This window comes from Podarcis bocagei (assembly GCF_964188305.1).
Source record: "Podarcis bocagei genome assembly, chromosome: 7".
In the NCBI taxonomy this organism is placed as follows: domain Eukaryota; kingdom Metazoa; phylum Chordata; class Lepidosauria; order Squamata; family Lacertidae; genus Podarcis; species Podarcis bocagei.
Genome location: NC_138132.1, coordinates 39,984,953 through 40,272,261, shown reverse-complemented (window position 1 = coordinate 40,272,261; position 287,309 = coordinate 39,984,953). Strand labels below are relative to the sequence as shown.

The window sequence follows — 287,309 nt, the reverse complement described above, 5'->3', positions numbered from 1 at the left end:
CTCCTTGTGGCGGCAGCAGCAGCAGCAACCAGTCTCTCTGCAGGCCAGGATGAAGGAAGGTGCAGGAGGGGAAAGGAAACCTGGGCAGGGCAGCAGATGGAAAAACAATGTGTATAAAAGAGGCTCCAAAACCAGTTCCGTGCCAGGCTGTGCCTGTGCAGGTTTGTTAGCAAAGGCATATAGATTAGTCTCTCTTATATCTAGACTCTGACACGATCTCCATAAAGTGGCTTTGCCTTTTGTGGTTCGTTTACTTCTCTTCCATTTCCCCTGGTTTAGTCCTGACTCTGGTTGCTCTCCAGCCACCGGGTGGGCACTGAGCAGGCGCTGGGGAAGAGTCCATCACAAAAACCGGGGCGCCGACCTGTCATTGGTGATGGTCCTGCGAAGGCGCACCCCACGCCGGATGGCCACCAGCATGTCTTCTGCTGGAGGGTCGCTGGAGGCCGCCGGGGGAGGAGTGGGTGTCTCTTCCCCGGGACCGAGGGCAGAGACCCCCGTGGGGAAGGGAAACTGGCCCTCGCCAAGGGCATGGGCACTGGCTACCAGCTCCCCAATCTTCTCCACCAGGCTGTGCCGGTTGGCTGCCAGCTGCTGCTCCTCCTCCTCGGTGGAGAGGTGCTTCCCGGCGTACACAGAGATCTCCATCACGTTGCTGCCCCAGGCAGTGTTTGGCAGGCTCAGCCTCTTGGGCGAGGCTTTGGCAAAGTCCATGGCGCTTGGTGAGGCATCGTCAGTGTAGAACACACATTCCTCGCTGCCCACCCGGGTGGGGCCGGTGTACCCAGGGGAGTCAGGCACTGTTGGCGTCTTGACAGGGACGATGGGGGGTCTGATGGGAATGGGGCCGGCATTGGAGAGGGTTCGGCGTACCGTGGGCTTGGTGGAAGGTGTGCGGCGGATGGTGGCCACCCCTGGCGTAGCGCCGGTGGGCAGGGCAGCGCCGGTGGGCAGGCCAGCAGTAGAAGCAGGCCGCTTGGTCTGGATCATGCGCCGGTAATTCTGGGCGATGTTGCTGTTGCGAGGGATAGTTGAGGATTTGTCGAATTCGCTCTGGCTCTCCCCTTCCATGTCACCGTTCACGGAATAGCAGTCGTAATCTGATCCTGTGGAGGCGACAGAATGACAGGGTGGGTGTCAGCATTCTCAGCTGGCAGGTGCAGCACAGCCAAGCAGCCACTGCTGCACCCCATGCGCAACACTCTCCACTATATGAGATCTTTCATACGTATATATTTTGATTTTGTTAATATATATAACCTGTGTCTATTTTAGTTGTAAGCTGCCTTGAATCCCATGCGGGGGGGGGGGGGAGGCAAGATATTGATTGTTAAACTGGTCAACCACATTAAGTAAAACGCCACCCCACCCCTTCCCTGGGTGCCAAGAAGCCCACTGGCAGAGATACCTTGCGAGGGGATGGTGTCCTCAGAGCAGGAAGGAGTGGTGGTTTGTGTGCTGTAGCCACTGGAGTACTGCAGGGAGTCCCGGCTACTCTTCTGGTGCTCAAGACTCAGGCCTCGGGTCAGCACCATGGCCAGGTCACTTGCGGCTGGGGACACCTCCTCCCCATGCTGATGGAGAAACAAAATGGGGTGGGGTGGGGAGTGAGAGGTGTGATGAGCTGGTCTCAAAGCAAATGGCACCCTGAGCTGCAGGAGATGACACCATGTGTGTGCCTGGGCCAGGCCACCTGCACCCAAAGGTCAGAAAACATTAATGGAAAGCAAGTGGAGATGGGGAGATAGGAGAATGATCAAGTTATCTCACTCCCCAAAACTATGTTGGCCATGAACACAACACCTGCAGTGAGCAAGCAGCTGGTGCCATGAGGGTGGTTAGCCTGGATCTCTCCCAGGCTAACATGTGTGCCCCAATTCCACATGCACGCCATAAGCCCCTCATCATTTGCAGCTCTGCTCAAGACAGGATGTGCAAAGAATTCCCATTTCTTTTGTGTGTACTGGGGGGGGGGGCTGAAGTGAGGGGGCTTTGTGGGGCAGAGGCAAGGTGGAAGTGGGAGGAGGAAAGTGGCACCTAAAGGCAGTGGCCAGCCCTCCCATGGCTATTCCCCAGTGACTCACATACAGCAGCTGGTGAGAGTAGGCATCATGTCTGCCAGGGTCACTCAAGCAGGTCCCTCACCAAACATATGAAGTATAAGCAACAGACATGCATCATTCAATTCCTCCAGGGCTCCAAAGCCGCATCAGGGCAAAGGGCTACACAGGAAGCTGCTGGCATGCTGGGCGTGGCAATTTTTCACAATTCATATGAGCAAAACCCATCAACTGCAAAACACTTCTCTGAGAGAACTTCCTCTGCTGAAATTCCCTTCTGCGCTCAGCTCAAGAATGCCAGTTGCTATTTGGGTAAATCTCCTTCTGGAACAAGACATGCAGAGGAGGCCCGGGTCTTCTCCTCCAGGGAGTTGCCTCTCTCCTAGCTAAGGTTTGGGACAAGTAAGTGCTCCATCACCAGGATACCAAACCTATTCCAAGTTCCTGTCCCCCCGGTCTCCCATTTTGACACTGAAGCTGGCTATACCTTGGCAGCAATGGAGGCCGGGGACATGCGGGGCCTGGAGCCTTCCTCCAAGCTGATTCCTGGGTATACCAGGCTGGTGGAGCCCAGCTCAGCTTCACGGAGATGCTCTACGCGGTCCTTCCTTCGCTGCAGTGTGCTTGCCACCGGCTGTTCATAGAGGCTAGCCTTGGACCAATCCTGCAAAATCCAAGAGGAGATGGGTAGGACGGCACAGCTGGGGCCCCAACATCGGGCACAGCAGTGCAAAGTCAGGTGGGTATGGAATAGGGCAGAAATGGGAGATGAGACTGGATGGAGAGGGACTGGGCAAGGGGGTGGGGAGAGAGGGATTGGCAAAAGGGCCACCCCAGGGCAAAGAGCAGGGGTTGTGGCAATCACAAAATGGCTCTGCCACCATTTTGCTCTGTTGGGCTGCTGATGGAGAAATCCCCCCTTGGCTTAAAAAGGGTTTCAACAAAGACAGGAAAGGTGGAGGCACCAGGCCAGGAGGGTGCCTGCTTCCTTTTAAAAGTGTGGGCTGCTTCCCCAAGAGCTTGAAGCAGCTGACAGTCATGATACCTCCAACAATATGTGTCCCCCATCCCACTGGAATCCCAATTCTCTCACTCTCCTCAAACACATTTTCTGGAAAAAGTCAGGTGAATGCATCTTCCCTCTTACAGAAAGTGCTATATAAATACTGAGTGTTCAAAACAGCACATTCAGTTCTGCACAATCCATACAGTGGTCCTGAAAGGCAGACTGCTGTCTAAAAGCACTCAGTGAGCTCATGGCTGATCTGAGAATGGAAGGACTTCCAGGCAGGGACTGTTCTCAGCCCCCCCCCCACCACTTCACTCCACTCACACCAAACCCTACATGGTGTTTGTTTATGGGAAGCAGTTCCTGCCCCAACTCAGAGAGAGATGGCAGCACAGGGACATTGCAGAGACTTGGGAGGGGGCAGGTGGGTGGGTCAGCTGAGGGGAAATAGTTCATATTCTGCCATCCCAAAGCTGTCCTGATGCAGGCTTCCTGTGTTCAGGAAGAAGGAAGCAGCACTTCCTGTTTCCAGAGCACGTTGATGTGCTCACAATGCCAGTGTGCAAGAGGAAAGAATGACTGCTTCAGGCAGCCTGATGGGTTTGATCTGGGGCCACATGGGAGCCTTTGCTACCTGCACCTAAAAATGCTGGGGTGGGAGCCTGGCTGGGTTCAACCATTGAGCATATTAAATGATGCAGAAAAACCCCAAACAGAACGGAACTTGTGCAGAGCAGAGGCTCTTGCTCCTGAGTGACCTCTGCAGCATCACCTCCATTGCTTTCCAGAGGGGAATCCCTAGGCTGCTGCTGGAAGTGTAGGCTTGGAGCTACATGTTTCCAGAGCCAACAGAGCCACAGAAGGCTCCTGTTCCAGCTCTGGAGCAGCTGACTCCCCTGGTCAAGATCTCGGAAACGGACACACCACAATATACACACCAGGCTAAGGCTTCTTCTGGAGCTTCCTTCAGTCCTGGCCACATGAGCTACATTCAGGGGTTTCCACTGAAACACAGTAAGAAACCACGGTGAAGAGAACCCAGAGCACACGCATGACCGCTGCACACCCAGCCAACCTGCAGGGGGCGGGAAGGGGGCGGCCCGTGGCAACCGGCTGGGCAGAGCTGCAGAGGAAGCCAGAATCACACCGGAATCATCAAGCCAGGACCAAAAAAACAACAACCATCAAAAAGCCAAGAGCCAAAAGCCAGCCAACAAGGTGGGACCGGGAACAGAAATGGTGGAGGAAGAAGAGGAGAGGGAGACGGCAACCAGAGGAGCAGGAGGAGGTGTCCATTTCCCCAAAGGTTTGTGACATGCTAAAGCCCTGCAGTGCATCAGCCACTGGGTGGGATGCGTATCCCTGGATCCTGGGTGTGTGATGGGTGGGTTGGTGGGTGGGTGGGAAGGATGTTGCCGATTTGCGCGTCACCTTCCGGCCGCCTGACCATGCCCCGGGGGCAGAGCTAGAACTGACCGAGGTCGGGGAGTTGCATTCGCTAACAGACTGGCAGGTTTCTGAGGCCTCGGACGATGCGGAGCTGGAGGACTTCTGCCATGCCCAAAGTCCAAAGGTCAGCAGGAGCAAAACAGACATATGGGAGAGAAGGGAGAGAAGAGACCTGGTTAAGCAGCTGGTGGAGGGAAAGCAGCAGGCAGAGAGAGAGAGAGAGAGAGAGAGAGAGAGAGAGAGAGAGAGACCCGAGGAGGCGGATGCAAGCGCAGGGCAGCCAGCCTTGACACTCAAGAGCCAGGTGTTAGATCACAGCAGGCAGTGCAAGCACCGGAGGAGCCACACACGCTCACGGGAAGCCCATGAGGGGCCTCACATGGATTTTGCACAGGCAATTCCAGGCCCTCTGCAATAACTCTTCAGCAGGGGAAGCGATGAGGAAGGAGCCGAGGGAAGGAAGGCCTCCTCCCTCTGCAAGGGCAACAGGAAAGGACCAGAGAGGCCGGAGGGGAAAGCCTCCTCTCGCCCAGGGTGTGGAAACAAGGCACACAGGAGGCCAGAGGGACGTCCCAAACCTCCTGCACCTTCCTCACAGGTGCACTCGGCAGCTGCCCTCTTCCTGCCCGCAGGCCAGCCATTCTGCTTGCACCTCCATGAGACACTTTACAAAAACACATTATTCATAAATATGTTAACTTCCTTTTCCTGGAGCCACCCTTAGCTCAGGGCGGCTTGATAAACCTTCGCTCTGCAAGTCTTGGATAAAATCCCTCTGGACCAAATGTTGCAGAAGCCCCAGAGAAAGAGCTGATGGCTCTTTACACTTAAAAGAAATGGGGACGTGAGAACCTTTGAATGGCTGTAACCCTCCACGGCTGCTGGATTCAGAAATCCATGCTTTAGTGCCACCTTCACAGGTCTGGAGCCCTCCAGATGTTCTGGGCTCTTAATTCGCACTGGAACGGCCTTGACACCTATGTAGGAGTTCTTCATCACCCCTGGAGAGCTGAAGCTGTTAGTTCCTGGGGCTCCGCAACCACCGGGTAGCCAAGGAGAGAAGCAGGCTTCTTTTCCTCACAGAGATTTCTGGGCCTACTCCCTTCCCAAGCAAAAAGGAGATGTGGCTGTCAACATCTCACCTGGAACCAGCTAAAATGGGGACTGGCACACCCATCCATTGCACAGCCCATGTAGTGCTGGGAACTTACCCCACCTAAATAGTCAACCAGCCTGGTTTATAAAAAGGAAGGACTGAGGCCAGTTTAATCTGATTAAACTGGAGGGGGTGGGGGATGGCAGCTCATTCAAGGGGTCTGTCACCTGTCCTGTGGCCACCAGCACCCTTGACTTCCCCTAAGAGGCTGTGCATGCACAACCGGATTGGGCCTGCCTGCAGCAGAGTAACAGCAAGAAGAGTGTTGATAGCTGCCATGTTTGCCCAGGGCTTCCCCTTTTCATTCTGTGGCCTTTGGCGGCTGCCCCGCTGAGCTTACCTGACTGGTGAGGTCCGAGGGCATTGGCGAAGGTGGCTTGGAGAACATGGCGTCCTGGGAGATGAAGCCAGAGTCATGCGATGAGACGCTGGACAGGCGGGTGTTGGCATTGACGGGCTGTGCCAGGCTGCGGTAGCGACATATGGAAGTTGGTGAGTATGTTTGAGAACCCGTGAGCCACGGGGGGCCACCCTGAGCACTGCTAGTGCCGCTAAAGGGTGGCAGGATGAGACGGCATGGCGGGCAGGAGGGGGGCAGGACAAGGCGCGCAGGAGAGACAAAGCGCATCATCAAAACGCATTGATGGGGTAGGAGTGAGAATAGCAGGGGGTGCAAAGGAAGGAAGAGAGAGTTTTGTTTTCATTTATTAAAAAAACACAACACCAGTCCAACCCACACAAACTGTGAGGAATTAAGTGGCATTACAGACAGGAAAGGAGCATATGGGGGAAAGTGACACATTCTTCTCTCCCAGCTAGGAGACAGCAGTGGTGCTGAGGGCCTGACAATGATCACACACACACACAAATATACACACACAATCCCAGGGTGTTTCTGCACTAGGCCCACTGCTCTGGAAGTGCCATGTTCCCCCACTTCTTAGTCCACATGGCATGCCAGAGTTTCCTGGGGGAGCCCAAGACACAGTTGCAGCATGAGCAGGCAACATGTGCTTAAAGCACCTCAGGGCTCCTGTGCCTTTAAACATGTTTCCTTTGCAAGTTCAGGTGACTGACTCCATTGCTTCCTGTTGATCTAAACTAGGGGACTGTTGGTCAACAGAGCTTTGAATTGCTAGTTTCTCTTCCCACAGTGATGGGGAGAGGTTTGCATTAGTTATTTGAACTTGGGATTTTTTAAACAAAATACCACAAAAAGCACTATTAAAAAAAGAAAGGAGTGGAAAAGAGTCACTCAAGCATTAAAGCACTTCACTCGCTATCTCCGTGGGATCATACGAGTGGCGAGAGGCCCACTTGGAGAAAGGCAGGTCATGCTATGCTCCCCTTGGCAGTCATGCCCTTCAGCTGGGAGGTTCCTCCAGCTGCGCCAAACACACCTACCTGCACATGCTGGATTTGCGGGACCCAGAGCTGCTGGGAGAGGACGGCGGGGTCTGGTAAGACCAGCTATAATCAGAGCCCTTCAAATCTTTGATCACCTGCAAAATATTTGGCATTAAAAGGTAGCTCCGTGACACGTACAAAACCTTCCAATTGTGTCTCATTTGTCCTCCCAATTAGAGCAGAGTCCAGGGGGTTACTCTGCTTTCTCAGAAAAGGAGGACATGTCACCAGTGGCCACTCAACAATCCCACACAGGCAGGAACACATTCTGACAATGCCCCATTAAGACCACCTTTAGCTGCCACCTAACCGGTCCATCTAACCCCTTCAATTCCACCTTATAAGCCTGCACTTCTTTTCTTTGTCTAATTCTCAAAAGACATATGTTTGCACATAAGGCCCATAAGTCATTACTGGGTTTGGATAAGCTCCTGTATCCATCACTGTGGGTGTGAAGGAATAATTAGTTTCCGTTATATAAAGGTATTTTGAACCTAGGAAGTATTTTCCAATTCCTTCCTTTCGGATTACCTCCTCCCTGGTTTCAGCTAGAGACTCTGCCACTGCTAGAAGTTTGATGCTGGGCTATCTGGGCACCTGTCGCAATTAAATTCTGAAAGCTGGAGCTTGGGCTGGACTAGTTCCATATTTCCCAAACTGCATGATGCAATAAATTAACTGAGAATTTAATCAAGGGCCTTCTAGGGTTCTGATTTAGGGAAGCTGCTACTGTGTTCTCATTATTGTTGCTTTTAAATTGTTAATGTTTTATCTTTTGTACTGGAAACCACTCTGAGAATTTGACTTGAAGACTCACATACAGATTTGGTATATAAAGCCAAATAACCCCCACATAGCTACACATCCTTTTCTAAAACCTCCCCAGCATTCCATCCTTTTGGCTCTCCCACCTGTTCACTGGCCGATGGCAATTTGTGGGGGTCAGCTGTCAGGACCACCAGGTCGTCAATGATGCCCTGCAGGTGGGTGATTTCTCCCAGCATGGTGATCTCTCCATTCTGTAAAAAAAGACAAGAGGAGAGAATCGGGCAACTCAATATTCCTGCATTACAGTGGGCTGGACTAGATGACCCTTGTGGTCCCTTCCAATTCTATGATAAGTATCCTTGCATCACAAATGGACCCCTTTGCAAGTGCTGGTTCTATCTGATGAAGGTTACATGGGTTAACCTGGGCAGGGCCCAGCCATATGGTTCCCTAGCCTTGGAGATAGAAGTATGGATGAAGAGCCAAAGGCAACTTAGCAGTGCAGCCTGGGTGATACTACCACAAGCACAGTCCACCTCTGGGGCTGATGGGAGTTGTAGTCCAAAATAACTAGAAGGCACCAGGTTGAGAAAGGCTGATCTAATATGTAGTCATCAAGAACCACATACACAACCTTGAGCTCCTGGGAGGAAAAGGCGAGATATAAATGCAATAAATAAATAAATAAATCAACAGCATCTCAAGGGAAGGGCTCGACCAAAGTCTCATTCACTGTTGGTGCACACAGTCTCCTTAACCTTAACTTGGCAAGCCCACCTAAATCCACAATAAGCCTTGGAAAGGAATGTATAGATAAAGACAGGATGTAGATTAGCCATATGTACGGGGCAAGACCTTTTGAAACATTGTATCAGGTGGGAGCAGAGATGTGTGCAGGTGTGACAGACAGTGTTGGGTGCAATCCAGCCCTGTTGACACCCCATAGTTCAGAGTAAGTCCAGGAGGAGCCGGAGTTTGTTTTTCTCTGCAAGTTGCCTAAATTTGCATCTATATGCATAAATCACCACATACAAAATTGACGCACATTTTTCTCCAATGGGCCCGTGCACCAAATATTTTAAGTACCTACCAATACCCGAGATGTATACTGTCACTATGGGAGGGGTGGCTGCCAGAATTTTGTTTGCAAATTAAAATACACTATAAATAAGGGGCTTGTTTTCTCAGTTTACTCAACCCATGAAACAAATGTAGGCAGCTGAATATTGGGTAAGGTAGGGGTGGGGGGCACCTACCACCACAGGTTGCAAATAAGCGATGAAGGTGCAGAACCGCCCTCGCTCCTCAATGAGTGCCTTGCGGACAGCCTGTTTCTCCGTTTCTTCCAAAAGAAGGTACATGTCATTGACATCTTGGAGTGCATTGTCCAGTTGAGGCTGCAGGTCCCCTTTACCTGAAAGAAGGACAGGGAGACAGAGACATCACCTCCTCTTCACCCACCAGCCCCCAAGTCCAGCCTCAAAGCTCTGGCCTACTTCTGGAGGTAGCCCCTGAACAGATGTGGCGCCTCACATCTGTATATTTCCTGACTATGGTGAAACTGGGTAACCTAAACTGGAGCACAGAGAGGTCCTCTAGGTAGGGAAAATGCCAGTCTAGAAACAAGCAAACCTTCCTAGATTTTACTGCTGCGAGTGGTCTCCCGATATCTTCAGTGACTGGTGGTCTCTGCTGAATAAACACTACCTGGGCATAGAGCAGACTCCAACCTGGTGTCACAGATTTCGTGTCCTCAATAAATGGCAATTACTCATCTTCCATTGTTCAGACATGAAATTAAATTCTGTTTAAACCAGTTTGATTATAGCATAATGCACCCGTATCCAGACTTACTGAATAGCTCCCAAGAACCAAAAGCAACCATTTTGTGAGTACTCTGACCTGTACGAGAGATGTTTAAAATACTCAGAGGGTTGTGAAGAAACACACCCAAGTTGGTTTGCCAAACACTATGAGGGGCTATTTTTTGTTCAATCTACAAGCTATTTTTGAAGCCTTTTTGCCTGGAGCAGGTTAAATGACTTTTTAAATAAGTAAACACTGGTCTTTGACCCTGTTGTCCAGGATTTGTCATTCTGATGAACTGTGATGCTCTGATGCTCTGATGCTCTCAATCCCTATTGTTATGACAGAGGGAAGCTCAGTTTCATGCTTGCTTAATTTTCATGGCTGTTCACATGTGATAAAATTGATGATTTCAGACAAGTAGCATCATGACTGCATATATTGCATAGGTCTATAAAAGTGTGAGGGCCACTGTTAATATCTGTAGCTGGCCCTCCAGGAGGCACTGGGCTCCTGGCCCACATCAGCCCTGGCGACATTTCTGTCCATGTCTGCATCCCGAAAGGAGTGATATTGGCCAGATATGTCATATCACTGGTCACTGTGGAAAGCAACAAACTGTATGTCTTTTCTAGTCTGAATGTTGTGCACTGAATACTTTGTATACAGCTTTGGATTTTCTTAAATATTAAGCAGTTTACAAGTAATTTAAACTCAATCTATCAATAATAACTATATTTGTAAACAGGGCTAAGCCAAAACCTTCACTGTTTTTCAGGAACATCTTCTGCATAACTGAACATGCCCACCATGCTATTTCAATATTGCTTGCAAAAATGCCCCCCCCCAGTCTCTTTGCACTGCCCTCCCCTGCCTACTCCCTCAACTGACTTCATTTGACTTTGTAGATGTCATGATGGAACCAAGCCTTATTTCACCCCATAGTCCCCAACTGCTACCAATTCATGAAGACGTATGAGGCAATAAAGGGAGTGGAGGATGTCACAACTGTCCCCATCTCCACTCCAAGGAGCACCTTGCTCCTCTCCTTAAGCGCCTGTGTTGGCTCCCACCAAGGATGCAAGCTCTCCACCCTCTTCACTTCCTATGAAATATTTCTCTTTTTGACCTCTCAGTCTGAAGCAAGTTCTCCTTTACCTCTGCCTTCTTCTCCCTACTCTGCCTTTGCACCTTTGACTATGCCATTCTACAGCATCTGGAACAGCAGCCTCCTCGCTTTCAATCTGTGAAGTCACCTTCCTACCTTCTGGCCCATCGTGACCTCTGCAAAGCACAATCGCTCCACCATTCCTGCTCCTCCTGTTACCACTCCCTCCACCTCCATGATTCACACAAGTCCTTTGCCAACCCTCTACTATCTAGCATTACTCTCCAGACTGGGAGAGGAGCCATCATACTGCTAGCAATAACTAGATGTTACATGAGATGCAGGTTGTCCTTCTCATATAGGGTGGCAGGGAGAAGAAAGCCCTATTGGCCCACACAAGTCTGAAGGGGTCATGCTCAAAGCAGTGGGAGGCCTTCTCCTGCTATGCAGCATTTTCATTTTCTGGGTGTAGCAGTAAAATTGGGCAAGAGGCCCATGTTGGCTTCTGGCTCTTCAACCCTCCAAAGGTGGGCAGGTGTGTCTAGATCCATCCTTTTCTGCTTCTTTGAATTCACCCCACAGGCTTTTTCCAATTGCCCACTGGCAAGAGGAGTCCCAGCAGTTGGCCCAGCAGTGGATCTGTGTATCACTAGCCAGATACAGAGCACAGTGGTCCTTGGGACGCCTAGAGTCAATTGAGAGGGCTGCCCTGCTCCCATGATGCACCTTGCCTTTCCCTCCTCCGTCCCAGTTTGTGCTGGATTCATCACTCTCTCCTTCCCACACAAACCCATTCACAATTCCAACACTGTAATTCAAAAGCAGAAGTTCAAATTCATTCCAAGTTCAGACCTTAGTTTCACAGCGGTGCTGAAATTTGTGTGACTCAGTTGCTTGGAAGACTGCGCTGTGAGAATCTGGGTTGGGGTGGATGGGTATTGCTACTCATACAAATACTCAAGGACACACAAAGGGAGACACAGACACATGGACTTCAAAAGTTCGTCGGAAGCACAGACACCAAGAGAGCCCTTAGGATCAAGGCTCCCCTGGAGCTGTCCATGCTCACAACCGCCCATTGATCACAGGCTATGCAAAACAGAGGTGCCAGCAAGCAATTCACAATGTGTGCAGAACCAACCATGAAATGCTTGGCTTGATGGACAGCAATGAAGACCACCCTTGTGCAACCGCAGCCCTGCTGTCACTCAGATATGTTGCCTCCCACCACCACCACCACCAGCCCACATGCAAAGAAGGTAAAGCAAGATGACTGAGCAGCCAGGCGGGTGGAAAACCAGTGTGGGGAGGAACAGGGAAGACTGGAAGAATGGCTGATTGCTGAGAAAAAGTCAAGAAACAGCCAAGCTGTTGAGGCAGTGGGCCCCAGGATATTGGAGGGCTAAGGCTGAGATCCTGATGCTTGGGCTTGGCAGCCAAAAGACCCAGGGAAAAGGAGCTATAAAGTTGAGGGGAACCTGCGAGACCTATATAACGCTTGCTGAATTTAATAATGCTTGGGGAAAGCCAGAACTGGCCTTTTGAAAATGGAAGCCAAGGCACCAACCCACCCTTCTGATGAGCTGTTGCTGAAGGGTGCATTCCTGTCCAATTCCACTTTTTAAAGTGGCTCTTCCCCCATCCCTAATCTCAAGGCTGTCACTCTCTGGGGCGGATCTGGGCCCAAGGTGGGTGGATCTCAGCATTTGCCCCAGAGCCATTCTGGAGCGGTGCAGCAGAGCCAGAGAAAGAGGAGTGTCCAGATGGGAATAATGAGGCCCTGTGGTGATGCTGATCAGGCCTGAAATGAAAGCCAACTTAAAAAGTGCCCACTGACAATGTCTTGTTGCTTATGCCTTTGTGGTTCACGAGGGTGAGGATACTAAGAGGGATCATAGGGATGCTCTTGTGAGTGTCTCCCAGCACAAGACAAGAAGGCCTCCTCTTTGCTTTGGCCTAAGGGAGAAGGAATGGTTATTCCAACCTGCACCAATCAATTTTAACCAGGCCTTTGGTCCCTAACTGAAAGCACCTGGGGCCCTTAAGTACCCAGACAAATGGTGGCACTCTGCTGCAGGTGGAAATTGTGGTCTCCCTCTGAAGGAGACCTAGCCACCTTCCAGAACAGCCTTCCCTGAAGCCGGTGCCCTCCAGTTGTTTTGGGTTACAAATCCCATAAGCCGGTGGTGTCCAAACTTTTTAAAAAGAGGGCCAGATTTGATGACGTGAAGGGCCATGGGGGCTGACCAAAGGGCCAACCAATGTTATTGACCTTTTTTAGGATTGAAGTTGTTGAGGGTTTTTTTAGGTTTTAACCCCAGGAAAGAAACTGCCACAGGGGCTGGATTAAACCAACCAGTGGGCCACATTAGGCCCCCGAAATGGACTTTGGACATGCCTGCCATAAGCAATACCAAGGAGGATTTCCTCCAGAGAAGGCTGAGGCTGATGGGAGTTGTGGTTCAAAACACCAGGTTGGAGAAGATGGCCCCAGAGTGAGAGACTGAGCCAGTCTGGATCCGTGAGAATTCAAGCTGTTTTTCCATTTTGTGTTCAACTGATGAAACCAAAGTGTATGTGCTTTGAATGTGCCCTTTGATATCCCCCTTTTCAAAGTGGCAACAGGGCATATGAAGCAGCCTTGCACTGAGGCAGACCCCTGCCCAGAGGAGTGGCTCTGTGGGGTCTCAGGCAGGTGGAGAGGGTAGGACCCCTTCTTCCTCCTTCACATTGCTTTCTGCTACCCAATCCTTTAAACTGGGATTGAACCCAATACATCAGGCAGAGGCAAACTCAGCCCTCCAGATGTTTTGAGACTGCAATTCCCATCATCCCTGACTACTGGTCCTGTTAGCTAGGGATGATGGGAGTTGTAGTCCCAAAACACCTGGAGGTCTGAGTTTGCCTATGCCTGCAATACATTCTGTAAAATAACCCAGTTTTTTGCAGCCCCAGGAAGGTGGGGCCTGAATGCAACTCTTGCAAATCAAACTAAGGGTTTTCATGTATGCTAGGCTTCTTTTAAGACACAAAGAACACTGTCTTTAGAAAACAGCTTCACAACAACCTTGTAAGGGAGCTTAGGCTGAAAGGTAGGGACTTGACTTTCCAAGGCCAAGAAAGGCCCAAGGTTGAAATGGTCAAACTATAGATAAATAAACCTGGCACACACCACATATTTTGACCTAAAAGGCCTCATAAGCCTCATAGGCCTCATATTTTGACCTAAAAGGCCTCATAAGCAAGGCCAAGGGTTGGGGGTAGGAGTTGTACTCTATCAACAAAATGGGGAGTGGGGAGATTACTCTAAACAGAGGCGAGGCAAGAGCCCCAGGGATTTTGGCATCTCAGGTGCTTAGCTAGTTTGTGGATGGGCTAGTCAGGGGGTTGACATAGCAGGGGAGGCGCACACCCATTTCCCATGGGGTCTTGCTTGCCAGCAGGCCAAAATAAGATGGCTTTGGAACAATCTCCCAAGTCTCCAATTTGGCCTGAGGTAAGCTGCTCTTCTTTAGCCTCAGCCTGGCCATCCGCAACATGGGGGGCAGTAATGCTGGCCTGCCTTACAGGGTCGTTGCAAGGTTCACTGAGAATAATGAAGCAACTTTGAACTTAGTATTTCCGTTTTTGCCATGTGGCCTGTCGGCACCTTACACCTCAGGTTCCTGCATTCATCACCACCTCCTCTCTGCCTCCAGCAAAGCTGAACCGAGCCTCAGTCAGCCCCATCAGCTTAAGCTGCTCCCAACCTTCAATGCACCACTTGCGTCAGCATGGCCTCCAGAGGTTTCATTTCATTTCAAGCCCAACCAAAACAGAGTGGAGGGAGGGAGGGAGGGGGGAGAGGATTACAGGTAGTGAAGCCAAGAGCGTGGAGGAAGGGTGAGGGATGCCTGGATGAAGCTGAGATGGCAACGTTTGACTTACCAAGTAGCTCTACAGGAAGGATGTGGAAAGGAGGGAAGAGAAAGGAGAGAGGGAGGAAGAGAGAAAGAAGAATGTGTGAAAGACAGGCTGATGTATAGAGCCATCTTCCCACCTGGAACAGGACCCCACAGAACCACCACCCAACTCAGCCACATCACCAGGTACACAACTGCCCTCCCGCCATAAAATGACAGCAGGGGACAGCTGCGTCTGGTCAGGTCTTCTCCACTGGCACAAGGAGCAAAAGTGGGAGCCACAGGACTCTGGTAACCTCCCCCAGGTGGGGGGCAGTGGCAGGTCCAGGGGTGGAGTGGGGATTCCCCAAGACAGAATGCAAATGCCCCAGACCCAAGCCAAATGCCACAGGTCCCCAATCCACCTTGCATGGAGCAGCCAAACAGGAGGAGGAAGGCACAGAGACATTTGCACCCTGCACCTTGTCTTCCCAAGGAGTCATTGGTGGCCACGTGCACACGCAACATCTGGTTTGGGCCTCAGAGGGTCCGCTGCAGGAGCCAGGAAGACCCCTCTCAATACCTAGAAGGACTGAGAATGGTATGAGACGCCACACTGAGAACACCAACACAGTTCTCTTCCCATGACAGAGTGTGTGCATAAAGGGGAGGGAGAGGCACTTTGATAGGAAATTATCCCCGAGGGCCCCCCCCCCCATCTTTGCAGTCAGCACCAGCATACACACATGGTAACTTCAAGGAGCAATGACCTGGATCAACACACTGGCCTGATTTTAGGGCAATAAGAACTTAGCAAGGCTCTGAAAGAAACCCTCCCCTGGCAATCACATGTTCACAAGATGGGTGGGCAAACCAAAAGTGCGGAAACTTAAAGCACCGGCTGAACAACGCCCCCTGCAGAAACTGCCACTCTCACAAAGACCCATTCAGACACACAAGCAAACCAGAAGCAGGCAAGCTCCCTTCTCCCCTTGGAATCTGCTACCACAACTCTGAAGACAGCTGGGCCTTCTTTCTCCTTGGGGGTTAAAATGCCTCACAGCTTTGAAGAGGATCAATAGCTAAGAGGCATGTGTGTTCTTCTGCACTTAAAACAAATAAATCCAAGATTCCTGAACTGAGCAAAGGTGAATGCTGTGAGCCTAATCAACAGACCTCTCACTCGGCCATCTCCTCTGGTTTCTGAGGCCTCAGCCAGCATTGCCCACCCACACTGTTAAGCCACAGGGGCCAAAAACTTGCTTTAACACCCCCCCCCCAAATAAATTCAGGAAGCTGAATTCATTCCCTTTTCTGTCACTGCCTAACACAAAGCTCTGTCTCACCTGCAAAGCAAACAACCCACAAAGGGATTTGGAGAACCTCTGGGCCCCAGGACATTATGCCGCAAGGAGGCCTCCACCCTAGTTTAACCAGGATCTTACACTGCAATGCATTTAACTGGAGAATTAAACCAAGGTCCTTGCTCCATCCATGCCCTTACCTGTGCAGGGAAACGTTCACTGCTAAGGCAGAAGCAATTTAGTTTATCCAAGGGCAGCCCAACAAATCCAGTCCCCCTCTTCAATCAGGGGTTGGAGGCCAACATCACTAGCCAAACTGAGCTGCCCTTTGGCCAGAAAGACCCTGGCAGATCTTACCTTTGCGGGCTTTCTTCTGAAGCTTCAGTGTGTCAGAGGACTTCTTCTTTATCTCATGGCGGGCTCGTTTGTATTCTAAGGAGACAGGAATTGGGAGACACGAGGCCTGATTCCAAGTGACCAGAAGGCAAACAGCTTGGCGGGTGGACCCCGAGGTCCCCCACATGGCGTGAGCAGACAAGCGAGGCCACTGCTCTCTATGGGGCCCAGACTCAACTCCTGGCTTTCATCTCCTCCCACCCTAAGCCCCACAGTCACATCCTTGCCACTGCTTTCCTCTGAGCACCAGACACTGCCTCACAGGCTATGGGGCAGCCAGGGTGCCTCCTGCCCTTTTACCTTTCGCGTGATCTTTGTCAAGCTGGTTAGCAGTCTTCTTCCAGTCCTCTATCCGATCCTGCAGGGGGTTAATCAGGCTCTCCATCAGGGCACTGCAGGAGGGGGGAAGGCACCCAGAGAGAGGCGGGTTAGCAGGGCCAAGGGATGCGGAGAAGGGTTTGCAATGAAATCCCCATAAATGTGCCAAGGTGATCCAAATGGCTCAATAACTCATTCTCTGGACTACAGTATGGAATTGGCTCGAGTTTCTAAAACCCTGAGCCTCCTTCTGCATGTCTTGCCTATTTCAGCACCTCCCCAATCCCGTTTTCAAGGCCACTGAGCCTCTCCCTCTTCTTCGGAAAGGGAGCCTGGGGCTGGCCCACACACACGACAAGCACGCGAGTCTAACCAAAGGCACTTACTTGGTAAACTGCCTCAGCTTGGTCTCAATACTGCGGTGCCGCATACACATCCGGGTTAGAGCGGAGCCGATGTCCCTCGTGGCTCCTGAGGTGAAAAACCAGCCCTCGTGTTAATGGACAACAGTCAAGAGGTAGTGCAGAAAAATTCAAGTACGAAATTTCTTTTCTTTCCTTCTCTCTTGTTCAGTTGGAGAGAAAAAAAAATGGAGAGGCAAGGAATTGAGATGTCACCACAGGCTGAAGGAAAGCCTGACATTGGGGCTGGGTGAGGGAGTGAGATCACATGGGCTGGGAAACCAAGTTGCCTGAGAGTCTGAGGAAGGAGCACCTTGTTTCAGAAGTAGCAAAGCAGAGCTATCAGGGCTCTCTCCTGACTTTCCTCCTGAGGGGGCATACAGAAAGGCATCATATGTTACTCTCACAAGAACCCTGCAAGCTGTTTCTTCAGCCTCTACTTGAGACTCAGTTCCTCCTCTCTAGACATCCATTTTCCATCAGAGAAGGTGGTGGCAGAGCAGGGATCGCCTGAACACTGTCCCAGGTCTGACTTTCTATCCAGTCCCCTCAGAAGCCCCTATTATCCCCAGGCATTACATGGTACTGAAAAGTCAGAATAATAGAAGCTCTTATGAAACATTACTTTGGGGCAACATCTTCCCCTCCAGGATTTCACAGGTGAAAAAGGACTCTCCAGTGGGCTTGTAACACTCCCCCCACCCAATTCATCTCACAAACACTTCTTCCCCTTGCCAAAGGTTGTTCCAGGATTCCATTCATGCTAGAGTGACTCACTTGGCAATAGCCTATCTTACACAAATTAGTAAAATGTTCACAAGAGTTTCCATTAAAAAGAAAGGGTTTTTTCCTCTTACACAGTGGAGCTAGAGGCTGTGTTTGCAACTTAAAGAGCATCAGAAGGATCCTTCCAAACTGGGAGATTAGGAAACAAATGCATTTTGATGTTAAGAAGGTGTGTGGAGGGGAATGCATTTGGGGCACACCCCCTAACTTCACCCATAAATACACCATGATGAGGTCTGAGATGTTGTAACCTTCCTGTAAAGTGGGGTTGATTAGTCCAGCCCCTTTGATAATTTTGGTTGCTCCTTTCTGCCTTTTCCTCCCAGCTCTAGAATATCCTTTGAGTTAAAGGCTATCACTATCAAAGGCTAACAATTGGCTCCAAGTCTAGGGCCCTGCCTGAAGGAGAACAGAGCAATTCAGATTTTGTCCATTGGGGGTAGCAATAACCACACTGACACTGACCCCTCTCTCTTTCTCTGCGCCTTGAACATGAAGATATGAATGGATGGAACAGTCTTTCATAGGAACTGCCCATCAAACTGCATCCCTCGCAAAGCATGGATTTTGGGGCATTCTGCTGTTTGAGGGAGAGTAAAATGCCCACATACACTAATTCACATGGGAGCCCAATCCAATGAGAAGTTATCTAGTGCAAGCCTCATTGAAATGAACATGCATTTATAGGGGCCTTTACACAATATGAGATGGCACCCTGTGGGTCGCAGCTAAATGCCCTTGATAGCACCAGAAACTAACAGTCAGAGGTGATTTCTGTCTCTTTCTGCTCATTTCCATTTCAACTTGCTCCTGGTCACACGTGCCGTAATTGCTGTGAGTGCTCCAGTTGGAGAACAGCCTCTACTAAAGGTGTCATTGACCTCAAAGCACGAACTCAGGACAAAAGGGAGAAATGAGCTAAGAGGAAGGCAGCTTGGACAAATCCTCACCATGATCAACTCCCACCCAGAAACCTACATCCCCACTGTGGAAGGACGTGTGGATCCAGAATTTGCCTCCACAGTCACTTACAGACTCACTGTTAAGGCCGTGGTCATGGAAGACAATCTTACTTGGCTATGAGTGATCACCAAAGAAGAAGAAGAATTGCTGCTCTAGAGGAGCCTTCTCCAATCTGTTGCTCCCCATATGCTTTGGACTATGATACCTGTGCTGACTGGGGCTGTTGGGAGTTACTTCCCAAAACATGAATGGCACCAACTTGGCAAAGGTGGCTCCAGGATCTAGACTACCTTCTGTTTTCCTTGAGATATACATAAAAAGTGCCCCCGAAGGATGTCTTCCTCTCAATCCTGCCTTTTAAGCACTTCCTAGGAAGAACACATTGCGTACTCCCACAACACCGTAGCAGAATGACTGTGAAAGATTGATGAGGCAAAGGCACGCAATTGTGCCAGGAAAGATGAATGCACAGAAATCACACGTCAGAGGAACCCAGTGTCACCTGGGAATGGCAGATCCACCCCTCAAAGGTACTGGGAGGGAGGAAGTTAAGAGTGGATGCAACAGACCATGATCAACTCAGCCGGCATGATGAATCCAGGTTAATGAGGGATCTGCACGCACACCAGTATGCAGCACTGTGCAAGCTGCAGAGAGAAATTTGCAAAACAGTTCACCTTCTGCTGCCCAGCCTGAGCTGGCCAGGAAGTGGCAAAAGTTGCAGGGAGTCTCCAAGACACAGCCTTCAGGAAGGGATCTTTGGAGGCTGCCCCAGAGCACTTGACATGAATTCTCTAACCCTACTCCTTAAAACAGCCCTTTAAAGCAGGCCAGCCACCACACTGCTCGGAAAGACATCTTTCATCCAGCTCTGGGTGAGGCACCTGATGCTCATTCAGGCCATGAGTTGACCTGACCTGTCAGCTATCACTGCGGGGGGGGGGGGTAGAGATGAGCTGCAAAGTTTTTAATCAAACAGAGATTAATCAATTTTAAACTTTTGATCAAAAAGGTGCTCTTAAAGGTAGGGTAGCTGTGAGGGCCAGGTGTCCTACCAGTGACCCAGTTCCTTTTACTAGTCTTGGATTACTAGGCAATGATTTGCCAAGTGGCCTTGCTCAATGCTAAGGATGATCACTGCGCTTTAGTCATCTCTCTCGTACATTCCAAGAGCCCAAGACCATTTCCTTCTTGACCTCAGATGAGGCCAGCTAATTCTCCGCAAGTCTGCTTGTGCTTATGGTTCTGGTCCTGCAGTCTATTGAGCCTGACCTTCCAGAGCAACACTCTTAAGTGTTGGAGCATCAGAAGGTGACATTAATGTGATTGACCCTCTGTTGCTTTTGGGAATTTTCTCCCAACCATGGAGGATGGAAAGACACCAGCACTACCTCCACAACAGTGGTGCACTTCACACACCCCTTCTTACTGGGGGTGGGGGGTCATCCTGGCTCCAGAGCCACCGCTGTGCAGCTGCAGCAATAGACAGAGGAGGATGACTCACTTCCTTTGCTTGTTTCCTTAGCTTGCTGAACGGGGCTTCTGCTGCAGATCACAGCCATTGACAGGGAGAAATCATTTCCTCCTGTTCCCCCTTTCCTGGTTCTGACCAGGAGTGCTGCTTCCTCTTAGAGTTGCTCCCTCTTGGCCAAGACATTTTACCCCCAGCCCCCAACCCTATGGCTGTAATCACCTGACACAAAATACATCCTTAGTATCTCTTTCAGAAAAAAATCTCCCAGCATTTTCTGCAAACGTTGAGATCTTGTGGTTCACATTCTGAATCGCACTTGGCAACTTCACTAGCAACAGCCCCCCCCCCCGAGCAATGTCCACACATGTGCAATCAGAGCAACCCCCCAGTTTCCCTTGTCCTCTTCCACCACCCCACTAACAACTCAGTGGATAAAACCGTGCAGTCCCAGAGGTCCTTCTGTCTCTTTTCAGAGACCGCCTGGGGAATTTTGTTGCCATAAACACAAAAGTTAAAATGACGTAGTACCTCCTACTCACCCACCCATCAACCTTCTTGGACCACAGCGAAACATTAAAGAGGAAAGACAGACAAGAAAATTTAAAATGGGGTGGGGGTGGGGAGTCAATGCATTCAAAAGTTGTCAGTGTCAGGATGGGAAGGCTGGGCCAAGTTGATTCTTTTCTCTCCTTCAATTACTGAGCTCAAATTCAGCTACTTACTGGGGCTGGAAGCTTGGAGTTTCAGTAGCTGTGGTGTGTTTCTAAGACCATTTAGTGCACTGGTGCTGACATGTAAAGTCTTGCTCTGCTTGGAAGCTGGTACCTGAAGAACTGCCTGCTCCCTTCCCACATCCCTTGGTGGAAAGGTGCCTCCCCTGCCTGTGACTGTTTTGCACTTCAGTGTTTTCGCCTTCCTTTGAATTGTGAGCTGAATAATATTGTGATCACTTCCAGCTCCAGGACACCTTATGTTTGCAATTATTTACATCTTGCCTTTCCAAGGGAGCTTATACACATCTGTTGAAATAGCACCGAGGACAAAATACGAACTAAAAAACAGGCTAAAATGCAACAAGCAAATAGCTTCATTTCCTTCATTTGTGCACCCCAGAGTGGTTGACATAATAAAAACCATAAAACACAGTCATAAGCAAATGAGTCCACAAACACAACTAAAAGCAAAACATAACCAGCACTAATAACAAGTTAAAGCCAAAAATCTGTCCTTAATGGTGTCCCACTAGAATAACAGGGCAGCTTTCACTTGGCCCTGAAGGAGAAAAAACTGGGCAGTGCATGATCCCCCACTGCAGCAAAGGTCCTATCGCTACCCTGCAATGGGAGTGGAGTGGAGTGGAGTGGAGTGTGTGTGTGTGTGTGTGTGTGTGTGTTACCGAGAGCTAAGCAACTCCATATACAGGCAAGTTCATATGGGAGTTGTCCAGCCCTGTCTCCAAATATGTTAGAGGGCACCAAGTTGGGGAAAGCTAGGATAGACAGCCCTTCAAAAGCCATGATTCCAAGCCACTTGGGGCATTATAGGTAGAAAACAAACAAACAACATGAGCTGAGCCTGGTAGAGAACTGGAGAAGCCAGTGAACATCTTTCAACCACTGGTCAAATATTATCAGCACAGCAGATCCTAGTCCATATGTGTCTACCACACTTTGAATCTACTGCACTGAAGTTTCTCAACACTTTTTATTGGCAGCCCCACATATAGCATTGCCCTAGATATTACTAAGTCATGAGGAAATGTGGCAAAATTATTATTTTTCCAGACAAGCCCACAGTGCTAGTAAAAGTCACTCTTGAGCCACAGACTGCTTTATTGCATTGTTGACCATTTTAACTTTGCATGTAAATTTCCTTGGCAAATTTCCTGCCACGTCGAAGCATTAGACAGCTTTAGAATACCAAGATGATGCAGGCTTGTGGGCACAATGGCTTCCTTCCCATGGACTAGTTGCTTGTTTACTCCAGGAAACTTGGGGCAATGAAGCCAGCCTTGATTAAGGACAGCCAAGTGGTACAAGCACATGCACCAGGCATTCAATCCTGAACATATCTGCCGCCTTTAGGATCAAAAAAGCTGTCGCCATGAAAGTGCTTTCACGAGTGGCCTAACACAGTGAGCAGGGCAAGGCATTGTGAGTTAAAGAGCAAACACTACAAGCAAAGGGGTGTATCTAAAATTGTTTCACCTTCTATTTTCTCCCTAGATGTTTTCTTTACTTCGTAAAAAAAGCTCTCAACGTCCCTTTCTGTCCTGAATGCGCGAAAGGCAAAATAAACTCAATCATAGCAGCAGAAGAATGCAAATAACAGCTGAGCTGCAAGTCTGCCTTACAACTATTCAACATCTCAAACTTCAAATTGCAATGGCAACCTCAAAACTTAATGCACGCAATTAAAGAAATGCATGAATGACTTTTTGCATATTTGTACGGAACGTAAGTCTACCACCTGAGACACCCCTGCCTCCGCTTTGATCTTCCTACAGAAGAAAGAACCACAATTGCACACTTTGCACATCATCAAAGTCTTCCCTCTCAGCTGCTCTCTGCTGAACAGCTGCACAGAAGGAGACCCAAAGAGAAGGATGATATCTAGCTGCCAACTGGCTCTGGGTGATTACCTATCATGTCCCACTCTATATAATTCAGTTCCTTTTAGTTTCATGCCATAACCAAGACATCTAACCTCCAGAGGCAGAAACTGCCCACCCACACAAAATACCTGGATGGTGAAAAATTGGATTCAGCCATTCTTTCAGTAAACAGCTATGGGTGAATTGGCAGTTCTAGTCTGCAGGAAAAATTGAGAGTATGGAACTGGGTGATGTCCTAGGCATGTGGTTCAAGCATAGAAGCTATGTTCCCAAGATAGATCCAGATGCATCAGATGGGACATTCACTATGGTCTGAGTCAGCAGTGCAGCCCACAGGCTAGGCAGGCAAGAAGGATGTCAAAAAGAATTACAGAGCAAAGCAACTCTCATTCACAGCCTGAGACTCACATATAGAAAGCTGGGGGTGGGGTAAGGAATAGTTTTATATGCTCTTATGCTAATAACATGCTAATATTTAATTTGCTGGAAGCTGCTCAGATGACGGAATATAAATTATAATTATAATTACTACTACTACTATTGAGAAGCATGCAACTGTTTCCCACTTGTGATCTGAAATGGCGCAGATGAAAAGTTTTACCACCTCATTTTCCATTTGCATGATCTATGCCTCAGTCTCCCCTCTTGTGGAATCCTCCAAAGGGCCACACACTTCAAGCTACCAGGCAGCCCAGAAGCCCCTCCTCCTAAAGGACTCCCTTTCCCCTCCCCTGACCTCCTTTCCAAATCACAGCCATGGCTGTATTTTCTATTACCTGTGGCTCCCTCCTTTAGTAATCACCCTGCACATCTGTCCACTAAGGCTTCCCTTAATTCCCTAGACCTAAAGAACAGGGTATTCTGTGGACTTGGGGGAGGTGGCAGGCTGGGCTAAGCCAGGCATGGACCTGTTCATTAAACATGTGTTGCCCACTGGTTTGGAAGAGGGGGGTTACTTCTAAAACTAAAAGTAAGCACACAAGGGTAGGTGGGTTTGAACCTTGCTCCCTTTCCCTACTTCTTTAGGACATTTCCCCACATGTCATGTGGTCCATTTTGCATTAAAGGGGAAACTCCCTCCCATGATTTATAACCAAACAGATGAGCATGTGTTTGCTAGGCATACACACTCCTGGCCTGGCATGGGTCGCTGGCATCGCCACATCATCTCAGCAGCAAACGCAAATCTCTACATGGGTTTGAGTAGTAGGTGCAGAAAGCCTGTGCAAGTAAATATGGAGGTCTACCTTTGTTTCCTCATCACAGCCCTTCCCTAGATGTTTATAAATAACAAGCTGTGGCTTCTTGTCTAAAAGCCGGAGTGAACCAGCCATGATAGAATGTCAGGAAACTGCTCTATAGCCCTTCTGCCCTCATACAAAGAGTCACGTTCAAAGGAAGAACCCTTCCCACCCCAAGCTTTTCCTGAAAAAAGGAAATAACTAGGTTCATAAGAATGTATAAAGAGCCTGCTGGGTCAGGCCAATGACCCATCTGGTTCTTTCAATGCTTTGTAGGTTTTTTTGTTTTACATTTTATTTCTTACATTTCTATCCCACCTTTCTGTGGCCTTCGAATCCAAGGGAGCATTCCTGTGGTTCCCAGGTGGTTTCCCATCCAGGGGTCAGACCAGGCCCAGGGTTGCTTAGCTTAGCAAAGTGGTGAGTTCTTGTGTCTTCAGGCCTTATTCTGGAATTAACTCACATTCTAAACCAGTTTTTTCATTCTGCTTCAGGTGAAAGGTGTTATTTACATTTTGCTTCCCTTCCAAGCTCCATTTGGTGCTCCCTATATCTCTACAGAATACATCAGCCCTCCCTCCATCTCCTTATTTTGTACCAGCATCTGCAGCTTTCCTTTATCGCCTGCTCCATCCTACCCAATTCTCTGCTCGCGTTCAGAGATTTATCCCAGTAACTGATGGCTCAACACAAATGCTGCCCACATACATTATTCTGTCAATTGTTGCCAAACAACAAACTAACCTGCACAGTCAATTCCTTCCAACTCTGGCTTCCTGCTGATTCTCCTTCTTTAGATAACACAGTTTTTACTGTGGCATACCATGGCCCTTGTTTTAATTGTAATCTACCCTGGACCTTAGGGGTGAAGGGCGAATATATATATATATATATATATATATATATATATATATATATATATATATATATATATATATCCCAATGCCAATTCTGAGAAGGGGTAGGCCTTTACATGTGTACACAAGGAGGCATGGTTACACCTGGTCTTTTTAAGGCTCAGAGGAGATTACTTTTTTAAAAAGCTGTGTTTTCCCTCTGCTCTTTTTTGAAGAAGTTCAGGGCAGTGAAAATAGGTTATGCAGGTCAGCTCAAGGTTAGGGCTTGATCAAGACCATCTCGTGAGCTTCCTGGCTGATTTGTGCTTGGGTGGTGCCCATATCCAAGGACAATCTGAGGGGCCACAAGCAAGACTGGTCCTCAGGTGCAGACCTCTGCCATCTACATGCCACAAGGTGCCCAGAATAGGTCACTTCGCCCTGCTACACCCCTACACGGAGGGAAAAGAGGCACACTCTGAAACTCTTCTTTCTTTCACAATATTTCTATACTGCTTGATAAAATCTCAAAGCAGTTTAGAAACATAATAAAATGATCAGTAAAAACAACAACACGTAAAAGCAAATATTTAAAACATTCAAAAATAATAAATATCAACAATAAACTAAACCAGATTAAAACACATGACAGCTTCTACATGTCTGGAATTACTGTCACTTGCCTGAACAAAAATATTCTTAGCAGGAAACCAAAAGGTGCACTGATGGCGCCTGCCTGATGTCAGTGGAACTCATTTATAGGTAACTTTTAAGGGCTCCTGCCTCGCTGCCTCCAGAAGCCCATTTCCCCCGCAACTATAGCACCCACACAGAAATGAAGGAAGTGCCACTTAAAAGAGGTCCCTATTTATCACAGGGCCTTCGAATGAGCATTGCTAGAAAAGCAGGATGATTGCTCTTCCCCTCATGGTGATTCCACAAGCATGTCTGGATTAGCAGAGATCAGCAGGGGGATTGCCAATGACCACGTAAGACTCTACCATGAAATTAATCTCTCTCTCTAAGCACCACAAGCTCAGGGTTTCCCAGATGCTGACTGGAACTTGGTTCAGAACGCAACACATATTTTATCTGCTGCTGCCACCTCCCTCTCGTTTGGCTGTTTTATTACTGTTGTTTATTACCGATGTGACCTGCCTCAAATGCTTCCTCAGAAGTGGGGAGGCGACATAACAAATCCTCTAATATATTTTTCCTCGGGAAAACATATTTATTGCTAAAAAATTTAAAGCCTTTGGAACTCACTGCCACAAGATGTGGCAATAGCCACTAAATTTAGTACCACAGTAGGGTCACCCATGGGAATGTCACAGAAACAGAAAGAAACACACACAACAATTCTTGCTCCATCTCTGATGTTTGAACGTGTCAGGGACTGTGCTGCCTGAGCCAGGCAGTCAGCTAGATTTTAGTCCAAAAAGCTCCCACAACGTACCTCGTGTGTTGGTGGCCATGTCTGCCACTTTCTGGAAGGCATCCAGGAAGGCCACTGCAGCCAGGACAGTAGTCCTAAAACATAAGGACAGAAAGAGAGAGATCAGAGGGTTGGTGGTCTTCATGCAGTAACAGCACAAGCCTTTTGCCATCTCAAAGGGCTGGGTGGGTGCAACAAGTGAGTAAGCCTCATCTCATCCCTTCACGGCCAGACCTGCATTATTAGCACTTAGGCCTAAACCTGAAATGCTGCCAAGACTCAGGTAATCAGAGGTCAAAAGTACAACTGGGCTAATAATTCTGAGAAAAATGGATCTTGTTTGCTTCTAAAATCTTGAGGACATCCAGTGCCTCTTGCACAACTCTCCTCAGATACCCTATTAACAAGTGATTTAAAGCCCACGCCTGTGGTCTGGAGGACTCTGAAGCTTATCAGGGTTCCTGAGCGGTCCAGAAAGACTATGGGCTGACCACAGCTGACCTTCTACCGACATCGCACCCCCCCCTTACATGTACCCACCTTGCAAAGGAGCACATTGTGTGTTTCAGCGCATACTCTGGGCTCTGTGGACACAGGCTGGCTGCAAGGCCAAGACAGCCAAGCTAGCAACCTGGGGATTCCATGTGCCAAATGGCTCAGAGGCATGGAGAGAGTCCCATGACACATCCACGTGAACTGATGTTAAAAAGCCTGCATGAGACGGATCCTTACCCTAAACTTCTAGGCCAAGCCAAACACCTGTCTGAGGTAGAGCTTAAGGAACCAATCACAGCAATCACTCTCAGGTGCCTGCCCCCAGGAAATTGGGAGGGTAGATGGAAAACCTACAATTTTCTTTTTTGTGGGGGATGGGCAGCATTTCTCTCAAGAATGAGAGAAATGAGCTCAAATAGACTCTATGCCAGCACCAATGTTTCCTCAGCTTTTCAGTTTTCTTGGAGCTATATTGCCTGCCTTGTTTTTGTTTCAGCTTCCTTCCTTCCCTCCTTATTCTTGTCTTTCCCCCTGAGGCCTCCCTTTCCCTGAGTTTCTCTCTCTGACGTCCTGCTGCCTTTGGCCACCTCAGGGCTGGCTCCTTGCCCTGCAGTCTGCCAACCTCTTCTTTACACATCATCTGGCCTCTGTGTTTAGCAGCAGCACTTGGAAACCGGGTGGGCTGCTCATGGCTGGCCCAAGCTTCTGCAAGGACTTTGCACTCCCTGCTCTCCCCAGTCTGAGCAACATAGGAAGCTGCCTCAATACCAAAACAGACTGCTAGGTCTATCTGGTGCAGCATTATGAACACTGTCTGGCAGCCAAGGCTTTCCAGGGTTTCAGACACAGACCATTCCCAGCCCTACCTAGAGCTGCCAGTAGAAATTGAGCCTCAAACAGTTTGCATGCCAAGTAACTGGGATAGTGACAGGGCCTTTTCAGTGGTGGTTCCCTGGCTCTGGAGTAGCTGACAAAATACTGTTTCAAGTAACTCTAAGATCATTGGATGGAATAATGTTTTTAGCTGCTTCTAGAATTTTTTTAATAATTTAACTGCAACTGATTTTAGATGTTTTTAATTGTAGTTGTTTTTACAATGTTTTAAACCGATTTAAAATGTTTTCTTTTCTTTTGTTTTGTTTCTTTAATTTAAATGATACATGTGTTTGCTGCCCTGGGTTTCTTGGAGAGGAAAGGAGGGATATAAATCCAATCAATCAATTAATTAATTAATTAAAACAGAGGAGGCTCTTCCCAAAAAAAGGCTTTAAGCACCAAGTTTGTCCAGCCTCCCCTTCTACTTATGGGTTGGCCAACACTCCTTGTTAGGCAGAGCCCAGAGCTTCAATCTCTCCCTCCCCAAACTAGCTCTGAACCGATGTGGAGTTACTCTGTGTGCAGAGAAAGCGGAGGAAATAGAGAGCACTCTCTCCAGATAGGCAATGAGCACAAAAGGCGCTTTGGGAGAGTGGAAGGGGAACACAGTGCGCAAACAGCTGAGGAGATGCTGAGCGGAACACAAGAGGCTCTTTCAGCTCCACGGAGGGCTGAGAAACACCAGCGAAGCCAGGGGGGCTATTAATAGGGCAGCCGCACAAGGCATATCCGGCGACGGCAAAGCCAGGGTGGACGGGCTGAAAGGGCCCCTTCATAGAAGCCTTTGATATGCCAGAGGAGGTGGCTGGCAAGCAGAAAGGGGGAGGATTCCAAAAACTCTTGGGGGAAAGCAAAGCAAGGGGGTGACCCTGGGAACAAGTCGGGGGGGAGAGCAAGGCTCTTTTTGGGAACTCTGGGGAGGAAACCTTCTTACTCAGCTTTGATTGGAAGCTGCTCACAGGCAAGGCAGTCGAGGCAACTTTCAACCTCTTGGGATCTCAACTGCATCAGGATCCTGGGGCCGTGGTATGTGGGGAGGGGGCTCTGCAGCTTCCCTCTGGATGCTGCAACTGCCTTGCCACTCTCAAAACCAGCCCCTTTGCTTCTGTGTTGCTGCACGGGAAGGAGCAACATGGCTCGAAGAGAGAATTCACATAGCACAATTTTGGCACATTTACCTGGGATTTAGGAGAGCCAGGGCTTGCCCTCTTAGCTGCTGGAAGGAGCTGGTAATGAATCAAAGCCACACTAGGCACTATGATGCTCGTGTGTGGACTTCTTTTATTTCACTGCAACAGGGAGGCAGGGCTCCAACTTCAGCTGGAGTAGTGGGACAAAAGGAGGGGCGGGGCTTAGCTAATACCCTGATCATGTGACTCTGCAAGTCACAAGTAGCTTAAGTGGTGCCCTGTATTGTTGGGACTACAACTTATCATCCCTGGCCACTAGCCATGCCGGATGGGACTAATGGTTTGGGGGAAGGCAGGGATTTCTATTGGGGAAAGGGCAATGGAGAAAGTCCATTAGCACCCCTTGCTTGCTTGCTCCCCTCCCCCCACCAGCACAAAAGGATGCCTTGTCCATATTGTGTCATCAATACAAAGAATTTACAGATTGAATTGATAATCTTTCATTAATTAACAACTTATGTGCTGTTAAATTGTGCATAGTAACTCATTGGGGTTATATATGTTCCTTTGCTTTCCAATTCCAAAAAATCTTACTCAACTCTCAACTGAGTAACTTTCCAATTTACTCTGCTTCTTGTCTGAGTAAAATTAGTAAGCTTCATCATACTAAAATCCCAGACATTTTCACAGCCAATGAAAGCTTGTTGTAACCTCCTATTTCCTGTTATACGTGAAATACATATTCCAGCAGCCATTAAAAGATAAATAACCATTTCCTGATCTTCCTTAGAGAGTATTATTTCTGTATGATCAAAAAGAACGACTAACGGATGTAGTGGGAGTTTATGGCCTGCCATGGCTTCTGTAGCATCGTTCCTAAAATTCTTTTATTTTAAGGCAAGATCCATCCACTAGTGTGGATGTCAAGCAGCAGAATATCAGTGACTATTAAGATAGGGGGGAAATGGGATTGCGTGGAAGGTAGTGTGCCAAAAGTGCACACAGAAAAATTGAATATGCAGGACTTGTTTGCAGCTTAAGAGCTGCTGTCCGGAAGCACCCTCAGTCTCTGTGGGTAGAAACATCATCTGCACAATCACTTGTAAAACTTTTTAACTCAAGGTTTGTGCTCATATTCATTTGAGTTGCAGAGTTCCATATGCATTTCCAGTTGTCTAAAGCAATATTTATCTGCAGATCTTGCTCCCATTTACCTTCCTAGGGATAAGGGCAAATATCTGATTTTGGCAATATTTTATATAATGTACTCTTTAGTATCTAGAGAACTTACGCCTTTCTCAAAATATACATATTCCTTTAGGGGCCTGTGTTTCCAGATTAATGGCTGGACCAGGTGGCAAGTACCCGGAAGCACTGGAACTGTCACAGAAGGTGAGCCTGTGAAAATATCCCCAAGGCTTCTGAGCAAGACAACATGTCTCCTTGGCACAGTATATTTTCTTACTTTCACTGGATTATCTTGCTCCCAAAAATGTCCTCATTTTTTACTTCAATATTATAGCATATCAGAGTAAGAGATAGCAATCCTGGAGACGGTTTGTTGTTGTTGTTGTTGTTGTTGTTGTTGTTGTTGTTGTTATTTTATTAACTAAAGAATCCTTCAGTTCCATGTGCCACCTCAACCAAAGCAACCTATACTCTCTCTGTTGCAAAGGTGTGACACAATGGACCCCTAGCTCATTATTATCCAGCATAGATACCCAAGAAGTGCTCACAAGGGCTCAGCATTAACATGGAAGGGAGGTCTCACAGGGTGCCCCAGAGCTCTGTCTTAGGCCCTCTGCCGTTTTATAAAAGACTTGGAGGAGAACATAGAGAGTGCTTATCAAAACTGCAGATAATGCAAAACTGAGGGGTAGCTAACACTACAGAAGACAAAATTGAGGGTTAAAACTGCCTTGACAGGCTGGAAAGCTGGGCTGAAACCAACAATGTAAATTCAATAGAAATGAATGTAAAATCCTCCATTTAAGTACATAAGGGCCAAAGGTAAAAGGATAGGATGCAGAGACACCTAGCTTGGCATCCAGATTACATCTTTCCACTGATTACTGAAACCTACCAGCTCTTAGCTGATTGCATCAGCACTGCAATTAATTCCACACACCAACCCCTGAATTCCCTTTTCTCTGTAAAACACATACAAGACTGTTGTCATGGTGTAATTCACAAGGCCACTGACAGATGGCACTAGCCCTACAAACTACAGCGTGATGACAATTAGGAGGAGAGGAAGGTGGAAACTGGAGGGCAGGAGGTTTAAGCTGAAGAAAAGGAGGAGGGAAAGGGACTGAAGGAGGAAATGAGGCAGAGGAGAAAGGGTACACAGCTGAGGAAGAGCCTCCTGAGAAAGGGAGGAGGACTTTTGGGGGGTGGGGTGGACCAAAGGTGATAGCCCTGTCTGCCAATTTTATTTCAATTGCTTACAAAGAGCTCCGTTTGGCCATTCCTTCTGGGAAATGGCCAAACAGATGCGCCAAACTGCCCCTGACCTCTCCACCCATCAGCTGATGCAAAGGGAGATCAAGTTAGCTTGACCTGGGTTCATGAGAGATCTCCCTGCTCCATTTTGCTGGGCTTTGGAGTCTTGAAGTTTGGACTTCAAAGTACCTCACAAGCAGCAACGTGGTACTAAAAGGAAGGCAAAAACCTTCTTTTTAGCAGCATGCAGCTGCCTGAGAGGTGATTTAATGTCCAGGCTTAGAAGCATGATGCCATTTGTGACATCACTTGACTGGCAGGTGGATGGACTTGCCCACCTGTCAATTTTGGACCACAAGGCAGATCCTGATAAGGATATGGCTTGCAGAGCGAAAATGGTTCCCCACCTTGGGTGTTGCAAGTGGAGGAAACAGGGGCACAGTCCCTAGTTTTTAGTTTTTTTAATCCCAGGATAACACCGTTCTATACACTACCCTTCCTCCAGCAAAACGTCAAGAAACTCAGGTATGAAATAGCACTAGCATAAGAAAACAGTGTTTTCCATAAATTTTTGAACTGTGATCAGTGATTTGTACAGGATTTTTTTCTGATGCCCTACATAATATTCTAATTTATCATGTTTATTTTACATTTGATTAGTAAACAAGATTAAAAATTTGAAACTGCCAAGGTTGCCCGATATTGTACTTACAATTGGCATCCACTCACTGCAACTAGCACACTCATGAAATATAATAGTGTGTGTGTGTGTGTGTGTGTGTGTGTGTAAAAGAAAACATTAGAAAAAATTATGCCCAAGGTAACTGTTAGAAAAAACAACTGCCACAGATGCTATTAGCAGACTAACGGAATATAGTCAAATATGCAGAACTGAGGCAGGCTCTACTCAAATACTGGGTTGGGCCACAAAGTAGTTTGGAAAGGTACTTTTCCCTAGAGAATACCAGGAAAATGCTATATTCACTTGAATCCTTTAGGGCTGCTGAGGCACTCACTTTGTTCAATTAACTAAAAAAAAAATGAAAACAGAGGTTCCACACAATGCCTTAAAATGGCATTGTATTATCTATTATTCTCTAGATACTTCTATAACATTAACTCACAAGAAAATCCTGTTCATGAAAGGTTTTCAGAAGCTTTAATTAAAAGTTTACTCCTTATAGAATGATCCCATTTTATGCTACCTGGCATCAATTATGAACAGCCTATTAAGTGCCCCTTGAATGCACTTGGTTAATTGCCGGCCTAGGGTCAGTTTCTGTTCCCATGGGGTGGGGGCTTGGATTACAGATTTCCTTAAGTGTGTCTCCACACCACACCCCTCATTTTTATATAGCCAAAAATGTATTCTGCTATTTTTTAAAATGATTTTTTTAAAAAACAAAAATGATAAATGGAGCTTCCCCTCCCCATGGGAACCGCAACCAATATTAAGGCAATTAGGAAAGGCTATTCAGGAGGATATTAAAAGCTACTCACCACTAATCTTGAACCAGTGCTAATCACAAAGCTATGAGTTAAATCTCCAAACAGGAATTGTTTAATTAAAAAGGCAAAGGAGCCATTAAAAGACTCAATAGCACTTTGCCTGTACATGGGCTGGTACTTCAATTTTGTTTTGTTACAAAAGAAAAAGAGCCACAAGGTCTGAAAAATATTGAAAGAAAATAAAAACCCCTAGGATACAAAGAACTAACAACAAGATCACAGTGATGATCTATCAAAAGGGAGAGAAGGAAGAATGGAAGGAAGAATGTAGATTGAGCCCTATGACACACTCAGAAAAACTGACACAGATCTGCACAGGTTTTGTTTCCCCACATAGAAATGAGGCAGGGTGGTTTTTAAAAAATAGACTTAGACTGCATTTCGTCTGAGAGAAGACCTCCACCCAGCTTTTGGATCCAATGATATCCAAGGTAGCTTGCAGCAGATTACAATAATCCAACCCCCCCGCCACCCATCAGCTCTCATTTCTCTGGCCAATGTCGTTCAACTCATAGAGCAGCTGCCAGCTGGAAAATATACACCACTTGGGGATATTTGCCCAGCTTGCACTGCTGTTTGGCCAAAAGCGCCTGATAAAACTGTAATCTGCCATGCAAAATCTACCCCATCACCTGCCACCCTCCAGCTGTTTTGGACTACAACTCCCATCAGCTACAGCTAGCATGACTAGGTGATTTTGGGTCTGATGGGAGTTGTAGTCCAAAGCAGCTGGAGGGCACTCTCACTATGTACAGCGTTACTGCCTGTGGGGTTTCAAAAGAACCTGAACCAGCTGGGGACACAGTTTGTTTTCTAAAGAAAGGAGGGTGTGGGGAGAGGAAGCTGGGAGCATAGAAGAAATCAAGAGTCTCTTTTCATGACACACATGGCGAGAAGACCAGGCTGGGGGACAAATGGCAGCTGTGTTGTTGCTGTGCCAGCTCTGTTGAGAAACTCACCGCAGTTGGGAGTGGAGTTTAGTTGCCTTGGAGTTGAAATCTTCCCAGATGGGGTAGGAACTCTGGAACAGAGAAGGGAGGGGGGAAAGAGTTGAGCAAACAGGTGACTGTTCTGCGTTCACTGCCTGAGCTACCCCAGCCCCACAAACAGGACACAACAAACAGCCAATCTTGAATCCAGAGGGCTCCTGTGAAAAGACCAACCATCATCTCCTTGTACATTTTCGGCATCATTCGTAAATGTGAGCAGCCATCTCTGGCTGAGGATTGTTGCCTCTCTTTGAGAAGAAAACTGTTAAAGGCGGCCATTTTTTAATGACTGACTGTTGAAGCTGAACTTAAAAGAGGCCTCAGCTGCTTCGCAAACCCTGGTGGGAACCTGGTTTACTTTAACCATAGTTACCATCTGGTGCTGGTGTTTACATTGTTAAGGGGTGTTGTGCTTGGGAGGGGAAGTGGGCAACACCCCCCCCTCCCGGCTCAGCCCAGCCCTACAATCTTGGCAAGGGTGAAAATATCACCTCCACTGCATCTGCTGTCCCAGCAGTCTCTTGTCTCCTCTGTTGGAGAGGCAGAGATGCCGCCAGGCGGCTGCCAGGTCCAATGACCAACAGCAGAGACCCAGCTGTTTCTGCCGGGTCATGAATGAGGAAAAAATATTTCACTGTTGCAAGGAAGAAATGCAGCTGTCCACATTCTCCTGCCCCAGTTTGGAAACTGACAGGCCTGCGAGAGGCCTAAAGGCAACTCAGCAACAAACTTAGCTCTTAACAAGAACTGCCTATAATTTCTTCTTCTGCAAATCCTATCATGGGAGACGGCAGGGAGAAAGGGAAAGATGCCAAAACGGATTCGCCTCCCCCCCCCCCGCCCCGCCCCCGCCTTGCACTTTGTGGCAACTTTGTGCTTATGCAGTGCTGCACTGCCACATCAAAACCCGGGCTTAACATATAATTTTCTTTAAAGATTCTAGGCCGAACATGTGTCCTCAGATGTAGAAGCAGGACCAGCAGAAGTGCCAATCAGAAACAGTATGGAGAGCAGTGCATTTCATGTCCATAGCTTTGCATACTGCTCATGGAGGGTGCTGTGCCTTCCCAGGTCTTTGGGGAGCAACAGCTTGGACTGAATTGCCCAAAGGCGGCTGGAGGTGCCATTTTCTGCCTTTATTTGGAGAACTGGTTGTTTCCACAGAGAGTTTTGCCCACTACAGTTACCACAATTCCACATGACGAAAAAAAGGCCCAATCTGCCCACAGTGCCTTTATTAGCATTTTAGTCTAAAGAATCCAAAAGGTACTTTATTACTGGTTAATGTCTGCTGAGACAGAAAAGCTGGCAACCCTAATAATTTACCCCAAATTTATTGACCCTTATTGTTATGAATCAACGTAAATTGATCTTCTGCATGGGCTCTCTGTGTGGTACGAATTGTGTCTATGAAATGGAGTGTGTTCTATGCGGGAAGAAGGAATAAATGAAATAACCAAACCTATGTTAATTGAAAAAGCAGATGAGAGGAAAAAATGATGACCCCTCCTTTTTTTACTGTGAAGGATGGGTTTTTTTATTGTTCATGCTGAAGTTTGTCTTTAAAATAGAAATAACAGTACCAGAACTCCCTCTCCACTCTTAGACAGATTTTGAAATCTTTATTTTTCCACAGCTAGTAGCACTAGTAGTATTAACACTATTAATAATCAGATTTGCTACTTGCTTGCTATCTGAAGGTCTTCAAGTAACTTACAACACTGTTAAAAGCACAAATTAATATACTATAACATGGAACTAAAAAAAAAGTAACCCCCTTAAGAGCTGTAGGACGCTTTGGCAGCACACTAACGACAAAAGCGTCATCTTTCATCTGTCAAAAAGCTGGGGGGAAACATAGGCTTTCTCCTGGTATCAGTCAATGAAGGCATCAGGCAGGCCTTGCTGGGGATCACATTCCATAGATAGGAGCCACAACTGAAAAGCCCTCTTCCCCTGTCACCACCCTCAGATCCGGAATCTGCAGAAGGGCCTCAAACAAAGCTCTAAAGGCCCCGGTAGAGTCATATTGGAGATCCAGAGCTCTAAAGGTCAAAACCAGCACTTTGAATTGGGCTTGGAAGCATACAGGCAACCAGTGTTGTTGGAACAGAACTGGTGTTATATCATCTGTTTCTCTTGAAGCTGTCAACAGCTGGGCAACCATATTCTGCACTAATTGATGCTTCCAAAGTTTTTAAAAGGCAGCCCCATATAAATTGCTCTGCAGTAATCTAACCTCAACGTTATCAGAGAAAAGATTGTTGTAGCCAAGTTATCCTTGTACAGGTATGATCATAATTGAAGTGACAGCAATGAGTCTTGGAGGAACGCCCAAACTATGAACCCACTGTTTCGGAGGGAGCGTAATCCCCACCTAGAACAGGCCAAATGCCACTCATCAGGTCAGAGGAACCACCTACCAACATTTCAGTCTTGTCTGGATTAAGCTTTAGTTTTATTGGCTCTCGTCCAGTCCATTATTGCAACCAAGCACTGATTTAGAACACTGCCTTCCTCACCTGCATAAGATGAAAAGGAGGGCTAGAACTGCGTCACCAGCATACTGATAACAACACACTCCAGAAATCAGTATGAACCCACTCAGCTGTTTCATCTAGATTTTAAAGAGCATGCGAAACAGAACTGACTCTGTGATTCCTGCAGGACCCCATACTAGATAAAACACAAGAGTTGGCAATGCTCCCCAAGAACCACCTTCTGGAGCTGTCCATCCAAGGAGGAGTGGAACCTCCACAATGCAGTGCCCCCAATACCCAACTCAGACAGTCGCCTCAGAAGGATACCATGGTTGATGATATTGAAAATCACCAAGCGATCAATGAGGATCAACATAGTCATAATCCCCCTGCCTTGTTCCCAACACAGGTCATTATACAGTGTAACTAAGGCAGTTTCGGTACTAAAATCAGGCTTCAGTCCAAATTGAAATGGATCCAGAAAACCTGTCTCTTCCAAGAGCACCTGAATCTGTTTGGCAACCACCCTCTCAAGAACTTTGTCTAAAATGGGGACATTTGATACTTGTCAAAAATTATTCAGATCTTTCAGGTCTAGGGAAGGCTTATGATCACTACTGATAATAATGGTCTTATTTAATGCTTGATCTCTCCTCTCCTCTTACTTACATAGAAATAAACCAAATAAAGAATGATAATACAGTACCCTCTGCCCAACTTAAGCCATATTAAAATGTGTTTCCTCTCTGAACTGCAAGGAATACCCACCTTTGACGGGGTTGGCATGAACCACCCCTGTTGGCACTAAACAGCAAGTAAACGCCTCTCTCAGTTTGAGGCACTGTTCTTTTTCTGGAGCACCCTTTAATACATGCAAAGCAGGCAAGTGCCACATTCTCTGTCTCTAAGAACTCCAGGAAAGGCTCCAGGTTTCTCCCAGTCCTGCAGTTGTGGAAAACACAGTAGCCTCCTCCACCACTTTCTCAAAACAGAGCTGGAGAGGGGAAGCCCACCCCTTTCAGACATGGCAGAACACCTCCCACTGCAGTGCTCTTACCCACGACAGGATTGCAAACAGCAACAGCTCTAGCCAGGCAGTTCTTCAAGGAACCCAGGAGTCCTGCCAGTTCTGATCAAGGGGCTACTTTGAAGAAATTCAGGTCTCTCAGACACAGGGCACCCAAAGTGGCACCAAAGTGTTTTTTGTGAGGGAGAAGGAGGTCAAAGCACACGCCCTGGCGACATCTTTTTTCTCACATCTATCATGCACGCCCCTCTCCAAGCCACTGCTGGGAACACACCAAATTGACATCAAGTATCTGCATCACATCCAGCTGAGCCTCTTCCCCTTCTGCTGTAAACTGCCTGAACCCTTTGCACTAAAATCTGACTTCCTTGCAAGTAATCCTGAAAATCCTGAAAACTATTGCGGGAACTGGACCACATGTCAAACTGGGCTGGGGGGGGGGGGAGATGGGGCGGCAAGAGAAAACAGTTTTGGAATGCCTCATTGGCAAAACATGTACTTCTTGAGATGGAAGGTAGATGGACATCTTGAAAGCAAGTTTTCCAGACAGAAAGAAATGTTTGACCGGGGCAGCAAAACTTCTGGGGGTACCACTGAAGGTGGCAGCACCAAGGGGTGGGGGACTGCAAGCGATGCTAGAGCTCCTCCCTCAGGTTGCTGAGCGGGGCAGATGAAGATGCTAAATACAGACTATTCGCCCGTCTAGCACAGTGCCAGCAGCTCTGACTGGTAGGATCTTTCCAGCATCTCTCCTTAGACAAGAATTCTTTCTGGCCCTACTTGTAGGGCTAGAAGGGGGGATGTAAAGGGGGCCTCCTGCATGCACAGCCTGTGTTCTGCTCCTGAACTTATGAAGAGCCTGCTGGATGAGCTACACAAGTCAGGTACCACAACATGCTTTGTGGAAACATTCCTGCCTCCAACTTGGGAGGGCTGTTTGCTGCCTCCTGCTCCTCTTATAGCCCAGGAAGAGCTCCCTTGCCTGGCTAGAGAGAACTTGCCTGAACTCTTCCCCGGGTGCTGTGCTCTCCTGATCCCTGGCTGCCAGATGGGGCTGCCTGCTACCACTGCCATGGCTCTGGTTTTGATTTAACTGTACTTTGCTCTCCCACATCCAGCTGCCAATGGAAGCCAAGCCGCACATAAACACAGAGACAAAAAAAACAGCAAGAGCTGGAGTTCTCCTTCTACTCCAGATCTCTATGAACAATCTTGCCCAGCAGCACCGGTCTGATTAAACATGAAGGAAGAGACTATGGAGACTTGCAGAACCAAAAGGAGAGGGGATGTCCCAAGGAGCTGGACATCTGGACTGCAAGGACCAGTGTTTGAAACTCCCATTGTTCTAGGTGCATTTTGCGACAGGGAATTTCATTAGCGCAAGCAGTTTCTGAGCTCTGGGTGCAGTACTACGCCTAAGATTTCGGATTAAAACTGCAGAGTGGAAGGAAAGGAGGACCTTTTTCTGCCTCCCCACTTCCAGCAACTCTCTGAAGACTAGAGAAGAGACCCTCTTAAGAATATTGGGGGGTGGGCAAGGAATAGACCATGTGAAAAATGAATACTTTCAGCTGCAGTTCATTCATTTTCAGCTTTGAATTATTGTTATAAAAAAGCGCACCTAGACATTCCATTGTTGTACCCATAACCTAGATTTAAGGTGCCATTTAGCTCCTAGCTTTTAGATCTCAGTTTCTAATACTAGTCAGAAGGAGGCAATTCCTACGAATGTATTCCAGGTGGCGAGATGTGGTATTTGCTAAGCCTCTCTTATGGAAATGATGAAAGTAACATTCTGCATATGATATCATGCAAAACCACCTCAGGATGACTTGGCTACAGTGCACCTCAATACTGCCACAGATACACTTGATGAGCAAAATCTAATAATCAACAAAGCGAGAATGCAATCAAGACTCTTTCCCAGGATGAACAACAACAACATTCCCTCGCCAGACTGCCCAATGCAGAAGGCATTTATAAGTGTAGAAAAAGCAGGCACTCATTTTCTGCTGGATTCTAGAATGTCACAAATGGAGAGGACGAAGCATCTAGACCACAAGGCTTGAAACTCAAATTGGCTTCAAAGAAATTGCAGCACAACCCTCCTTAGTCCAAAATGCTCAGGTAGACATGCTTTATCAAAAATCAAAACCACAACCTGGGGAACTCCCTCCCTGCCCCCTTTTAAAATTGTGTTCACATCCATTTTGTACTGTAAAATAATTTTATGACATATACGACAAACTAGTCAGAAGGTCTGCCTTGGAGACTTCCCTGTGATCTCTGCCCCTGCATGATGCAGAGGGAATCTCACCCTGCTTCTCAAAATCATCAGCTCACCATGCCTTCGCCAACCTGGCGCCCTCCATCTGCCCTGTACTACAACTCCCACCTGCCTTTGCCAGAGGACCTTTGGTACTCCAAAACATCTGAATGGCACCTGGTTGGCAAAGGATAGGTTAGCTAGCTAGTATCCCCCGCTTGCTGTGTTTATGGTGAGTCCCTCCAGTTATTCTCAAAATCGTTTATCTGAAAAGTGACAGTTCAGTTGTTCAGGAAACAGGATGATGGCAACTACTTACACAGCTTCTTTGCCTACTTGAGAATTTGTCTTTGTCCCTGCCCGCTGGCCCCAGTCACTCACCCACTCTGCTTTGGCATGTGTTGAAGTCCTCATGGGTAAAGTGCCCCACAAGGGCCAATAATAACACCTACCCAGGGCCCACTGCTTTGAGCAGCACTGGGGGGGTGGGGGAGGCTGGGTCGAGTTACTATTTTAATTTCCCCCAATGCCCCCAGTATAGAATCACCCCAGGGCATTGTGGGAATCAGGCCCAGTTGCCCGGCACTGCTTGCAGCAAGGACTGCAGCAACTAAGTAAGACTCCCAGGGCTCATGGAGAGAGGACAAGGCCCACCAATCAGATGGAGCTCGTGCAGGCCACACAAGCTGTTGGGTAGATCCCCATAATCTATGTGCCGCCTAATCTTCTGCAGTTCTAAATAAATTAGCATTGTTGTATTATATTGCCAAGGCACTCTAGTGAAATGAAAAAGCACAGCCAGAAAAGTATTAGTACTAAATAAAATACAAAAGGTGGAAAAAACGGTGCCCATCACAAAAGTTATAGTGAACATGTGCTGAGATTCAAGTGGCTTCTCAGGTGAATTAAACTTCCCCAGCCACAACAGCCCACTGGGGTGCATGGAACATAGTTGAATGACCACATAGAATAAATGCAGCAGTTATCAGGAGTCAATCCATGGCAATTCTGCTTGCAGATTACAGCTGAAGTATAGTGACTATGAACACTAGAAGCCCCCAGACTCCATCAGAAAACAGCACAAGGCAATGCACAACATTTTGCCGAAAACCATCAACCTATTGCCAAAAAGCGTGCCACGAAAACCATAAGCAGTACTGTCCTTTGACAATTTTGGAATGCAACTGCCGACTGGAGTCTGGCATCCTATGGCAACAGCAGAGCCAATGCAGACCCAAGCAGGTCAGCCAATGAATGTGGAAGAGAGAAGAGAAGCAGGGCAGGTGTCAAGTGTATGTTAACTCTCAGGGTTGGATTGATAGCAAGACATGTTGCCTAGCAGCCAGAGGAGAAGGAAGACACTCAGTGCAGCCATGTGGGTTTTCTAAAAAAAATTAAAGTGGAAAAATTTCAGATGCAAATTAAGGTAATTTGCATTGAAAAAAATTCAGTTTGCATCGGAAAATTATCTTCTACCCAGGAGTGATCTCATTTCGGATGTTTACTGTATTACTCAGCAGATATTCTCCCAGCTGCTTGCAGTGCGGTTTGCAGGGCATCATCTCTCCCTCCCTGGCAAAACTGACTCGCAGTGGAAACCCCTGGAGTGCCTGTGGTTATACAAAGACCTAGTCACCGGGCTGGGTCAATGGCCTGCGTGGCGTCCAGAGGAACCTGGGCCTTCAGAGGCACAGTTGTCCTAGCCACAGAGGCCTCTGTCTCTCTGCCAGGGAAAAGCTCAAGCAATCAACTGCAGCGCCTTTCATTTCTCACCCAGCTCATCTTCCTCCGCCTGCCCAGTGCCAGACGGACGGGTTGCCATGTCTGCAGCTAAGCCTCTCGGGGAAGTCTTTTTTGTAAAAAAAAAATTGTCTGTGGCCTACCCAAGGGAGAGAAAATGAAGATGTCGGCTCAGTGTGCAGCAGCTGTGAAAGAGGCAAATTCCATGCTAGGGATCATTAGGAAAGGAATTTAAAATAAAACTGCCGATACCATAATGCTGTTATACAAATCTATGCTGCAACTGCTCTTGGGATATTGTGTACAGTCCAGGTCCCCTCACCCCCAAGGATATTGTAGACCTGGAAAAGGTTTAGAAAAAGGCAGCCAAAAGGATTGAGGTGAAGAAAGGCTGCAGCATTTGAGGCTTTTTAGTTTAGAGAAAAAGGATGTACGAAGCAACAAGACAGAAGTTTATAACAGCTATGCTCTACCTTCACTATCAGAGGCAGTATGCGTCTGAATACCAGTTGCTGGAGGGGAGAGTGCTGATGAGCTCAGGTCCAGCTTGAAGTCTCCCCATAAGGTCATTTGACTGGCCACTCTGGATGCTGAACTAGATGTGCTGTTGGCAAGTGGCACAGTCACAGCATGCCAAAATGATGGCAATAGCATGAAGCCACGGCATGCAACGGGAAGCTTCTCTCTTTTGCAGTATTTCTTGTTGCACTTCCTCATTCAACACTGCTATTCCTGTCAGGCCCAATGCCTAAATGGATCCTGGCACTCAGGCCCAGCAAGCCCAAAGGCTGACACCTAACCCTTGAATGACAAGACATTCTCAGGAAGGCTCAGTGTCATGCCACCAGGCAGTTCCTGGATTGAAATGGACCTGAACCATCTTGTTTGGCCACGTGGAACCTCCAGCTGCGAAGCAGCGTGCACCCCTCAACTCCAGTGGCTATGGGGCCTCCAACCCCACTTGTGGGCTTCTCAGAGGCATCTCTGACTGAGCACTGCAGGGAGCAGAGGGGCCTGTGGGTGGTGTGACAAGGTAAGGTGCTTAACAACAACGGGGCCCTTGTTCTGTTTAACTCAAATGCCCCTTTCCTCTATGCTGCAGGGTCAAGCTCTGAAAATGCTAGGTCTCTGCAAGTCCACAGCAGAACGGCTGCTTGTGAATGGTGCCGACTGATGGCATCAACTGTGATGATAAGAAACTGCTTCCCTTCCCAGCTCCAGAAGAGTATTTTAAAAAAGCAACAGAGGAATGTTTCAAATATATATATATATATACACACACATATATATAAAAAGCAGGTAGCCCAACGTAGCCATTGAGGCAGGGCAAGTCCAATGGCAACCCAGCCAGATGGGCAGGGTATAAATAATAAAATTATTATGAATATTACGTGTGCCAATTCCTCCAACACCCCCATTTCCCCCTCCCCTTCTTCTGTTGCTTCCTGTGTGCCATATTCTACACCACAAGCTCCAGAGCCAAGGCATCCTCTCACTCTTCATAAAGCACCATTTTCATGGATAGCCCTAGATCAGTAATAAAGGGATAGTTGTCATTCAAGCTGAGAAGTCAGGAGGGAAGTGGGATTTCCGTTTGTCATTGAGAGGCCTACCAAGAGTTATTTTTTGTATTATATCCACCTTCACCCCATATTCCACCTTCTCTCTGACACTTTAGGCAGGATGAGGCCCAAGCATCTCCTTTCAGGGGTTGCCACCACCTGGCCCTCACAGCCAAACAATCCACTGCTCCTCTGAAGCCAGACAAAACTCTGCAGCTGCTTATCTTCTGCTCAAAGCGCGGAGCCAACTGTCACTTTGCTGCTTCTGGCACACCTGTCACGGATGGTCCCCACTGCAGGCAAGCAGCCACTGCAGACCCCGGAGCTATTTTCAGAATGCTTTGGAGAGATGGTTTTGGAAGTGTTGCCAGTCTCCACACCACATATACTCCCTCTCTCACACACGCTATTTTAATCCTTAAGTTGTACTTTTGCAGGGTAGCCTAAATATCAATCATCATTGCAGACAACAGATTCAGAGATGGATGTTTACAGAGAAAGGGTTAATATTAAGATGGCAGTGAGCAAGGCAGAAGAAAAATAAAGTTGTGTATGAATGTTGTGCACATGAAGGGGGAGGATTAAGCATTGCCTACCACAGATAACTAATGAATCAGCAGCGTGTCATCAGCAATAAAACACCACCCCCATATTATCCACCATATTGCCTATACTTCTGCACCAAGTAGCATGGGATGCCAGTATGAAATTAATGTAAAATTAAGCCGTTGTGCGTATGGTGCCCATTACATGGAATGACCAAGTCCACATCTGCTAATCTGGGAGAGAGATAATGAGTTCCCCACAGCACCTGCTCAGATATGCCATCAAGAGAGGGAGGGTTGCCTTCTGTACCTATATTTGGGACTCACTTCCTCACTTGGTACAGCCAACATGTGGTCCAGAAAGAGGCCTATGGGCCAATATCATTATCCTCTCTTAAGTCTGGCTCCTCCAGGACAAATATATCTGCTGGCTGTGATAAATTGGCTGTAATATAGAAGAGGACAGAAATATGAAAAGAACTTTGATATGCAGTCTCCCTTCATCACATTGTACAAAAGAAAAGACTAAGAATTCCGCTGCAATGGAGTCCTCCAAGAAGTTCATGACAACAGAATTGACCAGGGAGCTGCAGAGAAGAGAGATAATAACAGCCCTATGGTTTCATTATGAGTAACGCTAACGATGTGTGATCCCTATCCCACCTTTTCATATACAAGCTAAAACCTGAAGTGAAGAATAGAGAAGCCCAACAGCAGGATTCAAAAATAACAAGGGGTTCTAGGGGTTTCCGTATATCATAAGCTAAACGCAGGTCAACTCTGATGTGGTGGCGAAAAAGACAAATGCAATTCTAGGCTACATTAGCAGAAAAAAGGCATCTAGAAGATGTTATTGTAACAGCATCACCCATCTCTGCTTAGGTCACACCACACCCGGACTGCCATGCCCGCTTCTGTGTGCCACAGTTTAAGAAGGATATTGGCAGACTGGAAAGCATCCAGAGAGGGCAGGAGGCCAAGTCCTAAGAGGAGGAGAGGCCTACAGTGCTTCAAATGTGTAGCCTGGGTAAGAGGATTAAGAGGTGAGACGATAGCCATCTTCAAAGAACTGAAAGGCTGTCACAAAGATGATGGACCAAACTTCCTTTGGTCTAATTAGCTCAGAAAGGACTACTCTGGCAGAAGCAGCCCCTCTGAGGGTCTCTGTCAGAGAGAAAAGTCTTCCTCAGCCTGCTCCTGAGGAGTCTTTAACCAAAGTAGGTGGAGATTGAACCTGGAACCTTCTGCATGCAAAGCATCCGTTCTGCTATGAAGAACATCGGAAGAGCCCTTCAGCAGCTGGATCAGACCAAAGGGGGCTCATCTAGTCATGCATCCTGTTCGCACAGCAGCCAACTAGATGCCCCAATGGGAAACCCACAAGCTGGACCTGATCATAAGAGGGTCCTCCCCTCCTGTCGTTTCCAGGAACTGGGATTCAGAATGGATAGTCAGACCTGCTAGGAAGGACTGATGCAGCTGTACAGGTCCAGGATGGAGAGGGAACAGTTGTAGAGGTGAAATGATAGCCGTCTGCAAATACCTGAAGGGCTGGTGTAGATGACAGGGCAAATTTATTTTCTGTTCTTCCAGGATGCAGGATCAACAAGTTCAAATTACAAGAAGTGAGATTTTTGAGCAAACATTAGGAAAAATGTCCAGAGTATGTGCTGCTTTGACAGTGGGCAAACTGCCTCAGAAGGTGGCCACCTCTCCTTTGTTAGAGGCACCTCAGCAAGGGCTGGATGGAAGCTGTGACTTCCTGCAGAGGTTTCCTGCAGGGGGAGTTTCGACCAGATGTCCTTTGAGATCCCTTTCCCACATGTCAAACTCCAATGTTACAGGTCGGACTCCAGTCAGCTCCTCACCTGATCTTGTTTGAGAGTTGGGCAGCAGCTGAAGCTATGCATTCTGTGTGACCTTATCCTGCCCCCCTTCCTTGGCCTGCACACCAAGCAGTGGACCCTGCTCAGTCCACATAGACAAAAAATAAAAATCACTCATTAACAGAGAAGTGAAACCCTTACTGCTTCTGCCCAAGGGCAGGAGGCCCAACAGTTCTCATAACCAAGAGCCTTCCAAGAACAAATTGAGACACCTTGCAGGTTAAGGGTCTGTGGAGCAGGCACGGCCCCCTGGATCCAATGCTGAGGATCCGCTTGAGGAGCCCTGTGGGTTGATCCCTGGTGAAGAACCCCTACAACTGTCAGAGGAGGCTCCTCACTTGACCTTCCCTGCACAGTCCTCAAGAACGTCAGCACCCAAAGCTTGGGGTCCAGGCCAAAAATGACCTAGTATGTGCCTATGGATACAGTCACAGGTCTACTCATGAGTATGCAATCTCTGATACACCTTCATTTTCCCTGCCAGTTTCACTCTGCTTTCAGAGACCAGAGGGTATAAGGCCTCGCAGTTAAGCCCCCCAGTAGCTGTAAATAAAAATGGGCTTCTGTCTCCTTGTTGAACTCCCTATGAGCCAAACCATGTTTCCAGATTATATTTTGGATCTAGAGCGATGGTTGTCTCTGCTTGACCTCAACTTGCTGAGACTATGCTATACCTTGAACCCTGAGTTTTGGTAAAAGGGTTTGCCCTTGTTGGGATGAGAGCCTAGCTTGGTCCCCAAGGGCACCCACTGGAGCACAGCATAGCCCAGGCTACAGGCTAGAGCTACAAACAGCTGCACACAGGGTGTTCCTGGTGGTCCCAGCACTTCAGGGTTCTCATTTGGGGATGCAATGTGTCTTCAGCTGCCAGCAATGTGGATGACGGCTGCTTTGTGAATTCAGCAGGAAAGAAATGAATGACTCAAACAAGAAAGTAGGAAATGAATGAAGCAAACAGCTGGAAAATCCAGGGCAGGCAAGTTGCCTCTTCTTTCCCCTAAAATGGCGATAAATGCTTTCACCAACTTGGTGTCCTCCAGATTATTTAAACTTAAGGGTGATAGACCATGCTGACTGTGGTTGATAGATGGTTGTGGTCCAAAACATGAAAAGCACCAAGCTGGTGAAGGCTGGCATTGGCCAGGGCCTCCTGGCTCTCTCCTAGGTCCAGCTGCATTGGCACTATCTGTCCAGGCCCTCCATGGGGCACCCCTTGTTCTGAGAGTGGGAGGCTTCCTTCTCCCTGCCCCCACAAGGATCTAGCCCTGAAGAACTCACTGCAACCTTTTTTGTCCTCTCCCTGGCTCTGAAGGGCTCTAGAGCAGAAAATGGCTTCCCCACCCGCCTATTGCCCCTGGGGCAAAGCTGCTGGAAACAGGGCAGCATCAAAGCTGGAGGTTAGCTCAAAGCTGGGCTTCCTGAGAGTTGCAGCTTCAATGTGAGAAAAGTTTGTAAATGGTATATAAGCAGGTGTAGGATGAGGCATCCATTTTTTTAAGTTCCACTGAACCACCTAGGGCACCTCTCCCTTTTCATTCCCCAGAAGATATGGGAAGGCAATCAACAGACTTGAGGAAGTCTTAAAACCCTCACTTGCATGCTTCCTTTTATCTGAAAAATCAGAAGCCCATGCTAACTTTATCCACATGTAAACATAAAGGCCTCAAGCCCCTGCATCTAGTTTTCGCTTTACTAACTTTTCATTGCTAACCTGGCCTGCACCTGTGTACAATTAACTTCTGGAAGGGGAGATGGAAGCCTGCAGTATCCACACACTTAAAGTGTTTTGTGCACTGAGCCTGAGTGTCATCAGTGGCAGAAAATGATGCTCAATGCACACCAGAGGAATTTAAAATTATGGAACATGGTGGTCTGTTGGTGCTTCGGGGATGGTCAAAGTTTATCCCAATATTTAAGAGCACCTAGAAAGGCCCATCCCCCATGAAAGGCTTGTTCAATAAAACGAGACCGAGTGCCTGGCTACATTCTCCTTGCATTCCTGAAGCTCAACCTGCGACCTCATCATCCTCCCATTCATTCAAGGCTTAACCTTTGAGCTGTGCTTTCCCCCTACTTCCACTTCATTTGTAAATTCTAAATGAAATGGCAACAATTATTTTAGCTCTGTTAGATTAATTAACAGCCTCATCCTACCCTCTCAGTCACTTAGTGCAGGCATCACATGATGAGACAATGACCTCATGACTCATTCTATGTATGTCCACCATCCACTCTGTGAAGAAAGGGGCACAGTGGAAGAAGTGGAGGCATGGCCCCTTGCAACACACACACACACACACACACACACACACACACACAGGCATCTTAACTCCTCTAAGAACCATCTGCTGTTCTACAGATGCCAAACCGTGCTTCTCTGGATGACAGGAGGCTGATAAACTCAGCAGCCAACTGGAAGATTAGTAGTAGCAATGGCAAGGAAGTCAACTCACCTGCAGCAGTGCAACACTGCCTGAAGCCATGGCAGAAGAAGCAAGGAGGTGGTGTGTGACTGAGAACTTGATCCAGCTCACAAGCCTCCATCAGCCAAGGGCAACAGAAATGTGGAAGCCGGTGCAAGCTGGCTTAATGCTTGCAGACTCAGAAACCGGGCATTAAGACCAACCACAAAGCCACAGGGGAAACGGCCAGCCAGGCCAAAGCAGTCCTCACCGACACACAGAATAGTGGGCTAGGAAGAAGAGAAAGGCCACTGGCCACCCACCCACACCTCATGAAACACTCCCAGAACAGAGGGAGAAGTGCAAGGTCTCCCTTGACGCAGCAGGTCAGAGTCTCCTGCAAAACCGCCAGTTCAGCATGCCTTGTATGTAAATGGAGACTCACATGGGCAACAAACCCCACCAAGGCCAAGAAAGCTCCAACAATACACAGAGGAAGGACATGGAGAGTCCAGGCAGTCAGGGAACACTGGCAGAACTGCAGGCCAGACACTTGGTTCTGTGGAGCCTTTCTTGCAGGAATCCAAACAGATAACAGGGGCAGCAAGACCTACTGAGGAGGCCTACGCAATGCCTAACATCACCATCACCTCTCTAGGCAGGCGAGCCTCTTGGCAAAGGCATTAAGAGGACCAGGTGAGCACACCTTAGTGACATAGTGGTAACCAACATAGTGCCCTTCAGAGGTGTGTTTGAACTGTGTCTTCCATCTGCCCCAGCTAGCATGGCCTATGGGACTTGTAGTCCTACAACATCTGGAGGAAACCACACTGGCTACCCCTGTGTACATGAAGGGCGGCAGAGAGAATGCCCCCCATGGGCCTCAAGAGATGGCAGCAGTGCACCCAGCACGAAGCCCAGGAGCACCTGACTGGATACAGAAGGCTCTATTGCCAGGCATCTCCTTGGGATGAGGGTCTACCTGGTTGAGAGAAGATCCAGCTGCAAACAATGACTCAGCAGATGATAAGGAGGAAGAGGAGCAGCAGGCAGGAAGGGCTTAAGGGCCTTCATCTCAGGCCCTTGCTGGCTTAACAGTTTTCCAGCTCCCACACCAGGTGCTCATCATGAGCAAAACTGCCCTGGCTGCTGTCCCAGGGCGTGTTTCTGTCCTGTTAAGAAACCAAAGCATACAAAAAAGCAGGGACAGAAAGTAGAACTGAGGGAGGGGAGAAATGAGGAGAAAATTTAAACTTGGACTGCAGGTTATAGTGGTATAAAATGAGTTCGAGGTCTGAAGGGGTCAAATGATTCTTTTTAATGATGCAACCTGCCCTGTGACCTTTGGGTGAAGGACAGGTAACAAAGCAAACAACAATGACACGGTTTTCCTAAAATGTGGGGAGGAGTTTCTGAATGAATGGGAGTGACTCCCCCACTGCTTGGAAGAGAATGCTTCTGAAGAACTCTGCTGCTTTATCTCAGAGCAAAGCTGCTGGCTTTAGCCCAGGCTGGGGGTGACTCCATCATCCTTCATCATTGGCCATGATGGCTGGGGCTGATGGGACATGATGAAGGGCACAGGCTTCCCCAGACCACAGAATTATTTGGGAAACTTCAATGAAAAACCACCATACAGGTGCTTGGGGCGGGTTCTGATGCAGCTGGTCAGAGTAAAGGAAAGGGAAAGTAGAGGCCCTGGAGAAGGCAGGTGGGGGGGAACCCTTCTCACTTGCAATTGGAGGGCCATCCTGGGCCCAGGAATAGACTCAGGGGGCTCTTCAAACATCCATGGGCTTCTAAGGATTGTATGCCAGTTTTAAGAGGAAGCCTGGTGCTTTAGGAACACCCTTGGGTGTTCAGTGGTCATAAGAGGACAGGGGAGGAGAAAGGGAGGCAACTCATCAAACTGGGCATTGAATGCAGGATCCCAGCAGCCACAGGAGCTTCCATCACCTTCATGAATTATTTACTATTATTTAAAAGATGCAAGATCCGAGCCAGTTCATTTGAAGGGAGTTTACGCTCCCAGGTTTTTGCTGGTGCTTCATTCTGGTAATTACTATGATTACTATTTTAAGTCTGTCTTAGATTACTTGTTGCATTCTATTCTGCATTACAATTTTAATTGTTCCAATGATTACTTTTCAAATGGTCGTCTACTGCCGTGGGAAGTGGCTCCTCCTGGTCTAGCTACCCACAGTTCCTGAAGCACTAACAGTATCTAACAACACGCCCCCCTCAACAATCTCTGCGAGGAAAACCCACACATGTGTGAGCACACGCCGCTTCCTCCTCACTTGGTATAGCAAGAAATGGAGGGGGGGCTTAAGTGCATATTAAGCAAATGAGTGACATCTGCAGCACGCTGCATTTTAATGCAAAACTAATTTTGCTGAAGCAGGGTCAGCCCTTGGATGGGTTGCCTTCCTCCCTTCTACTTTGTTGCACCAGTTACAACTCAGGTTAAGTGGGACACACAGCTTTCAGAATTGAGGCCATCTTGAGTCCCCCTTGAGAGAAGAGAAACTGGAAATCAAACTTAGCAGCAGGGGGGAAACTGGTGAGTGGGTGGGATCTGTCCATGTTTTGATGCAGCAAGGAGAAACATGGCACATTGTGCCCGTGCCCAGCTTTGACAATGAAATGTGGCTCGGCACAAGGTATCCAGGAAACTGCTTCATGCCTCAGGAGCCACTGCCAGAACTGGAACCAGGGGTCTGGCTGGAACAGCTGGTGGGAGTTATAGTCCAAAACACCTGGAGGGAGCCTGGCTGAGGAAGACTGATCTAGGGGACCAACCCAAAGCTTCACTCTACGTGTCTAGCAATCTCATCCCCAAGGGTTCATCAGCTGGATTTTAACAGCCTCCCCACTCGTGGCCAATTTCTGCAGTGGGAATTCAGGAGCATGAGGTTGTCCGCAAGGTAATCTGATGCTCAATAAACTCAGCTGCCATCAATTTCAGCTAGCCAGATTTTCCACCTTGTCTGAGATGTGGCTCAAGATGAAGTTCAAGACAAGAGAGACTCTTTCTGTCTTGATAATTCCTCAGATCCTTAGTATGGGGCAGATGCCAGAGCCGCCAGGGCTCACTGGTGAAAAACTGGTTGTTTGAATCCTCAAAGGTTGTTGAGCCTGCTAATTTGATCCTTCCAGGTTAAATTGCCATTCTAATGTTCATTCTCCAAGAGGGTTGGCCACTTTCTCTTGTAAAGCCAGTTAGGTTGCTGATCCTCACAACTCCTGGTTGCAGTCGCCCTCCTTGGGCACACACTTGTCTAGGGTGTGTGGATTTCTTCCATGTGGCATTTTCACTTTCCTTACAAGCCATGTAAGAGAAGTAATCTTGACAGGATTGCATAAGGGGTGGTGGTGGAGATGGTAGAAGAGGCTCCTGCAGGCCAGGACAAGGGGCAACTACCTCCATGCTGAATCTGGCAAGGCAGTGAGCGCCACTCGCCTCTGCTTTTTGCTTTCCAGGCCCAGCACCAACAACTTCCCCGCCCCCTTCCTCCATCTGCCACTGATCCACTCATTTCTCTCTAAGTCCCCCTCCCGCCCCTTCCTTGGTATTTAGATAAATTATCACTATGCAGAGCTTTACGGCGCTTCTACTGCGTAGGGACTAGACTAGACTAGATATAGATAGTAAACGATGGCGAAAAGGCCCTCTGCCCATGCTCGGAGGTATCGTCTCCGCGACCGTCCAGGCTAGAACTGCTACTATGCCCAGCTCTTTCCGAAACAGCGCCTGGCCATTTTGAAGAAGGAAAACCGTCTGATGGAGGAAGCCGAGCAGCCGGGATGGAGGGAAGCACAAGGCAGACGCCGCCGCCGCCGCGCTTGAGGGAGCCTCGGCTACCCGATTTACAGCTTCGGCGCCGAATGAGTTAAGGCGGCAGCAGCTCCGTCCCCCCCCCCCGCCATCCCAATGGTTTTATTCCCCCCCCCCCCCGAAATCGCTCCTCCTGCAATGACAGCATTGTCTGGGCTGGGGGGCGGCGGCGGCAGGCCAGCCTCGAGACACCCCCCCCCCGCCCGCCGTCGCGCGTGCCCATCCTCCGCGCGCTGCCTCGGGAGTCCGGCGGGCCAGGGAGCCAAGGGCGCGACGGGCTCCCCGGGAAGGGAGGCAGAGGCAAGCCCCCTTGCCTTGTGCGCCCCTCCCCGCCAGGCTTGTTTACGGGTTTCGGCCTCCCGCAGTAGCAGCAGCAGCAACTCCAGCCTCCGCCCCCCGTCCTCGCATCCTCCCCAATCTGTGCAGACGGGGCGCGGCGGCGGCGCCGGCCGGTCCCTTCCTTCTTCCGAAGCGGCTCACCTTCATGTCGTTGACGATGGCTTGGAAGAGGCCGCCCAGCGCCCCGCACTCCTTCTCCGCCGTCTCCATGGCCGAGCGGCGGCAGCCCGTCGAGGGGGGCCAGTCCCGACACAGCCCCGCGAAGGCGAAGGCGGCGTCTCCTCCTCCTCCCTCTGCCTCGCCGCAGCCTCTCTCTCTCTGTCTCTCACGCTCGCTCGCTCGCTCGGCGCGCCTCCCTCGGTCACTTCCCGCCACGGGCGGCCCTCCGCGCTGCCGCAGCCGGGAGCGAAGGCGATGAAGAGGCGCTCCGAGCAGTGGCCATCCTCTGGCCCGGAGCAGCAGCGACGACGACGAGAACGGCGGCGAGCGCCCCGCTGGCCGGGGAGGGGGAGGAAAAGAGCGTCGCCGCGCGCAATAAGGGGAGCCGGGCGGACGCCTCGGAGCGACGGGGCGCAGGAGAAGGCAGCCGGAATCCGAAGTGAAGGGGGGGGAAGAGGGATCCAGTCACGTGGGCGATGCGGGGAGGGGGCGGGCCGGGAGGAGGGGGAGGGGCCGCCCAGGCTAGGGGCTTTGCAGGGAGAGCAGTGGAGCCGCCGCCGCCACTCGTGGAGAGCCCGCGGGTGACCCACGACGCCGCGCTCCGCCTGGGCAGCTTGGATGCAGCGGCTTCTTCCTCTCGCCCACCGAAGCCTGGAGCTGCCGAGGGGGCCCTGGGAGACGCTCCCCTCGCCACTAACAGGAGGAGGCTGGCCCCTTGGGGACAGGAGACACTCCTCCTGTCGGACCCGAGGGGAGTGGGCGGGAGGGAGGCCCGGTGGGTCTCGGCTACACATCGGGGGCGGGGTGCAGAGCGGTTGCGTTTTCTGGCTGTTGCCTCAAAGCTCCGTGCTGCGTGGACGGGCTGGACTTTCCCCAGCCCCCGTCTGCAAAATGGGAGCAACCCTGCCCACCCTCGCCAGGGGAAGCAGGGTGGCACCACGTCATCCAAGCTTGCCTCCACTGCTTGGCAGCCGCTCTCCAGAACCTCAGACCTGGCTCGACTGCTGCCGGGGATTGAACCTGCGGCATTCTGCAGGCCAAGCAGCAGCCCTCCCGCTGAGCTACGGCCTTCTTAATTGTAGGGCGCCCTGCTCAAGAAGCAGGGGCCTCTTGGGCCTAAAGCTAGAAGCGAGGTCAAGGTCAAAGGCAACCCTGAGCCCAAAGTCCACCTGCAGCATCTCCACGGAGTTACTGCTTAGGCCTTGCCTCCACCTAGGTAGTAAGAGATTCCTGGTGGGGAGTTACTGGTATCATTGCATTGCTGCTGCAGCTGCTGCATGATTATCTCCTCTAGAAGAGGCTGCCTGTTGCATCACTGCTTGAGGCCCTGCTGTCCTAAGTAGGAGGCACAGCCAGATATGCAAGAGAATCAGCTTCTCAAAAGGCAGGCAGATTTTCCTGTCACAATTAGTAAACCTTTTCAACCAGAAGGCTACAAAATGAGGTTCCAGATTTAATGCAGGTACACAGAAGGAACTGCAGAAGCCCCTGCAAGTGAGAGCTCGCAAAGAGAAGTGTTGCTACAAAGGGAGCTTTGCCTGTGGAAATGACACTCATTGATCCAGGAGAAGCCTTTGTTTTTTAAAAAAACTTTATTCATACAGGACACCAAAGGTTAAATAAAATGTCAGGGTTCAGATTACTAGGGCAAAGGACTTCCCCACTCTGTAATGGAAGAAAATGCCATGTCTGTTCACAGAAATGAAAGCAACCAGACCTACTTCTGAGTATAACGTGCAGGATCAGGGAGCACTTTATGCAGAGTGGATAGCAGCAGAAAGAAGGTCCAGCACCTGCTGTGGTACCTTCAGACTGGCACACAGGATAGATTCACCTTCCAACCTGCTTTCCTCCAGCTGTTTTCGACTAGAATTCCCATCAGACCCAAAATCACATCGTCATGTTGGCTGGGGCTGATGGAGGATCCTTTCCAGCTCTACAGTTCTATGAATTGTAGTCCAAAACAGCTGGAGGAAAAGGCTGGGTAAGTCTTGGGCAGCAAACTGAGGTTTCAACAGGCCCCCCTGGCCAAACAGCAGTGCAAACTGGGCAACCCCTTTGATCTCTCTCATGACAGGGAGGATGTAGCCAAAGGAAGTGAAGTCCATTCTGCCATCAATCATTTTATTTGCCATACCTTTTATTGCAAGGAGTGTTTTACAATAGTACAAAGTAATCCATGCTAGAAATACAGTTGGTCTATAGAGATCTATATATACACATACACACAGGTTAGCTGTAAGCTAAGACTGTGCAGTCCAGTCCACACGTTTTTGGGGGGCTGGGTGGGAAGCAGACAAGGGAGGTGATCCTGCTGGGAGTTCATAGCAGTTGACCAACCCACACATGGGGACCAGTGTGCAAGCCCACAGGGTTGCTGAGAGGGGTCAAGGCGCTGTGTATTTGGCAACTGTGTCCCCAAATCAGTGGGGAGGAAGGGCTGCACCAGGGTTTCCCACACACCCTCCCCCCTCTTGGGCTGGAAGTGGGAAGTCCTCCCATTTCTTTTTTCCCCTCTGGCAGTAGCAAAAGCACGGCTACGACGATCAGATGACCATCACAAGGGAAGGCGAGGGCTCTTGCACCACTGCCAGAGAGGAAAAGCACATCCCAAACTAGACAGCAGCTTCTTGTTCCACCTCACAAGCAAATCTTGCCTGGGAGGATCAGAAAAGGCCCCCCAGAACATGCTGGCTCGTCCCCACAGCCAGGTGGCATCTCTTCAATGTGTAGCTAGCAGCAATATCCAGCCAAGGTCTCTTCTCAACTCCAAGCCATGGAGTTTAGCTACTCCGGCTGCTTGGCTGCTTCCTCTGTGTCCCTTGGGTTCCAGCCTTCAGAAGACAGTTCTCCGATCCAGGTTCTCGCCCCGGTTGGCTCGCTGGTGCCGGACCTGGAGGTGTTTGCTCTGGACCTTCTCAAAGTGTTGCAGCAACTCTGCGTAGTCTATGGCAGGGGTGGTGACAGAGGTCTTCTTGGAGGTGAGGCTGGCCTTTGGGCCATCCCTGGGGAGAGGGAAGAGAGAGCATCAGGGGCTGGGCTCTGTTGCCAACAGCCTTGTGGCCAGAAAGGGGGGCTGGGGACTGAAAGACACATGCACTCTTGAGATAGTCACCACTCAGGTGCCCATGGATGCAACAGTAAAAAAGAAGAGCAATGCTGTGACTACCTCTACTCCGTCTCCCTGCAATCATATGCAGGTACAGCAGGACCCTTTTGTGCTCAACCAATCCCTTTGAGGAAGGGGAAATGTTCTTGAAGTTGCACAAGACCTCCTGGTATTCTTGCTCACTACAGACTATCTCTGATAATAGAATCATAGTATCACAGAGTTGGAAGGGACCTCAAGTATCATCTAGCCCAATCCTCTGCAATGCAGGGATCTCAGCTAAAGCATCCATAAGATATGACAATCTGTAAGTTTACAAATAACAGAATGGCTGTTTCAGAGAAAATATATCTGATACTGTTTTCATATTCAGGATTTCTCTTCCCAATCTCATAGAAGGGTAAGCTAAAACACAAATATTAAAACCACAGAAATCCAGCCCAGGTGCAATGAATCTGAGTCAGCCACAAGAGCTTTGCTCCACCTGAAGTTCAACACAGCTGGCCTTCAGAATTAGCAGGCAAGTGGCTGCCCAAGGCGATGCCCCCCACCTCTGACCCCCATTTCCTGAATATGCAGCTTGAGACTGATCTTGATTCTCATGCAGAGACCTCAAGGGCAACGAGGAATAATGCCTGCCAAGCTCTTCAGTGTTCTTGAGCCATCCCTATTTATCTCAAAGTGGTGTCTGCCTGTAACCTCCTTCATTCAAAGCCAATCACATTCTTGAAAAAAATTGGTTTTCTGAACCAGAAATGTACAAGGGCTGTTTTCAACATGGAGGTCTCCAAGATCCTCCCAACTGACTTGTATTTTGCCTTGTTTTTGTTCACGACATTTGTGGACTGCCCTTCATAATATTTATCTTCATAATATTTATCCCAGGGCAGCATGCTGAGGAACCTCTCCTTGTGCTCTGTAGATTGTTCTGGGGCATGCAATCAGTTCACGTGGCATGAACTAGTTTATTGCAAACCATATACACCCCAAAACTCCCCTGTGGTTGCAGATTGCAGGGGAAGATGGAAGCAGACATGTGAGCAGTGTCCTGTCTGCCTTCACTCATCTTCTCACTGAGGAAGCCCTTAAAAGTTACCATTACAACCTAGATAGTTTGAAAAAAGGACCTTGGGTGGATCACCCATCACAGCCTCAAGCAGAGAAATTTGCAGTCAACCAAACCTCTCTCCCTATCAAGAGGGAGGGGAGCAAAGAGGTCTCCCTCCATGGCTCCCTACAAATGCCAGGAATGACATGTATATGCAAGGATGCTGTGTTTCCTCATAGGACAATTGTGTAGGTCTCACAGCCAAGACAAAATGCCAACCCTGTATCTGACCTGGGCAGTTTGAATCTCATCCTCTCTGCTTCCTACAAGCTCCCAACATTCAAAATGGGGCAAGAAGGGCTCTTTATCCTAGCCTGCCCTTTTGGTGTGACTAATCCAGGGTGTATTTGGAGACAAAGCCCAGTGCCTGAGCTCTGCTCAAACTGCAAAGAATTTCCTGTTTGCGCGCCTCTCCCTTTGGTAAGCGGACAGCCCAGCGGTTGGTGCTCTGTGGCTCAGCACCCTGGAACTGCAAGTGGGATGGGAAGGCAGGCAAGACGGGGGGTGGGGTGGGGGGTAGACGCAGGAACAACAGCTGGAATCAGCGGCAGCAGCAACAGGGCTGCTTGAGCTGCCAACCAGATTCCAGGAATGGCAGGCCTTCATCAGGGAGCAATATCACAAGATCTCCCTCCATTTGCCAGCTCAAAGGCAGCTGTCTCGAGTAAGGCTCATAGCAGAGATACAAGCTAGCACACTCATGTCCACAGCTCTGCTCCCATAGTAGGTTGGCTTAATAGTGGTGAATCGTTCTAAGTAAGCATGCTTAGGATTGCACTGTAAAGCAAATGGCTGAATCTGTGTTTGGTGACAAACACTGAACTGAGCACAGAATTGAGCCCACTCTGAGCTCACACCTTCCTGCTTTCTCCAAAATTGCAGGGGAATGTGAAACACAGGAGTGATGTAAACCAAAACTGGCGTAGATGCAGACAGGTTTATAGGCTAAAAACCAGCTGTTAGTAGACACTTGTCTCCAATCACTGGCTGATTAGTTGTGATGTCACAGAATGTTCATAAACATTACCAAGTGTCAGAATGTTGGAGAACTGCGGTTGCTAAGAGGAAAGTAGGAGGACAGTTTGACAAAGGCAAACCTCATTTAGGGCCTAAAGGCAAATGGGATGGGATGGAGGAAGGGGGTCCATCTGCGCAGGGGGTTGCATCATACCTTAAAATAGGCAGATACACCTCGCAATGATAGCTCATGTACTTAATTATGCAAAGGACACTGGACTAAATAAAAGTCCTTGCAATGTTATAATACTCAGCAACTTCTTGCATATAATATTGTCACAAAATCTTACATTTATAACAACTATATGCCCCAAGTTTAAAAGTTTGTCTTTTTTGTAAACCACTCTGAGGTGTTTTGTGTTTTACAGTCAAGCAGCACATAAATTCCATAGAATAAATAAATATTTGTGATTAGGCAACTGAACTAAATTATTGGAAATATTAGTGTTTCTATCTAATATTTGGTAAATGATATAACTGGAGAGGGGCAGTCTAATTTTATGCATGTTTGGAAGTGCAGCTGAATTCTATGGCCTGGATGTGCCCAGGACCATAGCCTTAGTTTCGGAGAGAGTTAAAAAGAGATTTCTATAGCAAAATGCATTTGGGAAATGAATTGGGGGTTTTCATCAGCTCTCTCCCCCTCCGCGGGAGGCAGCCAGCACCTTCCTTGTTCTGGAGCGCTGTCTCTAGTCAGTAGGACCACAGTGGGCTCCAGATGGGGCCAACTTGTCCCTAGAATTGCTGGGCAAGAGCAGAACCTGGCAAAAATGTGGCATCTCTTGTCTCCAGTCCTTGCTCTACAGCTTGCAGAGGAAAACACTCCAAAACCTGTTGGGGATACTTTGCTGTAATCTCAAAAGTTGCAAGAGGGTTTAAGAGAAGTGTCATTGGTCAGTGGCCACCTTACAGCTCCTCCTGCACAACAGTTCAAAGCACTTTGCCCTCTTCCCCAGCTAATCTGTCACTGATCAACCCTTCCTTTACATGAGCCCTTGCCCACCGCCCCCAAAGAAAGCACATGCTTTGAAACACTGGAAGCAGAGCAAGCAAACTGGTCAGATTTGCCTAACCTGCTATGATTGCAGGGTGAGGATGCTTTTCATTCAGATCTGGCTTTCTCTCTCTCTCTCTCTCTCTCTCTCTCTCTCTCTGTGTGTGTGTGTGTGTGTGTTGTGCACACCAATAGTGTATACAGGGCCAGCTCCAAACAAAACAAAACCTGCTGTTAATAGTTATCAACTTCGCAAATCCCCACCAGACACGACACTCTCTTTCAGCAAGTCAAAAGAGACCTCCAAACTGCTGCTGACCTAAGCTGGTCCAAGAAAGAGAGCACTTCTCCAGTTCTATCCACCTCTTTCCCTGGATTCAATGCTGCTGCTGCTGCAGCAGCAGCAGCAGCAGCAGCAGCAGCAGCAGCAGCAGCAGCAGCAGCAGCAGCAAATGCCTTGGAAATTCATTTTCCACAAGGAAAGAAGTGAAATGTCATGATGGAAGAGTTTAGTCCTTGGCAACCAGCAGAAGGATGTTGCAAGAAGTGGGAGGTGGAGAGGATGGGGTTCCAAAGGGATGGAAAGACTTGGAGGATGCCAGGCATTGCAACCCCTATGGTTGTCGCCAAATGAAACAATTACAATTAAAAGAATAAACATGGATAGATGGCGGGTGACCTATAGAGATTTGTTGGACTTTTCGAGGAACAAACCCAGACTGAAACCACTGGAAGAAGTAAGAAGCCAAGTTACTGATTGGCTTCAGTATCACCAATTACATGATATGTTTAAATTAGATAAGAACAATTTTGTTTTTTTAAAAAAAGCTCAGTTTGAAAAAAGAGTTACTGACGAACAAGGAAAAATTATTGTCCAAAATGTATTAGAAATAATACAACAGTTTGGCCAGGTAGCTGGATTTAAGCTGAATAAACAAAAAACCAAAGTCTTAGGAAAAAACTTAACAGAGGCAGAAAAGGAGAAGTTTCAAGAGGAGACAGGGTTGACACTGGTTAAGAAGGTGAAATATCTAGGGGTTTATTTGACATCTAAAAATGTGAATTTGTATAAAGACAACTATGAAAAATGTTGGTCGGAAATTAAAAAAGATCTAGAAATATGGTCAAATTTGAAATTGTCAATGTTAGGCCGAATTGCTGTGATCAAAATGAATGTATTGCCTAGAATGTTATTTTTGTTCCAGACCTTGCAGATCCTGGATAAGATGGAATGTTTTAAGAGGTGGCAGAAAGATATCTCGAAATTTGTCTGGCAGGGCAAAAAGCCCAGAATTAAATTTAAAATATTGACAGATGCTAAAGAAAGAGGGGGTTTTGCCCTGCCGGACTTGAAATTGTACTATGAGGCAGCAGCATTTTGCTGGCTGAAAGAATGGATGCTCCTCGAAAATACAGACATCTTAGATCTGGAAGGTTTTAACAATGCTTTTGGTTGGCATGCATATCTATGGTATGACAAAGTTAATAGTGTCTTTAAGAATCACATTGTTAGAAAAGCACTGTTTAATGTTTGGAGAAGATATAAAGATCTGTTGGAAAACAAAACCCCTAGATGGGTCTCACCAGTGGAGGCCAAGGCAGTGAAGAAACTCAATATGGAGGTCGGATGGCCGAAGTATTGGGAAATTTTGGAACAGGATGGAGATAAGTTGAAATTGCAAAGTTATGAGAAACTGAAGTATAAGGTACAAAATTGGTTTCAATATCATCAAATAGTGGAATTTTTCAAACAGGACAGGAAAATTGGCTTCCAGATGGAAAAATCAAAACTAGAAACTGAATTGTTAGAACCTAGTACTAAGAATTTATCTAGAATGTATAACTTGTTGCTGAAATGGAATACACAGGAGGAAACAGTCAAATCAGCCATGATTAAGTGGGCACAGGATGTTGGTCATAACATCATGTCAGATGACTGGGAATGGTTATGGAACACCGGTATCAAATTTACGGCATGTAATGCCTTAAAGGAAAACATTATGAAAATGGTATACAGGTGGTACATGACCCCAGTCAAGCTGGCAAAAATTTATCATCTGCCCGATAACAAATGTTGGAAATGCAAAGAGACTGAAGGTACCTTCTACCACCTTTGGTGGACATGCCCGAAGATAAAGGCTTTCTGGGAAATGATCTATAACGAAATGAAAAAGGTACTTAAATGTACCTTTCCTAAAAAACCAGAGGCCTTTCTCTTGGGCATTGTCGGCCAATTGGTGTCAAAGAAGGATAGAGCTTTTTTTATGTACGCTACAACAGCAGCAAGAATACTCATCGCAAAGCATTGGAAGACACAAGATCTACCCACTCTGGAAGAATGGCAGATGAAAGTGATGGACTATATGACATTGGCGGAGATGACAGGCAGAATCTGTGACCAAGGAAAAGAGACAGCGGAAGAAGAATGGAGAAAATTCAAAAGTTACCTTAAGGACTATTATAAACTCAATGAATGTTAGAGTGTTTTGGTTCTTAGGAACAAAGGGATACAGTGACATAAGGTGAGAATATAGAGAGGACTAAGATGACTGAGGTTGGAAAGTAACAACTGGGAGTTGCTATAAAATTATAGACATTGGGATGCAGAAAGGGGGGGTATGGGGAAGTCCCAGAAAAGAGGTTTATGAAAATATGTTATGAATTTATACGTGTATGTTTGTTTTCTTAAGTGTTTGTTTGTTTTTTAAAATTTGTAAAACCAATAAAAATCTTTTAAAAAAAACAAAACAAAATGTATACACTGTTATTGGAATGGGAAACAAAAGATGAGCGGATTCAATAATCAGTGACCTACTGGGCAATGGATATAGGATATAATATAGACTTAAACCTCTGGGAGAAATTTTGGGGAAAACCATCTGAAATTTACTGCATGCTACACATTGAAAGAGAATTATATGAAAATGATCCATAGATGATATTTAACTCCGAGTAGATTGGCTAAGATGTACAGTGGTACCTTGGGTTAAGTACTTAATTCGTTCCGAAAGTCCTTATTTAACCTGAAACTGTTCTTAACCTGAAGCACCACTTTAGCTAATGGGGCCTCCTGCTGCTCTGCGCCGCTGGAGCACAATTTCTGTTCTCATTCTGAAGCAAAGTTCTTAACCTGAAGCACTATTTCTGGGTTAGCAGAGTCTGTAACTTGAAGCATATGTAACCTGAGGTACCACTGTGTAAGGTGGAATCGGACTTATGTTGGAAATGCAAAGAAATAGAAGGAACTTTTTTCCATATGTGGTGGGTATGCAAAAAAGTTAAAGTATATTGGGAAATGATATATAATGAGATGAAAAAGATGTTTAAAACAACTTTTAAAAAAAGCCAGTTGCATTTCTCTTAGAAATTATTCAGACAGAGGTTCCCAGGAGTCAGAAGAATTTATTCATGTACGCAACAACAGCGGCTTGGATCTTGCTAGCCCAAAAACAGAAAGTGAGAGAGGTCCCTAGTAAGGAAGACTGTCAACTTAAGAAGATAGAATATGCAGAATTAGCAGGCCTAACAAGTAGAATATGAGAACAAGAAGACAGGTATTTAAAGAGGAGTGGAATTTTTTTGTCAAGTATATTGAAAATAATCATGCACAGTTAAAAATGCTGGCAGTATTAAAGTAATTCAACAATATAAAATATTTTGAACTGATGTAAGATAGGAAAATTAAATTAGTTAGATATATTAAAATATGCAGGAATGGTGGATAAGTTAAATGAACCTTGGAAAGGGAGGGAGGGAAGTAAATCAATGTACGGTATAATAAAACAAGTTTAATTTGAAATGTAAAATTTGAAAATTTAATAAAAAATATTAATAATAAAAAAGAGAGTCCCCAACCTCCCAAGGGAGTCTGTTCCACTGTCAAACAGTGCTTACTGTCAGAAAATTCTTCCGTATGTTTAGTTGGAATCTCCTTTCTTGTAACTCGAATCCATTGGTTCGAGTCCTAGCCTCCGAAGCAGGAGAAAACAAGTTTGCTCCATCTTCCATGTGACGGTCCTTTAAACGGCCCTTATTTGATGATGGCTATCATATCTCCCCTCAGTCTCCTCTTTTCCAGGCCAAACAAAATAATTCAAATACTGCTTTAGATGGGGGAGGGGGGTGAAACCACAAAATAGCTGCATTCTGTACTAGCTACAGCAGCTGACCCATCTTCAAGGGCAGCCCCACATGTAGGGCACAGCACTAGTCTAAACAGAAGATTACAGGAGCATAAATATCTCTGGCTAGACTCCTTGTTAGGAGAGGCTGGCACACAAAGCTGGCAAAAGACAACGTGTGCCACTGAGGTCCCTTGTGCTTCTATAGTGGCAGCAGCTAGATCAATAAGCTCCAACAATCTGCACACACGATTCCTCAAGAGGAGTGTGAACCCACCCAGAAGATCTGGAACACCATCTCCTCAAACAGCCTCTGTCTTGGTGATTCAATTAGGGCTTCTAATGACATCAAGCGATTGACTGGTGGGTGGTCACCTTTGCCAACTGGCAAAGTTGGGCCCTGAGGGTGTGGGGAGATAATGAACTTGCCCTCTGGGTCAAAAAGGTCCCCCTTCCCTCCTCTCTCCCACTCAGTGCAGAACTTTTCTTTCTGCAAAAGGAGAATTTGGGAAGAGATCTGCTACCTGATCCCTGCAATGAAATGGAAAAAACACCAGGGAAGGGTTGGAGGCAGTAGGAAGGCAAGTTAATGCTGCCCATCTCCAGCTAATTCGGGGAGGGGATGCTTTTCAGCTGCATTTGTTATGAAAGTCACTGCCAATGTTTAATGGAATGTAGGTCACAGTTAATCAGATGTTCAGTCTGTCTGACAGCTCCGAATATTCAGCAGTCATGGGAGAAAAACGGCATAGAAAATACACAGAAGAGAACAGCTCACACGCAAAGTGACCCTCTAGGACCCCCAAGCCTGGGGGCGGAATGGGGCTGTGTCACAGTGACACCAATCTGGGACAGGAGCTGACATTAAAGAAATGGGGGAGGGGCAGACATCTCCCCACCCCCACCCCCTAGCCCGGTAAAATCCACACAGCAACTCTCACTTTCCCTGTTACTTAAATGGCTTGCTATTTTCCTACAGGTCTCCCCTACACACAACTGACAAGGAAGGGCCTCGTGGTCATTTACAGGCTAAAGAAGACTGACCACCCCTCACTCTCATCTTTGCCCCAGTGCCAGAGCTCCTTCCTCCCACCCCACCCTTTCTAGGCCAGCTCAGGAGACTCTGACACAAGGGCCTTCCAGGAAGCAAGAGCCCTTCCTGCTGCAGCCTTCATAGAGCTGGGGTGAGGGGAAGGGCCCCAGCAGTTGTCACTACTCTTGGCCCAAAGCCCACACAAAGAGGGTCAGTGACCTGCATCCACAACAGCCGCAAAGCAGCAACTTGCCCATGAAACAGAGCAGATTCTGAAGATCTGAAGAGGGGAGTAGATGTGCAGCCCCTCCTGGAGCCATTTCCAGAACGTACCATTTCCAGGTGGTATTGCTGGACTCTCAACTCCCATCATTCCTGGGTATGTGATGCCATGCTGGCTGTTGGGGCTGATGGGATTTGGAGCCCAACACCAACACCTGGCTCCCTGGCAATTTTTTAAAAAATGGATCTTTGGACATGGACTCCATTCCCCAGTGCATGCACTGGGCTTCTTTGAAAAACAGCAGCACAAAAAGCTGCTGCCCTTATATGCAAGAATCCTAAGAGCTGGGCAAAGAGAAAGCTCTCCTGAAAGGGAAGGAGCCTTCCAAATGCAGCTGCTGTACCCAAAGGGAAGAGTAGAAAAGGGGAGGGGACAGCTGGTGGCTCACCCTGCCTTGCCCTGCCGGACAACAGCCTCAACAGCAGGCACTCTGCGCCTGGAGAAGGAGGAGGAGGAGAGAGCTGGCTTCTTGCTGCCTGCGGTTCATGCAGGATCCCCAAGGAGACCTAAACAAGCTCCCCTGGCACGCTGATGGGAACGGGCTCCTTCCCATCTCCTCCATGGCTCTGCTTGTTTCCATGGCAATACCACAAGGGAAAGTTTCCATCCCAGATGCCAAATGCCTGTGGATGAGGCACAGCCCTCCGAGGCTGACCAAATATAGACAAAACTCAAAAAGTGCTTCACTGTGCAGGGCAAGGAGGATGGACCTGAAGTCCTCCCCCCTCTCACAAAACCGCTCCAGGAATGGCTCTCGGCACACCCTTGGGGGCCTTGCCTGCTGAGAGTTGCAGCCCCCCACCCAACTCAAAGACTCTTCTGCCCCTGGAGCAGAAGAGCCACAGAATAAACTGGACGGTTCAGATCGCTGCTCCCTTATAGTCTCTCTGCCATGGGGGGAAGAGAGGCAAGAGGCCAGTCACCACCACCACACAGAGGGACTCTGCAAGAAGTCTGAATGGCAACAGACGTGGGCCTCAGCTGGGCCTGAAGGTGACAAGCTCAAGGGGCAGGAAAGGCCAGCAGGGGAGCTTCAACTTAAGGCAGAGCCCAGGCTAGAAAACCCATGCAAATTATGTTTGCCTGGGGGTGGGGTGAGGCATGGCTGGCTGGCAGGATCTGGGCCATGCACAGGGATCCTTCCCCTTCCCGCTGTGCTGAAGTCAGAGCTGGGCACTGTTGGCACACACAGGAATGCCCAGTAGTGGTGCCAGGCCAGGCGGACGCTCCATCATTGCTGTTGAAAACGAACTACTGTTCCTTCTCTTACTCCAGCCAGCCTACATGAGTCATGGAGCCAACAGGCACTCCTTCTGCTAATAAACAGAAACTGTCATGGGAAGTGCTGTCTACTCAAAACACAGGCCCTGGCTAAGTGCATCCACACAACCAAGTCCACAAGCAGATCTGCACCTAATGATCAGCTGACCCCACCATCAACGAGCACCATCAACCAACCAGAACTCCAGTCTTCCACAACCAGCACTTGGCAGATGCAGGGAGCTCTGAAGGTCCTGCCAAAGCCACCATAAGGTGTGCTAGAAGGAAAGGAAGGCCAATGTGATGGCGGAGAATTAGCAAGTGGGGCCAGCTCCTGACCCAACATAAAGCTCTGGGCTTAATGCAGTAGCTACATAGGAGAGAGGGTGAGGGGTGTAGACAGACATGGCTTCTCTCCTCATGGTACCACAACAAGGCAGCTTGCTGGATAAGTCCACACCTTCCTGCCTCGTGTACTGGACAGAAAAATCATAGCATTATTATTATTATTATTGTTGCCTTAGTGTTATTATCTTGAAAATGTGCACCCTGTCCTTAGTGCCAACAACAAATAGCACTTTATACGTGCCCTCCTGTGCCCAAGGGGTCCTCCCCACTCCTTCGTGGCTGGATGGTCCTGCAGCAAGACAGCCCCTGCAGAAGCTCTGCCTCTCTGTAGGGCAGGCGGCAAAGGCAGTGGGGCAAGTTGCTCTGAAGGATGCCCCAGAGGCGCGTTGGCGACTTACACTGTTTGCAGGAGTTCTGGGTTGGGCACGCACTGTAGGCGGTGGGAGAGGAGCTGGAAGGCATTGCTCTGGGGCAGGAGCATCAGAAGCCCGTACAGAGCCTTGATGAGGTAAGGGTTGTTCTTCACGTCCAGCAGCTGCAAGCGGAGATCTGCAAGCAAAGAAGGGAAGGGTAAGCAGGGCTGTGAAAGCTGCTGACCTTTGTCCAAAGAGGGGGAGGGAGGGAGAGGCAGGGTGCACAGATCCTCTGCGTTCTTCTCTTCCATCCATCTTCTTGCCTTTTGCATGCATACATGCAGCCGCATGCCATCACACCATTTGTGTGTCCCTGGTGGAAAATGGGGATCTTTCTGCCATGGAAAGCACAGAGATGCTGCCATCCACTCAGCAAATAGACCCAGAAATAGGAGAAATAGGAGAGGGACACTGAAATGGCAATGAATCTCGGAGGATTGGGGGGGGGGGAGTCACAGTGGGACTGCCTTTGTGCAAGAAGGAGTGTTGTGTGCATGCATGCCTCTTTGGTAGCATAGGCAAAGGGATCTGAGGAGTTTAATACCTGCTCTATGGGGTATCATAGAAACAGGAAAGCCAGCGGATGGAGAAAGGTTTGTCATTGAAGCAGCAAGTACAGGAGACAGTGTGAGGCCCGGGCAGGGATGTGAGCCCAAGGGCCTCCTTTGGCCTGATCCAGCTGCAGAGCTCTTCTTATGAGGGGCAGCAGGCAGGAGAGGCTTTATTTGGACAAGGGACCTTGGTGTATGCCAGGGTGCTGCTCCAGATTGCCTTGCAGGTCCCCTCCAGAGTGAGATAGTTGCCTTGCAACAGCCCAGTTGGGCAGGCATGGGTGGGAGACAGCAGTGCCTCATCCCCAGTGAAGATCCCAGCAATTAAAAAGAACAAGGGGGGGGGGCGCTTCTGCATGGAACAGAAGCTCCTTGCAACCATTGCTGCAAGTGGCTCCCATGTTGACATCCACTACACTGGTGGCTACTGCAGCTGCATGGAAAGGAAGACTCTGAAGGGAATGGTACAAGGTCACATAGTTCAGCAGGAGTGGGAGAAATCATTTCTGCTGCTGAGGCTCTCTCTTCTGTAGCAACAGGTAGCTCAGAAGCACATTCCAAAGTGGAACTTGCCCCCTGAGTTTCCACACCAACTCCAGTGCAAAGGTCAGAGCCTGGAATCAAAAAGGGTCTTTTCTGTGGGGGACTATAGGCCACCTGGGACGCGGGTGGCGCTGTGGGTAAAACCTCAGCGCCTAGGACTTGCCGATCGTATGGTCGGCGGTTCGAATCCCCGCGGCGGGGTGAGCTCCCGTCTTTCGGTCCCAGCTCCTGCCCACCTAGCAGTTTGAAAGCATTCTTAAGTGCAAGTAGATAAATAGGTACTGCTTTATAGCGGGAAGGTAAACGGCATTTCCGTGTGCTGCGCTGGTGCTGGCTTGCCAGAGCAGCTTCGTCACACTGGCCACGTGACCCAGAAGTGTCTCCGGACAGCGCTGGGCCCCGGTCTCTTAAGTGAGATGGGCGCACAACCCTAGAGTCGGACATGACTGGCCCGTACGGGCAGGGGTACCTTTACCTTTACCTTTATAGACCACCTGGTAGCCCAACCCCTTGCCTGATCAATGCAGGAGATTGAGAGCTGGAGCCGCCATCCCCAGCAGATCCAAGAAGGATTTGTCCAGCCTCTGAGAACATAAGAGCAGCCTGTTGGATCAGGGAAATGGCCTGTCTAGTTCAGCATCCTGTTCTCACCATGGCCACCCAGATGCCTATAGGAAAACTGCAAGCAGGACCTGAGCACGAGAGCACTCTCTTCTCCTGTGGTTCCCAGCAAACCAATATTCAGTAGCACGACTGCCTCCAGCTGTGGAAGGCAGAGCGTGGCCATCGTGGCTAGTAGCCTTTGCTTGAAGGAAGATAGCTAAGGGGGCCCTCCACCCCACCCTGCAATCGCCTTGTCCAACAGCTCTTCCCAGCAAGTTTCTTAATGTTCAGCTAACAGCTACCCATCTATTACTTAAGCCCATGTGATCAAGTCTCTGCCCTCTCTGGGGTGGCGGCAGCGGCAGCGGCAGCAGCAGCAGCAGCAGCAGCGAAGAAGCCTCTCCACTTCTCTTATGCAGGGGGCCCTTGGGGACTTGAAGTATGTTATCCTTTTCTTCTCCAGAGCAGACCCACTCAGTTCCTCCCACCTTCCCCCCTGGGGCTGGTTTTTCATCCCCTGTTTCCCTTGGTCTCCCCTGAGCAAATGCATTTTGTGTCCCTAACCTACATTCTGCTTCCTATCCACTGCAATGCTGCTGCTGCTTTTGGATGGCCCTAATGGGCACATGAGCCAGAAGGTCTCACAGCAAAGAGGCTCATAACTTCTGCTCTATTTATTTGGGCCACGTCGCCAGTTGCAATGAGGGAGTGGGGCCTCGGGTACGTGTGTCAATGCTAATGCACCACAAAGTGCAAAGCCCCCCAAACCCTCCTGCCAATGCGAGCGCACACACATACACACTTCTGCAAGAGTGAAAGAGAGCTTACATGTAAAAATCGGACACTCGATCAACTGGACCAGCTTGTCAACCTCAATCAGGAAATCCACTGTGACCTCCAGGTCACCACTGAGCACGGCTGTTAAGGAGCCTAATCTGCCCATGCTGGCAGGGGCTGATGGGATTTGTAGTCCAAAACATCTGGAAGGCACTAGGCACTAGGGTGGGGGGGGGGCAGAAGCCACACAGCCTAACACCACGCTGCCCTACAAAGCCAAAGACCAGAGAGAGGATGAACAAGCTTCTTCTCTTAAGCTCCTGGCTTTGAAGATGGCATGATGAAGGCGCTTGCAAAACACCACTGCCTTTTGATGGGGCTCGTACAGAGACACAGAGAGGCCTTCCTGGAAGAAACTCCCTCCACCCTTGCCTACCCGCAGGCCACTTTTCCAATGCTAAGCACAAAATGTGGATTATTCTGCCAGATCTGACTGTTCCCGCCTTCTCAACATGGAAACATGAGCTAAAAACAGAGAAGCTGTTTAATCCTCATTGTTGGAAAAAAGTCCTGGGAACGGACAGTTTCTGCTAAGGCAGGCCCATGTTCAAAATTTTTGTGGCAGAAGCAGGTCAGTGGTAACAGCAAAAATCTAAATGTACACAGTCTAGTGTAGCCTTCGCCAACCTGGTGCTGTCTGGGGAGCTGATGGGAGTTGCAGTCCAAAATGTCTGGAGCGTCCTAGGTTGGCGAAGACTGCTCTAGTGAATTTAAAGTTACTGGTGGTGATAAACTTAGTAAGATTAAAATTATTGTAATTTTAATAGACGCCAAGTGCTCTTAAAAGAGAATCTGAACTTGTGTGTACCTAGGAGACTGGTCATGCACATACAGCCTGTAGTACTCTGTTTATGCCCAATAATATAATTTTTAGAAGTCTGAAGATGAGTTCGCCATGAATTTTAAAACATGGTTCAAAGCACATAGGAGAGACTTCAGACAAAAACCAGCCCCATGTAACAGGGCCTGGAGGTTTGCACCCCCAGCACACCCCAGCAGCATTAGGCATGAAACTGGCCTTAGCTGAGAACTGTGCGAATGCTACAAATAGGCTCTTCTCAAACCTCCCCTTTTCCTGGAAGTCCTAACCAGCAAGTTGTGCCATGTGCTCAGTGGTCAATGCTTTGCATGGCTGGGAGCTTTAGGTTTCTCTCTGTGTTACTGCAATCTATTGTAAGCTGCTTTGAGGATCAATCCAAGGCAGGATATAAATCTCCAAAATAATATCCTACTGCAGCTAAGCCAAAGGATGTGTAATTGAAACGATGCTCTGCTGTCTCTTCTGCCCCCATTCGCCCTCTGCTTTCCTCTGTTTCTGCACTATGCCCATTTTAAGATGACCAAGCGGATCTCACATAATTTAGTGCAATGTTTCTCAAACTGGGGTCCCCAGCTGTTGTTGGACTACAACTCCCATCACCCCCAGCTAGCAGGACCAGTGGTCAGGGATGATGGGAGTTGCAGTCCAACAACAGCTGAGGACCCCAGTTTGAGAAACATTGCACTAAATTATGTGAGAACCGTCTGGTGAGGGAGAGAGGCAGGGAGCACATCCAGTCCTGTACATCATCCACCATCTCCCAACATCCTTACAACTTTTGAGCTCTTTTATCTGAGAGACTTTTCCAGCCATAGGAGCTGCTCTGGTCTCTGCTGCTATCATGATGTACAATGGTGAATGTCAGAAAATGAAGATGCCTTCCGCAATGTAAAGGACCTTGGGGCTGACCACTTCTAATTGGCAGCCCGAGTTCACTGCCGTATTTTATGGGCCAAGAGGCAGCAGCTTCCGAGGCCTGCTTAGACTCCACAGTGCAGACAGCCACCATCTCATGTGCCTTCCCTCCCTCCCCATGCTAGAAGGATACAACTTCTGGATGAGGTCATAGGCATGCTTGTAGTTCTGAGTGAGGAAGCAGAGGGAGACGGTGGTCACTGGGTTGTGGCACCAGGAACGGTACAGGCAGCAGAACAGGTTGCGGCTCTCCTGGGGAGACAAAAAAGTAAGAGGAGTTGACTTGCACCTCCACACACCACTCCCAAGTCTGCTCTTGGGAACCAAAGGCAACTCCAGCAAAACAGAGCCCCAAAAGCTAGGTAGCAGGGTGGGACGAGGGGTCACCTCCTGCAACAATGCAGAGCCAGATGTCCTGGTGGCAGGGCTTCAGCACTACCAAGCACAGCAGGACCGCCATGTGTGCCACTTATGGTAGATAGCGACACAAGCACAAGACACAAGACAGTGGCGACAAGCAACCTAGACAGCTTTAAAAAACAGGGTGTGTGTGTGTGTTGATGGCCGCCTGAGCTCCAGCATGCAGTGCCCAAGTCACTTCAAGGGTGGGTGGAGAAAGAGGCTGCACAGCCCAGCAAAGTCACAGACACATCTTCTCAGGTGCAACATACCGCTGTCTTCAGATCCTTGAGTTGGTTCCTTAGCTGGAAGAGCTCAGAAGAAGTCAGGAGGATGGTGTTGAGGGTGTGGACCATCGTTGAGGCAAACTTGAGGTCTTCCTCCCGCAGCAGGATGTCAGCCATCGAGTGAAAGATGTTCTCAGCATTCAGGAGCAGACAGAGTTGCCTCATGGGACCAAAAAATGGAGATTAGGAGTTGACCAACAAAGGGGGTTGCTGTGAATTTGGAGGGTGGGTGGGTGGGATACCGCCACCACAATCCCCAAATATCAAAGACAATAATCTTGGGTGAGAATCTAGGATGCAACAAGTGCCTGGTCCCGTCCTCTGCAGCAAGCCTTTACAAAGGTGTTCTCCTTCCTATCATCACTGTCACCATTTTCCCCAGTAGGCCAAGACTGAACTTGCCCCTTAGGGAAGAAGCCCCATCGCTCCTTCTAACAGCGAACTCAGCTGGTGAGTACCAATGGGGTTTTAGCAAACAGGGTCACTGAGGAACAAAGGAGGAATTAAAATGCTCTGGGGAATACCCCTAGGTCTTGCAAAGGTATAACACATATTATGAAGGAAAAAACACTTAGGGGAGAAGAGAAAGAATGACCCCCAACAGCCCAATGATGTAAGCTCACTCAGAGGCCATGGAATACTAGATTGCCTGTTGGAAAGGGGAAACCAGAATGGAAGAGAGGAAAAAATGAGTATCCTAAGAGAGCAGTGCTCCATATTGCAGCTTTTTTATTACAGGCCCCATTCACACACACACATAGCAGCAGCAGCAGCAACAGCTGCCTCACCTAGTTTCTCTTCCTTCCAACTCGCTCTCTGGGACACATCAGGCAGCGCCCCCACCCTCACCCCAGACCAATCTGTTCTGGATTAACACAAGCAATTTCAAGCTTTCCAGACAGAGTGGAGGGCTGAGGTCAAACCCTTGTTCTTTCACAAATGACCTTGAGTTCAAAGCAAGTGTAAGGTAGGAAAATGCAAACAAACAAACAAACAAATCTTGCATGTGGCATTATCTTCACTCTTTGTTTCCCTTCTATCAGTTTTTTTTTAATTTGAATAAATATTTATTCCCCACGATTCCAGTAAAGGCTCCCTGTGGTGGCAGTAATGATATATGTGGAAGGTGTGCTAGGTGATTGCAAAGTTATTTGTGCAGGGAGGGAGATGCCCCCACTTTCACAGCAGAAAGCCAGCAGAGGTTCACCTGTGTTGCACCCTGTCTCCAATTCCCAAGGGTGTGCTGGTGGTTCTGATTTACCAATATATCTGCCCAGAGCTCACCCAGCCCCAGCCTTGCTGACCTTTTCTGGAGCTTTTTCACAGGGACTCAGCGAGTCGCAGCAGGAATGCTCTGCTTAACCTCTCCAGGAACCCCCAAGGTCTTCTGCATTGGAAACCGAGCGCCAGATTTCCCTCCGTGCTTGTTTTGATTCTATGGGCTCCCTCTTTCTCCCTGCCAAGCCTGCGGTGGTGGCACTGTAGGGTTTGCCTGAGGACGCCTGACACAAAGCCCAGTGCTAATGCCGCTACCGCTGCTGCCTCCTTTAACAAGCTTGGCTTCACAGCTCTGTGCATTCAAAGGACATGGGAAACGGCAACCCGAGTTACCCCAGGCGAGGGAGACTTGATCAATTTTCTCTTTCAGCCCTTCTAAAGGCTCTAAGCTCTGGTTTTGATCTATTTCCAGCACAGAATAATAATTCATTTCGAGGCCTCTGCTCAAGTCCAAGAATAGTCATTCAATCAGTCCCAAACAGAAACTCTGGAGAAATCACCCCCACCCCGCTCCCCTAGTGCATTGACACTCATTAAGATTTTCTTGTCAAAGACCATTTAAATTGCAGAGACATGCTTTGAAAAAGTAGGCCTCCAACTTTGGGATACAGCTCCAGAGAGTTGGGAAGGGAGCCAACTCAAGGGGGCTTTGCCTCTCCAAGCTCATCGCTAAGCAAGGCTTCGCCCCCTCCCAGGCCCCCATCGCCATCAGAGGGTTCCACTCCACTAGCAGCAGCTTGCAAGAGTCTTGTTGTCAGCTGCTTCCTTGGGAGGCAGGGGCGGGATTCTCAGAATCAGCACCCAATGGGCTCTTACTGCAGGAACAGCTTCAAGTCTGAAAGAGGGTGATTCAGCAAGAGATTGTAGAACACAAGACCAAGGTTTGCATATGCAGCTCCCTTAAATCTCTCTCAGAAAGACTTGGAGAGAAATGTGAGCAGGTGTTGATGGGGCTCTGAGTCCTATCGAGACCAACACCCAGCAAACATGATTAGGGCATGTTCTTGAGATCGGGAAACTATTCCCTAGGAAATGAAGATATGGTATATGCTCAGATGTTTAAATCACCTGAAGCTGCAGCATTCTGCTTGTGCCGCAGTGGCAAGTGTGCACAGGCCACAGTTCAGTGGAACAATCCAAAACAAGATACATGGCTCAAGTATGTGCCTCCTACCTCCCATCAAAGGGATGGAATGCATAAGCTGGCCCCAGTCAGAGCTGGACTGAGCATGAAGCACAAAAACCTTACCCAGCATTATCAGGGATGACCATGCGTTCTGGAATGGAGAGGCAATTCTTACCTGAACTCCATTTTATTATATATTTCTCAGCTCATGTTTCAGATAAAGATGGTTCTCTGAAAACACAGACCCTGCTCTCAGGCTTACATACTAAAAACACAGGGCACCTGAGTGTGGGTGGAGGGAAAAGCATGAGAAAGACCAGACTGATACTGGCCAGAACTAAGTGGTGAGTTGTAAGCCAGGCCAGGCTAACCTTCCTTGCTGGTGGTGCCCTCCTCATCCTGTGCCCACCCGCTCATGGCTGCTATTCCTCTGGCCAGTTCAGAGGCCAGCCTCCTTTCTTCTCATGTTCGCTAGGCAATTCCATTAGCAACTGTGAGGTCAAAAACAGCATTGCTGCAAATCAGTCCAGAATTTGCTGGCGTTGTGTTGAGAAGGTACACCGTTCTGTTTCTCCTTTTCACTGGCTTCCCTGAGAAGTTGTCATGGGCCAAAACAGGGCAAACCAACTCCACCCAGAAGAGAAGCTGTAGGAAGGGGGGCACTCTACTAAGCATGGGGGTTAGGGGCAAGGAGGAGGGCTGCCTGGGGTCCAGATGAACAGTTGGGATAAATGCTCTTTGATTTAGCTGTGCCTCTAGGCAGCCTTGGTGGCTGGTTGTGGCTTTGCAAATGTGCTCTTTCCTATTTTTCTCAGTTTTATACATCCTCTGGCAACTTCTTCTTTGGACTCTAATGCATTGTGTGCAGGGCTGTCTTTGTAGAATATTTGGAAACTTCAGCTCTCAACGGATGCCAATTGGAAGAAGCCCATCACCCTGACACTGATGGACTTGCTCTAACTATTAAAGCCCTAAAGGTTCCAACTCCAGGTTTCTTCAGGGATCAGATCCTCCCATACATTAACAGCTCACCAGACAAAAGTCCTGCTCTCTGAGCGCCCACCAAGGCCTTCTGGATCAAGAAGTGCCCACTCAGCTTGCTTCCCTATTCTGTGGAATTCACTACCTAGAACGTACTTTTTGTATGGCAAGCTGATTTGCTTTTTTTGATCTGCGCTTCTGATATGCTACCATTTTGATCTGCGCTTCTGATAGGCCCCATTAGGATTAGACTGCCAACATAAATATGAACAATAAAGGTGTTCCTTGTGAACACCACTTTAGAACGGGAGTGCAAATTCCTGACACTTCTTTGCTCCCTACTCCACACAGAGCCAGATGTGAGGATCTCCCCTTTCCTCTACAGAGAGGGCTGCAGGGCCTCTGCAGGCCCATAACAAGCTGTCCTTCGCTCCTGCACCGACAAAACACTTTGCCCTCAAATAATCAGAAGTGGCATCTGTAAATACTGCCTGAGGGCATCCGACACTCTCCTGAAGGAAAACACAGCCGCCCCATCTTCCCCGCTAACAGGAAGGGGGCTCAAAATAGCAGCGCTGTCAACCTGCTGGTGAGACCAGGCACATGTTTAATGGCAATCAAATCAGGGAGCAGATCTATCTCCGACAGAGCAGAAGGAAGGGGGTAGCAGCTTTCTGATGGCCCTGTCTGCTTTGTCGGCATGCTGATTGTTAATAACCTATGCTGAAGATTCTTGTTCTCAGCAAGAGATGCCACCTGATTAATTTTTAAGATGCCCAGCGGAGGACAGGGGCACAAACTTCATCCACACAGTCTCCACCTGGGCAATCCTAACACGTTACATCTATTGACCAAACTGGGCAAGGGGTGGCAATAAAGCCAGAAATTCTGTGAGCAAGATGTGCCACTCCAAAATGCAGCCCCAGCTTGCCATCTGCAAAGTGCAGACTCGCCCACTTTGAAAATGACAGCCAGGCCCAGTAATTTTAAGTGGATTCTACACACTTTTTCTATCACAAGACAATTTATTAGGAAGATCTTCACAGACCTTTCTGAGGAGATGTGAGGGTTTGATTAGCTGCTTGTGCGTGAAAACGTGCTCCCTCAGAGTTTGTGCGCCCCCACAAACCTCCGTGTGTGACGGAGCTCCTCAGACATGTCTGCTCTAGTCACTAGTAGAGTCCGACAGTGGCTGTCTGCGGAAGCGTTTCCAGCAAAGAAGTTCCTTAACGGAAACGCGTCTCCTGGACTCACGGCGTGACAGTTTCCTGCGAGGTATGGGTCTCCCTATGGGAGACTCCGATACCTCCCCACTGTTCTCGCTGGAAGCCTCCCTGAGCCCTCCCTCCTGCTCGCATTCCCTCAGAGACCCACTCCTCCCCCTGCTGGTCCCTGCTTCAGCAGTTGAGTCTCTTTCATCCTGCCTGAGTCCCTCCACCACCTGATGCTCTGATGGCAGTTCCCTGACATCCACCTCCCCTCCAGGGCCCCCCTCACCCCCTCCCAATTCCTCCCCCCTGGGAGGTGAAGGGCTAAAACCCCGAAACGAATCTTCCTCATCTTCTGACGTCTCGAACAATTCTCTCCATCGATCGTCGTCCTGGCCAGCTGAATCCTCCTCCTCTTCAGAATCTGGGAACCCCTCCAACTCCTCTTCCTCGTCGGTGGTGGCAAAGTATTCCCTTCGGAACCTCGCTACAGGCTGAGGTTTACGTGGGAACCTCTGATGAAAAGTCTCTATTAAAACCTCGTCATTGACATCCTCTGCCCTAACCCAGGTGTTTTCCGACTCCGGTTCCCCTTCCCACATTACCAAATACTCTACTTGATCTCCCTTCCACCTGGAATCGAGGATCTCCGCTACATGGTAGCTGTGTTCCTTCTCCTCCATTGCTGGTCCCCTAGTGACCCTCCCCTCACTGTCTCCTCTATACGGTGACAGCAACGACCTGTGAAAAACTGGGTGCAGCTTCATGTGGTTCGGTAACCGGAGCCTGAAAGCCACTGGATTGACCTGCTGTATGACTTCAAACGGACCCAGCCTTTTGGGTCTTAATTTCTTACAACCTCCTTTGAATGGCAACCCTTGGGTTGACAGCCACACCTGGTCCCCCACCCTGATGCTTTCACCTTCCCTTCTGTTTTTGTCTGCTTGCCTCTTATATTCCTCCTTAGCCCTGTTTAAGTTGAGTTGGAGCTGGCGATGGATCGCTTCCATTTCTTCCACGAACTGTTCTGCAGCTGGAACGCTCCAGTTCTCCCCCTCCCCCCCTGGGAAGGCTCTGGGATGGCACCCGTGATTAGCCAAAAAGGGGCTCATCCCCGTGGACACGTTCTCTGCATTGTTGTAGGCAAATTCTGCCAACGCCAGCTTCTCCACCCAATCATTCTCTCTGTCATTAACATAACACCTCAAATATTGTTGGAGAACCCCATTTGCTCTTTCCGCCTGCCCGTTGGTTTCAGGATGACGGGCCGTCGAGAAATTAACCTCTACATGCAGTAAGCTCATGAGCTTCCTCCAGAACCTGGAAGTAAATTGTTTCCCTCGGTCTGAAACCACCCTCAAGGGGGCGCCATGCAACCTAAACACATTCTCTACAAACAATTTGGCGGTTTCTTCTGCTGTAACCGCATGTGAGCAGGCTATGAAGTGGGCCATTTTAGTTAACAGGTCTACTACAACCATGATGGCTGTTTTCCCTCTAGACCTTGGCAGATCAGTCATGAAATCTATTGCCACTGCTTCCCACGGTCTCTCAGGTGTGGGCAGTGGTTCTAATAAACCAGCCGGCGCCTGCCTCTCCCCCTTGGCTCTTTGGCATTGTTCACACCCTCTCACATACTCCCGCACATCTTCCCTGACCTTGGGCCACCAAAATTCCCTGGTAACCAGCCACATGGTTTTGTGTTGCCCAAAGTGCCCTGCTGTGGGGCTATCGTGCAGCTGCTTGAGTACTTTCTCCCTCAATTCCCCTTCAGGTATATATAACGCTCCCTTATAATACAATGCCCCATTTCTCTCCTCAAAACCACCGGGTTTGTCTTCCTCCCCTCTGAGATCCCTGATTTTCCCCTGGGCGTATGCATCCTGCACCGTACCCTCTACCAATTCCCTTTGCCCCACCAAAGTCGCCCCACACACCCAGCGGTCCTCTGGAATGATATGGGTTTCTTCGGGTGCTCCCTCCCCCTCCAAATATTCAGGTTTGCGTGAGAGAGCGTCCGCCCTAACATTCTCTGGGCCTGGCACATAACAAATCTCAAAGTTAAATTTGGAGAACTCTTGGGCCCATCTCAACTGCCTTTGGTTGAGCACTCGCGCCGTTCTCCAGTACTCTAGATTTTTATGGTCCGTGCACACTTGCACTTTATGTTGTGCACCAACTAGCAGATGCCTCCATCTCCGGAACGCCTCATGAATAGCAAGCAGTTCTCGGTCGTACACCGTGTAGTTCCTCTCGGATTTGTTCAGCTTCCGCGAGAAGAAGGCACACGGACGCCACTCCGACTCCTCCTTCCCCGGCTGCAGAAGAAGCACCGCCCCTATGGCTCTGTCAGATGCGTCTGTTTCAACCCTTAGCTTCTTTCGTAAATCCACATGCAGAAGTTGTTCTTCAGAGGCGAAGGCCCTTTTCAGTTCCTCAAACGCTCGCTCCGCCTCCGCCGTCCATACAAACTTCTTCTTACTGCTGAGACAGTCAGTGATGGGCGCCGTCAGATGGGCGAAGTTGCGGATGAACTTACGATAAAAGTTTCCAAACCCTAGGAACCTCTGCACATCCTTCTTGGTTTTGGGTGTTTTCCATTCCAGCACTGCCTGTACCTTGCCGGGATCCATGGCCAATCCCTTGTCTGACAGGCGGTACCCCAGGAATTCCACCTCCTTGGTATGGAACCGACACTTCTCCAGTTTGACCCACAGCCTGTTGGCTTGCAGTCTGCTCAACACTTCTCTGACGTCTCTCACATGTTGCTCCTCATTCTCAGAATACACCAACACATCATCTAGAAAGGCAACGCAATTCTTGTAGAGCAAAGGGCCCAGCACGTGGTTCATAAAAGATTGAAAACACGCGGAGCCTGCTTGTAATCCAAATGGCATAACGAGGTATTCAAACGCCCCCAAAGGGGTAAACATGGTGGTTTTCCATTCATCCCCTTTCCTTATGCGTATCAGGTTGTACGCCCCCCTTAGATCCAGCTTTGTGAAAATCTTTCCCTTCCTCACCATGGTCAAAATATCATCAATTCTGGGCATAGGGAACGCCACCGGTTCAGTCACTGCATTCAGCCGCCTAAAATCACATACAAGTCTCGGCTTGTCCGCATTTTTTTTGTCCACAAAGAACACTGGGCTCCCCCCTGCTGCTTTGGACTCTCTGATGAAGCCTCTCTTCAGGTTCTTGTCAATGAACCCTCGCAACTCCTGCATTTCCCTGTCTGACATGGCATACAACTTGCCCACGGGAAGCTGTGCTCCAGGGAGTAAATTGATCTGACAATCAAAGGGTCTATGAGGTGGTAGTTGGTCAGCTTCCTTCTCGCTGAACACGTCGCTGAGATCTGCATACTGTGGTGGTACCTTCACCTTCCCCATTACTTCAGTCCCTGCTAGGGTGGCTTGGGCCCCTACTGAACCCTTCTCCCCTTTGCAGTGTTCTAGGCAATGTGCTGAACCAAAGGACACCACTCTTTGATGCCAGCCAACCAGCGGATCATGTAGAGCTAGCCAGCTCATTCCCAAAATAATGGGAGCGCCTCCCAGGGTGGCCACATTAAACGCTATCAGTTCTGTGTGCCTTGCCACCCTCATTATCATTGGGACAGTCTGCAAGCGGACTCCTCCTCCCAACAACTCCCTGCCATCAATCGTGGTCACCTGCAGGGGGTTGCTTAAAGGGATGGTCTGTATCTGGTGTTCAGCAGCAAACTCCTTGCTCATAAAATTGCAGGAGCTGCCTGAGTCCAATAGCGCCTTTATTTTTAGGGGGTGCCCATTCTGCAGCTCTAGCGACACTTCAATCACTAGAGCAGGTCGAGGAGCTTCTGGCACGGGCACTTTCACTGCTCTTTGGCCTGGCTGCAGTGCCCCAATTGTGGCAACCAGGCGTTGGCTTTTACCTGCTCCGCTCCCCCTTCTTCTCCCCCCTCAACAGCTCCCACCATCCCTTGCCATTCCTTCCTCTGGGGGCAGACTCTGGCAAAGTGGCCTGGCTGTTGGCAGAGATAGCATTTCCGGGGGCCCTTTCCCTCCTTCTTAGCTCCCTCGCTGGTTTTTGAAAATGCGCGCGCGCGCGCTGTTCCGATTTCCATCGGCTCTGCCGGCGGGAAAGCTGGCTCAGGAATGTCTGGAATGCGGAACTCCTTCCAACGTTCCCCTCTCCCTTCCCGCCTCTCCAAGGCTCTTGCCTCCTGCCGCGCTCCTATGGTCAGCGCAGATTTGGTCAGCTGATCCATAGACTCCGCCCTGGGGCTCCGTGCCAGCTCGTCTTTCACCCCCGAAGAAAGACCTTCTTCAAATAGCATTTGAACGGGTGCCGCCGATAAATCCCAACTCAGTCTGTGAATCAGCATGGTAAACTCAGTCCAATATTCACGGACAGATCGACTCCCCTGCTTACAAGCCATTAGCTGTCTGCGCACCACCCCTTCCTCAATATCGCTGGAAAACATGATATCCATTGCACGAAAGAACTTCATTGTGTCCTTTAGTATGTCATTGTGCGTTGCCATTAGGGGTCGAACCCAGTCTCTAGCCCCTTTCTCAAGATGCCCAATTACAAAAGTAACTCGCGATTCCTCATCAGGGAACTCATCGAACTGCACATTAAGGGCATATTGCATCTCTGTCCTAAAAGCATGGTAGTCCTTGGGGTCCCCCCCAAATTTCTGCACCAATCCTGGTACCTTTCTGGGGAATTGAGTGGCTCTCCCCTTCTTGTCTGCATCCTGAGCCCTTCTCTCCTCCAGCCTCGCCGTCTGCAGGGCCAGTTGAACCTCCAACGCTCGGTATCTATCTTCCAAGCTTGGACCAGCTCCAGCCCCTGCTCCTCCGGTTCCGGTTGGTTCGCTCATGATGCCTTCTCTTGCACAGGCAGCGTACAAAGACTGTCGGACTGCTGTGAGGGTTTGATTAGCTGCTTGTGCGTGAAAACGTGCTCCCTCAGAGTTTGTGCGCCCCCACAAACCTCCGTGTGTGACGGAGCTCCTCAGACATGTCTGCTCTAGTCACTAGTAGAGTCCGACAGTGGCTGTCTGCGGAAGCGTTTCCAGCAAAGAAGTTCCTTAACGGAAACGCGTCTCCTGGACTCACGGCGTGACAGTTTCCTGCGAGGTATGGGTCTCCCTATGGGAGACTCCGATACCTCCCCACTGTTCTCGCTGGAAGCCTCCCTGAGCCCTCCCTCCTGCTCGCATTCCCTCAGAGACCCACTCCTCCCCCTGCTGGTCCCTGCTTCAGCAGTTGAGTCTCTTTCATCCTGCCTGAGTCCCTCCACCACCTGATGCTCTGATGGCAGTTCCCTGACAGGAGACATTCCAAGTCTCTGCAAGAAGGCTAAGGGGTCAGGAGGTAGATATATCCATGGCTTAAAACCATCATGCCAGTGACTGGAGTCTCTGAACAAAATAAACAGTATGTGGATTCTGATGCTGGACTTGGATTCAAGAAAATCTTGTTGATGCAGAGTAATATTTACTTTATGGTCGGAGCCTGGAGGACAGTCTTTGTATCTGAGACAGCATCACGTTCTGGTTGGGTGTGGTCTTCCAACCTGACCAAGAGAAGGAGAGCTCCCTCCTCTCCCAGAATGAAAGGGAGGGAAACTCTGACCTGGCTTCTGTGACTTTTATCAACAGGGTTCCTTAAAAAACTGCTCTGTGTTTTGCAGATCAGGAGTGAAGATCAATACTATAAAAAGCAGACACAGTCTGGGAAGTTTTCTAGGAAAAGCAGGAGCAGCAGCCAGGAAGAAAGAGATGTATGAAGGAAGAGAGTGAGGGAAGAGCCCACCAGTGACTGCCTGCCCCCAAACACACACACTTTACAGCAGCAAGCAGGGAGGAGAGAGAGGGGGGGGGGACGTCTGGCTCCCTTGACCAAAGAGGAGGAAGGAGGAGCCATTTTCCAGAAATAGAAGCCCTGACATCTCACTGGCTCATGCCTGACTCCTCTCATGCAGGAGCCCAAAAGGAAACGGCTGGCTACTAGCAGGCCTGCTTTCGATTAGCCTGGCAAGGTAGCTTGGGTTTTCTTTTCATTTTGTTTCTTTGTGGCCTGGGGAAATCTGAAAAAGAGCTTGCATGAAAGGAATGTCACACAGACGGCACATCAGCGGCTGCTGCAGCCATATCGATGCTGCCCTTTTCGGCTACTTCCTGGGCTGCATTTCAGATTCTGGTTCTCAATTAGGTGGGTGAAGACAACAAGAACAAAGCCAGGCCCACCCAGATGCCCCTTCTTGCCAAGGCCACTGCTCAAAGCACAACACTAAGGAAGGGCGACAACTCAAGGGCCCCTCATCCAGGTGAAAAGAAAGGAGGAAAAGGTAGAGGAAGAGGAGGAGGGAAAGGCCTCTTCCATTCTCTCTCTCTCTCTCCCCCACCCCTGCTCACCAAGTAGCTTTTTGACATGTCCGTTCTGGAGAAGAGGCTGAAAAGGCCCTGATGGAGACAGCAAACTGCGCTCCCTGGCGAGGGAACGATACAAGATTGAATGCAAAGATTCTACATACTGAGACACAACAGGCAATTCTTTCCATGCCACACACCCACACCTGTCACATATGCTTCACAGTGATGGCACTCAGCGTTTTGAGGCTCTTTAGTTACTACCTTGAAGCAACAGCCATGCTGCATCTGGGTTTGGGGCAGTGAGAGGGGGGAAGGCAACTAAGAAGACTTATTATGTGTTCTTGTTTCAAACCAAGAACTTCTTTTCTGCCCTGCTTCACCTCTGGGAAGTTTATAGAGGCTCTCCACAGAAGGTGGAGGGCAGAGGGGTGGGGAGAGAGAACAGGAGCAGCAAGAACCAACAGGGGCGATGCTGCAGCTGGCGTCCTCTGTGATCCCAACCGACAGCTGAAGCATTCCACATGGAAACTCCCTTATGTCATCTCAGTAACGTGGGAAATGTGGAGCACATACATTTCTGACGGGTGAATTCCATCTCATTAAAAGCCAGCCTCTATCCCCTCCTCCCTCCCTCCCGGCATCCTTGGGACAAGCGGCTTGAGGGGGATTATGGCACATGGGCAATGGGAAGGCTGCAGAGAGGCACCCTAGCAAACCGCAGCGGGTGGCACTATCTGCTGCACAAGCCCCAAGCGTGCAAAGTTGGCGGCGGCATCATCACCATCATGCAGGGCATACCAACAAGGGTTCACAGCAGGCAGGGCTAGGCAATATCAGGCTTTCAACACTGTGACATATCACCAGGTGTACATTGCAATTTAGTGATATATCATGATGTTGAAAAGGAAGGAGCACCGGCCCTGCAACGCACTTGGGTGAAGCTGCCCCTGCCCGGCACAGGGAGGAAGGAGGCAGCCTGCCCATTTGGCTGGAGAAGGGAGTTAAGGTGCCAGCCCCACCCACAATATATGGCTGGGTCAAAATGCCATCACAATCTGGACCTCAAACCGGTCCGAGATGATGTACCAATACATCACTCAGGCCTAATGGCAGGAGTACCCCAGAGGACACATTACATACTACAACTGATCTAGGCATAGCAAAAGTCAGCTGGGTACCCCTCTCTGCCTAAGTGGGTCAAAAAAGCCAAAAAGGCCTTGCAGGTTCTGGCCCTGAGGAGATCATTTTCCAAGGTACTGTCTCAGGGATTCTGGCTCCATGTTCAGGCTCCAACCTGCTTGAAGAGAGGCCACCGGGGGGGGGGGGCAGGTGAGTACAGTAATCTAAAAGAGAGAGCCTCTCTGCTGCTGCCTCCCACACTACACAACCTCTCTATCAATAGGAGCTGGCAAAACACAGACATTTGCACAGATTTCCATTCAGCTATTTATTATTTGCATTCCCTGGCTACAGGCCAGCCCCCTCATTCAGCCTGCCATGGATTTGCTTGCTTTGAAATGGGAAACTGTGTTGCGATGACTAGAGCAGGCATTTGTCTCACACCTCTGCAGTCTCTGTGCCCACAGTCTGAAATGTGCCTTTGCAGGCTGCAATAGTGCTTTGCCAGCTCAAACAGCTTGTTCTAAGGGGCTGAGAGCACACAAGACTTTCCCCTGCAGGTCACATAGGAAACTGCCCAACACCAAGTCAGGCCACTGGTCCATTGAGCTCAGCATGGTCTATACCCAGGGGATCAGGACCTGTGGCCCTCCAGATGTTGTTGGACTACTACTACCATCATTGCTGGCCAAGTTGGCTGAGGCTGATGGGAAATGGAGTCCAACAACAACTGAAGAGCCGCAAGTTCCCTTCCCCTGGTTGACACTGGCTGACAGCGACTCTTCAAGCTCCCAGTCTTTTGCAGGAGGGATTCAATAACACATTGGAAATTTGGGTTTGTGCAATTAAAGTGGATTAAAATGATCTGACGCAACAAATTCATTTTTTAAAATAAAAAAATTACTTTTTAAACTAAAAAATTGTGGGACAAATTTTTTTCGATGGGAAGATGTATAACTTCCACACAAGCAGGTCAAGAGGGATGCCCATACTCGTATAATCTCCATCAAAACAAATCAGAGTGAACGGTCAATTTAGAGGAGACACTGTGTAACCTCTTCATACAGGAGCATTTCCAAGCCCTAGTTGTAGGTGCCTGATACCTTCTGCATACAAAGTGTGTGCTCTACTCACTGACCTAGTAACTGGCAAGGCCGCAACCCACACTCAGGTCTAGATGGAGTCCCTTTTGCACCATCTGTGATTTCCAAGGAAGCAGGAATAGGGTGACAAAGATCCCTCGGAGTCCAGACACACCCAGAGGTACCTTTGGCTTTCATAAGCAGCATTTGCTAGATAGGACTGAAAATGCTCTAACAGAAAGAGGAAGGTTGCCCAGACCTCATTGGGTAGTTTCAAAGTCTGAATCTGGTTTTCCACATCTGCGGGTAGCTGTTCTACCTTTGAGTTTGGCATTTGCACATTTCCCCTTGTGTCCATGCGGTCGGGGCAAAACTTGCTATGTGGAGGTGCAAGGGGAAGTTGCTGCTTCCAGATTACTAAACTCTAAAGCTTGCTGTGAAGCATCTGGAGACTCCAGGGAAGAGACTGCCACGGCTGAAAGACGGGCTTGATGGCCAAGCAGAATCACACCCCAGGCACCCCTCAGCCGTTCAGGCGCAGCGAGGCACACAGAGCCCTCTATGAGGAGAAGGAGCAGGAGCAAGGCAAAGGCCATTAACCATTCACACTTGAAAGTCAATAACACTCCAAGGACCACAGGCAGGAAAGAGCAGAAGCAGGTTTGGCCTGCTGTGGAATTATACAAGCCAGAGAAGAACATAGAGAGGGGACACTGTTCAAAGTGTTAATAAAATACGGAAGATTTAACCAAGCGTGGAGGATCCATTAAATCCAGCCAGACCTGTTGAAAAATGGCAGTTTTATTTAAAACGCCTCTCTTTTATCAATTTTGTGTCGCTTGTAGCCATTTTTGCACAGGTACAGCATACAGCAGGAGGCTTTCATGCCCTTTTAATTGCAGCCAGACGTTCAAAGGAACAGCAGAGGGTCTGCCCTTCCTATTCTGAAAAAAACCTGTTGTGTTATACATTTTCAAGTCTCTTTGTAAATCAATGGATTATCATTAGTGGAAGAGCACAAATGACTTTTCTGGGCAGAGATTCTTCCCTTAACCAAGATGGCTGCTACAGGAATGAGATGGTTGGAGGAGCTGGTGTTTGTGAGTAACTGGAGGACAGAAGGAAAAACAAGCTGGGAGTGTGTGTCTATGCAGGTCATCTGTGTGTTGTGGCTGAAAGAGAGGAAAGCCTCCTAGCATGACCAGACACAGGACATAAAGCCTGAGCTTCTGCAACAGGCATATAAGGAGCCAAAATGTGAAAGATGGGGGGGGGGGGCTGCAGACCTGACTCCATCATGGACAGGACACAGCCTTTTCCTGAAATCTGGTTGCTGTGCAATTCCCAAGATCCTGCGGAGATCGCAGCCATTATTTTTGGCTTGTTGAAATATGGCCTGTGGTACTGCCCCTTGCTCAAGCAGAGTGTATGGGAGCAGAAACAATTCCACATGGGCAACCTTGTTGCATTTTTAGAATGCCCTAATACCAACAAAGCAGGAGAGATACCACAAGTTCTTGCCTTCCTCTAGTAAACCTTCTCACTCTGGAGGGGCCAAAGCAATGGCAGAAGATGAACCTAACACTGCCTTTCCCCCTGCTGAAACCACAGGATGGGACTCCTGCCAGCCCTGCCTTTATTAAAGCTCCAGAGCAGGGAACTAAGGAAAGGAATCATGGAGGATGAGGAAAGATAGTGGAGCCAGAGGGAAAGGGAGCATGAGTGAGCAAGCATCTCCCAAGCCATTGTGTTCAAGGCTACCATAAGCCACACAGGAAAATATGAACAGGAAGGAAACACTCTGGAGGGAGGCTCTGTCCTACAATTGCCCAGATTTCACTCACCCTGCTGGGCTCTCTGCAGAGTTACAGGATCACACCCCAAAGAGCTACTCTGACTCCTGACTCCAGGCCTCTACGGAAAAGCATGTTGGCCGAGCCTATAACAAGAGGAGAATCGCTGAAAAACTGAGCAGCTGCCACATGGCCGCTCCAGCTCCACTGCCCCCATCCGCTACACATGAAGATCTGTGTCCAGGCCGCAGCAATGCAGCAGCAGCTGGTGCTGAGTGGTGAGGGAACCCTTTTGGAAAGTGCAAACACAAGAGGATCAAAGCAGCACCCTCATGGCGGAGTTTGGTGATGCGAGGCTCTGCCGGGCCTGGTAAGAAGCCCCAGCTTCTCCTGGCTAAAAGGGACACCCCCTGGCACAACTCTTCTGACTGCCCAGAACTAAGACAGCCAACCTCCCAACAGACCATGCAAAATGACAAAAAATAAAAGGTGGAAAATTCCGCAACCCATATTTTGCAGCAGCCTTCCTCTGCCAGTACGACAGAGCAAGCATCAAAGAGGCACTTGCAGCAAACGCCATCCCAAAACTCCTGCTTATCTCTGCTCTCAGAGAGATCAAGAGACGCCATGGAGCATGACTGAGTGCTTATGGCCAAGGACTCCCACAGAGCCCAACGGTGAGCCCTGGGGGTGTGTGCGTGGGTGTGAAATGGGCTTGCGCACCATTCCCCAAAGGCTCAGGATTGACAGATACAGCACAGAATCAGCAGGCAAGGACTGTATCGCAAGAACGCCACTATTTAAACTGCTTCCAAGGGGTCTACAGGGAACACTTTTAATGTACCATGTAGATGGCATCTGACCCTGTGCAAACAAATATAAACATGAGCTTGAGGCATTGACTATTTGAAAATTAAATTCACATGGAAGAACGAGTTCGAACTTGTTTTCTGTTGCTTCAGGGAGCAGCTTCGGAATCAACGGGTTCAAAGAACAAGAAAAAGGACCTCCAGTAAACTTAAGCCGACGGCACAAGCTTTTTCTGCAGTGGAACAGACCTACCTTGGAAGGCGGCTGCAGCCTCTCCTTCACTACAGGCCTCTTGACAAAGGCTGGACGGGCACCTATTAGGGAAGCTGTGGCAACAGATTTTCTGTACCAACAAGGGGGTCAGATTCGCTGACCTTTGAGTGGAACAACACAGAGACAGTGACACTTAAGTCACTTTGTAATAAGCTCAGTTTGCCCCAAGTGTTTATTAAACACTGCAGAGGTTTTAGACTGCAATTCCCATCAGCCCCAGCCAGCAAGGCCATGCTAAGGGAAGACTACACAGCAGGGCTGTCTGGGGCTGATGGGAGTTGTAGCCCAAAGCCTCTGGAGGAGGGCACCAGGTTAGGGAAAGCTGAGCTGGACCAAAGCTCCGAAGACCCACAGAGAAATGAAGATCTTTGCCCTCGCTCTATGGAGGAGGCATCATGTTCCATTCCCTGCCTCTCTCTGGCTGCTTTCTCCAGCTTGCTCCAAGGCACCAGGAGTTTTGTTTTTGTTTTTTCATCTCGGTTTAAAAGGGGGTTAATCAGCAGCGGATTCTGCCAGCATCTTCCTCAGAGATGCATGTTTTGCTTTCAGGCTGACAGCTGTGGCCTAATTTCCGAGGCAGCTCAAGCTCCTTATTTCTAACCATTCAATTTCTTCATTAGAAACGCAATAGATGAAGACGCTTCAGGAGGGCTAACAAGAGCAAATGCTCACAGGCTTATCCAATTTTGGGGAATATGCAGCGATAAGGCTGCACCTTCCTTTTACACAGCATGAGAAAGGTGAATAAATGTTATTAAGGATTTCCACAGAGGGAGGAGGAGTGTTGAAGGCAGATGGCACCTTCAGATACCTTCACTGCATTCAGAAATGCATAGGGAATCGGGTGAATAGTTTACACACAAATGATTACTGACTTAATGGCAGCCAATTAGCATCTTCTGCTACAGAGAACCATGGCTCACTTCAGATGTAACAGGAGACAATGGTTTCCTAATACTACATTAGCTAGACATCGCAAGTCTTAGGCTTCTGTATTCCTACTTCTCAATTGTGCCTGCAAGGAGGCCGGAAGCTTCTGCTTTCAATTTTAGAACAGCTACACTTCTCAAGGACATTGAAACTCAAGGAGGTGTGGTTTGTTTAAAAGTATAGTTACTGAGAATACTCGCTCCTGTCACGGCCCTTCTATTAATCCCCATGCTGAAATGGGGGGTGTCCCTTGTCTAGTTGGACCTGGACATCATGGGGGCAAAACAAACTGATAACTAAGCTACCCAAGTGAATAACCTAAGCAGGGTTTTCAAAAACAGAGTGTCCAACCCCTTCTTCCCAGGTGTGGGACTAACAGACCGGAGGAAAGAGCGAGGAGTGCTAAGATCACAGCCGGCTGTAATGAACTGAATGCATCCTCCAGTCACAAGACTCCACTTGGCAGGAAGAAGGCAAACCCACAAGAAGCCCAGGGGAAGGCAAACACAGTGGTTCCCAAATGCCACCCTCTTCCCAGAGAGGCACCTGCACTCTGAAGTGGCTCCCTTCTGCACACCACTGACTGTGCAGCCTCCCACGCCAAGGGCATTCATTCCCCTACTGGCCAAATGCCCACTGGGCGCAGAAGCTCCGTCTTCATATTTAAGGCTGCTGATGGCACCGGAACAGCAAGGACAAAGAGGAGAAGCGTTTTGCTTTGCATTGGGTCTTCTTTCTCAGGGACACGTGGGCCCCCCTGAAAGCAGGACGTGTCCCTCTTCCTAGGGTTCTCCAGCAGGGTCTGGTTTAAACTAATCAGCTGCTGCTATGAGGAAAGGGAAGGGGCCGTGTCTCTGCAAGGAAATGAAGGAGGTTGGGAAATTATTCTCCTTTCCCCCATTTTTCTGCCCTGGAAAAATTCTGAACATTTTCAAGAGAGCTTGCCTATCTCTAGCAGGAAGCTACCAAATCGAAACAGACTGGCTTCAGTTTTACAAGTTGCTCCAACGCCCAAGAAACCCCTCGGAAAAGCTACTCACCCCCCCCCCAATGCAAAGGTTTTTAAAAAAGCAAAAATCACTGTCATTCTGGTTCTTCTGAAAGCAGAGTTGCCACCTGCCCCACACTGCAGATATATGCCACTTCTGCATCTACATCTAGTATAGATGTAGGGGGGGGGCTTCCACATCACAAGCACTGGCATGCTCACTCTGACCACCTACCTAACTAGGCAGCCTGCCTCCCACTCTCAGAATCTGAAGCCATTAGGCTGCAGATGTGAAGCTTAATGTCAATCAATTACTAAAAATGAGCACTGAGACCAAGCACGGATGATCCCTGCGTATTTCAAAAGCATCCTCTTATTTATCGGGGATGCTAATAGCGCCAAAGGAGCCATTACCATCTCTGAAATGAATGGTCTTTGGCCAATATGCCTTCTCCCCACAGAATGGACCAGCTGTTTCCCAAGTAGTTATGCTTAGCCACATGTCAGCAATGAGGGGTCCTATCCAGCGCAGATAGACCAATTAAGATTTAATTGCAGCAATGGCTACTTAGAGATTGCTTAACTAGTCAATTATTGCCTTGAGATAATCTCAACACTGCCAAGAATGCTTTCTACCTTACAAACATCATGCATGCTTTGGGGGAAGGAAAGAGGGAGAGGAAGTCGCTTTGTGCACAGGGCCACCTTCACCACTTTGCAAAGCTCTTGAAGCCACGAGGAAAGTACATTGCCTTGCGATGAATGGAAAAGGAGATCCGTGAATTAATACATCAATGAGTAAAATAAATTGGACATTTGCCCAACCAAAGGGTCTCCCACACAGACGCAAGATGCCTCAACATATTGATGGAGTGTGGTACCATACATTAGCTTAATTTTGTAAATAATCCTATTGCTGTATTGAATGAATCTATTGAACAAATCAATCTATTAACTAAAAAATAATAATAAATAAAGCCTGGGCTTGCAGTTTTAGGCAGTTTGCTCTGATCCACTGAGAGCTAGAGGGAGCCTTGTGGAGTTCCCGGAAGCCCAGTCCACCCACCCACACACACACACACCCACACACACACACACACACACTGCCAATCCCCACTACAGCTTGATGCAGGAAAGCCAGAGATCTGGAGCACCCCAGGTAGACAGATGGCTGTCCATCCCCTGCTTGCTTGAAGGCATCCAGCACAGGAGAACCGACCACTCCCCTTCAGCTAAATCAGCTCCACTGTCAAACTGCCCTCGTCATCAAATATTTTGCTTCATGTTCAACAGAAACCTACCCTTCAAAAGGAGAAGGGGAAAGATTAGAGCACCACAGGCATACAGATAAATGTGGCATCGTACACAGGAAGCTGACTGATACTGAATCAGGCCCTCTGCTCAGTACTGTATGCTCTGACTGGCAGAACCTCTCCAGGGTTTCAGGCAAGGAGCCTTTCCTAGCCCTATTTGGAGATGCAATTGGGGACTGAATCAGGGACCTTCTGCAGGCAAAGCAGATGCCCTCCCACTGAGCTACAACCCTGCCCCATTAGCTGCACTGAGAGGCACCCATGTTGTGCTCTGGCTCCCCTTGCCCTGTGGCCTTCTCTGATCATGCAAGAGGGACTTGAATACTGTGGCTTCCATTCCACTGGTTTATAACCCAACAAGCCACCTTCTCCTCTCCCATCCTCCGAGAAACCCACTGCCAAAGTGCATTGAGCAAAGCAGGAAAATCCAGTCCTTCTATGTCTAAAAACAATACAAGACCCAAAGACTTCCAGCTTCTATGAACAGGGGGAGCCCAGCGTGACCTCCTGCAATCCTCAGGATGAGCATTCCCTGGCCATGCGAACGGGGAAGAGAATGTCAACAGGCTGCTGCTGCTGGGATTCTGAAAGCCATGGATAGTGGCTGTTTGAGGCTGACACATACTGCTTTGCAAAATGTTAGTAGCTTTCTAAGACTCAGTGGTATTTCAAAAAAAAATTGGAATCTCAAGAAATCTGAAAAAACCTGACTGGGGTGAATTGTAAGGGCAGAGGTGGGTTGTCTTGAAAGCACCTGGCATAGGATTCAGTGCAAGTTATCAGCTTTATTATTATTTTTAAGTAAAATAAAAGGTATCCAACTGCTGTGCAGGGGCCAAAATTCAGTTATATCTCAGAAGCCAATAGAGGGGAAAACATTTTTTTTTGGGGGGGGACACATGTGGCCCCCTGCAGTTCCCTGGTCCTCTGCACTGACTACGCTGAGTTGGTGTCTTCCTCTCCACCTGTCTATCATGCTCTCAACTCCTCCCTCTTTCTTAGTCTTTGTGGAAGCAGGCACATTTGTGGCACCTGTTCAACTCAATGAAAAACATTTGTTTGCAGAGAGAATCTTAACTCTGATTTCCAAAACTTCCAACTACCTTGACATACCCACAGAGCACAGCCATGGATAACACAAGAGGCCCATTTCCAACTGGGCAAGTGAAGCCAACTCTTCCACATTCAGCTGAGGACTGCAGTAAACTACTACTTCAAGTGCAGAATGAACACTGTGGCACCAGCTGGTCTTTTCCAAAAAGTGCAGGCTGTACCAAGAATTCAGTGACAAGCTTAGAATGGCAAAGTAATCAAATGACAAAAGGCCTGGAGAACGACCTGCTTCTTGCTGCCCTCAGATTCTCACCAGGACTATGCCCACAAGAGCCTCACGCCAGGCGCACTCAAGTCTCCTGAACAGCAAAACAGAATGATGCAACCAGAGGTGCTTCTTTCCTTATCCAGCAAAACAGCAAGAGGAAGCACAAGTGATTGTTACAAAGCTTCGCACTGGCAGCTAGGTAGAACATGTTATGAAGAAGGCCCACTAAATACCCTTAGGATCTAAGCAGAGATCGCTGCCACTTCCACTAGATGGTTGGTGTCTTATTTTCTAGAGCAGTGGTCCCCAAATTTCTTGTTTCATTTATTTTTGTTTATTATATTCATATACTGCTCTTCACCCAAAGATCTCAGGGCATTTCACAGGATGAAAAAACACTGACCCCTTGGTTCCATAAACTCATCCCCAGTGCCCCCTACCCTATGCTATGAAAAGCACTATTCAGAATAGTGGGTTGCATAACCCACTAAGGAGAATAATAACATAATAAAATTCAAACAGGTAACAATTAATTTCATGTTTATTCAAAATCCAATTAAAACTGTTCAATTTAATTAATTCAACAAAGCTGGTGAACTTGATCCAGTGATACCAGCTTTTCAAAGTCTGATAATAATTTGCACCTCCAGCACTCTCCCATCACCACGCCTCCTTGCCTCTTAAAGGCTCCTTTGGTAAGCTCAGTACTGCCCACTTTGGAAACCACTGACGTACAGCATTATTCCTGCATCGGGGTATCACTGTAGAGTGAGTTGTGGCAATTGATTTCATCACTTTGACACACTAGAGTCTTCCTCTCTGAGGAAACTCAAGGGAAGGGATGTCAAGGCAAGCCCCAGTGGCACAGCCAGAATAGCGAGAGGGAGGCATTGTGAAGCCAACGAAAATATTGGCCAATGGCTCCCAATCTTAACAATTTGGACGTGTTGAAGACAACAACAGCAGCAAACAAGAACAGCCATTCATGTTCAGGACATGCCAACCAAAAAACAAGGGCAACCTTCACAAAAGGGCGGGTTCTTTGTGCCTCTCGCCACAGAGCAATTAAAAATGAATCGAAGTTCTAGCTACAGCAAAGTAACGCTCCGATTGCCACCAACCTTGCAAGCCAAATGGTCAACGGCCACAGAGTGGACTGCCGTGCATCCTAATGACTCTTATGTAAGTGGAGTTATAAGAGTTTGTGTCCTACTCAAAACCAAAATGTGGAAGGAAGGAGGGAGGGGAGGACGGCTTGAAAGGTTTGCTGGCCTGACCTAGAAATGAACCTGGACTCGCTAATCAGATGCTTCATGGGCTACTGATGCATTTGGGGTCTGCATTTGGCGGCCAAACCCCAGAATTTGTCTTGAGGGCCTTTAGGAAAGAAGCCTGTCAGGAAGATCATGTGGCTCTTAATATTTTGAAAAAGTTGCCCTTTCACCCATGTTCTCCAATCAGCCCTGCATCTGCCAATCCATTTGAGAGACAGAGGAAAACAGAAGCACTCCCTCCTTCTCAAAATGTGGTTTATAAGCTCCCAGGAGCAATCCCTTCTCTTTTGGGCATGATGCATTACTTGGAAAAGAGCTGCAGACATGGATAAAAATAGACATAACTAATAAAAATAATTTGTTCTCAAGGTGATCCACTCTTGCAATATGAGAGTGCCACAATTTAGGAATTATACTGACAAGCTTGAACACACGCAGAGGAGGGCGACCAAGATGATCAAGGACCTGGAAAACCAAGTCTTATGAGGAACAGTTGAGGGAGCTGAGTATATTTAGCCTGGAGAAGAGAATACTGAGAGGTGACACGATAGCCAGCTTCTAATATCTGAAGGGCTGCCACATGGAAGATGGAGCAAGCTTGTTTTCTGCTGCTCCAGAGGGAGAGGACGTGAACCGATGGATTCAAATTACAAGAAAGGAGATTCCAACTAAATATTGGGAAGAACTTTCTGACAGTAAAGAGCTGGTAGACAGTACAACGGACTCTCCTTCATTGAAGGTTTTTAAACATGTGGCTGGGTGGCCATCTGTCAGGGATTCTTTGGACTGGATGGGATCCCTTCCAACTCTACTATTCTGATTCTATGAGTGGGTTTGTGGACAAGCCCATGGCAAGAGTGAGGCCTGCCGGCACAGCTGCCCTTGCATCCTCTGACCCACAATTGGAGAGATTTAAGAAGTCTTCTCTCCGCCTGACACACACAGAGGCACATCCCAATGGTGCCAAAGTCTGTAGGCTCTCGGTCTGAACAGAATCCTTTCGTTTCTCATTCAGGAATGCATCCTCAAAATCTAGGGTAGCCAAAAGCAGGCCTGGCTCTGTGACACACAGGAAACCCAAGGCTTGAAACCTGTGGCTGCTGCCTCCCCTCACATGGGCTGCTGCATGCAGTTCACTTGGACTAAAAGGCATTCATGAACAACAGTTGGCCTCTCATGAGCTGCTCCTTTCCATAAAGCAAATGAGCTGGCGGCAGCCGGGGGGGGGGGAGAGAGACACTCTGATGAAAGAGGGCGACTGGCCAGCCTAGTTTTGCCCCAGCTGAGCAGAGCATTGTCCCAGGCAAGCCTGCAGCCCACCACAGAAGTACAGCTCACAGCTGCTTGGCCTCCATTGTATCTCCGTTTATCAAAGAGCCAGAGGCTCTACTCTCCCCTCCCCTGACTTTGGTGAGGAAAAGCTGAACAAACATGGAGAAAGTGGAGAGAGAAAAGTCTCTCTCCTGCTCTTCTAGACACTAGAACTCATGGACGTCCAATTTAGCTGAACGTTGAAGGATTCAGGACAGACAAAAGAAAGTGCTTCTTCATGCACCACATAATTAAACTATGGAACTCGTTCCCACAGGAGGAAGTGGTGGCCACCAACTTGAATGGCTTTAAAAGAGAATTAGACAAATTCTTGGAGGAGAGGACTATCAATGGCTAGTAGCCACGATGGCGCTGCCTCTGCAGCTGCGAGGCAGCAATGCTTCTGAATACCAGCTGCCGGACTTTGTAGAAGGGGAGCTTGATCTTGAGCTCGGATCCTTCTTGCAGGTTTCCCACAGGCAGCTGGATGACCACTGTGAGATCAGGATGATGGATTAGATGGGCCATTGGCTTGATCCAGTGGCCTATTTTTATGTTCACATGTTAAGTTCAAAGGAATAATAATAATAATATAATGATTTATTATTTATATGCCGCCCCTCTGACTGGGTTGCCCCAGCCACTCTGGGCAGTTTCCAACAAATTAAAACATCCAACACAGTAAAACAGCAAACATTAAAAGCTTCCCTATACAGGGCTGCCTTCAGATGTCTTCTAAAAGTCAGACAGTTGTTTATTTCCTTGACATCTGACGGGAGGGTGTTCCACAGGGCAGGTGCCACTACCGACAGCCCATAGACAGCCTGTCTCCTGACCTCACACCAATAGAAGGGTCATGAGGGAGCTGAGAGGAAGGTACCACTGGTTGCAGGAAGAGAACTAAGCCCCACCCAGCCCAGCACTTGAGGCAGGCTCCAAACCTGTACACAGGAACACACAGAAACCAGAAAGGCATTTGGAAGCACAGAGGGGGCAATTCAAGGCGGGATGTGGCCTCACCTGATGATGAAAGCTCCCCGCAACTCCAGGAGCTTCCGCTCACTGCTGAATCTCTTGAGCAAGTTGATCATGAACTTATAGAAGTAGGAGTTCATGGTGGGTGTCGAAGGAGAGCACTCCATGCCTTTGGTACCTGGAAGAAGGAGGAGAGAGGAAGTTAACTCTGTTTAAGGAAGAAGCGCCTGTAGAAGTACAGGTGGGTTTCTAAGCTCTGCTTGTCACCCGTGATCACAGCAGGCAATCCTAGCTCTGATTTGAAGTGGCAGCTTTACTCTCTCCAGCTACATGAAGTTGCCTTATATCAAGCAGCTCCTGTTGTCCACAATGACTGGCAGCAGTTTTCCAGACTTTCAAGCATGGATCTCCCAACCCTACATGGAGATGCCATGGGGGACCTCCTGCATGCAAGGTAGATGCTCTGCCACTGAGCTACCGTGGCCCTTCCCCTGCATACATAGTGAAGGCACACTACCATTTGTTTTAGCCTCTTCTTTGTTTTACACAGTCATAAAAGAGATCAGGAACTCTGGTGCTCCTCTGAGTCACAGGGAGAGGAAAGGTGTGGAGATGCCTCTGAACTGAAAAGGCATAAAAATGCATTTCCTATATGCAGACATTTTTTTTTAATAAATTTTTTATTGATTTTACAAATTTTTTAAAACAATACAAACATATAAAAAGACATACACACATGTATAGTTTCATAACCTTCTTTTCATGAACCATGTTTCTCAGACTTCCCCATACCTTCCCTTTCTGCATCCCAATGTCCAAAAGTTTTTAGCAACTCTAAATATTTCTGTCAGTCCTCTGTCCTCTTAATCTTTCCTTTAGTCTAATCTTATATCGCTGTAACCCTTTCTTACTCAAAACCTTGACATTCTAACATTCAACAAGTTTATAGTGGTCCTTAAGGTAAATTTTAAATTTCTTCCAATCTTCTTCCGTCGTCTCCTTTCCCTGGTCGCGAATTCTGCCAGTCATCTCGGCTAATGTCATATAGTCCATCACTTTCATCTGCCATTCTTCCAGGGTGGGTAGATCTTGTGTCTTCCAATACTTTGCGATGAGTATTCTTGCTGCTGTTGTGGCATACATAAAGAAAGTTCTGTCCTTCTTTGACACCAATTGGCTGACGATGCCCAAGAGAAAGGCCTCTGGTTTTTTGGGGAAAGTGCATTTAAGTACCTTTTTCATTTCATTATATATCATTTCCCAGAAAGCCTTAATCTTCGGGCACGTCCACCACAGGTGATAGAAAGTACCTTCAGTTTCTTTACATTTCCAACACTTATTATCAGGCAAATGATAAATTTTTGCTAGCTTGACTGGGGTCATGTACCACCTGTAGATCATTTTCATAATGTTTTCCTTTATGGCATTACATGCCGTGAATTTAATACTGGTGTTCCACAACCATTCCCAGTCAGCAAACATAATATTATGCCCAACATCCTGTGCCCACTTAATCATAACCGATTTAACTGTTTCGTCTTGTGTGTTCCATTTCAGCAGCAAATTATACATTCTTGACAAATTCTTAGTATTGGGTTCTAGCAGTTCAGTCTCTAATTTTGATTTTTCCACCTGAAAGCCAATTTTCCTGTCCTGTTTAAAAACCTCCATTATTTGAAAATATTGAAGCCAGTCTTGTAATTTAGGTTTCAGTTTCTCATGACTCTGTAATTTCAATTTATCTCCATCCTGTTCCAGAATTTCCCAATACTTTGGCCATCCGGCCTCCATATTGAGTTTCTTCAATGCCTTAGCCTCCAAGGGTGACAACCATCTAGGGGTTTTGTTTTCCAACAAATCTTTGTATCTTATCCAAACATTAAACAATGCTTTTCTGACAATATGGTTTTTGAAGGCCCTATGCACCTTGATTTTGTCATACCATAAATATGCATGCCAACCAAATGCATTATTAAACCCTTCCAAATCCAACATGTCTGTGTTCTCGAGGAGCATCCAGTCTTTCAGCCAACAAAACGCAGCTGCTTCATAATACAATTTTAGATCCGGCAGGGCAAACCCCCCTCTTTCTTTGGCATCTGTCAATATCTTAAATTTAATTCTGGGCTTTTTGCCCTGCCAGACAAATTTCGAAATATCTTTCTGCCACCTCTTGAAACAGTCCATCTTGTCAATCCTATATGCAGACATTGGCACAAACCTGGCACAGCAATAGAAAACCAAAGCTGGAAGGTGACAGATAAAAGTGAAAACTTGATTATTAGGAAGTCATTCCAAAGAGCATTTAAAGTAACCCAGCTAAGCACGGCTATAGAGCAGGCTAGGATATGGAAAATGGAAATCAAAACATCGTATGGAGATGAAGCATCTCAGGAGAGATGCTCTATGAACCCACAAGACTACCTTGCACAACAGGACTCTCAATATGTCCAAGAAACAGCCTTTGCCAACTTGATGCCCTCCAGATGTTTCAGACTACAGCTTCCATCAGCCCCAGCCAGCATAGATAAACTGTGATTCAAGTCGGTCACTAGGCCATGGAGAACAGAGGCAAAAGACAACCCCAAAGCCAAACTTCTTTTGAAGGGGAAAGTGTGTCCTCTTGCTAGAAAGAGTGGTGGTCATGGTAGGCACTGGCAATAAAGATCAACCTTAATACTTGTTTAAACCTTCAATCAAACAGCATAATGTTAAAAAGGTGCAGAATGGGCAGGCAAATATCATTCTCAAAGCCTCTCCTCAAACTTAGGGTATAACTCTTTGGATGTAGGAAACAAAATATGCACTTCTTTCTTTCTCTCTCTCTCTCTCTCTCTCTCTCTCCCCCCCCCCCCAGCCCTTCTTCACGAGCACCCAGTTCCTTTGTTTTTGTAAGGTTTTGGAGAGTCTGGAGGCACTTAAGTGCCCAAGCCACTTGTTTCCTGGCTCTTACAAAGGCTTACTATCCTGTCCAAATATATGGAAAACAACAGAAAGACAAGGGGTGGGTGGGAACTGATACTCAAGGCTGAACAGGGCCTTCTTTAAAGGAAGTTATCTGCAAGGGTCAGACCTGATGTAATTGGGCAGAATGTCCAGGTCACAGGAAAAGCTTCAAGGATTGCCCCCTAACATAGGTCTCTTTTTCCCCTTATACAATCAGATGCTGATCATGCCTTTTCAAGAGGAAAAAAAGTTGCAGGTCAGACAGTTCCACGAATTGTCTGTCGATGGGGAAGTCAATGCTTGGCTCTTCAGTCAGCACTCCTGGGCTCCACACTCATGAACGACAAGTAAAGAAGATGTGCACCACTGCAGAACGGACCAGAAAAGCCACTCTGGCAGCCTCTCTCCCTGCCCGCCAGGCAGCTTGTAAAATCACAGACGTCTCATTTGGGGTCAGGAGTTGGCAAATATTGCTGCACAATGCACAACACAAGCAGGAAACAGGCTGCAGCTTCACTATTTCAATCTGCTGCTGGTTCAGCAGCAAAATTTGTTGAATTTGGATACACTGAACAAGTGGCGGTCAGTGTGAGGCATGCAGAGAGGAGACCCACTTCCTGCTATGAAGGTACATCCATAGCAAGACCTCAGCTTTGTATTCCTGTGCCCACCATCTCACAGCTCCTAATCTCTGCCCAGCCAGTTTTCAATTAATCTGCACGGTTACAACATAGAAACAGTCAAGCAGCAGAGAGGCTTCCAAGAGTCCCACCCACGCCTCCCAGATCCCTTTAACTTCCTCTGTTCCAGCTTCTGCCACCGATGGGTGGCTCGCCCACGATGGCATAGCAAGAAGATACAATTAAACCCGCCTTACTATTTATAGGAGCAGAAATACTAGAAAGGCAGGAGGAGGTGTTAGGAAAACACAGTTGAACCGATTCATTCATGCTGATGCTCACAAATCAGAGGCTTCACAGATACGCAACACACCAGACTGGCTGTTAGTACACATAAAGAGAAGCCTAAGCCCACAAGTGTTGTGTTGAGACACCTCAGCTGCCCACAGTGAGCACAAGGGTGAGTTGCAACTGAGTAGGGTTGTCTCAGGGGAATTGCTCAGGGAGAAGCCGCAGAGGTTTCCTGGAAAGCAACTATGATGGTGTTAACTCTCACTGCCAAGGTGAGCAGCAGATGCCTTCTCTAGTCATCATCATGTTTCCGTGGCCTGCCACAGCAGACTGCACTCTAGCGGGAAGCTCAGAAAGAAGACAGCTTGAATTTCTCCTCAACTCCACCACCTGGTCAGCCATACAGCTTGATCAAGCGGGAAAATGCTACATGTGCCCAAATTCAACTTCTCTATCACACACATCATCACCTGGTATTAAACAAGTGCCTGAGCTCCCCCTTCCCTTAAGGTTTCTCTTCTCTCCCTCTACTTCCTCAGAGATGAAGATAATGGCGAGTTCTGCCCAGCAGCCCAGCAGTCTGCAGGCTTAGCCTGTGTTCATTACTTCTGCAGAATTTGTCCGGAAGCAGTTTTACCTCTCTGGCATCTGCAAACGCTGGGTGTATGGGAGGATTCTGCAAAGATTCCCTAAAAGGATAAGCAGTTCAAGGAAACTGTGTGATACGCATGGGCCTACTCAGGTAGCTCACCATCAGTCAGAAACACTAGTTGTTTTGGACTAGGGCTGGTGGGAGCAGTATTCCAAAACAAGCTGGTTGGGCAAGTCTCCTATAGGCAATCTTCTTTCTTTAGACCAGCTCTACACCGTGTAACTGTATGATATGCTTTTGCCCAGGAAAATTCCCTACAAGCCCAGCTTTATTCCTTGCAGAAAGGCAACAGGAGGACTAGACACTCTTAACTTGCTTTCCTCTCCCGCAGTTCCATACAGATGGTCAACACCACAGAAGACTGCAATTTGGCACTGCCCTGCAGAGTCATCCCTCTTGTGGCAGGACAATTGTCTCTCAGCACTGCATTATGGCAGCTTTTTGTAAAACAGAAGCAGCCCTAGCTCAACACTGTGCCCTCCACTGTCAACAGAGAAAGGTTCTGAGGAGGCCAAAAGTTCTAAATGCTAATGAGGGGCCCAGGAGATTCAGCAAGACTCCCTCCCACTACCTTTTTTCCTCTTCCGTCACCACAACAGGAGTCTGCCAGCCCAACCATGGCAGCTTCAGTCCCCAAACTAGGTGTCATAACTGTCTGTAAAGGCCAACAGAGCATTTTGGATGTACATCAGCCCCAAATTTGCTTGCTTGCCCTTTGCTATTCAAGCTCTTTTCCAAGTTCCCTCCTGAAACGTTTCAGACTATTCCCCACCCCCCAACAGAAAACTGCTCTGAGAGCCTCTACAAACCCCTTCCTCTAGTCTAAAGCATTTTGCTCAGTATCTCTTGCTTGTGACTCTGGGGCAGAGCAAGATGGAAGAAATTCTGTGTCATTCACAGAGCAACTATTTTTCTGTCTCTTGGCTCTTCTGCAGGAATGGAGGGGGGTTGGAGGGGGGCCACTGGAAAGTTCCTGGAGTGCCTTGAGACCAATGATCTTCCAGCCCTCATCCCCCTCCCCCAGCTGTCCGCCAGGCAGATGGGGCTGTGAAAGGGCTTCAGAGAGCTGCAGCTCCACCAATCCTATGCTTCTAAAAGTAGGAACCACTCAGGAGGCAGAAGCTGCCTTTTGACCATCAAGCTCCTATGAGCGGGTACAAGAGCAGATCCCCACACCCCCTTCTCCATCCCCAAACATGCACTAGGATTGTTGCTGCTGCTGCTGCCACCACCACCAGGGAAGGCAGGCAGATTATCTTAAGTGAAACCTGATGTGCAGGAGAGACTTTCCAGCCGGTTAATACTACTACAGGATGTTTTGTATTTCAACTTGGTAAATATGATGTAAAGGAACATCACATGGGAAGATAAAAATAGAGCAGCTCAAAGAACAAAAACAGAACCGCCCCAAGACATTTGCCTCTCAATTCATCACTGAAACAGATGTTGTTAAGATGTAGGCTCCCCCTTCCCAAGTCTCATGGAGACACAAGCCAGTCTTCATTCCTTCCCTCCCCAACTACAAGGCACCTGGGTGTGTGCCTGTCCCTCCTCTCTGTCGCCACACACCCGCCCATTTCCAGAGGCACATGGCAGGAGAAAGACCCCTCTCCGGAGTAAGCTCTTGTTTGACTGAAACAAGGCAGAAGGGGAAAGTGTGGAGGTCACGGAGAGGGCGGTCGTGGTGGTGAAGCACAAAGGGGAGGCATGCCTGCAATCCAGAAAGCCAATTTGGACCCAAAGGGATGGCTGCCCTGCCTAAGGCAGTCAGTTCTGCATATTGGGCACAAGACCTGGGATCTTCACAGGGATGCTTCGTACCTCTGCAGGGTTTTATAGCAAGAGAGGTGCACAGTGAAAAAGTGGGTGGGTGGAATGTACACACATTTAGAAACATCTTAGGTTTATTGGGTGAATCCACTGACAGAGCTGCTCTCCCAGGCCAGAACACAAGGCAAAACAGTCGCCTACAAAATGTCAACACCTGATGGGGCAAACCAGCTTTTCCCCAGCCTGCTGCCCTCCAGATGTTTTTGGACTATAGCGCCCATCAGCCCCAGGCCAGGGAAGGGTTAATGCACACATTTCTCCGCATGGGAAAAATTGCTGATTAAGAGGGTTTGAAGGTCAACCCATGTGGTACACGAGACTTCACCACAACCGGACGCTAGGAACTTCCCTCCAGAAATGAAATCTGAATGCCAGGCTGGAAATGGGTGATGCCCAAGCAAGACTCCAGGAAGGCCATGTCTGGCTCTAAGCCCAGCATCCTCCTGTCCTCTTGCTCTGTGGGTTCCTGACTCAGGCCCTGCTCTGAGTGCCTAATCCCCAAAGCCTATTTCGCAAGCCAGCTCAGATTAGCACAAGTGGCTGGCTTTGTGACATCTGCTGCCTCCCTGACCTCTCTTCCCTGACTTCTTTCATGGGCTGGGATACACTGGGAGGAGCATAAGTCAAGGCATTTGACACTGTAAAGATCAAAATCCTTTGCTTCACCTGCCCCCCCAGCCCATTGCAAGGGGAGGGGAAAGCAACTTGCTTCTCGATCAAGCAGTTTGAGGTGAAGAAACACTGGGGGGGGGGGCGTTGATTCCAGCCCACTACTAGGATCTCAGAGGTCCAGCCCACTTTAACATGTTCCATGAAGTGCTAGCCAAGCAATTCGAAGATAGAGGGGGCAACCTACCTCTGTGGGTGGTTTTGTGTCTGACAGAGCTACAGATTCAGAGCCAGCATTTTGGCAAGGGGATTAGCTAGCACACCAGAGCAAGTCATTTACTCACAGCAGAGCTTTCTGCTTCCCCTCTGGGTGGGCCCTCACATGACAAGGCAGCTGATCTGCTGGTTCTGAGAGCCTGCCCAAGTATTTCAAGATCACAAGCCAGGCCTTCTCCTCATTAAAACAGAAGTCACGAGTCCGGGGAAGCTAATAGTTATTATCCTGGCTCCCTGCCCCCTTTAAAATTGTTGTTTCTGTCTGGGGCAGTGGGGCACAATCCACTTACTCTTACAAATTTATCCCTCATTTGAGGTTTAGATGTTCAGCCTGTTTCTGACAAGGTTGCCCTCCCCCAGAAGAACCCACTGGGTGGTGGAAAGGTGGGGTACAAGGAAATATTTGAGGATCCACATGTTCATATGAACAGAACAGGATACTTCCAGACCAAGAAAGCACTTACCATCTTTGCGAAGCCCTGTGAAAGCGAGGGCATGTACCAATGCAGTCACAGAAATATTGCCAAATAAAAGAAAGGGCAGCTTGAAAAAAGTACGAAGACTTTCCTCAAGCATGAAGACAACTCAGCACACTTCGCTGCAGCTTTCTCAAAGGGGAAATAAGGGGGAAGCAAAGCAGGGAGCAGATCTGCTCAGCAAGCAGAGCAAATACACCCCGCCAGGAAAAGCAAACAGCAGCATTTGCATAAACAGATTCTGAGGAAAGTGTGAGGATGAAATGGAACTGGCCCTCTCTTCCACCCTGGGGAGCCAATCTGGTGGTTCGCCATTTGAGCAGGCAAACATATAATGGAAACCAGCAGGGAGGGCGAGATGGGGGCTTGCAAAGGTGCCATTTAGCACAGCATGCCTAGGAGTCTACTTGGAAGAACAGTCCAGCTTCTGATCCTCCTATCTTTGCCATCCTCCCCCAGCTCTGCCTTTGCCCAGAAAGAGTCCGGGCACCTTGCCACATCATCTTCTTGGCCCTGAAGCCCACTGTGCAACTGGAGAAACGCCTTGTTGAATGTACAGAATTTGCTGGCGGCCTCAGACTGGAATAACCCTCCCCCCAAAGGAAAAAAAACTCTGGCACAAGCATGTTTGTCAAAAGCTGCTGGACTTTCCCCCACATCACCAAATTCTTCTCTTCTCTCAGAAGAAAGAACTTAAGAAGTCCCGCGCAGGATCATTCCCGCAAACCGGTCCATCTGCCTTAACGGTTATGATGGAGCCGCACCTACTTGTTTCTGGCCATGAGATGCTGGGAGGTTTGCATCTCATGACATTCGGCAAACCTCTTTGTGTTCCTAGTCTCTAGCCAGTAAACACTTCTACTGGCAATCAGCTGCAGATATTATGGTCCTGGGCACAAAAACCAGAGCCATGTCCTTAAAAGGGCTACACAGATATGGATGTTTTAAGTAGTAAGAAAGCTGGGAGACACAGCTTCTTGGACATCTTCTTTCCAAATTATTATGTGACATAAAAGGCTTGGACTGGAATGGAGTTAAAGGGGCCACGGCAGCCTTTAGGATGGATGCCACAACTGCAAGGCTATTTTTAGATAATCTACAGGGGAGGGAAGAGAAAGCCATCCACTTGATCTAAAGCACAGCTCTGCAGCCGCCTAGCCAGCTCCTCCCCCCACCCGTCTCCCGCACAGACAGAGGATCAATAGCACACTCGAGGCCCTGCGCATTTGCTCCCAGCTGTGCTCAGCACAAGCCAACAGTGGGACAAGCAGCATGAGCTCATCGTGCTTCCTAGCCAGGGCATTACATGGTGGACCAAATGCTTCCAAGAAGCGGGCCTCCGAGATAGCAGCACCAGGGCACTGTGCAAAGGTAGAACCAGCCACAACTTCAGGTAACCTGGAACCCTCTCAGGAAGAAGTAGGGAGCCTCTAGCCAGATGGTGAACTATAAGCGAACAACCAGGAAGGCTATGGTTGGTGTTTACCCTATTATCCCTTTCCACCGCCTGTCATGATCTGTCCCTTTGCCCTTCCTGCTCATCATCCATGCACCAGATGGGAAATCAGTGCAGGGTGGTGGGCTGAGCATTAGACAGGGAAGAAAGACCAGGATAAGCCCCTGCTCAGGGATGAAGCTTGCTGTGTGACTCACTTCTCTTACACAGTTGCTTTGGGAGAAATGCACATGTGAGTGAGCTCCCAGGGGGACAGGGGGAGGGAGGAAATACATAGGCTATATCCACTCCATACATTTAAAGTACACTACCCCCCCCCGGAACCTGGGAATTGTAGTTTACCCCTCACAAAGCTACAGTTCCCAGCACCCTTAACAAACTTGTCCCTGGCACTCTTAGGGGGAAGCAATGTGCTTTAAATATATGGCATGTACATAGGCACGACGTGATAAGCCTAACAAAACCTTCCTTTCCCTCATGCCCTAACCTTGCCAAACACATTTTAAGCATTCTGGAACGTGAGTCAATCAAGGCAAGTAAAGGGCTGTCTGCATAGATGCTTCCTGCATGCAAAATTCACATTTCCATGGTGCTGATGAAATCTGTAATCTTCCCTGTGATTTTTTAATCTTCCCTTCTCAGTGGGGCCTTGATTAGTAGGTGAGAGGGTCTCTTCGACAGCAGGCAAGGGCTGGTTCAGTGGCCCCTCTGCCCAACAGAGGCTAAGAGGATTAGGGATGACTTGGGAGGGCATGCAATTCTCCCATAGATGTCATAAACCCAGTCCTGAGGACCATGGCCATCTCCAAGATGTTGCACTCTGAGCATCCTTCAGCAACCTAGCAGTCAGGCCTCTGCCATACCTGTGCGATCTGGGTGGGTGATGAACTTTTATGGATTCTTTCCAGCTCTGAACCTGAAGGAAGCACCCTGTGGGTGCCTCTCCTGGAGATCTGTACTGGACTGCTGCCTGGGATCCTTTGGCAGACTGGAAGATTTGAAGTCACAAAAGAATGAGGTTGTTTGGACTTCCACTCTTTGTCTTTTGAATGGACAAGGCTCAACAAGTTCTTAACAGTTCGCAAAGATCTCAAGTGTGAAAATGCTGATCTTCTAACAAAAGTACGTAACTCACCCTGAAGATCAGCCTCCATATTTGAGGACTGGAAAGGGGCCAATATAATACCAGTTTTTAAAAGGGCATCTTGAAAGGATTTGAGACATTACAGGCTCATTAGCTTAACATCTGTTCCAGGAAAGCTGGTGGGAAGCATAGTTAAAGATAGAATTACCAAGCATAGAGAAGAACAAGTCTTGCTGAAGCAGAACTAGCATGGCATTTGCTCCCACAAAAGCAGACTTTGACAGCTTTAGAAAAAATTAATGGAGGAGAGGGCTACTAGCCATTATGGCTATGTTGCCCCTCCACTATTGGAGGCAGTATGTCTGGGAATGCCAGTTGCTGGGAATCACAGGTGGGGAGAGTGTTGCTGCTGCACTCTGGTCCCACATGCTGGGTTTGTTAAGGAATGCGGTTAATGGGTTAATAATTCTTCATGAGTCAGCAGAGACAACTCATTCACCATGATGCACCTGCAGGCATCTTGTTACTCTCTTATCTGTGTTACTGGGCAGATTTGGCAACAGCAACAGGGTTCCCATTATGAGAACTGTTTGGCCGGTGTAGAACAAGATGCAAGACCTTTGGCCTGATCCAGTTGCAACTTCAGGTTTCATCTGATGTTCTCACACTGCCTTTAGTCTCCACCAAGATGGTATTTGAAGAACTTGGAACCTTGGAAGGAAACACTGGCAAGGCAGGAGCAGGAACCACCCAAAATGAACTCCCAATTGGGCAACCACTTCTTTCTGTGGGCCACATTTGTTGCTACAGAATTGGCCACAGATTGAAGAGAGATAAGAAGAGTCAACTAGGTATTCTACCAATAAGGAAATCCTAAGTGAGTTGTCATTTCTTCGAAGAAACCAGCCTCCACCGGTGCCATGTTACCTACCCAAATACACATTTTGATACGTTCTTGTGTCTTTGATCTTTAAATTTATTTCCCACCTTTCCACCAAATGGTCTCCAGGTTGCTAAATGCAACAACACAAGTACAACAAGATATAATGAAACAGCAATAAAATACAGAGTGAGGAAGAACAGAAAAATAAGGCAGATAAATCAATAAAATCAAAACCAACAGAAAAAAACCAATTTCAACATATTCTAAAGTCAGCTTATCTGTCTAAATAAAAATGTTTTTGCCAACTAGTGTGTGGTCAAAACTTGGGCAAGCTCGTCCCCCTTGGCAATGAGTCCCAGAGACTGGGAGCAGCCACCAAGAAGCCCCTGCTTGGGGTTTCTGCCAAATGTGCATCAGATGTGAGCGTACTGAAACTGCTCCTCTAAGGAGAACTATTGAAAAGGGGTGCAAAGCTCTCCAGAATGACAGCCCATGGCCAATGATAATGGAAGCCCCTATAAAATCAGCAGAACCAACAGGTACCCAATCCCCTGTCCATGTTCCTTGTGTTCAAAGGCAACCAAACAAGTCACCAAGCCTTTGCTATGTCTCACATTACCATAAGAAACATTATAAATAAATTCAACATTATTACAATCCAAAAAAGACAAAAGTAACAAAAGTAAGAAACAGCAGTTTAGCACGACAGTAAAAAGCTTAGCACGACAGTTTGTTTTTTGGGGGGTGGCGTGGGAAACAGTGCAAAGGATACGCAGATTTATACAGCACTCACACACACATAAGAGCCCAAATTAGTTGACCTGGATGAAGAAAACTACTTGAAGATTGTTAACTATTCTTGCAAGGTGGACAGCGAAGAGGAAGACAGTGCAGTCTGGCACATGGAAAGTGGAAGCATTGATCCTTAAGCTCCATGGGGGGAGGGGGTGGACCTGGAGGGCCTCCCCTGATGACTTGGAAGAGTGGGCAGCCAGTCCCTGATAATGAAAAAGCCCTTCCAGCCCTTTGAGCTGGGCCTGGAAACCCAGGGGAGGTGGCGCTGTTTCAGTGCTTTTGACCTGTGTTCCAAATGCCACAGTCCCCCAGCACTGTGGTTGGCTGTTCACTTGTGTGTGTGCGCATGCTCTCTCTCTCTCTATCCTCATTTGTCTTTCCCCTCCCCTCTATTACCTTCACCCCCCTGTATAGCGGCTTTGTTGCTATGTATGTTGATTAATGCTAACATTCATCAAGTTTCACCCATCTGGGCTGAAAAGGGTGCCTGTGCTCTGAGATGTCCCCATTCATAAAACCTCACTTGCCCTAAGACAAAATCAGAAGCAGTCCTTGGCAAAGGCAAGGACTCCCACTATTCACAAATGGCAGAAATTAGGCACACTGTGCAACCATAATGTACATCCCTTAAAAGCTTTGGGATTGATTTGCGTGGAAATATAGATTCCCTGTTAAAACTTTAGCCATTGTTTCCTTTCCCATTGACACAAACTCTATTGAAGACCAGCCTGATGAATTGCTATGGCTTGCTCCAGAGGGGCTGCCCTGCAGTCTGTCCCAACGACAGAAGGGCGCAGGCACAGCATTTCAAAAGCAGAGGAATGGGATGGGATGAAGGAGACTGGCCAGCAATAGGGAAGAGCAGGAAATGGAGTCTGGGTCTCACCCTCAAACTTCTTCTAAGCTCTTACCTGGCTCAGTTCTACTCTGCAGGCATGAGGACTCAAGGCAGGGACACAGCAAAACATTTTTGATTCCCAAACTGCCTCCTTGTTGGTGTCACAACTGTTGCTTCTCTTCTCACCTCCCACCCTCCTTCTGCATGAGTCTGGAGGTGTATAATTATCAACACAAATGCTTCCGTTCGCTCTCCCCACCCACCAGCCGTTACTACAAGCAGAAGCTGCACAGAAGTCTTCAGGCTCCAGCTGTAGCTGGAACCACACTCTGCGGCCCTCCTCTGTGGCAAACACATTCCCCTCAAATACTGGTGCCGATTCTGCCAGGGAATCACTTGCCTTCGCCTGTCTAAAGCTGCCCCGTGCCACTTTGCACCAGGAGAAAAAAATATCTAGAGGCTGCTCAAAGCGTGTGAGATCTTTGCCAGAGACAGGAGCACTTACCAGAGGAGCCAACTTGGGAAGGTTTAGTTGGAGCAGGAATGTGCAGTTCCAGTTGCCCAGGTCGTAAACTGGGGCCGTCAGGTGCCCCTTGTCCTTCTGTCTGACCTGCTGGAGAGGATGCAATCTCGGCCAAGACTTCAAGGTCCTTGAGGATAACCTGGAATCAAGGAATAAAAGGAGATCAAGGGGTGGCTGACAAGGCAGGCAGAGAAGACAAGGATTCCCTGTGCTCTTTTCCTGTGCACTTTCCCCAGCTCCACAATATCCATTTTTGAGATACGGTAACCAGAACTGAAACCAGTATTCCAAATGCAGAGGCTCTAAAGGTTTGTACAAGGCCACTTTAATATTGCCAGTTTTATTTTCAGTTCCTTTCTTAACGATCCTGAATATGGAATACTCCATTGCAAACTGTTTTATCAGTCATAGCTATAGTGTGTGCTCTTGAAATGCATGGATTTAAAATAATGGGAAAGTGTTTAAATCAAATGAATGGAGCTTAAGCCAAATACAGGATTTGAGGTAGGAGTGTGGAAGCCAAGCGATACCCAGCTGTTATTAACCTGCAATAGGTACACCCCAAACACAACGACGGCTTCTAGTAAAACTAGCCCATGGCAACCACAAAGGTCAAACTGGCAAGCAGGCAGGCATGGTGTCTTTTGAACAGGTTCTGCCTTGCCCTTATGATCTGACATTCAATCCCTGATTGATCTTCTGATTTCTATGAGACTTATGAACTCACTTCCATCCCTGCACTTGAAAGAATATGGACAAGCTTGATGGTGCAGCTCCCACATCTCCTGCCCTGCATCCCATAATTTCTAGATATCCAAACTGTGCAATATAATACTTCCATGCTGCATGTCTATCCACACACACACACAAATGTCCCTTACCGGCCACCATTTATGATGGTGGGGAAACTTGCGACACAATGATGGAAGGTCTCACTTTCCTCTTAAGTGCCTTGGGCAAGGGAAGGTGGTGTAGGGGTGTCACTCAGAGCATAAGCAGGACATCCCAGCAAATCTAGTTCTGAACTAAGAGCAAATTCAAACATCCAAAGGGAAATTTCTTCACTGGCTCCATGATGAGGACTTAGTGCAGAGGGTCCTCTGCATAGGCATTTTAGAGGTTGTCGTGGGCATGGCAAGTCACTGTTGCCATTGTCAGCAGGAATTGAGGCTTTCGGGAGGATAAGGACCTGTTTTCATCACCCTTATCCTCACCAGGAATGCTTTTCCAAGAGATGATTACCTGTCAAGCCAACACCCCCAGTCAATGGGATCAGGTAAGGTGAGCATGCAAAAATGAAGAAAGAAAAAGGAAATATATTTATTACCCCTCCATTTTTCCTCCAAGGAGCTCAGGATAGCCTCCATAGTTCTCACCACTAATTTTATCTTCACAACCACCCTGAGCAGTAGGCTGGCCCGAGAGCTATAGTGACTGACCCCAAGGCCAGTTTTGTGGCTGACTGAGAATTTGAATCTGGATCTTCTCAGTCCTAATCCCACACTCTAACCCAGCCTCTGCCAACTTGGGTGCCTTCCAGGTGTTTTGGACAACAACTCCTATTAGCCCCATGGCTGTGCTGTCTGGGGCTGATGGGAGTTGTAGAAAAAAAATCTGGAGGGCCCCTGGCTGGGAAGACTGCCCTTGCCCCTACTATGATGCTGCCTGATACATGAAGCATTAGGCCCACAGTGTTGTCTGCTCTGACTGGCAACAGGATTTTCATGGTCTTGGGCAAAGATGCCCCCAAGTGCCAGAGGCTGGGCCTTGGGCCTTTCACCAGCTTCAGCCCCTGCCCAAGGTCCACTAAAGGAAAAAAACAACAACAAAGCACCAAACCAGGCATGTGTACAGCACCAAGCTTGCCACCTGTCCTGCATTGTGCACATTGCATGTTTTAGTATGTCGCTCAACCACCTGTCAAGCTGCCACAAGTATCATGAACTTGCTTCGCGGCCGTGGCATCACCACCACTGCACCGGTAGCACAATCTGCCCACAGGAGCCCAGGAAGGCATTGTGCTCCACTGCCAAAACAGAGGCAGCACACATGGTTTTATTCTGGTGACTCAGTATAGGCCTCTCACTTTTGCAATGTGTCCACTCTAACCCGCCTTCCCTAATCACACCACACATTTGAAGCATTTTAATACCACTTTGAACAGTCATTACTTCCCCCAAAGAACTCTGGGAGTTGCAGTTTGTTAAAGGTGCTGAGAGTTGTTAGGGGAGCATCATTAGAGCTATAAAATCCTCCAAGTGGTTTAACAGTCAATCCCTCTTCAAAGGGAACTTGGGACATGGTAGCTCTGTGAGAGGAATAACTCTCCGCAACTCTCTGCACCCATAGCCAACGGCAGTTCCCAGAATTACTTGGGGGAAGTCACTGACTATTTGCAGTGCTTTAAATGTATGGTGTGAAGGTGACCTCAGTGGGTGAGCTCTGCTTCTTGCCCAGGGTCTCCTCACCTGATCCTTCCCCTGGGTTGGGACAAGTGAGGCTCAGTTATTCCGCCACACAGCCTGGCCTTGGAAGAGGAAGAGCGTTTGGTATATGGTAGCCCCTGATCATGAACTTTGAGCACTCTCTGCAAGCAAGGAAGGAAGGATGGCTCCACATGAGCAGCGTGAAGTTTTCTGCTCTGGCCAAGGCCCAGCACCTACATGAAGGCAAAAGGCCTCCCCCTACTACCTCTCCTCAGCAATGGCCAGTGTCCCATCACACCCTACTGCTGAACCTATATAGACAATGTGGAACCACTTGGGAATGACATTGAGCAGCAAGCAGCTGCAGCACCAGGAGGCTGTCAGGGGAAAGCACCACATCTTGGCCACTGCTGCCCTGGAAGAGGAACGAGCAAACGAGTTTGTGCATACCCATTTTTGATGTGCACTGCCTTGCCTTGTGAAGTTAGCTGGACCCCCCTGGACCCTATTCAGCCTGGCGGTTTCCACATGCAAGGCTGCCTTTGAATGAACTGAAATGGTGCATCCTACCAAGAGGAGCTCAACCAGGATGGCGGGGAGGGGGAGGGAGAGTGTTTTGCATGCGCGATGCATCTTTCCACTAAGCAAGCCTCCAGCAGGCAGCTTCTCTCTCTCTCTCTCTCTCTCTCTCTCTCTCTCTCTCTCTTTTGTGCGAGCGAAAGAATGAAACTGGAAGGGTGTAAGAAAAGCAATATCCTGCAGGAACACAAATGCCTAACGTTGCCACGGCAACAGGCCAGGTGCCAGAAAGGCGCATCAGCTGGGTCCCATCATCTGAGAGCAGCAGAAGCAGAAGCAGCCGAGGCAGCAGCTCTTTAAGCTCCCATTATTGGACATGAAAGGGCTGAGGCCACAGAGGCCCTTCCCCTCCCCCACGGACAAGGCAGAGCGTGGAGGGGGGCTTCCTGGTGGGGGAAGGGGTGCAGCCCAGAAGCACAGCCACCCGCCCCCAGCATTAAGAGCCACCAGATCAGCTGGCAGAGATTATTTTTAAAAATGGGAAGGTGAGATTACTTTTTTAGGATTTAGGCTCAAAGAAAGAAAAGCCCTAGATAAAACCGGCAGCGAGAGATGCTCCTATTCTCCGAAGGTGGGGGAAAATAATAGCATGCATCCGTGCAAATATTAATCTGGTTTGCACAGGTCGCTGCAGCTTTTGCCCAAGTTCTACGTAATCTGGAAATCTGTTTTTATTTCTTCTCAGATACTGGATCTGGTCAGATGTGCCTTATGGAAAAGATGAGAGCAGAGACACACCAAAGGGGGAGGGTGGAAGGAGCAACAGCCTTATTGGGAATGGCAAAGAATGCATGTGAATCACAGTATAAAGCTGAGCTTTTTTGACATGTTTTCATGTATTTGTCCATAACCACAACGATTAGGAAACAGCACTGCTAGGAGGTTTTGGGATTTTGCATCTAATATGTTTACTACCACTGCGGAATGGCTGAGAGTGACGGAAAGTGGAAAAAACACAGCTCAGCCTTCCACATGACACTAGCTTTGCTGAGTGGAGAGCAAAAGCATTTCAAGGAGCCGTTTTCTAGTAATGAAAATCCTGCTGCTGCTGCTGCTGCTACTGCCTTCCCCCAATGCATGTCTATGAGACTTCCTCTGCTAACCAGATCTAGGTCAAGTTAATGTGCCTCATGTTCCAGTTGAACCAATCTGATGTTTGCTCCACTGGCTCATGTGCAAGCTGCCCCAGTCTTGCTGAAGAGGCAGTGCATGAAAGCACACAACACACACTCCTCCTCTCAAGACTCAAATACTCAAGAGTGCCAGGCCTCAGCACCTCGGGAGTGCATCCTGCTGCCTCTTTAAGGACGGTAACACAAAATGCCACCAAGGCTGGAAAGTGGTCTGTGGGGAATTGCATATCTGTCCCAGGATCACCAGTGCAGGAACTGGTGCCGCGTGTTGGAATCGGCTCCCTGAAAACCTCTCATACCCACTGCTGCAAAAGGGGGCAATGTTGGGTCTGGGCTTTGAGCCAGAATTCCTGTAGCCTCCAGGGCTTCAGCACCCTGTGCCTGCCCTGGTCCTTCCGCACCCCTAGTATCAGAGCTACACGATACAGGTGCATTACGAGCATTGCGTAAATGGGTCACTTCTTTCCATAAAATGAAGGCAGCTTTGCAGTACGTGCACATAGCTTCTGCGGGGGCAGTGGGAATGCCATTATTCAGGAGATAACTTTGCCACAACGTCGAAAAGAGAACCTCACGGCTTGATATTAGCCTCCTGAGATCCCAGGAACACCATTTCACACAGAATCTACACACAGCAATTATTTAGCACTCTTCATTGGTGCTCTTGCATCCTCTTGCAACCTACTTTTGTGCAAAGCTATCCTCTGCTGCTCACCAACAAAGGGCTCTCTCTCTCTCTCACACACACACACACACATACAAGTCCAAAAGTCAGCATCCTGAGCAGAAACATCTGCCTGACACTGCTGTCACATCCCATCCACTCGTCCCACCGCCACCACTGGTGGGCAGGTTTCTGGTTACCAAAGGAGTCACCCTGAGCTCTCTGCCTTGCTTCCCTTGCCTCTCTGCTGCCTTCTGAAGAGGCGCATGGTCAAGGGAGCAGAGCTGGCAAAGATAACTGGAGCTAAAGGAAATGAAGCTGGCCTCTGGCAGACCTCCAGCGCTCAGGCAGACGTGACACATTCGACAGCAACTGAGAAGCATCTTCCCTTCACGAAAAAGGAGCTGCTGCTGCTGCTGCTGCTTCCCCCTCACTTCCTACCATCCGCAGAGGGCAGTATCTCAAAGGATAGAGGCCTCCTTATACTTGGGATAGGCAGGGTGATGATGCAACTTGTGAGTTAGCCCCAACCACAGAAAAGCCAGTGGGGGAAGCTCCAGATCCTCCTCCAGAAAGAACAGGAAAAGGTGGTGCTGCTGCTGCCCCAATCCGATGCCACGTGGCTCAGTTCCCCAACTACTAGCATGTCTATTTGTTTAAGTATTTATAGGCACATAAAAACATGGAAATAAAATCAACAGAAACATCAACAGAATCAATAAATACTGGCTAGAGAAAAAAAGAATTCAAGTTTCAAAAGCCTGTCTAAATAACACAGTTTTCAGAAGATGACTACAAGAGGGCAGGGATTGTTTTTGCCGAGCCCTCTATTGGCAGTGAGTTCCACAAGCCAGCCAAGCCCACCAGAAACACCCCATTACAGGATCTCAGTGATGGAGGTGGAGAGAAACAGACCAGGCAAGTCCTTGAGTTACTTTTGCTCCAGGTTGTTTACGACTAACACAAGAACCCTGAATTGGCAACCAGTGCAGCTCTCTCAGGGCTAAGTAACATGCTGCCAGTAAATCTGCTCCTGTGAGCAGCTTTGCCGCCTCATTCTGGGCAACCCAGCCAGATGGGCGAGTAGAAATAATAAAATTATTATTATTATTCTGCACTAGTTGCAGCTTCCAGAGCAGCTACAAGGCAGCCCCACACAATGTGTGTTACAGCGATCAAGTCCCAAGGTTAGCAATGCATGGACCATTGTGGCGAGGCCATCCTGGCCACAGAAGTCACCTGGGCATCTAGGTGACAAACACAGACCGAAGAATGTCCTCCAGCTTAATGTTCAGATCAACTGCCCCTGGGCTGATGGATGAACCAGTGGAACACAACCTGCCAAGTGCAAACAGTACCGTGCTACCAGAAGCTCTTCCGCACAGGTTTCTGAATGGCAGGGGACCAGGCAACAGAAAATGAGGCTGCTGCAGACTCTGAGGCCCCCTAGTGGCCAGTGCCTGACAGAACACTTGATGCTCCCAACTGTAGGGAAATCTAAGACCCCAAGCTGCTCAGCCCCACTGGGAGGTGGGAGGGCTGAAGGGGCCCCATCCATCTCATAGGAAGGCGGCCTGGGCCCTGAACGCAACTCCCCTTCTGCAAGGGCAGGCAGCAAGCTCTCTCTCTCTCTCTCTGTTGCCTCAAAGGGCTCCTCTACTTAATTTTCTTTTTGTACAACCATCAGAGAAAGAAGAAACCTGGTCAAGAACAAGATCTCCCCTATTTGGCAGACCCTCACCAAAAAAAAGAGTGCAATGTGAAGACTAAGCTTGAGCCCTCTTCCCCATTTCCAAGAGAAACCAATCAATCTTCCAGTGACAACTTAACTAGCCCCCTTTTCAGTGGGGGAAAGGGATGGTGAACTTTGCCCCTTGGTCTCTGAACCAGAAAATTTCACAGTCCCCATCCGGCTTCTGTTCAATCTGGAACTGACATTGCCTGAAAGCAGGAAAGTCCCTCCCTTCTTCCCACACTTATTTAAGCTATTGTGGCTTAACACAAATGCTGGCAAGGCCCCAAAGCAGCAGCAGCAGCAGCCATCATTAGAAGCCACAATCCACTGGGGAATTTATCCCATGCAAGCCCCACTGAAACAAAATGGGATATGCCCAGATGTGCCAACACCATTCTCAATGAGCCATCTACCACAACCCCAAGATCTTCCCGATTAGTCCCCTCCAGTTCAGACCACATAGGAGAGGTTACGAATTTTGATGACCCAACGTGCACCTTTTATTCATTCGATATTTTCTAAAGTCCAATTCATAACCTCTGACTACCCAAATGTTTTCCCTGAGTCTAGAGTGTACGTACACAAACTAAAAGGAGGGGTGGCAGAGGAGCTTGCCTCTCCCATGGCACCAGCTCGCACATCTGAATAAGTTGCCTGCCTCACCCTAGGGCTGCCCAGTCCCTAAAAGTGCTCTCCCACACCCACATTGTCCCTGGAGGCTGCCACCTTCGCCTGCAAATCCGCTGGCCTGCAAATGAAACAGTGACTCCAGGACTACAGCGAGAACAAGGGGAAGGAAGCACATCCGAGGTCACGTCAAGCTCACCCTCCTTGTTCTTTGTAACACACCAAAGTCCCAAATTTCAGCCTTGGCAAGCTGGGAGCTGGGAAACCGGGGGAACTGCGGGCCGAAATCCAACCAAGCACAAATAAAAGCATAAACGGATAAAGGCAGCCATTCACTTTGGCACAAGCTTTTGTTAAGCTTCATTGTACTTGGGATCTGCATCACATGGAGAAAAGCCCCATGGGACTCAGTGTGAAAAAGCCCATTCCGCAGGAAAGGCTGGGGCAAGAGGGCTTGCAGCTCTGGGCGATAACGGAGCGAGGAAGGGGAGTGCAGGAAAGCCCCTCCCTCAGGAAAGCCCTGCAGCAGAGGGGGGCACAGGAATGTGGGGGAGAGCATGAAGATCTTCAGAAGCATTTGCAATTTGTCTCCCCACCATCCTAAATGGTTTCAGGACAACCACATGGATGTCTCCGTACCCTGAGCAAATGCCAGTCTCTTCCCTGCCAAACGTCTCAGTGAGCGCCCCCCCCAAACAAGCACCTCTCCTTCCTTCCTTCCTTCCACTCACCCAGTGGCACCAGGGCCATGGGCTGGCTGTTCCCATGGGATCCTACATCGTGGGCAAGGAGCTTAGCCTCACAGTGGTCTCAAGGATGCTCCCAGGCATCTTGACTCTGAAATCTCTGGCTTGCTGGGCAAGTAAGACACAGTGTGCCCTTGCATCAACCAACCAACCAATCAATCAATCAACCAACCAACCAACCAACAGGTGGGACTCTTGCCAGTGAAGGATCATAGTGCAGATCCTGGGAAATGGTAAAGGCCTTCTTTTCTTCCCAACCTCTAATCTGATCAATCCACCCAAGGTACATCTTGATCTGGCTTACTCAGAGCCCTATTGGAGAACACCTCATGCCCAAGGCACTGCAACTCCCTGACAAACACATCCTAGGTACCCGAACACCCATTAGCATCCATCAAAGTTAGGATCCTCCATGCAAAACATGTACCTCCATACCTCCAGTATGCAGCTGGAACCCCTTCTTGAGCATCATGCATTTTGGCTCTCAACACGCCCAGTGGGAAAGCTCAGATCCAACTAGCACTCCAGTTCCCCTTTGTTGCAGGGGGAAACCCTTCCTGGAGTAGCCAGAAAAAGAATTCTACTTCTAAATGTTAGTGGTCTATTCAAGCCCATTCAATTCAATTCAAGCCCATTCCATCTTTGTCTGATCAAGGCTGGCTTTTGGGCAACCTCAGTTGTTCCACTCCTTGTTAACGTTGCCCCCCTTTCTCCTTGCCTTTCCTCCCTCCTGTCTTTTTAAATCTGCTTAGGGAGGGCTCCAGGAGAGGCACAAAACACACAGACACCTTTCACAGCAATACAGATGCAATACAGAGCTCAAGAAAACTTACAGGGGTTCAGCCTACCACCAGTCTCCCAAACTACCTTTTTTCTGGTTGTTTGTTGGCAGCAATACATATTACCGATGAAGAGCCAGATGTTCAGGCAGCTTAAGTAACTCCAGGGGTCCAAGTGCCAAGACAATCTCCTGATTAACTGCAACCCACCTACCTAGCCGAAGAAGAATTGCTCCCCATCTGGGAATAGGTTATATCTGAGCTTCAGTTTTTCTCTCACACAGGTACTGATGCTGCTTTGCAGAGATGCGTGTTTGCATCCTTCTTCCCCCTCTAAGGCAATTCAACTCCACACCTGTCTACCTGGCTCCAGCAAATCTTTACTGTCCATATTTGCTATTAGATCCCTCACATTTGTACTGTGTCCTAGATTTAACTTCCAGGCTGCCAGTCCAAACCAAATACTATGCAAATAATAACGGCCTCTATTTGTAATAAACAGCGTATTTCCAAACTTTGATCTGCTATCTGGTTGCTCATTCCTTTCAGTGTAATTTGGATCATGGTATGTGACTCCAAGATGCATGTACTTCCCAACTTGCGGACAAGGACACATGGCACTAACTTCTAACAAAGGATGCCCTGGACCACAATGATCGCTTACTAAGGACCTGCGTGCAGGGCCTCAGCAGCCAAGTGTATCCAACTTCATATATCTTCAGTATGCCAACAATATCCCAGCCTCTTTGCAACAAAGAAAGTAGCAGAGAAGTCAAAGCCAGATGATAGAAAGGGTCTCATCCTGGCGCAAGATCCACCAAGTGGGAATACTTCAGCAGGCAGCTCCCTTCTTGTGAAAGTGAAGCTGAACTTGCTATGGATTTTTATTCTAGGCGATCGCAGGAGGACATTCCTGAGAACCATCCCCTCCGAGTCATGAGGCAGAATCAAATTAGAAGCTTCACCAGAGACAGCAGCCTCTCAGCTTCCAGGCAAATGTGACTAGTACAATTGCTTCCATTATTCAACAGCTCAAACTGCCATGGCCTCCAAGGGAAGCACCATCTGAAGTTCCACGCTGAGAATATGCGACTGAGGAAGGGAAACTCTGAAAGCCACTTCTTTCAATCACCTCTTAACATGTGGGTGGTTTGACAGTGCTTCACTCTGTTTACAACCTAACCCGCTAAATAGAGCTGCCCAAGAGCATCAGTGCTCGGGAGACAATGAATTTGATGAACTTTTCACCTTTCGTCTGAGTAGCCTACTAGCCACTTTTACTCTCTCAGTACACAGGTGGTTGTTGTTGTTGTTTAAAAAAACACAAATAAAATAAATGGAGGTAAATGTTTCCAGTGCAGGATTTATGCTCACCTCGTCAGACTCATCAGATAATGTCTTTAACAAGATGGGAAACAGGCTGTCTGTATGCCGGAACATCTGAAAGGCAAAAGAAGTCCAAAACAGTCACAGAAGTCACTGTGTCTGGTGCTCTGCCAGAGGCTGCCACCACAGCAGCAAAGGCTGCCTCCAGGTTTAAGAGCATCCCAGTCCTTGTGCTGTAAAGATGCCCTCCTTTCCCACAAGCTTACCAAACAAACTCTGCAGCTGAGGCCAGAGTCACCAACTAGAGGAAGGGCTTCTTCCTTTGAAAAGTATTCTATTGCTTTTTGATATATTGAACTAGTTTGCACGTAACACTCAGCCAAACTGTGTTTTAACATGAACACGCAGAGAGGAGACAAACCATGCAGCCGAGGCTTTTCTTGATTTACAGCTCATGGTTTGTCTGCAGTGAGACAGGTCCCAGGTTCAGAGCACTTTCCATGCCAAACCACAGCTTAGGTCAGGGCTGCGCAGCAGCATGGAGGGAGAGAAAAGCAGCTGTGATCTCCTCTCGGGAAGCCTGTGTGTTCACACTGAAGCATGGCTTGGCTTAGCATTACATGCAAACTGAGCCAGAGCACTCATAACCGTAGCACTTTCAGCAGACTCTATGTAAAGCAAGAAACAATTTAGGCTTCCATCCATTACAAACAGCTTTATTACCAAGCCAATCAGCACCAAAGGGGGGGGGGCAGAAAAGCTGGAGGAGAAAAGGAAGAAAACTTCTGCAATTGAATGTTTCAAGCTCCCAAATTTCTCTGACTCAACAACTGTGCCTCACTTAATAAAAAAAATTAGTTCCTTCTGGGCTGAAAAAGCACATGTATCCTGAGTACAATGCTGTACAGTGGTACCTCAGTTTTCGAACAGCTTAGTCCCCAAACAACTTGGAACTTGAACGCTGCAAACCCAGAAGTCAGTGTTCCGGTTTGCGAACTTTGCTTTAGTAGCCGAATGTGGTCCTGAGCTTCCATTTTCACTGTTGCACTGCTAATTTGCACACCCCCTCCCATTGTAATCAAAGCCTTCCATTTCCGATTGCAGTGTTCCAAGGTGATATTTGGAGCTTCTATTTGGTGCTTTTGTTTTTGCTATTTTTTGCAATTTTGTTTGTGTGGCTTTTTCGTTTTTGTGACTGTGGCTTGTTCTTCGTTTTAAGATGGATTGATTGTATGACTGTAGAAATGGATAAAAGCCCCCATCCAAACAATGACTATCATCAGTGCAGGTACGAAAAAAAATAATTTTAATTTTTATCATCTACAATACTGTCTAATTTATTTTATTTTATTGTACAGTACATTGATTATTTCTTTCATCTTAAGGATCAATGGTCTCATTAGATAAAAAAATTCATGTTAAATTACTGTTTTAGGGGTTGTTTTTAAAAGTCTGGAACAGATGAATCCATTTTGCATTACTTTCTATGGGAAAGCATGCCTCGGTTTTGGAACGCTTTGGTTTTGGAACAGACTTCTGGAACAGATTCAGTTTGAGAACCAAGGTACCACTATATTCTTAAGAGGCAAGCTTGCTTTCCAAAGCTTTAAGAATAGCATCTTAGCTGCTCTTCAAGGAAGAGTCAGGAGGAAAAGAAACTCTAATGTGGGCCAATGGCCATGCTGCAGGCCTGATCTGATCAATGAGCAGACTTGCCTTGCGAGGCGTCTTGATGTACAAGTGATACAGCCACTTCAGGACTGCTATCCGTGTCATCATCCCAATGGTTGAATCGTGAAGGTGACAGTCCAATACTTGGACAATTCCATCGAGGTTCAGGGTCACCTGGATTCTCTCAGTGCTAAAGGTAAAAGGAGACAGAAGTTAAGATCAGGCAGGAACATGGTTTCATTCATTCACTCAATGAATTCCTATACCGCCCTTCAGCATAAATAACCTCAGGGCAACTTGTACCATTTGGTTTCCCTATTGTCAATGGCATTTGCTGAATGACTTCTTCTCAATACTTAGCTGCCTATATTGAGTCCATATAAAAACAGCACACAGAAAATCACAATGCAACAGGCTCCTTGGTTCATCATTTCACCTCAACAAACACTTCCCATATATACAGCTTTCACCTTGCAAAGAGACAAAGTTTATCTCCCATAAATCACTAAAATATTGCTCCTTTGCTTGCTTTCCTAAGCTGCCAGCTGAATGAAAGCAAAGTCATTCTCTATTCCAGTAATGCTGGCAGCTATTTTCCAGCAACTGCTCCCATCCTTTGTCTGTAGATTGAATACTTTTTTCCATTTTGCTTCCACCATTCCATTTTGTATGCTTAAGAACAAACCCTTAAAAATCTGTGGCAACTAAAGCAACTGCTGTTGACTGAGTACCATCTCATGGATCTGTGTGGCTGCATGTTGCTGAAAAAAATTATTCTCTTTGGCTTTCGGAAGAAGGAAAGCAACATATTGACATTCCATCCCATTATGAAAGATGCACACATAACCAAGAGGATGTAACTTATTTCCTCCCTGCTCCTGGTGTTGCCCTGCATGCTGCAAACCCCCTTCTGTGATTTGTTTTGTTACTAATAATAGCTTGTGCTTATTGATTTGGTCCCGGGGGCACGTGATGTAGCCACATTGCAAAAGCCACACAGGTTTGCGTCTTGTCAGTGCACGGATGTGCAGACCACTTGGAAGCGCCATGTGCATAGTCTTGAGCTCCACAACGGAAGAACAGTGGGATGTCAATATATTACTCCAATTCCAAGGAAGTACAAAGGCTCCTGCTACTCCCAAGGGCAGATCACGTCTCCCTTCCAAGCAGATTTGGAAGGAAGGGAAGAAAATTGGCAGCCTCACAGTTAGCAACCAATTCAGTTCCATACAGAGAATGGCTGGAAGGAATGCATGCTGCCCCTTTTAGGAGGTATTAGGAGGCATGCATGGAACAGAGAAAAAAGCAGGTTTATATTACATCTATAAAATAATTTTTAAAATATTTTTTAAAAGTCACAGGGGATATTATGCAATCTCATTTCAATATTCCAGAAGACACAGGGAGCAAGCCCACCAGGTACTGCTGACTCTGCACCTTAATTTTACTGGGGGCTGCATGGGACCCACTGCCCTGCAACAGCGCTGCAGAAAAGCAGCTCTTGAGCTCGCCTCATTTCCTGGTCACAAAGCCTCCAGGATGAGAGGTGGAAGATGCTTCCAAGTGCCAGTCACTGGGCAACAAAAGGGACAGGAGGGAGACATGGCCTCCCATGTCCTGTTTGTGGGAAACACTTGGCTGCGAGCGCTCCAATGGGAGAACAGCCTTTACCAAAGGTGTCATGGGCTTTGAAAACACTCAGACTCAGGATGAAAGGGAGAAACATGCTAAGAGGAAGGCACACTTGGCAAACCATCACCATGATCAACTCCTGCCCAGAAACCTATGTCCCCACTTTGGAAGGATGTATGGATGCAGAATTCACCTCCACAGTCACTTATGGACTCATTGTTAAAACCGTGTTTATGGAAGACAATCTTACTTGGCTACGAGTGATCGCCAAGGAAGAAGAAGAAGAAGAAGAAGAAGAAGAAGAAGAAGAAGAAGAAGAAGAAGAAGCTGCTGCTGCTGCTTGTGGGGTCCTCACTGAGGTGTCTGATGGGCCACTGTGGGAAAGAGGTGGCCTGGGTGGTTAGATCCAGCATCAGGCCTCCAGTGCTCTAAGGCACTTCTCTTTCTCCACCTCTTATGCAGCCCCTTATCTGTGAGTCCACAGCTAACTGTGTTGACTGCTTGCCTCCAAATCACCACATCCACTTTTGGATGTGCTCCTTCTCCAAGAATTTTTCCTTCCTCTCAGCATATTGATCAACTACCATTTGTTACTATTGCAGTTAAAAGTTTTGGGGTGCTGTTATTGTTAAAAGTCAAATCCATAATTACTTCCTATAAACCTGTACGTGGAATACAATGCACCAACAGAACGTTGTGTATGGATCACTTTCCCCACAAAAGCCTACTTGTGCCCCAAGGTCACCCTCAGGGAGGAATTGTGAGTGCCCCCATTCCCCCAAAGCAGCAAGTAATCACCAGGAGAAAGGCCCGTCACAGTGGCAATGCCTTGCCCTGGCACCTACGCTCAATATCCTGTCAGCACCGAGCAAAGAAAAGTTTTACTCTCCCAGGCATTCCAACCATGAGTTCCATTCCCAAGGCTTGGCCTTTGTGCTGCTCTGCCATCTCCTGGTCTAGACTGTTTTATTGTAACATAACATAACATTTCTTTAAAAATGAATACATACAGTTCTGGTTGTTGCCTCATCTAAAAAAGGGCACCTGAGAGCTGAAAAAGGAGTGACTAAAAGTATGTGGTGGGGGGAGGTTGGGTTGAGAACTTTCCCTGCAAGGCAAACTGCAAAACTAAGATGACATGGGGAGGAGAAGGGAGACTTGAGGAGCTGCAGAATTATGCATGCTGCAGCACAGCCTTTGCCAACCTGGTGCCCTCCATGTGTTTTGGACAACAACTCCCATCAGCCCCAGCAACCTTACAGATATGCAAGCTTCCAGGTATACAAGAAACCCAAGGCTGCTGAGAGGGCCACACTCAGGTTCCATGCTTCCTTTAAATACACAAACAGACTGTCATGGCCTGTTCATTTTATGGAGTGAAGGCAAGCTAACTGTCTGGGCAAATGCCACTCAATTATCACCTTCTCTGCTTCAGCAAAGTTTTTATCCCACGGGATTCAGCTGCTTTGCTCTTTCTGCCCACTGGACAATGCCCATCCCAAATGCCCGGAAGGGATCCTGCAAAACTGCTGAGTGCCCAAAGGCAGAACACCTGCCACTCACCAGCTTCTGCTGCCATTTGAAATCAGATGTTTTGCACAAACTCAAATGCTGCCCCTAGAGACAGCCAAAAGCAAGTTTCATAGCTATTTACAGAATTCAAGTCTAAACAGCGTTTGGGTTTGTAAGCTACAGTTTGTGGGTTAGAAGAAAGAGGTTTACTATCCCAAGCACAGGTGTGCTTTGACCCACATCAGCTCATTGTGGGGGGAATGCATGCAGAAATATGCTCGCTTCATCTGAATGCCCCCCCCCCCAGTTACTAGCAGGAAAGAACCTCACATCATTGAGAGGTGCCTCATAGTTCACCAGCTGCTCTGAATTCCTTCTAAGCAGCATCCTCTGCCACCAAAGCCCTCTGTAAACCATGGTTTGCAGCAACTCAATGGCACTATCCAGTCCAGTGCAAGATCCAAGCATAGGAATGCACAGCAGAATCTCCCCATCTGTAAAATGCTACAGAGGATCCCCCAGTTTCATTAACAAGAGGCAGTTGTTTTTTACCTGGCTGGTATAAAGACACTGGTGTTGCTGAAATTGGAATCGCCGGAGGCATCCAGGCAGCCTGCAGGGAGACAGGTGTCAGTTAGCTTGAACACGCCACAACACTGTCAGAGGAACACAAAGGGCTGGCACTTGCAAGGACTGCTCCCCAAACAAAATAGTGATGTGGCCCCAGGTAAGAATGTTCTGAAAACATCAAGACAGTGAGGTAGTCAGGTCTGTAGATAACATTCGGGATGATGAAAACCAAGCAGCCTCATTGCTGAGGTCCATGGTGCAGCTGACACTCTGAGCAACTGCCAAAATGCCTCTGTTGAAGACCTGGCTTCATTTCCAACTGAGCCTCCCCTCACCGGGAACCTGATCAACAGTTGTTGTTTGCTTCTCTCTCGAGGACCCCATCCTCCACCCTTTTCTTACACACAGAACTACTTGAGAACACCACCTTTTAAAACCCAGCCAATATAAGACAGGCTAAGTGACTGGAGATACAATTTTCCCACTATGGAGTGATTGGGTAGCCTTGGAACACAATGTCTTGATTGGCTCACCTTTTCCCAGTCTTTCCATGGTGAGAAACTAGTACTGTCCTATCTCCACTTGTTTAGCACATTATCATGCCGCTCCCCTAGCCTTGTGCTTTTCTCAGGTAACCCCTTCTCTCCAGCCCAACAGAAAACATATTGCAATATACCAAAGTCCAGGTCATGAGAGCAGGGATACGTACATGCACAAAAAGCCAGACAGAAAGACAGTTTGCTTTTTGGGGGGGGGGGGAAGGACTTACTGCCGGAGGTCACCTCCTGCTTGGACAGAGATTCATCCTGATCACCCTCCATTATCTGGGGGGCTGTTGTGGGCTGCTTGGTCTCATCAACCTCATCATCTTCCGGAATAACCAGCTTCATGAGGCTCTGGTTGCACACATTGGCCACCTCTTTGATGCCTGCACCCCAGGGATGTAAGGAACATTCATTCCCAAGTCATGTTCCCAATCACCATTGTAGTAGGCTCATACAGAACAGGCCCTATGGCAAGAGTCTAGCCTCAAGATCTTTCACAGGGGCCCATAGGCACTAGAGCCACAGACAGGGGAGGGGGAGGGGGAGGGGGTGCTGGACCAAGCCAAAAGGGGCCAATAAGATGCCTCACTGGGAACCCCACAAGCAGAACCTGAGCACAAGAGCATCTTTCCCTACTTGAGATTCCTAGCAGCTTGTATTCACAGGCACACTGGCCCTGGCAGTGGAGGAAGAACATTGCCACCGTGGCTTGTAGGCACTGAGAGCCTACTCCATGAATTTGTCTGGTCTTCTTTTAAAGCCATCCAAGTTGGTGGCTATCACTATTTCTTGTCGGAGTGAGTTCCATAGCCTTTAAGTGCTAGAAAACTGGTTTCAGGCTGATTGGTTTTCAAGACAAGACCTTTTAATTTTTAGGCTGGCAAAGGTTGCATCAGATATCAGATTTGGCAAATGTTTAGAGAACAATACAGCACAAGCCCTCTATCAGAAAAAATAGGAAAGATTCTCAACTCATGGGCCAAAAGGAATACTGAAGTATGCTTGATTCCTTCTCATGGCCCAGCCCAAGCGATGCTGGATCTTTCAGTAAAGATACCCACAAAAGAGGTGTCCGCATGAAAATGGCTCTCCTACTGAAGCCAGTCCTTTGCTTAAGCACCCCAGGAAAAGCAATTGTGGGGCTGCTCTGATGTCAAGGAAAGCACAGAAAGCAGAGCTGCTTATAGGGCTGCCCCCAGTCCTTTTCATGATCCACAGGCTCACAAGGAAGCAGCAGCAGCAAAATCCTCCAATGGCATAAACCAGGGCTGTTGACTTAGCCTGACCCTCCTCCCTCCTTTCTGCCAGATGCTGACGGACATTTGTGAAGGAAGGGATGGGAGGAGGAGGAGGAGGAGGAGGAGGAGGAGGAGGAGGGAGGCAACAGCCTCTGCTGCAAGGATACTCTTCTTCCGGTCGTCATAGGACAGGCACGGCAGGACAGCTGTCAGGATCCCTGAGGAATATGGCAGCATCACCCGGCCAGCCAGCTGGATGAATTCGCGCATCCAGCACATGGCAGTCAACTGGATTAGGTCATCTGCAGTCAAAGTGATCAGGAAACAAAAAGGTGGTTTAGCAGGATGCCTGGAAAGGGGTGGGTGAGGTGCCTCTCTTTCCCCAGGAAGCCTTCCCTCCTCTTCCCTCCATCACTGCTGAACAGTGCTGCTTCTGTTCTGCTCCTATGCTTTGTCTTGTGGTTTCATTTTAATAATACTTGTTTCAGTTGTGATGGTTCTGGAACACACATGAGGATTATACGGTGAAGGGTGGGCTGGAAATACAAATAACTTACCAGAAGCCTGGCAGTGAATCACCAAGATGTTGGCCATCTCAGCAAACTTGACACTGGAAGGGTTCTTCTTGATCTCTTTCAGAAATTCACCAAGGGCTACTTCACACCTGTGTGCAAGGGGGGGGGGAAGCAGGGGGTTCAGAGATAGGTCTTCTGCTATAGGGGAAATAACATGAAAGGGTGGAAAGGGAAGCAGAGGCCCCTTTCTGTTCACTCATTCTCCTCACACAGACAGAGGACACACAGACAGAGTCTGCTTGCTGGGCATCCAGCACAGGTTCCATCCTAGAAACTTTGGTTTCTACCAAGACACTTGAACATAGAGCCCTGAAGTTGGATCACACCAAGATGGGCCCATCTCACCCAGCATCCTATTCTTCAAGTGGCCGAGAAGATGTCCCTGTGGGAAGCTCTTGAGCAGGACACACAAGGCAACAGCCCCCTTTTCACACCCAAAGCTGCTGCTTCCTGTTTAAGAGTGTCAACTGGGTTGAAGCTGAAGGAAATGGTGATGCAACTTATGGAGCACTGCCCTGGAAACAGGGGGGCAAAGCCTGCGTATCAACAGCCAAGCAGTTATCCCCAGATCCAGCTCAGCACTCACATTTTACGTATCTCCTTGCTGTTATCACCCAGGATCTGGAAGAGGCCATCTAGAATCTCTGGCAGGTAATCCAGAAGGTTGATATCTGGAACTGACTCCAGAACCAAGATCTAACTCAAGGGGAAAAGACAAACAAAAGGAAGGTGATACAGAAGCGCAGTGGCAAGAAGTAGCATGTGTCTCTTTAGACCTAGACCGGATTTGCCACAAGATGTCAAGTGGTGCTTTTTGGGTCCTAGAGCAGCTTGCATAATGGGAGAGGAGGAAGGGGACAGAGAGTGGGGGTAACATCATTTCAGGGGCAACCTTCAGCCAGCCCAGCCTGGCCTTTAGCAAGTGAGTTTCTAAAGGAGATGGGGTGTTCTGGAAAATTAGATTATGTGCCAGTGGCAGACCTACATTTTGGGGGCCCTGAAGATTGAACTGTCATGGGAGCTCCTTGCAACCAGAAACAAGGTCTAGGTAGCCACTGTTATCTTCTTCAATGGGGTTGTTCCCATGACAGATCCCCACACATTCACATCTGTGCTACTGACTCTCGGGATTGTTGAAATATATACAATAAAGCTCAACTCAAATTGGGTCTACTAGGAGCTAGGGATGCGGGTGGTGCTGTGGTCGGTGGTTTGAATCAGCGCAACAGGGTGAGCTCCTGTTGCTTTGTCCCAGCTTCTGCCAACCTAGCAGTTTGAAGCACATCAGTGCAAGCAGATAAATAGGTACCGCTGCGGTGGGAAGGTAAATGGCATTTCTATGAGCTCTGGCTTTCATCACAGTATTCTGTTGTGCCAGAAGCGGTTTAGTCATGCTGGCCACATGACCCAGTAAGCTGTCTGTGGACAAATGCTGGCTCCCTTGGCCTGAAAAGTGAGATGAGTGCTGCACCCCATAGTCGCTTTTGACTGGACTTAACTGTCCAGTGGCCCTTTACCTTACCTTACTGCTAGAACTAAACATTTTAAGCAGTGTGGACTAAATTCACTTTTGTGGCCCCTCCAGGATTAAGGGCACTGCAGCTTAAGCTTCATTTGTTTAATAGCAGATCTCCCCGTTATGTACATTCACTCAAAAGAAACAAGACCCAAAAAGTCTTTGAGATACATGGAAGATTTGCCTCACTAATCATTTAAATTTTTAGCCAGCTCAAGGTTAAAATATGCTCCCCAAAGTATTTGAGACTGACAAGGTGGAAATCAGCCTTTCCCACTCTGAAAGGTCATTTTAGGCCACTAAGAGGCACCTCACATAGAAGAGAGCTGGTGCCTTCAGCACCAGCAAGTCTTCACTGGTAAGGAATTCCACACCTGTAGAAAGTCTCTCAAAGGCCCTTTTCATGCAGCCAGGGCACACAGGTGGTCAGAGCAAGGGACTCCCTTCTGCTAAACCTCCAACAGGGCTTGGAAAGAAGGTATCAGGAAGTCAGCAGCTACTGGTGACAAACTGCAAACAATGCCAAGGAGAAACAAGAAAGGCCTTTCCACAAAGGAACTATGCATCACCTGTTACCAGCAGTTTCTAAAAGAACCATCAAGAGCAACAATATACACAGCAGCTCCAGCTGCTTCCCAAGCAGGTAATAAGCACCCCCATGATGCTGTTTATACCACCATCCATTCCAAAGTATCAGAAAACATTGAGCTGACAGTTATAAAACACACTGCTCACTTGAAATGCCAGAGAAACAAATCCCAGCATCAGACCAAAAACACTTACCCAGGAAATGATAAACTGTCGAGCATACTGGTTGTTGGAATAGATTCTCTCACGCAGCAGTGGAATGAAGCTCACCAGATCAAAGTTGTTGCTCTCGGTCACAATGTCCTAGAAAGTCAGAGCCAATAGCATGAGAATGAGCCTTGACTCCCTTCCCATCACTGCTTGAACCCTACATAAAGTCCAGGACCTCTACCACTCTAGAAAGGAAAGAGAGCCTTCCAGCCATGCATAAGCTCAGCCTTCACCAGCCAGGAGTCTTCCAGATGTTCCGGACAACATTGTGGTGCTTTAAGGGCTGCTATCCAGTCTTTTCCTAACAGAGATGTAGGTTCTGGCTGATGCTGTCCTACAATCTGCTTCATATGCTTGCTGAACACACCATGATAGCCAACACTTGCCTTTATATTCCAGTGTGAATGTATGACCTCAGCATTTGTAAGAGGATGATCCCTGAACACCCCCCATATCCAAGCATTCTGCAGAGATTTAATGTCCTTAATTTTCCTTTTGAACTAATTTCCTTCTTATTGAAAAAAATCCATTTTTGAAACCAAATGCAACTACAGTTAACTTAGTTGGCAAATCTCCAGCCACCATATGTATACAAAAGTGAAACATCGCCAACTAAATTAAACATAGTCCCATCTGGTTTCAAAAGAGGAATCCATATGCACACAAACACACTTGGTAACGTTGTGTTCTTGATCAGTCAACAACACTTGTATCAGGGGCACAGGTCCTGGGGGTTAATTATTAAAACCAGCATTAAGTTCCTGGTTGCTGCACTCTCGGAGGCTCCATGACCAGAAACCTTCTAAGGCACAGCGTCTTGGCAAATTGCCCTGCCGTCCAGCCAGCGCTTCCCTTGCGCAGCTCTGCTGGAAGCTTGACGCTGACCCAGGCAGGGAGCAGAGTGCACGCAGCGTGAAACTGTTGCTGTGCGTGTGTGTAAAATAAATCAGGCTGCACGCACGGTGTCTTCCTTATCTTCTAAAAGTCTTTATTCGTGTAGAAACACAGCTCTTAAATCTTTCCCGGCGACAACGCACACATCTTGCGTCCTCTCTCCGCAAAAGCGAAACCAGAACTGAACTCAGGAAACACTCCCCTCAGTATACTCAACCACGCCTCAGAATGTAAGACGTCACACAGAACCTCTTAACCCTGTAGGTTCTGATTCTCTCCACACAGCGGCTTCGTAAACCTAGAACTTCAGGTAATTTACTGTGTTCCAAATATGTTTTTACTCTGTTGATGTGAATGTGGTTGAAATCATGCTCATTACAACACTCTCCCCCCACTTTTCTCCACTTCCAGTTGAGCCTCAGAGTTCTGGTCATGAGGGCAATGCCCTCCGTGCTAAATTAGTTTTCATGTTTGGTATTATGACCAACAGGGATTCTGTGGAAGAGCTGGTTCCTCTTTCATTTCCTAGTTTTTTGGACTCTATGCCTTCTTTCAGAGAACAATCACACCCTGTCCGTTTTCTATAGAGGTTGTGAAGAACCAAATCTTCACAATCTTTTATTTTTTTAAAACCCTGTTTGTTTCCCTTGTCCTAGATGACCAAAGCCTCACACCATTTTAAATATCTGCTCTTTGTTCTCTGGAGTGCTTGAGAAGTCCTCTGGTGGCTCAGCCAGATGCCCAGGCAAAGGCCAAAGCTGCTTCAGAGGTTTTACTGTATAGCATTTTCTTCCCCTTTCCTAGGGAACTCAGATGCTCTGTTTCTTCTGAAAGAGGAAGCTCGCTTTCGTGTAATTCTGCTTGCTCTTCAGGGAACAACCAATCTCAGAGGACAGTGGGAACAAGGAAGGTGACCTCTGATCTCTAAAGAAGAAGGCTGGTCAGCAGCATCTGCCTTGCCTCTAGAACAAGATGGCTTGTTTCTTAGCAATCTAGGATGCAGTGCCAGTAGCTAGAGCATCCAGCCAGAGGTGCATTATGCATGCTCAGTTTGCTTTATGAACCTGGTTTCAGTTTCCCATCTTTCAAACTCCCATAAATTTCTGATTCCCTTAGAAAAATTAACAGAAGCGTTTGTCTGTGGGAGTTGGGTCCACATTCCAGTGCTACTTAGTTCCAACACAGTCTCCAGCCTTCTCAGGTGCCTCATATAAAGCATGAATGGCAGGGCTGCTGAGAACATGGTCTCTCTCCTGGCCTGGGACTCTGGCAAACACCCAAACTCACCACTTTCTGCAAAATTACCTTTCATATTACTCATCACTTGTATCACACCCAGAAGAACATTCTCACTTTTTTAGCACCTTTCTATATTTAAAACTTGAAAACCAGGATAGTGGATTCTACATGAGATCACAAATACCACAATTTGATACCTGAAATCAGCCAAGCAAATTCCTAGGTTCTTTGCCTTATTCAACACCCCAAGACTAATGCAGGAAATATGCATCCCTCCATCTGTAACCTATCCCCGGCACATCATGAGCTGCTGTCAGCAGGAAGAACTGTACCTTCAGAAGCCGGTCCAGGAGTTCAGATCCACTTTTGACATTTGGGTCTGGATCTGCAGCAAGCTAGGAAAAACAGAGAGAGTATGTGGTGTGGCTGAGCCATGTGCATAAGACACTAGTAGTGACTTGACCAAGAGACAACTATTTTCTGTTGGCTATTGACTCCCAGCAATCGGACAGGGACACCACCTCCTGTCTGACAATAAACTGAGCTCCAGAAATGCCCAGAAAGTGTGCAAAGCCAGAGGCAAGCCCCACCCACAGGTGCACACCACCATCTGAGCTATGGTTGCCATGAGCGATCTGGAAAGCACATTCATGGACCCCTGGACCAGACTCTCTGCCAGGTTCCCAGAGCTCTTCTGCAGCCATGTTAGTATTAGGGGGATGAACTGGAGTGAAGGCATCAATGTAGGAGGAACATTTTCCTCTAGGGGATGCTTATGGAAATCCTCAGTGCCATCTCTCAGCCCCAGTTGTCCAGAATCAGCACCCACACCTCCAAAGAGCCCCAGAGCAGGAATATACAGGACATCAGAGACCTTACATGTGTGAGACATTCTTGGCCTGTCAAGAAAACCCATTACCTTGCTCAAGCCATCAAACAGCACTTTGAAGTGGGGGAGGACAGAGCCTCTGGCCACCTTCACGATGTTGTATAGGGCCTCACAGGCGTAGTACCGCAAGCGGCTGTCAGCATCATTGAAGCATGTCAGCACAGGCTCAATGAGCTCCTTCAAGTACAGACCAGAGTCCTGCAAATCAAAACACAAGGATAAGGGGGGGCGCGGAGCCATGGACTTAAGCAGTGGCTACACCAGAGTGGAGCCCCTGCTTTCTTGCAAGTGCACCGGGGTGGGGGCTTAGAATAGGGCCAGCAAACCTGGCTAAGAACAGAATGCCCAGGCACTGACTACAGCTGGAGTCACCAACATCATGCTTGTGGGCAACATAGATTCCTCAGGCACACAGGTGCTAAAGTCTCCATCCCTTGTCCATTTTTAAAAAATGAGATGGGAGCGAGTTGTTGTGGGGGGTGTTTCCTGTTTTGTTTTGTTTTTTGCCTGTTTTGGGTTGGTGTTGGTCTTTGGGATGTGGATTGGGAGCTGGGGGGGGATTCTTCTGTGAAATGAACATTTGTTGGTCCCACAACAGTTTCTTAAGTTTCCAAATGTGTCCTCAAAGCCAAAAAATATGGGCACCCCAAACCTAGAGCAAAAGCTCCTTACTATGCAGCAAAGGCAAGAAAGTCCATTTTAAACAGTGAGAGGAGATGGGCCAGAATTCAGCCTCTTTTCAGGAATGTAGGAAGAGCTGTCACTCTGCTAACAAGAAGTCCCATCTCCCTTGCCTTTTCTGGCCGCTGATGGGAGGGAAGGGAACCTGTTCCCTTCCGACAATGCCAAAATAAACAAAAGGTGGCTCAAAACTTGGAGTTCCTTATTAGCCAAATAATGTGTGAATAAGCCCAAATTTTGCCAGGGAAAATGGCAGGAAATTGGTCAAAGGCAGCTGGAAGCAGCACACAGCTTGACTAAATGCTTCCCTACATATGAAGATGTTACTAGAAGGTATTTCTTAACATTGCACTAAATCAGCATTAGAGCTTAATCAGGGACGCGGACTTATAAAAAATATTGGGGGGGGGCCCGGGAAAGCTCATGAATAATAAATAAGCTCATGAATATGCAAATAAAGTGGCTCCGGCCCTAAATAGGGCAAGCCACGCCCCCCCAGCCAGCCGATTGGCTGGCTGGGAGGTGTGGCCAGTCGGGATTCCCCTGTTCTCGCGGGGGCTGAAACCGCCAGGAGGAAGGAAATTCCCCCCGGCAGTGCCTTGGCAGTGGCGGTGGTGCTGCGAAGCAGCGAGGCAGGAGCCCCCGCCCCCGGCGCTCTGCTGGAAGGGCGCCCGAGATTATTGGGGGGGCTGAGCCCCCCCAAAAAAATTTTTGAGGGGGCTCGAGCCCCCTCAAGCCCCATGGAGTCGGCGCCTATGAGCTTAATTATTCATAAAGCTTATTTTTGGAGATTGTCATAAATAATTTTGTAACTAATTTGGAATCCATTTTTTAGATTTCCAAAGTCACCCATCACAGAATGTCTTCCTCCTCTGGAACAAATGTGAGGTTAGAACAGACAGCCTCTCTCTTCTAACAGAGGACAAGGGCTCATGTTCTCCTATGGGGTCAAAGAAACAGCAATACCACCTACCTTCCCAAGAGCAATGGAGCAGGCTGCCAGGCCAATAAGCCCCCCTTTTCGACTATGTGGGTGCTGGGAAAGTGCAAACTCCTGAGAAAGAATCTGAATCACATGCTTGATCTGAGCTGTGCTGTTCTGAGCCACAAATTCACGCACCAGCCTAAAAACAGGAGAACAAGAAGGCTGTATCCTGTTTCACCAGGTCCGTGTCTGGCTCCAGTTTAACATGAGAAATATATTTCTTTTAATTTAGCTGGCCATTAGCAACCCTGTATGCCCACAAATGAATCATCTATGAACAAATGAAATGGAGCCAGAAAACTGGTCCACCTTGCCCAGTTTTGCCCACTCAAGCTGACAAGTAGTTTTGCAAGGTGCGTGCAGGGAGAAAAGCTTGGTCTTCTCTGTGGCTGGATAAGGCCCCTCCACCATACGAACAGCAGCCTGCCTCTGTGTCACCTATTTCAGGGCTTTATCTCTATGCCTGGTATGTGGTGAGAGCGGAGAAATACAGGAGTGAGAGAAGAGACGCAACTTCCTCAGAGCTGCTGTTTGTAGATCCCGCTCTAAACCAGCACTCCCGCCCCCGCTCAGGCCTGCTCCAAGAGAAAGAAGAGGCCCTTCGGTGACAGGATGAGCAGGAGCAGCCAACGGGCCAGCCCTTCAGCAAGGGGAGGCGGGCGCTGAGGAAAGGGCTTTGGCTCAGAGGCTGAAGCCCCGCCAATGGCACCTCAAGGCAGGGCGGGGAAAGACCCTGCCGGGCACTACTAATGCGGCTGCTGCTGCCAGTGCGGTGCGAGAAGGGCCCCCTCAGCGGCCCAAGAGCGTGAATGGAAGGCAGCCCGTTCCCCTCGCTCACTTCTCGATTTCCAGCGCCGCCACCTTCCGCTTCTCGTAGAGTTTGTCGTTCAAGGCCCGCACGATGCTCGGCGTCAGCGGAGAGAAGTCCTTCTCCGGGTTCATCGCGCCGGTCGTCCCGCCTTGCCCCGGCCTCAAGGAAGGAAGGAAGGAGGCGAGAAAGGGACGAGCGGCTCCCGAGCGCAAGAGCAGGTGGGCGGGAAGGAGGCACTGGCGCTGCTGTAGCGGAGGAGGCGCTTCCCCGCCTCTCTCTCCGGCTACCAGGCGGCGGCCATCTTGGTCCAGTCACGTGAGATATCAGGTGTTTTCTGCTTTCCCCCCCTTCCCGGCGGTCTCACGTGACAAATTCTTCCGAGCCGCTTTTCTTCGTTCATGCGGTCCTCGAACCGGCTCCTGCGCGTCGCCAGCGATCAAGGCGCAGTCAGGACGGCGCAGTCCACCTTGAAGCTCGGGGAGGCTTGGTGGGGCTTCTCGCCCAGCGCCTTCGAGCGACGCCTCATTTGGATCGGCAGACGCCCCTCTCGGGCGGTGGAGCGGGATCGCCCAGCTCCAAGGGCCAGCAGCTCTCGCAGGTGGCCTGACCTGGTATGAATCACTTTCCTACCTTTCTGGGCTGCCTCCAACTCAGTGCTGCTCATAGACCCACTGATACGGATGGCTTAAGTTAGTCGCCTTCATTCATGTCAGCGGGTCTCGTAGACCCAGCATTTTCCTCACTCTACTGTATAAAGTAATTGCCTGCAACAGTTTGACACTCGAATCCCACCTTTCGTCCAAACAGACATTTGGGGACCCCTTTAATTATTATTTTTTAAAACCATCTGGCAAATAATGCTGCCACAACCCTCTGTTGCAGAGCATTGCTGTAAAGGAGGGGTGGCGAACCTGCAACCATCCAGCTGAAGAGACTTGGGAGTCCCAACAACTTCTGGAAAGTGCCCACATTAGCTACCCCTGCTGTAAAGCGTTTCAATTTGAAGGAACTCAAATGATGGCATGTTGAGCGAGAAACAGTCAAAACCATACTTATCTGAAGGAGCGTCTCCACCCCCATCGTTCTACCCAGGCACTGAGGTCCAGCACCGAGGGCCTTCTGGCAGTTCCCTCACTGCGAGAAGCCAAGTTACAGGGAACCAGGCAGAGGGCCTTCTCGGTAGTGGCGCCTTCCCTGTGGAACACCCTCCCACCAGATGTCAAAGAGAACAACAACTACCAGGCTTTTAGAAGACATCTGAAGGCAGCCCTGTTTCGGGAAGCTTTTAATGTTTGATGTATTATAGTATTTTAATATTCTTTTGGAAGCCGCCCAGAGTGGCTAGGGAAGCCCAGCCAGATGGGCGGGGTATAAATAATAAATTATTATTATTATTATTATTATTATTATTATTATTATTATTAGTATTATTAGTATTATTAGTATTATTATTAGTATTAGTATTATTATTATCTCCCATGTCCCTAAGTTTCATTTGAAAGACTGGCAGCACAGCCTCTTCTACCTGTTTATTTAAAAGAAAGCCTGACACTAGGACAATTGTGAGCAGTGGCAGAGATTGTGCTGCTTAATTAGGAATCAGCCACTTGCGGAAATGTTTCACTTTTCTCTATTTGGCCCTTTTATGTTGTCAGAGCCAACACTGGGGGAGGGCAGGGCATACCTAACTTTTTCACAGACAGTTCTGAAGAGGGGCATGCTGGCAAATAGCACCTTGTGGGAAAGCATCTGGGTCATAAGCAAGGAAGCCCTGGTCTCCATCACTATCACCAAGAGAAGTCCTGTTATCCCCTCTGGAGTCAAATATTTCACTGGATATTTTGCCCATGCCCTTATATGTTTCTCTGCAGCCAGAAGTTCCAGAAACAGATTCTCAGGATGCCAGCTGTCCCTCTCAGCCTAACCTGCACATTTGCACAGCTGAGTCTACAGACAGGTATGTGGAATTATGCACAACCCTGATGTCACAGGTCATGGTTGTTCTGCCTCTCCCACTTTCTACCATGGAGGTAACTGACAGCTGATTATTGCCATCCAAATCATCTAACTGTTTCCAGGCAACCTGAGCAGACATTAAGCTTTCGGTCTGGTTCTCTCCCAACCACATCCCAGAATCCTGCCCGCAGCCTTGTCCTGACAAACTTTCAAGCAGTTTCTTGTTTTGTTTAATAACCTTTATTCCAAAATAAAATCTTATGTAACAAGACATTCTTATCATGAATATAAGGCGGAAGCTCATTTTGCACATTTCCAGGTGATGTTTTAAGCTGCTGCATTAACTTATTCAGCAGATTGAACACTGGAGGAATATTAAGGGAAGAAGGACATTCCTGGTGTGATGTGTGCTGCCCTCCTTACACAAGGAGACACTTGGTTTGTTCTGACAGAAATCTTGCATGTGGAAGCCCTGTATAACACACCCTGCTGTCCTCCGTGCCTGCCGCAAGGACAATCACAGAGGGCTTTCCTCCCCTCTCATTCCAAAAGGTACAGAGGCATTGCCAACTTTCCCTTCTCCTAAGAAAAGCAAGGAAGATGCTTGACACAGGGGCTCAAATACCAAAAAGCAAGACATGCACTGACTGTCTAGCTCTCTCTCCCTCCTTATGGCAATGCTTAAATGAAACAAGACAACACAGTGGCTCTCCACAGTTTCATTTCTCAGGTGTGATACCCTTTAGATAATAAACCCAGGAAACTCCTGAGCCCAGCCCAGCTGCACGAGGACAAGAGACAACCAGCTTGCTGGTGACAGCGGCTTTGGTGCCACTTGGGTTCCCTTCAAAGGAAACTAGGATGGTAGCTGATTTCTTAGCCTTAATAGTCTCAGTGGCCTTCACAGTGAAGGCAGAATTCTCCACAATGTAGGAGAAAGCCATGGGATGCAGGAAGACATTCTTAAAGGGAATGGCTGTGCTGGTGCCAGCCCTGATCTGAATAGGCCCCTGTGGTTTAGGAGGGATTGATGTGCCACTGAGAGGGATGACATAGTCGCCTCCTATGGTTGAGGAAAGAACAAGTGTTCCCTTGCATTCACCCAACTGGCAAGGCTCAAAGATTACTTCCACGCTGACCTCAGTGCCTCCTAGAGATCCTGCAGGTGCATTGATGACTTTGTCCACGTGGAAGTCAGGGCAGTCAAGCTGGAAAGAGAAATCACAGTCTGGTTGGTCTGGTGGCTGCAGTTGTACCACAGAGCAGACAAACGTAACATTTCTTACTGACTCACATCTTGTCCAGAGGGTCAGAACAAACTCCAGTAAAACAGAACAAACAAACTGGGTTGCATTATTGTTGTGCTCAGGCTCAGTTACTGCTTCCTCTCCCTGGCAAAACTCCTCCTGCAATGCCTTTGTCCTTTGGAGCAATGAAGCAATCAGCCACCAACCCCAGACAGAAGAGCACAACCCATTGTACTGGTTTGTTCTGAAAACAAGGAGTCTCACTGGAGAGGGGAGAGAGGCATAGAGGCGGGGGTAGGTCCCATGCACCTACAGGCATTTCACCCTGGCAGCCTCTCACACAGGCATCGTAAGGCAGATCTCCTTTTACCCAGAATCCTTCCTTGTGAGAAAAATCCCAACTTGGGCACAGAAGGAAACAATCTGGAGCCTGGCAGCAGCTATTTTTATTTACAATATCCTGGAGGATGCGATATTTGTCAGAACCCAAAAGGTATCTTCAAATGGAGTGTGGAGGCCTCTTGCTTTCTCAGTTGCAAATTTGCACTGCACTGCATTGTCACATTCACCCTTGCCTTCGTGCTGCCTCAAACCTTTTCCACTTCCTCTGCAATTTTCATTTGCCTGGCAGCAAAGGGGAGACTCATAGAACTCCTTGCATCTTCTGCAAAGAAAAGTCAACGTTTCCTCGTGGAGAACTCCTCACCTCACCCCAGTCACACACATAAACAACCATTTGACTGCTCAGGTCAGCCTGGGTTAAACCTATTGAGCAGGGAGAGGGACCCACAACCAGCTAGCACAGATTTCAGCTGCATCATAGCCAAAGTCCAGATAAATTTAACAGCCCTTCCCCATCCCTGCCATTGTCTGCTGGGAGTGGGTGGCACACGTAACAGGAGGGTCACAGCTCAGGACAGCAGAGCAAATGCTTTGCAAAGAGTCAAAGAGACGTGGGAATCCCCACTCAGCTACTGTCGCTACCTCTCACAAGTAGGATTGTTGTGATGGGATGGGAAAGAACCGTGTATGCTACCTTGAGCTGCTTGGAGGAAGGCAGAGTATAAACATCATAAAGTAAGCACATGGTCCCTGCTTCAGTCCCAGGCTGGGAAATACCTTTCTCTGCCTGCAAAAGCAGATGTTAACAGGACTGACTCAGCAGAAAGCAGCTCCAGAGGGATGTTCACATGCTTTCCAGCTAGTTGGGAAGAGAAGCTTGTTGGCACTGTGGTCAAGATGGGGTGGGAGGAAGCACTTTGCTTCTGCAGGGCCTGTAGCAAGAGCTACAATGCCACAAAGGTGTGGCAGTATCATAAGCTAGTGGAGCAGGATGATGGGAAACTTGATTTGCCTACAAGCAAAGGCTACCGTGGGTGAAAGCTCTGTGTCTGTCAACTTGGACCAGAAGTGGCATCACAGCAACAGGAATCACCTTGGTGGTGTACTCTGTCTTCTGACGGGTGTAGTTGACAAACTTGGCGAAGACGATCTGGCTGCTGCCCAGCATGGCGCAGAAGGAGAGGGCTTTCTCTGGCCGGGCTGGGGTGGCTTTCAGGATCAAGTCGTACTGGAAGGAGCCCAGCTCATTGCTGTAGAGGGACAGGCGCCCAGTAACTTCTCCAGGCCTCATTGGTTGGAACTCAAACACAAGCACCCCCTGAGAAAAGACGGGAGGAGGCAGAACAAGCAACCGGTCAAGAAGTGGAGGGGGATTTGACAGTCACTGACTGGCTGGCTCCACCCAACTCCCTTTCTCTGCAAGAATGATTGTTCAGCATCCATGGCCAACACTGAGCAGCAGCAGAGAAGGGAGAGCATGTGGAAGAGCAGAAGGGGCAAATTCTGGCAGGTTCAAGAGCAGGGTTGGGACGGAAGCGCCACAGCCAGTGGGTCAACCTGGAGACAGTTGAGCAGTAGGCAAGTTGATGAGGGTGGCAGGCTGAGAGGGCAGCATGGAAGGCAGGCAAGGAACAGGCAAGAGAATAGGCAGGCATAGAGAGTTAGTATGGCATAGTGGTTAAAAGTGTCAGACTAGGACCTGGGAGCGAGCAGGTCTCCCCACTTGGCCATGAAACTCACTGAGTGGCCTTGGGCCACTCACAGTCTCTCAGTCTAACCTACCTCAAAAAGTTATTGTGGGGATTAAATGAGGGTGAGAACCATGTATACCACCCTAGGCTCCTTGGAGAGTAAGGTGATAATAGAGAAATCACATCTCTAGAGGCCAAAATATTCCCAATTTCAGTTGGGCTGGGTCACTTTCTCTTTTACAGAACAGTATGGACTGTTGAACAGTGCTAGTTAATCCCTCTTGACAATCTATCCAGTGACAGCCAGACCAATGCCAAGGGTCCTGGCTGCCTGATGACTCTGGGAGGGGCAGGGGACAGGAGGGCGTTCCACACCTTGGATGTGTTGGAAGTAGCAGCAGCAGTGACATTTCCCTTCCTGTGAGGAGCTTGTTTTCATCTGACAGTAACTCGGGAATTGCCTCCCCTTCCTTATCATGCTGCTTTCAAAATGTGAAAAGAAAGTCAACCAGTCCTTCCTGCAGGCAGAATGCACACATGGGGAAGGAGGGAGCATCTCCACAGGAGAACGCCGGAGGGAATGTGAAAGGGTTTTTTAGAGGCCTGCCATAAGGAGACAGTGGGAAGAAAAAGGGTGTGTGTGAGGGAGTAGGAGAGAAATGGAAAAAGAGAAAGAAATCCTGGATTCCTCAGTGAAGAAGGACGTATGAGGGTGAGAGATTTGTGCCAGCTTCCTTCAGCAACTTAAGGGTAGGACTAAAGTTATCCCAGGGATTGTGTCAGGTCTGAGCCAGGCTCCAGGCCAGACTGCAGCAGGTGGGAAATCCATATTTACTATTATAATTATAATTATTATTATAATATTATTATATTATTATATTTACATACAAAGTGGAACCAAAACATTTTAGGGAAAGGAAACAATCACCCAGATGTAGTTCTGCTGAATGACAGCAGAGCCGTCTTGCCCATTGCAGGCTGAGGCAGTTGCAAGACCAGGCTCTTGGCCACTTCAAAGGCAAATTCATACCTCCGACTGAGCCGGGACAATGAACTGGGGGGGAATGTTGATGTCTGGCACTTTGCAGTCAGTGTTGAAGGTCACTGGGACATGGAGAGGGTTTTCAACCTTCACAGAAGATGAGGTGCTTTGCCGCACGGGGGTCATCAGCTCAATGGTGCCAAGTGGGCCACATGGGATGACCTTAAAAGTCACCAAATAGAACAGGAACTCCTGAGTCGTTTCATTGCGGAAGGTCACCTGCAAAGGTAAGGAAGTGTCAGGGTCAGGAGCTGCCATGGTGGTGACTCCATTGCAGGATGGAAATCCATTCAGGTCAGCTTTATCCCACCCACCTTTTGCCAAAACACTGCGCAAAACTGAGCACCCTTGCTTTTTCCAGAAGCACTGAGCATTCAGACTGCCTAGTGCAGGGCAACTGAACTAGTGTTGCAGCTCAGCATCACTGAAACTATGTGGAATTGCAGTTCTTGCCAGCAGTGGCTGGGCTGCTCTCAGAAAAGGAGAAATGCAAAATGGTCAGGTGACTGGAAAGGATGGCAATGAATTCTCAGCCCACACAAGACAGCAGATGTAGAGCCTGAGGGGAAATGATTCCAAAGCATTTGATATCGGAAACTTTTTCCTTTTCAGCTGTGCACCAGGGATAACCAATGTGGTACCCTCTAGATGTTTTGGACCACAACACTCATCAGCCCTAGACAGCAAAGCCAGCAGTCAGAGATACTGGAAGCTACAGCTGTTTGGCACTATTTGGGAGGAAGGGCAGGGTATAAATGTAATAAATAAAGCAATAAATGGTCCACAACACCTGAGGGCACCATGTGAGCTGCCCTTCACCCATTTGATACAAAATGCCTAAAAAACCCCTGCAGAACAGCCTCTTGTATGGAAATCCCTGCAGCCCAGAAAGGGGCTGATTGTGGTTTTAGCTGCATCCCCAAATGCTCTGCTGAGCAGGCTGTCCTTAAATCTCCACTGATGTGGTCCCTATGAATGGGAGGGATCCTTCTACTTCAGGCGCCCTCAGAAGGGGAAAGGGGATGGTGTTCGGGTGGGGTATTTACCTTGGCACTGTACATGCCTTCCCTGTAAGAGAAGAAGGTGAGCTTGTGGTCCTTCTTGGCAGCAGTAGGCACATCCACATAGTCCAGGGTCTTCAGTGTGGTGGTCAATTCCAGCCTTTCTGGCTTCAGCATATCCACTGTCACACGGAATCTGTCAGAGGAAGGACAGTCACCACATTCACCCTCTAAATGCTCCACAGGGACTAGATGTGGAATGTTGGCTGTGGCTGTACAGACAAAGAGAGGCCACTTTCTCCCCAGCTTTATCCACTGAAGAAAAACACCCACAAGCAAATAACTGTCTTCTGTATAATTTGCAGCTTTTCAACTTTTATTCAAGCAAGTTAAAAAATAAATAGCTTAGCCTCTTCAACTGGGTCATGGGCAGGGCCAGGTATGCAGACATGTAGCAGGAAATCATATTTATTCCAATGATATGAAAAGTTTCACTTGCTTGTTCTACAGATTCAGCTGGTGTTAAAGGCACAGGGCAGCCATTACTACGACTACGACTACTACTACTACCACTACTACTACTACTGAAATTTGTATTCTGCCCTATACCCAAGATTCTTGGCCGATTCCATAGCATCCTAAGTCTTTAGTTTGGGTTTTCTTGGCAGAGAAATATAATATGGACTTGCTGGAGCAATATTCAAAGGTGGGATTTGATTGATGTGACCACAGAAAGTGACAGAGAAGGAAAAGATGAAAGGAGGCTGAAGGTCCATTTGAGGGCAAGGTGTTGACTTCCAACTTGGAGAAGCACTGGAGAAACACACACACACACACCCCACACACACACTGCAATTGTGAAAGGAATATATTCATTTTGCTCCTGTGGCCCATCACAAGCAGTATAGTCTTGATGAGGGCTCACCAACCTGACTCAAAAGAGCCACATTTCATTGCACAGCTGGACCATCAATCTCACCCATTTCATGGTCCTTCAATATATTTCTGCTTAGATATATCATCATCAGGCATGAAACTGGTGTGGTTAGGGGGTAGGAAGAGTCTGTGCAACATTTGGGGGGTGCTCAGAACCACCTCTATGGAAACAATGTTCATTTTATGTGGACCTCAAAGTGTCTAAGGTTAAGAAAGGCAACTGCTGGCAGCTCTGGGATGTATTGCAGTTTCCTCACATAAAATAGAAGGAAGACAGGTGGAGACTCACTCAGAGCTATACTGTTGCCCTGGACTTAGGAGGAGGAGGATGTAACAAAGTGAACATTGTGCCACACAGTGCAACCAAACTGCAAGACCTAGACCACAGACTAGCCTATCTGCTGCATCCTTCACTGGTGCTGCCCAGGTTTTTGAGGTATGCCTGGCTGTAGTTCCTTCCTTCCTTCCTTCCTTCCTTCCTTCCTTCCTTCCCACTTCATGCTGTGGGAATAAGTCATAGTCTGCATGGAGCTCACCACTGGTCACTGCAGAAGTCTCAAGGCTTTCCTTGGACTGCAACCAAAGCTCACCCAACAGAGTGTAACTCTCAGCCACTGGAACTGCAGAGAGAGCCTGGGAAAAACTCAGCCTGGGAGGGCTGAGAAAGGCAAGAGGTCTGAAGAATTCAGGGACCATGGCCTGTAACAGGTTACTGACAATGGACACCAAGGCACACCTTGAACTGTAGAATCCTGCTGGCACTGGTTGGAACAGACGCTGCCAGTCCCAACCCCATGACACACACACACACCCCGTCCCATTTACCTTTGTGGCTTGTTTAGCCAATTGGAGATGGGGAGAAGTTCTGTGTAGAATGTTTTGCATGGAACTTCCCTTATGATGTTCCCAGCAGACTTTGGAGGCTCTGCGGTGCCTTGCAGGAGGTACAGCAGCCCCGTCCCATCCGGGAGGGGGAAGAAGATGGACCCCTAACAGGCAAGAGGAGAAATGTGAACCTCAAGATACACGCATGACCTGACCAGATTTCCCCTGTGAAATGTGGCTGCTTTGAAAGATACTAGGAAAAGAAGATGGTCCTCAGGTCACCTGGCATTTGCAACAGAAAAACAAAACAGCTGCCTTCTCCTGGAAATGCCACTCTCTGGAGTAAGCCCACCATGCTCAATGCAACATAGCAGAGCATCAAATGAAGCTGCAGAGGTGCTTCTACAGCTAAAATACTTTTAGCTCACCTAAAGTAATGAACCGAAGTTCGTCAGATCCATTAACTTCAATGGGTTAATTGAGTATGACTAGCATTGAATCCAACTCTTAGTTTTTGTGTTCTTTTAGTTTAATTTTATCTTTAACTATTTAATTTTTTTTAAAAAATGTAATCCTTGGCCATGAAACTCACTGGGTGACCTTAGGCCAGTCACTGCCTCTCAGCCTGACCCACTTCAAAGGGCTGTGGCGAGGATTAAATGAGGAAGGAGAAAACTAAGTTCACTACCTTGAGCTCCTTGGAGAAGTAATGTGTGATAGAAATGCAATAAATAAAATATTTCTTTTTAATAATTACTTTAAAATAATTATTTTAAAACAATTGGCTGATAAAGGTACATGGAAACTTTTGGCTGCCAATAGCAAGTCTCCATAGGCAGAAGTCCGCAAATCTACTTCAATTCCCTAGCAATTCTGATCTGAGACCCAAAAGATCCTCTCTGCCCGCCCCCTACTGGCATCTTTGCCCTTTTTTGTGAAATACCTGATCCTTCTTGTTGTCTGAATTCATGGCAAGGGGTTTATAGGTGACTTCATACGGCTTGTTTTGCTGGTGGGCTTCTACCCTAATGAACTCTGAACCCTTCCATTGCTCCCCTTCGATGATTGGCCGCAGGGTCCATGCCTGGTTGGTCTTGTTGGATAACATAATGGTCTGTGTGTGCTTTGCCCGCACCTGACATGTGAAATTCACCACCTGAAGAGCGAGAGGATGGGATGGAGATTGTCATAGTTTATTCCCATACGATCAACACACTTGAATTCTGAATATGTTCCGAGTGGTTTTAGCATATTCAAAACCAGGCTGTCCAAGCCTCCTTTTCTTCAGAGCTGTTTTGGTACTGGTTTCCTGAATTTCACCTTGCTAAATAATTTCCCTTCACAAAGAGGAAAAAGCTCTCCAGGGCAGTTGACTGAAGATGGGAATTACACTGGGGAAGCAAGAGTTCCAGTGCACCATCTCAAAGAAAAAATAAATGGGTGGGACTGGGGGTGGTGGGGTTGTTGCCAGTCCTTCATAGTCTGCAGTCACTTAACCTTGGGCCCTCAGATGTTCCTGGACTCTACCTCCAATCAGCTGTAGTCAGTAGAGCCAGAAGCCGAAAGATGATGTGAGTTGTAGTCCAACAGCATCTAGAGGGCACCCAGTTGGGGAAGGCTGGCTTAGAGCTCAAGAACCTACAAAGCACATCTTCCCCCAAGCACAAAAACATTTGCAACTGGTATTTTATCACTGGGGGACATTTTGAAAACATTTGAGTTACTACATCTGTATTACTCCTTATTTGGTAATTCAGGGATAACAACAACATGGTGTCCTCCAAATACTGCTACAATTTCCATTACGCATGGTCATCAGCTATGCCCTCCAGATGTTTTGGGACTACAACTCCCATCACCCCTAGCTAACAGGACCAGTGGTCAGGGATGATGGGAATTGTATTCCCAAAACATCTGGAGGGCCAAATAAAAAGTGTGTGTTGCAGGTTATTATGCCAAGGGTGGAAATATCCACATCTGACCTTTATTTTTTAATAAACAGAAAAGAGCAACTAAAAGGAGAGTGCTGGGACATGGCCAGATGGGGGGAGGGGGGTGGAAGGATAACTGTATTTCAGTTTTGCATGGTAGTTCAGGGAGTGCAAATCGCAGAGGTTTCACATCCAAGCCTGATCCAAACACATTAATCCTCTGCCCAAATATGCAAATATAGCTTCAGAGAGTGTTCCACAGGCTAGTCACATGTGAGACCTGCCATCCCACAAAAACAGTCCTGTTGAGGAGGTTTTGTACCTCTTTGACCTGGGGGACTCCCACACAGCATCCGGTGAGCATGAGCTTGAGTGGTTCTCTGCCTTGGATGTGACACTGGAGGTTCTCATAGCAGATGTCCTGGCTCTGCTCACAGGGGTGGAAAGTCACTTCAAAGAAGACGTCCGTTCCTGGGGAAATGTAGCCTTCCACTGGCCTAATGGAGAAGTCTGGCTTGAAGCGCTTGGCGTCCCATTTAAATCTTTTCACAAAAAGAAAAAGAAGCATTTCAGCAGAAAGGTGGAGGACAACCCAGAAAGCCCCTTTGCTCTCGTTTCCTCCATGCTTCCTTTCCTTGTGCCTTCATTTCAAGAGGCACATTTGGAAGAGAAAGACAGGAGGCCGACCTGGGAGGCTGAAGACCAAACCCACTGGCTGCAGATTGCTGATCTCTAGTGCTGAGAGTTGCTGCCATGCAGGGAATTAGAGGTATTGTGATAGACACAATCTATTAGAGATCCCTCCATTGGGGTTGGGAAAACACACATTTTGGATTAGCCCTTCTGAAGATGGTTGGTGCACCACGGAAGGGCTACAGAGAGGAATTACTGAAAAGGGGTTAATGCAGCGACAACCCCCTAGTGACAAAGACAGTGGGAGGTGATGGGGGAAGGATAACAGGACTGGAAGGAGAGTCAAGTGAGTGGCATTGCCCTAACAGAATCCTGGGTTACTCAAAAACGTGCAAAAATTTTTACCAGCGGAAGCTGGCCCAGTGAATATGGATTTACTGTCCTGTTTCCTCTCTGTTTTTTTTTTGCCTTTGACACCTCTGGAACAAGTGAATGGCCACTTAAGCCAGGACTTGAAGGGAGGAAGACCAGCCTTGTGGAGCATAAAGGATGGTGGAGTGGGGTGGGGAAGGAAACTCAGCCAGAAAGACTTTCTCTGTTTACCCCACACCGATGTCTCCTGTGTTCTGCATCATGATGCGGCGGGAAGCCTGGCTCCGTAGCACCACTGCTCCAAAAGGGACATGATCCTGGTCCAGACTGACTTCGATGCCCTGGCTGCAGCCTTGCACCACAAAGAGGGAGCGCAGGATCCCGTGGCACTCAAGCAGGACCTCCTCTTTGAACGGCAGGATGCGGCTCTTTGGGGCAAAAGTCAACTCCACGTGGCATATGCCTTCTTTGGGCTTCAGGGTTATTTCATTGCATGGAGTCATGGAAAGAATCTGTCAAAGAGAGATGGGACTGAACACTCCCTGGACCAGACATTGCCCCAGATAACTCCAAGGGGCTGCTTTTCTCCAGCAAGTCTGGTAGGTTTGTTGCCATGTTTTTCCTCTGGCAGAACAGCTGCATAACAGGCAAATGTATGGCTTTTGCACTATGAATACGTAATTAGTGAAGGACAAGCTCTTCCTAATTGATTTAGAATGGACCTACCTCAAACAAATTAAACTTGAGTCCTATTCTGAGGTAACACCCTCTCATGTTCCTGATAAACAGGCCTGGAACCCCCACCTCAAGGCTTCACTTTTTTCCAAACTCACTTGCAAAATGTTGCAATTTGGAGGACTTAACCTTATTCCCAGTGCAAAGATTCATGGGAGATGTAGTTCCATGGCTCTTGGTGCCCTAGTAGACCCATCAGGATCCATGGATACTACATACTTCACAGAACACTAGGGTGTCTTTTCAACAACTGTTAATTGTCTGTGCTTTTCTGTAATTCATTTCCCTCTAACCTCCCTGCACTTCCTCCACATGTCAAACATATACTGTACCTGTAACTCAGGATAACAGTTCACGCATCTGATGAAGTGGACTGTAGTTCACCTCAGCTTAAGCCATAATAAATGTGTCAGTCTTGAAGATTACACAATACTCTTTGTTCTTTTCACTGCAACAATCTAGCATGGCTACCCCTCTGGAACTGGGAAAAGTAGCTCCCATAGATCCTGACGATGCTAATAAGGACATCTTTGGGAACTAAAGCTCCCAGGGGCCCTTATGCCTAGGATGCTGCTATAGCTATATCCAAAGTCTAAAGGACCAATGAAATCTTCCTGATGCAAACATAGCTATTTGGTGATCTTAGATTGGAGGCAGTTGTGTCAAGGAGGGTCAACACTGGGCTGAACCTCAGAGGGGAGATGGATTCTATCTAAAATGGGTATGAATTTTCATAACTGTGAAATGCGATATCCAAACAAACAACTCAGTTATAAACTTTGACACCCTTACTAGGTAGGACAGACAGTGCTTCGTATTTCTCCTTATGCAGTTGTTAAAGGTCCTGCCAGATAAATGGGTAGCAATTCAATTGCCCCAGTAGAGACCAGGCTGCCTGGTCTGCTAGCCAACCATTTTTAGAAATAACCAAACCACTCATATTTCTCATTTTCCTTGCTTTCCACCAGCATATGGTACTGCTTGAACATGGAGGTTCCGTTTAGATCACAAGGCTAATAGAACCAGTCATAATTTCACAGGAGTGCAGTTGAAGAAAAAAATAAGTTATAACATTAGTCTGCATAAAATATACCTGAAGTTGTTCAAACCCAGTTCAAAGTGCCCAAACTGGAGCAGAATCCAAGTTTTGCCAGAGTTCTCCCCTCCTAAGGTAACCAACTACAAAAGCCATCCAGGCTTGCCATGTGTTGTCAAAAGGAGAGGAAAGCCAGAAAATACATTATGTTTGGGAGGGCCCTCTTTGGTGAGAGTTTGTCTGGTTTAGCTTTGGCAGTGTTCCAGAAGCCAAATTTGACTGGTAAGACATTTTTTGTTAATGATTCTTCTATGCAATAGCATTTCTTCCTTCACTCAAAATAGTCAGGTGAACAATATCCAAGTCTTAACTTTTCTGAGCTAATAATGGATTGTAGCCTTACTTATTAATCTGAATTCTTTCTCAGCGATTTAACATATGCAATCCTACAAGGGGGGGAGTGTTTAAGCCACTGAAATTAGAAATGCATGACAGTATTAAGAACACAATCCCTTATGTTAGAATGACCAGTGGTGCAGGGGATCCCATGGCAGGAGAGGGGGGGGACCCTTACCTTCTGTTCCTGCAACTCTGATGCAGAGTACATGAAATTTAGGTTGAAGGTGACAAAAGTGACACTGCGGTTCACTATTGTCACTATCTTCTTCACACTGTGCCCTGGAGGGACAGCTCCAAATTTCAGCACTTTGTTGTGAGGTTCTGCAACCTCTATCTGTGGGCAAAGAAAACACACAGTGGGACAACTGAAATGGAGCAGGAAAAAGAGGTAAGAAAATGGCACAGGCTAGTGTGATGAAGGGTCCATATAACAATGAGACGTGAGGACAAAATGACAGCAGGAGAGTGCATGAAAGGCTCAAGGATGAGAAAACAACATTGTCTTTTAGGAAAAAACAGCAGGTGAGCGATTATGCTGAAAGCAGGAAAAAACTCAAAAAAATTGTGCCTTCATGATGTCTGGATTGCCCTGAAGAAGCTGCTGATGCTCCTTTCAGATGCCTCAGTCCCCCCGTCTCCTTCCAAGATCTCCAGATTTCCTTCAGTGATGGAAAGTCAAACTCCTCACCATTTCCCTCTGGCCTAGCATGTCACCAAGCAGTGGTGGAGAACGTACTGGGCAACAGCTCCTGCAGTCCTTGAGCACTGGTCCTGCTGGCTGCTGGAAGTTGGGGCACAATGATCCCCATCCCTGTCGTGAACACCTATCCTTCCAGTGTGAGCTTTGGATATCCCTGACTGTGATGCAATGTTGTTTCAGAAGTGCCTAATTCAACAATCTCATATTCAGCCCAGGGAGGGGACTTTCAAGAGTTCTAACCATGTTGCTTTGCTCCTACCCTGTCTGCAACCACTTTTATGTCGCTGTGTATTTGCAAGAACTTAGTAGGTTCTGCCTCACTCTGCACACCTCAGTTAATGACCATGTCAGTGCTAACTCTTCTATCTCGATGTAAAAATTGAGAAGCAGCCTCTGCTTTTTTGGAGAATCTTTTCCTTGCTTTCAACTTAAATTTGACTGTAGAAACCCAACAAATGCAAGGCTGAAGGAAGCCAATTCAATAAAGATAAATAAGATGCAGCTCCTAGAAAAACATCCCACTTGCCTAAAGAATAACATATTTGAGCTGCATCTTATAAGAGGCACAAAAGCTGAAGTCTTAATTTGGCCTCTCTGGCTGTGGAGCCCAGAAGTCCAGGACGCTTACTCAGTCTCACCTTCATCTCAATGCCCTTCCCGAAGACCTCAATATTACGCTGCAAGACCCCATTGATTTCAAAGGTGATGACCTCATGGTAGGACATGGCCTCTCGGGGATAGAAGGTGATTGGAATCTCTGCCTTTCCTCCAGCACCCAGCACTTCAGCATGGAAACCCACCTCGAGGTAAGCTGTGTTGGTGAACAAGCATTCCAGGCTATGAAGAGGCAGAAGAGACTATCATCAACCTTACAGAGTGGTGGTCATTCTCTCCAGCCACAAAGCCTGCCTGAGCCCCTACTAGGTTCTAGACTTAGGTGGCACTATACCACATTTTGAAACAGAAAGATTCTTTCTCCAAAAAGGTGCCTCTGACTCTGAAAGATGAGCAGCTTTCCAACAGTTTGACTTGTGGACCTCAAATATGACTGAAAAAAAGGATTTTTGGAATAAATATCAAGGAGTGCCAGGTTATAACTCTTTTCCTGTTTTGTAAGAGTTCTATATGTTGCTCAGAATAAATTTATATTTAAGGTTTAGGTTAATCTTTATGTATACAATGTGACAATTTATACTTTATAGAGCACATTTTAATTGATTTACATGTGACTGACAGCTAAAAGTAGCAGGGTTGCCAATATAGATGGTAAAACTAATTAATTCTGTATCAACTGCCCTGTGTCATGCTGTCTATTTAATCCATGCCACTTAGTTGGAATTATTAAGCTACATTTTCAAAAAGCAAATGAGTGTGACAGGGGTTGAACTTCACTGCTCTCCTTTTTACCCTCTCACAGCCTCCACAATCTCCCTCTCTCCTCTCTCTCTCTCTCCATACAGTGATCAGCTCTAATGTCTGTTCCAACTCTCTGTGCTTCTGCTATTTTTTCTTAGGCTAATAGCTGCTCTCAGTGGAGAGATGCACAGTGCTTTGGGCTTTTGACAAACCAACGCTGTCGCCTCCACTGCCAATGTTGAGGCAAGGCACTAGAACACAAGCGGCCCCTCCCAGGGCAGAGTTGGAGCAGGCAAAGAGAGAGAAGACATGATCCAAAGTGTTGTGTCACACATTCATCCCTTCCTGACTGCTAATGTGCCTGTGCAAATGGGGCATCACACATTTGTCAACTACCACATCACGGTTTATACTTTCTAATATTGCCTTCTGCCTTCAACAAGTGAGGCAGAAAATGGAGGTTGGGACCACTAATGATACCAGCTAGCTTATCCAAAAAAGCCTATCTAAGCAGCTGGAGATCTTCTAATTGCAACCCCAACAGATGCTGCAGATTGAAAGGTTGACAGGGCTGTGATGCCTCTTAAGGAGAGTCCGCTGACCTAGGTAGCGTATTGATTTGCTCTTTGCTGATGGGGCTATATATATTCCCAAGGCAGGCATGGGACTTTGCCTGAGCAATGGTCAATTTGACCTTCCCTGCCTGTGATTCTTGGTTCTGATTCTCTCACCTTTTGCCCTCCACCCTGCTAGCTCTTTGCTCTGCCTGTAGCCCAACATCACACCACTGCTGGTGCTGTGCACCTGAATTTACCTCCTGCACATCTGGCATGGTGCTCTGTGTCTGCGAGGCACATCATTGGTCCAGCTTACCTTGCATCCTTGGCATCCTTATTCGTGACAGTCAGGATTCGTTTGGAAACGATCATTCCACCTTGGTAGATGAAGCAGCTTCCAAACTCCACTTTGGTGAGGGAGAAATGGATGCTGGGATTCACAGCTGAGCCTTCCAGCAAACAAGTAAATGTTGGTCCATGGCTGATCTGTGAGCACAGAGAGAGGCTGCCTCAGAACTGGTCAGATTAGTTGTCAGACTAATATATACTTGGCTAATTTTATTTTTAAGACAATATCTGATTGTGCTGGGAGTTCTAAGCTTAATTTTTTTATATCCTTGGTGTAAATATTAAGTGGGTGATTTGAAACCTTCTCGTCAGACAACAGAAGAAACCCACCACCACCGACCCTGGGTCTTCCCTACCTGCAGCTTCAGCTCCACATCTTTTAAGGTGCATGGCTTCAGCGGGTGGAAGGACAGCAGGACCTCTGTTCGATCCCCTGCTTCTACTACTTCATTATTTGGAGAGATGGCAAAATATTGCTGCACTGCTTTGGCAAGGTCAAGTTCCCATGAGAAGTTGAAGTTGAATTTGCCAGTATTCAGAATATAGAAATGGCACTGAGCATAATCACTGACTTGCATCTGTCCAGAGCAAAGAGAAGATGCAGCATTAATACTGTTGCAGAACCACTGCTTGTTATAGGCTTGTCTTCCTTTGAGCTAGTGGTGCCACCCACACCTTGTTTGGATAGTCACTCCAGAAGGATACCATGGTCGATGGTATCAAAAGCTGCTGAGAGGTCGAGAATAATTAACAGGGACATGTTTCCCTTGTCTCTCTCTGGATAGAGGTCATCATACAGGGCATCCAAAGAAGTTTCTGTGCCAGAATCGGGCCTAAACCCCGATTGAAATGGATCCACAAAATCAGTTTTTTTTCCAAAAGTGCCTGAATCTGGTCTGCAACCACTTGTTCCAGAACCTTGTTCAGGAAAGGGAGATTAGCAACTGGCCGATAGTTAGTTCGGTTTTCCGAATACAGGAAGGTTTCTTAAGGAATGGTTTTACCACTGCCTCCTTCAAACAGGCAGGGACCACCCCCTCTCATAAAGAGGCATTGATCACCTCCCTGGTCCAGCCAACCGTTCTCTCCCTGTTGGTTTTTATCTTGGTTATTACCAAGAGGAGCAACGATCTAGAGTGCAAGTGGTTGCCCTGACTGATCCAAGCACCTTGTCCACATCCTCAAACCTTACCGACTCATCCAACACAACAGGACTAAGCAGTGCTCTGGACACCCCATGAGATTCATCTGCTATAACAGCAGAGTCAAGGTCTTGGTAGATGCAAGTGATTTTATCATCAAAATGCTTTGCAAACAAGTCACAGTGAGCTATCATTGGTTCTCCCACCCCCTTTGGGCCAGCCTGTAAAAGGCCCTGTACAACCTGGAAAAGCTCTGCAGGAGGACATAATGAGGATGCAATGGAGGCAGCAAAGTATGCTTTCTTTGCTGCCTTCACGACCACTAGGTAGGCTTGATAATGAGCCCTTACCAGTGTTCGGTTGCGTTCATTCGGATCTTTCCTTCACTTGCGTTCAAGCCGTCTCCCTGCTTGTTTCCTTGCCCTAAGCTCTGGAGTATACCAGGGGGCCAAACAGGCTCCATGAAGTGGGAGAGGGCACTCAGGGGTGATCGTGTCAGTAACCCAAGCCATTCAGGTGTTAAGAGTCCAATGGCACCCGTGCCCCACCTCTGCACTAGGATCTAAGCTCCACTGAGCTCAGTTTGTTTTTTTTCTCAAGTTGCATGCATAATACGAGCCTCCTGAAGTGGGAGAGAGAAGGGAATTTGTCACCACCTGGAGTGTTGCCAAAGAGCATCAGAGTACATTTCTGCAAGGACCTCTCACAGTTTGTGACCCTACCTTTCCTACAAATGAATCCACAATGCTGATGCTTAGGGATCGGCCTAGCCGATCTGCTTGGGGATGTTTCCATCAACACAGCTTGCTGTTAAAGACACTGTTTCTCAAGCCATCACTATGGAAAATTCTGCAAAGTGTTGATGCTTGTTGGAGTCAAGTAGCGATAAGATAATCCTGGGCTCTCACCTCTTGAAAGCTGATCCGGTGTGGCTGGTCAGGGTCCAGCTCAGTAAGCAAACCACTACTTTCCTGACACTTCACAGACACATTCATGGTGTGGCCAGTGGCTTTGATGTTCAAACAGAGGGGCTGGCTCTTTCTTTTGACATCACAGATCAAGTTGAAGTTTACCTCGCCCTCCAGGTTAGGCATGAATAAGATGCTAATAGGAAGCCTGGTGAGAAAACACCACACATTTGGTTGGGGTTGGTTGCACTGAGAAAACTAGTCACAAGGATAACTGCATCCTGTAGGATGCTGAGCCCTTTCAACACTGAGGGCTTTTCAAGACCAGTTAACCCCTCATAAACCTGCGGAAAATTGCATGTATGTCAATGCATGCTTTGTGCTAAGCCTGTAGCCAAAATCCTTCCCTGCAATGCAGAATGTGAAGTTGCAGGGGAGAAGGGGGCCAAAGAACAAGTGCTTTACAGATGATGCTATGGGACCAGAAACACAAGAATCTTACAAAGGGAATGTCTGGCTCGCTCCCAATTAACAGGGACACCCCGAGTACCAAGAATGTGCCATTCAAAGCACTTGTCATCTAGCTCCACATCCTCCTTTACCTGGAACGAGGTGGGATTGAGCCTTCCATGGGCTGCAGTTTTAGACAGCTGATTCGCCCCTCTGAAAAACGAGAGCCTTCTCTGAAGGAAAAATTGTAGGTCTCATTCTCATTGTTGATAATGTCGATGCTCTCACGAGCCTCGTGTCCTTAGCGAGAGAGGAATAGCAACAGATTGCTAGGGTTTGAGTCAGTTTGTTAGAGAGAACTCACCGCCTTCCCAATTATATTTACTCAGAATCTTTACTGCCTAAGAGTAAAATGTATTTCCCCCCCAATAAAAACTTACACAAAATGAAACACATTTATCCTTTAAAATTCACATGTCTCTGAATTTTGCAATGTCAATGCAGTTTTTTAACTATAATATATAAACAAAAATGGATATATTAAAGGGAAATACCATTTGGTTCTCACCTTGCAAAGTTGATTTCTTTGTGCACCAAAATACTAAAGAATTTTTATGAATATTTGTTTTAAAATTAAATTGCAGAATATGATTAGATTGCACCATACATTTATACAAATTGTGTGAAATATGGCAAATAGATATTCAGACTAGGAAAATAAGAAACTGAAATGGACAGATACAGCCCCCCCCCCCCCGCGCTGCCTCCCATGTCTGTCCTTACCAATAAGGAGCGAGCGGAAGTTCAGGTGGGATCTCTCCAGATACACAGCAGGGTCCGTGGTGTGGCCAACCAAGAGGAATGGGACAGAAAGGTTGTGTTCAGGGATTAAGAAAGTCCAAAAGGATTCTGTGGTGTCCAGATGTTGAGGGATGAATTCAAATATGACCTACAGGTAAAAAGGCAACTGGAAACCTCTGGCACAGCCCTGCTCTTGCTAGTGGCAGTTTTCTACCTCCTTCCCTCTGCCTTTTACTACAATGCTTTCAAAAGTATTTCAACACACACACACACACACACACACACACACACACACACACACACCATCACTAAGGACTTCCCCAGTTTTGCAGCCAGCCTCTTCCTTCTCTACTAGGAGGCATTGACTAAAAATATTATTAAAACCCCAGGTTTTCCAATAGTCAATAGCTTTCATAGCTCCATTGAGGAACTCTGTTTCTCAGCACTCTCAAGGAACAGCACAGGCCTGCTTCACTTTATAAGCAGTTGCTTTGCCCCTGTTTCCACAGTTATGTAGGTCAATAAAGGTTCTTGCTGCTATCGCTGTGTCTTGCTTCATGGAAACCCACCTACACCAGATATATTCTTCCCTTTCCATTTCTTGCTCTTAGTGTGGGTCTTGCTGGCAAAATTGTAATACCCATGTTTCCATAGGCCTTTTAAAACAGGGCCTCTTTCACTCTTTAGGTCAAGGGCAGTGTGCACTGTAGTAGTTGCTGCCTGCTTAACTTGTAATTTTGCTGTCTGAAGCAATATTTATATATTCTGTCACTTGTGTTTCCTATAATAAACCAAGCTTTCTTTATTCCTTGGGGTGAGAAGTTATTGTGGGCATGAGGTTAAGGGTTAACACATAACAAGCACATGTCATAACTCCAGCAAAAGATCCTAAACCTATCTTTAGTGTGTGTGTGAATACACATGACTGCTAGGTTCAAAACACATACTGTTACCAGAATAGATGTGCTTCTGTGTCAGCTTGCTGGAATAAGAACTACCAGAAGTGGCACATGGAAAAGGTACATGTATATGACACATCCATATATGTCTCGCCCTTTGTTTGTCTGAATTCCACACTTGCAAGAGGAACAGGCAACCAGGAGCGGCCACACCCTTGCCAAGGAAGACTCAGAGGCAAGAAATGGTGGTCCTAACTTGGCATTCCCTCTGCCAACTCACCTCCACTTTTTTCTCTGGCCGGAGCTGGCCTCGCTCCGTAAAGCAGATGAAGGCAGCATAATCTTTGTTCTCCTGCTGCTCACAGACCCACTGGAAAGAGTAGGTGGCATTGGTGGGGTTCATGATGGCAAAGCTCCTACCCAAGACATGGAAAAAGTGACATCGGAGACATGTTAGGCTGTCAGCTAATGGGGGGGAAAGTCTAGTTGATTGTTCATCTGTCTTTTAAGAAACCAGTTCAGTAACAAATTGCATTTATGCACTTTTGCATAGCACTAAAGGTCTAGTGCAAGGATATGTGCTTGGGTTTTGTTTTTTTGTGGTGAAGTACAACACAATTTATTTCTTAAAGCTATCACTCATTTTAGAGAGAAAGACTATTTTTAACATTTGATTTTCTTTCCCTTTACAGTAACAAGCCTATCACAAAGCCACATAAAAAATAAGCAAGTGTGCCTTCATTTTCAGAGTGCTACTGATTAAAAGTCAGCCCCCACCAGTGAATCAAATAAACTTTAGTTGATTAGTCGACTGATCACATCAATAAAAGCTTGAAGCCTGGATGCAAATAAAAGTGCCTGATTCACAAATTCAGCATGTGGGTCACTATCAGCCAGAACTCAAGTTACTGGGTGAAGTTATGAAATTCACAAGCTTGAATCCCTGCCTCCTGACTTTTATCAGATAAGTGACATGCTTTATATGAAGAAAAACAATGGTAAAGGTTCCCAGAAGCCAAAGCATAAACAATAACAAGACCAATTTATTACATCAATAAAGATACAGCAAAACAACCCAAATAATATTAATCAGAAGAGGGAACATCAGTTGAATAATCCATTTTGACAAATCTTTTTCAATAGCATCTACTGTATTTTTTGCTCTATAAGACTCGCTTTTTCCCTCCTAAAAAGTAAGGGGAAATGTATGTGCGTCTTACGGAGCGAATGCAGGCTGCGCAGCTATCCCAGAAGCCAGAACAGCAAGAGGGATTGCTCCTTTCACTGCGCAGCGATCCCTCTTGCTGTTCTGGCTTCTGAGATTCAGAATATGTTTTTTCTTGTTTTCCTCCTCCAAAAACTAGGTGCATCTTGTGGTCTGGTGCGTCTTATAGAGCGAAAAATACGGTATTTCCTCAACGGTCCTTGGAGGCAGTGATAACATCCAGCTACTGAGGATATATCCTTATTCCTCTTGTGCTTTTCTGCTGATAAACATTCTTTTTTCTATGTAGGTGCTTTTGCACTGATGCAAAACTTTCAGATGTTAGCAAATGCTTCCAGGGTAGCTGCTTCAGACCCTCTCCAGAGTCATGACTGGCGCTGGTGTGCCACGCAGGAAGGAGAAATAGCAAAAACGCAGCCGTGGAATAAACTGCTGCACCAGCAGCCCCACCATCCTGGGCATGCAACACTGCCAAAGGGAAAGCAGCTCTCTCGGCTGAAAGCCCAAGTCCAAGGGATGTTCCCAGTCACTGCTTAGAACACCTATGAGTGTTTGAATGAAGCAGTCAATGCAAAGAACTGACTGGATACTCACCGGGTGTTCCTGACATACACTCCTATAGAGGTAAATTCAATCACTTTGGTGTTGGCATCCAGGCTCATCCCACCAGGCCCTCGCAAGTCTTGGTTGCGTCTGTGCGCAGTGATGTAATTGGAATCTTCCAGCTCAAAATGACAGTAGGGCAGGAGGCTCTTCGCCTTCACAGCCACAACTGGGCCTTCCTCATCAGGCTTCAGGTTAGAAATACTGAAAGGAAAAAGGCCCAGGTTGACAGGGAATATGAAAATAAATTTCTGGGACTCCCTACCTCACACATGGCATGTGAGCCATCTTTTCCCCACAAGGAAACTCTCTTGCTGTTTTTCTGCCTCTTTGGCAGTGATCACCACCCTTTCTGGACTAACAAATCCCCATTTTACTCAGTTTCTCACCAAGCATTATGCGGTCAATGCACATTTGCATCTGCTGGCATTCCAAGGCATGAGCAAAAGCTTCACCCGCATTTTGTCCCACTGAGCAGATATATACATACTATTCAGATAAGTTCAGCATTTGACTGGTGTAGGCCTCCACTGCATAAGGCTCAACTACTTGTGGCACTGTTGGGGAGAGTCAAAACTCTGTTGTTGGAGGCCTTTCCCCCCTATTTATGGGAACACTTGAGCCGCCACCATCCCAAGTCCATCAAAAGGGGGCAATGAAGTAAGAGGAAACCTGTGTTGCTGCCTCTGCACTGCTCCTTCTCCCCTGGATTCAGAGAGACAGTGCTGATGCCAGAAAGATAGTGACTATAATTTCTGTGCAGTCATACAGAACAAAGTTCAGAGCCTTCTAAACCTAGGTAATAGCCATTTTGTTAGAAAGTCACAGACCATGCTGCCTGCCTCCCACCGAACACCACAGCAGCTGTGTAAGGAAGAACTCAAGGTGAGAGCAAGATGTAACAACATCTGCAGTGTCGGGAAGATTTGCTCTCTCAGGACTTGTGGATGGCATTTGTGGGAAGTCTCCTTACCTGCAGAGTAGGCGGCCCTCAAACTCTCCCACTTCCTGAGGACAGAATTTCACCTGGAGGGTCTGGGAGCTCTTAGGAAGGATGGTACCACAGTTGGGCTCCATGAAGAAGGGGGCTCCAATGGCTGCTGGGGACACGTAGGAAGAAAGGCTGTCCACCATACTCTCAAAATGACTGAACCGTCGGCTGGACCCGGTCTTGATGGAAGCAACAGATGGAACTTCAGCTGAGTTGAAGGAAGAATTTGCTGAGATAACTGCTTCTCCTCAATGCATTATTCAAAGCAGCATTTTGTGACCTTCCATTTATTTTCCACATCTGGACGTTATGTCTTGTTATGAACTCATCTACCAGGGCAAACATCTCTGGGACTTGGTGTGCAAGTTTGCCCTGGCCAGTGTCCTTCATGCTCCAGAGAATGTTATGGGGAAGAGGTGATGGCAACAGCAAGCACTTGAGACATAGAGCAAAAATGCCACGTTTAGGGTTGGCCTGGAAGCTGCAGCTTGCACAGAAGGCAGTGAAATGGCACAACTGAGTGGAGTGGTCGACTGTGAGCAAGAAGCACCACTTTTAAAAGAACTGTGCTGCCTGCGTGTTTGCTTCTGGGCCAAGTCCTTAGCAAGCTTGGCCTAGGTTATGTGGAGGAAAGCCTTCTTCCAGATAGACCTGTCTCTCTGCTTAGATATTCAAATGAAGTTGCATTGCAGCTGAGATCCATATTGTGATAGCTGGGGAGGGGTGGTGTGCTGCTTTTCTGTTGTGATGCTGTTGTAAAAATTGTCTTGCTTAATCTGGATGCATTTATTGCATTTTAATGTTGTAGTGAAGTTAGGAAAGACTTTACTAAAAATGTGCTGGGTTTTATTTAATAGAAAATGTATTTATATGCTTGTGAACTGCCAAAGAAATGTTTTAAATAAGCATACAGACAAGCTAAAAGTTCCCCATTAACTCTCTAGAAAGCATCCCCTGGCAAGTAACTCCCTTCTGGCTGATGCAGCTACTGTTGTACCTGTTGCAACCTGCCTTGAACGTCCCAGGCAAATATATGAACAGTCTTGAAAGATCCAAAAAGATGAGAGGAAAGGGCCAACAGGCAGGGGTGTGTGATGTTCCACAAGCTAGAAGGGAAGGATCTGAGGATGTTCTCAAGGCACCTGAGAAGTGGTGGAGAGCCTGAGAAGCCCACTAAGGCTTACCTGTTGCACCTTCTGGGCTGGCTGCCAAAGCCTCAGTAGCAAAGTTGACCGCCCTCCCGGTCTCCTCCATGACCACATTCCAGGTGTATTCTAGCTGCACGTTCCCTGTATTAGACAGCTCCACACTGGTAGAACAAGAGGGCAGAGAGAAAAGGAGGAAATTGGGAGGTCTGGCTCAGAACAAAGGAAATAGAGGAGTCACTGTGCTCTGGTCACATATACTCAATCCTCTTCATCACTAAGTTTGGGGAAAACAAGGTGGCCTGAAGCATGAATCAGCCATGGGAATGCAGGTATATGTGTCCAGCACACTGTAAGGTAGGGGAAGCTGGACTCCACAAAAGGGGGGGGGCACAAAAATAGAAGGCAGCCTCTGAACAAGATTCTGCATATTTGTTACTCACTTGTACACCCTTGTCTGGAACAGCAAAGTGTCCTTGAAGTTCACTGTCTCCACTTCCATTTTGTATTGTGCGTAGTCCACAGTGGCACTCACCCAGAGCTCCAGTTCTCGGCCACTGTCTTCCACAGTCGTGTGAGCAGGTTCCGGATCTGTCTCAATCACCTACACCAACAGCAGAACAATAGGAAGCAGCCACAATAGGAAGCAACCACAAGGTGGCTCGTTTCCAACCTTAAGAACTTAAGAACAGCTCTTCAGGATCAGGTCAGTTGCACATCTAACCCTGCATCCTGTTCTCACAGTGGTCAATAGGAAGCCTGCAAGCAGGAACCAAGTGCCACAGCACTCTCCCCCTCCTGTGGTTTCCAGTAACTGGTATTTAGGGGCATTACTACCGCCGGCAAGTGGATGGGGGCACAAGGAGAGGCCACTTTGCCAGTGAGATTCAGCAAAGGAAACACTGCGATGGGTGTCCCCATTAGAAGCGATGAGTGTGAAAAGGATAAATATGAGTAAAAGTTGGGTTACATATGAAAAATTAATACAAAAGGAAGGAAGTAAATAGAAAATGAAACCTTATGAAGAAGTTAAAGTAAACAAATTAGGAAAACGTCACAGGTCAGGTGATAAGGAAGTAACTCATTCCAAGTAATATGTAAATCCCAAAAGTACAGGCTTCATTTTCATCACCCATTAGATCTGGGAAGAAAATAGCATTTGTTTCCTTTGACATCTCCAGATGAGAGTGTAGCTTCTGAACCCAGAGCCCAACAAGTGCCAGGTGAGGTTCATATCTGGCAAGGCAGCAAGCAGAAGAATAAAACAGCAGAGAAACCTCCTGAACAGCAAAAGGCTACAACAGGTCATGTGACAAATTCTGAGCTGTGCAACCTGTGCAACATACAGCAACCCCCCTGTTTCAATTTGTCTTGGACCTAGAATCCTCATTCCCTTGATGCAGAATTCAGCCTTGTTCAATTCAGCTCCATCAGTGCCTGCATGAGACCTCTCTGAGCACCTCTTCACTCCCTTGTTTCTTACCTTCTTCTTAGTTGGGCGTGTTGTCGTGATACTTTTTGAGATGTCCACCCATTTGACAGTGTGGAGGCGATCGTCCCAATCAGGCACTTGGTCAGCTGGCAACTGAAAGGCAATCTTGGTCACCTTGCACTTGATGGCCTGTTCTTTCAGTGTGACGGGGAGGCTAGATTTCAAGGTTACTGTGATGTTTTTGGTGCACCCGCTGTGGAGGTGGCCAACCTAGGGGAGGGGTGTGGAGAACCAGAGAGTCAGATGTTGGCAAGATAACCAAGGAGAAATAGCAGGATCATAAAAGACCTGCATTGATCACTGGACAGCCCTGAAAGTAAACTGAGTGCACGCTGATGGTGACCTGCACTTTTCTCCTTAGGGATTAATTCAGCACTGGTGAAAAGCACAATGGCAACTTCAGGCTGCAGCCTCCCCTGTATGATCTTCAACATACTGAAACATATTTTCATTCCAGTTGGGACTACATGTGGCAATTCCACACTAAACAATTGTGGAAGCCTGCCTTTGGTAACAATGGTGCCTGCAAGAGATAAGTGGGGTGCAAAGCCTTGGGCCTTTGGGAGCTTTGGCAGCAAAGGAGAATTGAGGACAGGGGTGCCTCCACCTACCTGTGGGGAGAAGTGAAGTGGACCCGAAGTCGGCCATTCAAATCTCATCACATCTGACTTGCTGTGGTTGGTTATGGTACATGATGCCTGATAGGACCTGCCAATGTGACAGTCCCCAAACTGGACGCAATCTATTCGGGGAGCTGTGGGGAAAGAGGCCAGGTGTTCTGAACAAGGGCAGCTTTTGTTGCCTCCCAGTGATAAAGACATTGTCACAAGGCGTAGCTTCTTACTTCCCACTTGCCTTCTTGATCCTTGAAGCCCCTTTGACCATTAGTTCAATTCAAATGCCACACTCAACCATGGTATGCACTGAACGTTAAGAACCCACATCATGGTTTGAATGTCCATATGCATAGCTGCCAAACTACAGTTTGGAGCTGCTTGCCTGCTTTTGTTTTCCATCTGCTTAGAACTCAGGTTTCTAAGTTCACAAGTTTGCTTCCATCTCCTCAGTGCATCACCAACCTTTCAAAGTGATCTGCTGGGGGAGAAGGGGCTCAGGATCTGGCCCACCATGGGATACTACTAAAAAAAAGCTGCCTCTGTTTTGTTTTTTAACAATGTAGTAATACGCATGAAGAAGTATTGCTGCAAATAGATATAAATCTACTTTCTTTATCTTAGGAAATATAGAAATCAACTTCTGTAGCAAAGGTGTCGATGAATTTAAAATTGTGTCTTATACTACAAAATATAATATTTAGAATTTATTGGACTCTAATGTTTGTATAGAAAGGGACTATCTATGACAACCTGTTGTAGATGTAATAATGCTTCTTTGAAAAGTATGTTTATGCAATGTCCAATGCTTATGAATTTTGGAAGAAAGTGCTAGAGTGTATAAATATTACTTTGGGGGGAAAGCTAGTATTGTCAGAGGACGGTATTATTTTAATATCTACCTACTATATTTGACAACTGGTTAGCATAAATGGATTATTTTCACCCTCACTACGGCTAAAAGACTGATATTGATCCACTGGAACCCAGTGGCAGAGCTTCATGCTCCGGCACCGGGGGGGCGGACAGCAGGCAGGGGCGTGGTATGCCGCCTGTGGGGACGTGGCGCCCAGCATGGGCGGGGGGAGGCAGCTGCGATGGCACCCCACCGGGATCACGCTGCTGGGGGTGGTGTGCTTGCCCCGCACTCCTCTTCCTCCGCCACTGCTGGAACCATAAATCTATGCCCCCCTTTAATCAATGGATAGAATATATGACAACTCTTGCAACATAGAAACAAATAGCTTATAGACATAGACTGTTTATGGATCACTATTATGACATTTGGAAGCCATTTATAAAAATATAGTAGATTATAAATAATCGTGTATGTATTAGAATATTAATTTCATTTATATGCCTTTGTATTAGATAAGTATGTATGTCATTATAGTGAGTTTTTCCCCTTTTATGCACCATTTGTTTCATTTTTCTTGTTTTCCACTTTATTTTGTTTAATTGAAATATTTTCAATAAAAATGAATAATATTATAGCCTTCTTATCACGAATGTTTACCACATTTGTTGGGTCTACTTATGCATCAGATGTGAATACAGTTACTAGTTTTTATTCTGTAATAGAATTATATTCTTGAGACATAAAAAAAATAAAGTTGGCCTCGAGAGCTGTCCATACAAGAAGAATTATTGTTTGTCTTATTATCCCAGCATAGAATCTTCAAGTTCTGGGTAAGATTTTGCTCTGAGGAAATCCATTGCCTCAATTAACTGTTAGTCTGTGATCAGCTAGGTATGGCCAGCACATTTTGGGAGGATCCCTAAACAAGGCAACATTTGCCACACATTTAATTGATAATTTGTTTTGTTCAAATGGTTAAATAAATAAATATATATGTATATAAATTTGTCACACATTGCTAGCGGTCCAACTCCCAGTTCACTGAAGCACCTCCCCTTTCTCTCACCCTCGGCTGTGTTCTCTTCCAGATGTCTTTCAGAATCAGTCTCTGTAATCAAGCTGTGGATGTTGTCCAGCACGACATCATCCTGGTAGCCCTCACCCACCATTTGGATGCTGGTCTCCTCGTACTGATTATCCAAAATAGAGAGGTGGATCAGTCCTTCAATGCGCTGGGCCAAGGTGGGTTGGAAAACCACATCAAACTCAGCGGACTCCCCATTGTGCAGGATAAGAGAGGCCGTGTGAGGTTTCCTGACTATGAAAGGACAAAGGAAATAGGAGACCAAAATATCAGAATCCCTCCTCCACAACGCCCAGAGATCTCAGGGAGAAAGAAAAGGCCCTTCCTTTGCTTTTTCTTTACAAGACCTTCAGCTGCACTCTGCAGACGTTTTGTTCAGGCAGCCATCTCAGTGCTCTGGACAAGGGGCTAAAAGGAAGCCAGTGCCACAGGGAGCCCCACCCACCTTTCCACAGCTACTGTGCCCTTGCCATGGTAGCAGGTATGTGTCATTTACCTCCCTCGCTGGGTTCATTCTCCTCATTCTGAGAAGTCATATAAATGCACTTGGTAGTGGGTCTGTGTTTCAAAGTGAAAGCACAATTTTCATCTGAGATGTTGAGAAACAGCTGGGGAAAGGGACAAAACAAGAAAAGCAACACAGCCATGAGTCCTGGGAGACCATTTAGATCCAGACAGCACCTTGGAATACTATCAAATAGGCAGAACTTTGCCTGACAGCTTTTTCTGTAAATTCTTAACATCCAGATGTTTAAGGTAACCAATTCAGCCTATGCTGCTATGAAACCCTTTAATTCATTAAACTACAGATAGGAAACTGCTGACCTCAAGGCCAGATCTTGTTCCCAGGATATTTAAGTCAATCCTGCACCGCCCTCTCCCCCTTGGCTCTGGCATGGTAGCTTTAGTGTCCCGGCAGACACTCATGAAAGACTCCTGGAGGCAGCTTTTGAGCCCTTTGAAGAAGGAACCCTGGGTAGCTTGAAAAACACATGGAAGAAGAATGCAGCTGGGAAAAAGTGGAGAGCTACTTGGACAACAGTGGAGGGGAGGCACCCTGGGGAGGGACACCATCCACCCATTCTCCTGGGCAGCCTCACTCAGCGGCACACCCCAGTGGCCCTTCCTCAAGGGCTAGCCCTCAGATGGGATGTGTGGCAGACGCAGAGTGGAAAAAAGAACAAGAAAGAAGAATAGGAGGGTTGGGTGATGGCAGCGGAACTACTCCCCCCCCCCTCTCTCTCATATATGGTCCCAAAGATCTCAGAAGACCAAATCAGAGCAGGGCATTTAGAGTAGCTGTCCCTGTGACTGGGGTGGTGGGAAGAAAGTGAAAAGCTCTCCCCGCATGTATAAAAAAAGCCCATGACTTCCCCTTCCATGCTGACTTTTAAATGCCTGCTGAAAACCTTCCTATTTCCCCAGGTGTATGCAGGCAACACATTCTTCCCCAATGGTTAACTGATGCCTCTTTTTCACCTTTCATATGGTTTTTCATTTATTTTTTTGTTTTATTGTTGTAAACCACTTTAATATATTTTTAAAACATATGTATTACTTATTTATTTAGAAAAATATTTATAAGTGCACCTTATGGACCACATAAGAGCAACATTGCCATGCCCAAAGCTGCCTACCTGGACTAGGATGCTGCCACAGTTCTTAAAGACCAGAGGAAGGATCTCTGTATGGCCCAACAGGAGCCTCCTGAAGAGTAGGAGTGGGTTCCCTTTCTTATTGCGGAGCACAGGGCGCATGATGGTGACCTGAGGGAGGTTGCCATCCCCAGTGACCTCAAAGGATAAATTCCTTGACTTTGCAACCACACTGAAAGTAAGAGACAAGGGAACACATTGCCCTTGGGTGCATGTCTAGAATATGGCCCAAAGGAGCCACCACCTTTCCATCAGCCATGACTGGGATACCTGGGCGGTGCATCAACAGCAGCCTCAAAAATGCACTGGTAGTTTTGCATGCTCTGCGGTGAGAAGGTCAGGCTTGTGAAGGCATGTGAACGGCTGGCAATGCACATCCGCACTGGTTGGAGCTCAAAGATGTCACTGATCCGGAAACTGGACTGTGGAAACATCATACAGCTGGTGAAGCTTCAAAAACCACTCACAGAAAGCCCCCTCCCTGAATAAGAGGATGTGGAGAATGACAGGACACTTCCTGGACGAATAATAATAATAATAATAATAATAATAATAATAATAATAATAATAATAATAATAATAATAATAATAATAATTTTATTATTTATACCCCATCCATCTGGCTGGGTTTTCCCAGCCACTCTGAGCGGCTTACAACACATACAAAATTGTAAAACATTAGACATTAAAAATTTCCCGAATGTCTTCTAAGAGTCAGATAGTTGTTTATTTCCTTGATATCTGATGGGAGGGCATTCTACAGGGCAGGCACCACTACCAAGAAGGCCCTCTGCCTGGTTCCTTGTAACCTCACTGCCAGATGTCCCTCGGAGCTGGATCTCAGTGTCTGGGATGAATGATGGAGGTGAAGACACTCTTTCAGGTACACTGGGCTAAGACCATTTACGGCTTTAAAGGTCAGCACAAACACTTTGAATTGTGCTCAGAAACATACCAGGAGCCAATGTAGGTCTTTCAGGACCAGTGTTATATGGTCCTGGTGGCCACTACCAGTCTAGCTGTGGCATTTTGCCCTGGCAGTTAGCCTGCTTCCTTCCAAGCTGCCGCCAGCTCTGCCAATGCAGCAAATGCTGCCACGACTGATTTATCAATGGACCCAGTTTGCTATGATAGGGGCAAACATATAAGCCTTCCCTGTATTTCTATAACAAGCTTCCACATGAAATTCCTAGACCATTAATTTTATTCTGTTTCAGCTATGTACATGGTGATTTCTTGGGTTTAAATAGAGATGGGCAAACTTTTTGCTTACCCCTGAGGACCATATGCAACCACAAGAGCGCATGATGGTGGGCATGGTCATTCATTCCTATGTACACTCTTGCAGGGAGAATATAGATGGGGAAAGCGAATCCTCCCCATGCTCCAGTCTTCCCATCGCAGTCATGTAACTTACATGCCCTAGCCAACCCTTGCAGGGAACTGGCTACAGGAAGCACAAGGAAGGGAATCTGTTTTGTGGTAGGCAGTAAGGCAGGGGGAAATAAAAACATGGTACCAAAGCTAGCAGTGGAGGAACATTAGGAAGATTGCAAGAGAAACCCATGATGGCCACCTGGAGCCATGTTAAATAAATACAATCTTAACTCCCAATCTAAGGGGCGGTGGCAGCAGCAGCAGCAGCAGCTACCACACAAAACCACCACAGCACAGCAGATGCTCTCACCTTGGAAGAGATGGACTTTATGCTAAAAACCACATCACAGGGGATTCGGCCAGTGTTGCAGATCTTGAACCGGGCAACTGCCTGGTGCCCAACCAAAACGTTATTGAAGATGAACTTGTTTTCATCAGTCACAAACACACACTCGCATCCTATCGTCTTCAGAACCTGGCTGAGGTTGCTGCTGTTGCAGATTCGATGCTCCTCAAAAATGCTCCCCATGTCATCCATCACAAAACCTTGGGGAAATACAGTGAGGACAACTTAATTACAGATTGAAGTTGAGATAGGACAGAGCAACTCTTCCAAAAGTAATTATTTATCATTCCTTTCACAGGGCTTCAGGGTAAGGAGGGCTACTCCCTGGAATAATATCACAGGACAAAATAAATCCCTCCCTCCCTGCAGATGGCAGGCAAAATGAAAGAGACTCAATAGATTAGTTCTCCTTCCAGTTGTGATGGTTCCAGAGCTGCTACTATCACCTACCTGGGACACATGATTCTGCAAGCAGACTGTACTGAATGCCACCAGGGCTGTCGTCGGGGTCTCGGTCAGTGATCTCTATGGTCATGTACTCCTCAAATTTCCCTACTGCATCTGCAATGCAGTCCACAGTGATGGTCTGATGGCCTCCCGCAGGAATGGTTCCAAATCCAGGGGAGACGGTGAATATGCCAAGGGAGAAGCGAGCCTATGGAGAGAGCCCAAGCAGGAGGCAGCCTTCACTACAGCTGCCACTGAACCAATGCAGGTAGTGCTGCACCAGCTATTTTGGGTCTGCTTACTATAGAAGCAGGTGAAAGAGACAGTTGGCAATGTAAGGAAGCTGCACTTGGCAAACCTTACACAGGTGCAGCAGTGTGCCCAATGCTGAGGATGCTGAAAGCTGAGGACCAAATCAGAGCATCCAACCCTACTTGCTCTTCCTTCCTGGAGTCCATTAATGTGGAACACCTGGGGAGGGAGAGGTTGTTCCCAAGGAATGCTGTTCTCTGCCTCCTCTCCCTGGTTTCCTTCCCTGAGCACAGCACCTGCCAAGATGGCGCACATGTGCTTGTTTAGATACTTCATTTAATTCATTCATTGGTCTCTAACAAAGCATCTCAAAGCAACTAACAAGAGTAATGTCCATACAGATGCAATTCACAAAGTTGCAACATTGAAAACCAGCAAGGTATTGGAAGACTCTATATGACTCTGGGACTTAATGAACAAATTGGCAACCCACATCCAAGAGAGTCGAACAGACCAAAAAAAAAACCCTTTCAATCAACCCGGCATAGTTTTATTACACGGGCAACATCAACAGAACATGGATATAGGCCTCCAAAAACACACAGCGACTTGTGGAATGATACCTTTTCTTAAAAACTGAAGTGACTTAAACATTAAATGTAACTAAATAGACATTTGGTGCTTGGGGGGGGCAGGCAATTGCTGAATATTGATTGTTGCTGCTTGTATAAATAAGTGAAAACAATAACATATTTGGCAATACCATTCCCACCCAACCTCCCCAAAACAGTAAGATGTCTCACATTTGCCCAATAGGAAACACTATCCCTGCATGGCCAGAAGGTCTGAAGGACAAAGAATGAGGAAAGAATAGCTCCCAAGGAGCCTAGAAAGAGCACCAGAGACCCAGAGCTCATGGGGATGAAGGGGAAGCAGGCCCCTGCCTACCTGCACCACCGTGGTCACATCCTTTTGCATGGATTCTGTGCGCTTGCTTTGCCTTCCCAGCTGAGCAGTCTGCCGGCCAAGGTAGACATCACTAGTGCGGGAGGTCTTCTCATGAGAGGGTCTGCAAGAGAAAGTGGAAACAAAATACTTCTGGATGGGGGTGTAGACTCCAGCCACCACTCCAGAGCCTGACTTTGCTACAGTTGGGAAGAACTGAAATATGCATCTTATTGGGGATAAACTCATGAACAAACACATGTCAGAGGCTCCCAAAGTCTGATTCACCAGCAGACAGGCACCTCCAAAAGGGCCACAAGTCCGTGGCTGGCTGGCATGGGGCCAGTGATCTCAGGCTGATGAGGAACTGGTGAAACCAGAGGGGCAAATGACTTCATGTCGCAGCTAGACGGTGTGTGTCAGGTGATGGAGGGTGAAAAGGAGAGCATGGAGTCTTCTAGGCTGGGAGGCGGGGGAACTGCAGCAAACCTTCAGGGTAGTTTCATTACACTGGAAACATGCTGCCTTATTGCAGTGGCTGGATTTTATGACACTTCTTTGGAACCTAATGAGGTTTTGAAAGGAAAAGGAAGGTTGAACATGTGGATTCTGCATGGCCACACTGGCCTTGCCTGAGAACACACTCCAAATTGCAATCAAGTTCAGAGCCCAAATCCATCCTCTCTCTCAAGAAAACATCCCCCGTTGCCTGCTCACCCTTTCCTCAGTGGGATCACCACATCTCGGATTTGCCTGCAGATGCCATACTTGAAGTCGAGGATCCCTTTGTTCTCAATGGTGAAGCTGTTGGTCTTCCGGGAATTGAGTACCACAGGCCCAAAGTTTATGAGTGATGGGGGGGTGATGCTGTATTTGGTAAACATGCAATGCACTGACACCTTGATGGGAATGGTGGCAATGATCTCTCCTCCTTCGCAGAGGTTGGGCTCAACAACCTAGACAGAGGACAAGAGATTAGGCTGGCAGAAGGATGAGCTCCAGCTTGTGGCGATAAAGCACCACAATCCAAATCCTTGCCCTGGTGACCCTCTTGTTCTTCTCTTCCCACCTGGAAGCTGCAGAGGGAGAGGTGGGAAACACGCCCCCTGCCCAGCACAGACTCTGCTGAGAGATTGGTTTTCTTTGGCTCCTCCTATCACAGAACTGTTCCAATGCATGTAGGTCATCATAAGGAATGGCAGTCAGAGACCAGAGCTCCAAGAATAAGCCACCAGCAGGCACTCTTTATTCAAAGAAACTAAAACAGTGCAGGCCTAGTGATCACAGCAGTAGATCTTGCCCCAATGAGGCAATTGTGAGGACCAAAGGTCCCCACCTTCCCACCTCTCTCTCTTGCTCCTCCCCCAGTTCCTTCCCCAGCAGTCTACGCCTCCTCCATCTTGTCTCTCTTTGCTCTGCTCTGCTCTCTTCATTTATCTACGTGTTCTGGGAGACAAGTGGCAGGGAAGCTGGTCACAGCAGGAAGGGGAGATTACCTAGTTTCTTCAGCAGCCTGCCTTCACTCTGCCTTTTGACACCCCCCCCCCCCGCTTCTGCCTCTGAGTCTGGATTGCTCTCTGCCATAGCCTCTCTCTGCTCATTAAACCCTGTCACCTTTTCAGCTTCTAACACCTCCTCCTCCCAGTCTGCTCCCTCTTCTCCCTTTGACCATTCATCATCCTACCACCACCAGTCCCCTGGCTCTGAGCCTTCTTTCCCTGTTTTCTCTCTTTGGTAAGTAGAAAGGCTGACTGCTAAGGCTTCTCCGCTCATATGGTGATTTCTGGAGAGACCACCTAAGCAAAGAAGGATCCTGTAACAGCAGCAGCTATGCATTGAAGGCACTGCTTAGCCACCAAGTCCATGTGCCATGTACAAACACACACATACTCAAGTATACACAGTGAAGGCATTTCAAGGCCTCTTTACTGCCAGCTCCTGCCAGCTCTCTTACGTGGCACTGCAGAATAGGCTTCTCCTCAATTTTCACTTCCCTCCCAGAGCGAAAAAGTATCAGGACTGAAGTGGGACGGTCATTGGGACCCAAATTCCCTTTCTGGGGTGTGATGGTGAAGAGTGGAGTCACATTGGGCATCCCATGATCTGTGGATTCCACAACAAAGCTAGAGAGCAAGGACAAAACAAAGACTCCTCAGCACTGGTCCAGAATCATGACAGACACTAAAGCTAGAGGCAGAAAGAAAATGAAGAGATACTGAAACAACTTCCCAAAAGGTTGTGGCCAGCTGTGTCCATTTTAAACTAATATAATGACCCCCAAAAACGTGAGGTGTGCACACAATGAGCCTGTGTCAATGAGCCTGTGGGTTGAAGAGCCCATTTTTCCACGCATGCTTTTGTGCACTTTCATCTACACATGATGAATTTCAATAGAACTCTGTCTCAATGTTTTCCATCCACATTAGTGGGTGGTGCTTGATGGGATGTTGTGCTGTCTACTCCCCGCAACTGGAACTTCTCCATCCTCCCTGGGTACTGGAAACCTGAGATTCATTGTAGGCCATGCACTCAGGTATTGGTTTGCCTGTGCACAGCCATTTTTAAATTTATTTTTCAGTTACACATTTCCCAGTATATCAAATTTGCACAAAGCAGCATAAAAGAGAGAGAGTGTGCCATGTCTGACTCCATCAGCAGCCCACCAGGGATCAGCTTGCCAATGGAAGTAGAGGGGTGATAGACAACACTCAGCAAAATGTCACCACTCACTCACACACAAAACCCCTGCCCACACAACATACTTCAGTACATCCACAGTTGCGTAACAGAGGATTTTATGTAGGCGTTTTTCCTTACTGCAGATAAGGAAAACCCAAATTAAAGTGTGGGTGGGAAGTGTGGGCTGCCACTTGGATGAAGGAATGCCACTTACTCTGCTCCTACCTCCAAAATACCTAGACCTTAAGGAAAGTCCTCGGCCAAGATATTGGAAACACAAAGAATTTACTTAAACCAAAGCCCTGAATGTAGAATGACCTGAATCTGGGTTACAATTAGGGTAAAGCCAAGCTCAATAACTAATCTCAGAAGGACTGAGGAGGAAGAGGGTGATGTTTGATGGCAGTAGTGTTTGTGCACCATCTTCAGCCCATGCTAATAAAGCCAACAGGAGACAAAGGGCACAACAGAAGGTGCCTTCAGAGTAAATGGAGCTCACCTGTACCCAATCTCATATTTTCCCTTGTTCTTCAGGGACAGCACTTGTTTAGCTTCATCCATGACTTTAATATTCCCAAGCTCCACACCACCATTTGTACCTGCAGCAACCAAAAGTCATTGTCATGAGTGGTCTGGATTTCACTGCTATTTTCCCACCCTTAGGAGTAAAAGTCACAGGCAGGACCAGGTAGATTACAACCCTTACACTGGCAGCAGTGGGGGTAGCAGAGGGAAGCAGCAGCAATTGCTGTAGAGTACTAAGGAATGAGTGATTCAGAATGCCAGAGCACATCTCACAGAGGGCAGTTTCTGCCTTAAAGTTCTTTATATCTTTGACTTGTTGAATGTTAGAATGTCGAGGTTTTGAGTAAGAAAGGGTTACAGCGATATAAGATTAGACTAAAGGAAAGATTAAGAGGACAGAGGACTGACAGAAATATTTAGAGTTGCTAAAAACTTTTGGACATTGGGATGCAGAAAGGGGAGGTATGGGGAAGTCTGAGAAACATGGTTCATGAAAAGAAGGTTATGAAACTATACATGTGTGTATGTCTTTTTATATGTTTGTATTGTTTTAAAAAATTTGTAAAATCAATAAAAAATTTATATAAAAAAAATAAAGTTCTTTATATCTTTCTCCCAGAAGCTTTGTTATCCATGATGCAGCCAGAAGAGCAAGGCTCTTTTTTACCTGCCTTTTAAAACCAATTAAACTCCTCCTTTGAGAGCAAAGGGTGGTGCATATGTCTGGATGAAGCAGGTAAGCATAGAGAAAGGCGGAAAGAAAGATGGGGAAAAGGGATGTCCAAGCCTTCCCCCATCTGGTGCCCTCAGGTTGCTTTGGATTACAACTCCCATCATCCTTGATCACTGATGATGCTGCCTGGGGCTGTTGAAAGTTGGGTGTCCAACAACACTTGGAGTGCATTTGCAGGTAGTGGAAGGCTGCACTCCAGGCAATCATATGATAACAAGGTCCCAGGTGAGACAGGATGAATTTAGGAAAGGGTTCAAAAGCACTATTATCATGCGCACATGCACACACACACACACTCCCAAAGTGACTTATCTACATTGTGTAGGAGCTCCTATACCTGTCAGGATCTGCTTCTCTGAAAGGGGAGTGCAACAAGAAGCAATAACATATGACCATGTTGAAAGAACTATCTACTGAGAAATGCCCCTTCAGTGGTGGCTGCTCTCATGGTGGCTATATGTTACTCCTCCAGCATGCCTCTGAACACCCCCAGCTGCTGGAAGAGCAGGGGCTATTGTGCTTTGCCGTGTTCATGGGCTTCTCAGTGGCCTTTGGTTGGCTGCTATGGGAACAGAATGCTGCACTAGATGGGCTTTTGGTCTGATCCTGCTGCAGGGCTCTTCTTACGGGTTGCATAGTTTAATTTGTAGGAAAGGGACATAGGGAAGTCCTGTCTTAGGAGGCCAGGAATTAGGTTTCTTCTCCTTTGTTTTTTTTATTAGTTTTCCAATATTGGTTAATTGTCCTTTTGGTCCTTTGCTCTTGACTGCCCACCCTTACTTAGCATTCTTTCCTGTAAGCAATCAGTTCAGAATGGTTTTGGCTGGGAAGCGCTGAACCCACCTTTGGGAAAGCTGATGTCCAAGGCAACATCATAGGCCTCAGCAATGATTTGGATGTTTTCAATCTGGACAATCCCCAGAATATTTTCCACATCTGAAACCTGAAATGACAGCAAGCAACAGTCCTGTTGAGCTCCCTTAGGATCACTCTTTGCTGGGTGAAATTTGTTGCCAATACAGCCATATTTTCTGGACCAGAATTCAGTGAGAATGATGCTAGACCTTGTGGTTGATATAAGAGCCTAGGAGATGTTTTTAAAAGCACAATAAATAAATCTCTCAGCCATGTCATATTCTGTCACGTTTGGTAAGCCACTGCTACCCCACGCCCAACAATGGGAACAATTCCCTGTCCCCTTTTCAGAGGGAACAAATAGTTTTGTGAAAATGGAGCAGGAGGGAAGCCACGCCTTATCCCAGCAGTAGAACATATGTGTGGTAAAGATGGGAGAGGCAGCAGTTCTCCCCACCCACACCAGCTGGCTGTAATTAAGCTCAGGTGGCCTATATGAGGAGTGGTGATGGGAAGCAGAGCTGCAGAACAAGCAGGAGTGGCCAGTTCTACTTTATAAGCAGCAGAGAATCCTGAGGAAGAAAGAGAAGAGGAGGACTGATGAAAGGACAGAGGGAGATTTTGATGGAAGAAATCCTGCAGAAGCAAGATTAGAGAAGGCTCTAGTGATAGTTAAGATACCTCACAGATATCTCATAGAATCATAGGTTTAGAAGGGACTCTGAGGATCATCTAGTCCAGGCATGGCCAAACTTGGCCCTCCAGATGTTTTGGGACTACAACTCCCATCATCCCTAGCCAACAGGACCAGTGGTCAGGGATGATGGGAATTGTAGTTCCAAAACATCTGGAGGCCTAAGTTTGGCCGTGCCTGACTAGTCCAACCATTTGCAATGCAGGAATATGCAGCTGTCTGTTACAGGATCGAACCAGAAACCTTGGCACTGTCAGCACCACACTCTAACCAAATGAGCTATCCAAATTTAACTCATCTGCACAGAAGAATATGAGAGGGGGCTGAGAACCCTCTTAGGGCTTGTGGCTTGGTGAAGAGTTCCACAACTGGCTTTGCCCAGAACAAACACACACATTCTTATCTGCACACACATTCTTGTTGCCTTAACCTGCAATTATCTGGTCTCAAATAAAAGTATGACTGATACAGAAGCAATCAGAAAAAACATTATTTTCATCAATGTTTTACTATAGTTTAGGATGAAAAATTAAATTCTGCAAGTGAGCAGAGTGTAACTTTTAAGTTGATTCTGGTCTTATCTTAGTTCAAGCCCTAGACACCAAATGATACACAGAGCTAAAGAAGTGCCCAGAGCCTGGCCAATATTTTATGCTGCTTCAGGCAAAGGACAAAATGGGGTCCTCACCTTTCTACATGTAGAGGCTGACCAGAGTATCCCCTGGAATGAACTTCAACATGGGTGACTGATGGGACAGTATGCCAAGTGAGGGGCTGCAGAGAAGACAATGTAGCACACACAGCTTTGTCCTCCAACACCTCACTGCTGCCTCATGGGATTTGCCAACTGAGGCAGGTGCCCCATCCTGCCACCTGATAGGGCTGTTCCTGTAAGTGCCACCCTGATATTTTTACAGCCCCAAGGACCAGAGGCACTCCCAAGCTTTTGCAAAACAAACAAACAAACAAACAAACCACACACACCAGGAAAAGTGGCAGCATGCAAGACCCAACCAACTGGACTGTAGCTGCCAAGGAATGCTCACCTCTAGGCGAATGGCCTTCTTAATGTTGAGTGTCTTTGTGGCCCTAAAGTTCACTAGCAGGCAGTACTCCGAGTAGGGTTCAATCACACCCATATCAACGGCAAGAGAGAAATCATCACCAATGTTCTCCATGCCACTGACCCTCCATGCAACAGGCAGAGGAGTGAAGTTCTTGAGGTAGAGTGGCTTTGTCTCCTTTCTGCAGAAACAAGAGAAGCCAAAGCAGCATAGTTTTCTGGGGGCTACAAGAGTTTTGCTGTGCCTCTTTATGCTGGGCAGGTGAGATCATGTTCACCCAACTGGGAAAGTGGCCATGACTCATATGGCAAAAGGAAGGGAACATCTCTTGGAGAATGACACCCAGATGAGTTCCATGCTGTAGCTCGCATAATGGCTGAGCAGAGGATTCATTTGCACACAGCCTCAACTGAATAAACAAGGCCAGCAACTTCAGTTTTACATGCTCACAGTTTACATGCCCTTCAAACCTCACTCAATGCAGAGAAATACACTGTATGCTACCCTGGAAAGCTCAGAGGTCAATGGTGAAAGTTCATGTCTCAAACTCCTGCTGCATCCAAAGCACCCAAAAACGTTCAAGGAACTTAAAGCAGAGGAAGCAACTGGAGATTGGTCAAAGCAGCGGGATCTACCTGTGCAATAGGAGCTTTTCAAAATGCACCAGCCGGCGATCTAGCTCCAGCTCTGGGCGAACTCCTTGGCAGCTGACCCGGAAGATTACAGGCTCTGGATTCTCTTTAATGCAACAGACAATGTTGTCCTCAAATATACCACTGGCTGTTGGATAAGCCCAAATCGTCAGCTCCTGGGGAGTCAGGATGACACACATTCAGCTGGAAAGCCTTGAATTGCGTGAAATGCACACTACAGACAATGGTTGCCTCATGTCATTACCTGCTTCTCGTTGGGCTTGAGTGTCATGGTAGGGGGGTCAAAGAGGTATGTGACTGCCTTGGAGTCATACTGGAAGAAGAAATGAACTTCCGCATCCAAAGGAGATATGTTGAGGATGGTGAGCTTTTCATAATGATTGGGGTATCGCAGGGCCTTGTACCTGTAGGCATGAATAGCTTACATTGGGAGTTGCAGGAGAGAGCAGGGCTACACTTGCCTCTCATGACAAGGCACTGCCTAACACTGAAGCACTTCCCATGTTCCCTGGCTCAGATATGTTTGCCTGGAGCAGGCAACATCCTGTGCGGACTGAGCAATTTGCACTCAAGGGAGACCTGCATCATGGAATCACGCCTTCTTTTACAGCCAGGATGGAGAACACAAAAGTGGAGGATTGTTTGGCAGAATTTGAAGAATCATTTCACGACCCTGGAAAGCTTGTTTTTGCACTGAAAATGTTCACCACTGATCATGGGGCTTGGACCCAGCATTCAGGTTTCTAGCTCATGTGGGGGCACTTCAACAATTCTGGTATACTGTCAACCAGTGAGTTCAATACCGCTGAAGTTCTGGGCTAACTGCTTGTCCTTTTATGCTGAACACAACCGGCACTTACTTTTCCCTTGACTTTCCACACAGCAAGGGGCCAAAGTGAAAGACCCCCAAATTCATGATGTACTTTTTGGATACTATGTCATCGGCTTTGACGCTCTTTACACGGTGTGGGAAGACAATCCTGGAGGAAAGAAGCAGAAATGCATCAGGAGGTGTGCAATGGGGGAAAGATCAACAAGACTGCAACAGTGGAACTTCAGGTGGTCCCTTGGGGAAGGGACGAATATCCCTTTTGGAAGGAGATCCATACTATGGCCATACTGGAGGTTTGTCCACCTTGGACGAAAGCAAGAAATGAATTGGGTGAGGAGGACAGGAAGTAGTAATAGTCTCAAGTTTGAACATTTCCTGCCTTGGACACCAGGTGGCAACATCAACCCATGTGATGGCATAGCATGGGGGGGAGGGAATACAAACATGCCCCTCAAATAAATAGCCTGTGAACTACTGAGTCATTTCCCTTGGCCTCGGTGCCAAGATGAGACAGATCTTACACTGTCAACTAATATCAATGATATTCAAGAGAAATCCAATTCTAAATTTCTTTGACTATGAGGAAAATAGGTATAATCTTTACCCCCACGGTAGTGTAATCTCTATGTATCTTTTAGTTGGAAAATTCACCTGCTCAGGACAAGCATCCACATCTCATTATTTGCCTGGATGTAGAGGTGCTTCAGCAAATAGTCTGACTGCACAGTGTCTTGGCAGGTATAATACAAGAGGGGCAAGGAATGAGGTTCACTCTCATTATAACTGCTTTATACAGATGTCTGATTTCCATATCAGCCTTTGGCAGCATTTTTCCTTACAGTCTTCAGAAAGAAAACAGAATTCACCACAAAGGGAAGCAAGAGACCCATAGATTCATGGGGCAGTCAAGGGCACAGCCCTCAGCCAGTGTCTGCAACCACATTAGCAGGAGACATGTTATCTGCTTGGAACATCCTCTCTCTTCAGTGTTGTGCCAGGACCTCATATTTGCAGAATACCTTTCTGCTGGGTACTAGATGCAGCTTTATTTTAAGGAGGTGAAGGTACACATCTCTCAGGCCAGCTCTGGATCCTAGCCCAGAAGGCTTATATAACTAGGCAGTGCCCTTTTCCTAGCACTTACGTAGGATCTTGGCAAATGGATGGATATATGCAGACACCCCTGCAGAAAACTTGATACTGTCGCTGGGTCCCCAGGATCTCAAAGTTTAGGACCTGATCAAAGTACCCTGTTGTGGTGGAAGAGAAATGGAGGCGCATTGTAACCTCTCCATTAGCAGGGACCGTCCAACGAAAGCAGGTCAACCTGTGGAATACAAAGCACAAAGAGTCTACCTCAAACAACTGGGGTGGGGTATATGGGTATGCAAGGATCATAGGAGCAGAGTTCTGCCCACCCTCACCCCCACCAGATCAGCATGCAAGGCTCACTTTCTGCTTCTGCTCAGCCAATGTTTCAAGCCGCACCCCGGCCCTGGCTAGCCAGAGGCACACAAGTGCTTTCTGTCTGCTATGAGACATGCCCCAGGCCCTATTGCTTGCTCCCTTACCGGCTGAGCTTCTCAGTAGATGGTTCCCCTGTGAGGCCACCCTGATCTAGCTCTGACAGAGTTGTTACTGCACCAGGGGTAGGATGAATACCCTTCCTGCCACGAGAGCTGCCTTTCTTATCCTTTGAAGAATCACGGGTTATGTCGGTTTTCTCCTTCTTGCCCTTGCCTCGGGTTGGGGTTGTCTGTTCCTCCTAAGACCCAGAAGAAACACAGGAGGAAAGAGAGAAGCAGGCAGCTTATTGTAGATATACTGCTGTTGCTTCTTGCAGGTTTTCATGGCACACACACAGTTGTCCTCATCAAAATGCTGCCCCCCCCCCATTTCTCCTTCCCACCCCCCTTTTAATCCAGATTTACTATTACTACTAGAAATCTTTAGGCCTTCTAACACCATGAACAGAAATACCTATTTTACATATCTAATCTATATGTGTAATTCCTCCAGGAGTTCCATTTCCCCTTATGGATCTTGAGGATGGTTCTGGAGCCATGGGAAAAGTAGCAAATGGTGACAAAGGGACATCCACTGCCTAGACTTCTTCACAAGCAAATATTTTTTTCTGAAAGGGAGTAATCAATCCAGATCATTGCATGATATTTATTTTATTTATAAGTTAAACATCCCAAGAAGCTTTAACAAAAATGTCTACTCCATTATCCAAAAAAGAGAAAATTATTTATTTAGTAGAACCTTATTTAACATTAGGTTACTCAATCTTAACAGTTACAGATAGGTAGCCGTGTTGGTCTGCCATAGTCAAAATAAAAAATTCCTTCCAGTAGCACCTTAAAGACCAACTAAGTTAGTTCTTGGTATGAGCTTTCGTGTGCATGCACACTTCTTCAGATACTGAAGAAGTATCTGAAGAAGTGTGCATGCACACGAAAGCTCATACCAAGAACTAACTTAGTTGGTCTTTAAGGTGCTACTGGAAGGAATTTTTTATTCAATCTTAACAATTATTGATCATGGATCATAAAAGATCAGTAATAATTAGACCACCAAAACCTATTACGTAAACCAACTGCTACATTTTTACCAGTTATAAATCTTGTTTAGTCTGCAGAGATTCAGTTCCCAATACACTATTTACAGTACAAACCTGAATATATCTACTCTGAAGTAAGCCCACTGAGTTCTGTATTATTTACTTTCAGGTAAGCAAGTATGCAATTGCCACTTAAGTCTAGTAGTCAGAACTGTTGTCTAGTTTAAAATTTTAGTATTTTTTATGCGTGAAAAGTTTTTTGCTTTCTTAAGTCTCATTCTGGATCAACATCATCTTTGTCTTCCCCAAATGCTGGCATCTCTCCCTTGGTCAACGACAGTTGGGGGTGCTCCTTTCCATCCAGTGTGATGTTTCACATGCCTGGCAATTAAGGCAGCCTTACCACTGATTTAGTCAGCATGCTGACCTGGTCAGTGTATGTAACAGAGGGCTCACACATACTTCTGTTTGCCCCATTGCTTTCTCCCAGGAAAACCCATTGTTTATTGCTCAGTTGGAACAAACAGCAATCAGGTTTTCCGTGGATTGACATTTGCTCTGATTCAGCACTGAAGAGCAGGTTTTCTGGGGGAAAGCGGTGGGGCAAAGACAGACCCCTGGCTAGAAAGCATGGGTCAAACAGAAAACAAGCATACGTATAGAGGAACCCAAAGACCTGACTGGATGGAGAAGGGGTTCATTTTTTTAGTTTTGCCTCCCAGGCAACAAACCCAGCTTCCCTGATCACAATGGCATTTGTCAGTCCTCCTTATTGTGCAACTTTATTGGCAGACTTTCCCCTTCTCAGGTTCTGTTTTTCCCATGAAGGAGCAAAGAGCCCTCTACCTTTACTGTAGGGAGATTCACTGGAGCCTCCAAGTTACTCTCAATCTCCTTCTTGTCCTCCTCCAGACTTGGATCTTCAGGTAAGAGGAAGGTGAAATGCTTGAGAGCTTCTCCAGGAACTGGTGCTGCCCGCTTCTCCGGATATGGGATCACAGAGAAACAGGCAGTGGGAGGAATGGGTGGCCCAGAAGGACCCAGTCCCAAGCCATTCAAGATCTACAGCAAGAAAGAAAGCTATATTAAGGCCTCATTGCAATGCTGCTATTGTAAAATGCAAATGAAATGACCTGCCTCTTTCTTTATACCAGTGGGCATATTGTTCTTCCTAGTATCGGCCACGGGAGACTAGAGGCATCTAGGTGGAACTGCATCCTTCCCACACATAGAATGGGGATTTAAAAGACCAGCTGCCCACAGCACCATAGCTGTTGAAGGATGGCATGAAAGGATGTCTGGATCTGTTGGCCATTCTTTTCTCGAGACTATGAGCCATTTGCCTGTCTCAAACTGCCATTGCCTGCCTGAAGACCTGCCTGTGCTGTGCATAAACAATTAAACCAATATTCTATGAGAGCTAGAATCATGCTTATTCTCTAAATGAAAACTGATGTCTTCAGGATTCCATCACATCTGTAAGGCTCCCTCAAGCTAAATTTCTACATTCTTGCTAATACTGGAGAGGTTCCTTTCCACTAGAATAATCCCCATTTCTCTGGTGTGTGGAGGCTAGCCCACATTCTGTGAAAATCACTGAGGGTCCCCACCTGGACGATATCTGGCAGCTTGCCACTCTCCAGGATCCTCTTGCCACTGGAGTCCTCAGAACTGAGCACCTGGAACTCCAAGCATGGGATCCCCACATCGGGTTCTCCCCCTACTCCCTCCTGCCCTCCAGCCCTGTTGTCCTCCATCGCTTTGAGCCTCTCTAGGCGCTCTCTCTCCACTCTCTCTTTCTCCAGGCGCTCCTTCTCTGCTCTCTCCTTCTCTAATCTCTCCTGGCGCTCTCTCTCCCTGTCCTTCCTGCCCTTGCGGCCTGAGGGTGCTTGCCGCTGGTCCTCTGCTTCCTCCTGCTTCTCTTCAGAGCCGGGTGGCAGCAGCTGCACCAACTGGACTCTGTCCCAGAAGGTCAGGATCTGGACTATGTCTTTCTGGTTGGCATCGTAGAGCTTGAACCTCAGAGCCAAGTTCTTCTCACTCTCGCTCATCATTTCCTTCTCGGCTTCCTCATCTTCCTGGGCTACGGGTGGGGCAGCTCCTGGCTGACCATTCTGTGGGCCCGCCTTACTTTTCCTCTTCTTCTCATCTTTGTCATTGACATTAAACTCTGGGCGCTCCTTGGTGGATGCTTTCCGCTCGATCCCTTCATTCAGCCTCCCGTCAGATTTCAAAGCAGGCACTGGGGCGTTCTGGAAGAGCAGAACCAAGGGGAAAAGGGAGAGCCTGTCAAGTACGCAGCTTCAGCCTTGCAGCTAGGAGCCCAGATAGCCACCCTTTCAAGCATTCTAAAGGATCCAAGTGTCCCAACAGCATGATGGTGATGATGATGTTGAGAGCCACCTAGGACTTGGCTTATTCCTAAAAAATGCAGGCCACTTCCCCACAAACTGGTCACTAAAGCTTTAAGAAACAAAGCCACTCAAACTGCCCGATGCTGCCAAGTGGAGATAAGTGCCCTGGCATGAGCTGGTGCAGCACTTAGCCATAGGAATCTTATCTCTTTTCTCCATCAGCCACATGCCCCTAGATCAGTGGTTCCCAAACTTTTTTGGGGCTCCTACCTCCTTGGTTCTGTAAACTCATTCCCAGTGCCCCCTACCCTACCCTATAAAAAGCATTATTCAGAATAGCAGTTTGCATAACACACTAAGGAACGTAAAAACACAATACAATTCAGAATAGTAACAATATACTGCACATTTTTTCAAAATTAAATGAAATTTGGTTTAACTACTTCAACAAAACTGATTAACTTGGTCCAGTGAGACCAGGTTTTCAAAATCTGATAGTCGTTTATACCTCCAGTACTGCCCTGCCACCCACTTGCCTCTAGGTAATCCCACTGTCCCCTGGTGGGAGGGGCAAGCACCACCCATTGGGGGAACCACTGGGTTCAAGGGCTGCTTGGGACTTACTTGCTTGCCTCCTTGCTGGGCCTTCTTTGCTGCAGCCTCCTCTTTCTCCTTGGCCACTGCTGCCTCCCTCTTGTAGCGCTTGCTCTTCCTCTTCATCTCCTCCTCCTCCCGCAGGCGCTCCAGTTCCTGCTGGTGCTTCTTCTCCTCCAGCTCCCGAGCCAGCTTCTCCTGCTCCCTTCAATGCATGGCACACAGGAAAATCAGGAACTTAATTCATTTCCCAGGTGCCTGAAAAACTTCCCCCAATCAAGCGTCCCCCCCCCCGATCAAGTATGAATCAGCTCAGCCTCTTCAGCCACCAAACCCCATCTCAGAGTACTCAAAAGGGCCCAGAGGCCTTCCCACCCCTGCTTCTGGCTAAAAAGGCAGCAGCTGGCTGCAGTTGGGAGGCTCCGATGCCAGGCAAATGCAACCCAGGTAACTAGGCATGGGGAGAAGTATGGCTTCCAGGATGACCAGCAATTTAGGATGTCCCAACCACGAGCAAGAATGTCCTTGTGAAACCTCTTGCCCTCTTCTCCCACTCCCTCCTCAGCTATCAGTAAGAAGTACAAAGTGTGTGTGTGTGTGTGTGTGAGAGAGAGAGAGAGAGGGGGGGGGGTTCCTTCTTCAGCTAGGAAGACTATATAGGGAGGCTGTTTGAGCAGTTCATTATGTCATTAGGTGCACCATGGGCCAGCCAACCTTTGGCAGGTCAGAGTCATTTTGGCCCTTTGAAGCCTATTTTGGAGCCTGGAGTCAACAGGGCTCTGATATGGATGATGAGGTGGAATCTGAACTCTTAGTTCCAGAAACTGGACTATAGGGATTTGGTGCCATCACCACATTCAGGCTGCAGTGTGTTGGACTGTCTGAATGTTGGCTCAGCATTTAGGGTCTCCTTCTTGAACCTTTCAAAGTATGCTTATTTGCCCTCATCTCCCCCAGTTTACATGCTTAAACACCCTCGGGGACATGTGCTTCTCACAGTTCAGGGATCAAGCCTGGGGAAAGAAGCCACAATGAGAGGATGAAGAACAGCAAAGATTATAATGGAAATGACCAGCGAACTACATCCATTCCTAAGGATAACTCTACAATCACTGCCCACAGTGACAATGTCCTCCCCGCTCTTTGAGGGACAGAGTATATTCCCAGGCCTGCTCTGACCTCTTTTTTCTCTCACGCAGGGCCAGCAACAGTTCATGATCAAACTGGACTTTTTGTTCTTCGGTGAGAGCATCATACTCCTCTTCATCCATCTCCTGAAGACGAACCTTCTCTCTTGCAATGGCCTCCTGCTGCTCCCGTTCTTCCAAGCAGACAAAGGAGAAAGAAAGACACCAGAAACTTACCAGGAGAGCCACATCCAAGGCAAGTGGCAATACCTCATGCCACCCATGCCCCCAACCCATTAAATTTATTGCAGAGCAAATATCAGGGGGTGGGGACAGCAAAACAGGGGAGTTGCAGATCAAACTGAGTAGTAGCATTAAGCTAAAATCCTGGGAGAGAATGATTGGGTTCTATATACAGTAGGGAGGGGTGAATCTCTCCATTTCCATTTCTCACCTTTCCACTCTTCAGTTTGTTTTCCACATTTCCAAATGAGTTTGCATTTTAAAAAAATAAAAATAAAAAACAAATCCTCATGAAAATTCATCAACATTTGACTGCTAATTTTTCCTAATATACGTAAGTTTGTATGCAGTTTTGCCTAAAACACATTTTTGCAAAGCAACGTTCCCTTATATTTGCATTTTTATGCACACTTGGGGTTGCCATATTTCACAAAGTTAATTTCCTGGCACCCACATAGTTGTTGAGCAAGACCCCAAGATTGTTGAGTTTTTAAAGGAAACCACCTTTTTGTGGGAACAAACCCAAATTGTTGAAAACCGGGGCAAGTGAAGATTTTTCCTAATGTATGGAAAGCCTGTAAACCAAATATACAAAAGTGAATTTCTCCCCCATCCCTGATTCTCAGCAACTGGAAGCAAAACAAAGAGGAACAGCTGGGCTAAGCAAGGGACCACCACCTTCCCAACTCCTCCTCCTCCTCCTCCTTACCTTCCTGCTCTTGCTTGGCCTTCTCTCTGGCTTTCATAGCAACAAAGTCCTGGAACAGGTTCACAAAATAGATGTGGCGCCTGTTGTTGATAGCTTTGAGTAGACAGGTAAGCGCCGATGCCATGCTGCGGGCAAACAAGGTATCCAGCCCATCAAACACCATGCCACGATAGCAGTCGCTCAGCTGTTGGAAAATGAAAGCACATCCCTGTTAGGCTCGGGCAAGGCTTTGGCCACTGCCAGGCACAGATCCTGTTGCAGCAGGAGTCACCTGGCAGCAGTCACTCTGCTGATAGGCTACCTGCATGAGAGAGATGGGAAGCAGGAGGCTCATCCCATCAGCTTTGCCAAAAAACAGCTCCATAAGGCACCTCCGGCCCCTGAACTGTTCATATGGCAGCTGGTCATGCTGAGAACTAATATTTAAGAAGTGGTGCCTGGTTTGCGTTCCCCCCCTTTTCTCACCCTATCCATTTTTCCTTGTGTGTTGTGTTTCTTAGATTGTAAGTCTGTGTGGGCAGGGACTGTTTAATTTAACATTGTATGTAAGATACTATGGGAACCTTTTTGGCAGATGAGTGGGGTACAAATGCTCTAAATAAATAAGTAAAGTGGTTCTAAAATCAGCTGAAGCACCACTGAATTGCTGGAAAGCAAACCAACTCCCCATCTTCCCTGTTGGAAAAGGGAGATAAGGCACTCTCCTGATGAGGTTTCTGAGATTTTTCTTGAAGATGGACTTCTGGCAAGCGATGGGCTGCACCTCACAACGGTTGGGAGAAATGTTTTTGCCAAAAATCTCAGAAACCTCATCAGGAGGGCTTTAAACTGACTAATGTGGGGGAGGGAGACAGTGCTCCTGAAGGTAGGAGTCTATCAATTGATGAAGATGATCATCCAAATGTCATAGACCAAATGGAGCAAACAGCACGCAGACCTAGTGGTGGGAGGAAAAAATCATTAAATAAGAGACATGGGGGAATGATTAATGGACTTCAATGTCTGTACACTAATGCGCAAAGCATGGGAAATAAACAAGATGAGCTTGAGCTCTTGGTACAGCAAACTAAATATGACATAATAGGCATCACTGAAACCTGGTGGGATAAGTCCCACGATTGGAATGTAATAATGGGGGGATACAATCTATTTCGGAGAAACAGACCAGACAAGAAAGGAGGAGGAGTGGCGTTATATGTCAGGGATGTGTATACCTGTGAAGAGATCCAAGATTTAGAACCTCAAAGCCAAAGTGAGAGCATTTGGGTCAAAATTAAGGGAGAGAAGAATAACAGAGACCTCATTGTGAGAGTTTACTATAGATCCCCAAGCCAAACGGAGGACATAGATGATGCCTTCCTGGAACAGATGGCCAAGCATGCAAAAGGAAGGGAGATAGTAGTAATGGGGGACTTCAATTACCCGGATATTTGTTGGATGTCAAACTCAGCCAAGAGCATAAGGTCAAACAGATTCCTCACTGGCCTTGCAGACAACTTCATTGTCCAGAAAGTGGGAGAAGCAACAAGAGGAACAGCCATTTTAGATCTGGTCCTAACCAATGTTGATGAGCTGGTTAGTGGGGTAGAAGTGGAAGGATCATTAGGCGCGAGTGATCATGCTCTTCTGAAGTTTACTATACAGCGGAAAGGAGCAGCCAAGCATACTAGGACTCAATTACTTGACTTTAAGAAAGCCGACTTCATAAAACTTAGGGAAGTGCTGGGTGAGATCCCATGGACAGTAATACTAAAAGGAAAGGGAGTTCATGATGGCTGGGAGTTTGTTAAGAGGGAGATAATAAAAGCACAACGTCAGGCAATACCAATGAGACGGAAACATGGAAGGTGCCTAAAGAAGCCAGGGTGGCTATCTAAAGAACTTTTAACTGAGTTAAGATTAAAAAAGGATGTGTACAAAAAATGGAAAAGGGGGGAAACCACCAAAGAGGAATTCAAACAAATAGCCAGCACGTGTAGACACAAAGTCAGAAAAGCTAAAGCACAGAATGAACTCAGGCTTGCTGGAGAGGTTAAAAGCAACAAAAAAGGCTTTTATGGGTATGTTCGTAGCAAAAGGAAGAACAAAGAAACAGTGGGGTCACTCAGAGGAGAAGATGGTGAAATGCAAACAGGGGACACAGAAAGGGCTGAACTCCTCAATGCCTTCTTTGCCTCAGTCTTCTCCGATAAAGAAAACAATGCCCGACCTGAAGAATTTGGAGCAAATGATCCAGCAAAGGAAACACAGCCCAGAATAACTAAGGAGATAGTACAAGAATACTTGGCTAGTTTAGATGTATTCAAGTCTCCAGGGCCAGATGAACTGCATCCAAGAGTATTAAAAGAACTGGCAGATGTGATCTCAGAACCACTGGCAGTCATCTTTGAGAATTCCTGGAGAACAGGCGAAGTCCCGGCAGACTGGAGGAGGGCAAATGTTGTCCCTATTTTCAAAAAGGGGAAAAGAGAGGACCCAAATAATTACCGCCCAGTCAGTCTGACATCAATACCAGGGAAGATTCTGGAGCAGATCATTAAGAAAACAGTCTGTGAGCACCTAGAAAGGAATGCTGTGATCACCAATAGTCAGCATGGATTTCTGAAAAATAAGTCATGTCAGACTAACCTGATCTCGTTTTTTGACAGAATTACAAGCCTGGTAGATGAAGGGAACTCAGTCGATATAGCCTACCTTGATTTCAGTAAGGCATTTGACAAGGTGCCCCATGATATTCTTGTAAAGAAGCTGGTAAAATGCGGTCTTGACTATGCTACCACTCAGTGGATTTGTAACTGGCTGACTGACCGAACCCAAAGGGTGCTCATCAATGGTTCCTCTTCATCCTGGAGAAGAGTGACTAGTGGGGTGCCACAGGGTTCTGTCTTGGGCCCGGTCTTATTCAACATCTTTATCAACGTCTTGGATGATGGACTCAAGGGCATCCTGATCAAATTTGCAGATGACACCAAACTGGGAGGGGTGGCTAATACCCCAGAGGACAGGATCACACTTCAAAACGACCTTGACAGATTAGAGAACTGGGCCAAAGCAAACAAGATGAATTTTAACAGGGAGAAATGTAAAGTATTGCACTTGGGCAAAAAAAATGAGAGGCACAAATACAAGATGGGTGACACCTGGCTTGAGAGCAGTACATGTGAAAAGGATCTAGGAGTCTTGGTTGACCACAAACTTGACATGAGCCAACAGTGTGACGCGGCAGCTAAAAAAGCCAATGCAATTCTGGGCCTCATCAATAGGAGTATAGCATCTAGATCAAGGGAAGTAATAGTGCCACTGTATTCTGCTCTGGTCAGACCTTACCTGGAGTACTGTGTCCAGTTCTGGGCACCACAATTCAAGAAGGACACTGACAAACTGGAACGTGTCCAGAGGAGGGCAACCAAAATGGTCAAAGGCCTGGAAACGATGCCTTATGAGGAACGGCTAAGGGAGCTGGGCATGTTTAGCCTGGAGAAGAGGAGGTTAAGGGGTGATCTGATAGCCATGTTCAAATATATAAAAGGATGTCACATAGAGGAGGGAGAAAGGTTGTTTTCTGCTGCTCCAGAGAAGCGGACACGGAGCAATGGAGCCAAACTCCAAGAAAGAAGATTCCACCTAAACATTAGGAAGAACTTCCTGACAGTAAGAGCTGTTCGACAGTGGAATTTGCTGCCAAGGAGTGTGGTGGAGTCTCCTACTTTGGAGGTCTTTAAGCAGAGGCTTGACAACCATATGTCAGGAGTGCTCTGATGGTGTTTCCTGCTTGGCAGGGGGTTGGACTCGATGGCCCTTGTGGTCTCTTCCAACTCTATGATTCTATGATTCACCCAAGCCAGCTACTGGCCAAGAAGCCTCCTTGCAGGGCACTCTCACCTGGGCTCCTGCACCTCAGTGATAATGCCAGTTAGGATTTCAGTGCTATTGCTGTGGCATCTAGCTATGTAACACTGGAACACAGAGGGAGAGACCTGAGGCCACCCACCCCAGGCCCTTTAACTGGAAGCCACAGCTTTTTCTGGCAAATCTGCTGCCTCCTTCGCCTTTCTCCATTTTCCCCAAGCATCACCCACTGTGGCCCTCTAGTATAGCTGCATTCCTCATCAAAATATAACTTTCATCCTCTCTTTGTCTGTGGAGCCTGGGATACTTCACAACCATCTTTGCAAAATACATTTTATGGGAATCCTGCTAGACAACTGGATCTAGATTATAGCTACTGCTCCACATTTTTAAAGCTCATTGGAAGTAGAAGTGATCCATAGCCCTTAGCACCATAGGAAACCCTAATTCTTGTTTGCCAGCTACAAGAGACCCTAAGTGCAGGTAACTTTACCTGCTCACACTCATCTCTTCAATTCTTTGCTCTCCCCATTTTCTTGGCAGTCTTCACAACTGCCAACATTTGATCTATAAACTCCTTGTGACAAAAACCTGACTTTTTTAGTTCACAATATTTCAATAAAGCACTATGTACAATGATGGAACAAGAATTGATAATATGATAGTAGTGATAAAATTGCCTGCAATAAATGTATCATTAGTACAGTGGTACCTCTGGTTACGTACTTAATTCGTTCTGGAGGTCCATTCTTAACCTGAAACGGTTCTTAACTTGAAGCACCACTTTAGCTAATGGGGCCTCCCGCTGCACCACTGGAGCACAATTTCTGTTCTGATCCTGAAGCAAAGTTCTTAACCTGAGATATTATTTCTGGGTTAGCGGAGTCTGTAACCTGAAGTGTATGTAACCCGAGGTACCACTGTACTCTCATTTTAGAATGAAAAACTGAGGTTGACAGGTGCTCATGGTCCCTCCATTTCTTTATTGTGATTGGCCAGGAATTGTGATTTGGCAATGGGTATTTGATAGTGCACAGGACTCTGGGCCACACTGGCTCTCCACTGGAATCACACCAGGAAAAGGGAGCCTAGAAAGCCATCTGCAACTCTGCCATGGTCCTTTATGCAGGAAGGGACAGGATACTCCTGACCTGGCAGGCAGACATTGTGCAGACCCAGGCCCAGGATTCCAGATGGAACCCCTGTGAGACCCCCAGGCTGCATGGCTAGTGTCTCCCTTTGCTGTTACCTGCATCCTCTCTGAAAGAATCTCCACCAATAGCTCCTCTGGAAGCACACAGCTCAACAGGCCGTAATCTCCTGCCACACTGCCACAGAGGCTAAGGCGCCGCTGGATCGGAGCGCTGGGAATAGGGCTGGACGGAATCTGTAAATTGGGGATAAGACAGAAAGTTCCTACAAGAAACCTGCTGAGCTAGAAGGCACCTGCTTCTCCCTTCAACTCAGCCACCCCTGGGTCACCACTTTCCCTCCCAGCTTAGGGAGATGGAATAAAGCATGGTCAATTGCCAAGAGGACAAGGGAGGGGAGTCTGAGGCAGGGGAGAGGCAGAAAGAGAAACACATATACAAACTAATAAATACACAACACTTTGAAAATTGACCTTTCCACAAAATATGGCTCTCTGGGCCAGTCTCTCAAAGCTGAGGTCTTTTTGTGCCTCCCATTAAGATGTGTCTCTTGTCCTTGGCCATCTGGGCTGCCCTCTGTGAGAGCAGGAACAGAGTGAGGGTCAGATGCCAAATTCTGACTAAGGGAAACTTTAAACACAAATGGCACCATTTAACTTCAAAACCAGCAGGATGTCTTTCCAAGGAAGGTGCTTCAGAGGCCTGATGTATGCATTGCTCTCTCCAAGCTTCAGCACCTGGTTATCAAAGGGCAGAGGGGCAGCTCCAACCAAGTGTCAAGACAAGTGGACCAGCCACAAGTGGCTCCTCTTCCCAAGGGCAGCTGCATCAGCACCCATTTTTTTCCAGTGGCTCCAAGGCCAGCAAGAGAGCCTGGTAAGAACTGCCCTCAAGGCATGAAAACAGGAATGTTTAACCAAAGGCCACTCTAGAAAGGTAGTATATTGCTTTGGGTGTATTCTGCAAAACATTCCTGACACAGTAATAGTGTATCAGCAGTGGGTTTATTCTGCTTTATTAGTTGTTCTACAATGCTACTGTGTAATTGCTGGCTGGAGAAGTTGCACTGCAATAAAACCAGGACAAGTATAAGCCAGAACATTAGTGCTGTATCATTGTGAATCTGCACTAAAAAGTATGTCTGCAGGGGCCCAAACACTTCAACAGTATAAGAAAAGGAATCCACAGTATGGTCTGAGAGGACCTGAAGTTGCTGCAGCATTCTTGAAGCAAAGCAAATACAAACTAATCAATTCCTGGATGGGTTACCATTGGGAGACCCACCTGAGAGAAAGGTAGGTGTATCAGAAGTATTTACAGAATGGCATTACAAGGGGCACTAGGTCTCAGCATTGGGACACCATACTATTCCCCTCAGGAAGGGGCAACAGGGTGGCAGGAATTTTTGGCAAATCTTAAGAAGCTGCCTTACAGTGAGTTGGACCATTGGTCTATCTTGCTCAGTATGGTTTACACCAACCTGGTGGGTTGATGGGAGTTGTAGTCCAACACCTGGAGGGCACCAGGTTGGTGGAGGCCTGTCTACACTGACTGGCAGAGGCTCTCCAGGATTTTAAACGAAGCAGGGTAGTTCCCCACTCCATCCTAGGAATGTCAACGATTGAACATTTGACCTTCTGCACGCCAAGCATATGCTCTACCATTGGGTCATTGCTCTTCCTCAGTTCTCTCACCTGGGATCCAGGTTGATCAGATTGTTGATGCTGCTGCTGCTTTTGTGATGTGTGACCTTCAGACTTGCCCTTTGCCGTCGCCGTGCTTCCCCTATAGCCTCTAGAGATGGCTGAGAGGGGTCCTGTTTTGGACTCTGAACTATGGCTGCCTTCTGAGGTGTGCTTACCCAGAGCCTCTGTACTGAGCCTGTTATTCAGAGGCAGGGTGAGCTGCCCTTCAGTTCCTTGATGGGAAAGACAGACAGACAGAAATAGTTCCTTGATGTTTTACAAGTCAGAGAAGTGAACACTACTTCAGCATCCAAACTTGGCAAGGCATAGTGATGAGATCTCAGTGGGTGAATTGGGAAAGGTTGGCCTCAGCCAACTATGTCTGCCTGGCTACCCATTGCAGTGTCAGCATAAGCAAGGGGAGGGAGCACTGTGCTCTCTTCCACTAGGCCTCTTTACCCAGAGCCAGGTTTTGAGGGCCTGTATCTAGTTTTGGGCCAAAAGGTCAGACTGGGCATATAGTTAGTGCAGCTCACAACAGCATCCCTGACTGAGCTGCTAGAGGCCCTCTCAGATGTGGGGTTGCAGAACATTCACACTGAGGTGACTGTTGGGTCAGCTCAGGTCTCCACAGCCTTCATGATAACATTAAGGTTTTCCTAATTTGTCGCTAGGCAAGACATACCTTCAAGTAGTTTCCCTATGGGAGAGTATTTGCTATTTGTTACATTTCTATCCCATCTTTTCCTCCAAAGAACTCAAGAAGGCATACGTGGTTCTTCCCCATCTCATTTAATTACCACAACAACCCTGCAAGGTAGGTTAGGCTGAGAGATCATGACTGGTCCAAGGTCATCACTCAGTGAGCTGAAGCTGAGTGGGGATTTAAGTAGCCGAGTGTGGATTTGATCCCTTGTTTCCCAAGTCCTATTCCAATGCTCTAACTACTACCCCACCACTGGATATACTCTGCTGGAGTGAGAGTCAAGCTGGTCCTGAGAAGAGAGTAAAAGTTCACTGAGGATGGGCTATGGGGAGCACAGGCAAAGGTCAGATGGGTACTTGCCATGATGTTGAAGACCCCCCCAACCCCCACTTACCCCCCTCTTCATTTTCCCGTTGTGCCAGTTCAATGGCAGCTCGGATGCAGAGTTCACGAGCACGAAGCCCTGCTGAAGTGTTCCCATCAGAGATGGCTTCCAAGACCACAGAATCAATGGATAAGCAAGCAGCACTGTAGTGTTTGGCAAGGGTGATGGCTGCACTGGACTTTCCTAGAGAAATCAGAGACAAAGGTATTGGTAAACACACACACACTTTCACCATCCATCATTTATTGACATCCCTTTATATCTGGGATGGAGGGGCTTTTTCAGTCTAAGGGCCACATTCTCTTCTGGACAACTTTCTGAGGGCCACATGGCAGTGGGGGGTGGGGCCGGAAGCAAAAGTGGGTGGAACAATGAATGTGAACAGTAAGCCAGTTTCTACATACTCTCTCACTTACCCCTCTCTTCCAGAGAAGCAATAATTCAAGGACATAGTCCAGTAAGACAAAAACATGGGGGGGGGGAGTAAACCAGAAGGGCCAGCAGTGATGGATGGGTGGGGTCTGGGGAGAGTTCTAACAGGAGTTCTTAACAGACTCTCTAAAACAGGAGCATGGCTGCCTTCCCAGGGCAAATCCCCTCTCCCTGGCACCCGCCATTCATCAAGGAAGAACAAGGCAGGTCACTAAGCCTGCTCTGCATTAAGCGCACCTCTAGCTTAGCCCATGGTTAGCATCAGCCTTGGCAAGAAAATGCCTCGAGTCCTTCAGCTCCCAAAAAAGTTGTTCACAAACTAAAAAATATTCAGAAGAGAGCTGCAAAAAACTGAGGATGACAGTGAGATCTCAGAGCACATGGTGGTACTCAGATGCCATCTGGGAGTATACAGTCACCACAGATGTAGCCCTGCTGCTCCGAGGTGGTCTCTGTACCTGTAAGGGGAGCACCATGGATGATGATGGCAATGCCCCTGCGGTTCCTGGCAGCCCGTCCTTCTGGAGATATATCAATGCCAAGGTGACGCGCAATGGCTTTTGAGACAGGGTTGTTGTCTAGCTCTCCCACAGCTTCCTTATTCTTGATCACACTTTGCTGACTCCCTCCTGAAAAGGAATCAGGGCTATAGACAGCTTGCTCAAAGGCCATATCCTTCAAAGGGCTTCAGAAAGGAAAGATGTTAGGTACAAATAGTACATCTTCAGAAATTGCACAGACCCTTTTATTTTCAAGGAGGAACAGAGGGTCGGCCAAATGGGAGAAATCCTTAAGGAATGCCACTCTCTCATCTTTGCTGCTGCAGATGGCAGGGGTGTCCGTGGCTTTTTTAATCCTTTACTGCAACTGACAGTATATATCTATACATTTGCTCTGGGGTTAAAAATAAATAAATCTAACTCCAGAACCTGTAATCTGTTTCAATTAGCTTATTTTGAATGCTTTATACTGATCCTGTCAGGCAGGGTAAGAAATTGTTTTTGTTTTAATTTATCACATTATTAATGTACTTGTATCTCTCTTCTTTCTATTGCTCGCTCTGTCCCTCCAGCCTCAACACCCTTTATGTGACTTCTTACCAATGCTGTCATGTGCATTTATCAAACACTGTGCATTGGAATTTCACCACAGACCCCTGAACATAACATGCAAAAAAGATCAGCAATATCAGGGGAGACAAGCCAAGAGTGAAGCCTCATTCCTCTGTCAACATAGTGAGGGCCTGTGCACAAGCAATGGGTGGACAGGGCTTAAGCCTTTGTCCAATGGGAAAAGTCAAGATAATGTATTTCCACTACAACTTCTGCAGCTGCTTCATGCTGGAGAACAAAATTTGCAGGAGATGGCATGCAACACAATTATGGGTCAAAAGGATTTTGTCAAGCCAGGTATTTTTGAGATTTAGAAAACATGCACTGGTCCACAATTCTAACACATGTGGAACCTAAACTCTCCTGATCTAGATTCAGGTAGGTAGTCGTGTTGGTCTGACGCAGTCGAAATATATACCGTATTTTTTGCACCATAACACTCACTTTTTTCCTCCTAGAAAGTAAGGGGAAATGTCTGTGCGTGTTATGGAGCGAATGCCTACGGATGGCAGGGGGATCTGCTGCGGTCGTGAGCAGAGGATCCATGGTTCCCCTTCCTTCCCTCCTCCGTGGCTCGCTTTGACACAGCAAAGCGGGAGAGGAGAGGAGCCTTCTCCTCTTATACCCCTCTTCTGTATTATTAACAGCATCCTTCTCCACCCACCCCACGCGTGTTCCTTGTCCCTTGGGTGCTTTTTCTTCCCTCCCCACTTAAAACATGGTTACAAAGCACGGATCCACATGGATCCTCAGGATTTTTGCACTGGGTCACCCCAAATTCACCATCAGATCACATAGCATGTCCATGGCTACAGCTTGCACCAAAAAAATCACGCACCCACTGTTGCCTGGGGCTGCAGTGGTGCAAAAACGTGGTTACAAAGCATGGATCCACATGGATCCTCAGGATTTTTGCATTGGGCTGCCCCAAACTCACCACATGTCTGTGGCCACAGCATGAACCACAAAAATCATACATCCGCTGTTTCGTTTAGAATATTTTTTTTCTTGTTTTCCTCCTCTAAAAACTATGTGCGTGTTATGGTCGGGTGCGTGTTATAGAGCGAAAAATACGGTAATTTTTTTTTTTAAATGTCCACTAGCACCTTAGAGACCAACCAAGTTTGTTCTTGGTGTAAGCTTTCTCCTGATCTAGTTCCTTATAGATTTTCACCATGAGGTGGCAGCAAAATGTCACTATGTGGATGTCTAAATCTTTCCCCATTACATCACATACATTTTCTTTTTTCAGTGGTGATGATGACATGCTCTTTTCACTGTCCCAGCAGCAATAGAAGCTCTCACTCACCTTGTCCTCTGTCTGTCCCTTCCTCTTCCTCTTCTTCCTCCTGATCAAATTTCGATTCCACCCTGAAAGTTCTGGTATCCTCATTAAGGGAAAGAGAAGGATGAGCAGAGGCCGCCGTGGATGTTGTTTGCCCAGCACTGGAAGGGAGGAGCTTCATCCCATGATCAGAAATTAAAGCATTTTCTTCTTCTTCTACTAAAGAGGAAAGGAGGTCAGATGTCACAGTGCATACAAGAGACACCAAGTAATGTACTGGTGGCACTTTCAGAAGTTCCCCACACTCGGTCTTAACCAAAGCAAACCAGTGAAGGACATGCCATTCTCTATAGACCAACCTTTGCCAACTTGGCACCTTCCAGATGTTTTTTCCACCAGCACCAATCAGCTCTTGGAAATAGGCTCAAAAACACAGAAGACTAGCTTCTAGCCTTCAGATTGTGTTGCCTGGACAAATAACTGCATTTATGTATGGCTCACCTTAACCAATTGTAAAATAAAATGGGCAGAGGCTGCTTTTGAAAGACACCATGGCTTTGGAATGAAGGGATAATGATTTATACCACCCACCCAGTTCATGCTCTATGTAGTCCATCCTGTGAAGGTGTGGTGATGTAGGGATTAGCACTGGGGGGGGGGGTGTTGGTAAAGGGAGAGGGGATTCAGTCACAGCAGCCAAGTCTGGGTGGGGAAGTAAGTCACAAGTCCTGTCAATGGGAAGCATCCAGATGTGCCAAGGTGGGAGAAGGGATTCCCCTGGCCTGGCACTTAGACCATACCCTTGGGCTGCAAATCTTTAAGAAACATACCCCACCCCCAATTCAATAATCCTGGAAACTGTAGTTTGTAAACTACTATTCCCAGGATTCTTTGGGGAACCCATGTGTTTCAAATGTGCTTTAAATGAATGGTGTGTATGCAGCCCCAGAATTTTGGGGCTGCAGGGGGAAGGCAGTTGTGAATCAGGTAGGGCCTCCTTTAATACTGGAATAGGTGTAGTCAGATGATATGGAAGCAGTGTGTCAGACCTGACATCACTTTAGGTTCCCGCTTTAGGCAATGCTCCTGGATAGTTTGAGTAATCCTTGCAGAACTCTTTTGTCACATTAAATAATGAAAGTTGCAAGCATGGGGTTGTATCCAGCTAATTCCTACTCAGAGTACACATTGGCCAAAAGATTCCTGCATTGCAGGAGGTTACACTAGGTGACTCTCATGGTCCCTTCCAACTCTACAATTCTTCACCCACTGAAATTAATGAACCTAAATTAGACATGTCCATTAACCTCAATGGGTCTACCGTGAGAATGACTAGCAAGGCATTATCCCACCTTTTCATTCCAGGAGTAGATGCAAAATCTAGAAATGAGCACAGCAGGTAGCTGGAATTAGTCAGTCCCCTTACACCCTCTCTGATGTCCAAAAATAGCCACCCCATGCAGCTGGACTCTCCAAAAAGCCCAGTCTCCTCAGCTCACCATTTTCCTGATTAACTGTCTCCTGGTCACCTTGAAACTTCTTCTGCTCCTCATAATATTCCAGGACTTCAAAAGGCAGCTTCTCCCCAGGGATGCGAGGAGGCAACAAAAGCATGTTATGGGTGTCATAGCCCTTCAACATCCGCAGAATCTAAAACCAAGCAGATATATAAGGATACAAAGAACTGTCTCATGTGGAGTCTGGCCAGTGCTCCATTAAGGCCAGTATGAATGACTCTGAATTGCTGCAGTGTTCGACTTGTATAAGTCAGATTGCCCATAACCTGTTAGACTTGAGCCCACCATCTGTTGTTGACACTGTACCACACTTTGAACAGTGTGATTAGCAGAGTATGCACAGCTAGAGTTTGCAGCCTCAGATGGGAGGAAGTGTGCTTGATTCTTACCCGCTCTTCCAACAGATACTGCTGGTCAAATTCCAAGGAGTAGAATTCAATGGGGAAGCTGCAAGGGTTCTTCACCACCACTTCAGCCTCATCCCCAACGGCGTAAGGCAAGAGGGGCCCAAGTTCCAGAATGGAAGGAGTGAACTCTAGACGCGGCTCCAGACCTTGCCCAGAGACATTCAGCTGCAGCTGCTGGGTGCTCTGGTAAATGCTCAGAATCAGGTAGTGGCGGTAGGATTTCTAAGATAACAAAAGTTGGAAAGATTATTTCACAGAACTGTAGAGATGGAAGGGACACCAAGATTGATCTCGTCCAGGGGTAGGCAACCTAAGGCCTGTGGGCTGGATGCGGCCCAATCGCCTCCTCAATCCGGCCCACTGATGGTCCGGGAATCAGCATGTTTTTACATGAGTAGAATGTGTCCTTTTATTTAAAATGCATCTCTGGGTTATTTGTGGGGCCTACCTGGTGTTTTTACATGAGTAGAATGTGTGCTTTTATTTAAAATGCATCTCTGGATTATTTGTGGGGCATAGGAATTTGTTCAGCTTTCCTTCAAAACATAGTCTGGCCCACCACATGGTCTGAGGGACGGTGGACCAGCCCATGGCTGAAAAAGGTTGCTGACCCCTGCTTGTCCAACTCTCTGCAATGCAGGATTCACAGCTAAAGAATCCCTGACAGATGACCATCCAACCTCTTTTTATATAAGAAAGAAAGAAAGAAAGAAAGAAAGAAAGAAAGAAAGAAAGAAAGAAAGAATATAGAAAGGCCCAGGTTTAGCTCTTGCCTAGCAGTCGTAAGAAAACTATGCCCATGGATTCATACTTGTTGCATTGTCTTGCTCTACATTTGTGCTCAGCATAGTAATGTCAACTACCCATCTATTATAGTGCTGGGAGTTCTGGCCTCACTCTGTTATAACATTCTCTTCCACCACCCATGCTGATATAAATACACCTGCCAGCAGATGGCAGCACTTGATGTTTGATAACGCGGGCTCTCTCTAGCCCATGAAACCTCCTGCCATGAAATATATATTAGCCTGGAAAGGTGCCACAAGATTCTTGGTTGTTTTGCTGGGCCAGACCAAGATTCCTCTCATCCCTCATGGCCTGTCATCAGCACTTTTCTTTCACCCTCTAAACTGGAAAAGCCCTCTTGGCTATCAAGGCTAAAGCTGTTGATACCTTATTTATTTATTTGTCATTTGTAAAATTTCTTACCCATCTTTCACAACAATACAACATGTTGTTATTAAAAAAACAGATAAAACCATTCCTATTATAAAAACAAGTTAAAGCGCTCCAAATGGAACAGAATAGTCACTTTCTCCCCAACTTGTTCTGGACCTAGCCTATTCTCGACAGCTTTTATTAACCTCATGTGCTCTATGTTCAATGAGGCCAAGCTCCTTCCCATGTTCTGATCCTTAAGGACTCTGGGTGAGCACACCACTGACCTAGCCTTCCATTCCAAAACATCATCGCTTTCAATGTTATCAATAGCAGGGCTATCAATGCTGTGGTTCAACTCTAAGAGACTCGTTGACCTGTCTGCCAACATTTAAAAAGCTAAAATAATTCACACTGTCACCAAATGAATCATTTAAATCATCACTCCCCCCCCCTCCAAATACTGACTAGAGGACTCTCATGTGCTACCATTGAACCCTCTTTGCAACGAGAGTTGCAACTGTTCAATAGCATGAACAGCATCCTGACCTCCTACCTCTTCTCTGGGTGCAAACTTGACTTGCACATTGAGCCTTTCCCCCGGAGCCAGAATCCCATAGGGAGGGATCATCTCAAAGACATTGGGCTTGTGTTTTAACTCACGGCGCATCTTCCGACGTAAGGCCATTGGCATGTGCTTGTCCACCTAAACATACAACAAACAATGACATCAATGAGCAATGGATCTCTGTGCCATTGTGAACAGACCTGTTCCCACCCTAACTGCATCTGAAATTCAGGTGCCTGCTGTCTTGTTACATGCAACAACCTGCTAGCCAGGTAGATGGACCAATGTTTCTTGGCAATTCAGTGCACCCTGGGTGGTGCTGCCCTCCATCCATAGGCACAAGAATAAAAGGTTTCCCCAGCTTAGGATGACGGGGAAGGAAAAAGATGTTTTCCTCATTGCAGTAGCAATGCTGTCTGAGGAAAGTGTTTTACCTCACAGTTTTGTTTTCTTTTGCATTCTTCAGTGGCTCAAGTGAGTCTGAAGCTGAATTGCCAGTTGTGGGCTTAACCAGCTACAGGGCCTGCCTCTGAGAACTTGCCTTTCTGAACCTCTGGAGACCTTGCCTCAGTGCTTTACGCATCAAAAGGACTCAGCCTCAAGAGTAGAAAAAGGAGGGCAGATTCTGTCAGCTTTTCAGCTATCGTCTGTAGCTACACCTTTAAGTACAACTTAATCTCTATCCAGTGCAAAGCTTCACTGGTCAGTTTCTGGAGATTGAGCTGCTGTTCAAGGCACAGGAGAGGCTGACTCATTTCTGATGAGGTGGCAACCCTCATGGAAAGAGCAGGGTGGAACCTGATGGTCAGAAAAGGGGAAAGAGAAGCCTGCGGCCAGGTCTACTTTACCTTTTTTATTTGCTCACTGCTGGTGGCAAACCACTCACAGGTGACCTGGAGCTGGTTGTGAAGCTGGATTGTCTCGACTTGGCACTGGCCGCACTGAGTGGCAGCAAACTCCAAATTGTCATTGGACATGCAGAGAGATGGCATAATCACCATGGCACGTAGAGAGATGTTGAATGTGGGTCCGGTCAGGACCTGGAGCAAACAACAAACAAGACCTAAGCACCATGTGCAGGAAATGGGAACCTCTAACACACATACAGTGGTACCTCGGTTTAAGAACAGTACTGTTTACAAACGATTCAGTTTACGAACTCCGCAAAAAAGTAGTATCCCGGTTTGTGAACTTTACCTCGGTCTAAGAATGGAATCCGAACGGTGAGGAGGTGTCGTTAGGGAAAGTGCACCTCAGTTTAAGAATGGTTTCGGTTTAAGAACGGACTTCCGGAATGGATTAAGTTTGTAAACCAAGGTACCACTGTACCCTTAATGGCACTCGGGGCATCATGCAGGTATCAAATGGTGGAGAAATCAAATATATATGCTGCAGATTGGGCTTGGAGATACAGGATCGGTCTCTCCCCCACCACTCACAGGCCAGGTTTGACAAGTGGGCAGAGCCGCATTGGCAGATATGGGGCTCTCAAATTTCAGCACTGTCCTGTGCAATGCTAAAATTTGGCATGGCCCCACCTATCACACTCCATTTTACAGCATTGTTGTGTCCCAAAGGGGTGTTAGACTCCAGGCCAGAGCACTTTTAAGGAGCCTGGTCTGACCAAAGAGAGCTGGACTCAGTTCAGACAGAAGGAATTGCTCTAGTTATAAGGGCACAGTTTGCCTATGGCACTTCATGGATCACATTGTCTGCCTTGGAGTCAGATGTGGCCTTCCTAAGGCTTTCTTAGAAACACAGAAAGCTGCCTTATACTGAGTCAGACTATGTGTCCATATAGGCCAGTGCAGTCAACACAGAGAGGGATCAACCCTCCATGGTTTCAGATAGGAAATCTTATCCCAACCCTATGTGGAGATGCTGCTAGAGATTGAGCTTGGGACAGTCTACGGGCCAGGCAAGTGCTCTACCACACAGCTATGTCCCTTCCCCTCTACTATGGCCTATCCAGCTGCCCTCCATAAATTCCAATGCAGTTGTCCAGTTGCTGGTCTCCCCTGCCCACCCATGTGGCTCCATAATTCATGGCAGGCTTTGTCTTAACTCCAAGGACTTCAAAGTGGATCATGGGAGGCCAGCTGTAGCTACAACTGAAGTAGGTGTTCATGACTGCATTTCTTTCTGAAAGTTACATCCTAGCTGTGATGCATCATAAACTTTGCCTGCCTTGTAGGACATGCCAACTAGGAGGGCTGAACCCACTAGTTTCAGTTCCTTGCAGTGTCCCATTTTTCCAATTTCCTAAATTCCTTCCCCATCCCCAGCCTCAGCCAAGGGTCCCAAGGCAGTGCAGAATGGCGGGCTGCAAAATGAAAGGTACCTTGACTGGCAGGATCACTTCCACCTCTCCCAGGGGCTGGTTGGCACTCTGGGGATCAAAGCGCACTCCAAATGTCTCCGTCTCGCAGTAGGGCAGGTTCTTCACTCTGTCCAGCTCTGTGTCGAAACCTGGCTCAAAAAAGCAACAGTGTCATTCCTTGCCAATTCAGGTGTGCAGGGAGGAATCAGCCATTGGTTTGTTTGTTTTCAATTACACTGACATGACACCCTTCCACCAAGGAGCTTAGAATGGCTGCACAAGGCTCTCTCTTCGCCCTTTTTATCCCCCATACCCAGGGGGCAGGTTAGGCTGAGAAAGCACCTGGGGTTGCAAAACTGGAGGCAGCCATGTCAGGCTTGCCTGCTTGGTACAATTCTGAGAGAAACTGAATGTGGGAAATTAGCAGCCAAACCTAACAAATGCATATTCTTCCTAATTAGCATGAGAAGGGGCTACGTCCACATAGCTGTATTGCTGATAGGCAAATCTCAGACCATAGAAATACAATTGTAGGGAGGGCTGTGTAGTGTTATTTCAAGAATTTGGGGCTGAGGGAACCACTGACCACCTTCACAGCAGTCAGATGAGCAGCCATTCCAACCATAATAATCTTCCCAGCACAGGGCAAACTGAGCAGGACCAGATGTGAATCCTGACAGGGCCACCAGTCTGCTGATGACACACATCTCCTTCTCTCTTTGGTCTTTGTGCTTACCCATACTCTGCCCATAGTGGGCAACTGGATGCGGAAGAAAACCTTATTTGGAAAAAAAGTGTTCAGTGTCTGAGAGTAAAACAATTGGGGTGGGAGGGGAAGGGCTTGTACTGGTGGCAAATTCATTGGGCTTTTAATATATTTACATATGCTTTCCCATTCAATTACTGATCAATCAAGTTTTCAGGATAGGCTGAGCTAGAAATGAAAAGGAACCAGATCTCCTTATTACCTGAGTCCCGCAAGTTCCGCCTATCTGCATAGAAGGACACAGGAAACTGGCCAGTGTTGGTGATTTTGATAATGTGGGTCCGGACGGTGCCCAGGATGATGTAGCCAAAGTCTAAGATGTACTCAGGGAGTTGTGCTCTGAAAAAGTAGCAACGGCTGGTTGTAAATAGATGTTTGATAGTGAGGGCTACATTTTCAACAGGACTTTGAGGATTTAAGCATTTCATTTAAGTGTCAGAGCATACTTATGGCAGAGGGTAGCAGAGAGGAAAGTAACATTCTCCTTTGTGCCAATCACAGAAATGGCACTGCAGCCCTTTGGGAGGGGATTACTTTTATTATCCAATGAAGTTCAATGTTGGGAGATACAGGAAAGATAAAAGAAAATGCTTCTTCACGCAGCACTGTTAAAATATTAAAATAAATATGCAGCACTATTAAAATTAAAACTTGTTCCCACAGGTGACAGTGATGGACATGAACCTGGATGGTTTTCAAAGAGGACTGGACAACTTCATGAAGAAGAAAGGTTATCAGTTGCTACCAACCATGAAGGCTATGCTCTGCCTCCACAGCTGGAGGCAGAAATACTCCTGAATGCCAGTTACTAGAGACCACAGGAAGGGAGAGTGATTTTGTGCTCAGATTCTGCTTCAAGGTTTCCCACAGGCATCTGCTGTGAGAATAGGATGATGGACTAGATGGGCTGTTGGCTGATCCAGTAGGCTCCTCTTACATTATTATTATAGTTCAAATGTAGGTAGATTCAAAACAGCATTCAGCTAAGAAGACCTGGACAAGCCATGGGTTGACTCCCCATGCATCTCTGACAGGATTCTATGCATCAGAGTCTGGTGGCTTGCTACAGATTGCAGACTGTCCAAATAGAGATTGCCAGCGAAGCCAAGAAACTTCACATGGTGAAAGCTTCCCCACTTCCCAGAGGCAGAGGAAACTGGGTGGATTGGGAGGACCAGGCAGTTTCCTGAGATTCTCCACTTATTTCCAAGTACTCAGGCGCTGGGAGCCCCCCTCATAACCCTGAAGTCTGGGGAAGTGGCCGTAGGGAGGAGATCTGCACCCACTTGACAAATCTGCGGCGAATTCGCTGGCTGATGGCAGGGTCCTCCTTTGGGTCACAGGAAAGCTGCTTCTGCTGCTCCAAGGCATGTTCTCGAACAAGGAGCCTCTCCACCTCCAACTGCACTTGCATGGCAAGCTGTCAAGACCAAGGAGACAGTCAGCCAACCTGACCCCAATCCTGCACAGTCCTTCCTGCTTCCCCTACAGCATCAGCACCAGAAAGCTACCTTTTCTGTCGGTTGCTTTTGATCTACTAGCCTCCTACACCTCCATGGTTGCCAATGCCCACTTTTGTCCTTCTGAAGAAGCCATCTGCCATTTTGTGCTCCTGCTCAGCCCTTCCTTCTGCATGTCAGAACTGTGTGGCTTGCATGGCTCTTCCAGTTTAGGGAAGCTTTTAATGTTTAATAGACTATTGTATTTTAATATTCTATTGGAAGCCGCCCAGAGTGGTTGGGGAAACCCAGCCAGATGGGCAGGGTATAAAATAATAATAATAATAATAATAATAATAATAATAATAATAATAATTCCAGTTCCCCCTGCCAATGTGTCCCAGGTCAACTCCAGCCCTCCCCCAGCCCAGCCCAGCCTAGCTCACAAGCAAGCAAAGGAGCTTTTAATCTTACTACAGAGTTGGATTCCTCCATGGTTGGGTCTGTGCCCACTGCCTCCGAGTTACTGATAGAATCTTTGTGTGAATCCTGCTCCATGCGTTCCTTGACTTCTCTTAGGAGGATGCTGTACCGGTCATTTCCTACAGCAAGCGTAAAGGGGTGAGAGTTTGGACCAGGGATGGAGCTGCACTTTCCAAGGAAGGTGGAAGCTCTAGGATACTAACCCCTACCTTTAACATTTATGGGTAGATCCACGCAAATTCTGGGGAAGATTCCTTCTCCTTTCAGGGTGATAAGTTCTGGATCCATGTGGGCCACCTGGATCTGGAAGGTTCTTTGGAAGATCTCCGGAATGCCAGGCAAATAATATACCTTCAACACCTGCTCCTTCCCAGATTCAATATAACTCTAGGAGAGACAAGTGGGAGAATCCTGAATAGGTAACGCTGCTCCTTGCCAAATAGAGGGCTGAGCAATCTTGCCTTCATAGAATGGTTTAAGTGGACAGCCTGGCATCTTCTTTGTCTTGGGCACAGACTGGATCAGTGAGAAACATTATGTTAGCCTGTTTCACAGATGGTTGTGTAAACTCTTGCATTGTTTTTTAAATTTAGATTTCCCACCAAATAAAAGCCAGGTTTAGTTACCAGAGACATCATACAAATTAAGCACATTTGCTTTTGTCATTTAAATATACAGAAGGATTTGAGCTTTCAAAGAAATTCCTAAGTAAGGATTAAAGGAATGGAAAGAGATGATGGCATGGATAGTGTGGCATTTTCACAGACCCAGTCCCAGATTGATGCACTGTGCCAGTGTCTCCAGTGTCTCGAGTCTAGGGGCAGGGTTGCCATCTCCCCACCTTTTTGAATTTTATTGTTGCTGGAAATTTTACTTCTTCCCACCCAAGATGAGCAGGGACAGGATTTGGTGGGCATCTCACAGGCCTGCGCTAAGAAAAGTACAGGCATTCTTGGTGAGGCACCAAATAACTAAACACTTAAGGGGCATTTCTCTCCAGTTAGGAAAATGGTCAGTACTCCCCTCTCTTGTTGTGAAAGAGCAACCGGCTCAATGCTGACCCACCTACAAGAAAGGAACCTAGAGCAGGTAGCAAAAGAGGAAGGCTCTCCACACCAAAAACCTCCATTCTGACATCTATAGGATGGACTTCACCTCGCACAGAGGGGCGGGGGGGGGGTGCTCAGCCTGAGTCTTTGTGAAATGAATGAGTTATCTTAAAGGAAAGCTCTTTCCAGAGAACAGACACAGAGAGAGGCCCAAGAAGGAAGGAAGGAAGGAAGGAAGGAAGGAAGGAAGGAAGGAAGGAAGGAAGGAAGGAAGGAAGCCTTAACTTAAAAAGGGTTCATGCTTGAAGGAAGATTTCACCTGAATTCTAATGACACATTTACAAGAGCCTGCCTTGCTTTGCACAATCTGCACAATAATTCAAAACTCAAAATGCATAAAGAAGTGACCCTTAAACACAACAGCATCTATCCGGCTTCTGCTCTTACTCACAGAAACAGGCAGAGTCAGTGGCACACCAGGTGCAGGGTTGTTGGCTGAAGCTGCAATGGTGTTAGTCACAAAGTACTCAAATCCAACTTTTCCTGTATTTTTCAGCGTAATCTCAGTCACACATATCTGATCAAAAGGCTTAGGGAGAGAAAAGAGAGTGATGCCAATATGAACGTGCAAACCTTTTGCTGCAATGCTGAAAGCATCTTGCCCTGAGCCCTTCTTTCCATCCCTCCTCTGACTCAACACCAACCAGCTGTTTGGGAGGAGATCATGTAATATTTCCAGCACCACATCATACGTGATGCTCTGCACATGTGTAAAGTTTTCCAACCAGCACTAGTCTGCTTTATTTTGATTATCTTGTCAGCAACAAAATATCTCCAGATGTTTCACTTGAGCAGGACCCTCCTAAGTCACCAGAAATCTTATTTTAAGAAACATTTGGTAGCGTTGCTGTGTATCCTCAGATCATGTGAATGCAGTATCTATGTCGCCTTGCATCCCTGAACCTGAACCCCCATCCCCCTACTCCTAACACCCTAACCTTAACCCGGTGGGGAATCTTTTTGGCCTGGCAAGCCAGATCTTTTAATCCTACCATGGCGGCCAACTTTGGCAGGGGAGAAGAATCACCTGCCTCTCAGTCATTTGATGCCAGGTGATGAACTGATGAGTTGTTTTAGTCACCTGCCAAAGTTGGCAGTGGGGTGGGGATAACGACCAAGCAGGATTTCACTCCCTGCGCATCAGCTGATGTGTGGAGAGTTCAATCCTGCTTTCCGCAGGGGTCAGCTGCACAAGGTGTAGGGCAGGTGGAGGGAGTGGCCTTGTGGATCAAACCCTGCTATAAAATTGGCTATGCCCAACCCTGAGAGAAGGTCATCTGCTGGGATGACTTCTGCTTGGAGGGGTGCATGTATTAGAGGCATAAGGACCTGACAGAGGCCACCTGAGAGTGGCTAGGTTAATCAGAGAGCAGATATCTAGGGAAAGAGTCTCCCCTACCGCCACCCCAGTTCTTGGGCTCGGCAAGCCTCTCAGGGGTATAAAGGCGGTGGAGGTGCACTGCAGGTTTTGCTGTGGTGAGGAGGAGGAGGCGGAGAGCCAAGGAGGACCCAAATTCTCTCCCTGAATATCACTTTAGGCAAGGTTAAGGCAGGCTTAGTAGGTGTTGTTGAACTCTTTCAATGGGGCCCAATGAAGAGGGAAAAGCAGTCCTTTTCAGCAGGGTCCTTGTGGGGAGGTGGACAGACAGAATGGTTCTTACATAGAATGTGCAATTCAAGAAAGAAGCATATAGAGTGGAAGTTTGAAGGGTATAAGCAGAAGCAACACCTGGAGCCTGAGAGTCCATTTTCTGAGGTATAAGAAATCCAGTGAACTTGACAGACACTCTTCCAGCTGAGAGGTATTGTGGGGTGGGATGTCATGTGGAGGGGAAGCATATATAAAGGCAAAGAAGTTGGGCTCCCTTTTGGGAAGTGGGTGTGAACTAGGTGTAAACAAGAAATGGGTGGAAGCTGAGGAAGAGGAAGCTTAGGTACAGCTTCCAGTGGTCTACTGTGATCAAAAGCATTTTTGTGTTCTCTTGCATATAATAAGTACTTCAGAGGCTATTAGGAAACCCATTCTACAAGTTCAGGCTTGAAAAAAGTCCCCATAAGACTCAACCCACCATAAACATCTGCAAAACATTTTCATCATCGGATGGTGGGTTGGAGGAAAGCACAGGGGGAGATTTCAACAAGGCATGTTTATTGGGAAAATAACTGAAGTGACCTGCCGGAGGCCTGCAGAGTCAAGTGTGTGCAGCTTTCACTTACCTGGAGTCCATAGTCAATCTCCTTCCTGTCAAATGCATAACTCACAAGGGAGGCCTCACCCCTCAGTAGGATCTCGTAGGTGGGGCCCCCTTCCACCTCACAGATGGCTTTGACACGAGCAACGATGTCAGCATGGCCATAGAATGTGAACGTCATCTGCTGGATCTCACTCGGCTCCAGCATCCCATACAGCGGCATGATGTCAAATACCTGATCGGGAAGAGAGAGGGGCAGAGGCTGCATGCCAGCAAATGCCAAGATCCAGTTCAGGATGAGGGCAGCCAATGCAGCTGTGGGGAAAGCATGGTGGCTGCAGGATTGGCACCAAAAAGATGGATCTCTATACATTCTGACCTTTACTCAGGCTCTTCCTGTGCAAAACCCCATGTACTGCACATTTCCATAGGATGATTACAGTCTTGATCCTCTTCCCAGTATCTTAGCCAATCCAAGTGTGATAACCAAGGTCTGAAACTGTTGTGCCTCCCTGCATGGGAAGGGTCTGGCTGCTGATGATGATCAGGTTTGTCTCCTGCCTCAGGCTGAGGAGGAAGACCTAGCTTCTTTGGGAGCAGAGGTCATCATCAAACACAAACATCTGAGGCTCACACTGGAGAGAGGGACTTTGATGGGCTTCAGCCAGCATGAAGTGGCATAGCCACACATGGCTCCAGCTCTTTAGTCCAGCTTAGCTCAGCCTTGAATGATCAGCAGATGGAGACTGGGTAACGGTTTGGAGAACTGGACCATCAGCAGGAGTAGAGCATTTAGTTATGATACTATGGCATCCCCTCTCCTTGTATATTAAGCAAGTGGCTATTTTATTTTACAGGCACTTGAATGCTCTTGTTTGCCCTGAAGTGTGACCACCTTTGGCTTATCAGATTGATCGCTGGACTGTTTTCAGTGTTGTGGTTTCTTAACATATTGTCTTATTTTATTGTTCACAGCTTAGAGAAAATTATTTCTGAGTGAGTGATATACACATATATTACATGAATAAATAAAATAATAATGATAAAAACAAATTCCTGCTCACTTCTTCCACGCCTGTCAGATGATGATCATCTGCTTCTGCACACCACAGGACTTCCTTGGTCTCCACCTCACTCTTCTTTGGAAGCTCCTCTTCCCCTTGATCAGCAGCTGGCAATGGGGACTAGAAAAAAGAGCATCGGGAATGGGTGCAAGAGGCAGTGGAGGTAGGTTGGCTTGAAGGTTTTCAGATAACCAGATGTATAGCACCCCAGACTTTGACAAGAAAAATATCAGACAGGCCAAGGCACTGGAATGTTTTGCACAGCTGGGAGAAAATGTCAAGGATAGAACTAAGGGGAAACCTTCTAACATCCAGATGTTCTCCTCCTAGTAAGAATAGCCCCATGTCCTCCTGCCCCATGAAACTTTTCGCAGATACTCACTGAGTGCTCTAGCAGCCTCAAGACAGTCATAGAGAGCAACCCACTTAGCCCATTCACATCAGTGGTACTTGTGCAAAATCACCCACAGGTGCTACCTGTGTCCTAACCAAGCCACGTCTCCAAGCCAAAGGTAAGGTGAGATGAACAATTACCCTGGAGGCTGCCTTGGCTTCTGGGCTACTTTCTGCAGTGTCTGGAAGTTCCTTAGGGACAGTCTCTTCTCCATTGACATAGTTGAGGTTTTCTTCTGTAGCTGCTTCTCTGGAATCATAATATCGGGACAGAAATTTTACTTAATGGTGCTCAGCATATCTGGGTATGGGTAACAGTAATAGGGACACAAACGTGGTTTTGTATAAATATGAATGAGCAGGTAATCTTTGGGGGCAGGCAAATGTGAATAATTGTGGGGAGCATTCTTACCTTTAAAGTCTTGTGGACTAAGGGGTTTTGTGTTGATTTTTAACACACCCACCCTCTCTCCACAAGAAAAGGCTCATTGCTGCTTCTGTGGCTCTCTCTGAATATCTGTTTGGAACAATGCCGGGGGGTAGGGGTGTGCTCCTGCATGATCTGTTTCCTCACCTTGAACATAAAGGTTGTGTGCACATACCATACATTCAAATCAAGAATCCCGGGAACTGCAGTTTGTATTGGGTGCTGGGAATAGTAAATCTGTAAGAGGTAACCTTCTGTTCCCAGGATTCTGTGGGGGGAATACTTTGAATGTATGTAAGCAGTGTAAGAAGCCACAGTTGCACTGCCGGGAGGTATGGTTGCAGATGAAGCTGCTGCACTTGGGTCAGAAAAGACCAGAGAATGAATCTGGAGTGGAGTGGCAAGAGGAGCTTTGCTGTATTTCACTTACAGCCGCAGCCGATACATTAAGGAATTAACTGCTCAAGCTAAATCCCTGGGATGACAGAGAGCAAGAGCCCCCTAATCTGTCGTCTGCTCCCATTATCAAAGTGTGGCATAGCAGGCAGAGTGATGGGCATGGACCACCTAGTTGTGCAGGGCCAAGACACAGACTATGCATTTCTGAGGCCTAGTATACAAACCTCTCGAAATCTTTGGTGTCATTGTGACTCGTAGTTTCTTGTGGCTGTGGGACCTCCTGCTCAGTGGCTGTTTCCTGTTTAGGAAGGGCTGTAACATCTCTGGGGCTGAATCTGAAAAACACAGTGCCATTTTGATTTGCTTATATTTACTAGTTGTATTCCACTTTCCCAACAACCACACTGAGCTCAAAGCAGTTCACAACAACAGCATGAAAAACTTAACATTATGATCACTATAATATATATATATAAAACCAACAGCAGATAAAATAAGGTAGAAAACAAAAAAATCGTCAGATTACTGTCAAGCTTGCAAAAATCTACCATGTGCCAGATAATAAATGTTGGAAATGTAGAGAGACTGAAGGTACATTCTTTCACCTTTAGTGGACATGCCCAAGGATTAAGACTTTCTGGGAGATGATCTATAATGAAATGAAAAAGGTATTTAAATATACCTTTCTGAAGAAACCAGAGGCCTTTCTCCTAGGCATAGTCAGCCAATTGGTGTCAAAGAAGGATAGAACTTTCTTTATGTATGCCACAACAGCAGCAAGAATACTTATTGCAAAGTACTGGAAGACACAAGATCTACCCACCCGGGAAGAATGGCAGATGAAGGTGATGGACTATATGGAATTGGTGGAAATGACTGGCAGAATCCAAGACCAGGGAGAAGAGTCGGTGGAGGAAGATTGGAAGAAATTTAAAGACTATTTACAGAAACATTGCAAAATTAATGAATGTTAGAAGGATGTTGGAATGATGTTATGTGGCTTTAGCAGAAATGTTATTAAGAATTGGGGAAAAACTGACTGTTAATTGGTGAAAGGAGGGAAAGTAAAGTTACATTATATTAAGATAAATTACAGGACAAAAATTTGAAAAGATGGAAAGGATTTGCTGAAACAGATAATTGAACTAGAATACAAAAAAGGGAGGTGTGAGGAGGTCAAGGAAATAAGCTAATGAAAGATAAGTTATGGGAAGATGTGTTGTATTTTTCTTTTTTGCTTTGTTAATGGATTTTATTTTTTCTTGTTTTTTCTCTCTTTTTATTTTTTATTTTTTCTTTATTGTGATGTGTTGTATTGTTTATGTCTAAAAAGGTGTTTTCTGCTTTTTCTTTCTGTAACTTTTAAAACTTTAATAAATATTATTTTTTTTAAAAAATCATCAGATTACTAACATGATTCACTACCAACTCATGATGATTCAAAACAGCTTCTGAGCACCAACCCTGTGCCAGTTGATAGACTCTCTCTAGGAAGCGGCTTCTTCATTCTGTGCAGCAGCAATGCTGTCCTGGCCCCTACTTGATGCAGAACTCAAACTCAGGTTGCAGTTTGTACCCAAATCTTTAATGCTCAGATTGGTGCAATACATAGGCAAAACACTGTTCAAAGGCACAGTAGTTGCTACACATGACTAAACAAGCAAAAATGTTGACTCAAAAACAACACCCCCTTACCCCGCAACCATGATATGTTGTAAGAAAAAGGGGTGGAGACAACATATCATGGCAAGTGGATTTGGTCCTTAGTCTGGGCAAGCAACCTAGCACTTCCCCAAGAAAGTTGAACCAGCCTGTCTGCTTATGCCTGGGTTGGCATCTCCATGACCTAGGCAAGATATTACTGCCTCCTCAGAGGTGGATGTGACAGCTGGGACTGGACATGATTTCTGGCAGCTCCAGAGGCACAGCAGCCAGAGTGATAGGCAAGGTGAAGAAGCCAGAATCAGCTTCTGGCCAGGAGCCTCTTCCTCTGGCTCTCCCAATCCAGGTAGAGACCTTTCCAGCCCACTGGATCCCACCCTGGAGTCATGTCAGCCACTTCTTTTCTCTGTCCTGGCCCAGCCAGCCCCCTCCCACAGGGCTCATGGCAAAGCAGCTAACAACACAACCTCAAAAATCCACATCAACACATCATTCCAATTAACAGTATAATAGCAACCAATTTCAGATAACAATCCATTCTGACAGTACTGTAGTAACATTGCAACATTTTTAATGCATTATATAATAGGCAACATCCATCAATAAAACACAGTATGAGCTGTTATTATTAATGGTAAAATATTAAACCAGAGTCCGATATGATTTATATGCCTCTAAATAACATGAGCAAGAGAGAACTGAGCTCCTCATGTCCTACTTGTGGGATCCCCATAAATATTTGGTTGGCTGGACTAGACAGATCTTTGGTCTAATTGAGCTGAGGTCTTATGTTATCAAGAAGCAGGGAAGCACCCGGTGAGAGTCAGGTTCCACAGTACCTGGAACATTTTCCTAGGACAGCACACATCCTGCCTCTTCCTTGCCACCCTATCCTGCAGTTCAGTCTCATCTGATGTCACTTGAACACCCCTGTTTTCTTTACCCCCCTAGCAACTCTTAAAGGGGCTGGAAGGAAGAAGAGGCTTCTGGCAGATTGGTCAAGAGGTCCTGCTCAGGGCTCTTTGCCTTAGCCTTAAACTAGCCTTCCAATTCTTTGGCTTGCTCTCCCTGTATCCTCAATTTAATGCAATGTGACCTCATGGAACATGACTAAGCCAAACATCAAAGCCTCACTGCAGGCATGAGGAGGCCCCAAATGCATCTACAAAACTGCTCATCCTATCTCCACTACAGGGCTGCAATGCACAAAGCAGAAGGATGGAGATGCGAGGGAGCTGGGACGGGTTCAGAAAAATACAGATAACTTCACTGTAACTGTTTCACAGGATGTCAAACAGAAATAAAGAAATGCTGAGTATAATCACAGAAATCCCATCAGACAGAAACAAGAACAGACACAGAGTTGGCAATGATTTCTATATTGATGGGGCTGGCTTAGCCAGCCAGGGCACACATGCCTCAAACATCTGAAATCAAAGGTTCATCAACAGCCAATAACATCAGAATATGCCCTCCTATCCTGCTAGTTCCCAGGCCAATTATGTAAACAGCATGGAATCAGTTTTGTTTTGTGCATAAGGTCAGGAATATCAGAAATTTCTGCCTTAAGTCAAGTCAAGATCTCCATCCACCTAGCCAGCTCTGCACAATCTTGAGCAGGGAAGGCTGTTTCTCATTACTTGTTATGGGATTCTGTTAACTGGAGATGCCAGGAGTGGATCCAGAGATCTTCTGCATGCAAAGCACATGTTCTGCCAGGGATCTGTGCCTTTTATGCCTAGAGACTGGATGAGACATCAAGCTGAGGAAAGAGTATAATTGTCAGAAGCTCAACAGCAGGGGTAGAAAACCATTTTTGGCTCCATGCGCCTGTTGCTGGGATCCAGTTCCCAACCCATGGAGTAAGACAATGGTGGGAAATGTGCAGCCCTCCAAGTGTTGTTGGACTCCAAACCCTACCAGCCCCTGCCAGACAGCATGGCAAATGGTTAGAGATGATGGAAGTTATACATGGAGCAATTTAGCTGTGTGGCCCTGGAGCCTGTTTCTTATGAGGCAGAAACCCTTCACCACCCAACTGTATCCTCTCAAGACCCCTGATTCTCCTTCCCAGAAATGCCTATAAATCCACCTTGTTTTCTGCAATTGACATTCATGCTATTTGGCCTGGGATGTCAGAAGCAAGCCCCAGGGGAGCTGGCTATACAAAGCTCTATCCCCTATCAAAGAAGCTATCAGCCTTCAGCTCATCAAACTGTTCTCCAGTGATGGGAAAAACAAAGAGAAAAGTGTTGTGGTATCTACTTGGCTGCTCTTCCTTCTTGTTACTTCCATTACATTTGGAAGGGTCAAGGTCTCCATGAGACTTTTGGACAATGAACATCCTTGCCTCAAGGAGCACACAACCCAATGGCTAACACAGACAGTAACACTGATTGACATGAGGGTCTGGGATGGGAACAAATTGGTGCTAAAGAACTCTGAGGCCAGCGGGGGTGTTAGAGCAGAGGCTTGGTCTCAGACTCCTGCACAGCCTCGGATAATATTTCTTTCACTGTCAGCAATTTAAGAGTCCTAGAGAGCTGGAGGATGAATGAGGATTTGGGAATGGGGAGCTATTTATTTTAAAATGCAAAGACTCCAGATATTCCAAGGTAACTAGCCAACTTTAATAAAACATGTATAATCCCCTCACCCCAACACACACACACACACACACACACACACACACACAATCACAAGATTTGCCCTGGGTCCCTTTGCTATGCCACAGAAGATGTGGTCTGCCTGCAATCCCATTAAATCCCTGCATTCTCTTACCACATTACAAGAGAGTACAATGCAGCCACCTGGAACAGAAAAATGTATTGACTGGGCTGTGGGAGGGAAGAATAATTTTCAGAATCCTACAGGCATGTGGAGCGGAGGCGTAGGGGACAGAACACATGTATATTGAGGTCTACAGTCCAAACCGTGCCCCATGTAAGCAGCCTTAATAACTAATCTTGTCTGGAATCTCTCTTTGAGAAGTTATTGGTTCTGCTCTTGAACTCCTGTTAAGTACATGACTGCTTTGAACTGAGTCAGGCAATCAGTCCGAGAAAGATGGTGATGTCTAATACGACTAAAAGTAGCTTTCCAAGTCAGAAGAAAGGCTCCCCCCCACCCCGGTTATGCAGATATCCTTATTGTAATGTGAATGCGCTAATAAGACATCAACTTCTTTTTAAAAATGGAGATGCCAGGCAGCGATTAACCTGGAAGCTTCCATGTGTACAGCACATTTGGTGAAGGCCATCCCAGGTCTAACTGCATCATCCCTTTAAGATGTTTTGTGGGAAAGAGGATCAGCTTGTTACTCCATAGGACAGACCTTCTAGGCTCTTCAGTATTTATATTTGTCTGTTACCTATGTGGGGATGTCATCCCCTGGCCTTTGCTATGTAAACCTTGATTGACTGGGATCCCAAAGGAGGAGCAGGAGGAGCAAGAGGAGGAGGGGGAGCAAAGGACAGTAAAAATGGGGTATGTTAGTATTTCTGAGTCCCTGAAAATGTTTATTTATCTAATTTATTTGGATCCTTATAAAATGGGGAACAGTAATCCATCAGAACCCAGAAGTGCTCAGCTTACTGAGCATGCTTCACATATGGTGTATGTGTATATACAGACAGACAGACATCATTTTAGAGATTTACACAAATTGTAATATTTCCCAGATTCATATATCAATAATTTACAAAGTATGGCCACCTCTGAACTAACTTTGTTTTATAGACCAAACTGGCCCGCTATTTCTGCTAATTCAAAGCACTTCAGAAGCCATTCCCATATAGATTTGTACTACTCTGGCTGCAATTACCAAGACTTTTGCTCAATACATCTGTTCCACAGACACATCACCCTAAATCCAATTAAATATTACCAACACTGTAGAAAGTTTCAAATGTGCTCCTATCATCAATGTAACCTATTGCATAGTTTGTCTCCCAAAATCATAGGCATGTTGATGTTCCCACCACATATGACAAGTGATCATTTGCTACACATGTGGTGTTTTGTTAATGCTGCATGCCATGCAGATGGCATTTGCCCCTTTTTGCAGCATGAATCTCCTACTCTGCATGTTAGCATGAGGAGAGTGTGGGGAATAATTCCAGAGTACTGTAATGCAGAAAAACGAAGTGCTTTCATGTGAACTCTCCTAAGGCGGGTAGGGGGAAATGAAAGGTTAAGACTGAATAATTAGATGAAAACCATAAAAGTCACTGCCCTAATTATAAGGTCCAGAAATAAAACTAAATAAGTCACATTCTTCACCCCTAGCTGAAAAACAGATGTTAATCTGAATGACAATTAGTTACTGTGATGAAAGGCACAGAGTGGATAGAATAGCAGTGACCTGTTTTTTAGCTACCAAACTGTCAGGCTGCATTAGCTGGATGTAATTATACACATGGTAGCAAAAGAGAAATAATATCTGACAAGCTGTGCTTTCTTCCTGGCCACTTCATGGCCAAGTGAAGGTGCTAACAGCTTGGAGGCTCCCTTCAGGCCCAGCTGTCCTCCGGATAGTCAGGTGGTGCCGACACAAGGACCCCGTGAAACAGCCGGGAAGCCTAATTAATACACAAAGAGAGAGATGAAAAGAAAGGGGTCAACCAGCATCACATCCGGAAGGTTAATGAGGAGCCTTGCAGAATGAAGGGTCTAAGCCTGTGAGATGCTGGTGATTCCCCTGAGCACCGCATGTGGCAATTTCACCTTCACACAGTCTTCTGAAATGCCAACATGCCATAGCATGGTTAAAGAGTCTGAAGGTGTGTGTGATAGTAAATAATGGAGGATTGGCTGGGGAAGCCAGAGAAGAGACTAAAAGCCTGGTTCCATGATGGTGGGTTGCAGTGATATAAAATATTTAAGCAACTTCACAGGAGGTGGAGATGTGTGGTGATATGTGGGGTGTATGCACCATGTGTCCTGGCTCCTATCCCCAAACACAGAAATAGATACTCTTACTTGTAAGTAAGATCTCTCACTTACCATTATTCAAGTATTGGTATAGGCCCAGCAACAGACAAAAGGCTCAGGGGCCATAGTTCAAGAGCAGGGCAAGAAGTTCAGAACCAGACAGAAGCAACAAAGATGTCCCAACAAGTTTCCATGACCTGTCACACCCAGGTGTGGTGCACTCACTCACAAGAATCTGCTGTCTTCAGGGAATGTCAGAATTGTAAAAATGTGCTTCCAAAGGGTGGGTGGGCCTGCTCCCATCTACGAAGGCAGAGCCTGGTTTGAAGCAACAAGACTGCACCCTCCTGTTGAGGCTCCTGTTAAGTCATTTCCACTTCCAGTAGTTCCTCCCACCTTGGCTGCTCCGAGCCCTCCCAAATTTTTGGCAATACCTGATATCCCTGCTCTTTGCCCCCAAGCAATAGAACCTGGGGTAGAAAAGGGAGATCCTCCCTCATCTTACTCAAGTACCACTCATTCAGCCCCTACTTTTTCCTCCACCACATATGTCAGAGCTTGCCAACCCAAGTCCAATATCGATAGAGCTGTGGGGTTCCCTGTGACCTTCAAGCCAAAGGGAACCTCCATGGCCTCTCTGACCTATCCCAAGGGTGCAGATACTACTAAATATTAGACCTATGAGAATACCTAGATAAGAAGCAGTTCTACCTAATGCTGGGGACACTGATCATATTTTGAGACTCAGGATTTCACCACACCTAGGAAGGAGGTGGGCTACAGCCTCATATCTATCATGGCTGACAAGAGCAGATTGCAAATGGGAGCAAGAGAGGGGGCTGTGGACTGCTAGAAATGGTCCAGCCTTTCTACAATCCAGTAAGAGCAAAGCCAGAGGTTTTCCTATAAGAAAGTAAAAGAAGGAGATGCACAACCAAGACACCTACCTGCCTTCGAAGGCTTTCACTTCACAACCATTCTGATTTTACATTGCAGCCGAATTACTACCAAATCAAGCTAATAATATTGGCAATGCTGTGTCTAGTTCTTTATATATACTTATGTGGAAACCCAGAGTACAGGTCAGGTGTAGGGAACCTGCACATGTTGCTGAACTATAGCTCCCATTATCACTGGACATTAGCCATGCATGCTGGGGCTGATAGGACTTGCAGGTCAGCAACAGCTGAAGGGCCAAAGGTTCCCCATACTCAATAAAGATACAACACTGGCAAAGACTCCCTAGTGCAACTAGGAAGCTAGCAAGTGAGAATCATACACAGGTTTGAGGAGCCAGGAGAGCAGACAAGCCCAGTGTGTGCTGGGAAAACAAAATATTCCTGCTTTCCCTGAAGGAAAGTCCTCCGGTTCCCCTGAAACAAATTTGTAAAAAATGTGCATTTACTATGTAGGAAACTAGCAAGATGGCTTATATGGAAAAGTCCTTGGGATCCTGTAGATCACCTGATGTTGCAAGGACCACCTGGAGCCACCACAGAACAATATCATGGTTCAACCTCTTCCCTTCCCATAGCTGATTTAAGGGATGCTGTCAACCTCAAGTAAAACAGAAGTTTGCTGAAATGGAAACTAGAGCATGGCTCCAACAGCATGCCCTCACCTTGCCTGTCTGCCTTGCCAAACTTCCTCCCCACATCTTTTCTGCCTGGGGTACTTGGCTTGCTCCTTTATCCCACAGAGTCTTTGGCCAAGCCTTGGAGTTAAATGCAGCTTCTAAGCCCCACTGCCCTCCAACCATCCTCCTCCTGCCACTAGGGTCCCACACCTGCATTTGTTTGCTTGCTGAAACACTGAAGATGAGGAAGGAAAGTCTCTATGAGCAGCCACGGTAAAAATGTGGCCTGGGACTCTCTAGTGACAAAACCACCAGCCTCAGACCCAGAAATGCTTTGGGTTGGGGTTGCATTTACAGTACTTCAGATCTATCTATCTATCTATCTATCTATCTATCTATCTATCTATCTATCTATCTATCTTGCTTTCTCATCCTTCAGACTCTACTGTTTCCCAAACAGCTACAAACTGCATTGAAGGGATGACGGCACTCAGTGTCTGACAGAAAACACTTGGCACAGACCAGGATCAGACTCCTTAATGAGCTCACAAGGAGGAGTGCCTCTCAGTGGCTCCCCCCACCCACCCTCCGCCAGCCAAAAAGGCCTTTCCACTGGGTTGGCTTATGTTTTCCTCGGGAAATTGTTTATTGATGTTATTCAGAATGGCAGACCATCAATGCAGTTGTTATGTTTACTGGACTTCCTGGGGCACTGTGGAAAATCCGTTTGCTGCTGTAATTAAAATATCTGCACGAAGGCCAAGTTTGAGAAAGCAGCAGCACTGCTGGTTCATATATTTGCAAGGAAGAAGGTTTGCAGGCAGCTTGACAAAAGCTGTTCCTGTTTGCAATCATTTCTACCATTTGCACTCTCTCTCTCCTTCTACTTTCAGAAGAAAAATTAAACCAAAGTTCAGTCATTCTGGGGCATTTAAGGCAGAGGGGAGGCACTGGCAGCGCAGTATAAGCTGCTTATCAAATAGGCAAGAAAAGGGTAGCACCACTGGCCAGATCCTTTTCTCCCCCAATCTCTGCAGACCAACTTTGACACCCAGCTGTCATTCATCTGCCGTAATAATGATGCTTGATGATTGACAAGTGGATTATCCACAGGGGTAAGGATACAACCAGGCTTCAGCTCCCCACCCATCAGTTAGTGGGAGGTGAATTGAAGCCTGCCTTTTGTAGGGATCTACTGCACAAATGCGTTTCCCACGGGGAACTCACTCATGCAACTGAACCAAGCAGAATTGAACTGCTCACTGATGAGCTTACATCAGTCACTCATTGGGTGACATCACCCAATTCATAGGTGTATGTGATTTTGGAAAAAACGGCCATGAGAACCAAACTGGAACCTCTAGCAGGCCAAGACTGAAAGAAAAGCTACATCCTCAGGATGAGGCAGTGTGGAAGGGGGAAGCCGAGGGCTTCCTCTCAGTTGGGTGATTTCCGGCTTTGAAGATGGCGGAGTAGCACGCTCCCTGTGTGAGAACATTTTATTGAACTATATACCTGCAGTATGGAAATAATCAACGGGATAACAGAAATAGATTTTCCATGCCCTAATGGTGGCCAAGAGATTGATATTGAGAAATTGAAAAAATAAGGAAATGATACCGTTAAATCAATGGACTGACAATATGACATCACTGGCAATTTATGAACGGACTGCTTACAGGCAGGCGCAGACTCTATGGCTATGATATGATTAACATTTGGAATGAGTTTATACAAAATGCAGTAGGCTATTAACATTTACATAAGCACTAGGACAATAACACTATACCAATTTATACAAGAATGTATGGGAATATTGTATATTGTTTTTTGGGTTTTTTTTTCATATTTTCGCTTTTATATGTATCTTTGTTATTATTGTTTTTCTCCCTCTCACTTTTCCTTCTTTTTTTCTGTATCACTTTATTTCTTTTAACTGAAATCACCTTAATAAAATATAAATATCAGGGGGGAAAGTTGGGTGGCTGGCGCATCATCCAAATCAGAGTCATCCACAGGCTGACATTGGGAACCAAAATGTTGGTTTCAAGAGATTATAAACAATGTAAATAGCATATAATTAATACATTTTGATCCAGCCTTTACTTCATCGTGGGTCTCAAGGTGGTATCCATTAAGTTCCCAAGTATCTCCCATTGAGACCCAGACCTGCTTAACCACTTAGTAGGGTGACTGTGTCATGTACCCGTAGACAATGTCTTGGGACATCAGACAAAATCCCAAACGGAGGACTTATGATTGCTCTTACCTGATCAGGGTCTCATGATCCTCTGTCATGAAGGACCAGCGGTATTTTACAAGAAGGGGACTGCAGTTGGTCATATTGATCTCATGGACAACTTCTGTGTCATTCAAGATGCAGCCAAAATTCAAATCCATCGTCTCAAAGTGTAGGTTAGGGAAACGCACTTCTCCCCGTAGGTTGATGTGGTCTACATGGGGATGCTCTAGGTAACGGAAAGTCAAGACTTCTTCTGCCACTCGGTTGTACAAGTCATCTCTATAGAGAGGGTCAAACCTGATACAGAGGTCATGCATCTCCCCAACGTCCATAGTTAAGGCCTAAATCAGGAAAGAAATAAGTTTATTTTAAATAAATAAATAACTGATTGGTATCTGCCTACCACTGTAGTTCTTTGAAAATGACTTCTGCATTTTCAGTCACTGGAGACTGTTTGCAGTGCTGTCTAGGACTGGGCAGGTCACAACCAGCAGCCTGAACTGTACCCTGCAAAGGGCCTCTTACTTAGAGGCCTGAGGTGAAAAGTGACTCCTCATACCTGACAAGGTACTGGCAGCATTTCATGATCAGTATCACAGAGGGAAAAAGGTTCTTGCAAAGAGAGGAGGACATTGATTGGCAAAGACGAAACGTTCTTCAAAGTCAGAGGTTCGTACTGGGGATTCAGGCTATCATTGGGGTCCTGGCAGGGGAAAACAAAAACATTTGAGATGTATTAAAGAACAGAAAAAATATATGGTATATCCTGGTGTACATCGCAGCACCAAGTGATCAACCAGAGGATCACTTTCCATCCCATCCTATCAAGCCCTTCCATATTCCATGATGAGAAATGACCTCCTCACAGGGATAGCATTACACTTTTAATAGCCAGCTACTTGGTACTAATTGCTACTTGGTACTAGAGGATACTGATTGTTCGCATTCATTGGGGGGGGGGTAGAAACTGATGTGATTCCATTCCCTTTTATTTATTTATATATTCATTCAATCCATGAAATTTATACGCTGCTTGATTGCAAAAAACCAAAACCCTCCAGGCGATTTACAAATACAGTGGTACCTCAGGTTAAGTACTTAATTCGTTCCAGAGGTCCATTCTTAACCTGAAACTGTTCTTAACCTGAAGCACCACTTTAGCTAATGGGGCCTCCTGCTGCCGCCGCAAAGCCAGAGCACGATTTCTGTTCTCATCCTGAAGCAAAGTTCTTAACCCAAGGTACAATTTCTGAGTCTGTAACCTGAAGCGTATGTAACCTGAAGTGTATGTAACCCGAGGTACCACTGTAGACATATCAAAAAAATTATCAATAAGAAAAGTCAAAATAACAATAGATTAAAAACATATTAAAACTCACATCAGTTTTCTAAACATCTGGGTAGGCTTGTCTAAACCAAAATGTTTTTAGCAGGCGCTGGAAAGAGTACAATGAAGATGGCTGCCTGATATCGATAGGCAAGAATTTCCAAAGTTTAGGTAATAATATTTTTTAAATTATTTTATTATTTATACCCCGCCCAGCTGACTGGGTTGTCCCAGCCACTCTGGGCAGCTTCCAACATATATAATTTTTTTTAAAAAAAAATTACACATTAAAAAGCTTCCCTATACAGGGCTGCCTTCAGATGTCTTCTGAAGGTTATATAGTTACTCATGTCCTTGATATCTGATGGGAGGGCGTTCCACAGGCTAGGTGCCACTACTGAGAAGGTACCATCACACTAAAAGATTGAGTTCTTACAAACGCAGAATGGGCACCTGTAACTGTGCCAGTTCCATTGATCAAAGCAGTCAAGAGAACCATGTGTTAATTTTCAAAAGTTATATCTTCCACATTTCTAAAGCACCGTCAAAAACTCCTATTTTTTTCATATAATAATGTCTCTCGGAGGATCTGAATCACACAAGACAGGTATTAGCAATTTAAGTCACAGGACTATCAAGTTCACAATACTGTCATATACTGCCCCTTCCACAAAACTCCTCAGATGAAAATTGACCCTTTAAGTTTGTTTTGAAAATCTTACAGCTTTGATTTTATATTCATATTGCCTTGAAGAATTTTTAAAGGGTTTTTTAATGTTGTAAGCTTAAATCTATTGCTGCTGATGCAGTTTCCACAATTCCTTCTAATTCCTTTGACATTGCATTTGCCTTATTTCTGAGATGAACCATCAGTTCCTTCCACGTTTCTGTAATAATTTCTTTAATTTAATGAGGATACCTTGAGCTGCAAATTCCTCTCAGCACTGCATTTGTATCTTTTTCTACCATGGCTTCGGCAATCTTAATTGGGCCAAGCGCCATGCTGTCTCTCTGTTGGCTCATTGCCCTGGCTTCTCTGCAATGTTCTTGTGGCTTGAGAAAGTTTGTTAAACTGCCTTGTTTCGATTTCAGCATATTTATTGACATTCCCCCTTCTGAGTGGGGGTAAAAGCTTTCCAATTTTCTGAATTGATCAGCTGCTTTGAAGAGAAATTATATACCCAAGGGTATATACCCAAGCTCCAGGTTACTCAGACATCTTGATTGCAGAGTGATCTTGGCCCTTTCTGTTCCTTCTTAGTAAATAATTTCTGTTATGAAGCCACATTTCAGCCCTGAGTTGGAGGAAGCTAAACAAGTGGCAAAATGACCTTTTGGCAAGCATGTTTTTGCAGGCGTGAAGGAAGGGCCTCTTTGAGCCTAGGAGTTGGGCTGATCTCTTTGGCAATCATGGTTTTGATGTGTTACGAGATTGCCCATCTCTGCCTGCACAAACCTTCTGGCAAAATGGAGGTGGCTGTCATTTTAGCTCCTGAACATCTGAGCCTCTTTTAAACTGAAATGTGATTGAGTGTGTGTTTGCAGTTTCTGATCACAGCCCCACCCCCCTTTCCACGACCCACTCCATCCTCCATTCATTCCACTAGCCCTTTGTAACATGCCAGTAAGCAGCCTGGTGGCCAAAGCACTAACCTTCTCCACTTGGAATGTGATTTCTTTGGGGAAAATGTGTAGAATGGGGGCAATGAATTCACATATGACATCAACCTTCATGATAAGCTCCTTCCCAGATTGCTTCCCTATGATGGCATGACAGAGCAGCCTTTCCTTTACGACCTGGTACATGGAAAAAAGAGAACAGTTTTTTTGCCAGAATAAAAGTGGTTGGGCCACTATGCCTGTGGTGCTTTCAGTGGACCCCTGGCCATGGGGCTCCCCGAAAACTATGGCTTGGCTACCATTTGGTTCCAAGCAAAAGAAGCATGAATTGGCAAATATATAATTCTCTTTTGTAGAAGTTTGATTCCTGACAATTCCATATATCCTGAATTCTGCACCAGTTGGTGCCTAAGGACTGACCTTTAAAAGCAAATCATGGAAAGGTGATGATCATACCATCTTTCCACAAAAAGGTTGTATTGGTATCCAGTTGCAACATAACATTTCCCACAGAATTATTTTTTTAAAAAACAACAACATTCTATATAGTAATAAATTAAATGGCTGTGAGAATCAAGGACATAATCAGCCATTTGTGTAAATGGTAGAGATGTACAAGCATGTCTCAATCTGTTCCAACATTCATCCACAATTTCATCTGATATTTTCTGTTCCACTGTGATTAGTTTATTGTGCACAAGTCTCACTACTGTTTCAATGTAACTTTTTACATATATTGCACAATAGATATGCATATCTCAGCCATCAACAGATATTTACAATTCGGCTGTGTTCTCTTTGAAAATTAATCAATTTCCAGAGGTGTAACTGTCAAACTTTTGCTTCAGAAAACCCAATAAAGAGTCCTGTGGCACTGTAAAGACAAAGCTAATGGCCAATCATTCTTCTTCTTTCTTCTTTGGCGTTCACTCGTAGCCAAGTAAGATTGTCTTCCATAAACACGGTTTTAACAATGAGTCCGTAAGTGACTGTGGAGGCCAATTCTGGATCCACTGCAAACCTAGCCATGTCAAAAGTAAGTCTCATTGAATTCAGTGTGGCTTACTTCCATGTAAATGGATTAGGATTGCAGCCTTGCTGTGTTGATTTTAAAATTCAGTACTGTATAACCTTAATCCTGTCTCATTTTTCTCCTGCAGGCATTAGGGAAGGCATCAATACCAGTTGATATTTTGCTCTTTGTGCCCTGGATTATATTAATTCCTGTAGGCATATCAGACATTTCACTCTAATGCCACTTACATTAGTCCTTTTTGTAATGTATCATTTTATTTCATTAATATGTATTTTATACAGAAAATGGTCTCTTGCTGTGATTTTACTCACTCACTCTCTCACTCTCTCACACACACACACACACGTAGGATGTAGGTTGAACATGGGTCAAGGTGGCCCTCAGCCTGAAAAAGTTTCGTCTCTCCTGGATTAAGCACTCTTGACAAAATAATTGAATATTGAGCTTTGATCAGGCCTTGTAGAACTCTTCTTACATCAGTTATAAAAACCCATATATGATTTTTTGAGACTGACTATATGATAGCTACAGTAACCCTTGGCAACAAGTAGTTGAAATGCAGCTGATGCTACTATGGCAACTTGTGACATAGCAGCAATCCCTGAAAGAAGTTGGTTCATTTCCAAAAATAAGTAACTGAGAGCCCAAAATGCCCCCAACAAAGAGGTGAAAGTCTCTCTACCTTGGGAACATCAGAACAGCCTTCCAGCATCATGTCCATGCTTTTTCCTGGGGTCAGCTCCATCCTCAGTGGTTGGAGCTTAAAGAGCGGAAGTTCAGAGGACTTCTTCTTTGTGTTAGCATTGATGGGAGGGAGGGTGTTGCGCTGGCGGAATGGGGGGAAGCCTTCTGTCATCCAGTAGAGCTGATGTGTGCGGCGCCCGCGGTTAGTGATCTTGAAGCGATAGCAGCAGGAATCCAAGCTAGGAAAGGAGGGGCAGAGAGGGGCTAAAATCTCAGGGCAGCAAATAAGAATGGTCTTTACTATATTTTGTGGAACATTTATTTAAGGGATTTAGATGCAACCCTTCAATATCAATATTTCCAGGGCAGCTGACAAGTTGAAGCAAACCATTTAAAACACCACACAAAACAAGGTTAAAAACTAGTGGTGTGCACTGCTCTCAAGATTTGACTTGCACCTGTAGCTTTGGAAAGCATCCCAGTTTGTTTGAGAGTTGCTCTGTTTTTCCAAGGACCAAACTAGTAAGATCTGTTGAAAAGAAAGCTTCTCTATAATGGGGACTCTAAAAACAGCTAAAAATTATTTTTCTTTTCATTGAAGTGAAATTAAATTTGTTGGCATAGGGGTCCCTCCAGAGTAGATTACACCTATTACAGGTTGTATACTGATACATCCAGAAAGTTTTTGTTTTTAAAAGAAAAACTATTGTTTTCTGCCAGAACTGGAAACCATTTGCAGCTAAGGGGAAGAAGCCTGCCAAATGTCAGAATAATAGGTAACGTGTTTTCCTGTCAAGAAGACTTTACCATTTTTTGAGTAGCTATGATAGCAATCATAGTGGGGCAAAGGGTGAGGGTCCCAGGAAAGACAGAGGTATGTGAAATGTTACCTCCCAAGGAAGGACTGTTACCCCAAGGATCACTGGTGAGGATAGGTTTGTGATTTCCAGCAGGATTTTTTGGGGATACAACCTCATTTCTCTGAGAGAGAATTCTATCTCCATTGACTACCATGGGGGAAGGGGGTGATTGTGGAAACAACAGTATAGATGCATGTGAAAAATAACACCTTAAAATATTTACTTCAACATCCCTCTCACAGATCAGTGTTTAATCCCAGGCATCAGAGAATAAGAGGCTGGGATTAGAAGATAGACCCGTCTGTCAAAATGAAAAAATCCCCCATCCCTCCACCCCTGCTTCCCACTTCAATGGAGGGCATTTCCCTAATTAGCTTGATTTTGCTTTTTATAAAATGAATCCATCACTCTAAGGGCACCCATGTCCATAGAGCAACTTGTGATACTGTAATAGGACGTCCCTAACCCAGCTCAATCCTGCTCATGTGAAAACCTCACCCAAATCACTCCTATTTGCCTCATAAAATAATTCAGAAAGCAACCTTCATAGAAACAAGAGGGAGAGAGCAGATAAAGCAGCATAATAATAAGACAGAGATGTCCTCAAGGATGAAAAGGCAGCAAGGTTTCCAGGCACGCCTCCTTGAGAAGAGCATCCTACAGTGGTTTACCACCAGTGATAAAGCCTTTCCTCTGTCACCACCCATCTTACTTGACAGGGTAAAGGGACCTGCAGAATTACATCTAAAGTTTATCTCAGGGTATAGTGAGGTTCATGTTGCTGGAGGCAGTGCTCCACATAGCAAGCCATGAAGGACTTCAAAGGTAAGCATCAGTATTTTGAATTGTGCACGGAAATGGGTCCAAGAGTTGTTAAGTACTGGTGAATATTTTCCCACCACCTGGTCCAAGTTGAAAGCCTAGCAGTAATATTTGGAACTACTTGCAGTTTCCAAATAGTCTCCAAAAGCATCCCAACACACAGTGCACTGCAGTGACATAATATAGGGCTGAGTACAAAGCCCAAGGGAGCAGGTCATGCCAACTCCTAAGATTGTAAGTGCTTCTAGATCAACCTGGTCATTATGCCATGTTTACCTCAATGGCAGCTACAAAATGTGAGATTAGTCATTATTTCAAGTATATCTACAGATGTGAAGAGTTGTGCATACATTTTAGAGATGTTACCACCCATGCACTTTCCACAGTCAGTCATTTACAATGCATGCAGTGTAAGTGGGCACAGGACTGCCCAAGAATGAGTTATTTTTGCTTTCACAAAGTGGAATTTGCTCTATGGTACTGAAGTATACATTGCCTTTACTTATAGGTTGCCAAGGCATCATGACAAGAGCTCAAGGTTTCCATTTGCTTGTACTGCCCTATGAGAATTAAACGACTCATATCCTTTCATCCAAAAACAGAATACTATTTCCCACAAGCCACAAAGCCAGCCTACCTGAAGTGGGGTCCCAGGTCAATGGCTGGAGCAAAGGGTTTGTCTGTGACAATGGTGGTACCAATGCCAGTGGCCTGGATTGGGATGATGTAAGAATTGCTGTTCTCTATGCTCAGGTTAACTTTGTCCTGGAACAGCACGGTGTCATCCAGGTTAGCTATTAGCATTAGCGATATCTCATTCTCTGGAGGGACAATTCCTTTATTAGGCTCAATTCTCCACAGGGAATTACTTCGGGCCTGAAACACAATCCAAAAGCCAGTCTTAGCATCTATGTCTCACATGGCAAGGCATAAACTTATTTTTAAAAAGAAAGAAAGAAAGAAAGAAAGAAAGAAAGAAAGAAAGAAAGAAAGAAAGAAAGAAAGGAGCCACTCAGATATACAGTAGTACTTAAAGCAGGAAACATTTTTCAAGAAATTGCACAGATCAGAAGCCACCCAAAAGCATGTGCCCATGGCTGCAAACTAGTGAGCTCACTTAGCAGAATTTGTGTTCTGTAGAGCAACGCATAGACTGTGAAACCAAACAAATATTAAGCTATCTATTAAAATAATTAAATGAGGATCACAACAGCACAAGCTTGGCACACATTTTAGAGACCTGGGGTGCTTTTCAAAAACTAGGAGGCTGTTAGAAGAGCTGAATTGTTATTGCATCAAGTAGAATTAATTCTCTTGATTCTCAGAACTTTAGACCATCAGAGCAAAGCCTCCCATTCTGTAGGACAGGCAGGAAGGTAGAAAAATGTTACAACGGGAAACAGAAAAATCACACAGCAAACAGATTATTCAGATTTTTTTTATCAGTGTTTCTATTTATTGGTCACTTTCCTGCAAAACATAAATCACAATCAATAAAATAATCATAAACAGCAGCAAAATTCTAGATGCAAAATCTTTGTATCTGCCCATCAACAGCTTGGAAGGAAGGCATTCCAATAAATTGAAACCTTCACCTGACACCAAGAGGGAGCCCACCAGAGCCCAGAAATTATTGTAGGTGGACACCACAGGTGGCCTTGCTCTTTCCTCACCCAGGCATGCAAAATGGGCCTTTTCTCTCCTTGTGAGCAGATCTCAAGGGATGGGGAAGAAATATGCAGGAAAGTGTTTCCGCAAGCACAGCAGAGCCAAGCCATTTACAGGGCTTGAAAGGCAAATGCTAGAACTTTTAGTTCAGAAACCATGTAGCTGAACTACAGTAGCGTTCACATTCTCTACATCTTGCTCTCACCAGCTGGGCAGGAACATTCTGCACTAGCTGCAGTTTCCATCTGCAGACGCAGCGTCAAAGAGAGCCCCACATGCTCATTGCTGCAAAAGCCCCTATAAGCCATTCAGGAAGACTGAAGCATGGAGTGACTCCCCCAACCTTGAGGCAGCTCAGGTGGGGAACTGCTTACATAGACCGTGGAGGCACCAGTGAGGCCCTGGCACTCAGTCAGGCCCTGATCCACATGCAGAAGTAATTAATAATAATAATAATAATAATAATAATAATAATAATAATAATTTATTACTTATACCCCACCCATCTGGCTGGGTTTCCTCAGCCACTCTGGATGGCTTCCAACAAAATATAAAAATACAATAGTCTATTAAACTTTAAAAGCTTATTTTTGTTTAATGTTTAATAGTCTAATGTTTAATTAAACATTAAAAGCTACAAATCTCTACAGTGCTCACCAGGTTCCCTCCTATTCACAAAATCTGTGGAGGACCCCTTTCATTATGAGCAGTAAGTTGCCACGGGCAGAACAAAACAACGGTGTGTGGATCTCAAACCTCCTCCTTGGAAGGCCTGGAAGCAGAGTCCTTCCCAATTCTGTGCCATGTTTAATTATTATTATTATTATTATTATTATTATTATTATTATTATTATTATTATTATTATTATTTAAATTTGCCTGCCACCCTTCATCCAAAGATCGCAGGGCAGTTCACAACATAAAAATACAAAATAGGAACACAAAATACATAAAAAACAAAAACCAATAATCCCCCCTCCCACAAACATATTTAAAAGGACATTGAATGTGAATCAGCCGAAGAGAAAAATTTTCACCTGGTGCCTTAAAGTATGTAATGAAGGTGCCAGGTGAGCCTCCAAGGGAAGAGCATTCCACAAACAGAGAGCTACTAAAGAAAAGTCCCATTCTCGTCTTGCCACTTTGCTCCAGTTGCTTCCCACCAGGGAAGGGCAGCCTGCCTCTGCCCACTGATGCACTAAACCATTCTTACTCTTGGGTTGATGGCTTCACTGGGTTTTGAAGCAGCATCCCAACCTGCTCTCTGTAGTTAGGTCAAACAAGTCTGTGTCCATATTCTTCAGATAACTGCAGGACCATCCCAACTCTGCCAGATACAGTTTACATTTCCCAACCAGTTCATATACACGGTTCTAGACCTGTACAGTTCACACTGGCAGTATCAGATAATAAAACACCTGGCTACCAAGTCCACCATCTTTGTGAAAATATAAAACCCAATTCAAAAGTGGGCTGGTCTTCTGTGACCGCTTCACTGGCTGCACAACTGCTCTTCTGGTTAAATGCTGACAGTAATTAATAGAGAGGGAATGATCACTTCTGAAATTGCTCAGCAGTGCACTTGGCAGAGGAGGCACAGAGGCTGCCACACAGCTGTTAAGAGCACAGCTGGAGATGCCTCTCTCACTCCAAACAACACCCTCCCCTGACACCAATTCTTATGCTTGTGAAATTCGACAGGATTCAAGTGACTCTCTGCCCAGATGGCTAACAGCCTCAGTGACAGATCTTAGGAAGAAGGGCAGAGGATTAGGGAAGAGGTTGGTTTTTATTTCAGCCTTCTTAACAACATCCCTGGCTAAAGAAACATATTTTGGAAGAGTGATAAAACTGCACTTCACACACATGACCTCTGTAATCCTTACAACCACCTGGTTAAGGCAACTGTAATTAGTATCCCCAAATTACAGATAGGAGACTGACGGCATTGTCTTGTTTAAGGGTACCTTGTAAGCTGAGGCTAAGATTTGCACCAAGAACTTCCAGCTCATAGCTTATCCTTTTAGTACAGTATGTATTTGTCAGGTGCAAAATTCTCTGTGCAAAACACTCTGTAGTTGGTTCCTTCCTTCTTCACCACTTACTTTAACTCATTTTTTTTCTGAAGGAAAGTGAGAAGGGACCTATCCAGGCTTCCCAGCTTTACATCCAACATCCTTATCCCCTGGGCCACTTGCAGATTCTCAGCAGAAAGGCTTGTAGAGAATGCCTTGCCTCTGCTTATCATGGGATGTAAATCACACCAGCACAGCTCAGTGACAATCACTACTATAAGGAAGAAAGAGGAAATGGCAAGAAGGTACGGTTGGGAGACAATGGGAGCATCTAGTTATGTCAGTGAAGGTCTCATGCATTTGGAGGCCACCCAGAAACACATGAGTGCAACCACATCCAATGACCTTTCAGCTCAAGATAGTTTAATGAGACGCCTTCACATAAAACCAGACCGCAGGCTATTATAGATACAATTCCTTTCCGTTCACAGTTTTCATTAGAAACCATGCCACACTCTGCTTACCATCTGTGCCTCAAATGGTGCAGGAATAACAGATTGATTGGAAAGATAGAGCACCCGAGAAACATCCTTTAAAACCTGGATGGGGCCGAAGTCTAGTTTAGCAGGATGCACATAAACGACAGGGCCTTCTCCAAAGGACACAAGCTGGATCGTCTGTCACAGAGAATAACAGGAAACAGGAAATAAAGATGAAAAGTCAGCATCAGACTATGGCTGTTGAAAGGGAGATGGGACTGTACTAAGGCCTTGGGTAGCCAATGTGGTGCCCTTCAGAAATGGTTGGGCTCAATCCCCCATCATCCCTGGCCATGAGTCATGCTGGCTGGGGATGATGAACTCCCAACAACATCTGGAAGGCATCTCATTGTCTGCCTCTATTCAATGAGATCTTCAGGCTGACAAGATTTGGCTCAGTCGGAGATCCCCACCTAAGCTGAGTACAGACCTGGGCCCTGCATTTTCAACCCTGAGGCCTCAGTTCAAAATAAATACTGCTGCTGGACTCCACTTGGGAGTCTGACTGCTCTTGCCCTTCACGTGCTCACCAATATAATATAGGCAGACAGTCCTTTTGCACATTAAAAGCCCACCTGACATGAATAAAAAGGATTGATTTTGTAGACTCCAAAATGCATTTGCTCAGGACTTTGTTTGCTAGCTGTTTGATAAGAAGAAGGTAGTTTGCTATCAGACTTAGTGATCTTGTTAACTGGTCCACAGTGACAATAAAAGGCCAATTCTGCCAAAGGCAAGCCCTACTTGGGACTGGTTTATCCTCTAATCTTGACCTATCCCAGTGCCAAGCAGCCTGCCCCAAAGTGTGATCTGCTAGTGTTTTAATGTATTTTTAGTATTTTGTTTGAAGCCACCCAGAGTGGCTGGGGAAACCCAGCCAGATGGGCCGATTATTATTATTAATTATTGTTATTATTATTAAATAAATAATAATAATAACAACTATTATTACTAGCAGTGAAATGACAAAGCCCAGAGCATGAACAGAACATGCAACAAAGAAGGGAGTTTATGAAAAACAGGAGGAAGATTTTGCATGCACCAGCCAGATGTGATACAGAAGAATACTGCAGTTCAATAATCTCTATTTAAAAGGCACTCATAAAAATGAAACAAATTAGTAAGCTGAAAAGACTCCATAATGGGAGCAAGAACTGTATACCCTACTTTGTCATAAATTTGTCTCTGCTTATCATGTTTTTCCATTATATCATAATGCTGAACTCTGTCCTGCTCCAGCACCAACAAACATTTCTTTTGTGCTTAACTCACATTTCAGGTCTGGAGGAAAAATACTTTCCCATTCATGTTTCCATTTAGAATAGGAGAAAGCAGGGGCGGGGGCATGCAGTCACTTCTTTTTAACTTAAAGAGCCAGACTTTCAGTCTCTTCCTCATTCCTGATGGGGATGGACATTTGCTGCCAAGGGCTATAGGCACATGACTGCCCCTCAAAGGCCTTCCTTTCTGAATCTGGTAAGGTGTGGATGTCCTAGACCTAGAGAATTTGGCATCTCTCTCAAATATATTGTTTAGATTTCTGGCTAGGAAGAGCATAAATAAATGGCTTGGCTGGCTTTGATGAACTGTGGCTTTTAACAGTGCAAAATCACCTGGGGCAACTGTTGCTTCTCAATTTCATGTTCAAAAATAGCGTAAGAATTGTGGATTGTGGCCAGAAATCCTCATTTCTGCAATATACAAATATCCCAGAGACATACTAGTTCTGAGCATGCACACATTACAAAGAAGTGGACTTGTTACCATATACAACCCATTTTCCTGAGCATTTTTCAAGTGCAAAGGGGTGGGAGTGGGCAGGGGAGAAGACCTCCTTCTCACCCAGGTCCCTCATTTAGTTCACTCACCAGTGGGAAGACTTCATTCCCAAAGACAGCAATGAAGGCTACTGCCTCCTGCTGCCCTTTCTCCTGGACTTCCAAGGCCAAGGGGATCTCAACAGTGGAATGCGGCTGAATGATACCACAAGGCAGAGGACTGGAATGCAAGACGGTGAGGGACTTCTCATATTCCTGGATGGAGATAAAAGCATCACACCAAACCTTCAGAGAGAGACACCTGCTTCATACTTTTCACTTGCTAAGCTGTCAACGTCTTCTCAGTGAAGAAACCTATTTATTTCATCTGTTTGGACATCTTTTTTGTTTTTTAAAGATCTTGATGACAAAACACTCAGTTTCAGACCATTGGTGTCACGTCAGGGCTCTTCATGATTTTGGGTAGCTTAAGAGCGCCAACAAAGAAGATTCAAATATTCTAAAATCAAATAAAATCATCTGAGAACTGTGATAACTGGACTTAAACATTTCCTCTCTGCTCCCAGCTTTATCTGCAGGCTTCCTCAGGGCCTTTAAAATACAATAGAAACAACTGAACTAACCTGGGGAAGAACACCATAGCACCCTGGAAGATCACTTTCATTAACAAGTTTCACCATCTGCTGGTATGGGAACTTCAAGAAACAACGTCCAAAATTCAGGATGGGATTAGCCACATGCAGTGGAGGTGTGCTGCATCTAGTCAGTTACATGAGCAAATAAACAGAGAGGAAAGCTTGTTTAGATATGAACCATAATGAGGAGACAGAGAATAACAACTACTTATCTATCATTATAAAGAAGAGGCTCATCATCAGCCATGTGGCCACTAGAATTCAGAAAGGCCAAGTTCCTAGTACACCATCTCAAAGTAGATCTGAAGTGAAGACGATAGACACAGACCCTCACTTGGCAATAAGAGGGATGGAGAGGGACCTTGCCCTGAACAATTTGTTAACAGCCTGGCTTTCCTGGCCTTTTGAGTGTTAAGAGTCCTGCTGCACAGAATGTCAGATATGGCCTGGAAAATGTGGGATAACCAACCTCATATTACCAACATAAGGTAATAACCATAAGGTTTAACCCACAGCGCCACCCGTGCATACTTATGTCTAATTAATGCATGAAGGGTTTAATACCATAGAGTAAGCTGTCCTGCCATGCTTAGCTATATCCACTCCCCTCACCTTGGGAGGGACTAGGTAATTAAGACTTTGTTTGCCTTCCAGTCTATCTGAGAAGCTCAGCATGTAAAGAGATCTGAGCTGGTTGCTCCAAGCTCAAGCCACATGGCTCCAACAGGGACCCCTGACCATTAGGTCCAGTCGTGACCGACTCTGGGGTTGCGGCGCTCATCTCGCTCTATGGGCCGAGGGAGCCGGCGTTTGTCCGCAGACAGCTTCCAGGTCATGTGGCCAGCATGACTAAGCCGCTTCTGGTGAACCAGAGCAGTGCACGGAAACACTGTTTACCTTCCCGACGGAGCAGTTCCTATTTGTCTACTTGCACTTTGAGGTGCTTTCGAACTGCTAGGTTGGCAGGAGCAGGGACCGAGCAACGGGAGCTCACCCCGTCGCGGGGATTCAAACCGCTGACCTTCTGATCAGCAAGTCCTAGGCTCTGTGGTTTAACCCACAGCGCCACCCGTGCATACTTATGTCTAATTAATGCATGAAGGGTTTAATACCATAGAGTAAGCTGTCCTGCCATGCTTAGCTATATCCACTCCCCTCACCTTGGGAGGGACTAGGTAATTAAGACTTTGTTTGCCTTCCAGTCTATCTGAGAAGCTCAGCATGTAAAGAGATCTGAGCTGGTTGCTCCAAGCTCAAGCCACATGGCTCCAACAGGCCATTGTTCTGTTCCTATACTAATAATTTAGGAACTTTCACCACTGTAACTAAGTCAGGTTTTACTGCCTGTGCAACTTTTTCTGAATGCTGTATAGAAAAGCATATGAACCTGGCCTTTGGAGAGTTTGTATGTTAACCATTTTTAACTCAACAAAAGTATGGGCTTTTCCAATGCTGGGGGAAGAGGGTACTATTTAGGAACTCATAAGGACATGCTTTAAAGGTCTAACGGTCTATATGTCCACACTTTACTTTGCTGCAGTCTGAAGATGCATTTGGTTGGTAGCTTATCCTAATATATGAACAACTTTGTTTTAAACACTTGGAAAGGGACAGGAGACTCAGATGCGGGGTCATCATGCAGTACTGCTGACTTGTCCAAGCTATTGGCCTCGGAGGAGCTGCTCTAGCAGGGATCTTTTTGCCTTTCACTTTTCTGCTGAAAGAAAGCCCGGTTGTTTTCCTCAAGAGCCTGTTGGAATTTTTAGCACTGCCCATTTCTGTACATCCAGGGCTGACTTACCAGAGGCAGTGTGAAAGTGCTTTTTGAAACCAGGACTTAAAGTGCACAGAGGGAAGAGAAAGCAAAGAAATAAAGCAAGACAGAGGTGACAGGTCTTGCATTTTTCAGGTTGCTCTTACTGAAGCAGTCACAAACTCCTTCTTATGTTGCATCTTGCTGTACCCAGATACTCAAACAATGGCAATTATGCTGTTGCAATACCCATCTCATTCAGAATTGGGACAAAGGATGGGGTCAGCACAACACACATGATTACAGCAAAGACAGCAATCAAAGTAGCAATACCTCGCTGTGATTGGGAGAGCTAGTACATCTTCTCCACTCCCCCTCACATCCACTACTAGTGCTGTTTCATACGTCTTCACAGTGTTGGAACATAAGGTCACCTGCCATGGGAAAAGGAAGAAAGAATTCAGTTTGCAGGAACAAGGTTCATAATCTTGTGATTGACCAGCCCAAATCCCAATCCCCCAAAGGCAGGCATGTAAAAAAATATATAAGAAGAGTAGCCCTCGGATGTTGGGGCACAGAGAGATATAAAATAAACCAGAAAAAGGGGTAAGGATTGCAACAAAATGTTTCTGATGCGACATGCCCTAACAATCTTCAAAGAACTGAGGGCCAGTTCTCACCCAGCACAAACCATGTCTCACCATTGTTTCTTTGATGCCTTCAGCAGCCAAAGGTGAATGATCATCAAAGTGGGAGAAACAACGAAGCCAGCAGTGAATAGAAGAAACTCAGCATTACCTACTGATCATACTGGTGAGCATATAAAATGTATTTGGGTGAATTTTGGTTAGGGGAAGAGGTCTCTGAAAAGCTGATAATAAATAGAATTAAGTGGTCACGCCCAATTTTCTTTCCTGGCCACATCCATTTTACCATGTGGCCTTCAGAGGCTTGGAAATCTCCCCCTCAAATTTTTAGGAGCTGATTTTGCTCAACATATTTTGGGGCCTGTGGGCTCATTTGCAAAACAAAGAAACAGGCATGGATACCATCACCACCACCCACAAACAAGCACACAAGACAACCTATTTTATTGACTACAATGAAATGCTTCTTTCAAGTTTAATTTTAGTGGGGGAAGTGTATCCTGTGGACACTAGGGAAAGTCTCAGCAGCTGCATGTGTGTCTATGGGTGCCACACTGGTAACCCCTGATTTGGGGAGACAGGTGCACAGCAGAAATAAGCTGTAAAAGTTTGGTCACCTTAATGTCATCTTTGATACCTACCAGTTTGGTTTTTTAAACAACCCTAACCTCCATGTGAGGGCACATACTTCCCTTGAATGAATGGGGATTAGTCACCCTGTGAGATGTGTGCTCTTAGCTGATGCACTACTTAGAAAGATGAATGTATAGCTTCCTAGCCAACTACCGGTATCTGCATGGAGTGTGAATGGGTGAGAGAACTGTGTCCTCTGATGATCCCATTATATGATGGCTATCCTCTGTGAACTGTCATCTCTGATTGATTGACTCAGGTTGATCCCATCTTCTCCCAACTATATTGTTCTATTAAAAGGGGGCTGTGAGTTCTCAGTGCTGTATAGGTAATAGATATGGAAATGTGAAAATCAGTAAGAGAGACACAACTTCTACCTTTGAGACCTAGAGTGCACTCAATCAACAGACTTATTATTATTCTCCTTCTCCTATCCAGCCCCCTCTGTACTCACAGAGGCAACATGAACTATTTTTCTGCCCTCTTCCTGACCATCATTGGGGACCCAGGAAGCATGATGTTTACACTGTCATTCCTTGTTCTTATCTTTGTTCATGTTTCTCTCTAAATGTCTGTAAACTCTGATTTCCTCAATAAAACTATTTTACTTCATAATTGTAATTCTGTGCCAGGGGTAAATTCATACTCAACCCTACTCACATTGCTACTGGGTCCCATGCTGTTAAGGGTCTTGCACCTCCCCCAATTAAAGCGAGTTCTTTTGAAAGGAGTGTTGGACAGACACATCTTAAATATTGGCGACCTGGTTACTTCAATTGTAAGAAGAGCAAGACAGTGGCAGCTTTATGAGGAAATATTTCTGTGCTCCTTAAAATGGAGGTCCCAAGTAACCCCAGTTTTTGCCCCCAAGCCATGAGGGGTGATGCAACCTTAATACAGTGATGGGAGAGAAAAAGGAGTTTAACACAAATGGGGGCAAAGATGGCAGGAGAGACATTCTGTAAAGAGCATCATTATGTGGCCTCAAACAGCACGGAGCAGAGTTTGAACGTGCATTATTTTCGCAGGAGGAAAAGACAGAAAAGGCCAAGTCCTGAAGAGAGGAGTTGGCAGCCCTTTGGATATAGGAAAGGAATTCTCTCTCTTTTCATTTGAGGTCACTGGCCAGTTTCTCCAAGCTTTTCCACTGTGAACAGTATGAACATTACTGTAACTTAAATTGACTTTCAAGTGAGTGGTTCTGCAACTCAATAATTGCCTCATAGCTTAGTGAGCCTTTATAATACAATCTATCCTCAGCACAAGTCCTATAATCAATTTGCTGTACTTCAGGAGCCACCTGCTCCTCACTGAGGACAAACAGCAGCATAAGTGGCACTGTACCTGGATGTCCATGAGTCCTTGTGAGCGGATGGTGCCTCGGTTGGGAGTGATGGTAAATTCTTTGGGCTTTGCCCCTCCACTGCGTGCCTTCCTCCATGTTGGCCTTGAGATGTCAGAGGCTTGATGCTCACTCATGACACTTGGCTCCCCAGTGCCATCTCCTGGGACACGAAGGGCAAAGGTCATGGGCACCAAAGAGGTGTTGATGAGGCAGCAGGACAGGGTGTGAGGGAAACCTGCAAGATAATGTTTTCACCCAACAGAAATTGAGAAGGAGCTCCATGAAGGCACTGAAAGTGACCCAAAAGGACACTCATTTGGACTCCTCCACACAGTCAATTTTTTCTTTTAGGAAAATAAAACGGCCCACACAGCAAGCACACAGGCCCATGTCATATAGCAACAGTCCCTCCTCAATGTGTAGAAACAACTCTTCACCTAGAGGTATAGGTGTTCTGAAGGAATAACCATACATGGTTTGCAAGGAGAGTGGGGTTCCTAAATGACACTCCAAGCCATATGCTAGAAAGGAAGGCAATCCTCCATCCACTTCTCAGGGCTAATTTCCAATCTACACAGTTGTCAATCTAAAAGTAACTCCCAAGCCCATATATGGTAGTGAGTCAAGATCTGCTCAGGAGAAGTTCAATGAAATCCTTAGCAAGGCGTTCTAGAAGCTAGAAGCAGCCAGTGATAAGGTCCTCTCTTGAGTTCCTGCCAAATGTGCTTCAGAGGTTGATGGGACAGAGCAAAAGGCTCCTGAGGGTCTTAAAAGCTGGGCAAGCTCAAGTGGGAGAAAAGGAGACATAATTTTTATATGCACTGGGAAACAAAATAAATTGTGTGACTCATTTTATTGCGCTATTCACTTTAGTGTGGTGTTCTGGAAAAGAACCTGCAGTATCTACAAGATATGTCTGTATTTGCAAATGAGAGCACCCTGGTTGACTTTGGAATGCCCTCCCCATTCAAGGCTTTTTCTTTTAAAATACATCACATACTTCCACTACAGAAGGAACTCAGAGCAGGTCCTTTATCAAAGATCTTAAGACAAGGGAAGAGGAACTCCACCATGTATTTGGGTTTCAAGCTTTCTAAGGTTTTAAAAGGGCCAGCACTCGGAATCAGGCTCAGAAGCAAAGAAGCAGCCAATGCAGTTCTTTCAAAATTGATTCAATGAACCTACCTGGCTGTACCAGTCAAAATTCTGGGATTTGAGTTCTACACTAATGGAAGCTTCCAAGTCATCTTTAAGTGAAGCCTTATATATAAAGCCATTACAAATGATCCAGACATGAGGTTATCAATGTATTGATCACCATGACCAAGGTATTCCTGTCTGGCTACAACATTCTGAACCAGCTGGAATTTCCAAACACTCTTCAAAGGCAGCTCTCTAGGTAGTCTAGCCAGCAGCCAAGGCATCAAAAAGGACTCGATTGGATTTTTATTTTTAATTTATTCATAAAAAAACAAAGAGGTGAGAGCTAAAATGAAATGGTGTTGAGTGCTGGAAAATGTGCAGAAAAAGTAATGAGTTCTCTTGAATAACAGGAATATGGGGCAGGATGGGGCAGGTTATGGTGGATATCAAGCACTAATTACGCCTTCAGCCACACCACTATTGATTTCACATTTAAACATCAGATTGTCTTTAATGAGGCTGGGACAGAGGAGCCAGGATCAACACTGGAATGGAAATTATCTGAAATAACGAGTTAAGAATATATTGGGGAAGATAAGTTTGCAGCAGGAAGAGGGAAACAAATACAAGCCTACAAGGAGAACAGGGGGGTTGAATAGCAACATCAGCAATAGGAACATAACAAGAGGATCAGACCAAGAGTCCATCTAGTCCAGCCACAGTGGTCAGGCAGATACCTCTGGAAGTCCATAAGATGGAAAGACAGCTGTCCTTTCCTAATTGATTTGATGGTTTTTTAGAGCTGGAACCCCCAAGGTTCAGAGGCAGTCCATTTAGCTATCATATTAAACGGTTTTGAAAGACATTAATTGGTCTTTTTATTATTCAAAGCCAGTGACCATCATTTGTTCTTGCAATAATGAATTCCATAAGGAAATTATGCATTGCATGAAATGGTACTTTATTTGGTCTTTCCTGAAACTAATCCCAGTCAACCCTAATCCCTCCTAAAGATTATCTGTTATATTTGTTTGTTTGTTTGTTTGTTTGTTTGTTTGTTTGTTTGTATTTCCCTAGCTCTTGGTTCTTCACCACCCCCATCTCATTGACTTTTGTTAGGCTCTCTTAGAACAGCTTCCACCTCTTTCTTCAAAACCCACCTTAAAACTCACTTCGCAATCATCATTTCCTGGAGAAGAACCAATGCCTCACCTTGAGCACACTCTCAGCTGCCCTTACCTAGCCCTCCCCACCCTATTATTTCTACTCCTGCCTTATGCATGCTCTAAGGCTGGTACTCCCTACAGTAGGTGGCCATGCAGGCTAGGGCTGATGGGAGTACTGGTCCAAAACAGCTGGAAGGCCATAAAGGTTGGCGAAGGCTACTCTAAGTCATCTAGGTATGAAGGGACAAACCCATCATGATTTCCATGCACTGCTCTTTGTGAGCACCTGGGTGGTGGCCCTTAGTAGGAAACAGAACACTAAAGTATTAGATGGATGTTAGTCTGATTGAGCAACATATTTATTATGGCCTTAAAGCCAGTCTAGCCTACAAGTACGATTCACAACTGGCCTTGTTTTTAAAGAAATCTAACTAATAATTATAAGTTACAGATAGGTAGCCGTGTTGGTCTGCCATAGTCAAAATAAAAAAATTCCTTCCAGTAGCACCTTAAAGACCAACTAAGTTAGTTGGTCTTTAAGGTGCTACTGGAAGGAATTTTTTTATTTTAATAATTATAATTTATTATTATACAACTATAACTATAACAACAACTACTACTACTACTACTACTACTACTACAACAACAACAAACCACAAATAGTGAAATAGTGCAAACTTACCAAAGGAAACATCCCCAAAATCGAGGGATGGGACATTGAAATGAAATGTCGGTCCAATGACGCAGCCCCTGAAAGGGAAAACAGAGACTCCCTTGTAACAGGACTCAGAGAAAAGTCACCTTTAGTTGAAGTAGTTAGCAGAACTTTTAGGGCCAAAGGCTCCCACCCTGCCTCTGCAACACAGAAGTGTGGTTGTCAGGGGACCAAGGGAGAGAGTTATGCTTGAATTGTTGTGGAATACAGAATCTAACGTCAGATGCATTTGGATATACATGCACATGTGCACATATGTGCGCATACACTCATCTGTGTCCCAGACTACAGCTCAAGACAGCAGTAGAGAACTGGGACCTCCACTGTCTGCATAACCTCCTTCTTGAGTTATGAATGTGATGGACCTCAGGAAGCGGGTTGTCAGTATAGCTTTGTGTGTCTGTATCTCTACAAAAATCTTTTCTTTTTAAACATCAGTTTTACCTCGAAACTTCCCTAAGGATATGCCTGAAACTCATTGCCATAGTTTCTCCAGCTTACCTAATCACTAAGATCACAGGCTGGGGAGATCCATTGACACTGAATTTGAACTCTTCAAAGAATTGTCCCAGGATAGTACAGCTGAAGGTGACCTGAATGGCCTGGTGGCCTCCTGGCTCAATTATTCCTTCACTGGGCTGAAATGTGAAACGGGCACCCAGGGCCGTGGATGGCAATATCAGTCTGAAGAGGGCATCAATAGCTCCTTTGTTAGAAAGGATGGCCTGCAGCAAGGGAGGGGAGAAGATGAAAACAATCTAATTCTCAAAGAAGCAACTCATTTACATTTCTGTTAAAACTGGTGCTGCTGTCTCCAACTTCCATTCTATTGTTACCGTCATCACAGATGTCTAGATTACCGTATTTTTCGGACTATTGGACGCACCGGTCCATAGGACGCACCTAGATTTGGGGGGGGGAAATAAAGGGGGGGAATTATTCCCCCCCCCCGCCAGGCGCGGGGCTGGGGCGGGGAAGCCCGAGCTTCCCCCTCCCCCAGAACGGGACTCAGAGCCATGCCGAAGCTGCGCGCAGCTTTGGCATCGCTCTGGGAGCTTGCGGGGCTGGGGGAGGAGGAAGCCTTCCGCCAGCCTCCAAACCAAGTCGGGGGACAGCGGGAATGGCGCGCTGCGCCTCTCCCGCTGTCCCCCGAGTTTGCGGGGCTGGCGACGGGGAGGAGCAGGCTTCTCCCCCCGCCAGCCTTCTAACCAAGTTGGGGGACAGCGGGAAGGGCGCGCTGCGCCTCTCCCGCTGTCCCCCGAGCTTGTGGGGCTGGCGGTGGGGCTCTCCTGAAGCCTGGAGGTTGTGGGGCTGGTGGGGGGGGAAGCAGGCTTGCTTCTCCCACCCCCAGCCTCCAGATCAGGTCATGGAATAGCGGGATGGCGGAGCGCTGCCATCCCGCGATTCTCCGACCTGATCTGGAGGTTGTGGGGATGGTGGGGGGGAGAAGCAGGCTTGCTTCTCCCACCCCCAGCCTCCAGATCAGGTCGTGGAATAGCGGGATGGCGGAGCGCTGCCATCCCGCGATTCCCCGACCTGATCTGGAGGTTGTGGGGATGGTGGGGGGGAGAAGCAGGCTTGCTTCTCCCACCCCCAGCCTCCAGATCAGGTCGTGGAATAGCGGGATGGCGGAGCGCTGCCATCCCGCGATTCCCCGACCTGATCTGGAGGTTGTGGGGATGGTGGGGGGGGGGAGAAGCAGGCTTGCTTCTCCCACCCCCAGCCTCCAGATCAGGTCGTGGAATAGCGGGATGGCAGAGCGCTGCCATCCCGCGATTCCCCGACCTGATCTGGAGGTTGTGGGGATGGTGGGGGGGAGAAGCAGGCTTGCTTCTCCCACCCCCAGCCTCCAGATCAGGTCGTGGAATAGCGGGATGGCAGAGCGCTGCCATCCCGCGATTCCCCGACCTGATCTGGAGGTTGTGGGGATGGTGGGGGGGAGAAGCAGGCTTGCTTCTCCCACCCCCAGCCTCCAGATCAGGTCGTGGAATAGCGGGATGGTGGCGCTTCGCCATCCCGCTATTCCCCGACCTGATCTGGAGGTTGTGGGGATGGTGGGGGGGGGAGAAGCAGGCTTGCTTCTCCCACCCGCAGCCTCCAGATCAGGTCGTGGAATAGCGGGATGGCGGAGCGCTGCCATCCCGCGATTCCCCGACCTGATCTGGAGGTTGTGGGGATGGTGGGGGGGAGAAGCAGGCTTGCTTCTCCCACCCCCAGCCTCCAGATCAGGTCGTGGAATAGCGGGATGGCGGAGCGCTGCCATCCCGCGATTCCCCGACCTGATCTGGAGGTTGTGGGGATGGTGGGGGGGAGAAGCAGGCTTGCTTCTCCCACCCCCAGCCTCCAGATCATGTCGTGGAATAGCGGGGTGGCGGAGCGCTGCCATCCCGCGATTCCCCGACGTGATCTGGAGGTTGTGGGGATGGTGGGGGGGGGGAGAAGCAGGCTTGCTTCTCCCACCCCCAGCCTCCAGATCAGGTCGTGGAATAGCGGGATGGCGGAGCGCTGCCATCCCGCGATTCCCCGACCTGATCTGGAGGTTGTGGGGATGGTGGGGGGGAGAAGCAGGCTTGCTTCTCCCACCCCCAGCCTCCAGATCAGGTCGTGGAATAGCGGGATGGCAGAGCGCTGCCATCCCGCGATTACCCGACCTGATCTGGAGGTGGTGGGGATGGTGGGGGGGAGAAGCAGGCTTGCTTCTCCCACCCCCAGCCTCCAGATCAGGTCGGGGAATAGCGGGATGGCGGCGCTTCGCCATCCCCCTATCCCCCGAGCTTGTGGGGCTGGGGGGGGAGAAGCAGGCTTGCTTCTCCCCCCGCCAGCCTCCAGATTAGGTCGGGGAATAGCGGGGTGGCGGCTCTGCACCTCCCCGCTGTCCCCAGCTTTTGGGTGCAGGCTGCTGCCCGCAAGCCTTGCGAGCCCGCGGGACATCCCGCCGGGCTTGCAAGACTTGGGATAGCTTCCTGAAGCCTGGAGAGCGAGAGGGGTCGGTGCGCACGGACCCCTCTCGCTCTCCAGGCTTCAGCAAAAGCCTGCATTCGCACCATAGGACGCACACACATTTCCCCTTCATTTTTGGAGGGGGAAAAGTGCGTCCTATAGTGCGAAAAATACGGTACATAATCCTTGGCTAGGAATGTGGGAGGTTGGCTTCTATGAACCAAAGGTAGATAAGAGTGTTGGACTTTAGACAGGGAGATCTGAGTTCAAAACCTCACTCAGCTATGACTCTGACTGGATGGCCTTGGATACCCTGTTTCTCTTAGCCTAAGTGACCTCAAAGGATAAAACAGTGTGAATGCCCTAAGCTCATGGAAGGAAGGCAGAGCACAGCTCTGATGAAGAACAGGACTCACCTCATAACTGTGGGCTGAGCCAACAAAAATTTTCCCAATATCCAGCTGGTCAAAGTTGAAAAGCAGCTTGGGGGCCATGGCCTCTCCTTTGATGCGCAGAGGGAGCCGGGTCTCTCGCCCTGAGAAGATGAGACTCTACCTTTAGGATATGAACTCAAAAGATACTGAGTGGAAGGAAGCACTAAAGCAAAAAAGTGAAACTGGACTGACAGAAATAGTTGAAATAACAGCTAGGGTCTTGTCTGACCATCAGGACTGTTTTGCACAAGTTGTAATTTCAAAGTTACATCTATTTCTGAAAAAGCATGAAAATGTAATGTTGGGATATTCTAATCAATGCATCAAACTCAAGGGAAATGGTGCAGAGAGGACTAAAACTCAGAAGCAGGTCCATACTTTGAGCACCTGAGTAGACAGATATATATCGACAGAAAGCCAACTCAAGCAAGGCAAGTTCTGACTTACTTGGAGTCCTGGATCCATCATGTTGCCTATACCTTCAGTGTTACTACATACTCTAATGTTACTACTTTGGTTTGAGCCCAACACACTAGGAGGAAGAGCTCTGCTCAAAAGGCAAAGCTCCTGGTTAATAATAACTGAGTCTTTCTGGTGGGCTTTCCAGGGAAGTATCACTCCCCCTGGGCTTTAGATGAAAGTATATATACTTTATAGAAAAAGAAAAAACCCACTGTGTAAGTGGATGCTTTAATTTGTAGTCTGTGTGGCACATCCATTTGTTGAATCCTCTGCTGTAGCCCTTAAAAAGTTCCTGTTCTCTCTCTCTCTCATCACTGCATGGGGTTTGCTTGGCAACAACCACACATGGTAATTAGCACAAATGTGTACTAACACACTGCATTTGTGTCTGGCAGCTAAAACGGCTGTCCCTGTTTTGCTTCCAGCCAAGGGAGTTGTTTTAATTCTTTCCTCCTTATAATTCCATATCGTGGGACTGTCACAGATTTACAGGGTTAGGTCTGCAAATGATCCATGGGAAGGGACAGCGGTGATGGCATAGGTATGTCAGGGAGAAGCCAAAGTCCAGAGCAGCAAATAAAAATAAGAGCAGCCAGGGGCAAGAACATAGTCATGGTCATATGGGGTGGTCAGGTTCCGAAAGGCAACAGTCTAGAAGAGTGAGGTGCAGCATGGGAATTTCTAGAGCAGTTACTCCCTCAGGAGGGACAGTTATATAACCCTGGCAGTCAAGTTCCTATTGGCTCCCAAGATCACTTGGTCCAGCTAGGCAGATCAATAGTTCCTTCTGCCTGACAGCTGTCCTGGCAGCACAGAAGGGCAGATGCCAGGGCCTCATGTTGCCACATCCCCTGCAAGACAGAAACAAAGTACAAGGCAAGGAACCCTTATTCCTTACATTAGGTCCCTTCATTTCTGCATATCCTTCTGTTCTGATTTTTTTGTTATCCTCTCTAGTTTTCTGGTGACTTCCTGCGTTCCAACTCTCTTCCCCTATTCTGTATCTTTGTACATTTTCTCTCATAGCTTCTTATTTACGAAATACATTACTAGCCCACATTAATTCATTCAATTGAATCTTTTTCTTTTTAAATAATAGGATGTTGAGGTTCCTTTATTTCAGCTGGCCTATTTCTAATTACAGTTGGCTTTCATGCACTCAAGTTCTTAGTTTTGTTTCTAATATTTTGTTGTCAAAATAAGGTTGTCAACCTCTATTGTGATGCATGTTCTTATAGCACCTAAAGTTAGTTTAAGCACTTCAAAAATTATTTTTACTACTGTTGTTATTAAAGCTGAATAAAATTGTGTAGTTTTCTGCTGTACTTGTATTTGAAGTGCTATCCATCCTTCCAGATGTTTTTACCACTGAAGCTAAGCAGGCTAGCTCTGATCAGCAGCTGGGTAGGACACTGCCTGAAAATCAGTCTGCTCCCACTCCCATGTATGTCACCTTGGGTTCCAAGATGCAAGAAAGGCAGAATATAAACCATACTAAAAAGAAAAAGACCCAGTTAAGGCTGTTCCCTTAACTGTCCCACCAACCTTGGTCTGCCATCAGCCAGTCCCCACCTGTCTGCTTTCGTACATCTGTTCCAGGGGCTGCTGGCACTGGCTGTCAGCTTTTTCCTCCTCAATCTTTGTGTTGTCATTAAGTAGAGAGGAGGATAGGGGCAAAACTTGAATTAGTTGGCTCTGCCTGTCTTTGGCTCTAGCTCCACTTCCTACTGGCCTCTTTGCCTTCCACCAGCCACCACTGATTAGACCTTCCCAGTCCTATACTGGGGATCAGCAGTCAAGTTCTGCAAGGAATAGCTAGCAAGTTGTCAACAAATATAAATTTCTTTTCCCCTCTCCATGGAATCCTGGTGGATCAATGTGGCTTATTGTGAGTGGCTGATCATAATACCATTTCTATGTGCTCTTGCAAAGCCCACAAGGATATGGTTGTTTTCTTGAAAGATTACAAAGTACCACAGAAGTGGACTTAAGGTCTTTTCCCTATCTACTGTTTCTCTACTCCAAATATGTCCTCCTCCCAGCAATATTTTTCCCTCCCATTGCATTTGATACTCATGTTCAGTGTTCCAAATGTTTGTGGTGCGAACATCTGAAACAACGTGGAGAGAAACTAAGTTTGGGTGAGATGATATGGAGCAAAAAAGTGGCTATGGAGAAAGGGTTACACACTCCTTCCCTCCCCGAACCACTCCTCCATTCCACACACAGAGAGAGGGGAATGTGTCAGGAGCTGCTATGGCTGTGCTGGAGATAAGCACCTCCTTCTGCTGCTGCCTGGGCCGGGGAAGTGGCAGGAGCAATGCTACCCTGGTCTCAGCCTCTGGCCAGGTTGGGGGTGGCCAAACATGGAAGAAGGGAGGGAGGAATGGAGTAAAGATTCACATGGCCCTTCTGCCCACACACACACACACACTAGCAGCACAATTTCCATGCCCCCTTGGGCCTGCACCCTTGGCAGGGGCCAACCTTACCAATAGCTAGGTATGCTCCTGTCCAGAGCCTGCAACAACACACTGCATTTCTGCAAAGGGCAAACAAACATGCTCAGGGCTGGTTTCTTTCCTCTTGTCAAGCAGAGCAGAATAGAACATGTGCTTCAGACTGTGCTAGGCATCTCCCAATCAAGCTGGCAGGCATCTGATGTAACTGGGAGGCCTACTGATCTCAGGCTCACCAGAGTGCGAGACCAGACTTCAGGAATTCTGAAAGCACCTACTGTATCCCATAATGACAGTGTGAGGTGGGAATATCATACCTGAGATATCACAGTATAGAGTTCGGTGATAAACCCCAGCTTCTTGTGGCCTGAAGATCACGCTGATTTCGGTTGTGGAATTGGGCCAAACTTCTCCCTCCTAAAGATGGAAGGGAAGTGATATGTGAGGTCATTCAAAAACGCTTTAAGCACCACCCTTCCAGCCCTGCCTTCTCAACATAAGCAGGTCTAAAGAATCCTTTCATCCTGGGGAGCTGGAAGTGCAGCATTTGCTGGACTGTCTTCTATGGCCAAAGATTCCAACAAGATCCAGCAAGGCAATTTCCCAACCCAAAATTAGGGGCACCTGGGGCCTCTAAAAAGTCCCCTTCCCCTTGCTAAGCTCTCCCATACCATCTTTACTCAGTTTCACACATTCAAGTCTCATCCTCCCTACTTCTGTTTGTGCATAGAGCTCCACTAGCTTAATAGGACCTCCATCTTCAAAAACAGTGTCCCTCCAAGTGGCAGGTGCCAGCAGCAAACATGTGTTTGTGGCTATTTGCTTTATGCTCTGCTTGTAAGCTTTCCAGAGGCATTTGACAGGCCTCCATTGGAAACAGAATTCTGGAGTAGGTGACACAAAGGCAGAAGTGGGGGCTGAGCCCCTAATGCTAAATGACCCAATGGAGCACCTCACTTTTTCCTCCAAGACATCTGAAGCACCCCTAAGAGCCCAACCCTTCCTTCAAGGAAGAAGATACCACCTTCTTACCCAAGCAGGTTCTTTAATTGCTCTGTTGACTAACCAACCAGTCCTCAATGGAGCAGCACTATCCTTTCCCAAGACTTGGGCATTATGTTCTTGACAGTGACCTTTTGAGCCACTGAAACAACACACCTGACTCATGCTCAGTGTGTCATCCAGCAACTCTCTCTGCTAAACCTTTTGCAGTAATCTTTGGCTGCCTTCCTTCCCTTTTATATTTGTACCTTTCTTTTTTTTAACCATATGTATGTAACACTTTACATTGAAAATTAGGAAGCTGTCATACACATAGTCAGCCGTCTGGTCCATCTAGCTCAGTATTGTCTACTATTATAATAATTAAATTAAATTAAATTAAATTAAATTTGTATACTCCCCTACATCCGTAGATCCCAGGGCAGTTCACAACATAAAATTACAATATAAAACACACACAATACATAATGAAAATAAGAACAAAAACAGAACAAAAATCCCCCTCCCAGTCTACACTGACTGGCAGCAACTCTACAGGGTTTCAGTCAGGGGGCATATTGTATTGTTGACAAATCTGAAGATCATAGTTGCTACTCCCACGTCAAATATTTGACTAAGGCACCAGAACAGGAACACTAAACTCTATGTATCACAGGATATGGCTTTCCAATCAAATGTTGGTCTGATTATTACTTTACCTTGCTTTCTTTCAAACCTCATACAATAAAGTCACACAGACCTCTGACAGAAGCCTAGCAGAGGTCAAGGTATATTGGTTGGATCAAGTGATTAGAACTTTATCCACAAAATCCATTAAGTTATCAAAAAAGACCTGGTATGGCTTGTTTTTTATAAAAACATATTGATTATCAGAACTAATGCTATTTTCCTCTTACTGCTTACAACCAAACACATGAGCTAGTTTGTCCGCACATGGGCTGGGAAGCAGAGGTGTATAGCTATGTGTGCTGGATGGTCAGTGCACACAAATGAGTGGGCATTTCATTTCAGGGGTCTTGCAGCTCTTACCAAGAGCCTGCAAAATAGCAGCCCACATTGAAGGGTCAGTGAGCAGGACAGATTCAGATAGGTTGGCTGCATAGCCCTCATTTCATGCCACAAGACCAAGGATGCCCTTACAGATGGAGCTAGCTTACCAGGCTCCTTCCTACCTGACCTCTCAGAGATTCGGATGCAGCCCAATAAGGTTGTAAGAACTGCATCACTGGAATTGCTGTTTGTTCCCAGCATCCTGTTCTCAAAATGAATTTTATTCTATGACTTCCCCAGGGAACCAGAAAGCCAGACACACCCAGGTAAAACCACCCTGTTAAGAATGGAGCCATCAGAAGCTCATTGCCTTAGTGTTGCCTCCTTGGCACACATTCCCAGACTGTCCTTCCCCTGTTGGCTGGAGTCATCACCAGAATATCTAAGCTTGCAGGCCTACCTCAAAATATTATGGGCTTATTCATGACAAATGCAATACATCACTAGCTAATTAAAAGGAGCTCGCTCTGGTAAATATGCATTTGCCAAGTGGCTTTCTAGGCGGTTGAGTTTAGCTGTGTTTCAGCTTTTATTTGCTGCTGCAACAATCTGATAAGAGGGTATAAAAAGTTAAATTTCCTGACAGAGCAGCATATTTAAAGGGGAGGGCAGTGATGTCCTGTCAAGGGCAGTGCAATAGCAGCACACACCTTACCTCCCTTTGCTTCTGGTTTCCATTTCCAAGGAGTCAGCTTGCACATGTTCACAATGTGACTTGCAGCTAATAGATGTTGCAAATGGAATCAAAGCTATTCAGCAGTTAGACGAGCAAAAGCCACCTGGGCTTCCCCCAGAGCTTATTTGCTGACAGATCATGCTTCTTTGCAAAACCAAATCAAGCTAAATTTGAGATGTACTCTGAAAGTCAGAGTTGCATAACCATTTATTTCCCATGGGCTTGGAAAGATGCTCAGATCGTTTGGCTTTTTACTTTCCACAAACATATTCTTTTTTTTAAGTTGGGTTCCTTTATTTTTCCATAACCCTTTAATTTCAGAATCTGTCCTCAAGTTGCTTTGTTCAAGCAACAAGATTAGACCAGACCACAAAGAGCTTAGATTTGCAGCCCAGAAACAACTCTTTACTAACACGACTTACTGACTAGGTGGCTCTGACTCACCAGTGGGTCTCTGGAGTGATGCCTGCAGACTAGTAAAAACAACAAATCATCTTGGATATAGCCTCGTTGGCTTTTGTCATTTACTGGTTCCCTGCTGGAGATCTTGCTCTTCACATACAGTTTGCACAGTGAGAGATCTTCAGTTCCAGATTTCCTGCCTTAAGTAGCAGGTTGGACTAGGTAGCCTACAAGGACCTCAGTCCCACAGGAGTTATTAATGACCACCAACCTAGGTGGCTTTAAAAGAGGATTCACCAAATTCATGGAAAGGGCTTCTGAATACCATTGGCTGGAAATCACAGGAAGGGAGAGTGCTCTTGTGCTCCGCTCCTGCTTGTGGGTTTGCCACAGGCATCTGGTTGGCCACTGTGAGAACAGGATGCTGGACCAGATGGGCCACTGGCCTGATCCAGCAGGCTCTTCAGGATCTTACGGCTCCCTTTCCAGCTCTAAGTTTCTATGACAACATCATCCAAGGTATACACAGATAACAATAATTACAAGCTTTCCTGCTTGCAAGCAAGGTTTTAATTGGTGCCAGCAGAAGAGAAAGCTGAATCTCCCAACATCCAGCTTCACTGAATGACCCCCAGTGAGGTCTAGTTTCAAGAGAGAGGGAGAAATTTATCTGTTTACTTTCTCCGCACTACAAATAATTTTATACAACTCTCATGTCACCCCCTACTCAAGAGCACAGCAACAAAGTTTGTGAGAACGGTTGAAGGAGCTGCACATGCTTAGCCTGGAGAAGAGCAGATTAACGGGAGGCATGATAGGGGTCTTCAAATATCTAAAGGGCTGTCAGTCATGCAGAAGATGGAAAAGACTTGTTTCCTGTTGCTCCAGACTACAGGAAAGGGCAAGAAAGCAGGTGGCAAGAGTTGTTCAACTGTGGAACAGGCTCCCTTAGCTAGTGGGATGCTTTCTTCCTCTGCAGGTATTTAAGCAGAGACTGGATGTCCAACTGCCAGGGATGCTGTAGCTGCACCTCCCTCATCCCTTTCAATGCTATGATTTAATGGGAGGGAATGTCCCAGTGTTGGGTCCGAGGATGGTGTACAGCTCCACTATTGATGGAGGTGACCTCATGATTTTAAGGAGTGTTAAATATGGCTTCTGCCCAGTGCTACCCCCATCCTATCAATGACTCTGCACTTTTAAAACCATGCTCTGCTGCCATATATTTAGTGGCAGAACAGCTGCAATGGCAGAGCATTCTGCTGGCATACCTGTGGTGTTCCATTGGCCTTATCTGTCATGGTGGTAGTCATGGGTGCAATCAAGATTTGTGGGGGCAGGTTTTTGGGGGGCAGAACCTCAAATTTGTATTGATTTGTATTTGCGGGGGGCAGATGTCTGCCACCCTGCCAGGGCTACACCCATGGTGGCAGTGCATCTTGCATTCTGCCAAATCCAAGAGCCCCTCAGCCAGCATAGCTCAAACACAGGATTGCTTGGTCAGCCTTCCATCTCCAGCATGAGGAGAATAACAGGTACAGTGGTACCTTGGTTCTCAAACGTAATCCATTCCGGAAGTCCGTTCGACTTCCGAAATATTTGAAAATCAAGGTGCCATTTCCGATTAGCACTGGCGCCTCAGAAACAATAGCTGACAACCGCATCGGACGTTCTGCTTCCGAAAAATGTTCGAAAACCGGAACACTTACTTCCAGGTTTTTGCTGTTCGGGAGCCAAAATGTTCAAGTACCAAGGCATTCGAGAACCAAGGTTCCACTGTATATGCAATTTGACACTGTTCTATTTTAATAAGAAGGAAGGAAGGAAGGAAGGAAGGAAGGAAGGAAGGAAGGAAGGAAGGAAGGAAATTTCTCTCGCAAAGTTTGGGTGAGGATTACTGAGAATACCCAAAAGCTTCTTTAGAACACAGCATACAAATAGCATAGGCACTCCTATGCTTGTCATAATTTCTATGCACAGTTTCTTACCAGAGGTTCAACAGTAAAAACGTGATTGTTGAAGAGCATGGAGTCTTCCTGCACCCTGGCCTGGCGGTTCTGAAAGGTACGGGTGACAATGGAGAGATGCTCACGAAGATCAGGATGCATATTACACTCAGCCAGGAACTGATCCAGCACACCCTCTTCCTCAGCCTGCAGTGTATGGCATAGCCTGGAACCGCGGGGGGGGGGGGGAGGAAATGGATCATGTAATAGGCAACTTGGAGCCAAGAAGAAAGCAAGCGAGGATGGCTGGAACTCTCAGGCTACAACTGGCATTTGCTTGCAGGATAAACAGCAGGTTTTCAAGATTTGGGGGAATTTTGAGACCCATCCCTCCAGCTCTGACAGCCAACACATCAAGCAGCAGTCTTGGGATCCTACGCAACTTTTGAATTTAGCAAGGCCTTAGGGCAGGCCTAGGGGAGCATGCCCTAGCCTGCCCTAACCTCCCCTCCAGATATTTTGGACTTCAATTCCCATCAGCCTGAGCCATCGTGGCCAAGGGTTAGAGATGATAGGAGCTGTAGTCCAAAACATCTGGAGGGCACCAGCTTGAGGAAAGCTGCTCTAGGCTATGCCCCTCTAAGACCTTCTCTCTTCCCTTAGCTGCTCTCTCATTCTGACTACGCTGAGAGGGCAAGAGAATGAAACATACGTGTGTGTGTGAGAGAGAGAGCACGCGCACACACACAACAGCAACAACTCAGTGCAGGCATGTTTAGTACTCCACATTCTAAAAGGGTACCCATCTTGCAAGTTAAGAAATGCCAAACCAATGAAGGTGGCCTAGTAAAATCAGCCTCAGCTCAAATATGCAGTCCTCTTTCCCCCCTTCAGCAACCAAGACCATCTTACTCAAGTAAAGCCTAGTTTAGCATTCTAATAGGAAAGTGTGGGGGAAGAGGCTGAGTCCTCCTAAACAATGGATAATTTTTTCATCAATGCAGCAGCCATGGCTAACTTTTTTCTAATATAGTTTTATTGATTTCCAATATATAACAATTACAAAAAAGAAAGAAAAGAATACAAAAACAAAATCCCAACTCACCCCTCTTTCTCCTCCAGGACAGATCAATCTAGTTAAGTTTGCCAAAGTCCAAACTGTGGTTTCAGTAGTTGCCATTCTACAGGTTGATCAGTAAAGCATTTTATAAAAACCATGGCTAACTTTAATTAGTTGAAAATATGGAGTAAGATGGTGCTTATTCTGAAAATTCTCACTGGCAAAGCAGTCAAGCAAAAAATAGAGTATGACCATGACAAACTGATGCCCTTATGCCATTTAGCATTGTGAGCAAAACATCCCTCTCATAACCACTCCTTGTCAGGAACCCTTCCTTCATTAGCCAGTTACACACCTCCAAAGTGTTATCACAGAAGCTGTGTAAATTTAATAGCCTCACTGCAATGCCTTTTAAAAAGTCCCTCTGAATTATTATCCTCCTTGGTGCTCCCAGAATGAAGAATGACTCCCTGATGTCTTCATAGGATGTCAAGAGCAGAAGGAGGCCTGCTGCACCCTTTGTCAGGTGGACCAGACTTTTGTCACACTTTAGGTTTGGCTGTTCTCCAGCCATTATTAATTCTCATGACAAGGTAAAAGTGTCCAGAAACGAAGAGTCTGCTATGCATTCAGCCCTGAAATTCACCTAGAGCTTAGATCAGACCAGCATAATGTGGAATCCACCCACATTGAACATGGCCCACCAGATGTACCTTGGAGCCTGTAATGGTTCAACAACTCCCCCCCCCCCATTATTGCAGTCCCAAGCAAGCTACCAAAAAAAGCCAGGAAGTTGTTGGACCTTCTGGTGGGCACTTGCCTTTGGCTTAGTGGGACGCAAGTTGTGCATACCTGGCCTGGAAACCCTTACTAAAGATGCCCCAACAGCACCACAGAAGGTCCTAAGTGGTGGCCTGGACATTTCAGTGCTTAACAGGTAGGGCCAGCCCAAGGCATTTCATTGCCTGAGGCAAAGGACAAGACACAAACTCTCTCTCCCAATTCCAAGTACAAGAGCCAACCAACTAGCAGCTGGTTCTTATTTTACCACTAGTGATGGGACAGCATCCTCTTCCACTGCACCTGGGGGCAGGGTTTACAGGGATGCTGCATGACTCACACACATCTGTCTGCTCCTTACCCTTCAGTAGCTGCCACCAGAAATGACTCTTTCACTCTGCCTAACAGTAGGGCCAGCCTGTTTACAATTCAAAATCCAGACAACCAATCCTGCATGTGGATCCTGTGGTGAGGGACCTCTCCTTGCAGCCCCAAATCCCATTACTTGCTGAGATCTGGGTCCCCATAGGAACAAAAATCACCCCCTCACTTCTTCCCAATTGTGCAGTTATGGAGGGGCTGTGTCAGCCACAGGGATCCAGAGGGGTGGAAGCAGGGAAAGGAAGGGGCTGAACTCATCCTCACTTCAGCCCCACTGGAGATGGAGGGCAAGGATCATGCTCCCTCTGGGCAACAGCACTGAGACTTAGCAGCAGGGGCTAGAGTCTGAGAAGGGTGTCAGAATCTGGCTGCAGCTGCCTCCCCTCGCTCTCAGCACCCTGCACCTATCCTTGAGGATCCCCCTTTTACTGAGGGAGAAGGGAAGGAACCCTGGAAGATCCTGGCTTGTAACTCTGAGCCCCCTTGCCCCAAGTTGTTCCTCTTTCTCCTTGGGGCATATAGCCCATGCACTCACTGGCCTCAAGTCTCACTCTGACCAAGGAGGAAGGTTACAGCTAGTGTCACCTGCAGCCTGTTCCTTTAGGGAAGCCACAGGTGCCTTCAAGTCCACAGCAAGGCAAAGACCAGCCCACCAACTCAGCACCAGCCATCCTGCCACAGAACCCTTCCATTCTCGTAGCAACACCTGCCTCACCACCCCCCCCCCCAATTTCCCCACCTGTTCTGTGCCTCTCAGAGAGCTCTAGACTCTGGTGGCAGCAGAGTCTGCTGCTAGAGATGAATGAGTCTGGCAGTTTCGGTTTCTTTCCATTTCTCATTTTCCCAATCTTCAGGTCACAACATTTCCACATTTGCTAGCATTAGTTGTTGTTTTTAACTCATCATAAAATTTATCAGTACTTTAGTGCATGTTTCTCCTAATGGCCACATTTTTGCAAGCAATTTTCCTTAATGGCATGCATTTTTAGATGTTGCTTTCACCAACACAGGGCTTTTAATGCATACTTTTCCTTAGCATAAACATTTTTCACAGATTTTGGGTTGGAGAACAGGAACTGCAAAATTCAGAAAGTGCAAAGTTGGAAGGGTCCACCAGATTGCCCATTTTTCACCTCTCCTGCTGCTAGAATTCCTTCTCTGTTACCCAGTTACTCCACACACACTCTGCTGCCACGGCCCAGTAGCTGAACTTTGCCCCCGTGGAGAAGCAGCATTAGCATCAAGGAATCTACTGTCCATGCTAAAGGTTGGTGCAAGTTGGAAACCAAAGTCTGAGAGACTGGACACGTGAGATAAAACAGCAGGCACATGCATGTTGTGCTGAGGGGATCATGCAAAGTTGTGCACTGATAGGTAGCCACAAAAAACCAGCTCATTGATTGGTGCCTGTTAAGTTCCATCTTTGATCCACACTGAGAGTACTGTTAGAGCCACAGGAACCAGCAGAATCAACAGAGCAATAGAGTTACACAAATGTGGCTGGTCTAGAAATGTTGTAAGATGTTCTGGACTTTAATATTGTTGTGAGATTTTTGGTGGGGGGGGGAGAGAGAGGTTAGGCTGACTGCCTGAGACCCTTCTAATTCCTGGATCCAGCAAGGATTCAATTGTTGAACTAGCCAGTAAGAGCCATAATGGCCTAGGTATGGGTGGTTAAAATGGGTGGTGGGCCCTCCCTCAACTAGCAGTTAGTTAAAAGGACAAAAGCCATAGTGGTGGTGGTGTGTGAGAGAAAGCTAGAGGCTAGAGGCAGGCTGGGCAGCTGAGTGAAAGAGCCATGCCTGATTTCTGCTGGAATCCAAGGTGTGGCTATTGGAAGAAGACCTTCTTATGGGTTTAATGCTGCAAGTCCCTCCATCGTAGGCTCAGGTTTTATGTATGTATAAATAAACCATGTATCATAGAGACATCATAGTCTCGGACATCCCTTATTCTGAGGAAACCAAACCCAGTGTAAGTGCCTGGAACCCCTGCAATCTTGCACCACTCAGAGACTGAGATGGCATGCAATAATATAATGGGCATTGACCAAGATCAGGGTGGCCCAAGATGTGGCCTTATGGCCACATGAGACCCTCAATACATGCTCTGGCAGCCCTCAACAACATTTCTCTCTCTCTCTCTCTCTCTCTCTCTCTCTCTCTCTCTCTCTCACACACACACACACACACACACACACACACACACACAGCCCTCATGCTGCCTTCCCAAAGTCAAGTCAGTGAGGTGCTGGGCTTTGGGAAGGAGGTATGAGGGCTCTGACAGGGACCTAGAGTCTTCCTGCCTCCTACCCAAAGCCAAATTAGCACTTCCCCAGCTTTGGGAGAAAGGAGGACTCTAGGACCCTGCCAGAGCCTCACGTTTCCTTCTTAAAGCCCAGCACTTCACTTAGCCAGCTTTGGGAAGGCAGGTGAAGGCATCAAATTTTGGCCTCATTTGTCTCACCCCACCCCACTCCCTGTGCACCACAAGGCAGTGTATGGCCTGCAAGATCCATGTCAAAGTACCCTTGCAGCCCACTTGGTCGAACTGCCCTGACCTAGATAAACACACATTTTGATTTCATACTAGGAGGGTTCAGAAAAAACTTACCATAAAGTACCCAAATGATGGACTGTTTTTCAAATTATGTGACATCTTAAACTTCTTAAAAACCATGCATACTTTCTCTGTAACGTGAAGATAAAACACTACAAGCTAACAGGGATTTCTTTTTAAATATATATTTTATTTGGGAACAGTTGGCCACTTTATTTGTATTTATATGTTATATTAGATATATTGTATAATTATATGAAACTATGGTGTAATAAACTTTGAAAGTGAGTAAGGATTGTGAATATGTTTCACTATAATACTGAATTTAAAAATTTGGGGCGGGGAACCCAAAAAATCCAGAGCCCTCGAGTTTACCTTTGTTTTTTTTGCTCTTCCTCTTCTTGTGTTGCAAATATCTTCCACTGGAAACGCGCAATGATATCACTCCGATTGTGAATAACCACAGACCTCTGGCTCACTAAAGTGATATATGTTTTCTCAACTATCAAGGAGTTCTTGTCCAGTCTCACATTGACGTCTGTAGCTGCTCCATATAAGCCTACATGAATATCTTCGCCTAGGAGAGACAGCAAATGAGAAATGGAAAAGGACTGGCAGAACTGAGAAGGCCTGCATTTTTTGAGAAGTGCTTTATTTCAACAAGCTCCACAAAACACAGATGCTTGTGTGTGTCCAACAAGGAATCTTCCTCTTTAAAAGATTTCCTAGGCCAGACATGGAATGGAACTATCTAGGCCTCAGCCAGTGTTGCCATTGTCTCAGCAGCAATACTGGGGCTTGTGAAAATAGTGGAAGAGCAGTGCAATCTCCACAGGTAATAGGCTTAGCATTTGTCTCCCATCTTTTCAAAAGGTGTGATGTTGACATGTGCAATAATAAAGCTTTCTGGCAAGCATTTACCATGCATTTACTTTGGCGTACCATCCCTATTACCTTTCTCCAGTGGAGCCCTTTTATCAGCATGCTTATTTTTCAAAGCAGAGTTTATAATTTGTGTAAAATATGCAATAGCACTTAAACAAGCAACTGTTTTAGGGCAAATTCAATATTGGATTGTTGTTTTAGCATGCTGCCATTTCTAGTCATTCCAGCTGGCAACCATTTTATTATCATGCTTTTCCACCCAACCTTCTAATTCACCCTAAAACAACTTTAAAGATATTTTCAAAGTTATGCATATGTGATAGGAATTTTATGGTTTTAGATATATAGTAATGTTCATAACTGCACATACATAGATCAGTACAGGAAGGCCAACGTGGAACCATTTTGATTCCTAAACTGACCAAATCCTTTCTCTGCAAGGTTAAAAATGGAAAAGCCTCCCCATTGTCTCTTCCTTTAATCTGTGTTTGAATAAGGTGTGAGCCTGTGACCTGGCCCAGGAAATAAGTATTTTAGCATTACAAAAGAATGGCCAGGCTCCCCAGAAAATCCAATCAAGGAACCTGCTAGACAGGAGATAAACAAGGAGAAGAGAAAAACAACATTTAAATTTCTGTGATGTAGGTGGGATGTATCTGAGGGGTGGTCTTAGGTTGCACCCCTTCTGTGATGTATGCATAATGTTTCTGGGGGTGGTCCTGATCTAGAGAATGGGAATTTCAAAAGTCTTTATAAGGCCTTGCAGGCCATTGTTCTGGGTCCTCTTCCTCTCCTGCGTGTGAGGGGGGTACCCTGTTGCAACAGATCAATAAAGATCAAGCTTACTAGCTGCTTTGCTTCTCAATATTCTCTGGTTGGCCTCTGTTATTTTCTCCTACCAATAGGGAACCTATGTAAGGACTCTATATGGGCTCTTGGATACCCCATAAGGGAAAAGGGCATCTTTTTATTTACAACAGATGGCGACCACGCACGAAGGGACTTTTGGTTACCCGGATTCTGGGGAGGAGGAAGGACTGGTTATCCAGCGCGCACCAGGCAGTTTGCCAGGAGGAATAACCAGTCTTCCATCGGTCCCAGGGTCTGGCAATAACTTGGAGTTCAGCGAGGCTAACCAGGGGAAGCAAAGCTTGATCAGGCCGGCCTTAAACAACCAGTCAAGAGATCCCAGAATCACCAGGACAGCGCTTGCGAAGTGAGTATGAGTAGGAAAAATGGGTAGTGGGGTGGGATTCTGCAAACCACAGCAAACCTATACTTCTCAAATCCTTACTTCTTTCCTCACTTTAACTCTTGAAAAAATTGCCTTCTCCTCCTTTCTGTCCCCTCGATCTCAACACCAGCCTTAGCCCTTCGGAGTATGCCCAGGCAAGGGTTGTGTGTGATTTCTTCCACTTAATTCTTTATGCCAACCTATTCCTTCGGAGTTTTGCCCAGAAAGGTTGTGCAATTTCTTCTGCACTGAAAACTAACTTCCAGCGCAGCCGCACCTCTGCCATGGCGATCTTTGTTAGAAATGACCTGTGAACAGAGAACGCAAGGGCGCTGAATTCCTTTCCATCTTTCATATTCCAGAGTCTCAATCTGGCATTGCAAGTGTGCAAGCGTTCAGTAGGGACTCTGAGTTAGATTGTAAAAGGCAGGGAGGTTGCTGTGAGTTGTAGAATAGAGATTAAGTGAGGTATCCCCAGGTTTTTCCCCTTGGATCCCCAAGTTTTCCCCTCGGAGATTTGTCCAGGTATCCCCAGGTTTTTTTCCCTTGGATCCCCAAGTTTTCCCCTCGGAGATTTGTCCAGGTTTCCCCAAGTTTTCCCCTCTGATCCCCAGGTTTTTCCCATCGGAGATTTGTCCAGGTATCCCCAAGTTTTTTTTGTCCAGGTTTCCCCTTTTCCGGACCCTTCGGAGTTTTGCCCAGGTCCAAAACCCTTTTAATTGAAAATGGGTGCACCTCAGTCAAAAGAAAAATAGTCCCCAGACCCCTGGCGTGAAAGAAGCCCAGTTGGTGCTTACTTCCCGCCTGGACTCTGACAGTCCCCTTCAATTTGTGTTTAAGAAACGTTTTTCCTGTGTTTAAATTGTACTTAGGTAACATCCAGCAGCTGCTTATCTTAAATATGCCATCTAAAATAAAAATGCAAGCTTGCTCCAAATTCTAAATCTAAGGAAGCCATGTTGAACCTTATCAGCCTTAAAAACAAGACAAAATGGAGAATGAAGTGTGCAAATGTTTGTTATTTGAGAGAGGCTCTAAAAGAGTTTTCCTCCCAAGTGGTAAAATCTTGTATACGTGCTACTTGTGTTCTGAAAGGGGAATTACCCCACCTCCTTCCTCTAGTTTAAGTGAGGAGGGCGATTTAAGTCTAATGGTAAATGTTTTGTTGTAACTTTTGAGTTTGCAAGTATACCTGTGTTCCAGTCTAAGTTAACCTAATGTTTCTGCTGCAAAAGCCTAGTTGAGCCAACTGCTCTCTCAAGCTAAGATGCAGTGTATGTATTTCATTAAGCATATGCCTATGAAAGTATGGTGTTCCTTCTAAGAAAAATATCTGAGTCCAGTTTTAACTTTGATCTGGTTGGACAGAAGAGTTATTGTAAGGCTCCTGGTATCAGTCTCTATAAGACGTCCTGGCCTCTTTTCTTAGAAAATGCCCCCCCTTGTTTCATTCTGTCTCTTTCAGGGTTTTTTCCCCTTCTCCTTCTTATTCTGTGCCAGGTAAATTTACTCCTGAGTAAGCTTCCTTTAAAGGAAACTGCAAGGGGGGGGGGCATAGATTAGGCTTACTATTCCTCTGCAAGTTCAGGAAAAATTGTTCACTTTTGTATTCCTTTTAAATCAAATCTATGGCTGTTTAAACTTTGCTTTATAAAAGATCCTCTCCCTATCTTAGGAAAAATGTTAACTTCAATCTTCTTTTAAAGATAATTTCTATAGGAATTTGCACTCTTTAGTCTAAGGAAGTAAACTCTCACTCAAACTAGCTTCAAGATCTGCTAAAAGGGTTGGGTACTTTTATTTTCTTTTTCCTTAGTACATGATAGGCGCATGGTTTGTGATAGGCGCATGGCTTGTGATCTCTTCCCCAGTTGTGTCTGTGTACATAAGTATGTGTGTGTTTCTGGTAGTACAAATCTTGCTATGAACCCTGTATTTTAGGGTTGGACTAGATGACCCCAGGTCCCTTTCAACTTTCCCAATTTGTGGCTGATGAGTTGAAATCCAGCCCAGATTGCTCTTTGTTTTTAAAGGTGAGAGGTGAATGTGTGTGTTTCTGGTAGTACAAATCTTGCTATGAACCCTGTATTTTAGGGTTGGACTAGATGACCCCAGGGTCCCTTTCAACTCTCCCAATTTGTGGCTGTGTGGAAGACCATGTGTCTGCAAGCATTGGAGGGTAATTCTTAAATTCTGGTGTGGTAATGGAGTTGAAATTCAGCCTAGCTTTGCTTTTTAGTTTTAAAAGGTGAGAGGTAAAAGCCATGATGTTTTGAAGCACAACTGGTAATATCAAGCATTTGAGTGATTACAGTATTTATCATTTTGTCTACTATTTTTTTTTTAATCAACTTAAAAGTCAATTCAAAGTTTAAGCACATACAAATGAATAATCAAGTACAATTAGCCTTGGCCATTCCTGTAAATTAAGGCGCAGAAAATAATATTAATAATAATAATAATAATTGTTTGTCTGCAAATGGTAAGGCTGAAATGACTGAGAATGTTAAAAAAATCCTATGAATTCTAACGCTCTGGCCATTTTTACTCATAAATAAGAGAGCGGTTGATTGTTCCGTGAATGGCCAGAGGGATATTAGCCCTTTCCTGTACATAAAGGAAGCTTGGGCTGAATGGTGAATACTTGAATTGCTGAGTTTCTCTTTTTTGTTTTAAAATCTAACCCTATTTTAAAAAAAACCACTCCTTACCTGGCCATTTTTACTCATAAATAAGAGAGCGGTTGATTGTTCCGCGAATGGCCAGAGGGATATTAGCCCTTTCCTGTACATAAAGGAAGCAGTCTCAGTTTGCTTGGGCTGAAATTGCTAGCTTTGGTGAATACTTAAATTGCTGAGTTTCTCTTTTTTGTTTAAAATCAAACCCTGTTTTCAAAATCTACTCCTTACCCTTCCTTTCCCTTATTCAAATGGTAATTTAGCCAAAGGATGCAACATTTTCAATGGTATAAAAGGTTTGCTGAGGCATGAACTCTGCACATGCACAGAGGCTAGATCAGCTTACAAAAGAGAGAGAGAGAGAGAGAAAGGAGGGGAGAGAGAGAAGGTTTGGAGAGCCTGAAACCTATACAAATTTCCTTATGTAAAACTTGGGAGCCATTGAGGGAAATCACCCTTAATGTCTTGCCCCAGGGGCTAACAAAAGGTTCGCCTCCCAATGGAATTTAAATTTTATAAGTTTTTGTTTTTGTTTTTGTTTTTGTTTTTGGTGTGTGTGTGTGTGTATATGCCTATGCATTTTAGGAACAGCACTTCCTGACAGACCTCTCACATGAAATAATTTTCCCTTTCAACAGGTGTGTGTATATTGTGTGTATATGCCTATGCATTTTAGGAACAGCATTTCCTGACAGACCTCTCACATGAAATAATTTTCCCTTTTAACAGAGTGTCCTTTTCTCCCACAGCACAAATGATAATGAGAGGATGCAAACAGTGATTTAAATACTCTATAAAAAGCAATTGCATTTGTTTCTCTTTTGTCTTTCTTCCCTAAAAGCCAAACAGTCACTTTCTTTCTGTTCAGCAAAACAAGTCTGAATCCCTGCTACATTAGTTGATTTCCTTCTATCTCTTTGTGGCTTTGACATTTTTTTTGGTTACAAATAATCTGTTTTCGTTTATTAAGTTCGTTTTATCAGTTCTTCCATTATATATATGAAATTAATCGAAGCACAACCAAACATTGTTTGTGGAATGGTATTTGTTTACTACCTTTTTGCCTGAGCATTTCTTATTAATTCTGTCATTTTGGCTAGTGCAAGTTACTTGCACAACTTTAAAATTGCCATTCATTTTTTCTTGGTATTAACTCATTTCCCAGTATTAACATTACAGCTGATGTCACATCAAGAAACACTTTTATTTTCATTTGGGATGTTAGAATGCCAAAACAGATTACTTCAGGTTACTTCAGGTTGCTTATTAATTGTGTGTCTTAGCATTTATTTATTTTTGGTTCCTCATAGGTCATTTGTGTGTGTGTGTTTTACTTTGGGGACATGTTCATCACATGTTGAAAGTCAGTTTCATGAAGTTCTTTTATTGGATAGCACATGGTGAATTTTAAGTTTTCCCCATTGTTTTCCTTTTTTTTTCAGTCTAGTAGTAATCTGCGTGGTTTTGATAATATATTTAATAATAGTTCTTTTCTGAATCTGATGTTTTTGTGTCAAGTTTGTTTTCATCTAACTGGTAATCTAATTTTTTGCTTTCCTTTTATTTTTTAACCTTTCTTGTATTTTTTACAGTTCTCTTTCTCTACATGTGGAGTAATTTTTTATTTTATAATATGAAAAGAACAACAACAACAAAAATTAAGTGAAGGAAAGCAAACAAACTTAGCAGATAATAACAGTAATTATGCGGAAATGTGATAATAATATTGAAATAAATAAAATGCTTAATATGCTAAGATTGTTATTATTTGCAGCTTCCCATGGAAACTGGAGGACATCCTTTTTGCCTTTTGCCCCTTTCTTGTCTAACTGTGTTTTTAAGTCTCCCCAAAACCCTGCCCCCTTACAGGATATCACTTCTACAGATGTGCAATGATGAAAAGCAGCAACAACCCCTTCGCCATCACAAGACCTGCAACGCCAGAGTTTTCAAAGTGCCCACAGCTATCTCTTTCAAGGATATAGACTGCCGGGGGGGGGGGGAGTGGACCTGAGTTGAATTGCAAGGACATTTTCCCACTTTTGAACCTTAAGACTGTGCTCCAGGATTCAAAAGATACATACGTAAAAGATCACAATTGTGTCAAGATATGCAACAGATATTTAATTATTTTGTTTTGTATTATGTGTTATTATGTAAGAATGTTGAAATGTGTCTGACAGTGTGATTTCCACAAAGGGGGGCAATTTATTGTGTAACTGTTTTTATGTTTAATGTCTTATTGCTTACACACCAATGGAGAATTCTCATGCATTTTATACTTTCTAATAGCTCACACTATTGTGTAGTCCAATGTTTAGATCAATTTATAACCACATTGTTCCACCTGGCACTCTGCCAACTTTCCCTATCCATTTTAATATGTGTTAAACCTCTTTTTGCCAATGACAAACTTCTGGATCCATAAAACACCAGGTACATGAAGGTGGATATGCTTTGGTTTAGCGGGAATGATTCCTTATAGACTTAAATTGACTTATTTGGACAACTGCCCTTGTTAAGAATGGTTTTCTTTTAACAGATTGGTTTGAAGACTTGAGAACCATGGGGCAAGATAAATTCAAATTGGACTCAGTTTGAATTGGGCAAGTGTATCCAGGCTGCAATTAGCTTTTTGGTCCTTTAAGTGCAAGTGAGCAACTTCTCATGAGCCCAAGACCACAGCCTATAATAAAATCCCATAGCTAAAGGCCAAGGCGAAGACCTCTCCCTCACGAGATGCCCAAAACCTGTGCCAGCTATGGTGAATGCCAGGCGACATGGTTAAATGAAAGCCCTGAGGGGATTCAACAGACAAGATGTGTTGCTGTAGCACTATGTCAGTGTGAGACCACAGAAGAGCTACCTTGACACCTGAGAACACAAAAATGGCGGGGGGGAAGCAAACTGCACTTTTCAGTCATTAGTGGACCTTACCTTCCTGCTAGGTGTAAAGCATAGAACACTATTGAGTAAATGGTCTCTCCCAAAGTGTTAGAATGCCACAAGCAATTTAATAGCAAAACGCAACATGTGTTATTTTTATATGATATATTCATACAAAGACATCCATTTACAACATACGATGTTATTATTTGTGGGGCAAAAATTTTTAAGAAAAATTCTAGCCCCAGAGGGGGGAAATTGTGATAGGAATTTTATGGTTTTAGATATATAGTAATGTTCATAACTGCACATACATAGATCAGTACAGGAAGGCCAACGTGGAACCATTTTGATTCCTAAACTGACCAAATCCTTTCTCTGCAAGGTTAAAAATGGAAAAGCCTCCCCATTGTCTCTTCCTTTAATCTGTGTTTGAATAAGGTGTGAGCCTGTGACCTGGCCCAGGAAATAAGTATTTTAGCATTACAAAAGAATGGCCAGGCTCCCCAGAAAATCCAATCAAGGAACCTGCTAGACAGGAGATAAACAAGGAGAAGAGAAAAACAACATTTAAATTTCTGTGATGTAGGTGGGATGTATCTGAGGGGTGGTCTTAGGTTGCACCCCTTCTGTGATGTATGCATAATGTTTCTGGGGGTGGTCCTGATCTAGAGAATGGGAATTTCAAAAGTCTTTATAAGGCCTTGCAGGCCATTGTTCTGGGTCCTCTTCCTCTCCTGCGTGTGAGGGGGGTACCCTGTTGCAACAGATCAATAAAGATCAAGCTTACTAGCTGCTTTGCTTCTCAATATTCTCTGGTTGGCCTCTGTTATTTTCTCCTACCAATAGGGAACCTATGTAAGGACTCTATATGGGCTCTTGGATACCCCATAAGGGAAAAGGGCATCTTTTTATTTACAACACATAATAGAGCTTAAATTTAAAAAGTGCTTTAGCACAAATTAAACATTGATTTAAAAATTGATTGTTCAAAGTGGTTTTTAAAAATTGTGAGTTTGAGTGCATTGTGCTTTTTCTGCACACATGGTTATATCACACCCACAAGTGTGGATGGGATATAACAGGTTGTATACACACCAACAGTGCCATATTCCCTTCCCTACCACAACCCTCCCCCCAAAAAACCCCGTGTAAGTGCCTTGAACCCCAGCAATCTTGTTCTGGACCTACTGTGGTTCTCAACTATGTGTGTGTGTGCCTTCTCAGCATAGCTGATGCAGACAATTGACTGAGCGTATAACAGTATTGATTTGTTGTTTTGTCAGCACCAGAAAGGGTAAGACATGCCATCATCAATCATGTTGGCATCCTGCTGTGCAGGCCAGGTAGTTTGCAGTCTGGATTGAAGGGGACTCAGTGGCACAAAGCCTTCTGTGAAGAGAAGCCAGGCTGTTAATGCACAGGTGCCATGCGCTGCACACAGGGGTTGGTTCTAATGAAAAGGCAAAGGTATTTCTCTCTCTGAGTAAGTCAGGATCATCTTAACATTGGAATCATGGCTGTGCAGTGATAGCAGAGTGGGATTTTTCATGTTGTGATGGAACCTTTCAAATACAGTGGTACCCCGCAAGACGAACGCCTCGCAAGACGGAAAACCCGCTAGACGAAAGGGTTTTCCGTTTTGGAGGCGCTTCGCAAAACGAATTTCCCTATGGGCTTGCTTCGCAAGACGACAGCCCATAGGGAAATCTCCGGGACAACGGGGAAGCGCAGCGCGTCTTCCCCACTGTCCTCGGACCTCCTCCCGCCGCCGGACATCGGAACGAAGCTCCGATGTCCGGCGGGTGGGGGGAACGTCTCCTCCCTCCAACGGACATCGGAACGAAGCTCCGATGTCCGGCGGCGGGGGGGAACGTCTCCTCCCTCCAACGGACATCGGAACGAAGCTCCGATGTCCGGCGGGGGGGGGAACGTCTCCTCCCTCCAAAGGACATCGGAACGAAGCTCCGATGTCCGGCGGGGGGGGAACGTCTCCTCCCTCCAACGGACATCGGAACGAAGCTCCGATGTCCGGCGGGGGGGGAACGTCTCCTCCCTCCAACGGACATCGGAACGAAGCTCCGATGTCCGGCGGGGGGGGGAACGTCTCCTCCCTCCAACGGACATCGGAACGAAGCTCCAATGCCGGGCGGGGGGGGAACGTCTCCTCCCTCCAACGGACATCGGAACGAAGCTCCAATGCCGGGCGGGGGGGGAACGCCTCCTCCCGCAGCCCGGCATCGGATGGCTGTCCTGAAGACTTGGGGTGGGAGGAGGGTTTTCCTTCCCACCGCCAACATTCAGAATGCTGTTCTGAATGTTGGCGGTGGGGAGGAAAAACCCTCCTCCCACGCAAGCCCCGGGAACAGAGGAGAAGCGCTGCGCGCCTTCCCCTCTGTTCCCGTACCTGTCCTGAAGGCTTGAGGTGCGGAGAAAAGCCCTTCTCCGCACCGCCAGCCTGGCAAGCGGTTTCCCTAGGAACGCATTAATTGATTTTCAATGCATTCCTATGGGAAACCGTGCTTCGCAAGACGAAAAACTCGCAAGAAGAAAGTACTTGCGGAACGAATTAATTTCGTCTTGCGAGGCACCACTGTATAGGCTCCGGCATAAACAGCATCTTTGGCAGGACAACTGCAAACTGCTGGTACTAATGCTGCAGCAGATGCTTGAGTGAAGATCTTCTCTTGAGCTGGAGCCAAGGTCTGAGGGCCAAATCAGATGTAACCTTCAATTTAGGTACCTCTTGACATGACTGAAGGCACTCATTCACATACAGCATTGTTCTAGCAGTTCTGAAAACTTCATCCAACAGAAGAGATTTCTGCCATTTAGTGCCTGTAGAAGTATAACACCCATATGCTACTTTGGCATAATTACAGCAGCTGGCAGGTAACAAAAACAAAAACAAAAAGGTTACTGAGCACTGTTGCTTCAGAAACTGTGTTGACCTGGGAGGAATCAGTGAGTAAGCAAAGCAGGGTTAGGTGAAGCATGTTGTAGAAAAGTCTGCAAACAATCCTGTTAGGCAGCCACAGTTCATTTCAGCAGGGCTCTTCGGCAACTCTCATGCCAAACACCTGGAAGTGTCTTCACTTCAGACAGCAGAGCAGCCCCATGGAAGTAGCAAGGCATCTGTAGTAGAGGTTCCTAGATGACATTGGATTGATTCTATGTACACTGGTGCCCCGCAAGACGAATGCCTCGCAAAACGAAAAACGCGCAAGACGAAAGGGTTTTTCGGTTTTTGCGTCGCTTCGCAAGACGATTTTCCCTATGGGCTTGCTTCGCAAGATGAAACTTCTTGCAAGTTTTTTTCCCTTTTTCTCAAAGTGACCGCAAAGGCGAGCTCCGGTCGCGCGGCCGAGGGAAGCCCCGCTGTGGGTCGTCCAAAGTCAGCCCGAGCATGTCACTCACCTAAAAGGCATGGAGAGACGGAGGGAGAGCGCGAGGATCCAGGTGCAGAGGATGCTCCTGCAGCAAAATAAAGGCAGTCGGCAGCCGGAGGGCTCCAGGACCCAGAGCTGCGGCGGGGCCGTCGATGGCGTTGCCGGAGACTCCTCCCTCTGGGCCTCGCTCTCTCCACCTTCGCCGCCGCTTGCCCTGCCTGCGATCGGCCGGGCTCATCGCTCTGCTCTGCAGAGCGCTACACAAAGGCGCGGTGGGACAGGTGTCCGGGGACGCTTTGGCTGAGCGAGCCCCGGGATCGGAGGTGCGGGGTGCTTGCTGCAGATCTTATCTTCCGGGGTCGCTGGGATGGCGGCGGTCGGGGCTTGTGTTATGTAAGCGCGTCAGGAGGGACTGCTTAAGACAGTGTTTCCCAACCGGTGTTCCGCGGCACACTAGTGTGCCGTGAGACGTTGGCTGGTGTGCCGTGGGAGGGAGGCGGGCGAGTCGGGCAGTGAGAGGCGGCGGCGGCGAGGATCCGCGTCGAGCCGGGGGCGGCTCCGCGGTGGTGGTGCCGAGGTTTCTCTCTCCATTCTCCCCTCACACACACACACAGGAAGTAACACAGGATCAGCTGACAGGACCCAGCCAATGGGGCGGCGGTGGGGCAGCGCGTGCAAAAGGGAGGAGCGCGAGACAGCGGACGAGGAGGAGGCCGGCATGTCCGGGCAGCAGCAGCAACAACAGCAGCAGCAACTCCCGGCTCCTCAAGCCCCGGGCAACCCTACTCCCTCACCGGCCTCGGCCGCCCTCCTGCTCCACCCGCCGCCGCCTCCCCCGCCGCCGCCGGCCACCTCGGCCCCGCCGCCGCCCCCTCCTCTGCTCGCTATCGCCGCCACCACCACAACAGCCGCCGCCGCCTCAGCTGCCGCCGTCCCTCAGTCCCTCGCTTTGCTGCCTCCCCCCCCACCCCCAAAGCTTGGAGGTTCCCCGGCAAGGGGGAGGGAAAAAATTGAAAACTTTCACTTTCGTGCGTGCCTCCCGGCGTGACGCTGCGCGCTGACGTCACGGGGCTGTAATGGTGGTGTGCCGCGAGATTTTTTTCATCAAACAAGTGTGCCTTTGCCCAAAAAAGGTTGGGAAACACTGGCTTAAGAGACCGGACGAGGCTTATGCAATGGCCAGATGCTCCCTAGGGGTCGAGGCTTGCATTTGCGGGAACGAGTTTATACCTGTAGCCGCTAAGCCGCTAAGCCGCTAATAGCCGTGCTTCACAAGACGAAAAAACCGCAAGACGAAGAGACTCGCGGAAGGGATTAATTTCGTCTTGCGAGGCACCACTGTACCCTTTTATTCCACAAGAAAGCTAAAAGAAAATGATACATCCTTTGATTTTGCACTCACCTGTGTCATAATGCACTACAAGGTCCTCACAGTGGTTGCCACTCTTTTGAGGATGGAAATCAATGGTGAATTGTGTGGTTTCCTGGATTCCAAGGGTCCCAATGGAGGGCTCGATAGAGAATGGTCTGAAATGCAAAGGAGAAATCTGGAATCAATGGGACAAATTAGTCTGAAGCCCATGGATTTCAATGAGAACTAATTGCAATTACCTTGGTCAGGATCAAGCTCATTTTTTTTTACTAGGGCCACATATTCAAGCCTGGTTAACATGGTATAGTGATCTTGTAACACTTTTCAACTGGGCTTTTGTACTCCCAGCCAGAGGGCTAAAGAGATCTAAAAGGTGTATTTATCCCTCTCTTTCAAGGCATGTCAATGAGCAGCACTGACCATTCTCAACTATCTTCATATCAGAGACAGCCTCTGGATTCAAGTGGACCAACTGCTGCAGTTGCCCTCAGGTCCTGCTTGAGGGCTTCTCAGATGCATGTTTTTGGCCACTGTGAGAACAAGATGCCCGAAGAGGTGAGTCTTTGATCTTAACTAGCAGCCAGGGTCATCTTCTTATGTCCTTAGGCTGCAGGTACAAAACCGAGACTGGATATTCCAGACCCACTCACGTGGAGTACAAGGGCATAAGCAGGGAGCTCTTTCCAATGCAGAGCTCAGCTAGATAAGACAAAATGAAAGCTAGGGAGCAGTTAAAGCCATCGGTAGCCAATGATATCTTAAGTCTAAGCCACACCCACAGCACCAGCACTCCAGCCTTCTTAGCTCTCACTTACGTAGAGCTGTAACCATGTCAGTGGTCTATTTCTAAGGTGTGACTGGCCCAAATTCCCCTAGGTTAAAGCACAAGAAATATTTCCTGTAGCCTATGACAACCTGCTCAGTAACTTTAAACATATTTGACTGAAGTCATTGTCTCCTTTATTATACAGAAAAATGAAAATACAGTGGTACCTCAGGTTAAGGTCCGTTCTGGAGTTCCGTTCTTAACCTGAAACTGTTCTTAACCTGAAGCACCACTTTAGCTAATGGGGCCTCCCGCTGCTGCCGTGGCACTGCTGTGCAATTTCTGATCTCATCCTGAAGCAAAGTTCTTAACTCGAGGTACTATTTCTGGGTTAGCGGAGTCTGTAACCTGAAGCGTCTGTAACCCGGGGTACCACTGTACATACAATAAAAGTTTATTTAAATCGGGGGGGGGGGTCATTGTCTCATGCTCTGGCTATTACTGATGTCACATTCCATAATCTGAAACCTTCTAACCCAGACAGAAATCTCAAGGTTTTACCTCTGTGTAGTGATTTGATAGCGGGCCTCTCGATTGCCAATGTTACGAACAAGGAGTGTTTTCTGTGTGTTGTACTTGACCGGGGAGGTGGAGAAATTCAGCTTGTCTGGGAAATCCAAAATGCCTCTGGCACCAATGGCTCGAATAGGGACAATAAACTTTTCCCTTTCAGTAATGCAGGTTACTTCATGGAAATAATCCTGGAGAGAAAGAATAATATGAGAAGCCTTGCTTCTGGGGGCTCAGCATTCCTCCACCACAGCAGATGCCAGAAAAGATCTTCAAGGTGAACAGCATAGTATTGTAGGATCTACTGACACACCCAATTGCCCCAGAAAAATGACACCTGAACTCACTTCAACCTCGGATTAGGATCTCACTGCAAACACCTGCAATGACTCTCCGGGAGCCATTTTACAAAAGGAGCTGATTTGTCTCTCTGGACAAACCAGGAGCTGCAAACAAGTATTGTTATTGGCTTAGAGTTTTGATTTCTCTGGAGGAGACAAACCATGAACCTGAGTTCAGACAACAGACTAAGCCAAACCATATCTTCGTGCATAGCAGGAGAAATAGTGGAGCAAAGCAGTTGCAATCTGCTCTCTAGGACAGTGTTTCCCAAACGTTTTTGGGCAACGGCACACCTGTTTACTGAAAAAAAATCTCGCGGCACACCACCATTAAAGCCCCGCCCCGTGACGTCAGCGCGCAGCGTCACGCCGGGAGGGACGCACAAAAGTGAAAGTTTTTCCCCTCCCCCTTGCCGGGGAACCTCCAAGCTTTGGGCAGGCAGGTAGGCAGAGCTGGGAAGGGGGTTTCCAGGGGACACGGCAGCTCCTCGAAAGGCTTCTCTCAGCTGCGCTCAATCCTCCTCGGAGAGGATTTCCCCTCCGGTCCCATGCCTTCGTTTGGGGCATCGCTCCGGCTGCTCCCTCTCCCGCCGCGCAGGAGCGATGCCTCTCTCTGGCTCTCCCTCCGCGCAGGCTGAGGGAGGGAGGGAGGTGCGCGTGTGACCCGTCTCTGCTGGGAGACCAAACCCAGCGAGGCAGAGTCGCGCGGAGGCGCCCAGGCAGCGCTGCCGGCTGCGAGGAGGAGCGCCAGGCAGCAGCAGGAGGCGCGGCCTCTCCTCGCCACCGCCGCCCCGCCTCTCGCCGCCCGACTCGCCCACCTCCCTCCAGGCATCTCGCGGCACACCAGCCGATGTCTCACGGCACACTCGTGTGCCGCGGAACACCGGTTGGGAAACACTGCTCTAGGAGCCTATGAATTGTGCTAAGCCATAGTTTGGCTTCCTGTTACATGTGAACAGATCCATGTAAATATGTGTAGAAACTACCCACTGTACAAACGTGAAATTTATATTCATTGCCCTACCCACGCTTGCCTCAGGCCCCACCCACCACTGGCACATGGTCCCCGAATAGTTACCCAGATGTATCCCTCAGGCTGAGACAGGTTCCTGATCCTTGTGCAAGATGATAAAAGGCAAAGGATCAAGGCAGCCTTGTCCATATCCTTGGGCCCCAATAAATGAATTTTTTATTCATCTCTTTAATGTTTCCATTTGTTCAAGTTAGACAAGATTCATGGGTATCTGAGGCCAGCCACCTGTGTCCTTGATCCTTGCCCATACTAGCTCATTAAGAGAGCCAGAGATAGAATGAGCAAATGAATGGCAGAGTGCAGCATTAGCATATCAGCTCCTATACACTGTGTTCCTCTTCAAACATCCCAAGTGCACATGGCCAACTACCAACTCCTCTTTCTCTGATTTATTCCTTTTGTTTGAGAAGTCCTTCTGCCAATTGTGTGTTCAAGGAGGGTGACGCTGACAATAGGAGGAAATGAGAAATGCCACACATTCCACAAAGGGTGAGCCTGAACTGCAGAGCTATGTGCAAAGGCCTGCTAGTCTCAGGCTTAGGCTCTTTGGCTCCCAGGCTCCTGCATCTTTCTTTGCCATGCAGCCTTAAACAGAAACACAGATTTCCCAGCAGGAGAGGTGATGGTCTTACCTTGTTCTCTTCAGGAGTGAAGAGGATGCGGAATGTCGAATGCATACCAGGTGCAACTTTGTTACACACATCATTGGGGCTTATGACTCTGAAGTAAGGTGAACTCTCCAAAACAACTTTCACCAGCCGAGGGATCTATAAGAAATGCAGAAAAAATATTTTGTCGTGATTCAAACAGCTGAATAAAATTAACCAGCCTTGCTGTGAGAAATATATTCTGTATTCTAGCAGCCAACAACCTAGACGGGCTGATCCTCTGGTCCAGCTACATCAGTATAGTGGTGGTAAAGTAATCCTATGCACTTACAGCAGTAAGCACAAGTGAGGCAGCACAAGAATTACTGGAGAAATAAGTGCTAAGCTGCAGCCTTGAGAACATCCCTGGTAACTCTGCTGCTCCTCACCAAACATGATGTTGTGCACCAAGACAGCCCACCCTTATCCATGCATATGTCAAGGAGCTGTCAGTGATCCAGGTCAACCACAGGACAGGCACACACACAGAAGGCACAGAAGGCAATTAACTTTTTCTTAACAGAAAATAACAACACAGCGGAGTCCTCTGGTTTGCCTTAATCCAGCTAAGACGTTGCTGAAACTGACCACTAGCTCCGCCATTCCCCCTCTAGCCTTTCATTCTAGATTCCTCCCAAGCAGGCAAAGGCTGCAACAAGGGGGCAAGCTTCTCCTCTGGGCCTGTCTGGCCTGTTGCTCAGCAACTTGCATGACTCTCCTTGAGCAGGGTGTCAGAGCAGGAGGCAAGCCAGCAGGGCTGAGACTGTCCTCTCGGTCTGAATCTGTGCTCACACTGTGACTCTCAGCCTCTAACCCTGTCCTGGAAGGCCCTCCTTCTCCTGACCCCTCTTGATCACTCAACCCCCTTGCTTCTAGCACCTCCCAGCTTGTCCCTTCTGTAGACTGCTCTTCAGTGTCCCACCACCAGGATCCAGTATCTAAGTTGTCATTTTCTGTGCCCTCCGGGGGGGGGAGCTATTGGACAGGTGACTCCCACCAATCTTCCTTATCCAGCCAGTTTCTGGCAGCATACATGGTGCCAACAAATGTGCAGCAATGGCAGCAAAACCACAATGACATCAGTAAGGGAAGTATTAGTACTGCTCTAGTCTGCCTTGGAGTGCTGTGTCCACTTGTGGGCACCACAGTTTTAGAAAGATATTGATAAACTGGAACGTGTGCAGAGGAGGGTGACCAAGATGATAAAGAGTCTTGAAACCAAGCCTTATGAGGAACAATTAAGAGAGTTTGGTATGTTTAGTGTGGAGAACACTGAGAGGTGATATAATAGCCATCTTCATATACCTAAATGGCTGACACATGGAACATGGAGCAAGCTTGTTTTCTCCTGCTCAGGAGGGTAGGACTCGAACCAATGGATTTGAGTTACAAGAAAGGAGATTCTGACGAAACAGCTGGAAGAACTTTCTGACAGTAAGAGCAGAAGTTGGATAGCCATCTGTCAGGGATTCTTTACCGTGATTCCTGCACTACAGGAGTTGGGCCAGATGACCCTTTGGGTCCCTTCCACACACAGTTCACAGCCATGCAATCAAGAGGAGCTCACAGTACCACCCTTGTCAAAGGCCTGCTGCAATAGAGCAGTAAGGAGGACAATGACTAGTATATGCACAAACATCACGGTAAAAGGCTCAGATATCTCTAATCCTAACCCAAATACCAGCAGCAGCAGTCTCCAAAAAGCCAGGAAAAACACCAGAGCCAGATGGGAAAGGAAGGACCGCCATTTGTATTCAACCTTATATGTAGCGGCGGGAAGTGTGTGTATTTATTTTTAACACTTGTCTGTTTGCAAGCATTAATAAGATTTAATTACACTGCAGCCTGATTCACCACAACTCCGCTTTAGAATGATTTCATCCTACTGAAACCAATAGGGCTAAATAAATTCACGCCCAAATATATCACCTGAACTGAGGTGTGGATGAAAGAAACTTGCAAAATTATCTCCCCTAGGCTCTTTGGTATTGTGAAAAAACATCATCTCTCTTAGTCTTATTTCCAATATTCTTCTATTACTAACATTCAGTGTTGTGCCCTCTGGACATAGACACTGTGCTCTTCAGTTGAGGCTGCAGATAAAAACCCTGTCATAATAAAATTACCCAAGATGTATTAGCAAAACCACATTGCATCCACTTTGGGCTTCTGCATCTGTGATCTCCCTATTAGCTATTCTCCCAGTAAAGTATTCATTTGTCTCCAAATCATATTTCCTTATATTTGGGGCTGCACATGTTTGCATTGCTATTATGCTGCTGCATTTCTAAACTTTTCACCATCTTCCTGCAGTATTTAATCACAAAACTGTAGGGCTTTGATTACTTTTCACACTCCCTTGTTTGTTCATGCTGCCCTTCTGTTCATTCCTAGCACATTTATTGCAAAGTATCAAGGAAAACATTCAGACCTTCAATATTCTCCTTTAGTATGTTTTCTGCTTCATCTCCATCAATGTAACTTTCCTGGTGACAATTCCCACTGGATTCCTCTTTTAGCAAGTGTTCCCCCACCCCACCCCCCAGACCTTTCCAGTTTCCTGTAAACTATTTTTGTGGGCCAAGAGAGATGCAGCAAAGAAAGTCAGGGTCAGGTGGGGTGGAGCTGGTAAACTGTCAAAGCCATTCATGGACAAGCACTACACTGCCCCACACGGAATTCCACAAGTTGCCAAATTTAGAAGTTTGGGGGTAGAGAGACAGGCAACCCAAGAAGGCATACAGTGTGGATATGCGTTATCTGTGCAGTGTAATGCTCCTCTAAGCAGCATTTGTTTAATTAAAACTGGCTCCGTTCTCAGCCCAAAGAAAATGGGGAATTCATTGGGTCCTGCCCATGACATGGACCAGTGGCAGGAGGAAGCTCTCAGCGTGGTGGTGTCCCACATTCTCCATGCAGGATTGGAAGAAAGAAAAGCATAATTATGGTGGCACTAAGGGGGAAAGACAGTCAGCAGCCACCGACAAGACAACAACTGATACAACCCCATATTCTAAATGAGATGTAAATGTTTTTGGCCTATCAGGTTTTTCCTCCTTTCATTGACACAGCACAGCTTGAAAACCTTACTTCAAGAAAGCAGCTTCCAGGAAAGCAAAGACTGAAACTGAAGTGCCCTCCCAGGACTAGGTGAAATGCCCCACCAGCTCACATTTGGGAACAATTTCAGAACATAGGCAAAGCGTTTATTTCAGAATGGGTGGATGTGTTTTTCAACCAGTCCATAAACATGCTACATGACATTATAATTAAATGCCAAATTATTCAACACATTAGTCCTTTCCTTAGCAAAGTTAGAAATGACAGCAAATTTAACACTGATTGAACACTAGAACAAATATGTAAGTCATACTTTTGCTAATTTGGGGCAAACTCTGCACAAACAACCACTAAAGGGCCAGCTGTTCCTTTCAACAGCAGCTTAAAGCCAAGTGCTGGAAGGAAACTAGCTAAATGGATGCTGGCAGCTGAGGGGCAGGGAAGCCATTTCTGACAGTTGGAGGCAATCTATTACTTGATGGACAAAGCATAAGGGATGCAGTGTGCATGTAATCTGATCATGATTGCTCAGTTAAGCAAAGAGTACACAGGCTGCAGGCAGCAGCACAGGACTTTTGGTGAAAACACAGTCCTGAAGGAGCCATGAAGGAGCCTTTGAGCCATGAAGGAAAAAAATGGCCAGTTGAGAAGCTGTGGGCTACTCTACTTTCAGTGTCCAACAAGCTCCATTTATTTATCGCATCTATATCCTTCCTTCTGTGGTGGAACTCACAGCAGCATTCCTAGGAATCCCAGGCACTGAGCAGACTTCAGTTTCATGACTATGCCATCTCAGAATGGTCATAATCAATAAGAAAGATCAAGCAAGCCTTGTACAGTATATATTTGTGAGAATGAGATCTGAAAAGATTATGACATTCGGAGGGAGCACAAAAAAACAAATCTTCACTAAGGAATCTGGTTGCCCTTTTGGAAAGGACTTACATCATTTAACTTCACAACATTTAATAAAAATACAGGTGTATCCTGCCTTTAAATCCTTTGCATTTGAAGAAAAAGCAGCTCTGTAGATAAATATATCATTTCCACCGACAGTTTGTTTACTTTGGTTCTTGTTAAGACCCATAGATCACAGATATGTGAATTGTGAGCCCAGTTGCAGTAAGCCTGGAGTAACCATGGTAGGGGCATAGGAAACAATAAATGACATTGCAACCTTTTTTGGTATCAAAATGGCCACCACTTTTATTGAAACTTCAGTAAAGCCTCACCAGGCCATCCTCTCAGTCCTTAGATCAACTAGATAGCAAACAATGATGGCTAAAGAGGAAGTTAAAATGGGACATAGGCACTGAAACATTTGCCAGGAGAGTTATTTCACTGGGAAGAAGAGAAAGAATGCTCTAGCCATTGTGCTTTCTCTCCCTGCATCCCACCTCAAAACTACTTTACAGTTTCACGGACATGTCATACCTTGTCATTGTTCCTCAGAATTAGTGGCACTTCATACATCTCACAAGGGGCATAATTCTGGAAAATCACTTCTGACGGGAATGGTTGAAACAGAGACTGGTCCAGATCAACAGAAGAGAACTGAAGAAGACACAAAGGGATGCATGTAAATGCTGCCTGGCAGTTGCAGGACTGGGAAGCAGGACAGGCCAGCGCCACTCAGAGTGGAGCCATCCTGCTCCAAAGGAAAGGTACAACTTCAGGCATTCAGGAAAGTGTAGCATGCCATTCTAGTAGTATTCCAACAGACCTATTACATGGGTTAGTTAGTCCTGTTTTCTCTGGTTATGCCTCAGTGCCGTTGTGTACCACTATCTCCTGCTTAGCCTTCATAGGTTCGTCTCTTCCAGGCTGTTTAACCAGGCAACATATCATCAGTCTGCTGCTGCTGGCAAATTACCAACTTCAGAACCAAAGCCCACACATGTTCACTCAGCAGCAAGTCACCCTGTGTTCAATACTATAATACTACTACTACTACTACTACTACTACTACTACTACTAATAATAATAATAATAATAGTACCCTGCCCAGCTGGCTGGGTTTCCCCTGCAGCTCTGGGCAGCTCCCAACAGAACACCAAAAACAGAATAAAACTTCAAACATTAAAAACTTCCCTAAACAGGGCTGCCTTCAGAGGAAAGTGTGCATAGGATTGCACATTTTCATGATTCAGCTCTAGGACTTATGGGAGTAAATGATAATAATTACCTTAAATAAACAGTAATTGGAGATATACATTGGACAGTAATTTAAGAAACTAGCCCATAATATTTATCCTAGGCCACAACAAGCATAGTTTGTTGTGGCTGCCTCTCTTAATGAAAGCACATAAAGGCATTCCATGGGTCTCTTTCAGCATCATGTCAGAGACATGAGAAAAAAGAACTACCAGTCTTGTTGATGGTAGTGAATAGGAAGGTTGTGGCAATTATTTGGAAGGAGCAAGCACAACTGAGATTAAATCAAACGTACAAGAATGTGTGGACTACCAGTTTTTAACATATAGTGTTAAAAATAGATAACAAAGGCACTGGACATCCATAGCAAACTTTGGTCAGACATTTTTGGATGATGGCACTAGAACCCTCTTGGGACTGCAAATCTACAGGCTGAACAACTAGATCACCATTCCTCAACTTGGTGCCCCCAGATGTTTGAGCCTGCAACTCCCATCAGCCAGCAAGTATATAATTATGTTAATGTGCTATGTCATAAATAAATAGGGGTGAATGTGGAAGAGATACCTTCTGGTGTGAGGTTTCGCTCATGTCCAGAAGCTGCACAATTCGAGGCCTGCGCACCTCATGGGTGTTTGCCAGCATCTGCTCCGTCGTCAGAGTCATTGCTTTCAGGAAGGCAGATGGAGTCAACTGCAGTTGAAAACAAAGACCACATAAATGCCTGAGTTAAGAAAGGCTTTCCTTGTTAAGCACTTCTGATTAATATGTGTTCACTGCTGAATCCTAGACCTCCATTAATTTTCCTGCTGAAACATTTAAAATTCAGGATGCAGGACTTCCATTCTACCTATCTTAAACGAACTCTTACTGGAAATGGCACCTGCTTGCAAGATTTTCAGATGTCCGCATGATTTCTCTCTTGTGCTGAACAAAGTCAGCAGTTAAGGCACAAAGTAATTAAATCCCATTGCTATTTTAGAGAGAGATTGTGGGATTTTGGTAGGGCTAATTTCTCTAGATGCTTAAAGGGCGAGGGACACAATAAAATACTTCGGCTCATGTACAGAATGACAAATAAACCGGCTGAGAGTTGCAGCCGGGGACAGGGTGGGAATGTTTGAAAAGCATAAGCTCGTTTTCCACTTTGTGTCTCACAAACTAATAAGGAAAGTGGGACAGCAATTATATAATAATAATTTATCAAACTGTGTGCATCTTTGTCTCAGTGATTACCCCAAAACTGCGGATCTCCCTTCCTATTGACTTCTGCCATGCCTCATTAGTACAAGTGGTTTTGACAAGTGTTGATAACCTTGTCTTCTTGCTCCTATGTAGGGAGCAAAAGAACAAGCAAAGGGAACCAGCGGATGCTCTCTTCCTCAAACTTTGGAGGGGAAAACTTATAGACTTAACAACACACACACAATCCATCATATACTGGTGAATCATTGTATTTCTCCGCCTCAATGAGTCTCCTTCTGGTCTTCAGTACACACTAAGGTGTACTTTAATCAGTGACAGGTTTTTCTGTTTTTAGAACATAAAGCCTAAACATCACCAAAAACAGGAGGGGACAGATGTCCAGATTGCAGGATCTGCTGTTCTTATTCTACTAGAACCCTGAGATCTACCAGCCTGGTGCAAACGTCATAGTCTTAGAAAGAAACAATTTTGAGCCCAGGAATTAATTTTGAACACTAGAAGTAAACTGAGTCCACAGTTGTTATGCACAGAAATGCACTCCTGGTCACCACAGGCTTTATTTCTGCAGTCTAATTTGGGGGGCAGGGGGTGGGAAGATACATTTTTTTCTCTCCTAGCACTAAACAGCTAGAAGCTAGAACTCCTCCTTGCCAATCTACTGCAAACTCACCCAGAAGATGCTCATCTACTTTCTGTCAATCCTGATCTAAAATGGACATTGTATTTAAAATGCACTGTCTTTTGCTTACTGCCTCACATTCAGATTTACTTTTTGTCCTGCTCTTTCCCAGCATGGTGCACACTTTAAAGCTCCATGTTCAAGGACCTCCCCACCCCCGAGCTTTCTGTGCAAAAGCCCAGTCTTAAAAGCCGAAGCACAACAAATGGCAATGTGGATTTTCCACGGATTGCCATTTGCTCCAATTCAGCTTTAAAGAGCAGTTTTTTGAGGGGAAAGCTCCAGAGAGAAAAAGGGGGTGCCAGAACACGATGCTTTAAAGTGTTCACCATGCCTGGAAAGCATGGAGGAAAGGTAAATGTGGATAAGCTCTAAGGCATGTCAAACTAAAAGGTGTTCAGGAGTCATTATCACAAAGGCAGATTCAATGACTTGGCCAGGTATTAGATCAGCTGAGCGCAAGCAAACATACTGGGTAATGCTTCTTTTCTTCTTTGACCAGTTTTGGGATGTGAGGTACCACCACCTTGCTTTGAAATTCTTCTGAGAACTTGTGGGGACCCAAGGATTTCTGGACTCGGTCTGTTAGCATCTTTGATTAATCTGTCAGAACCTCTGGAATAAGAACAAGAACAAACTTGGTTTAAACAGTGAGAAAAAAGTCTCCTGGAATTCACAATTCTGCTTGAGTTTCAATCCTGACTATCACTGAACTGAGAATGGCTGCCAATTATTTCCCTTCAAAAATATATCAATATGAAACTCAAAGTGGAAATTAGTAGAGAAGCAGTCTCAAGATCTGATATTCTCATTTACATGGATTTTTGTTTCTCTGTATTCCAGCAACAACAGAATTGTCAGCCTTCCATTACCCAGTTATCACTCCCTTTTTTGTGTGATGTGTAACGGGTGCCTTGAGCCCCCCTTTCCAATTAGCAGATGACATGGTGTGGCTGCATCTCTCACTCCAGCTGAGTCGCTGCTGCATACTGAGAGGGGAGACCACAAGGTTGGTGCTGTGCAAATGTGCTAGTAGGAGTGTCAGAACAGTTCTTCCAACACAGTAGCATCACACTGACCTTGTCGTCACTGCTTCCATCTCCCTCTTCATCCTGGTATGCAATGGCGACTTCATTGGAGGGAGGTCAGATGACCCGCCCAGTCCCACCTTGCTATCTGCTAATGGCCAGGACTGTTTATTTGGATCAGAACAGAACCTGGTTGTTTGAAGATGCAGCAGGCAATACACCACCCTTGCAAGTTTCTATCTGCACGTAGGAGCATCTTACTTGAAAGGGCTCATGGGCTCTTAACTGAGCTCTTATTCAGCTAAGTCATGTGTGGCTTTCAGCTGGATTGTGTATAATGGTTTCTGTGATTTTAGGTATTGTTTGTTTTTTCATGAACCCTATGACAGAGATGCAATAGAAGCTAATAAACTAAAACAAGAAGACCAGAACGTAGGGGAAATCAATTTACTTAATACAGTTTCAAAGGGAAGTGGTCAGGGAGCTGTACCTTAAAACGGAAGATCTGTAAAACAGAAATCACTGGTTGAACATTGGTATCTGCAGCCTCGAAGAACAGAAGGAAAGTGAGAAAACTGTAACATTTCTAACTTAATGGCTTAATGTAGCCTTTGCCAACATGGTTCAAGATCTTCGCCCAGAGACACTGTGCAGGTAAAAAGCCAGTCACCTCTGTTCAAGTTCAAACAGATGTTTGGGCCCTGGTGAGTAAAATATTGGGCCCAGGTGGAGTGAAATATGGAGCTTGTAATGGGGTCACTGCTACTACTAGAAAACCACCTTTGCGTGCCAGTGTCATCCCCCCCCCCCGAAACTTATCCTTGTGAAGGGATGGAGGAACAAATGGCAAGGAAGGCTTACTGGAAAGGTCTTGTGGACCTCTCCTTAGCTGGACTGTAATTTCCTGCCACAATTCATAGGAGTTACAGTTTTCTAGGCCTCCCAATTCAATGAATAAACCAAAAAGCCTAGAAAACAAGTTCACTGCACCCAAGCAGGAACTAAGTACATCCTCAAGGTTGTTCAAAAAGATGCTTGTTGGAACAGGGAGCGGGCAGGCTTGAAACGGAGTGATCTCTGGTTTTTTTAAGCTTTCTCCTAGAAAGCTGGGGGGGGGGAGCAATTCAAGGCAAGCTGGGGAAGCTCACTCATCATCATTACTATTGGTGCACTGAATCAACATGCCAAACTCCTGAGAAATATTCTGCCTGGAAGTATCTGTACTGTAATCTGCTACGAAAAACTGGCTTCCATAAGTTATTTGCTGCCCTTGTACAGATAATGTAACCAATTTCATCTCAATGGCCAATATATAAGAATCTACTGTCCTGTCTTCATATTCCCCCCCCCCCCCGACAAATTATCAAACACAGACTGGAAATACTTTACACTATGTAAAAAATTGCTTATTATTCACTGCATAATCTTAAATATTATATTTCTGGAAGCACAGATTCCAAAGCACACTTGCAAGTTACAGTGTGGGGAGGCCCCTTTAAAGGCAACTACCGGTAAACGGAGCCCTGGAGAAGAATCCAGTTGAAGCTGGCATGGTTTCAAGTGAATTCAGAGCAGGACTGGGAAGTCCTGAGTTCACATCCACCTTAAGCTATGAAGCTCACTAAGTGACCTTGGGCCAATCATCATCTCTCAGCCTAACCAACCTGATAGGGTTGTTGTAAGGACAGGGAGGAGGGAGTAGAGAACTGTGTAGGCCGCTCTAAGCTCATTTCAGGAAGGATGGGATATAACTACATAATAAAAAATACATAGGAAAAGAAATGCTATTTTTAGTGAGTAGGCTCATTTGGGAGGAAGGCATATGGTTATCTATGGCAGCTGACAATTTAAAAGGCAAACAGCAAGCTTCTTACCTGCCTGCTTTTGACACTTTCTCTTTCCTGTCAGTAAGAACTGAAACACTGTGATCTATCTGAGGGCTCTATAGGAACTTGAAAGCATAGCAGATGGCATTTCAAAAAGGCATTGGTAGCAATATTCCACTGTAGCACCTTTGCCTCCTGCTATATGCAATAATACAGATGTTCAACTGCGTGTGACCCTGAAATGTGCATCCTAGCTCCAACAGATCTCTCCTTTCATGTTCTGCTTCCATTTCAAATCTTTCAACATGAAGGTATCAGTGCTTACATCTCCTCTGTCCCCTGCCTCTTTATATGGTAGAAGGCTCAGAAATGAGACACAGGGAGGTAGGGTGGAGATAAATGAACACCAACCTAGAGGCACTTAAGAAGCTATAAGAAGACCTGCCTCCTTCATGGCCTGAGTGAGATCCAGCTACAGAGCCCTGCTCCCTTGCGTGCCTCAGGGCTGTTGCACAATAGATAAGGAGCAAAAGTGCAGCAGAGAGGAGGAGGCAGGCAGAACACTTAGCACCAGAGGGACACCACGTAATTTTTGCTCCTGATATTAAACCTGGATATGATTTATTCTGGGAAACTTCTGTAAGCTGCTTTGAAAGTCTCTTGTAACATATACATAAGAACATAAGAGCCTGCTGGATGAGCTAATGGTCCATCCAGTCCAGCATTCTGTTCTCACAGTTGCCTGTGAAGCTTGCAAGTAGGACTGAGCACAAGAGTCCTTTCCCCATCTGTGGTTTCCAGCAACTGGTCTTCAGAAGCATTAATGCCTCTGACCATGGAGGCAGAGCATAACCATCATGGCTAGTAGCCATTCATAGCCCCATGTTGAGTCCCATGTTGGGCAAGTTTCCAGCATTGCAGGGGGTTGGACTAGATGACCCTAGAGCCCCTTCCAACTCTAAATTCTACGATTCTATGATTCTTAAGCCATCCAAGTTGGTGGCCATCACTGCCTCCTGTGGAAGGGAGTTCCATAGTTCAACTATGCACTGTGTGAGGCTAAAGAGCAGTCTACAGGTATTCTTAATAAATAATAGCTTATAGCCTTGTGCTTTCAAATCCAGAATAACTCCCTATAACAACCTGTCTGGATTCAAAAGTGTGCTAGCACCTTAGTGAGCAATTGGTTTCTCATAAGAACATAGGAAGCTGCCTCATACCGAGTCAAACCGTTGGGTCTATCTAGCTCTGCAATCTCTACTTACTGGCAGCCGGGCTCTGCAGGGTTTCAGGCACGGGCCATTGCTAGCCCTATCTGCAGATGCTGTGGGGACGTGGGATCTACTGCATGCAAAGCACACCCTCTCGTGATGCTACCCCATCTTTCTGAGGCAGCTGCCTCCTCCATCGCTACTTCCTAGAGCCCAGTAGGCCACCCCTCACTGTGGCCCTTCCCTGTAACACTGAGGCTTTTCGTCCCTGCCCCATGCATGCATTCAAAGGCTGGGCCTAATCAACCCTCTCCCCACGCCACAAGTTCCTTGAGTGCAAATGCCAGGTACCAGTCCAAGCAAGGACATGAGCAAGGAGGTCTCCAAGGACGTTGAACAGGTGCCCCAGGGCCCAGCAGCCCATCCTCAGCCATTCCAGACCAAGAGAGCAGACAAAGGCTGGCTGAGCACTTACTTGCCTGGTCCTCCTGCTACTGCTGCTACGACTGCTGCTGCTGCCTCCAGAGCAGCTCCACAACTTCTAGGCCTTCTTTCTCCCTGCTGGCCTGTGGCTGTTACTCTGGTTCCCATAGCAACAGGGCCTTCCCTCTGGCAGGGCGCATACACAGAAGGCTGCAGGCCTTCCAGCGCCATGGCAACTGCTGGCTGGCAGGCAAGCCTTAGCCATTAGCCCCAGGGAGTGAGAGGAGGAAGATTAGAAGCGCCTTAAAGCAACACTGGACTGGCTGGGGCTTCTAATTTCTTTTTGAACTGTTATTTGTTGTTCTTGTTCCGACAAGGACACCAGTATTGATTGGGGAAGTTGGGCCACAGCAAGCCTGTAAAGACACTGTGATTTCTCTGCTCTCTGCACCAATCCAGCATAGTGTGCTACAAGGGTGACCTCGCCAGTTTTGGCAGTGGCTAAAAGAAAAGAACAAAAAATAAAATAAAATAAAATAAAAATACATTGTACTGGTGAGGATGCAAACTAATTCCCCCTTCCACAACCCACCTCAGTGCTGGTGTACTGGTGTACTGCAGCACCAGCAGGTATCTATAGGTGAAAGACATTTCTGACAAAGGTGATGAGTCCAATATGCCAAAAACACAAGTTTTTGCTGGATTAGGAGCAGCCTGTGAGCAAAACCTTCTGGAGGCCAACACAGTTTGCCATTGTCTCAAGTGTAATGGCCAGTCAAACTCTCTGTTCTAGTCCTCTCTAGAGGCTTTCACCTCAAATTTCCCATTACCCAATAGGGTCCTATAAAGGTAGATTGTGGGTTTTGGATAGTGTATTGAGGCCATCAGATCCTCTAATAAGGCTGTCAGATCCTTTCAGAGACACTTGGAACCTGTGGGGCATAAAGAGAAACAAAGAAGTACCACAACTGAAATTACTGTCATTTTGCTACAGGAAGGAGGTTGAACCGATCTTCTCTATAATGCAGTATTCAGGAATTCACAGGCCTGTGCAGAGCTTGTCTTAGGCCTGAGAAGATCCATAATAGAGAAGATCCATTTTGGGGTACCAAATTTTGATCTTGCACAGGGCACCATATTATGAAAGATTACCAAACTCCACCCCTGCCAAATGACTCAAGCTAATCTCCAAAGCAATGGGGAGGAGGGGCTACACATATGCAGCCCAACAACATCATAGTACCCTCCACAATAGGAGGGTCCCTGAGAAGGTGTTCTTAGTTTTCATACAAGGCAATGGGGGCTTCAGATTGTGTTGTAATATGGCTTATAACCATTCTACCAAAAGGTGCTTTCAGAACACCAAATAATTTACCAACAATATAAAGACGACAATGTCTGTACACTGACAAAAGAAATAATCTGCAGAAGGCAATGAATGTACGTACTTTATGGCTGTGTGTGAGAGAGAGACAGAGACAGAGAAAGTGCATGCACGCCTAGACAATCTTGGCAGAAGGAACGAATAACTTCTCAACACTACCACACTTCATTTGTGGTTTTGGTTCAGTAGCAGACAAGCAAGTTGACCTCTTCCTTATCTGACTGGAGTAGCATTAGCAGCATACTATTAATTCCATGGTAAAAATCTCACACTGAGCACAGTGATTTAAAAAACGGTGTTCGAATGAAAAAGTAAAGAGATCAAGGTGAGAAGATTTTAGTCTAGCAGCATCAAGGATAACATTTTCAACTTTTGGGAAAACATAGGAGCCAACAATGTTTTCTGTGTCTCAGGAGAGAGAAAGAGAGAGGTGGGGACTTGGGTGTCACTCATCTAGCTCAGTATAGTCTACACTGACTGGCAGCAGCTCGCTAGGCTTTCAGACAAGGGTCCTGTTAGCCCTACATGGAGATACCAGGGATTGAACCTGGGACTTTTTGCATGCAAAAGATGCTCTACTCTTGCAATGTTCATTGACTGCATTATTAAGATTACTAGTAGCAGCAGCAGCAACAACAACAACAACAACAGTAGTAATGGGGGATAAAATGACACTTTTGAGTCTCAGGAATGACATAGGTCCTTCGAGCTTAACTTGAATTTTTCACCAGGCTTAAGGTTCTTGCTCCAGTGTATTGGTTTTCCACTCCTTCCTATTTGCAAATGTTGTTAAGGTGATGGTTTACAAACACGGTTTCAGGTTCTCCAGTCTGGAGCATTTCTGTGTGGCACAAGGGATATGCAATCTGCTCCCAGGAAATGATATTACATAGTAGGTCACTGACAGAGTTCACAGTAAGCATTTTAGAGTTACAAGAGCAAGAACATTGTCTTTGTGCACCCTGTTTAGTCAGATCAAGCTTCCTGGATCACAATATGAACTGTGGGCTAAATGCAGGAGTGCCATTACCCCTGCATGTCAGGCTGCTGGTCTTTATGTCACTGGTCAGCTCTGGAAGTAATGTTGCCAAGGTCAAAATGTCTCCTAGGTCAACTGCTCCTACTGAGATCAATGTATGGAAAAGCTTTTGGGTATTGCAGTGGTAATTATACCAGCTTAAGTTATGCTGAACAGGTTATATGTGAAAGCATTATCTGATGAATGTTTCAGGATATACTGTCTATCACAGCTAGCCACATATAACTTTGGCCCTGTCTGTATCATTTGTACATTGCGCATTTGACCTGCCATCCTGTTTTGCACTGAAATTTTTGGGAAATTGGTACAAATATGGCACAACACATAACAATGGTTACAGCTGCTCTTTGGTCTACCTCTTGAGCCCATAGTTGTGGCCAACACTGTCACTAAAGAATGTACATGTTCACAGCTTTGAGATTACACCATGCAACAAAATGAAAGCACAAAATATATAATAAAACAAAAAGTTGGATGGCAGAGTGTATTCTCAGACTCAACTCCCACCTAGCATGATAGAAACCATTCTGGAGCTGTCAAGCAACCTTTTAGAGCAAAACTGTGTTTGCCCCAGGCTGTCTAAAATAATCTTTGTTTCGTGAAACCAAACCTTACCAGATAGTGACCCAAATCCACATGCTTTTCTCAAAGAGTGAATGTCTTTGCTAATAAAATATGAGCAAAAATGCATTGTTAAGTGCTTCCCAAGTTATCCGAGCAGTGAGAATTCCAGGGCAGCACTAAAGGCTTTCATTTCATTTGGATGGGAGGACATAGGAGACTTAAGAGATGGTATATAATGCTATTTCTACTCAGAGTAGACCAGCTGAAGTTAATGGACATCAGTAGCTTAGGTTCCTTAATTTCAGTGGGGCTGCTCTGAATAGACTTAGTTAAACACTCCCGTGTCTTTGTAATATTTATTTTATGGAAAAATATATACAGCAGAGCATAGTGAAGTAAAACGAGTACTACAGCAGACAGCACTATGGCTAATCCTTCTTCATGTTTCCAATGCAACAGTGTGGACTCCCATAGACTTCTCCCATTGCCCACTTACATATGCACAGTCAGAGCAGGTCCACAATAACTCACGGACACTTGGCTGCACTTTCAGCATGTTTAAAGAAAATGTTCCCTAACTCGTTTTGGATTATAAAAGGAAATGTGTTTGGGAAAAATTAACAAAGACCAGTTTAGTTCCCGGATAGCAAATGGACAGTTTATAGCCTTTTCAATTGTTTACTTCTGGATTTTTAATCTTTCCAGGGGAGAAAAAAGAGCGGTCTTTCATTTTGGGTGTAGCCTGACACCCTTCTTGAGCCATCTCTCTGCCTGGCAAGCACCAGTGGGAACTTGCTCTCCCAGCTCTAGACAAATGAGGGCTGATCAGGGGACTGAGGAGCAGGTGTCCTGACCTCTGGGTGTAATGCAGGCAGGTGGAACTTTCTGCCACTATGATTCAATGGAGCAGCTCCTTCCTGGAGCTTGTTATCCTGGTGTTTTCACTGTAAAACAGACCAGTGAACTGAAGAGACCACTTTGAGAGCCAGTGCAGTACAGTGGTTAGAGTGTCCAACTAGGACCTGGGATAATAGGGTTCAAATCCCCACTTAACCATGAATGCCTGTGAGTGACCTTGGGCCAGGATCTCTCAGCCTAACCTACTTCACAGGGTTGTTGTGAGGATAAAATGGAGGAGAGAAGTGTGCACTCCACCTCAAGCTTGTTGGAGAAGAGATGGAATATAAATGTAATACTATAATGATGATGGTAATAATGTTAAAAGGCCTCACTTCTTCCTTTAGATCATCGCTGCCCTGTCAGAAAGGCACTGAACTGGAAAGAGTGAAATATTTATATCCATGCAGCCATATCATTCCCTTAATAATTAATATAGACATTCAGCTGCTTGCAAAGGCCTCCCTCCTTTCCCCCTCTTCCTAAGCTGTCATTTGAAGCTCTCAGAGCAAAGAATGCACCTGTCTATCTTTCTGG

General features: G+C 46.7%; 4 protein-coding genes and 1 long non-coding RNA gene across 14 annotated transcripts in view; 2 read left to right on the top strand and 3 right to left on the bottom strand.

The window, feature by feature from the left end:
• MTSS2 (MTSS I-BAR domain containing 2) overlaps window positions 1-52,552 on the bottom strand; it is a 56,020-nt gene extending 3,468 nt beyond the window's left edge. The window contains exons 1-16 of one of the 6 annotated variants that reach the window (XM_081199960.1): window positions 52,080-52,552; window positions 33,824-33,885; window positions 26,434-26,507; window positions 17,049-17,133; window positions 16,645-16,736; window positions 16,306-16,380; window positions 14,691-14,699; window positions 9,106-9,263; window positions 7,993-8,100; window positions 7,079-7,176; window positions 6,015-6,141; window positions 4,546-4,620; window positions 4,008-4,073; window positions 2,548-2,724; window positions 1,409-1,574; window positions 1-1,106 (exon numbers count right to left, since the gene is read on the bottom strand). The exon at window positions 1-1,106 is cut by the window's left edge and continues 3,468 nt beyond it. In XM_081199960.1, coding sequence (XP_081056086.1) covers window positions 343-1,106; window positions 1,409-1,574; window positions 2,548-2,724; window positions 4,008-4,073; window positions 4,546-4,620; window positions 6,015-6,141; window positions 7,079-7,176; window positions 7,993-8,100; window positions 9,106-9,263; window positions 14,691-14,699; window positions 16,306-16,380; window positions 16,645-16,736; window positions 17,049-17,133; window positions 26,434-26,507; window positions 33,824-33,885; window positions 52,080-52,148 — 2,205 coding nt within the window. In that variant the 5' untranslated portion in view covers window positions 52,149-52,552 and the 3' untranslated portion in view covers window positions 1-342. Of the gene's footprint in view, window positions 1,107-1,408; window positions 1,575-2,547; window positions 2,725-4,007; window positions 4,074-4,545; window positions 4,621-6,014; window positions 6,142-7,078; window positions 7,177-7,992; window positions 8,101-9,105; window positions 9,264-14,690; window positions 14,700-16,290; window positions 16,381-16,644; window positions 16,737-17,048; window positions 17,134-26,433; window positions 26,508-33,823; window positions 33,886-52,079 lie in introns of all 6 variants that reach the window. The other 5 variants (XM_081199961.1, XM_081199964.1, XM_081199962.1 and 2 more) reach the window with 5 other exon arrangements.
• A 1,652-nt stretch (window positions 52,553-54,204) lies between these two features.
• Window positions 54,205-134,014, bottom strand: VAC14 (VAC14 component of PIKFYVE complex). Its single transcript, XM_081199959.1, has 19 exons — window positions 133,765-134,014; window positions 132,915-133,065; window positions 131,291-131,458; window positions 130,704-130,766; window positions 128,224-128,331; window positions 126,511-126,620; window positions 125,907-126,013; window positions 125,517-125,651; window positions 124,336-124,494; window positions 123,549-123,609; window positions 119,898-120,042; window positions 118,230-118,295; window positions 108,149-108,305; window positions 94,933-95,065; window positions 70,724-70,898; window positions 70,186-70,304; window positions 68,309-68,388; window positions 65,769-65,919; window positions 54,205-55,102 (listed from the first exon to the last, which is right to left on the bottom strand). Exons 1-19 carry the CDS (start codon window positions 133,866-133,868, stop codon window positions 54,934-54,936), a joined length of 2,361 nt encoding a protein of 786 aa, XP_081056085.1. The 5' UTR covers window positions 133,869-134,014; the 3' UTR covers window positions 54,205-54,933.
• Window positions 134,010-155,815, top strand: LOC308590200 (uncharacterized protein). 2 transcript variants are annotated; one of them, XM_081199966.1, is made up of 3 exons: window positions 134,010-134,348; window positions 135,609-135,694; window positions 155,737-155,815. In XM_081199966.1, exons 1-3 carry the CDS (start codon window positions 134,136-134,138, stop codon window positions 155,768-155,770), a joined length of 333 nt encoding a protein of 110 aa, XP_081056092.1. In that variant the 5' UTR covers window positions 134,010-134,135; the 3' UTR covers window positions 155,771-155,815. The 2 variants fall into 2 exon arrangements, 1 of the variants encoding a protein (XP_081056092.1); XR_014009718.1 differs by lacking the exon at window positions 155,737-155,815 and having other exon boundaries at window positions 134,010-134,335; window positions 135,609-135,962.
• On the bottom strand, window positions 135,965-283,084 carry HYDIN (HYDIN axonemal central pair apparatus protein). Of its 4 annotated transcripts, XM_081199951.1 has the most exons (87): window positions 282,941-283,063; window positions 281,093-281,179; window positions 278,873-279,015; window positions 277,083-277,208; window positions 275,796-275,915; window positions 271,287-271,421; window positions 269,272-269,471; window positions 267,975-268,099; window positions 255,876-256,077; window positions 250,763-250,946; window positions 245,962-246,061; window positions 242,706-242,824; window positions 239,851-240,074; window positions 239,317-239,384; window positions 236,325-236,560; window positions 234,034-234,134; window positions 231,936-232,071; window positions 231,403-231,567; window positions 229,520-229,672; window positions 225,950-226,188; window positions 223,629-223,869; window positions 221,944-222,087; window positions 219,523-219,666; window positions 218,991-219,304; window positions 208,776-208,886; window positions 207,867-207,975; window positions 207,333-207,452; window positions 206,294-206,503; window positions 204,468-204,605; window positions 203,177-203,354; window positions 202,959-203,086; window positions 202,332-202,465; window positions 201,248-201,384; window positions 200,301-200,428; window positions 198,808-198,999; window positions 197,948-198,097; window positions 196,216-196,455; window positions 195,809-195,959; window positions 194,334-194,528; window positions 192,371-192,541; window positions 191,490-191,663; window positions 190,399-190,622; window positions 188,803-188,940; window positions 183,705-183,888; window positions 182,805-182,946; window positions 181,656-181,830; window positions 180,288-180,929; window positions 179,524-179,739; window positions 177,686-177,879; window positions 177,259-177,441; window positions 176,143-176,262; window positions 175,527-175,686; window positions 175,265-175,437; window positions 174,612-174,810; window positions 172,860-172,959; window positions 171,258-171,357; window positions 170,034-170,202; window positions 168,797-169,035; window positions 168,083-168,203; window positions 166,886-167,090; window positions 166,400-166,635; window positions 164,983-165,134; window positions 164,695-164,884; window positions 163,554-163,665; window positions 163,040-163,291; window positions 161,112-161,254; window positions 160,492-160,710; window positions 159,452-159,612; window positions 159,048-159,172; window positions 157,846-158,071; window positions 156,864-157,076; window positions 155,325-155,460; window positions 154,128-154,293; window positions 153,497-153,644; window positions 152,895-153,102; window positions 151,201-151,422; window positions 150,813-150,982; window positions 149,222-149,420; window positions 148,059-148,217; window positions 145,945-146,225; window positions 145,031-145,250; window positions 143,721-143,933; window positions 142,778-142,941; window positions 141,062-141,212; window positions 140,004-140,234; window positions 138,376-138,600; window positions 135,965-136,901 (listed from the first exon to the last, which is right to left on the bottom strand). In XM_081199951.1, the coding sequence occupies exons 3-87, from the start codon at window positions 278,990-278,992 to the stop codon at window positions 136,413-136,415; spliced, it is 15,357 nt and encodes a 5,118-aa protein (XP_081056077.1). In that variant the 5' UTR covers window positions 278,993-279,015; window positions 281,093-281,179; window positions 282,941-283,063; the 3' UTR covers window positions 135,965-136,412. The 4 variants fall into 4 exon arrangements, with proteins under 4 accessions (XP_081056077.1, XP_081056076.1, XP_081056079.1 ...); XM_081199950.1 differs by lacking the exon at window positions 281,093-281,179 and having other exon boundaries at window positions 282,941-283,084; XM_081199953.1 differs by lacking the exon at window positions 281,093-281,179 and having other exon boundaries at window positions 194,334-194,525; window positions 282,941-283,084.
• Window positions 256,238-269,673, top strand: LOC308590203. The gene is made up of 4 exons (XR_014009720.1): window positions 256,238-256,335; window positions 265,963-266,075; window positions 268,342-268,499; window positions 269,444-269,673. It is a non-coding gene; the product is annotated as an uncharacterized lncRNA (long non-coding RNA).
• Window positions 283,085-287,309: the final 4,225 nt, after the last annotated feature.

Excerpts from the sequence above, each read along its gene's own strand:
- VAC14 (XM_081199959.1), bottom strand. The coding sequence starts at position 133,868 with ATGAACCCGGAGAAGGACTTCTCTCCGCTGACGCCGAGCATCGTGCGG. Across the intron at positions 130,767-131,290 it reads TGTTTGATGGCTTGAGCAAG|CTTGCTGCAGATCCAGACCC; the intron begins GTAATGGGTTTT and ends TGTTTTTCCTAG. Across the intron at positions 55,103-65,768 it reads CCAGAACTCCTGCAAACAGT|GGATGGCCCAAAGGCCAGCC; the intron begins GTAAGTCGCCAA and ends CCCTCTCCCCAG.
- LOC308590200 (XM_081199966.1), top strand. The coding sequence starts at position 134,136 with ATGCGGTCCTCGAACCGGCTCCTGCGCGTCGCCAGCGATCAAGGCGCA. Across the intron at positions 134,349-135,608 it reads CTCGCAGGTGGCCTGACCTG|CCAGAAGTTCCAGAAACAGA; the intron begins GTATGAATCACT and ends GTTTCTCTGCAG. Across the intron at positions 135,695-155,736 it reads ACAGCTGAGTCTACAGACAG|TAACAAGCCTATCACAAAGC; the intron begins GTATGTGGAATT and ends TTCCCTTTACAG.
- HYDIN (XM_081199950.1), bottom strand. The coding sequence starts at position 278,992 with ATGCTAACAGACCGAGTCCAGAAATCCTTGGGTCCCCACAAGTTCTCA. Across the intron at positions 172,960-174,611 it reads AGAAGGCCATTCGCCTAGAG|GTTTCAGATGTGGAAAATAT; the intron begins GTGAGCATTCCT and ends CTGTCATTTCAG. Across the intron at positions 168,204-168,796 it reads GTGATCCCACTGAGGAAAGG|ACCCTCTCATGAGAAGACCT; the intron begins GTGAGCAGGCAA and ends TTTCTCTTGCAG.